The sequence below is a fragment of the Pipistrellus kuhlii genome, unplaced genomic scaffold (assembly GCF_014108245.1).
Source record: "Pipistrellus kuhlii isolate mPipKuh1 unplaced genomic scaffold, mPipKuh1.p scaffold_m20_p_17, whole genome shotgun sequence".
Classification (NCBI taxonomy): Eukaryota; Metazoa; Chordata; class Mammalia; order Chiroptera; family Vespertilionidae; genus Pipistrellus; species Pipistrellus kuhlii.
The window spans coordinates 2,880,620-3,132,344 of record NW_023425482.1 but is presented as its reverse complement, the minus strand read 5'-3'; the positions used below and the strand labels follow the sequence as shown (position 1 = coordinate 3,132,344).

The window sequence follows — 251,725 nt, the reverse complement described above, 5'->3', positions numbered from 1 at the left end:
CAGAGCAGGTGCAGGGCATTTCCCGCCCCATCCCCTCCCTATCGCTGTGGCTGCCCTGAGCCCCCAAACCCGTTCACTTCTGAGGTCTGCTGAGTGTGCAGGCCATTGCCCTGCTGAGGTCCAGCTCGGCTAGAGAAGATTCACGGAGCGCTGCTTTCAGAGATGGGCAGACAGCCAAGCAGGCTGCTAAGGGAGGGGGCACCTGTGGGGCCAGGCTGCCCTCCTGGGTGTCTCCCCAGCTAGGTCTCAGCAGGTTCTGAGGACTGCTTCACACCTTCCAGTTAAACCCTTTTTCAGTGTTCACTTATTTGCTCCAGTCCATTTTTGTTGTTTGCAACCTAGAGCCCAGCCTTGGTACATTGTTTCCCATGGGTGTGTGGTCTGCACTGGGCAGTCACTAGTAGATCCTACCTTCGCTCCAGAGGACTGAGTCAGAATCCCCACAATGAAGATGCCACCCAGTTCTACACCAGGGTTCTATCCCTCAACTCTGCCCCTGCCTGCTGAAGGCTGTCCACTGGCCATGCCCCCTCATCTTCTTTATCCCTTCACCACTCACCCCAAATCCTGTCTCAATCTTCACATTCACCTTGGATGGCTCATGAAACCTGGAAAGGAAGGCATTCATTTGTAGCCTTAAGGGCCCTTGTGCAGAAACTCTTGCCTCTGCCATTTCCACTGTGATATGATGGTCAGTGAATTCACCCTCCAGCCCTAAATATCGATCTCTGAGATCTGGAAATAAAAGTGTGATTTTCCCAAAGACTAAACTGAAAGCCCAGAGTGCTTGTGACCCAGCATCCCTATTCCCAGGTGTGCACCCAGCAGAAATGTGAGCATCTGTAACCGGCAGACATGGACAAGGCCGCTGAGAGATGCACTTGTCAGAAAAATCCCAAACCAGAACTACCAGAATGCCCATCTGTGATAGATCGGTTAAATAAAGAGGTGTTCTCATACAATGGAATCCACACCAGCAGGCGGATGGATCTCAGAAGCACGATGTTGCATGAGATCACCCAGATGGAAAAGAGCACATGTGTCTATGTTACTCAAGAACTGAGTAATTTTTAATGTATTCTTATTGATTTCAGAGAGGGGGAAGAGGGAGATAGAAACACCAATAATGAGAGAGAATCACTGATTAGGTGCCTCCTGCAAGTCCTATATGGGGAAGTGAGCCTACAACCTGGGCATGTGCCCTGACTGGGAATCAAACTGTGACCTTATTGTTCATAGGTTGATACTCAACCACTGAGCCATGCTGGCTGGGCAGCATGTAGGTTATTTTGAGTTGAAGGCAACCAAGACGCCGTGGTCTTCCTTGAAGAATCTGAATTGGGGGCCTTGCTTATAAGAGTTATTACCAAAAATAACTTGTCATGACCTATCTGTGGCAGGCAAGCGTCTAATTACTGACCATCTACTCTTCTTATCCCCTGAAGCCCAGGCGCCTTACCTCTGGCATCCTTAGCTCAGAATGCCACCTACACTTCATTTTCCTTTCTGTCTCTGAACCTCTCGTGTGTGTGGTCTCTGGCTCTCTCATGTATGTGGGGTTCCTGTAAACCCATATGTAATTAAATGTGGTTATTTTTCTCTTGTTAATCTGCCTCATGCCAATTTAATTATTAACCAGCTGGAAGAATCTAGAAGGGTAGAGTCAACACTTTTTCTGCCCCACAAATTCCAACAGACACCACAGGGCCTGCAAACCGGAAATATTTATTCCTTAACCCTTTTCAGAACAAATTTGCCAACTCCTGCCCTATTGGGTGGGGGATTGAACCCACAACCTGGGTATGTGCCCTGACTGAAGATTCAACCAACTGAGCCACCCTGGCCAGGACCAGTCTCCCCTTCTTGAAACGCTCTCTTGCTTTGTTTCCCACCTGCCCTTCCTCTCTTGATATTCCTGCCAACTTTCTAGCCAGTCCTTCAACTGCTGACAGTTGGTCCATCCTCAAATAATGGGACACCCCCCGCCAGGGCTCTGTCTCAGACCCCCACACTCTAACTGCTGCCTCCGTGCTGGCAGCAGCAGCAGCTTCCTCTCCAGGCGAGACTCAGCCCTTGGCTCCATTTCTGTTAGACCCAATCGCACCTCCCAGGTATCACGGGCGAGACAAACCCTCTCAAAGAGTCACTACTTGCCGCCATTATTATTCCCACCTCAGTGACCGTGCAGCCAACTGTCCACACAAATCTGGTGTCACTCACCTTCACAGGAGCATGCCATCTGTCACCAGATGCTGCCAGTTCTCCCCCAGATATCTCTGAACTCCCCCACCTTCCCCCACTGTCCCGAATCAGGCTCCCTCTCTTTCACGCTGGGCTATTGCTAGAAACTTGAACAAAGGTATCCCAGCTTCTGCCCAGTGGTCCTTTAAATAAAAGATCTGATCTTGTCCCTCCTCCCAGCGCTTCTGGGATGCCACATCACCCCTGGACTAAAGCATTGAGGTCTCAAGCAGGGCTGCACTTAGTATCACCTGGAGTGCTCCTCACATGGCATATCCAGATCCCGCTCCCTCCCCTCCCCCTCAGCTGGCCCGGCCTCTGAGTATCCAGCCCCAAACTTGGGTACCACTCCACCCGCCTCCTTTGTCAGCTCTGGGTGTTCTTCCACTGCCGTGTCCCCTTCACTGCCACACTCCTGACACTGCTCTTCTGCTTGCTGTTCCCCAGGCAACCCCCCTGCCACTTCCTCATCCACTGCCTTCAGGATGGGCCCACCTCCCCTGATGGGCCTGCCTCCTGTCTGCTTAGGAGGCCCTCCTCGATGTGCTCACTGCGCCTGCATTTTCCTCACCCCACACTGTCCTGGAGGCCGTGGGCTTGTCCATCTTCCCCACCAGAACTGCATCCTAGGACTGCCAGACTCCAACCTGCCTCCTTCTCCTCGGCAGACACTCTCTCTGACCAAACTCGGGCTCCTCTGAGCTTCTCAACTGGCCTCCACTCTGACCTGTAGGACCTGCCTCTGAGCACAATTTCATTCTCCCCACACTGGTGACAGCCCCCTGAAGTTTTTGTGGGGGGAGGGGAGATCAAGGTTGCCAAGAATGTAATATTTGTTCAATAAACACCTAAATCTAGTCTCTTGCCACCACCCCGCCCTCCATCTTCCCGGCTCTGGGGGAGGGGAGGAGCCTGCTTCCATAGCCCAGTTAGCCCACTGGCCTCCTCACACTGACCACCCCCACTTTGCAGCTTTTGCTTCTCTGACTCTGCTCCAGCCCCTACCTGCTCCCCGCCCTACTCCCTCATTCTCCCTTTAAAAGGTCCTGTCACCTCAGCTCAGAGTTGAGCTCAGTTCTACACCCACGTCTGTCCTACCGCGGTGGTTACTAAATAAGATCTGACTTTACTGCTTTTAGCTAGTGTCCAGCTTTGTTCTCTCACCTCCTCTAGCATCTGTGTTTGAACGAAAGGCAGTCAGGATGTGAAGGACTCATCCCCCCTGCCAGTGAGCACCTGCCACCCGCCCTCCTGGGTGCTGCTCTTGGCCAGGCCTGCCACCCGTACCAGCTGAGGCTGGCCAGCCCCTGCCCCTGGTTGGGCTCCCAGGTGGACTGACTTCCTAGGGCCGCTGTAACCAATTGCCGCACACTGGGTGGCTTAAAACAACAGAAATTTATTCTTTCATGTTTGGAGGCCAGAAATCCAAAATGGAGCTGTGTGCTGAGAAAGAATTATTCTGTGCCTCACATCCTTCTGGCGGCTGCCAGGAGTCCTTGGCACTCCTTGGCTTGTGGTGGCATAACTCCATTCTTGTCTGTTCAGGGGACATATTTTGGTAGGAGTAGCATTCAAGCCACTACACCAGGGCTCGCAGGCACCAACCCTGTTTTTGGTGCTCATGCCGGCATCTCCAAGGTGATAGACAGGTCCAGGGGAGAGGGCTGGGCAGGGAAGGTCTCAAAAGTGAGGAAGGGCTTAGGATGGAGAACCTGAGACCCCCCATTCTGACAGACACACCCTCTGGCCTCTGTAAACTCCTCCCCAATGTGAGCACTCAGCTCAGACACAGGAGACCTAGTCAAGGCCTAGTACTGCCCCCCAGCTCGCCGTGTGGCCTCGGGCAAGGAGCCCCCTCTTGGCGGAGGTGAGCCCCAGCCTTCCTGCAGCCCCAGCTCTGGGGCTGAGTGTGAGCCTCAGCGCCTCCTGTTTGCATCTCAGGATCCTGGCATCTCTGCTGTCCCAGCACAGGACGGTGTGGAATGAGGGCTGGGTGTCCTGGGGAGGGGAGGGTCTCACCTGGGCACATAGCAGGTTTGGAAAGTCCCTGCACTTCCCAGATGGTCACGTCTTCACTGTGGCTGCATGGAAATTGCTTCTTCCCCCATTAATCTAGGTCCCTGCAGACAGTGACAGATGGCATATGGTGCCCGGGCACAGAGAAGGATGCAGTGAGACACTGGGAAGCCAGTTCCTCTGGTAACAAGGCTGGGGCTGTGAGCCTTCACAGCAAGGATTCTTGAAGGTGTGTGATGTCCATCAGGGGACTTGCTTCAAAGGAGCCTCCGAGGCAGGGACGATGTGGGAGGAAACAGGGGATCCATTCCCAAGACACTTGCGTTGACCCCAGATCCATTGTGGGCATGAAGACAGCACAAACATGCCCACACCCACTTGCAGCCTTTCCTGGGTGGAGGCCTCTCCCCGCCCAGTACACCACAGGTGGCTCAGGCTCCGATGGAGGATTTAGGACAAGGAGAGCAGCCAGGACCAGGGTGTGTGGCTAAGGCAAGAGGGCGAGGAGAGAACCAGTATGTGCTCAGCTCACCTCACTTCAGTCTCATAATGCACCAATGAAATAGGTGCCATCATTCCCCCATTTTATAGATGAAGAAACTGAGGCTCAGAGGAGCTAAGTAACTTGCTTAGAATCACAAAGTTCTTCAACGAATAGGGCAGGATTCCAGGCCGGTTTTTCTGGCTTCCGTGTTGCTCTTGTCTGGCCTGGCATGGCTCAGTGTTGAGCGTTGACCTATGAATTAGGAGGTCACAGTGTGATTCTCAGTCACATGCCCCGGTTGCAGGCTCAATCCCCAGCTGGGGGCGGGCAGGAGGCAGCCAATCAAGGATTCTCTCTCATAATCGATGTTTCTATCTCTCTCCCTCTGCCTTCCTCTCTGAAATTAATACAAACACATATTTTTAAAGAAGACTAAGCCTCTACCACCTCACCTTCACCTCTGGGGCTGGTCACGGCCCCGGCTGAGCCGAGAATGGAATAATGAACACATCGCATAGACTCATCAACTGTGCACACCAAAGACTCTGCCATTCCATTCCCCAGCTGTTTTAACAACGGCTGTATTAGGGGTGTGGGATTGTAAGGGATGGTCTTCTGTTTCCCAAATGTTTGTTCGAGTGCTTTTATTGTCATTTTTATTAAAGGGATAAACATTTAAAAATCACCTGCCCAGTTGCTTTGTCGGGAGCACCGCCAGGATAATTGACATTCAGAGGATGTCGCTCCAGGGACAAGCCGAGCATTCACAGATCCTCCAAGCCCCATTTCCCTCGTCTCACCTCAGATTGCCGGCAAGTTACTCACAGCACTTCATTTCTCTGCTTTCACACAGAGCTGTTTTTACCAACCACATCTTAACACAGTGCCTGCGTTTCTGCTGAGGATCGATAGACAAAAGGCACACGTGTAGATTGTCTCTGCATTCTCCCTAACACTTCCCTCATGGCCACCATCTGCCGTGCTGTTCCATCCCTCGCCAAGAGCCAGTGGAAGGACTCCTGATGGAGCCGTAGTTAAGGGAAACACGCTCTGGATCAACCTGCCAGCCCCAAAGCGCTCAAGCGTGTCTGTTTTCACAGTGCCCACTACAGCATGGGCATTTACTGCTGCTGCAGGTACAGCTGGATCCAGGGGCCCAAACCGTATTATTAGGCATCTACCTCCCTTTTGTGGCTTGGCTTTCTTCTCTTGTTGGCTTCATTTTCAGACTGGCTTCTTACGGCAGCCAAGATAGCCATTCTACTTTCACAGGCCAGTTTGTAATCCCAGAGAAAGAGAGGACTTTATCGCACAAAGCCCCGGGGAGGACTGGCTTGGGTCACGTGCCCATCACTGAACCAATCAGGGTGGTAAGGGAATGAGGTCCTCCCACTGGCCAGGTTTGGGTTTGTCCTACCAGGAAGCAAAGTGGAGGAACCACTGGGTTTCCCTCTGGAGCCCCTCAGGGAGGGGTCTCCCAACAGAAGAGGCTGCAGGAGGAAGGTGCTGACCAGAGCCCTAGGCTGCCCAGTCCCGAGAATTTCCTGACCTGGATGTCAGATTTCGCCGCCTCTAACCTATACTTCCTCATCCTGACAGATGGTACAACCACCAGCTCCTCAGTTTTTAGAGCAGAATGTTGCAGATTATTCTTTGTTCTTTTCTATCCCTCCCCCAGGGCTGATGGAAATTGGAGGCATGTGGCCAAACCCAGCCAAGCCAGCAATCTGGCCCAAGCCCAGCAGTGCTGGATCTCAACCCTCACTGCCACTCTGAGAATCCTGCAACAGAGAAGGCACGATGCCCATTTTATGGATAAATACACCAAGGCCAACCTGAGCTGATGATGGCTCTCCTAAGGACTCACAGGAGGCCATGGCAGAAGCAGGGCAAAGTCCAGGTCCAAGACCTCATTGGGAAATACACCTGCTCCCACTCTACCCGGTGGCCTGTGCTTCTTGCATCAATGGTTGAGTGTTGACCTGTGAACCAGGAGATCATGGTTCAATTCCCGGTCAGGGCACGTACTGGGGTTGCAGGAGGCAGCCAATTGATGATTCTCATCATTGATGTTTCTATCTCCCTCTCCTTCCCTCTCCTTTACCAATACAAATATTAAAACAAAACATATTTTTAATAAAAATAAAGCTGGAGTGCCTCCCACTCTTTCCAGGCCTCATGTCTGTCCAGGGCCACCAGGGCCATCTGTCTGTCATCACAGAGGTTCCTCCTCATTTCTACCTGTCCTCTTGCCCTGACACAGCATCAAGAGGCAATTCGGTGGCTGCCTTTTCCACCCCTAACTGTCAGCTCCGACACTGTCCAGAAAAGCTTCCAATTGGGTTTTTTGGAACCGAGGAAGCCAAACCTTTTGCTCCCACCTGGGTCCTACGCGTGGAAAATGAACTCCCCTCAAAGGGGAGCTCAGACGCCTCGATTCCTCCAGCCCTGGGCTTCCTTGTCACTGAACCCGCCCCAGCTTTCCCTTCCGCACAGGCCCACCCTCCACCCCCCTCAGCCCTGAAGCCCAGAGGTCCACGCTGATCCCTCTCCTCAGCCCTCTCCCCAATTCCATGGCACAGCCAGCAAGCCCTGGGGTTTAGTGCCGGAGGTCACCCCTTGCAGCGGCTGCACAGCTGATCTGTCTCCCTCAACAGGAGGGGCCTGGACTAGGTTTTACTTCAGCCCCCACTGCTCGGTAGCTCCCCCAACGCTCATGCGCAGCAGACCACAGACCGGTATTGCAGTTCTCAACTCTAGCTTCACATTTTAAAAACCATGATGTGGGATCTCACCCCTGAAACTGGTCTGTGTGGGCCCAGGCATTAGACATTTAGAAAGCCTCCAGGCAGTGCCAGCTTTTACCAGAGTTGAACCAGGACAGTGGCGAAGCCCCCATCCCCACCCTCCACCCCCATGCTCAGAACAGACCCAGGTCCTGTGCTTGGGACTGAACTTCCGCAGTCCTCATCTTGACATTCGTAGTAATTTTTATCTTTGAACTTGAGTTTTGTAAGGGACACTGGAACATGTGCTGGGGCTTGTAATGTCACCTTCCACCGCTTCCCCACATTGCAGAGTGGGCTCCCAGCCACCTGCTCCCCACCCCCTGCTCCACCTGCTTGGGGGGGGCGGGGAGGCTGAGCACAAGCCATGGGAACTTCGGGTTGAGCACTGAGTTGTAGAGCCCTGGGTGTCTGTGAGGTTACACTCACCCCACAAGCATCCCCTATGCCCAAGGGAGGAAGGCATTAAGAAGCAAATAAAAAGCATCACTGCAGGTGGAGGGAGAGGCTGTGGGAGAAAAAAAGGTTTCTCTGCTCTTGGAACAAGGCGCCCGTTAATGGTGTAGCTGCCCTACCGCCAGGGGGCGCGGGTAGCGCTGATGCTCACTCCAGAGCTCACACCCAGGGCTTTCTATTGACTGCACCACCAGCCCATCCCAGAGGGCTTTCTCTAGGTCCTAGAGTCTAGGAGAAGATGGGGCTGCAGGAGACTAACAGGGACTGAGTAGGATCCTCCACCCCCACCATTGCCAGCCTCTGAGCTCATGTCCTCCACTGTCCCCTCATTCCATGCCCATCAGCCTCCTTCCCATCCTCCCGCCCGTCGGCGTCCCCCTGCTGGCCCGCTCCTCCTCGCCTTCTGGCTGCTTGGGCTCACTTCCCCTGGGGGCCCTTCTGAGCCGGGTGGCATTTTCCTGGTAGCACGTGTCTCTGCAGTTCCTTTCAGTTGGTTTGATTGTGTGTCTGTGGAACTATCCCCTCCACACTCCCCGAGGACAGGCTCTTTCTGTTTGGTTTACGGATGTGTCCCCAGAACTGTGTGGACACACAGTAGGAGCCCAGTAAATATTTGGTGATGAGCAGGAGTCTAGCTTAGCGTTTGGGCTGTAAGTCTCCTGCGAAGGGCTGACTTACAAAGTGCTGGGCCGAGACAGAGCTCAACAGCCACCATTCAGCCGCCCAAGCAGGGTGCTGGGTGGAGCTGACAGGACTCATTGCAAAGTGTCTGTCTCCTTCCATAACTCACTCTAGGCAGGACGGCCAGGAATGCCAGTGGCCTAGAGAGAAAACCACGTGGCTTCAGTTTGAAGGCGAGGGAGGAGGTGAGGTGTCTGATACACTCAATTATCACCCTAAACCCTATCATTGCTCATAATCTGCCTGAGATAAATCTCAGGCAGATAATTATTATGTCAGACTAGGTACAGAGAGAAGCTTTAAAATAGCAATCAAAGAACTCCCTGGTTAGTTCGAATCCATCCTAACTCCCTCCAGGGGACAAAAGTGCTTTGGCTACAGAACTGACCAGGCGTAGAGAAGTATTCATGCAAAATGAGCCTCCTGGCCTCAGTGTTTCTCTCCCTTAGGCACAGCCCTCTCCACTCGGCCCAACGTGGGACCCTGACCCCCCTCACCCAGGCCCTCCTGAGGCCCATCCCTGGGTCTGCCTTAGGAGCTTCTGCCCGCTGTCCCTGACCTCAACGGACAGTGCTGGGCTTATCCGACCTGCACTAGTCAGAACCCTGGGCCTGAGCAAGGTCCCAAGGGCTCTCCCAAACTAAAAATTGTACATTTTCCTCTTAATATCACTGGTATGTGATGCAATCCCATGATGATGATTTGTCTGAGTGGAAATTGCCCCCGGAGGGTACCCTCCCCGGCCTGGAAAGTGGGTGGTCTTGGGTGGGGAGGAACTAAATCTGACCTAACCTCAGATTTCTAGCTGGTCAAAGGAGAATGCCGCTGCTTTAGAAGAAATGGAGGATCCCAGGTGCACGCCTGAAGCCCTCCCCACAGCCTGAGGCCCTCCCCGCAGCCTGAGCCCCGCCCCGCAGCCTGAGCCCTCCCCACAGCCTGAGCCCCTCCCCTCAGCCTGAGCCCCTCCCCACAGCCTGAGCCCCTCCCCTCAGCCTGAGCCCCTCCCCACAGCCTGAGCCCCTCCCCTCAGCCTGAGCCCCTCCCCACAGCCTGAGCCCCTCCCCACAGCCTGAGCCCCTCCCCACAGCCTGAGGCCCTCCCCGCAGTCTGAGCCCCTCCCCACAGCCTGAGGCCCTCCCTCCCCACAGCCTGAGCCCCTCCCTCCCCACAGCCTGAGCCCCTCCCCACAGCCTGAGCCCCTCCCTCCCCAGAGCCTGAGCCCCTCCCTCCCCACAGCCTGAGCCCCTCCCCACAGCCTGAGGCCCTCCCCACAGCCTGAGCCCCTCCCTCCCCACAGCCTGAGCCCCTCCCTCCCCACAGCCTGAGGCCCTCCCTCCCCACAGCCTGAGCCTCTGCCCTCAGCCTGAGCCCCTCCCCACAGCCTGAGCCCCTCCCTCCCCACAGCCTGAGCCCCTCCCTCCCCACAGCCTGAGGCCCTCCCTCCCCACAGCCTGAGGCCCTCCCTCCCCACAGCCTGAGGCCCTCCCCTAAGCCTGAGCCCCTCTCTCCCCACAGCCTGAGCCCCTCCCTCCCCCCAGCCTGAGCCCCTCCCCACAGCCTGAGCCCCTCCCTCCCCACAGCCTGAGGCCCTCCCTCCCCACAGCCTGAGCCCCGCCCCGCAGCCTGAGCCCCTCCCTCCCCACAGCCTGAGCCCCTCCCTCCCCACAGCCTGAGCCCCTCCCTCCCCACAGCCTGAGCCTCTGCCCTCAGCCTGAGCCCCTCCCCACAGCCTGAGCCCCTCCCTCCCCACAGCCTGAGGCCCTCCCTCCCCACAGCCTGAGGCCCTCCCTCCCCACAGCCTGAGGCCCTCCCCTAAGCCTGAGCCCCTCTCTCCCCACAGCCTGAGCCCCTCCCTCCCCCCAGCCTGAGCCCCTCCCCGCAGCCTGAGCCCCTCCCACAGCCTGAGCCCCTCCTCCCCACAGCCTGAGCCCCACCCTCCCCACATCCTGAGCCCCTCCCTCCCCACAGCCTGAGCCCCTCCCTCCCCACAGCCTGAGCCCCTCCCCACAGCCTGAGCCCCTCCCTCCCCGCAGCCTGAGCCCCTCCCTCCCCACAGCCTGAGCCCCTCCCCACAGCCTGAGCCCCTCCCGCCCCGCAGCCTGAGCCCCTCCCTCCCCACAGCCTGAGGCCCTCCCTCCCCACAGCCTGAGCCCCTCCCTCCCCACAGCCTGAGGCCCTCCCTCCCCACAGCCTGAGCCCCGCCCCGCAGCCTGAGCCCCTCCCCACAGCCTGAGCCCCTCCCTCCCCACAGTCTGAGCCCCTCCAGGAGTTCGAGTCCATGATCTTGGGGCTCCGTGTCCAAGCCCCCATCTGCCCTCGGCCTTATGTCCTCTCTTGTCCAACCTCAAATCCTGTCCTGACTGGACCCAGAACTGTAGTCAGTGCCCCTTTCACACGCCCGGCTGCCACTCCCCACGGTGCTCCCTCCCACCACAGAGCCAAGCGGGAGGGACCACTCTCACCTTTGAGCCCAGCAACCCCTGCCCTCCATTCCTGCACGGTGTGTGCTGGGCCTCACTGCCTTGTGGATGTCTCTCCCACACCCACATCCGCTCTCCCTGCCCCCTCGGTGGAGAGCAGTGGCGCTGCTGGTTAGCACATGCCGAGGGGAGGGTCTAGTGGCACTGCTGGGAGGTGGGACTGCGCTATGGCGGAGACTCAGGATTGATGTTTCTGTCCATCACTGAACCCATCAGGGTGGTAAGGGAATGCGGTCCTCTCACTGGTCAGGTCTGGGTCATGTCCCACCCCTGAAGCAAAGGGGAGGAATCAGCTGGGTTTCCCTCTGGAGCTCAGCAAGAGGAAGGCCCAGAGGGGCCTTACATCAGGAAATGGGTTTATCAGTGCTGCGGTACCCAGGGGCTGGGGGGTCTTCAGGAAGGGACTCGTGGGGACAAAGGCAAGAAAAATCCCTTGGAGCCCCCAGCACATGGAGACCCTTAGAGGGGGTGGGACTGGCTGCCTTCACCCCCAGCCAGGCCCTGGAGGGCCTGCGAGGGAAGAGAGAGTCCAGGGAAATGCAAGACCTTTGGGATTGTGGGCGTGCTAAGGGCGGGAGCACCACAGCGCTGCTGGACGCTGCCCTGGGTGCATGGTCGCTGGTCTCCTAGCACTCCATCTCTGGGCCTCCCTGAGAAATGGAGGAGGTGGCCCCTCTATCCTCAAGGTTTTTTTCTTCTTTTCTTCTTTAATATATTTTATTGATTTTTCACAGAGAGGAAGGGAGAGGGATAGAGAGCCAGAAACATCGATGAGAGAGAGAGACCGATCAGCCGCTTCCTGCACACCCACCACTAGGGATGTGCCCGCAACCAAGGTACATGCCCTTGACCAGAATTGAACCTGGGATCCTTCAGTCCGCAGGCCAATGCTCTATCCACTGATCCAAACTGGTTTTGGCTATCCTCAAATTTTAAACAGGTACTTGGCCAACACAGTAAGCCTGGAAGTTTTTTTTAAAAAAAAGCAGTGCAGAGATTAGAAAAGACGAGACAATATTATCATTCCTGGCAGATAACATGTTTATGTTTACTTACAAAATCCAAAAGAGTTACCCACACAGCAATTAGAGCCACTGCGAGGGTTTGGAAAAGGATTCTGATGGAACTTTTGCCAAGAGAAGTCCATAACTTACCAGTGACTGGCTGACGGGAATGACTGAAAAAGGGCCTCATTCACCAGGAACTGTTGTATAAACTGAACACGACCCACATAAAACCTAGACGAAGAAAACTCTAAAACATTGAAAAGGACAAAGAGACAAGTCTGGTTAGAGAGGAATGCTTGTCTCCAAGTTTATCTTTTTCTTGCAATTCCACTTTTTAAAGTCCCCCAAACCTTCTCATTGGAGTTTGATAGAAAAATGCTCAAGTTCATCAGAAAGGGCAGGCATGAAGTCCCCCCTATGTCAGACAGGCCCCCACCCCGCTCCAGCCTTGGTGTCACCAGGGTCACCATCGCAGGCAGCATGTTCTGAATACACACTGGGGAGTAAGTCTCTGAGGAGGATGACTGAGGGCCCAGTGGACCCAAGGCTGAGCCCAGCTCACAGACCTGTGAGGGTGGCTGCTGGGAGGCCTGCTTTGCCCGGCCAGGAGAGGGGTGCGGTGGGCTCCCATTGCAGTCAGAGGTCCTGGGAAGGAGGAGGGGGCAGGACAGGGCAGGAAAGCCGGTTAGGGCCTGGCCTTCAGGCAGGAGTGGCTGCTTTCCCTGTCCTCACCCTCTCCTGAGGCCTCCTTGAACTGGGACTTCCTGATCTGCCACTCCTATCGCTGTGTGGCCCTGGACCATGCTGCCCCTGGATTTCTCAGTTTCCCCGCATGCAACGTGGGGGTTGGCTGGGTCTCGGGGCCTGGGTCTGTCCAAGAGGGATGCCCAGGTGAAAACTACCCTCTTGTAAAGGGGAATTTGGTCTGGGCGGCTGTGAGGTTAGGGAGCCCGACCAGAGCCCAAGGCCCAGAGAGCCTGGGAGAGAGGAACAGCGTGGGGCTCCCCCAGGCCCTGGACGTCTCAGCAGACAGGCACAGGGCTGCAGGGAGGGGTGAGTGGGTCAGTGTCCTCCACCCACATCCAGCCTCCCCGTGGGCCTGGAGACCACGCCTCTCCCACACAGGCCTGGACCGGCTGTTGGTGTTGGGATCTTGCACGGGCAACTCAGGGGTGTCCCTTCTCCCTCCTCCCGGCCTGCAGTTCCCATTGGGACTGGAATCGGGGACATTTTGCCGCAGGATTCATGGTCTGCCCGGATGGGAGATGCAGGCTTTTCCACCTCAGAACTGAGGTTACTCTTAGATTCATGGGAGCTATAAACCCATGCCCTATTTCTGCTTTAATTGAAGCTATTTGTATTGTGACTAAAATAATCAGAGACAACCTTATTGGTATGTTTTAAAAAAATAATTACATTCCATATATTTAAGTTATGTAAGTGCAGTGGCCACCTGATGGGGTCCCCAGGGCCAGAGCTCAGAGGGCCTGAGCCAGAGGACTTCACCCTGCACCTCCTCAGACCTGAGAGCAGGGCAAGCTGCAATGCTGACAGAGGCAGCCCCCCCGGCCTGGACCACACCAGGGCCTCCAGGACAGACAGGGCTCCCCGAGTAAAGGTTTGGGGACAGGCATGCCAGCCCCTGCCCCTGAGCACCGTAGAGGAGCACAGAAGAGGCGCTCCCTGGGGCCTGCATTGCCACCCAACGAGTCATCTGCCTTGTGATCACCCCCTTTTTCTCTGGGACCCCCTCTCTCCCACTCTTTGTCCTCCTGCTTCTGGGGAGGGCCAATCAGCTGACTGCCCACCTGCTCTGGGGAGGGCCAATCAGAGCACCGCACACCCAGCCGTGGTGATGGGTTCCGGGCTAAGCACGTGACCCCAAAACTAACACCCGCCCCCATCCCCAGGGTTTTTGAATACACAATCTGTGGCCCCATCTTTGCTTAAGTGTGTTTGAGGTGGGCTCCGCCCTGTGGCCAGTGTTCTGACAGGAAGACACGGACAGCTCCCGCCTCGTGGTTTGCTACAGGGACGCGTGGTGATGAGTTGGGCACAGCACCGAGCACGGCCCCGGGAGTAGTCAGCATGGCTGGCGGTGGCGGCGGCGGTGGCAGGAGCGTGGATGCTTGTCACCGTGTGAGGAGGCGGGAGAAGCTGGAGGGGCCAGGGCAGCCCAGGAGGACATTAGCGCACAGGTGGCAGGGGCGGGCTTCCTCGGGCAGGGTTCTCTGCTGGCTGGGCAGTGCTCCCTCCTTCTCCATCAGGCCGCTCCTGCGGGGGCCTAACATGTCTGCGGTGTTAACCTCAGGCCCGGGTCCCTGGAGACACCGACCTGGCCTTCCTCCTGTGCGTCTCCCAGCCCCTGGGACGGACGGAGGCCTTGCGTTCCCACCGCACTGCCAAGCCTGGGCCCGGCCTCGCGGTCAAGCAGCATCTCGGTCTTCGCACCCACCAGCCCCCAGAGCAGCCCTAAGCTCCCACCCTCCCCAGCGGGTTTCCCCTCCCACAGCAGCCGCTCCCCCGGACGCCACGCCTGTCAAAGCTGCTGGGGCCTGGCCTTCCTTCTCCAAGAAAGCCTTCTCTTTGCCGAACTCAAATCTTCTTGGGCTTAACTAGCAGTGAGGGCCTCGAGGAGACCCCACTGCCTACCTGGTGGGAGTGACCCCTCCCTCCCCGCTTGTCCTGTGGGCCCGCCGTGTGGAGAAGGGAGCAGAAGAAGCACTGGGCCCCGGGGTCCTGCCCTCGGACTGCACGCTCAGTGGACACACGCACAGCACACGCGCACACGTGCCCCAGGTGCCCACACTGCACTGCACCTCCTGGCACCGTGCACATCAGCAGCAGGCCACCTGCTCCTGGGCATCCCTGTCCTCCACAGTCCTCAGGGCCCCAGCCTGGCAGGTAGGTCCTATCCAGCATCCTGGTCCTTGTGAATAGTGTGCATGCCTGCCCCGTGGGACTTTCTCTCCACAGGGCCCGGGGCCTCACCAAGGTCCCTGGTTTCAAACCTTCTTTCCTGTCGTCAACCCTCATGTGCCACAGAGGACTGTGAGCATCCAGCTACCCTTATAGCTCAGACATGAAAGCACGGAGGACCCCAGGCCCACACGACACAACCCCCTCCCCCCAGTCACAGGGAGACAAGTGCCCGGGGGCTCCTGGGCCTCTGGGTCTGGCTTTCGGGCCTCCCCTTCCTGAGGAGAGCAGGGGACAAGTCTTTGTCCCCTGATGGTAGGAGGTGGCACAGACAACCTGGAAACGCATAGAAGACAGAGGGAGGGAGGGAGTGTGAGGAAGGAGGGCAGAGAGAGACCCTCGGGGGTGTCCAGAGAAGCTGTTATCAAACTGGGGCTTAGAGAGGTGCCAGGAGAGTCCAGGTGGGGCTGCTAGCGGAACACTGCCTGGCTCCCCATCTGGCTCCAGGAGAGAAATAGGTCTGCCCCAGACCGTGCCCCAGGAAGGTTCTGCTCCCAGGACATCTGTGCTGGCAGCCCTAAAGGCCCCCACCCCCCACTCCCTGTTCAGAAGAGGAAACTGAGGCCCAGAGGTGGCTAAGCTGCCCCAGGTCACACTGTGGGCTCTGGGGGTCCCAGCCCAGAGCTTTCAACTCCGAGTCAACACTGGGCTCTCACAGTGACTGTCCCCAGCCACAGTGCCTTTCCACCTTTCAGCTGCCCTCGTCTGCAGAATGGGGATGTGGGCCAGAGGCTGCAGATGCCTCTTCCGGCTTGGTTATCTAGAGATTCAGGGTTCCTCCCTCCAATCCTTGGGAGTCTAGCAGGAGCATTCAGCACCAGACCCTTTTTGCAAATTAACTCCCTCGATGACAAAAGATAGCACCTGCTGCCTTGTTAAGCTATTTCCAACAACACAGAAGAGAGAAGGTGGAAGTGCCCCACCCGGTCGGTCTCCACCAGGTGCCACGTGGCCCAGCAAATATGAGCAAACCCTCTCCCCGCAGAATTGAGGAGGGCAGTCTGGAGTGGGTGGTCAGGGACAGCCCTGAGCCCCGGCCCAGCCGCCCTACCACGCACATGGCAGCCCTGCCCGCACCGGCCCCTCCCTGGGGCAGCCCTCTCCTCCGGCGACAAAATCCTGCATGGAGCCCAGGGAAGGGACTCATTATCCCATCCGGTCTGCCTTGGATGCAGCAGAGTGACAGCTGCTCCGTGTTTAATTACTGATGGGCTGCGGCTAGGCCAGCCCATGAATAAAATTACGGTTGTTCTGCAATGCAAATGCCGAGGCTCCGTCTGAGGGTCTGTGAGGTGCTTATTTTGATTGGCTGGCTTTTTTAATGAGAAAAGTTTTATTACATTTTAGAGCACATTAGTAATGATGAAACTCGCACACCTAAAGATTTATACGGCACTGCAAACAGTAGCCGGGAGAGAGGAAGTTATTTATAACCTCGAGCATGCTCCTGTCGTCCGATTGCATTGTTTTAGGGAGCGGGGCATTTTTAGCTGATAATTGTTTTAATGATAAATGTGGAAAGTCAAGAACCAAAATATCCGAAATGTCTTTAAAAAGGCAAAAGCCTCAGCTAAGACTGGGATGAGTTGATCTTACTTAGGGAAAGGGGGTGCGATAAGGGAGCTTGACCTCAGCAGGGCGAGGGGATAAGAATAAATTAGGGACATTTGCATCGGCAGGTGACCACTGGACACAGGCTCACCTATGGACATGGAAACCAAGACATACACCCTCCTGCCAGAGCGGCTCCTAGGGGACTTATTTCTTCTCTGTGTCTCTAAATGTTTCCCTTCAGCGCGACGTGTCTGGGTGACTAGCAATGTCACCTGAGCCGCAGCTGGGTGAGAATACAAAGTGAGGACGCAGTGACCTGAATCCATACAGATCTGAATACAGTGCATCTGGTTTGACGTCCCCTGTCACTCAGGAAAAGGATTTGCCTGGGAAAGTGTCCTTTGCTGAGGGGTGGGCCTGAGAGATGGCCTGTCCCTCACGCCCCCCTGCAGCCCCTTCCCTCTGGGGCATAGCCAGGCTGAGGGGGAGCGTTCTCCTGCTGGCCTAGGTCCTCGTCTCCACAGGGAACAGAACTGACTTGGCTTGGTACCATCGGTGCATCGTTTGTTCTGCCTTCCACTCTCATGTCTTTGTGGAGGGACTGCCGTGAGCCGTGCTCCTGGCACGTCCAGATCAGGAGGATGTTGCCTGTGCCTCCAAGAGTGACTTAACGAGTGTGGCAGAGACAGCCGGGCCCCACTGGATGACAGTGTGACAAGGACAACGGTCACCCAACTCTGGGACAGCGGAGGATGGGCCGGCTCTGCCTGGCCAGGGCGGGGACAGCAGTGAGGCATCACCCACGTCAGCCTGGAAGGGTGCTCAGGAGTTTGGAGCAGGCACCCCCACCTCGAGGTCTTAAGAGGGTCTTTGAGGGACTGGGACACATGCTGTTGTCTAGGAGGCAGGCAATGGGGGTGAGAGAGGCGGAGAGTCAGGCCGCGGCACTGATCCCCGGGCTTCTCTGCAGCCCTGGGCTGGGGCTGAGTCACGGAGGCAGCTCTGAAGGGGTCAGGGCGGGGCCCAGTGGGAAAGCACGTGAAAATAGAGGTGGAATCGTGTTTTCTGCTGCTCTTCTCTTGGAGGCCAGCCAAGCCGAGTCCCTCCTGTCCATTGGCCAAGGCCCCATCCCCAAGGAAGGAGGAGGCAAAAGAAGGAGGGGCAGGAATCGCGAGGCTCTCTCGGCGGCCTGCCCCACACAGGCTGCTCTCTGTGCACGAGTTCACCAACGGGCATGTCTCTGTACATATGTCCTCACCTCATGTCATCGACGGGTCGTGGAACTGCGGTGAAACGACATACAACAAAACCAGTTTTACCCGAGGTAACGGACATTAACAGCGTTAAGTTCCCACAGCATCTCATCAATGTTACAATGAAATGGCGTTGGACCATGTTATTCAAGGACGTGCTGCACGAGTTTGTGTGTGTGTGTGTGTGTGTGTGTGTGTGTGCGCGCGCTTTGTGTGTGCTTCCATGTGCACGTGCATGACTGTATATGCTGTGTGTTCTTGGTGTACTTGAGTGAAAAGGTGTATGGCATGTTTATGTCTATGTGAGCATGTGTACATGTGTCGATGTGTGTCTGTCTTGTGCATGGGCATGCATACTTGTGTGAATGTGTGCTCTTCATGCATTTGAGGACTTGTGTGTGAGTGTGTGTGTGTGCACTCACCAGAGCATCCATGCCTAGACCAGACTGAGTTTTTAATAAAGTCTGACACTGTGGAATGGATAGTCAGAGATGACCACTAGAGCCACTCAGATGAATCCCAGAGACCACGCACAGAGCGCATACCCTCGGGTGGCTCTGGATGCTGAGGTCCCTGTGGTGAAGGGAAGGAAATGAAAAACTAAATAACAGCACTGCCCCTGGGGCTCTGGTGGGGGTGAGAGGGCATCTAAGGATCTCCAGATGGGTTCCTCTGCAGAGTCCCCCAGAACAATAAGAAGGGCCAGCCAGGCCCAGGGCAGCCTCAGGGGCCCTGCAGACAGAGAAGGCATCCCAATGCCCATGTGTCTGTGGAAGTCTGTTTGGTGCCTGTGTGTACATTCATGTAAGTGTGCACATGTGCATATCTGTGCAGGTGTGTGTATACAAGTGTGTGTGTGTAAGTTAGTGTTTGTATATGTGCATGCATGTGACCTATTTCCTGATCCAGAACAACTATCTCATTGACCACGGAGTTACCCAAAGTCACATTCTTCCCTATTGATGACAGAGGAGAGAGGGCAGGGCACATGTCTAACCTCCTCCCCGATGCTGGCCCTCTGATCCGCTGACATCACGGCTGTCCCAGAAACAGACCACGCTAAGGGCTGAAGAGATTGTCCACTGGGTATAGGACGCAGCCCAGGCACTTGGCAGCCCTCCACAGTGGCACAGGAACCCACGGCCCGCACGGACACCTGTTCCCCTCTTAGTGGCCTGTTGGAGGTTAGCTGAGGAGAGGCCTGTAGTGTCAGGTTATTATTGGGTTTAAGGGATCTTTCTTGGGCAGCCAAGTCACTTAAGCTCTGTCTCCTCTTCCATCCTCAATGCTGGAGGAGGTGGAGGGGGCTGGGAACTAGAGGGTAGCCAAGGGATTTGGTGATTAGGTGAGTGGAACCTGCCAGTTATGGTGAACACAGCCGGGGTGTGGCTGTGACACTGCAGCCTGACCTAGTGGGCCAAGGAGTGTTGGGAGGGGAGTAAGTGAGGAGTCGAGTGTAGACAGCTCACCGAGCTGCCGGGCCAGAGGCAAAGGGGGAGGTAGCCCACTGGGCAGGACTCACAGAGCTGGTCCGTCTGCAGAGCACTTCTCTCCACAGGTGCCCTCCCACCGGTGTTGTGAGCCCATTTCACAGGCCAGGAAACCAAAGCTCAGGGTGTACAGCTGCCTGCGGCCACTCAGCAGGCCAGATCGGAGCTGTGGCTTGCACCAACACAGACACAAATACCAGGCTGGCCTTGGATTTTTCTCCTTGCATCCCTATCATCCTATGCTCCTTGGGTGGAGTCTTATCCTGCCATTTCGATTTCAGTGTCCGCCTTCTAGATGATCCCTCCTGTCCCCGCTCTGCATCGTTGGTTAATCTCACTTGAGATATACTTGCCCTTCCCTTGGGCTGCTCAGCTGCCCGGAAAGCAGGATAGTCCTCAGGAAGCAGAGGCAGGCAGTGCCCAGAAGCTTAGCATTCAGGCTTCCCAGACGGGGTCCTCTTCTGAACAGGGGCCTGGAGAGCCGGAGGAGAGAGACCCTTCCTCTGAAACGCAGGCCAATCAAGGAGACAAACCCTCAACCGTGTTGGCTCACATTTTAGACCCAGCGGGTCACCTGCTGTCCTGAGCTGGCCACCCCTGGGAACTCACCCAGATGTGGCCTGGCAGGGTTGCCCAGTCCCTGACCACCTACCTGGCCTGTGATCTGGGAAACTGCCCGCCAGCCAGGGTCCTCTGTGGCAACCATGGCCCCGAAGGACAAGAAATATAATCAAAATCTCAGGTACCTTTTCCCAAGGGTCATTCCAGCTGGCGAGCCTAAATATCATACAGCGTATGAATGTGCTGCATTTATTATTTTCACCATGGAGACGTCCAAGGAAACTGACCTTTTCAGCTTCAATAAAAGCGGATTTTCCTGTAGGTCCTTTGACAGCAGCTGCAATCGTGAGCTGGGCTGAACCTCAATATTAAACACCAAAGCACAGAAAAAGGAGTTCCGTCTCCTCAGCCTGCGAGTCATTTACAATGAGACCCATTTGCAATGAGACCTGGGGAAGCACGTGGGGGCCTGAGCCCAGCTTGGAGGAGAAGCCCACCTTGAACCCTGATGGCTCAGACCTCCTCCCAGCATCGGAGGTGTCTGTTATTGCTGCGTTCAGTCCACGGAGGGCTGGACTCCACCGCTCTGCAGCAGCAGGCCGCTTTGTCATTCAGCAGGAACGGGTTATGAAATGCTCAGTGTTCCTTCCCGGGCCCAGGAGCCCCAGACATCCCGCTCTGACTCATCCTCCCCTCGATTGAGCCCAGGGTGAACATTACTCAGCCGTTGCTTAGCCACACTGGTGGGGAAAACCTTGCGATTTTCTGCCCCATCATTTCTCCTGACCGGGCTAACCAACATGCAGGGGAACAACAGGACCTGCGCAGGGTCCCAGTGCTGCCTGGCGCCGAAACCTGATGTTTAACAGCAGTTAAGCCTGGGGGCTCCGTGATAACCAGTGGCCTGCCCAGGGGCATTTTCTCTCCCCCATCCCAACTCTGCCACTGTGGATGAGAAGCACTTGCAAGAGGTATAAACCAACAAAGACAAATGAAGAAATAATGCAGTGAGGAATTTCAATGAGTTTTGGAAGGCAGAAAGGGAGGGAAGCATGCAATCTGACTGCACAGCAGGGGGAATACCACTGGGTGCCTTGGAGGGAAACGCTGCTTCCCGTGAGCCCACTGAGCACAGACCGCACAGGCTCAGTTGTAGCTGGGGCTGGGAGTGAGGACGTAGGGCAATTAAAACCAGGGTGATGTCACAGAAAAATGCAGAGTAGGGAGCTACAGAAATCTGTCCCTGCATCCAAACTATAGAGCTGGCAGGAGCTGCCTAAAGCAATGATCTTAGAACTCTGGGTGTAGCTGCAAGCAGTATCCAAGGAGAAGCTTGATGAAGAGGCTGATACATTTTGGTAAAATCTCATGTTTTGCCTAGTGGCTACCACCCTCCAGCCACCAGCCTGTGGCAGGCAGCGAAGGGAATGGCCGCCATGTTCCTGGTGTGGGTTGCTGGTGCCAGGGTAGCAATAAAGACCTTGAACTGCAAAAACCAAGATTGTTGTTTGCTTGCTGATCGCTGTTTTGGATCACTGAGGGGCTGGCACAGAGGCCAGTCACGGTTTGAAATCCCACGCACTGAAGCAGCTTCCCCACCATGAGGGAATTTAAAGAGACAGTACTCCCCTAACCCCAGGTATTTAAAGGAATATTTTTAAGGTCACTCACTGACCATAGAGACGAGGAACAGAAACTTCACTAACCACATGCAACAAGGAATACACACTTTGAAGAAATAGTTTAGAAAAGTCACAAATAGATGGTCCTTTCCCTCAACACACAAAAATAATAGCACTGGAAAAGTGGAGAAACAGACTTCTGCTGTCATCACAACATAATACTCAGAAGGAACCATTCTTAACAACAACAAAAATATACAAAACATACAAAACAACAAACAAAACAGGAAGTGTGGCCTATTCAAAGAAAAAAACTTGACAGAAACATCTCTGAGGAAGAGCAGACAATTCTTTATCAGAGACTATAAACCAACTATCTTTAATGTAATTGATGAGCTGAAGGAAATCATGGGAAAGAGCTAAAGAAAATCAGGAAAATTATGTCTAAAAAAACTAGAATATCAATAAAGAAAAATGATAAAAAGAAGCCAAACAAAAATTTTGGAGCTGGAAAACAATAACTGAAACAAAAACTCACAGGAGGGGTTCAGCAGCAGACATGAATAGGCAGAAAAAAGGATCAACAAACTTAAAGATAAGACCATTGAAATTATCCAACCTGTGAAGCAAAAGAAAAAAATAATAACACAAGATGAATAGAACCTGAGGGGCCTATGGGACATCATCAATATGACAACATATAAATCACAAAAATTACAAAATAAGAAGCAGAAAAGAAATAATCTGAAGAAATAATGGTAAAAACTTTCAAATCTGATTAAAGACAATATAAACATCTAGGAAGCTCAACTAATTCTGAGCAAGGTAAATGCAAAGAGATCCACATTGAGGCATACTCTGATTTCTAAAACCCAGAAAAAGAGAACAATTTGAAAGCAGTAAGAGAACAGCAACTGGTCAACTATCACTGTTTCCCCTCAAAAATTTAAAATACCCCATGTTGCTTCCATGTGTTTATGACACTGCCTTGTGCAGTTTGAGAATTGTGAAGTAGAGTGTATCAAAAAATACTGTTACCCAGCCAGTGTGGCTCGGCTGGTGGGAGCATCATCCTGTATACCCGAAAGGTTGCAGATTCAACCCCCAGTTGGGGCATGTATAGAAGGCAACCTATTGATGTTTCTCTCTCACATCAATGTTTCTCTCTTTCTCCCTTCCCCTTCTCTCTAAAATCAATAAGCATATTTTCAGGCGGTGCCCACAGCCAATAAAGAGGGAATATGCTAATTGACTGCCCCAACTAAAATATAGAGGCATCCGCAGCCACAAGACGGCGGCGCCCAGTTCCCTCAGCCCAGCTGTGGTGGCAGGTGCAACAAGGTTGGGCCCACCCCCAGATGAACCTGGCTGCTGTGCGCACCTACCTCTGGAGTCCCTCAGTCCCCTCAGCCCCCAGCCACCCAGGACCTGCCCAAGGCGCAGGCAAGCCTCAGATGGCAGCTTCCCAGCCTCCGAGGGCCAGCCCAAGGTGCAGGCAAGCCTTGGATGGTGGCTTCCCAGCCACCCAGGGCTGCCTGAGGCTCAGGTAACCAGGGCCAGCTAAGGCTTACACTGTTGACAGCGGCAGCAGCAGAGGTTCTCAGAGGGTCTGCTTTGATATCACCTTCCCCTGATCACCAGGTTGCTCCTGAGAGCTCCTAGACTGTGAAAGGGGGCAGGCTGGGCTGAGGGACCCCCCTCCAGTGCATGATTTTCATGCACCAGGCCTCAAATATATATATTCTATCTAATAAAAGAGTAATATTCAAATTAACCATCACTGTGCTACACCAACAAGCCACGCCCGCCAGCCACACCTGCCAGCCAATCAGAGAGAGTATACAAAGTAACCTCAACCAAGATGGCTGCGGCCACAGAGAGCAGGAGGGAGGCTTGGGTTTCCCTGGCAATGGAGGAAACCAAGCTTTCCACACACCCTGGCCGGCCCAAGCCTCCACTCAAGGCTACAAAGTTTCAATTGTAGAAGATAAATAAACTCCAGATACCAAGGCCACTGCTTGGGTCGCCGGGGGACATGGCCGGCCTGCAAACCACCACAGGCCTTTCGTCCAGGCCTCCTCACACCCCAAGGGAACCCTCACCCTGATCTGGGACACCCTTCAGGACAAACCAGCTGGCCCCCACCCATGCACTAGGCCTCTATCCTATCTAATAAAAGAGTAATATGCAAATTGACCATCACTCCAACACACAATATGGCTGCCCTCATGTGGTCAAATATCCTGCCCCCATGTAGACACAAGATGGCCACCACAAGATGGCCAGCAGGGGAGGACAGTTGGGAGGGACCAGGCCTGCAAGAGAGGGCAGTTGGGGGTGATCAGGCCTGCAGGGGAGGGCATTTAAGGGTGACCAGGCTGGCAGAAGAGGGAAGTTGGGGGCAAACAGGCTGGCAGGGGAGTGGTTAGGGGGTGATCAGGCTGGCAGGCAGAAGCAGGCGAGCAGTTGGGAGCCAGCAGTCCTGGATTGTGAGAGGGATGTCTGGCTGCTTGTTTAGTTAGATATCCCTTGAGGGGTGCCAGATTGGAGAGGGTGCAGGCTGGGCTGAAGGACCCCGGCTCCCCGTGCACAAATTTGGAGAAATTTAAAAAGATTTGGAAAAAATAATTGAAAGGAATATTGAAAACCAGGCAAAGAAAAAGTGGAGCAATTACTAACTTTAGAGGGGGAAAAACAAGGTTGACCAAGAAAGAAGATGAGAGATGTTATGCTTCTTGACTGAGCAATGAACGACATTTTCATAGTCATAACAACATAAACACTGATTGTATGCACAACGGGAGGTCAGCTGGTGCAGAACAAAGCTAAGACCCTGGAATGATCATCTCTCCTTCACCAGGTCCCACCTCCCAGAAGTGTGGGGTGATGGTAGAAAGGAAGTAGGCAGGGGGTGTCCTACGAAAGCCAGGAAGCTGTTCGCATGGTGTGGTATCGACACTGGCAGAAGTGACGAGTGAAGAAGGGCAGTGGTTGTGAATGTAGACTGGAAACACGGAAGTCAGTGGTGAGAGCAGGCACAGGAGCTAAAAGTGTCTCTGAGAGAAAGATTGGCAAGGAGGGAAGCTGAACTACTTCTTATTAAAAATTTTTGGGTAACATCTGACTTTTTGAACTAAGTACATGCATTGCTTTGATAACAACATTTAAAAATGAAACAAAGCCATATTAAAACCTAACAAATGTTCCTTATGATCTAGATAATATTTCACATTCAACAGAACATCTAATAATTCTCCCGCAATTTCTGCAAATCCGAGCATGTGAGAGGGGCGATGAATTATATTCTCATGGCGCTTCAGGCTCTGGCTGCTGCCTCTGCTGAATTCTTGTTCCCTGCGCTCCAGCATGCCTCTGTGATTTACTGTCACAACCCACCTTCCCAGCCTCTCCATGTCCTCCAGGCAAACAAAGTCACAGCCTGAGCATTTGTGACCTCTGAGGAGGGGGCCGCTTATGAGACCCGCTGTTCTTCACATCAGGCCTGGGCTCCCCGTCTGGCCTGGACTTCGGGCCCCTCCCCCGTCCCAGAGGTGGATGCCCCAGAGCTGGTTCCAGACTTTTCTTTGCCTGGTTTTCAATATTCCTTTCAATTATTTTTTCCAAATCTTTTAAAATTTCTCCAAATTTGTGCACGGGGAGCCGGGGTCCTTCAGCCCATGATCAAGTATGTGTGCACGTGTGTACATATATGTGTACATGTGCATGTCTGTGTGGGGGTGTGTGTGCATGTGCATGCTCTTGGGAAGGTCAGCTGGGTCAGAACAAAGAGACCCTCTGAGAAACACACAGTAGAGACCCTGGAACGATCACCTTCCCTTCCCCAGGCTCCATCCTCCCAGAGGAGAGCAGTGGTTTGAATCAGCATTTTCTGCTCTATGGCACATTCCTCCCCTGACATGGATAAGCCCAAGAATGCCAGAGCCTGTGCACTCAGACTCGCGTGGTCCGAGGATGCGATGGCGGCAGAGCTCTGTCCTGACCGCGGCCACCCCCAGGCTGGCGTGTCTGTACACGGGAGCCATGCAGTGTGGCCGGCTGAACGCTAAGACGAATGATTACTGCGTGAGTGCACCGACTTAAACCTCAACAGTCCCCCGTGGCTCCTGGTAGGCTCCTGGTGGAAGTCCTTGCTCAGAAGCTTCAGGAGTAAGGAATTGTGCCTCGTTCACCAAGAACAGTGGGCAAAGGACTTTGGCTGCCCTTGCAGCCCCTAAAGAGGGTCTGGCTCCCACGTGAGCCAAGCATCGCAGTTGGCAGCAGCTTGTCCTATCCCTGCAGCCTTAGCCTAAGCTGGTGGTGTGGAGAGCAGCATTTTTGCATTTTTCTCCCATGTCCTCCCCAGCATGTACCGCAGCCCTGGGTGGGCACCTGGGATCTAATCCCTCTTTCTGGGGTGGCCAGGGCCCAGCTTTGGTCCTCTTGGCCTCCCTGAAGCCTCTGTTTACACAGCTGTTCCTGCGAGGGGCTGCCTCCCAGCTGGCTGGCCCGTGGACAGAGCAGCCTGCGGGGAAGGCTCAGCGCTCCTGGCCAGCTCCTGTGTCTTTGGGCGGCACATTCATGGGCCCATATTGAAGTGGTCTTCACGCTGCCCTGGGTTGGGGGGCGAGAGGGAGGCTGCTGGGAGAGGGCAGTGGAGGCTCAGGGAAATGTCCATCTCCGTAAGGAGCACAGACCTCCAGCACTGGCCCCGAAGGGAGTGCTGCCCTGAGGCCACACCCAGGGACCGCTGGCCTGGCCACACCGGCTCCCACTCCAGCCCAAGCCTTTCTCTTAGGGCTTCAGACGACCAAGTCCTGGACAGCAAAAGCAGATAAAGGCCGGCATGCCCTGGCAGCTGGGGCTCCTTCTTGGACCTGGTGGGCTTGCTTTTCTCCCGGCTCCGGGTCCACCTCCCCCTGAATCATCCTCTCAGGCCCGTCCTCTGGATGCCGCAGCCCAGGCCTTGGCCTTCTTTACAATCTACCGGCCCCTTCTCCCCACGCCGCCCACCCGGGCAGGCACCGCCTTCTCTGCGTGCGCAAGGTTCCCTGGATGGAGCCCTGAAGGTCACTGGAAACAGTTTTCTCTTTAGGAGGAATCTCTGCACACCCATGCCTGCCCTTGCCTCGTCAGGACTCCCTTCCAGAAAGCACAGCTGCCCCTAGCCAGGTGCCAGGGAGCCAGGAGTCACTGACCGCGCAATCACATCCACATCCTGAACGTCCTCCCTGAGCCAGTCAGTTGTGCAGCCATCATCAGAAACCCAGCCACACAGCTGTGTCCTGTCCTTCCCTCCTCCCGCCGAGACAGGACCCCTGCGCTGGCACCCTGGGCTGGGTCACTAGAGCTCTCTTGTGGGAAGCAAACCCCCGCCCTGACACCCACATCCTCTATGGAACCCCTTTTGCTTGGGACCTGGGCCGGAACCCCAAACACACCAGCTCTGACTGCTGAGTAGCCACCCGGTGCCCCATAGAAGGACAGGGCGGTGGGGAGCGCACGCTGTTCTGAGATGCTCTTCACCATTGAAACCTTCAGTGTCTGTGCGGCAGGAAACACTCTCCTCCCACAAGTGTGTCTGCAGGGTCAGGATCAATACCCATGTGAGCAGAGCTCTGTGGTGAGTTGTCCTTCCCGGCTTGGGACGCAATCCATAATGCTTGCTCCTGCCACCCAGCTCCCGCAGGCCTGGGGGGCTGAGGGGGGCACATCCCTTCTAAGGCAGGGCTATGTCCTGGGGCTGTTCAGAGAGAACAATGAGGAGCATGAGGGCTGGGCTGGCTCAGTCTCTCCAGCATAGAGTCTGGCTGCACTGATCTGGAGGGGGAGGTAGGAGGAGGCACACCCGCAGCCCTCTGCCCCCAGCACCAGGTGCTTAGACCTCCTCGTGTGGCCAAGCTGTCGATCTTGCTGAGGACAATTTGTAAAAAACTGTCTGCTCAGCTTAGAGGGAAGCTAGCCCATCACTCTGGCCCTGGTCAGGGGTATTCCAGGGAAACAGGCTTTCTGGGGAGGCTTAGGCAGGGCTGTGCCGTATCCTAGCAACCAGACCTAGGTCTCCCGTCCTCCTGAGACACCAAAGCTCAGCCCAGTGCTGGGCAGAGTGGAGAATGGTGGCAGCGCACGACAGCCCTGGCTGCCCACCCCCTCTCCTGGCTGGTGCAGGAGCGGGGAGGTGTGACCCTCCCTGGCGGCCACACCCTGCCCTGGGCTGGCCTGCTTTTCCCACCGCCTGTCTGGGCCGCAGAGCTGTCCTCAGCCAATGCCTCATCTGCAAAGGGGTGGGGGGGCGCACTATTCCTATCCCCATGGTCCATAGCTACCCACACGGCTCAGCCACTTCCTGTTCGCTTAAAAGCAGCAGCAGTTGGGGTGACTGGGATGGGAGTGGTTCCTGCAGGCCTCCTGCCAGAACCCCTCGGGGCAGCCCTTCTCACCAAGCCCCACCAGGCCGGCCTTTCCTGGGTGCCTCTCTCTGCTCCGCTGACCCAGGAGCTGGAAAGGGAAGGAGCCTGCGGTTTGGCCCAAGCCCCACCCAACCGCCCTCCATGGGGAACCTTCTCAAGAGGGTGAAGCTGCCCGAGGCCTGCGCAGCCCAGAGAGGCACGGTCCTCACCGAGGTCCTCCTCGCTCAGGCCTGCTGACCGCCCCCTCAAACCCTCTCCTCCCACAGCAAAGCTCCGGGGACCAAGCCACAGGCTGCAGTGGCCTCACCAAGGGCTTCTCTTTGACCTTTAGTGTTCCCCCTGACGGGCTTCTGGGACCATCTTCTCTGATATCTCTCCAGGCAGCTCTGCAGGAACACAGTCCGCAGAGCCCCACTCCTCGGAGGTGGGTGTCCCAGTGGCCTCAGCTCTGTGCTCCCTGGGTTCTCCTGCATCCCCTCTCCTTGGAGTCCACCTGGACCTGGCTCCGATGGTGCCACCTGAAGGCTGAGTGATGACACAGCCCGTGGACAGTGGTGAGTTTGCCTGAAGAGGGGACATGGTTAGAACCTGCTAGAGTGTGCTGAGTGAAGTCAGTCAGTCAGAGGAAGATAAGTATCACATGATCTCACTCATTTGTGGATTATAATGAACAATATAAACCGATGAACAAAAACAGATCCAGAGCCAGAAGAGCATCGATCAGATGCTCAAACCTCAGAGGGTGGTTTTATTTCTAGAAATGCATGGGACCAGAATAGCCAAAACAATTTGAAAAAGAAGAAAAAAGTTAGAAAACTTATACTTTTTCCCCCCAAAAAAAATACAAACCTACAGTAATCAAGACAGTGTGGCACTAGAATAAGAACAGACATACAGATAGTGGAATAGCATTGAGAGTATAGAAATAAAATCATACAACTGATTTTAGCAATGTGCCAGGACAATTCAATGGAGCACAATAATTAATTAATTATAATAATTATAATAATTAATATAATTATTATATTCCCTATAGGGGAGGGTGGGGGTGAGGAGGAGAGATCAACCAAAGGACTTGTATGCATGCATATGAGCCTAACCAATGGACACAGACAACAGGTGGTGGGGGTGAGGGAAGAAATGAGGGGGTGGGGGGGCAGTGGGGGAATAAGCACACATTTGTAACACCTTAATCGATAAAGGGGGGTGGGGGGGAAGAGAACCTGCTGGATATTCTTACTCTCTCACGTAATAGTTGTGCCTCTACCCCATATAAGCAGCTGGCTTATGGACTGAGCAGGGCAGATTTCCGTGGCTGACCTGCTGCTCCCCCAGGCTGCGGCAGGATAGGAATAAACGCTCATACATGATCCAACCCTGTATCTGCTAAGTGGCTCAAGTGGTGACAGGCAACCATTGGTTGTCTGGTTTCAGGTTCAGTCACTTTTTCTCTGTATTTATAGCAAATTTATATATGTGTTAGCGGAATATAAATGCTCAGCCCACTTTATTGGAGAATCTAAATTATTTGATCTCTTTTCCTTTCCTTTTTTGTTGTTGTTGCCTTAGAGATTCTGTCTCTCCTCTGGGAAGGTTTGCATATGAAGCCCTTTGTGGCCTTGAGAAAAGAAAGGGTAACCAGGTTTTTGGTTACTAAGTGATGGGCTTAATGGCTCATCAAATCAGGCCTATTGTGAGAGAAGGAGGGAAGACTAGCAGCTTGTTGGCATTTGAGGTGAGCAATAAACATCCCCTTCTCTCCTCATCAAGTTCTGAGCCAACTTAAAAATAAAATCATAATCAGGTGGCTGAGAGTGAAACTGTCAGCTTGGGGTTGAATGAGGCTGGCATGGAGCTCCCTGGGACCTGCAGCCCCCGCTGAGCTTCCTAATTCACACCCCACAGCCGAGCCCCGCCCCCTCAGCTGGGACAGTGTTAGCAACACTCCCTGCATATGTGTTTACAAAAATGGATCATACAATGTGTACTTTGCTCTGCAACCTGCTTTGTCCCTTATCAATATCCTTTGCTTAATGAATCTTCATTAATTGCCATCTGAATTGCTTTTTAATCTTTAAATATTTACTTATTTAATTTTTAAATATACTTTTATTGTTGATAGTATTATAGATATCTTCCAGTTCCCTCCATTTCCCCTCTCCTCCCAGCCCCTACCCACACACATCCAGGTTTTCACAACCCTATTGCCCATGTTCATGGACTATGCATATCCTAATGTATAAAAACCCTGGGTCCATCACAGCCACAATGACTGAGGCTCAACCATTGGGAAGTCAGTCCTGTAGTCAGCTCTGGGTAGCAATGGCAACCCAGCACTGACTGCTATGGCTGCAGGTGAGGTGATCCAGCACTGACTGCTGAGGGGGCTACAAATCAGGCCCAGAGAGAGGCCTAAAGAGAGAAGCAGGGTCTGATCTGTAGCCTCTATGGCAGCTGTTGATCAGCACTAGCCTCTCTCTTTCTTTCCGGGCCTGGCCAACAGCCATGCCTCCATTTCTCGCCAGGCCTCCACCGGGGCTGATGATCAATCCTGCCTTTCCGATCAGGCCCTGTTGACAGGCCTAGAGATGCTGATGGGCATAGAAACTGACCAAACAGAACCAAACCTGGGTCAACTGTGAGGAGCCAATAGCTATCTAGGAGGCAGAGCTTTTGACACTGATTGTCATAGAAACTGACCAATCGGAACCAAATTGGCTGTCAGAGGAGGGCAGTTGGGGGCGAGATCAGGCCTGTTGGGGAGAGCAGTTGGGGGTAATATTAGACTATCAGGGGAGGGCAGTTGGGGGCCATCAGGCCAGCAGGGGAGGGCAGTTGAGGGAGAGATCAAGCCAGCAGGGGAGGGCAGTTGGGCATGACCAGGCTGTCAGGGGAAGGCAGTTGGGGGCGATCGGGCCAGCAGAGGAGCAGTTAGATGTTAATCAAGCCATTAAGGGAGCAGTTAAGGGGTGATCAGGCTGGAAGACAGAGTGGTTAGGGGCAATCAGGTAGGCAGGCAGGCAGGCAGGCAAGCAGTTAGGAGCCAGCAGTTCCGAATTGTGAGAGGGATGTCCGACTGCTGGTTTAGGCCAGATCCCTCAACATAAACTGGCAATCTGACATTCCCCCAAGGGGTCCCAGATTGTAGAGTGTGCAGGCTGGGCTGAGGGACACCTCCCCCCACCGTGCATGAATTTTGTGCACTGGGCCTCTAGTAAGTATATAAGTTCTTTGGTTTATCTCTTCTTGTTCCCCCACCACACACACACACACACACACACACACACACACACACACACATTGAGGTATATCTGTTTGATACCTCAATGCTTGGGGTCTTATTTTGTTGGTCAATTCATTTTGTTTATTAGATTCTACAAATAAGTGAGATCATGTGATACTTGTTTTTCTAGTTAGTTTGGCTCATTTCACTTAACATAATATTTTCCAGGTCCATCCATGCTGTCCCAAAGGGTAAGAGGTCCCTCTTTTCTATAGTATTCCACAGTGTAAATGTCCAACAGCTTTTTTTGTCCACTCATCTACTGATGGCTCTTGGGCTGTTTCCAAATCTTAGCTATTGTAAATAATGTTTCTATGAACATAGGCGTGCATATATTCTTTCTGATTGGTGTTTTGGGATTTTTAGGATATATTCCCAAGAATGGAATTGCTGGGTCATTTTTAATTTTTTGAGGATGAATTGTTTTGAGGATGAATCATGGGTCTATTATTAATATCCTTCCTCACATTCTGTATAAAGCTGTTTGATGATTTCCTTATGATAAATTCCAAAATCTGAATTATGTTATAATAGTGTATGCATACTGCTACATTAATCTCAGGATGATAACAACTCAGAATCTGCCTAATAAGGTATGAAGTTCTAGTGTCCACCTGCCCATCAGCATTGGTAATTCTCCTGTTTTATTCTTTTTAAAAATATATATTTTTATTGATTTCTTACAGAGAGGAAGGGAGAGAGCCAGAAACATCGATGAGAGAGAAACATTGATTAGTTGCCTCCTGCACACCCCACACACCTCTGCCCCCCACTGGGGATGTACCCACTACCAAGGCACATGCCCTTGACCAGAATCGAACCAGGGATGCCTCATTCCGCAGGCTGACACTCTATCCACTGAGCCAAGCCAATTTTGGCTCTCCTGTTTTATTCTTTGCAAATATAAAAGATCGGAAGCATATTGTTTTAATATATATTTCTGATGGTCATTAAAGTTGAATGTCTTTTAATGTTTGATGTGAATTTGCATTTCTTTTTAGAGTTGATTGCAGTTGGGTTTTCATCTTTTTCTTATTGATTATTAAAGGTTCTTTATATGTTGAGGACAATAACTTTTTGCTCATCATAATGTGTTACAAATCACTTCCCTCATGTCAAATTTTGTTTTCTGGTTTTATGGAAATATGTGGAAATCACTGAAAATTTTCAGTATACACATGCTAGCTACATTTATTAAGTATTTCCTATATGCCAGGCACTGTTCTAATGGTTTTACATGTATGAACTCATCCAATCCATACCACAATAACCCTATGCGCTACGTGCTGTTATTGTACCGATTTTACAGATGCAGAGACAGGAATACAGAAGTTAATTAACTTGCCCAGTGGCACACAATTCTTAAGTGGGAGTCACACCTATTGCCTGTCTACACAGTCCTTGCTCTAACCATGACTTAATGCCTTAGGTATTTACTCTAAACCCTGGAGAGCCCAGAGTATTTCCTTGGGAAGTGGCAGGCACACACGTATTGACAAAGCTCCCCAGGCAGGTTTGCATACCCCCGGATGAACACCAGTTGTTAGTGTTGTATTTGTTTGTGTTTTGCCTTAGAGAAGCTTTACATTTTACGTAGTCAAATTGTCATATTTCCATCTATAGAAATAAGTTTTCCTTAGCCCAAATGTAACATTTATTTTTGCTGCACAACACTCTACTCCAAAGCATAGTGACTTAAAACATCAACCACTATTATTTTGATGATTCTCCGGGTGGTTTTTCTGTTGGCTTCACATGGGATCACTCGTGCAGCTAAAGCTGGCAGCTGGTCCTGGCTTTTGGCTGGGATGTCTTGGTTCTCCACCACATACACGCTCATCCTCCCAGAAGCTAGACTGCCCCCCGTGGCATGATGGTCTTAGGGCTATGAGAGGTGCAAAGTGGAAGCTGCAACATCTCTTATAGCAGAGGCTTCAGGACAGGCCAGTGTCACTTCCTGGCACTACACTGGCCAAAACAGTTTGCATGGGGTGGGGAGATGGACCCCGCCTCTCGATGGAAAGAACACCAGTCACTCTGCGAAGGGGCCCAGGCATAGGAAGATGCGACCATCGGAGGCCATTATTATAATAAGCAACCAAAAGCTGTTAAAATTCCTCTGCAGTGTCTTTTAGCCCTTTTTTGAAATGAACAAGTCAATGCCATTTAGCATATTCACGATGTTGGGAAACCTTCCTCTCTATCTGGTTCAAAGACACTTTCATAATCCCCAAATAAAACCCAGACCCACTGAGCAGTCCCGCCAAAACTCCCTGTTCTCAGCCCTGGACACCACTGCTTTTTATTTCTATGGATTGCCTATTCGGGATACTTCATATACATGGAATTATTCAACCTGTGGTGTTTGCGTCTGGCTTCTTTCACTCTGTAAGACTTTTCCCAGATTCACCAACTTCACAGCAGGTATCAGTATCAGTGCCTCATTCCTTTTGCTGTTGTTAATCTTCGCTGGAGGATATTTTTCCATTGATTTTTAGAGAGTGAAAGAGAGAGAGAGTGTGTGTGTGTGTGTGTGTGTGTGTGTGTGTGTGTGTGTGTTTGATGGGGAAGAGACACAGAGAGAAACATTGATGTGAGAGAGACCTTGATTGGTTGCCTCCTTCATGCTCCCTGACCAGGAACAGGAATCGGACCTACAACTGAGGTATGTGCCCTTAACCAGAATCTTTTAATCTTTGGGCCGACACTCTATTCGCTAGGCCAAATCAGCAAGGGCCTCATTCCTTTTTTGTTTTCCCTTTCTTCTTTTTACTATTTTTGCCTCATTCCTTTTATGGCTGAATAATATTTCATGATATGGACAAGCCACATTTTGTTTACCCATTTATCAACTGGTAGACATTTGGGTTGTTTTCACCTTTTGACTGTTGTGAATACTGCTGCTATGAGCATCTAGTACTCTTGATTCTTCTTACTTTGAAATCTTTCCCATATCTGGGATTCAACCCTGTGCAAGGTTTGAGATAGGAAATCTAACTCCATTTTCTTCCTTTTATCCCAATGACATGTATTTATAGGCTATTCTTACACCGAACGTATCTATCACTATCATGCAGTGGGTTTGTTCTTGAGTAAGCTAGTTAACCCCTTCGTGCTCTAGTTTCCTCATCTGTAACTTGGAATGTTAAGAGTACCCTACTTCACAGGATTATTGTTAGGATGAAATGTCCTGACCAGGGCATTGGCACATGGGAAGTATTCAATAAGTATCACTATTGTTCTTGGTAATCCCAAATATCTATTCAATATATATGCAAGGATCCATTTGGGACTCTTTGTTCTCTTGTTTTGTCTATTTCTGTTTTTAATGAGCATCCTTTATATTCTCTTTTAATCTCTAGTAAACCAAGACTACCTTCATTGTTCTTATTAAAAAAGGGTCTTAGTTCATCTTGGTCATTTGGAATTCTTCCAATTGAATTTTATCAGGTTCTTCTCCCTAAATCCTGCTGGGTTTTTATTGGAGTTACATTTATATATTAATTTAGGGAGAATTGAAATATTGTTATTACTAAGTCTTCCTATACCACAACATATTTCTTCATTTATTAAGCTCTTATTTTGTGTCTCACAGTACAGTTTTATAGATTTTTTTTTTCTTATAGGTATTGCAGATTTCTTTTAGTTTATCCCTGGATATTTTATATTTTTAGTTGCCATGGTAAATGGGATTCTTTTTCATTATGTTTAAGTTACTGTTTGTATATAGGAAAACTATGGCTATTAGTTCTTTTGTTGTTGATTATGTTCTAATGGCTTTTATCTTTCATTTTTAATTCTCACCTGAGGATATGTTTTTATTTATCTGAAAAGGAGAGAGAGAGAGAGAGAGAGAGAGACGCCAATGTGAGAGAGATCAAACCCACATCCTAGGTATGTGCCCTGACTGGGAATCAAACCCACAACCCTTTGAGGTATGGGATGATACTCTAGTCAACTTAGCCACCCATCCAGGGCAGGTTTTATTTTATATTTTTGCAATGCATATAACCTTCAAATAATTACCCTTTTTCTACTTTTTTCATCATTATATGTATATTTTTTTCTTTATTTATTGCACTGGCTAAGACCCTTAGAACAATACTGATAACAGGCAGTAGAAGGTGTGAGAGGGTTTTGAGGAGTAGAAGGGGCGGCATTCCAGCAGAACGGTGGGAAAGGGAGTTTGCAGGAGGAAAGCAGTGACATGTCTAGAAAATGGTCCACAGAGAAAAGAAGTTGGTCTTAAATCTGGGGCGAGGGTTGTGGGCTGGACTTGGTAGGTGGTGGACATCAGACTGGGGTGGTCAGGTTGTGCTCAGACCTCAGTGGAGGACAGATCACAGGGAGGTAAGACCCAGTTAGGGTCCTTGTGAGTCATCAAATGGGAGGTGATGAGGACGGGAGCCCCGTGGGAGTGTCTGCTGATGCCCTCTGTGATGAGCAACGCAGGTCTGCCATTGAGAAGGTCTTAAAACCCTGGGCCTGTGCAGGTGGGGGGCACACCCAGGAACAAAGGCTCCTGCTTCTCCCCAAGAGAGAAGTACAGCAGCACGGGTGACGGCTGCCTGAGGGCAGTCTCCAGCCCTTCCTGTGTCACCCTCCATAGATGTCTCCACCCTCAGTATTCTTCCAAGTGGGGGCAGGGTTTGGTTTTGCTATTGGTTGTTGGATGCAACACACATAGCAATCCATAAAAACTCAAGATTTCAGGCCTGTAGCTGTGGCCTCCGCCTTTAGTGTACCCATCTGTGGGTTGCACTCTGAGGTTACACTATCTTCTTTTGTGATCAAGGCTCTCACACTCACCTTGTCTGAGCGTCTCATCGAAGCCACCTACATGTCTGGGACCACGGTGGCCATCTCCGGTGAGTGGGGATGGCTGGACCTGGGGGTTTGTGTGGGAATGGGAAGCAGGCCCGGGAGTTGGTGACACAGTACTCTCCAGTCCTCACCAGCATCCCCCAAGTGGCCATTCAAACTTCCTTTCTACCCACCCCCACTAAGAGCTGGCCAGATGTTGAGCTCAAATAGAGAGAAGAAGCCCAGAGAAACAGGGGCAACAGGAGTGGGCAGGCAGCCCACTGGCCCGAAGAGGAGGGCCAGCCTGTGTGGCAAAGGAGAAGCAGATGGATGGGGGCTGACAGGGGCCCTCTGAGGAGTTTGAGGAGTGGGGACTGGGTTTTAAAATGGGGTTTAACTGGGGAATCAGGAACACCTCAAAGCTCTCAAGGCAAAGCAACACCAGCGAGAAGAGGCCCTAGCAGAGAGCCCTCTGCATCCGAGAGCCCAACCTCCACCAGGAGCCCGGGCCTCGTGGTGAGGAGCCTCTCTGGACCCCATTCCGGAGCCCCACTCTGGTTCTGCCGGGCTTCTGTGCCCCTCGTCTTCATTCACCATGGAGGCATCGCGAGTGCCCGGGGCTCTGGGACACCAAGGCCAAGCATAACGGTAGACGTGAGACAAACCCTGGTTTTCTGCAAGCCCAGCCCCGGATTCCTGACGGGGACCTTGATTTGTAGTTGGCGAGGGGGTATGTGGAGGTGATGCAGGGGGTGGGCTGTGGGATGGGTAGGACTGCTCCTACCACACCTGACGGTGCCCAGAGCCTCACCGGCTTTGCTCGTGGCTTCACCTGAGCAGGGCAGAAACCAGATCTACTTTTTTTTTTTTTTTAATATATTTTATTGATTTTGTACAGAGAGGAAGGGAGAGAGATAGAAAGCTAGAAACATCGATGAGAGAGAGTCATCCATCAGCTGCCTCTTGCACACCCCCCACTGGGGATATGCCCGCAACCAAGGTACATGCCCTCGACCGGAATCGAACCCGGGTCCCTTCAGTCCCCAAGCCAACGCTCTATCCATTGAGCCAAACCAATCTCGGCTACTTCTTTCTTAAAAAATAAAATTATTTATCTATTAATGAGAGAGAGAAAAAGGGGGGGGGGTTGTTATTCTGTTTATTTATGCATTCATTGTTGATTCTTGTATGTTCCCTGACCAAGGATCAAACTCGGAACCCTGGCCTAACCTACTGAACTACCCAGCCAGGGCTCAGATCCACTGCTGGCAATACAAGGCCCAGAGTTTTCCAAAGCATCCAAAGCGGACCTCAAACTCCGAAGCAGGCGGGCGCCCACTCACCTCGTGCTCAGTCTGCTGATGGGATCGAGAGCCCGCTGTAAGGAGGCTCAGGGGGCAGGCTCCTCTCTCTGGCAGTGGGCAATTCCCCCACCCCACCCCCTCACCCCCGCTCTGTTTGGCTTGTTGTTCACTGTGGGTGTGAAGAGAAGAGAGAACCAGGACTTCCTGTGGCCGCATGTTTGTGGCTTAACCTGCTGGGAGGAGAGCCCAGTGGAATCTGCACGGAGCGAGCATTTTAATGAACAGAGCCGGACTGAAACATTTGACTGATGCAACTTTGCTCAGCATTAAGGATGATCACAGTTTAATGTCGGAGAAGAAAGCGAAGAAGGAAATAGATCAGAGGAGGCAATATTGGGAGTTTATGAATCCTGTGCATTTTCTGCGGCTTCACAGTGATTGATTTTAAACTGGCTGTCACCCAGGCATGAAAAATCACCTCAACCTGGGAGGAGGGGATGCCGACAAGACAAACACCCACGCGGAGGACACGGGCACTTGCCCGGCTCATAATTCTTCCTCATGCTGCGGAAGTGGAGAGCCCTGTGATGGCAAAGAGAGATGTGGCCCTTGTGAAGTCTTGGGGAAAAAAACAACAACACACACAACTGAAACCCTGCAGGCAAGGGAGGAAAGAGGAGAGCGAGGAAATAAATAACAAAGCAGGATGCTATTTACATACCCAGGCAAGGCCTTGGAGACTTCGCTCAGCGCCTTGGATGTCAGTAATAACTTGGTGATGGAAATAAAGAGACTCAGCTGCAAACCCACCTCGCCTGAGATGGTATCAGCACTGTTTTTCCTTTTGTTTCCAGGCAAATTCCAGCACAGCAGTGGACAAGACACACTCAGCGATGGCAACAGTGAGGTGGGGGTGGGGGTGAGTCCAGTGGTCCCCGTGAAGACTCAGTTATGTTGCTTGTAGAAAGATTAATTAGAATTGAATTTTCTATGGATGTAAAACTGCTTTTTGCACCTGCTGCTAGCATCCTCATTACTGGTTTCCTATTACTGGGGATTACATGATGCTGTGAAATAAAGTTTATGCTTCTGAGCATACTCCCAAAATGGGTTTACTGTGCTTAAAGTGGCGGTAAAGAGGGTTGCCTGAGATAAATATAATGTAGTCCATTTTTCTTCCTCTTTTTTTTTTTTTTTTTAAATAAAACCCAGGGAATCTCTATCCACTTTTGTAAATTATAAAGTGCAGACATTTTTGTGTGTGCTGGCCGTGCTGCCATAAGCTGTGTGTGTGTGTGTGTGTGTGTGTGTGTGTGTGTGTGTGTTGGGGGGGGGGGCGGAGTCAGTGTGTCTTGCTTGCTCTGCGCCTGATGTGGAGGATGATGGTGAAGGAAGCATCCACAGCAAGTGACTCTGGGGAGCAGGGTGCGGAGATTTTGTAACTGCCCCTTGGAAGGGGGCTGGAGGTGGGTGCGGAGGGCTGGGCAGCCTGGGTGGTCTGAGAAGAGACTGGCAAATGAATGCCAGCGACAAAACTGCCTCCTGGCCATGACCACCTGCTCCTGTCTCCCTGCCCCCATGGGCCTTAGAGGTGCTGGTGGGAGAGGGGCCATCCTGCCCCGATGGGCTTAGCAAACGTTTGTTCAGTGAAATACAGAGGCATCACGCTCAGAGCCCTAATGGATCCCCAATGGGATTAATGACTAACCTTTTGGCCTCTACTATTCCAGGTGTTAAATGGGTAGAAACCAGGATGGAAATAATTCTCAGCATTGTGTAAACCTCATTTCATCTAAGTCATCTTAAATGATGCTATCTTCCAAACGTGCCCTGAATTTGAACCTCTAAGGATAAAGGTGGTGCCTCGTGTTGGTACCTAGGTGCACCTGAACTCCTGTGTTCTCGGGGCCCTGGGGGCTGGACTTGGGAGCCTGGAAGGGAAGCAGACGCCCCAGAAGGCTGCACACACGAGCTGCATTGTCTTGCCCTGAGGGTTTCAGGATGAACCCATTTGAGCCCCAGAGCCCACACATGTCCCCGCTTCTCATGAGCAGCCCCCACGGTGAATGCTTCCCAGCTAGGAGGAGTGGGGAGGTGTGCACAGTCCTTGCTTCTCTGAAGCATCGCCAATCTCTGGTTCAAATGGAGGGGAAAGGACGATGCAACTCCTCCCCTGCCTGGCCAGTTCCTCCTTCTCTTCCTCTGGAAGCAGCAAAGCATCCTTCGCAGCTGTGGCTCACCCAGGAGGTTTCCACGCTGCTCGGTCACCTCTTTCAAAAGGTGGGAGGAGTGGAACCCAAAGGTCGTCCAGGAAGTGACCTTGGAGATGCTGTATGACTGACGCAGGAAGAGGGAGGCGCCAGGCCTTTGTGGTCTGGCTGCGGTACTTTTGCACAACTGATCATTCACCCGACAAAGTGAACCCTCTCGGTCCAGCCTCTGTCATGCATTTGTCCAACAAATATTCATTGAGGACTTGCTTCGTGTCAGGGGCAGCTGGGACACAGCAGTGAACTGGAGCGTTTATGCCCATGGCCAGAGGGTCTTTCTCATTAGACGCTCGGTGTCCTTACTCTGGGGATGGAGCCCTCAGGCCTCACGCTGGGAAACCTGTCACAGCCACCGCCATGGCCTCTGGGCATGGCGAGAAGGAGGATGAAACTATGGATTGGGAAATTTTTTAAAAGAAATATTTTCATTGTAGAAGAAACAAGATATAAAAAGTAAGCCAAACAAATGTGTAGCTTAGGGAGTTATAATAACACCCACCAGGTTAAGGAATGGACCATCCCAATGTCTCCGACCCTCTCCATCTCAGTGGCCTGCCTCCCTGCACAAGTGACCTCTCCTGACTTTGATGCTTGTCTGTTTTTTGTTTGTTTGTTTGTTTGTTTGTTTTAATATATTTTATTGATTTTTTACAGAGAGGAAGGGAGAGAGACAGAGAGCTAGAAACGTTGATGAGAGAGAAACATCGACCAGCTGCCCCTTGCACACCCCCTACCAAGGGATGTGCCTGCAACCAACGTACATGCCCTGCCCGGAATTGAACCTGGGACCTTTCAGTCCACAGACCAACGCTATACCACTGAGCCAAACCGGCTTCGGCTTGTCTGTTTCTTTCTGTACATTTTTATCACCTGCATGGGCCTTCCTGACAGTTGCTGAAGTGTTGCCATTTTTAAAAATCTGACTTATCTTTTGAATCTTTTTAAACTCACAGGTTTCCCCCTCAGTCCCTTTCTTGCCTTTGCAATGTCTCTGTTAAAGGGGCCGAGGCTTTGACCTACAGTTTCCCACCGGCCGGATTCTGCTGAGTGATACTCTTGGTGCAGCTCAAGACATTCTTCTGAATTTCCTACAAATCGGCAACTGGATCCAGAAGTTGAAGCAGACTCAGGTTCAGTCCTTTTGGCAAGATTATCGGTGGTATTGTGTTCACTGGCCAAGAGGAACATGATGTCTGCTTGCTTCTCTTTTTGTGAGGTTAACAGCTGTTGCTACACAATACCTAGCTGTGTTCATTCACTGGGGGTTTCAGAAAGGTGATATTCTAATTCTATCCTTTACTTTTCATACGTTAACTTGAGTACTTCTATAAAGAGATGCGTCCACTCATCTGTCACTTAGTACCACTGCCATTCACATATTAAAGGCAGGAATAAATGTTTGATTTCTCCCTTTTATTCACCAATTTTTGAGAGAATGAATTTGTTCCTTAGCCTCAGAAGGTAACCATGTTTTAAGTAGCTTTACAAATTAAAGTTTTAAATGTATTTGACGAGTTTTAATGCGATAATTTTAATCTTTAAAGCTCAAATGGTTCCATATTTAGGCACTGGGAGCCTCTTGTAGATGGTTCTGGTATCCTGTTGGCATAATCTTTTCGTCTCTGCTAGCGTCCTTGTTGTCTAGACTCCTTGATAGCTATATAGAGAGGGGAACCTTTCTATTTTTTAAAAAAATAAAGTGTCAAGATAATGAGAAAATAAGCGACAGACTGGGAGGAAATATTGTAAAATATACATCACAATAAAAGAATATTATCCAAAATATACCAAGAAATAAAAAGAATAAGCTATCAAGCAAAAAAAAAAAAAAAAAAAAAAAAAAAAAAAAAAAAAAAGACACGAAAGAAACATAAATGTATATTGCTAAGTGAATGAAACCAATTTGAAAAGGCTACATCTGTATGATTCTGACTATATGACATTCTGGATAAGGCAAAACTATGGAAATCATTAAACACACACACACACACACACACACACACACACACACACACACAAAACAGTGGTTAGAGGTTAGGGAAGAAGAAGAGGAAGGAGGAATGAATAGGTAGAGTCCAGGGCATTTTTAGGGCAGTGAAACTATTCTGTATGATATAATAGTAGACACATGTTATATGTTTGTCAAATCGATAGACTATACAAAAAAAAAAAAGACTGAACTCTGATGTAAACAATGAACTTTGGTTGATATCAATCAGTGTTGGTACATTGATTGTTACAAATATAGTGTATGGATACGGGATGTTGATGGCAGGGGAGATTGTGTGTGTGGTAGGGGAAGGGGATATGGGGTAATTCTACTTTCTACTCATTTATTTTTTATTTTTTAATATATTTTGTTCATTTTTTACAGAAAGGAAGGGAGATAGAAAGTTAGAAACATCAATGAGAGAGAAATATCGACCAGCTGCCTCCTGCACACCCCCTACTGGGATATGTGCCCGCAACCAAGGTACATGCCCTCGACCAGAATCGAACCTGTGACCTTTCAGTCCGCTGGCCGACGCTCTATACACTGAGCCAAATCAGTTTTGACTACTTTCTACTCATTTATGCTATGAATCTAAAACAGCTTTAAAATTAATTCTATTAATTAAAAAAATAAAATACATTGAGATTTTTCCAATTCAGAATTATTTGGTGTTTACTTAAACTCTTTTTTGTTTGTTTGTTTGTTTTACTTAAACTCTTATTTCCTACACCTGAATTCCCTTTTTTTTTCCACTCAAGAATCCTAGTTCTCCAGGGCACAGGAAATGACAGAGTTAGAGTATCCAGCAGCTACTATAATAATTTATTTTATTCCATATTTCAGACACAATAATCTCAGTATAAAACAGTCATAATACCTTCATCAAAATCATTACTGAGAAGTTTATATTTTCCCATATGCTTTCCGCATTCCCTTGCCCCTCCCATTTATAAACAGCTCTACTGTGTCTGTACTGTCAGAGCCCAAAGCCGCTTTGTATTCTACTCTCTTGTTTTAATCCTCAGTTAGTCTTAGTTCTATAAATAACCAAATATTTAATGTTAACCTCCTTATGCTGATGTTACACTAGTCACTTTGGTTCTCTAGTAGATTCTTCGGGAGGGGCTCATGGGAATGATATTTCCTGAATTTTTGCATGTTGCTAAGAGTTTGTACCCTTTATTCTTGAAAGATCTTTTTCCTAGTTCCTTGGTTCATATTTATTTTTCTTGAGCATCTTAAGTATGGTATTCAATTTCTTGTGGCACAAGTATTACAGTAAAAAAAGTTGACAATGATTCAATTTTCTATCCTTTAATAATCATGAGCTATCTGTGCTTACTCAAAGGATTTTTTAAAAATATAATTTTCAGTATTTCCCTACAATTAAGCTCTGGTGTTTAATTGTAGGGGAAAATTGGCCATTCTGGGTCAATATTCTCAGGAATGTGGGGTGACCTTCTCATGTGTAGTTTCAACCTTTTCTTATATCTGAAAGGCTTTTCTGAATCATTAATATTTGTTCTGTTTCCTGCTTTCGTTTTTCTCCCCTCAGGGATGCCTCTTCTCTGTATGTTGGATCTCTCTATAGCTTCAAGATTTGCCACTTTCCTCTTAGACCCTTTGTATCATGTTCATTTCTTTTTTATTTCTATTTTTTTTCCATCTTCTATAGCATTATCTGTCATATTCATTCACTCTTGTATACTTTTAAGTTTATTCTTGATTTCTGAATATTTTTCTTTTAATTCTAATTATTTCCCGAGTTTGTAATTTCATTACTGAGTGTTTTTACTTCTGACTTATGTTGTTTGTTCCTATCTGATATCATTTTCTTAATTTATTTTTAAAAATAAGTCATAGCTTTTTCTTTGCTTGGTGGACATGTCTTTCTGGGATGTTTGTCATGGTTGAGATGGTATTCTACTCCTCATTCTCTTTTTTCTTATTTTGGGAAATATGACTTGGTCCTTTTCTGTTGCACATTTTGGTAAAGATAAAATTAATTTTTCTGAAATTTTAGAAGGAGATTTAATTCAAGATAGCTTTTCTAATTTCATAAAATGCCTTGTTTTATTTCATGCAGAAAAGATATCACAGTTTGTTTTCCAAGATTTCGGCTCTTATAAACATTTTCCGCTTTTTTTTTAAAAATATATTTTATTGATTTTTCACAGAGAGGAAGAGAGAGGGATAGAGAGTTAGAAACATCGAAGAGAGAAAATCATCGATCAGCTGCCTCTTGCACATCCTCTACTGGGGATGCGCCCGCAACCAAGGTACATGCCCTTGACCGGAATCGAACCCGGGACCTTTCAGTCCGCAGGCCGACGCTCTACCACTGAGCCAAACTGGTCCCGGCAAGCCAAACTGGTCCCGGCCATTTTCCACTTTTATCTGGATATTTGGTTTCCTTTTCTCGTGTTCCTGCTCTGTTCAGTTTTGATTCTTCTTTCAGCAGCACCCTCAGTGTTGGGCCCTGTCCTAGAAGAAAGACCTGGCTGGTCAGTTCCACGAGTCCACAGGTGCCAGGCAGCTCCATTCCCTTCACATCTTCTCACCTGAAGCCCTTTGCACTCCCACACTGTTAGAGTAGGCAGCACGCCTCCAGTTTCAGTTACTGTTTTAAAACAGGATCTCTGTGCTTTCCAGTAAATAGCTATTGGTTCTTTTGGGGTGTTCCTGCTCTCAGGTGTGACAAGCACCCTATTTCTTCTCTTTGCTAGTATTCTGATTGGGGGGGGGGGGTGCATTGCCCATTAGTTTTATTGTGGATATTTCACATAGGTTTTTGGTCTTGCTATCTAGTTGGTCTGTTTGTGTGTTTTGTTTTGTTTTTCTAATAAATATTTATTGTTCAGATTATTGCAGTTGTTCCTCTTTCCACCACCCCCCCCCCCCCGCCCCATAGCTCCGCTCCACCGATTCCCACCCCACCCTTTGCCCTTACCTCCCCCCACCCCAGTCCTCATCCATAGGTGTATGATTTTTGTCCAGTCTCTTCCCACACACCACACACCCTTTCCCCCGGAGAATTGTCAGTCCACTCCCTTTCTATGCCTCTGATCCTATTATATTCACCAGTTTATTCTGTTCATCAAATTTTTTATTCACTTGATTTTTAGACTCACTTGTTGATATGTATTTGTTGTCACTTTGTTGTTCATAATTTTTATCTTTCCCTTTTTCTTCTTCTTCCACTTCTTAAAGAATACCCTTCAACATTTCATATAATACTTGTTTGGCGGTGATGAACTCCTTTAGCTTTTTCTTATCTGTGAAGCTCTTTATCTGATCTTCAATTCTGAATGATAGCTTTGCTGGGTTGTAGATTCTTGCTATTCATCACTTTGAATATTTTTTGCCACTCCCTTCTGGCCTGCAGAGTTTCTGTTGAGAAATCAGCTGATAATTGTATGGTACTTTTTTGTAGGTAACTAACTGTTTTCCTCTTGCTTTTAAGATTCTCCCTTTGTCTTTTGCCCTTGGCATTTTAATTATGATGTGTCTTGGTGTGGTCCTCTTTGGATTCCTTTTGTTTCAGGTTCTCTGTGCTTCCTAGACTTGTAAGTCTACTTCTTTCACCAGGTAGGGGAAGTTTTCTGTCATTATTTCTTCAAATAGGTTTTCAATATCTTGTTCTTTCTCTTTTTCTGGCACCCCCATAATTCGGATGTTGTTACACTTGAAGTTGTCCCACAGGCTCCTTACACTATCTTCATATTTTTGGATTCTTTTTTCTTTTTGCTTTCCCAGATGGTTATTTTTTGCTTCTTTGTATTTCAAATCTTTGACTTGATTCTTGGAATCCTCTAGTCTACTGTTGGATCGCTGTATATTATTTTTTATTTCAGTCAGTGTATGCCTAATTTCTTGTTGGTCTTTTTTCATATCCTCAAAGTTTTCACTAATTTATCGGCAGTTTCTAGAAGATTATTGAGTAACCTTATAACTGTAGTTTTGAACTCTATATCCATTAGCCTGCTTTCCTCAATTTCTTTCATTTATGACCTGTTTCTTTGTCTCCACATTTTAGCTACTTCCCTGTGTTGATAGCAAGGTTTTGTGTGCTAGATGTCCTATAGGGCTCAGTGGCTCGGCCTTTCTAATTACCTGAAGTGGTCACTTTTGGTGCACTCCTTAGTGGGCTATATGCACAGTCTTGTTGTAGTTAAGCCTTGGTTGTTGTTGGTATCACTGAGAGGAATTGACCTCCAGGCCAAATGGCTGTGAGCATCAGTTGTGTCTATGATGGGAGAACTTCTGTGTTGGAGACACCCTTATGGGACAAGACTTGCTTCAGTGGGGCTTTGGCACTCACTGAGTCTGCCCCCTGAGTGTGTCTCTTATGGATCTGAAGAGTTGTAGTCTGGATGGTCTCTCTCTGATCACTGGGTACCCTGGCTCTTGGTTCTCCAAGGAAAGAGGCCACCCAGCAGGAGCTACAGAGAGATCTGCATATTCTTTCCCTTTTTTGGGGTTTGGAGGTGCCCAGATGAGGCTGAGCTGAGAAGCAACGCAAGCTGCTATGGAGAGCTGGGCCTTCTTTTGGAGGCTCTGGGGCTCTTTGATCCAGCTGCAGTATGTTAGGTTTCAGATTGCAAAGGGCCAGGCCATTCATATGCAATAGCCTCTGTGCACAGTGTGGATGGAGTTGTAAATAGGGTGGGGTGGGGTCTCAGGGAATCACCAAGGTGGACCAAACAGTAATGGCTGATCGTCAGCCCTGCCTGGAAGAGGTCCCGTGTTTGTGTTCCACAGCACTCTGCAGGAACAATGATCGCTTGCACACACCTCTGAGAGAAAGCCACCCTTGAGTTCTGCCTGATGCCAGACAGTCCAGTTTCTCCCCGTATAAGTCTGGGTCCCCAGAGCCTTGCCCGGGACTGGAGTTCAGAGCAGTCAGGAGCTTGTATCTCCCTTCTGATTGAAAAAGACAACAGCATACTCAGTTGCCAGCCCTTTCCTCTAACCTCTGTACCTCTGCACTTCATTTCTGCACCTCCGGCCTTCCTCCAAGTCTCAGTGTGCTTTTCTCTTTCCTTCTAGTTGTATAATTTCCTCTCAGCCAGCCTTCCTGTGGTTCTGGATGATACCTGTTTTATCTTTTGGTTGTAGTTTTGAAGTGGTTGTGCGAGGCAGCAAGTTCAGGTGTTTATCTATGCCGCCATCTTGGTTTTTCTAGTTGGTCTGTTTTTATTAGGTAATTCAAACATATTCAAAATTATACCTCTAACACTGCTACCATTACCTCAAAATACCCTAGGGAGAACTTTTAACCTTGACATTTTAATACAACCAGGAAATGCTTTGTTACAACCAAACCAGCAGTAAAAAACTGTGTGAGCAATTATTTGTGTAGCGTCTTATACTGATTATGACATTATAGCAGACCCTCTGGATCCCCTCAGCCCATCCAAGTTCCGGCCAGGGGACAGTTCTAACCTTAAGCTCTTGCATCTCTCTCCTCTCTCTCTAGCTTTCTCTGGTAGCACCAAAGCTTGTTGGCCTGTCTTGTGCTTCCTGAGATCACTCTCAATTAAACTACCTGAACCCAAATGCCTATCTTGGGCCTGCTTTTGTGGGGAACACAACCCAAGACAGATAGTAAGCTGTGTTCTAGTAACTTGGCCTATTTCAAACCTATCTCATGTAGTGAAAGCTGCTTATGATTTTCAAAAGTGGATTGATGTTAGCTTAATATTTTTAATAGTGTTTGGTGAGATTTCTTTTGATTATACGCAAATAAAATGCTTGTCCTTCTTTGTCTATACCCTCTTTATTCCATCAAAAGGCCCTGGTTGAGTAGCTGTTTCCCCCAGACCATTGTCTTTCCAGGGCATGGAAATGAGAGTCCTTTATCTATACGCACCAGAGTATCTTTTGTATTTAACGAAATATGTATTGAATTACTGTCCCCTGGTTCTTTGTGACTGTGAGTCTTATGAGTAAGAACAGGCCAGGTGAAATTAGATCAAGTCAAATGCCACCTCTTCCATTAAAGCCCTCTCTGATCTCCTGGGAAGATGCCTCAGCCATCTCTCTCACGGCGGCATTATAATCTGACTTGTATTCTAATCTCTCTATCTGTCTTCTTCCTTGACTGTGAGCTGCTTTACCCTTTGCCTCTCTCTATCCTGTCTCTAGCAGTCCTTCAACAAAGATTTTTCCGGGCAGCCCGCCTAAAGGCAAGTGACACAGACCCTTGAAAAAGGGTTTGGGCTTCACCCTTGAGGCTGCAGCCAGTGCATCACCTCAGCACACCTCTAAGAGGGCCTATGCTCCACACCCCTGAATCTCAGACAAGGTACTGAAACTAGACAGACACAAAAGGTGGACTCATTTGAGCTCAAGACATCACTGCTAAGAGCAAGCAGACAGGAAGCTCTGTTTGAGGACAGGGACGGGGAACAGAGTGTGACAGGCTCCTGGCTGGGAACTGCAGGGCTGCCTTAATGCCACGGGCCCTTCAACTTCACATGGTGTCAAAAGAGGAGATTTGGGTTGTCTTGGTTTTTTAAAGCTAACTTTAAACACTACTGACAGCAAGATGTCTCTGGCATGAAAGCTGAAAGCCGACAGGGAGGCAAAGACTCACTGTTTCCATAGCTACCGACTGGACGCCATTGGGCAGCGCTCTGAACTCCACAGCATCTTGGGCTCTGCCTGCAGGATGAAGTTTCTGGGCTCTGGGAGAACTCAGCTACGGAGTGGAAGTTGCTTATCTTAGAGTCTGCCCAAACTGCTTTCTATTTTCAGAGACAGCGTTTCATTTCTCCCGGTGTCCAAGGGTTTCCCTGCAGAAACTGCTGCACCTAGGAATCCTGGAAAGCTGGAGACGTCCCTTCCCCTTAAGCCTTCTGCAGGTCATGTCATCTGCTTCCAAACCCTGGTGACTTTGGTGTCTTCCCAGCATTGGAGGATGGCTTAGCAAGGCTGGGAGGGGGCATCCTGGGCACAGGTGAGGGGCTGATGGCAAACATTAGCATCACCTACTTCCAACCTGGAAAACCTTGGGAAGGTCTGAGGAAACAAACCCTCTTAGGCTTCTCCAGTTCGTCCTTCACAGGGAATCTGTAGGACAAGGTTTCCTCCAAGGCTCACCTGGGCGTGTCCTGGTGAAGCATCTTCCCACTGAGGCGGCGGGTGCTGGACCAGGGCAGGCCTTCCTCATCCGCTTCCGTGGATGTCCCTCTGACGGGAATGCTGTCTGATTGATGGGCTCCTCCGGACCTCGCCTCCTTGGACACATCAGCCACCAGGCTGTTGTTTTCAGTCCTGGCGGAGAGACTCGTGCTGCTGGCACAAAGTGAAAATACCACTCGCTCAGGGCTGCCTGGTAAGGGCAGAACCTGCCATTGTTTTCCCATCTGCACTGTGGCCGCCCATGTGGATTATGGCGCAACTTGCCTGTGCTAACAGGGTCTGAGAAAACCTTGAGACTAACCGACTGCATTGGGGAGATTTTCAGTCTGTCCTTGGCAATAATCGCTACTGAGCTTGGTGACCCCTTTGCTTTCCAGCTCTGAGGCTCCAGCCTGGCTATGAAATTGCTACTTGTGTGTCCTCTATCTGTGAGTCATATTTCTAAGCCCATCTGATTATAAACCTTTCCAGTCAGGGGAGTCGCAGGGTGCACATCCTTACCCAATGGCATGCTCCCGTGGCATCTGATAAGTGTTTCTGGAGTGCTCCTCTAGAAATATTTTATTCAGTTTAAAGCAATCCTTTCTTACCTTTCAAAATCTCCAAACCTGATTCTTAATACTAAGCATTACATTTAGAATAGCATTCAAGTTTGCTTTTTAAAAATGCTTTTAGCTATCTCAGGAACTCAAAAGATACTTAAACCCCACTTTCCGACCACAGGATGGAAAGTGATGAACTGCTTTACAGCCCTCGCTAAGGGCGGAGGAGTTCTGAAAATGCGTGCTGCTCTCAAGAGATCCTGCTCTCAGAGACCCCACTGTTCCTCTCAGACCCACAGAGTCCTGGGTGACGCTGGCATATCTATGCACTCTGCTCTGGGAGCCACCGGCTGGCAGGCACATAAAAACAGGCTGAGTCCTGTCAAGCCAGAGCGACTCCTAGGGAATCAGCAAGCTCTCCTAATTAGGGAGCGTTTAAAAAGAAGTGCCATTTATTTATGTCATACAGTAATTTCCTCATTTTAATAGTCACCTCAGCTAATGACTAACAACATATAGCCACAAAAGAAGGTCAGCCAAGCAAATCTGATGGACCGGAGAACTGTTGCTAATGAGCTCACTTTGTATCTGGATGCAGACAGATGCATAGAAACAGCACAAAGGCGAGAGGAGTCAAACCCCATTTACTCTCCGAGGTGGAAGACACGACCCTGCAGCCCATTTTCCGCTCTCTTTGATTGACAGCGAAGAGTAAACTTCAGCCTGGCCCTGCATGACATGAATGCTGAATTAGTTTGGTCCAAATTAAATGACATTTACTGCATCGTGACATATAAATATTCTAGGATTTGAAACCCTTTAGCCCAAAGTAAAAAGAACAATATTGTTTCTGCTCAGAGTCCTTGCACAGTGTCCTCTTCCTACATGGGCAGGCTGCCGGAGGTGGTCAGGCTCAAGGACTCATGGAACTGAAGGAGCGACCAGCCCAGAGTGATTTTATTTTTATTTTTATTTTTTCTTATTAAGAAGCACCAAAATGAACTTGAGCTTGGCAAGACCCCAGCAGAGAAACCAGGCTGGCTTTGAGCCCAATTTACATGGATGGGCTGAACTTGGACTTGGGCCTGGTTCCTTTGGGCTCTGGGATCAACAAAGGCCCATCTGCAGACCTGCTCATCTTGGTGTGGGGAGAGGGTGACCCTCCTGGAAACCCCAAGGGTGTTCTAGCCTCTGTCCTCCTGGGTGCTCAGCTCCCTCTGCCCCGTGAGATCCCCCTGGTGTCTTTTCAAGAAGTCTCTCCCTTTTTGCTACAGTTAGCCATGGTCACTTCCTATTGTGTTACCCAGAAAACCGAACCTGTTCACCAACTCTCATCTGTGCTAAGGACAGACACCGGCGTTGCCTTAGCCTGCCTGGAGACCTGCTTCAAACAGGAACTATTCCTATGCCCTGAGGGATGATGGTGGAATTTCAGAAATTATTACAAGTGTACGGGATGTGAGGGTGCCGGGAAGCCCCAGCAGGATTACTAATATAGGGACTCTCACATGGGCATTTCAGGTAACTCAACACAGAAAAAAACAAGCAACCCATTTTCTCCAGCTTCTTGGAAACCAAGGGGTAACAAAAAAGGAGAAGGGTTTTAAAGAGAATAGGTTAAGGCATGGAAGGGACGTTCATCCATTAAGTCCCAGGTGACCAAGGGAAGCCCTGGGCCTTCTTTCAAGGTGAGGAATTTTCAGGAACCGTGGAATCACCATTCAGGCCCAGAGGGAGCCTGAGAGCCTGGGCTGCACTCCCCTTCCTGCCCACTGACCCACACCAGGGCCACAGCGGAGGCAGCCGGGGAAGGTAGCTCTGTTCCCAGGAAGAGTCTCCCATCTGGACGGCGCTCTGGTCAGCGCATCACAGTGTATTGAACTAACTTGGTCATAATATTTCTGAGCCGGCGCAGGGCCAGATGCTTAACACCTACACTGAGGAGGTTGATCTATAATCCAGGTGAGGTGGAGATTCCTCTTTCCAAAATGCTTTCGCACCCTTCACCTTATCTGAGTGTCCCTACTGCATAAGCAGGACAGTCTATTGCCCTCATTTTCCAAATAAGGAAATGGTGGGAAGAGTTAGGAGACATGCTCCAGACTGCCCATCCCACAGCTGGAAGAGCTGAAGCAGACGCCCTGGTCCATCCTACTCTTCTCTTTCTCGCAAAGGGTACAGGAAGACCTGTGTTCCAGGCCCGCCACAGATGGCTCCTACTTCCTCCCCAGAGCACTGTGCTGGTTCTTCTCACGGCAGCAGAATTGAAGGCTAGGACTCTGGCCTCAGTCCTGCACCTGCTTCACCTGCCCTTCACCAAACAAGATGCTCCCCACTGGCTGCCCTCAGCTCCCCGCCCAACAGCGAGTGGGAACCTTTGTTCAGGAAATGTCAGGGGTCCAGAGCCAGGGGAGAAGGGTGTTTGCCTGCTGCCCACCTCCAAACCCGGTCAGGCCCTCTCCGCCCAGGCCCACCCCTTTGGGAGCAGCCAGAGAGCCTTCTGACCATCTCTGTTACCCCGTGCGGGTAGTGAACTGATGAGGCCAGCCCATGAAAATATCTTTTCACCTTAGTTGCGATGTAAAGGGACAAGCTTGCCACTAACCTTTCAGTGGGAACGCACATACAAAAAGCTGCCAGTGGGCACCAGGGCTTCTTGGCCAGGATTTGCAGCATTTCTCTGCCTCCTCTGCTGCAGAGGCGGAGCCTGACTTTCAAAAGAAGGGCGTGCAGCCCTGGGCAGATCCTGGAAGGAAACTCAGGGAAGGGTGGTGTCATCGGCCTTGCGTCCCCCTCTGGGGATTTTTGCGGGGGGCCTATAAACAAGAAGCAGTCTGAGTGAAAAAAGAAAAATGGCAGATGTTGAAGAAATGCAGCATTGTTGATTCCTAGAGGCCACTGCCTGAATAGTAGATGCAAATAGGTGCTAATAAGTACAGTTGGAGAAGCTAATGGAAAACTGTCCTTCCCAGGAGGATCTCTGCGTGCAGATGCACAGGCAGCAGCGGTGGGGGTCTGGGGGAAGCCTGTGTGGACTCGTCCTGTGGAAGCACTTGTGGTACAGAGCTTCCTCCCGGCTCAGGGCTGGCCCCAGGGAACAGGAAGAGAGAGAGAGAGAGAGAGAGAGAGAGAGAGAGAGAGAGAGAGAGAGAGAGAGAGAGAATTGGCCCAAGGCAGTGTGCATAATATGGAAAAGCTGCTTAGCCAACCAGTGGGTCTGGCCCCGGGTGGGGAGGGGGCTACAGGTGTGGGAACAAGAGGACACAGGGGCAGGAGCAAAGGCGGGAGCAGGGACAGCACAGTTGGTAAGTAGCTTTCTGCTCACTTTAATGCACATCCCCACCTTTGCTTTGACGGTTTGGGGATGTGAGCTGGATAAGGATTCCATTATCGTGTCGTTCCTGACATTTGAGTCCTTGTCCCTACATTCTGCTCACCTAGTCTGCACCTGACTGAGGTGGAGTAGTGATTTCAGCCATACATGCCCCCTCCCCACACACACACACCAACCCCAGACACCAGTAACACAGCCAGTTTTAGTGGAGTGTGGCTGGGCCAGGGTCCTGGGTCTGGCATGGTTTCTGAGCTCAGGGTCTTGGAGAGAGACTCCAGTACTGAAACTATGTCATTTTGGAATCAGCAGCCCAATCCTGCTCTGCATTTTCACACCTTGCTTTCCTCATCTGTAAAACAGTACTGACAATGCCGACTGTGTTGCTGCATGAATTAAGGAAGAGCCATGATATCATTGGTATATTTCAGTTTGCTAGCTCGCCTTTCCTGCTCTATCTGAGTGCCCTGGGCTTATCCCGGGCATTCAGGAGGCCTCGGAGCTGCCGGGGCAGAGGCTGGGTGCCTGCCAGAGCCCTAGTGCGGAGCGCCAGAGCCTTCTTCAGGAGGGGCCCAGCCCCCTCTCTGGCCTTTCAAGCTCTATGCTTCCACCCCAGTCCCCAACTTCAGCCTCCACTCAGGGGCAGCTGGATGGAGTCGCTGGGCCAAATGAGCAGCAGATAAAATGAGTGAGGGGGAGCATCCTTTACCTTATTTTATTACAGGTTTCTCTGCAGGTTTTTAAAAATACCAGGTGTCCCTTCAAGACTGGTTTACACAGCTTTGTGTCGCTCCTGGGAGAGGCCCGCCCAGCCTCCTTCCTCGGACTGGTTTGCTCCCTGCAGGTGGGGCTACCTCTTCACAGGAAGAACAAAACCTGGAAGCAGAGCCTCAAGCCCCCTTCACATCCCAGCCCTGTGCTCTCTCTCATGCCAAGTGGCTGGGATCTGGAGCGTCTCACTCTGTAGTGGGGGGTACTGTATGGGGAGGAGCCGCTTGAGCCCGGTTGAACTCACTCACGACCCTCCCAGCTTCCAGGCCCCTGAACAAACAAGAGCTTCGGGGAGGTAGCCTTCAAGGTAGAGTCTGGGTCAGGGGGTCACTTGCAGTTGAGTCAGGGCCCCAGGAATTTGGGCATCGGTGTGACACCGAGCTGGCCGCCCCAGACCCTGGGCGAAATGCACCGAAGCTGGATTTCTCAGAATCTTCCTCGGTGCAGTCCTCTGCGTTTTGCTAGCCCCGCGCACCGAAGCGTGGGTCCTGGGCGCGCACCCTGCCCAGCTGGGTCACGGCCTGCCCTGGGGCCGCCGTGGTCTTCCCCCCACCACCACCCCCCCACCGAGCGTGCGACCCACAGAGGCGGTGGAGCGCTTTGGCCGCGGGCTGGAGCCAAGTGACAGCCGGGAGTCCCGGGAGACGCGGGCGGCCCACGGCTGCCCCCACCCCCACCCGCGGCCTTGGCGGCGCTCAGCCTGCGGGGCCGCGGGAGCCGCAGAGCGCGCGTGGGTGCGGCCCGGTGCGCTCCCGGGAGCGGCCGGCGGGTCCCAGGAGCGACCTCCTCCCGGCGGGGCCCCCGCCGCGGCCGCCGCCACTTCGGGGCGGGGCCCGGGCCGGGGGTGGGGCGCCGGGCGGCGCGGCGCTGTTTCCAGCCTCGCCGAAGGCTCCGCTGGCACTTCGCTGGGAGCCTCCCGGCGCGCGAGCCGCATCCCGCTCCGCCGCGGGGAGGAGAGGAGAAGGCGGCGGCGGGAGGCGGCGGCGGGAGGCGGCGGGGACAGACCGGGCCGGGCGGTGGGAGAACACGCCGCCGCGCCCTCGCCCTCCCCGGTGCGCTCCGGCCGCCGGCCCCACGCCGCTCGCTTCACCCACCGCACCAGCTCCGCCGCGAGCTGGCGGAGGCGCAGGGCCCGGGCGGAGCCGGGCGGAGGTCCTCTTGCTCCCCGGCGCCCGGAGCCCAGGATCCGCCGCGGAGGACCGCGCCGGGGCTGGAGGCGCCCGCGGCCCGGCGAGTGCCGGCTGCGACAGGTAAGTGCGCCGCGCCCTGCGCCACCCCTTCCCCGCCCGGCGCGGGCTCCCGCGGGGAGGGCGCCCCGGAGGGTCCTCAGAGGGCCCGGAACTGCACTGCGCCCGGGTCCCGCGAGCCCCCGCGAAGGTGAGTCCGAAGCCTTGGGCGGAAATGGGGTGCGCGCTGGGTCCTGGTCCGGCAGCGCTTTGGGGACCCGCTCCGGTAGCGGGAACTTTAATTAGACTTTTGCTTCTTGGGTTTCACTTGCGGCCGCGCCTCTCAGGCTCCCCGGGTCCCCACGGATCCTCTGCTCCTCATCCGGCCCCGGGTGCTGGGCGCGGGGAGGCAGCGTCCGGCTTCCAAAGGGCTGGGCTGGAGCGCCCCGGCTTTCCCGCGCGCTGGGGACCGGGACTCCGTGGGCGGAGGGCGTGCGGGGCGCGGGAGGAGTTCGAGGCCGCCCCGCTTCCCACCCGGCGGCGGAAGGGGCACCACCGGCCCTTCGCGCGCGTCCCCACCCCGCGCCTCTCCCGGGCACCGGCCTGTTTTGTACTCGAGGCGAGTGTGAGTGCGTCAGTGACCGGTGAATGGGTGTGCGTGCCTGTGTGTGGGGGTGCGGGAGTCGGAGTCTCGGCGGCGGAAAATCCTCCTACCTTGCCCTGGGACCCGGCCGAGCCCCGGCTGCGGCTGCCACCCCAGCTGCTGGCTTCCAGCTCTGCTCGCCGCGCTGGCCGCGCTCAGGCCGGCCGGCCCGGCGAAGGCGCCTTTGCGGGTTTCAGCGGTGCCTGTGACCCTTCAGAAGTGACCCTTCTCTTTCCCCGGCGCCGGACTGCCCCCGTGCCAACTTTGGCAGCACGGCTGGTCTCCAGGCCCTGCGACCCTGACCCAGAGCCGCTGCAGCAGCCGCACAGCGCCCTCGGCTGTGGATCCCGGCTGCCCGGTTGTCTAACGAGGAGACTCCCCGTCCTGAGGAAGGATCTGGTTTCCAGCGGACCCCCTTCCTGGAGCCGAGACTGGGGAGTGGGCACCGAAGCCCTCTGTGTCTGCTTGGCGGGGATTTACCCCAGCAGCAGAGCGGGCGCGGTGGAATAGAGGGACCACAGCCTCTCTGGAGTGCACCGGGGAGGGGCAGCGGCAGGGGCGAAAGGGAGACTACCCCCTTCCACATAGCTCCGGGGCTGCTTACAAGCCGTGCGCCCAAGCCCCCTTTCTTTGGGTAAACGTTCACAGCTGGGTTCACCTTGACCCTCGCTCTGGGGTGGAAAACTTTTTCTAAGTCCTGCCCTACAACAAACAGCAGGAGTGGCAGAGTTCTCTTTAAAATGTCCTGGCCTCATGGCCTCTCCTGCTCACCCTCTATCCCTGTCAACAAGGCGAGGCAGACGGGCCACTGGAACCGGTGACACTCTGGTCCTTGAAGGGTACCTCCCTCTTTTAATCCGCAGCCGCAGCCCATGGTACGTGGCTGAGAGGGTCTGGGAGCCCTGGGGGCGGGGATGGGGGAGCGAGGATGGAAGCACATGGCAGAGCCTTCATCACATTTGCCTCTGTGAAGTGACCCACAGGAGAGATAAAATTCAGATCTGAAGAGCTGGAGCTTCTCAGGGTGATCAATAATTCTATAGCATTTGAACACAGAAAACCTCAAAGTCTGACCCCATCCCATCGCCTGGCCTGCTCGCTCTGGGACATACAGATGGCACCGCTTATTGATCTATTTACCTGGATTCAGACTCTACAAGAGTGAATTATGTTCCCCAGGTATTGATTTCTCAAAAGACCCCAAATTAAAAAGGTCAGGCTTTCTTAAAGCAAGGTCAAGGATTAATTATTTATGGAGAGACATCAATCAGCCAGCGTGGGGCTCATCTATAAATTGCCTGCGTGGGCAAAAGGAGCATCTTCTGATTCTGGCTCCGGCTGCGAGAGGAGGGGCCTGTCTGACCTCCCCGGGTTTGGTGCAGGTTTTCTGGACTGTGGCGGGAGGAAGTTGCTCTGTAACTCAGCTTGCTGTCAGAGATGCCTTTTTAATCTCGTAGCCAGAATCCCACTTGGGAAATTTCAGGCATATTTGCTGTGTTTCCGTAATGAACATTTACTGATTACAGAGTATCAAGGGAATTCCATTTTTTAAACATTTATTCACAGCTCTGTTTATGTAAGCTAATAAGTCTGGGGAAGTTCGGCAAAGATGTGTTTGCTGCATGGTTGTTGGGAAGTATGCCTGGTGGGCTCATCTCAGAATCTACTCTCAGTTCAGTTGAAAGGAGGAGAGTCATACTCTCGATTAAAGCGTCATGCAGGTTGCTTCTCTGCTCTTCCCTCCAAGTCTGAGCCAGCAGGGGCCTCATAGGCTTTTTGTGGTTTTTTGGATCGAAGAGATGGTCACTTAGAGCTTTTATCGTTGTTTGCTGATGAGTCTGGTTGGAGCCGCGGGAAGTGAGCTCTGGAGTCTTATGGGGCTGGCAGGGGCAGGTGTGGTGCCCATCTCCTGCCTGGCCTGGAGTCTGGCCTGGAGTCTGGGAAGCGTGTATTCCCTCACCAACTGCACTTCCCTGATTTCTCCATCCTGTAGCAGCCACGTCGGAGACACATGGAGCGGGGAGGGAGCCAGTGGGCAGGAAAGTGGACACAAGTTTGTGTCCACTTTTTAATGGACAACCATGGCAATTAGAGTCAGTAAATGCTGTGGGGAACAGGTACCCAAGCCTTTTCTCAGTCAGAGGTACTGAGTTACAAACAGAAGATTTATGAGGTGCTGGCCCAGGAGAGCAGTGTGGCCCGGTGGAGGGACAGCAAGAAATTTTTTAGAAAGGGTGAGGGTGGTTCTTTGGATGTGTATGTGGCAATGGTGTCCTAGAGCCCCAGGACGCTGCTGGGAAAGGCGGCCTGTGTGGTGACAGCGTGGTGACGGCAGGCTCCCTGGCACTACCTTTGGAGTCATAGCCAGGACTTGCCTGGCTTCAGAGCAGCTGTGTTCCTTCCCTCCTGGGGAAAGGAAACCCCTGGGCTCAGACAGCCAGGGGCCAGAGCTGCATTCTCGCAGGAGGGAAAGGACGCAGGAGACACCGTCTCATTCTTTCCTGGCTGCAGGCTGTGTGACCCGTCAGCGAATCCCCGTGGCAGCAGATGAGACTTACAAATTGGCCGTGGGAAAAAGCTGTGACTTTAACCCTGTACATAACTACCTGTCATTTGTGATCTGGAGCTGCCTGCACCTGCTGGCCGCAAATGCAGCCTCTGCCACTGACAGCATGAGGAGGCCTGCGTTCAGGAGGGTGGACACCCACAAGCAGCCCCCATTCCACCTCAAACGCCATCTTTCAGGAAGTCTGAGTGTCTGTATGGAGGCAAGGTGCTGGGGCTGCAGACACAGCTGCCCTCCCAGCCCAGTGACCTGGGTCTCAGCATTCCCTCTTCCAACCTTGAATGCCATGCATTGCTGGGCTATTAGTACTTTTGGCTGCTCATGACTGAGGCCAAGGCACCCTGTCTCTGCCAAGACATGGTCAGAGCTGCCCCCGGCAATGACATTTACTTGAACTAAATGAGAGTTGTCAACACTGAAACCTGAAGTCAAATGACCCTCTGTCCCACACTCCCAGGGTCAGACCCGCTGTCCATCTTCTTCATTCTGCCATCCCTGGACACTTACTGAACATGGATTTGTGCCAGGCTCTGGGGACACAAGATGAGCAAAACTAAGAGTGGTCCTTGCCCTTGTGGGTTTTGTAGTTTTGTGGGACAGAAACTCCCTCACATTCATCCCTCACTGATTCAGGCTCTGCCTGCCACACTAAACAAACACACAGCACCTGTGTGAGTCTGGACTACAATGAACATATGAAGGACTCGGCTGGGTGAGTATGAGATCTTCAGCAGAGAAATCTGGCCTAGACTTAGGGGTCAGGAAGACTTCCCTGAGGAGATGACACTCAGCTGAGATCTGAAGGAGGAGCTGACACTAAGCAGGGAGGGGTGGGAGGAAGTGAGGGAGAGGGCTTGCCTGGCCCAGAAGGTGAGTGAATGAGAGGGAGCATGGAGCATGTCCAGGAGCTGCGGGAAGGCCTATGTGGCAGCAGAATGGAGGAGGGGGGATGTGGTTGGAGATAAGTGGAGTTCTGTCCGGCCCTATAGGGCCTTGAAGATTTGGGGCATGTAGGCGGTTGGGACTTGAGTGTAGAGATCTGTACAGATCCCCATAGAGGAGGAGTCCAGTGAGGAGGTAGCTGCAATAATCCTGGGGTAAGGTGGCCATGGTCCTAAAGAGGAGTGATGGACACGAATCTACCAGGGAGAGGGTGGGGGTGGTTGGATCACGACTGGGAGCTGTGAATGCCCTGAGGCAGGGCACCCTGGACCAAGCACCTGTCCACTCTGGCTGGCGTATGTTCTTCAGGGCTGGGGGTTTGGGGCAGCTGCCCGGGTGGCTTTGCCTCTGTGCCCGTGCCCACTTGGCCCACCTTCCAGCTTTCCTCTAAACCCTGGGCCTTCTGCTATGTTCCCTCATGTGGCCACCATTTAACTGTAGCTTGTGAGCGCTCAGTAAGTCACAGTCCAGTACCCTGTGCCCAGTGTTCTCTGGTGAGGACAGCTGTTATGATGCCCACCTTTCTCTTGGCCTGCATGTTGTCCACTTTGCTTCCTGGTGATCTGGTAGGTCCATTACCTGCCACCTACTTGTATCTGACCTGGCAGCTCCGCTCCTGTGCCCTCCTCTCATTGCCAGCCCTCTCTCCTTTCCCTCCTACCTGTGGGTGTCAGCCTCTACCTATTCCTTCAAGGAGTTCTGCCCATGGCCCAACTCTCTCTGATGGCTGTCTGCAGCTCAGCTCAGGCCCCAGCGTCTCTGTAGACACCACCTGGTCTCCCATAGCTGGGGTGGGATAGCCGGTCTGTGATTCACCCCACTTCCCATGGTGCTCACACTGCTGGCTGTAGGCCCCGTTCTGAGTGGTCACTGCGATGCAGGCAGCAGTCCAGGTTGCTGTCACCTTGCCCTCACTCTGCCTGGGCCTCAGCCAGCTCCTCCCTGGCTGGGCCAGACTCAGGGACAGGAGGGATGAGAGCCAAGGAGAGGAAACTAGGAGCTACATATGTGCTCCTTGGGCCCCAGGCCTCTCGGGGCTGATTCCTACCACCCTTGGGCTCTCTGCCTAGAGAGTGGACTCCTCAGACCAGTCTTCCTTCCTATTCTGGCCACTGCCCTCACCACCATGGACCAGTGGCCATGCCCTGGTGCCTATCAGTGGAGAGCCCCTCTGCCCACAGCTCCTAGACCGGGCACAGGTTGACACACACTTGGCAGGCAAGTCCTCCCCACCTTCAAAGCTGCCTCTTCGTGGGGACTGATTTATCTCCTGGGACAAGACCCATCTGCCCAAGCCTATGAGCTCTGAAACCCTCCTCCATCCCTGAGATCCAAAAAACAGGATTCTGCTTCCTGTGCTCTTAAGGGGAGCATCCAGGCACCCAGCAAATACTGACAGTGCACGGAGCCTTCTAGATCCCAGAGGAGGCTGAGCAAACCCAGGCAGGCCACAGCGCTGGTGCAAATACTGCTCTCTCCGTCAGTCTTGGGCATGTTAAGCTTGCACAGAGAAGGTTCTCAGTGATTGCTGCTGGCAGGCAGAGGGAGCTAAACTGTGCAGTGTGTCTACACTGGTGGAGCCACTGTGTGATGCAGGCATTCTGTCTATACTGTTGAGTCTAGGTGTGAGCACCTTCCATTTAGTCACTGCCTGCCCCACTCCTGCTGGGATCTTTGCACAGGTTCAGAGCTCTCAAGCTCTCCCTGTCTTCAATGAATTTCCCTGTGGCTGAGCTCAGCCCAGACCCCGGCTTCCAGTCAGACAGTGCCTTGGTCCATCAGATCTGTCTCCCAGAGCTGAGGGTGTTGAGCCCAATGTGCCATGTCTACACTGGTTGAGCCAGTGCCCAGAGCAGACACTGTCTACACTGATTGAGCCCAATTCTGGCTGAGGGCTGTCTGTTTACACTGGTTGAGCTCAGTACATGACTCAGGCAGTCTACATGGGTTGAGTCATGCATCATGCAAGCTGTCGAAACTGTCTGAGCCAATGCTCAAAGCAGGCACTCTGTGTACTGGGGGAGCCAGTGGGTGATGCGTCCAGCCCGCGGCTGGCTGAGGCATGTGTTCCGGACTTCTGATACCCTCACCAGGAATACTCCTTTCTCCCCTCCCGTATACACCTCTGGGTCCAATTTAACTCCTGCTTCCAAGGAATTTGTGTTGGTGTTCCCTCAGCTTTCCCATGTCTTGCTCCAGCCTCTGCTGGCTCAGAGCTGGGAGTGGTGTGGATGTGGGGCATGGGGACTCATCGTGATCTCACCTGGATGCCCCCTCCCTCATTGGGCTTGGGGGCTGAGCCTGCTGCCACCAACAGATACAGAGGCTGCCTGCTGTCAGTGGTCATGGCCACCTTGCCATCCCTATGGCAGCCACGCACAAGCCTTTTTCTCAGGAAAGTCATCTGGGCGGGAGCTCTGCCTCATGCACATGGAAAACTACACGCTTCTCCAGACTGAGTCCATCTGGCGGTCTCCCGCTAAGCTTGGGGCCTCTATCTCCATTGTTGTTATTTTACCTCCTGAGGTTGGCCTTATCTGCAAATTTAACTTCATCCCTGTGAGAGAACAATCTCTGCATATTATTTAACTCTTCTCAATTCCCTCTGCCATGAATTGAAGTGTCAACCCTCTACCATGGCAACCAGCTCCACTTCATGCAGCCTCTTAGAGGTTGTCACAGAAGCTAGTACCTGGAGTCAGACTGTCTGGGTTCAAATCCCAGCTGCACCACTTAGTCACTGTGTGGACTAGGAGCTCAGTTTCCTCATCTAGAATATGGGGATGACAATAGAAACTGCCTAAGAGCCATTGTGCCTAGCAGCCAGCCAGCCCCAAATCAAAGACAGCTACCTCTACTATTATTGTTATTGTATTATTTTTATTATTACTATTATTATTAATCTCTTGTGTTTGGTCTCTCAGCTGAGGCTCAGTCCCTCTTCATCTCAGGTGCAAGGAAGTATGTTGGTCAGTGGCCTTGCCTGGTGATGTGACGAAGGCTTAAGGGGCATGTGAGCTAACTGGCTAGTGACCCCCCAAGTCCCACCTGTTCTAAGTTTCCTATCAATGCCTATTTTGTGTTCCACATTCAGTACATTTAACATTTTTTATTCCATACACATTATGCACCCCAAAAAGTGCACAGATTGTGCGCACAATGCAGCGAACATCCTCAAACAGAACAGGCCTGTGTGCCAGCACCAAAGCAGAAATCAGAATGTGACCCTCATCCCAGGCCCCTGTGCCTCCCTCCTGGCGCCTCCCTCCCCACAGCAACCGTTCTCCTTACTTGTAATGACATTGCTTCGTTTTCCTTATTTTTAAACTTGACATAAGTGGATTCATAAGTCTGTACACTTTTGCGTCTAGCTTACCTTCATTTGTGAAATTCATCCTCGTAGTAGTTTGTTCATAGTTATTACTAGGTAAGATTCCATTGTGTGGATACACCAGGTTTATCCATTCTTTTCTTGACTGACATTTGGATTGCTCTGAGTTCTGGGCTATTATAAACAGTGTTGCTCATAGAGAAGGAGCCTTCAGGGGACTCTGGTCTCGTTGACCCAACACGAGAGGGCATAGGGCCATAATCAGAGTTCATTGGTGAGTTTAGGAAGGCTGCGGGAGGAGGCAAGCTTGGGGCCGCATGCATGTTCATTTCGCCTGTGTCCCTCGGACATGGGCACACCCTTTAATAAGAGGGGGGCTGGGTTCATCTTTTGCAGGTGTTGTCGAACAATTTCCTCTAAAGGTTGTACTGATCCCCACCCCTCCCCTGTTACGTGTGAGAGTTCCAGTTGCTCCACATTCTTTCTAACGCTTTGTGTTGCTTTCTAAGACTTTTATGTTTTGGCCATTCTGTGAGTATGTAGAGGTATCACACTGTGGTTTTAATTTTATTTCTCAGATGATTAATTCAGTTTATTTTTTGCCAAGGATATGTTAAATTTGAAAACATCATTCAACAAATTTAAAAATTCACTTTATATGCAAATTATAGATAGATGTCCTAAATGTTGCGGGTGCTGGTGATTGCCTCTGCTGGGCAGGTTTGAACCTGGAAGGCAGTGGGTGGACTAGGCAGGTGTTTCTCTGGATGAGACGGAACCCCACCACCTGCCCCAGAATCACCTGGGGAGCTGTCAGAGCAGCAGTGGCTGGCCCTGCCTATCCCAGCCCCCAACCACCGGGTGGACTCCCATGGCCCACAGTCTCTCTGGGACTCGCCTTTCTTTCCCGCCACAGTTCCCATGAGCACTGACCCCAGCTTGCCTCTGTGTCCGCTGCTGGGCCCTGGCTCAGAGTGCAGTCCCGCAAATGCCCCCGGAATGAAGGTCAGAGACAAAGTGCTGCCTGTGGGCCTCTGTCCTCTCCCACCCCGCTGACCTGTCGGGGATTGTTGGGAGCCTGAGCTGCTAGGAGAGGATGCTGGAAGCTGGGCTCTCACACCCTCGGGGGTGTCCTGCCCTGGGGCTCTGTTCCTCTAATGATGTCCCCCTTCTCCAGAGCCAGCTTCTGATGGAGGCTGTGGCTCCAGGCCCCAGGCTCCGTGCTCACCCCAGAGCTCCGGCACTGGCTGCTGAGGAGCATCCCCTGGGTGACCTCATCCCTTGGGCTTGTCTGTCACTGGGTCCCTCTGGAGAAGCTGAAAGCCTCTGAAAGCAGCACTCCAGCCTGCTCCAGGGGCCTCCGCAGCCTTCAACACAGCCTGTTCATGGACGGCATGTCCTCAGGTCAAGTGGAGGCCCAAGGCCTTGTCTGTGGCCGCGCACCCACGCCTGCCCCGCACGCTTATGGGATGGTGGTGCACCTCCTTTCTCTGGCTGTAGCTTGTTCACTTTCTCCCAAGCTTAACTTATTTATTTGGAACGTAGCACAGCCTGGAGGATGAGAGCTCTCTCTGGGTCAGACCCTCAGGTTCAAATTGAGGTTCTGTTCAAGACCCAGCCATTACCCCCAGGGGAGAGAGGCAGACTCACAGTCAACTCTGAAGCAACAAGTAGGGGTGACTGAGATCTCCGAGGTTGGGGATCTGGGGTTCTGGATGGGGCATCTGCTGGGGGTTCCCCAGAAGAGCAAGGCCTGGGTTGGTCCTTGGAGGCGGGAAGGGGGAGTGAGGACATCAGCAGTGTGAAGTCCTCAGAGAACCAAGTGCACTGAGCCCTCAGGAGACTCTGGTCTCGTTGACCCAACACAAGCGGGCATAGAGCAATAGTCAGAGTTCATTGGTGAGTTATGGAAGGCTGTGGGAGGAGGCAAGCTTGGGACTGCATGCATGTTCAGGGCCAGGGGTGAGAACTTTATCCTGGTGCCACCGGAAATTCTCTCCACGCTGCCGGATCATGGGCCATGGATGGTTAAGCCAAGTACCGGTTGCTCTAAAACCGGGCGACGAAGAACGCCCGGTGCACATTGTTTATGTGGTGCGGAGGCGGGTGTGGAAAGATGGAAGAGCTAAAAGCAGTTTGTGAAAAACAACACCTTTTTTGTGTGTGTGTGTGTTTGTGTGTGTGTGTGGAAAGACAGATTAGAAAGGTTTATGCTCTTCTGTGATAACTAATATGAAAGGTTTATCAAAGTTTAAAAAAAAAACCTTGACACTTTCTCCAAAATTGATTTGAAGACTGGCAGATTTGAGGAATCATCCAGTAGCATTTTACGGGTCGATGCTAATTTGATGCAGCAGACCCTTGCGTGCATCACGCCAATTTACTGCCAAAGCAACAGTAAGCACCGACCTTTCGCGCGAGGTTTATAGGCTGATGGCTCATAAAGATGCATGCTTGACAAGTATGCTGCTCCTCTTAGGACGTGCAATATTAAGTGTTTAGCAAAAAAGCAACTAAATCGCCCTTGCCTTTTGCTGGTAAGCAATCTCTGGGGACTGCAGGCTTGGATCCCATGCAATATTTCACCACTTTGGGTCCTGGTAGGGGGAGCCTTTGTCTCCAAAAGCTGTGGCGGAGAGAAAAGGAGGAGCTCTTTGGGGTGGAGGATGCCCACAGGGACCACTTTGGAAACAGCTTGTAACCTAGGACATGGGAAGCCAGTGACACCCTCCTTAGAAGGAATCAGAGGTCTCCCCTAAACGAGATCTGAGATCCTGGGTGCCAAGTAAATCCATTTTCTGCTCTCGTTTCCCCCCGGGGCTGAGGCGTGATGGATCATCGCAGCATGTCTCTTTGCGTCCAAATACACGCTGTCAGAGCCCCTTCAGCGAGCAAATCACCAAGCTTTGTTCTGCACGTCAGGAAGGGTTTAACCATAAAAATTATCAGAACTCCCGTCTTTCACCCCTGAAAACCACCGCTCCTATTGTCCACCGAGGAAAAGTGGACTTTTATTAGTCTCCTCAGCACCGCACGGTCCCTGGGTCCTCCCGTCCCAGAGTTAATTACCGGGCTTAATGAAGGAGGTTGCTGGCGGGGGCAGCCTGCGCAGACCGGCATCAGCATAAAGCCCCGTGGGTTTCCGCCCGGGGAAATTTGATCCTGGGCAAATGTCAAGGCGTTTTTGAAATCTGTGTTATGATATCAGCTCATTGCCAGTGTAGGGCTTCATTTGGATTTCATAAATATTGTATGGGGCTCTCTCACAACCACCTTGGCCAGCTGGAGAACACAAGAGCCACCCCCAACACACACACACACACACACACACACACACACACACACGCAGGCACCCCACTGCAACTGCAATCTATTGCAGGGTTGTCATGAAAAGCCAATTGGTGATATTTCAATCACAATGTTCTTGTAACAAATTCCATTCAAATTCCCCCGGAAAGGGAGTTAAGGTTTCCTCCTGCTGCTGGGAGAATGATATGCTAAATGTAGCTTCCCGGGGCCCTGGCAGCCGTCCAGAGCTTTGTAATTTATCGTTCTCTTCTGTGGCTTTCCCCGTGACCTTGGAACTCCCAACCTGGAGGATTCCTTAGGTTTACTCGTGGCCCTTCAACGTCTTGTGAGAATGGCCCCCGAGCCAGAGCTCGGAGCGCCCCTCAGGCCGCAGCCCGGAGAAAGGAGGTGGCAGGGGCCCAGGGAGCCGGGGCAGGGCGCTGGGAGGTTGCTGTCGCTGCTGACCTGCCCTCTGGAGTTTACTCAGCCACCAGACGGTCCACTGCTGTGTGGGCAGGCAGCCCGCAGGTGAGGGAGCCTCCCGCCCCGCACAGCAGATCACCCCGGGAAGAAGGGAGGGGCCGTCGGCAGTTACATTCACCTGCTATTTTTGGTTGAGGCATAAACAAAATGGCCCAACTGCTGCTGTTAGAGATTCTAGCAGAGGAGTGGCGTGTAGGAAAGATTAATGTACAATTAGAAGCCGTGTATGGGTAAATTACAGAGTGACAGCTATCTAATGCAAACACCGCAGACGTGTAATTAAGAGGCGTTACAGGCTCTCCAGGGTGAATTCGCTGAGGAAAGCACTGGGGAGATGTCTGTGGAGCCGGTCGGGGACAGGTGAGAGGACAGCGTGGTGGTGGGAGCTGGGAGGAGGAGCCCCACAGTGTGTGTGTGGGGGGGGGGGGGAGGGCGGGGAGCAGACTGGGGTGTGATAGGAGCCCCAGTCCCATCGTCAGGTGGTGCAGCCTGCTGCTCCCCGCTGCAGCCCTCCTGCTCTCCCCTCCTCACCTGTGGCTCCCGGCAGTGGCCGCCCATGGGCGTCGTCTCCCACGTTTTTTAATTTCTCCTGCTTTGTCAGCTTTTTAAGGAATATGTTACATTATGTGGAAATTGGATGCTAACAAGATTTGTATGAATAAATTAGACTTTTAACTTTTTATGGTATTACAAAATTGAAATGGACTCTAATGACAGTCAGAATTAATGTTCTGTTTCAAATAAATGCCAGGGATGTGACTGCGTTTTCAGTGCATTCTCCTCATTTCCCGTCTTTAGCCCGTCTCATAGGGCCATGGGGCCTCGCCTGAGGGGGGGTCTCTCTCACAGACCTTCCCCTTCCGCTGAGGCAGCCCTCTGCACTCACCTGGCCCAGCCCCCAGGACTCCTCCCTGATGACCCTGGGTGCTCTGGCCGCACTGCCCATGGAGGCTGCTGGGAAATCTGCGCTGATGCTCCAGCGGCGCCCCCTGCAGGAACTGTCCTCATCTTGCGGGGGGCGGGAGGGAAGGAGGGTGTGTTCCTACCCTGCATCCAGTGACTGGTGATGGGGCCTGCAGACCTGCTCTCACTTGGGAGGCACCCTGACTTCTCCCTCTGCCTCCCCAGAGAGCCCTTCCCAACAAACCCAGCTTTCCAGGGCACTCAGCCCGTGAGCAGCTCCTAGCCATGATGGTTTTCCTAAACTCACTGCCAGGCGAGCGTCCCCTGCCGGGACCAGAGTCCCCGAAGACCAGGGTTGTTCCTTCTGCTTTGTGTCCCCTTCTTGAGCCCAGGACTGGGGTGAGGACTGACCAGGCCCAGGCCCCCGGCCCAGAATTGAAGCAGCAACAGGGCCAAAGGGCTTTTCTGGATCCCAGTGGCCACACCACCAGCTCTGGGTGGGGGTGGACTTGAAGGGCTTTGCTGAGACAGAAACCCCGGTGTCCCAAAGGACAGGCCAGAACAGGGAGGGACGGACGGGCACTGGGGCGTGGGCACTGTCTCCCAGCGGATGTGGGAGAGAAACGGGCCAGTGAGCCCAGGCTCGATCAGCCAGGCGGGGAATGCCCGGTGCAGCAGGGCCTCGTGGCGAGGAGCTGGTGAGGCCTGGGACGCCTGGGACACTGGTCCTCCGAAGGGGGCAGTGGGACTTGGTTCGCTGACATTGCAGGAAGGGGTGGGGTTCAGCGTGGCCAGATGGTAAATATTTCTTGAAATCTCTTCCCTCTGAAGTCCGGAGACTAATTCAAAATTCAAAACCAAAGTCCTGACTGACCAAGCAGTATCCCCGGGAACTGCTTTTGGCTTCTGGGCTGGAGGCCTTAGGAGCCCGGGACTTCCCAGGCTAAGTGGACACTTTCCCACCTGGAGAGTGACGGCCAGAGCCCTGGGAGCGAACAGTAATCGCCAAGACTGCAGGCCACGGCTGCAGAGCTGTTGGCTGCAGATAACTGAGGCCTGACCAATTGTGGCCTCTTGAGGACCCCCCCCCCCATCTGCTGGAAGAGGGGTCCTCGCTCTGAGACTGTGAGCATCTGGGAAGCTATTTGGGCCCCAAAGATGGCTGGATGCAGGCAAGCCCATCCCTGGCCACTTGGGCCACTCTGTTGGGGACTCAGTGGATGACTGGGTAGCAAACCCCTATCCCCCATCCGAGGGACCTCACCTCAGCATCCCCGCCTCCACCTTCATGAGTCTCAGCAATTCCTTGCAGGAATGCTTTCAGAGGAGCAAAAGAGGAAAATGGAAGTCTACCCAGCCCCTCTCTGGATCCAGGGTTCCCATACCTTGCCACAGAGAGGGAGTGTTTTATGTTTTAAATAATTCTGTATACATAAACTCAGAAGTCATATTCATTTTATTAATTTTCATACCTGCCTGCTGTTTAATCGCTTTGTATGCCACGAACACCTCTTCATGGCCACGGATCTATTCCCATCCTACTTCTGACACCGGCACCGCACTCCTTCGGACGAGCTTATGTAAACAGTTCCCCCTTGGACGTGCTGGCGGCTTTCATTTTTGTTTTTCAATTTTAAAGAATGTCGGAGTGAACGTTCCTGCTGTATTCTTTTGTGTCATTTCAGAATAAATCCCGAGCAGTGGAATTGTTGGCTCAAGGGATATGCATGGTTTTAAGACTTTGAATTCTTCCCGGCAAACACCTTCCGTGAAGACCCAGCGGTGTCTGTTTGCACACCAGCAAGTCTTCGTTTCTTAGATTTTTGTCAATAATAGGTTAAAGGGAGGCATGCTTACTGCTTTTAAAAAAAAATAACTTTTATTCTCATCAAAATAACACCTATATGTATTTTAAAAAGCACAGCTAGCTGAAACAGGTTTGGCTCAATGGATAGAGCGTGCCGACTGAAGGGTCCCCGGTTCGATTCAGGTCAAGGGCATGTACCTTGGTTGCAGGCACATCCCCAGTGGCAGGTGTGCAAGAGGCAGCTGATTGATGTTTCTCTCATCGATGTTTCTAACTCTCTATCTCTCTCTCTTCCTCTCTGTAAAAACTCAATAAATATATTCTTTAAAAAACAAGAAAAATAAATAAATAAGAGCACAGCTAATAAAAGGTTTATAATAAGCCTAGCATTCTCTGCTTCATTCCTTACTGACCTCCCAAACTCTTCCCAGAGGCACCCCCTAAAACCCCGTGCTGTTTCCCTGCATGTGTGACTGCCCCTGTAGTTCTCTATGACATGCATGTCCTGCAGGCGTGAAATGGACAACCAGCTGTCCCAGCGTCTTTTACGGAACACTCATTCTTTGCCTTACTCTCTTAAAATGCCAGCTTCACCATTTGCTTAATTCTTATATTTACTGGGGCTGCGTTGGGACTATTTGACTTCACTCTGTATAATCTTGTACCAGAACCCACTGTTTTAGTGATTTCAGCTTATGAACATATTTTTACTATCTTAGAAGATAACTCTCCTCTTATTATTCTTGTGTGACATCACATTTTTATTATTTTACATGCACTCTATATAAATAGTTGGTCCAAGTTTCAAATATCCAATGGAAATTTGTATTGGAATTGTATTTCATTTATAGGTAAATTTAAGATAAATCTGCAGATAAATTGGTCTTTTACTTTATGTTTTACCATATTGCATCTTCTGATCAATTTATTCAACAAATACCTATTGAGAACTAGCTGTATGCCAGGCACTGTTCTAGGCACTGGGGGATATGCCAAGAAACAAAGCAGCGGAAGATCCCAGCCCCCATGAAGCCAACATGATAGTCCTTTGAAAAGCCAAGCAGGCTGGCCAGTGAGGCTCAGTAGTTGAGCATGGACCTATGAACCAGGAGGTCATGGTTCAATTCCCAGTCAGGGCTCATGCCTGCGTTGCGGGCTCATATTGGGCATGAAGGAGGCAGCCAATCAATGATTCACTCTCATCATTGATTTTTCTGTCTCTTTCTCCCTCTTGCTTAGAAGTTGAAGCACTTATTTATTCAATCTTATGGCTTTATTAAGTTCTGAAAAACTTTTAGTCATCATCTCTTCCTTTATTTTCAACATTAGCCTTTGAGTTGCCAGTCACACATCTGAGGCACAGTGTATATACTAAGAATGTGAACTCTGCACCCTGGCTGGCTTGAGGGAGAGTGTCAGCCTGCGGACTGAAGGGTCCCGGGTTCCATTCCAGTCAAAGGTGCGTATCTGATTGCAGGCTCAATCCCTGGCCCTGGCTGAGGTGCTTCAGGAGGCAATAATCAATGTGTCTCCCTCACATAGATGTTTCTCTCTCTGTGTCTCTCCCTCTCCCTTCTACTTTTTTAAAAAGCAATGGAAAAAATATCCTCAGGTGAGAATTAAAAAAAAAAGACAGAATACGAACTCTGCAGATTGCTACATGGATTTAACTTCACCGCTATGCTTAAATTAACAGCTGAGGAAATGACTTAAACTCTGTTCTCAGTTTTCTCACCCAGAAATTGGGCACACTATTACTACACACTTAGGTTGTTATGACAATTAAGTGAGTTAACATATCGGGTATACAGACACTTTGTATAATTATAAAGGCGGTGCTTACTAAAATACATTCCATTTTCAAAACGGCTGTCTGCTGTTAAAGTGAGTACACATTGTTTGCGGGACACCCTGTATGTAAAGCGCTTAGCACAGCTCCTGGCACGTGGCCATCCCCATGTAAGTCCTAGTTCCCCGTGCCCGGGTGCCCCAGAGGCCCCGCACTGACACCTGCACGTTTGCCTCAGGATCATCATTACACGTTTCCGAGAAGGACCTGACTTCGCCTCAGTCCCCGGGGATGCAGTGCTGCAGCGTCTCCATGGCGGTTCGTACTATTTTGGACCTTCTCATTCTGTTCTCTTCCCTGTAACCTCGTCTCCTGTTTTTCATGTATGCATTCTGGGTGACTTGTCAGATTTGTCTCCTGGATCCCTGCATCCAGGTTTACTAATTAATGTGTTTTTAATTTCAATCACTACATTTTTTATTTGTAGAAATTCTATGGAGATCTTTCAAATCTCCATACTTGTTTTTGTAGTTTTGTATATTCAAATCTCCATACTTTTGTTATTTTTAGTCTTTCTTTACGCACTTAATAATCTAAAACATAATTATACTGCCTTTTTTTAAAATATTTTTTTAATTTTTAATTTTTTATTTTAACATTGCCCCCCCTCCCATACATACCTTCCCTCCCCAGAGTTTTGTGTCCATTGGTTGTAAAACATAATTATACTGCCTTTTCAGGCTTCTTCTTATTGCAGGTTTATGGAGTATTAATTCTTCTCTTTGCTTATCAGCTGATATTGCCTCACCGTGAACTGTTGCTTTGAGCAGGTTATAATTTCTGTGTGATAGTCTAGGGAAGCAGAAATGATCCAAACTCATTTAGGATTGGTGACATTTTACACAATAGTCCTGTGCTTCCTGGGGTGTGAAAGTGTTGGGATTTACACACCACATCGGAAGTGTAAACTTGGACCCACGGCCATGGTGCCTGCCTGGGATTGCCATTCTTTCTGGAAATTCGCCTCCTACCCACACACCCTGACGGGTTGAGTTTTGTATTTCCCCAGACCGGTTGAGTTTTCCAGCCCCATTCCAATGAACGGGGACCCTGGTGGAGCCTGAGCTTGGTGCGGGAGCTCAGACCAGTCTCCTGCCCTTGCAGACACCATCGCCCGGTGCTGGCCTCTGCGGACTGCCCGCTGCTGTTCAGCTTCTCTGGGCACCGGCTGACAGTTTATTCTTACAGCTCTCATATCGCTTCATTTTGACATCTAAGGATTTCCTTTTCTTTCCTTCAAGCTCAATTATATATTTTTAATTATTTCATATTGTATCCAGCATTTCCATGCATTTGGAGCTTGGGGTGTGGTGGTGGGTTCTGTGTGTGTGTGTGCCACGATCTCTTATTTAGGATTTTTACACCCAGAGTGACAAACAAGATTAGTCGGTGATTTTATTTTTGTTTCATCGTTGGCAGGTTTGGGGACCAGGGTTATGTGTTATTCATCAAATTAATTAGGAAGTTTTTCTCCTTTCTTTATCCTCTGGGGCGTTTTAAGTAGCATAGAAGATTTCTGTACCTTGAAGGTTTGAAATTTCCCAGTGCAATCTGCCTGAGGACACCGCCTCTGGGAGAGAATGAGGGTTTTCTGCTTGTTTCTGTTCAGTTTTTCTACTTCTTAACTGTTTGCATAACTTCTGCTTCCTTAGACTATCATACACTCTATCAAGATTTTAAAATTTATTAGCACAGAATCCCACGTGGCATTCTTATACTTTAATAAGTTACATCTTCTCTAGTTATATCTTTTTCATTAATGTTGCGTTTCTCCCTCTTTTGTTTTTATGAGTAGACTTTACCAGGCAGTTGTATATTTTATTGGTGTTTTCTAAGACATTGCTATTAAGTTTATTTATTCAGCCTACTATTAAACTCTTAAAAATCTCTAGTTCCCCCTTTCATCTTTAAATCCTTTTTAAGGTTTATTGTCTTGCTCTTTTTCTAATGTTTAAGTTGAATGTCCAAGTCATTAATTTTTTTTTTTTCCTTAAGAATAAAACACTTAAAGCAATAAAGTTTCCTCTGAGCACAGTTCTGGCCACATTCCATAAGTTTTTGGGTGCATAAGTTATCATAATTTTTCATACTGTAAAATTGCTATTTTGATTTCCTTTTTTAATATAAGAGAGGTGTTTAGGAGAGTATTTTAAAGCTTTTTACTTTTTCTTTTGTTATTGGTTCTAGTCAGATATTATTGTATGTCATACATTTTTTAAAGCTCCCATATTTTCATGAAATCTAAAATGATGCTGATTGTTATGCACACCGTTATTTTTTTGTATAACTAAGAAAAGCAGGAAAAGGCACTGCTAGTTAAACTCAAATATCCCATCAATTGTAAGATACACATTCCATATATGCGCACACATGCATGCAAATATAAAATTAGTCTTGAAGCTGTTCAAATTTTCTCTATGGTTGCTCATTTTTTTATCAGCTTGATCTTTCCATTTCTGAGTGAGACCTGTTAAAATCTTCCACTTTAGTTGTGGATTGGTGAATTTTCCTCATGATTGCCACTTTTCGCTTTATATATTCTGAGGTTTCGTTTAGGGGAGTGATGAAAGTGTTGGGATTTACACCAGGGTTGCCGACTCCCGTAATGGCCTTCCGAGTTCCTAATTGCTATAAAAAAATTCACATTGCTCTTTTTCTCATTATGTGGCACTGCTCCTTACCCCTATTAATTCCTTTTTGCCTTGAAATCAGTATCAGCATGTCGCTTTCCTTTGGTTAATACTTACTGGCATCCCACCCTCCAGTCCCTATTCCCAGCCTTTGTGTTGCTTTTAAAAGGCATGTTTTCCCCACCAACACTGATGGTCTTCCTGTGGCAAGACCATCTGTGTGTGTATAAACATTGTTTGTGAAGGTGGCAGAAAACATGAGGAAGGAAGGGCTGGGAACCCACACGCTTGGGTCTGAAACCCTGCACTGCCCTCTACCAACTGTGGGCACTGCACACATTGCTTACCCTCCTGGGGCCTCAGTTACTCAATCTATAAAATGGGGTAATAATGGTACCTAACTATATGCTTATTTTGAGGATTAAATAAGCCCATACATGTAAAATGTTTGAGCTGAGGCCTGGCACATAGGGAACATCACTAAATGTTAGATGGGCTTAATCCCTTAACATTTATTCCTCATTAATGTTTTAGATTTATTTCCATTACCTTACTTTTGGCTTCTGTTTACTCATCTTTCTTGTGCTCAGTCCAATCAATATATTTTTCCTCAATTGATTTGGAAATTATAGATTTTCCCTATCATTTAATTGAGTACTCTTAAAATGTTAACATCCATATTTAACTATACGTTTTTTAGCAAGTCTAAAGTTATCTCTTTCATCCTTTGAAATAATCAAGCGTCTTTGTTATGCTGCACACTCTCCCTCCATCTTTCTACGTAGGCTAAGGATTTTTTTTCTATCTTAATACCAAAAAATGCATTATTAATAAGTAGAGTCAATAGTTCATTAAATTTGCTAACAAATTTTACCAGTGTTCATGTTTTTTAAATCCTGCTCCTTCTCTCTGGGTTTATTTTTCTTGCAGAAATGCATCCTTTAGTATTCTTTCATTTTAGGTGGCAAAAGGTCTTTATTTTGCCTACATTCTTGAATAATTGAATAAAGGACCTTCATTTTCCTACAGTGCTTACCTAAACAGGACACTCCTCCACTGTCTTCTGGGCGGCTCCTGAGGCGAGGGTGTCTGCTGTTGGTCTAACTGTTGGTGGGTAATGTCTTTTCTTTCTGGTGAACTTAAATATGTTTCTTTTTGCTTTTGGTATTCTAGAGTTTTACTAAGGTGGGTGAATTATTAAATTTTTTTTTATTCTGCTTAGCACTATGCGTACATTCTCAGTATAAGAAATCACATTTTACTTCGATTCTGGAACATTCTTAGCCATATCCCTTCAATGTATTGCCTTTTCTACCAGTAACCTCTTCTTTTCTTCTGAAACTCTGTGTTAGATGAATGGGGTGATAATTTTTAACAATTGCAATGGACCAAAAATTAATTAAACATTTTCCTAATAATGGCAATTTATATTTTTCCATCTTTTTTTTTCTATTAAAAACAATGCTGTAGTCAACATTTTAACTTCCCTCTTTTTTTCCTAGATTCTATTTTTATTGCATTATGGTTAGATAATGCCTTCTATTGGGATTTTTCCTCTAGTCTAATGTAAGCCCATTTTTCTAAATAGTCTTTGAGAGATTGAGAAAACTATTCTGTTTGCTGAGAGCAAAGGTGTGAGAGGGAGTGTCAGATTTTTATTACTGAAATCTTTAATATTCTCACTTAATTTTGTTTGTGTAATTTGTTCATTTAAAAAGTGTTGACACCTTTATGACTGGGGGTTTGTCAAGTCCTTTTGCCCCAATCGTTTGCTTTCTAGACTCTGAAGCAGCGTCCTGAGACGTATGGGTGCCTGTCCTAGAGGCCACTCTGCAGGGTTGGCCCCTGCGTCCCCCGGGGAGCCTCACAGGCCTCCTTTGTGGGCCCTTGGGCGCTCCCTGTGCCCTGACCCCCGAGTGGCTGCCCGTTGCCTGCCTGTGCCCTCTGCTCTGGGCCTGCAGGAACTCTTGGCTCGGCCTGGTTCGTGGTCCCCCCTCCCCATCCCCGCTCGTGGGAACAGGCTCCTCCCATCCCCTCCATTTTCACATTTGTTTGATCCTTTCCATGGAAATTGGCAGGGAGAGAAATTAGACAAATGGTGCTCGTTGCCATCCCTAACACAGAAGTCCCTTTCCCTCTGCCAGCTGCTTTTCCAAGCTCTTCCTCTTCCTCTTCCTCTTCCTCAGCTTGATCTCCTTCCCCAGCTCCAGCCTCCCCATGTGCCGCGTTCGTGGCAGGAAGGATCATTCCCAGCACCTCCGGTCGCTCGCTCTGTGGGGACACAGGCCGCGTGGGGCCGGCAGCCTGGGCTCCTTCCGGGAGGAGGCTCCTCTGCTTCCTGCTTGCTTCCTGCTTGCTTCCTGCTTGCTTCCTGCTTGCTTCCTGCTTGCTTCCTGCTTGCCAGGAACAGTCTCCGCCTGGATGGTAGCGGGTGGCCCATGGTGGGCGTGTGCTGCCCACCTGCCCTAGGCCAGCCTGGATTGGGTGCGTAACTGAGTGATCCCATCGAGTCCCGCATGGAGCCTGAGAACTGCTGAGGAGGAGGGCCTCGGGGGTTACACTCCGAGTGCGTGGGCATCCGGCCGGCCAGTGGCCAGAGGGGTTTTTAACTATTCCTGCCTCTTGGTGAAGTTCAGCTGGCGCAGAGCTCAGCATCCCCGGAACCCCTCCCTTCCCCCCAAGGGAGGCTCTGTGGGCTCACTGCTCAGGGACAGTGCTGCTTCCCACGCGGGACCAGCAGGAGAGAGGCCATGCCCAGCCACATTCGGCCCTGCAGCCTGCCAGCCCCTGCCCCCCTGCTCCTTTGGCCGATGTGTGTCTGTGCCTCAGCTGCCTCCCACAGATCTGTTCACCAGCAGCCAGAGTGGGTCATTTTAAACAGAAAATTGCCTACATCCCAAAGGGAGAGGTTTATGCTCGTCCCATCAGACCTTCGCCCAGAGTGCTGCCTGTCCACCCATCCCTAACCGGCCTGCCCCCTTCAGTTCTCATCTCCATCCTACACTGGGACCTTCCTTTGCCCAGGCCAGTGCGAATACCCTTGCTGCAGGACTCTGCGAGGGTGGTATGTAGAGGCTGGCACGTAGTAGGTGCAGTGCTCAGCGAGGGTTTGTGGAGGAGGGGGAGATGGTGAAGGTGGAGGGAGAGAGAGAAGCTGGGAAAGAGGAGGAGGTGGAAGGGTGGGGGTGCTCCAGGCTCTGCCTGTTCCGAATGCCCTCCTTTGCTGCACTGTTCCCAGCGGGTGCCAGCTCTGAATGCCTGTTTAAGTCACTCCACGAAGCTCAGCTTCTCAATCTGTTTTGTATTTGCAAGGGCCAGATTCATCTTCCTTTTTTAAAAGTCAAGCTTCTGAAACAGTCATTTAAATTCACAATGATTCTTCTCTAAAATAGCTGCTCTGAACGGGCGTTTGGAGCGTGGTTCTCGGGGACTCTGCCAGGGGACATGCAGGCCACGCAGACACCTTGACGGGTGCACGCTGTCCGTGACGGGGGCTCCTGGGTGGGGGCTCCCGGGGTGGGGCCAGCTTCAAACAAGGGGGGAGGTGTCGGGCTGCAGTCCATCTCGCTTCCCGAGGTGACCTGTGCACACTGGATCGGCTCTCCTGGGAAGGAGAGAGCTGGTTCAGAGGCTGCTCCAGATGTCTGCACTGAGAATAGATGTTGCAACAACCACACCTTGGAATATTCTGGACAATTAAAAAGCAAGAGATAGATCTGTATATATTGCCTGGGAAACATGTCCAAAATATATTGTTAATGAAAAAGCAAACTGAGCACTATGTACATATATACCATCTCTGGCTAAAAAACACATACATGCAACAAAAAAAAGCCACAGATATATATTCTCTGTTTACATATGTATAAGTACAAACTTGCATCTAGAAAGAAGTCTGGACTAGAATAGGATAGCATTGAAATGGTCTTTAATTGTATGGTTTGAAGTTTTTCCCAGTGAGAATGTGTTTCTGTGTATGCGTGTAATTTAAAGAGATGTGTGGATTTGGAACTGGGACTCTACATCACTTATCCTGAGCTTCTGGGATTCTCGTCTTTCTTTCTTTGAGTGATGATGCTGAGTGGCTTATGCAATGTTTATCGGACATTCCAAAAAGTTTTCTGACTGATGCTTTAAATGTAAATTATATTTGTAGTTTAGGTCAGAGGTAGAAAACGTCTACTTAAAAACCAACATTGTAAATATTTTAGATTTTATGTCCCAAAAGATCTCTGCTGAAACTGTTAAACTCTGCCACCATAATGTGAAGCAGCTACAGATAATATGAAAATGAATAGGCAAGGCTGTGTCCCAATAAAACTTTATTTATATAAACGGGTGGCCTGTAGGATTTGGCCTGTGGGCTGCAGTTGGCTGACCACTAAGAATTTATTGATCCTTAAGGCACAGACCGATATGAAATAGAGAAAAACAGCAAATGGAAATGTGTTAGGGATTTAATCAGAACTAGCATGTTGAAAGGATAGTTTGAGGACCTGCAAAGTTGGGCAAAAACAAAAGGCATTGCTTTTCTCAAGCACCGAACTGTCGCCTCTTCCAGCGGGACCCGGGGGGCGGGGCTGCGGGAACCGGAGAAAGGCTGTGAGGGTGTCCTCTGTGCTCTGGGGGAGCTGGCCCTCCGGATCCTGTGCGGGTCTCGGAGGGGCCTGAGCTGGCACACGGTTGGCACTTTGACGATGTGAACAGGCTCCGAGTGACCTGCCCAGCGAGACAGAAGACAGGGTCAGACTTGGGGCCGATGAGCGACCCCTCCGATTTGGGAAGAGACTAGTGGCGTCCCTGTGGCTGGATGCTGAGAGCCAGGCCTCCCCCGGGCCAGCCCTGGCCCTCCTGGGTGGCGTGTCAGAACCTCCGTCTCTGATTCTCAGGGTTAGGGGCTGAGGTTAAGCACCATGGGCCGCAGGCCAGGCAGGACCCATGAGCTCCAGCTATGCAGGCCACATTAACTAGTCTCCTGGCTGCAGATGGAGCACTTGTGTCTGGGACTGAGCATCTCATGCTCCATCTTGGCAGGAGGGTCAGGGACCCCTAGGGTGTGTGTGTTTTCTCTCCTGCACCCCCACCAGCTGAAGCGCAGAGTGTGTGTGTGCCTGAGAGTGCTCTGAGTGTGCGCATGCTGGCAGCGGGGCGTGGCGGAGAATAGTCACCAAGGGGCAGGGGGGGGGGGGGGACAGAGAGTCCTCCTTCCAGCTTCATGAGGAGAATGAGGTTCCTGGGCCTATGTGAGGTCAGGGTAGGAAAAGAAGCAAGGCACTTCCGTCCTGGAGGGAAGAGGGTGCGCGGCTCCCCAGGGAGAAGGAGCTATCACAGCTGAGAAGAGAAGGGCGAGGAGGGTGTGAGAGGCGGGGGGAGAGGTGTGTGTGTGGGGGGGGCCGAGCCCTGCGGCTGGGTGTGAGGGGAGAAGAGACTGGGTGTGAGGGGAGAGGGAGGAGGGGGATTGGATGGCTGCTATGCATATACGTGAGATCTCAGATGGAGAGGGAGAGAGGGGTCAAACAGGCAGCTGGGTGTTGCCCTTGGGGTTTTGTTATCCCAGTGAGGATACCCAGGGCCAGCCCAAATGGGTGCAGCCAGCACCGGTTCCCCTTGAAGCATGGGGTTCACAGGGTGCGTTCCTTTGGTCTGTGTCCCTCAGGCAGTGTCACCCAGAGACCTTTTCCTGGGTCTGAACCTGGCTGTGGGTGGGGCAAGAGGAGAGAGACGTAGAAGAAAGCCTCAGTGCAGCGCCCACAGGAACTTCCTCCGGGCTGGAAGCCGGCCCGTCCGCACCCTGGCACAGCCGGGAGGCTGGTGCTGGCTGTTTGGTAACATCCATCGCAGCGAGCGGCGCCTCGTCTCTATTTTGGTTCTGGCCACGGCCGCTTCTCCGCACCTTTCAGAGTGTTCCTTCCTTCTGGAAGGCCGGGGTGCCAACTCCCCCCGCTCCTTCCCATTCTGGTAAATTTAGGAGCAAATGGTGCCAAATTGTTCTCATCTCTTTCACAAGATTATTCGTCACCAGCTTCTTTTTTCCCTCCCATTGAACGAGAGCATTAAAATTGAAAATCATTTCCCACAGCACGGACGCCACTCCCCTTCACGATTACATCCTCCTAACTGGCATCCGCGGGCCCGGCTCCGGTTAATGCTTGTCGGAAAATGTCTCAGACACATTTAATTTTTTAAGTTTAAAGGTCAACAAGAACGCCTTACCTTAATTTGACAAGTGTGCAAGAAATAACGCAAGACTCATTTAGGTTCAGGTAATGCGCAAAGAAATCTATAAATCAAGCTGGGGGAATATTAGATGATGCCATATCGGAACCATCTGCCTTCATGCTCAGAAGAATCGATACCACAAAGAAGGCGCCGAAGATGTAGTGATTTATGCTCCTGTGTCGGGGGAGAAATGCTGGCCATTTTGAGAGTCACTTCGTATCATCCTAAAACAGCAGGGCCGAGGACAGAGTGAGAGCGGCCATAACCCTGCACGGGTCAGAGAGCAAATGGGACACTCGGATTTTTACTGCCTCCGCTCAGAAGCGGTGACCCTGAGGTCCCTTCGCGCCCATGGCCCTGCCATTCCGGCGCTGTATGCAGAGTGCTGAGTGCTGAGATGGTGTGGAAGGGAATTAACTAAATTGCCTCTGAGTGGGCGTTGCCAGCGGATGGAGGCTTACAGCTCAGGGGCCCTGGGCTTTCCATGCCAGGCGAGCTGCCTAAAACCCGGCCTCCCTTCGAGAGCTGCCGCTGGCCTTCTCCGTCCAGGGCTGGGGAGAGGAGAAGTCTCCGGAACGCCACCCTCTGCCCTGATGGACGCGGGGCTTTCACACCAAGAAGTCTGAAACGGGAGGAGGTGCTGGGCCCCGTGCTGGGGAAGGGGCGTCTCTGAGTGGTTAGGCTTGGGAAAACAGGTGGCATCGGGTGGCATCGTCTCACCTCCTTTCCAGGGAGCTGGGGGCAGGGATCAGGTGAGCCTCAGGCAGGTGGCTTAATCTCTGGGGAGGGGGAGGGGGATGTGTAAGGTTTGAGAAAGAATATTTTGCAATATTTTGGGAGGAGGGTTTGAAGCATAAAGTTATATTTTCACTAGAGGCCCAGTGCACAGCATCCATGCACTGTGGGGGGCGGGGGGAGTCCCCCCTCAGCCCAGCCTGCTGGCAGGTGGACATCCCCAGAGGAGTCCGCGGAGAGGCTCCCACCACCACCGCTGCACTTGCCAGCCATCAGCCATCTTCCGGCTGAGCAGCACTCCTCCTGTGGGAGTGCTCCTGCGTTGAGTGTCTTCCCCCTGGTGGTCACTGTGTGTCACAGTGACCAGTCATTCCGCCTTTTGGTCGATTTGCATATTAGGGTTTTATTATATAGGATAAGCTATAGAGAGTAAAGCTTTTCACAGTTCTCTTGGTCAGAAAATTAGAATGAAAGAGATTCGGAGGTTTCCCTTTGTGACGTGTGTTTGACAGGTGTGGATTGTCATTGTGTGTTTATGTTGTAGTGAGGACTGCAGTCCCCATTGCATGTCACACACAGTGTTGTCTGCTTTAATGAAGGAGAGGAAGTGCTTTGAGGAAACGTTTGATTTTTGTATTTGCTGCAGACGAACACAGGCAAGGGACTGGGAGCCTGTTACAGCTTCCGTTTCCTCCTGCCCAAGAGTTGGTCCTAACACTACCAGCTAGAAATCTAAGCAGGAGCATTTCCATCATCACAGGGGCAGTCACCGTGCTCATGACATTCTGGGCTGCACAAACCCACTGCCACACCCCTGCCTCCCGGAGCCCGGCCAGCCCCCTCTGGCTGCTGCTTTGGAGCTCACACTGCCATCGAAGCCATGTGTGAGCCTCAGGACTCTTGGTTTTGCTTCCTTGGTCCCTTTTAGGGGAGCTGACAGTGTGTGAGGCTCATATCAAGGGTTGATGTGTGTCATTTGCAAAGATGGGGTGCCCCTTCCTTGAGGTGCTGGCAAATTCTGGGCAGTGATGCTAAGCCACCTTTATACCTTAAGTCTTGTTGGACCAAGATCACATGAAATTCATTCTAAAACCTGTGGGTTTGTTTTTTCCCCCCCTCATAAAATGTCCTTCTCTGCTTCACATGAAAAAACAAAAAACAAACAAACAACTAGCAGTGGCGGACATCAGCGAGATCTGAAAGGTTTGTCACCTGCCTATCCGTATGAAACCCTTCCAGTCCGAAAGGATTCATGACCTTGCCTTATTGGAGATTCCGATGAAACCGGTATCGGGGGCAGTCAGTCCTGGCCTTGGTGAAGAAACTGAGAGCGCAGCCCCCAGAATTCACGGTGAAGGCCAAACCGTGGAGGTTGGCGGCTAAAAGTTTGCTGAAGGTCAAAGCTGTTATTTGGGGACTAACTGTGAGGAGTGGATGGTAAGTGAAAGGATGCACAGCCCACTGGGTATGTGTGACACGCTGCGGAGGAGATGATTGGAGAGGAATGCTGTGTCCCCGAGCCTTGGAGGCCACCAATAGGTTTGATTATGTCTCTGAACCGGAGTCAAATTTCTTGGAAGTAAGTGAGTTGAATTGGAAAACAATATTAGACTTGCATTATTCTTGCAATGCCAAATTCAAGACAGGGACTGTGTGTGTGTGCATCTATGTGTGTGAATACAAGGGAAAACCTCACAAATGTTTTCAGAACATACTCCATCATTCCCTGCCAAGCTTCTGCTTCTAACATTTTGCCTATGTTTTGGAAGACTTCAACCTTGCTAACAACAGAATTAATTATATAAAAACCCGACAACAACCCCAGACACCCTAAACCCAATGCATTGTATGCCATCCTGTTTTCCTAGTTCTTTGAAGATCTGAATGCCAGGGAAATCAAATTGCCTAGGGGGTTCTTTTGATCCAAACTGAAATTGTCAAAGGTTCTTGATGAGTAAATGGGCTGAAGGTAGATGTTACCATATTTTTAATCATCAGGGAAAAGACCAACTGCATTAAACTTTCAAAATCAATCATTCTGATGTGCTTGGCGTGCTCAGCAGATGTGATGGAAATAGTTCTGCAAACACAGAACTTCAGTATCAATGCCAACCCCATTGCTCGTTGAGACACACCCCATGGTGGTGGACGGAGTCCGACGCTGGCTGCAGTGCCCAGAACTGCTGGTCACTTTCCCTTCTTGATGAGGTGCTTGAGGGCCCATCTCACGAAAGCCCCTCCAGGAGAGTCACATTTCTCTGTGGGTTTGCCTGCAGCCTGAGCTCCTGGGGAATTTTTGGAGACCCCAGCAGGAAGCTTCCCAGCTCCGGTTTCTTGCTGGCAGTCAGGCTCTGCCAGATGGCAGCGGGAGAGGATTGCTTCTCCAGCTCCAGGCTGAGGGACCGGCCTGAGAGAGAAGCACTCTGGGGACTCTGCTTCTCTTCCCGCAGCAGTCATGTATATGATGGAGTACTTCCTGTGCACCAGGTACTCCTCCAAGACCAGCACCTCATTGCCATTCAGCCCTTATTACAGCCTTGGGAGGTAGCCGTGATCACACCCACTTTGCAGGTGATAAAACCGAGGCACAGAGAGCTAAAGTAGCTTCCTGGAGCGACATCGTTGGATGGAGCCAAGACCAGGGCCCAGGCAGCCCGGCAGCTCCCAGGCCATCCCAGTGTTCACTGTCTCCTTACCCCATTTCTGCCTCATTCACATATGCGGAGCCGCTGACTGAGCTTCCTGCATGTCTGGATGGGAAAACAAGCAGGGAGGGCTGGCTTAGCGTGAAGAGTGACATTGTTTTTCAGGTTCTGGAATACTCACATCAGAAAAACCTGTGGCCAGCAAGTGACCTGAGACATGATTATATCAGAGCATCAAAACAAAAATGTAATTTTCAACATCAAATAAAGTGTCCTCTGAAAGTGTCAATTCCCCTGTGAATGGCAGACATGGGTTTTCACGTCCTGGCTGAAACTTCTCACCAGGACTGCTAAGGTGGCCTCTTCCCTGCCCCTCTTCCCCTCCCCCCCACCCCCCCCCTCCCCCCCGCTTCTGCCCTTGCCTACCTACGTGGCCAGAGGAGTCCTGCTGAAACCCAACGTCCTTCCTCCACCCTGTCCCGCTCAAAGAACAGCAGATCCTTTCAGCGGCCCCCATGACTGGCCCTCACCTTACTTCTCTGATCCTATATTCGTCCACTCTTCTTTATGTTCATTTATCTCCAAACACACTGTCTAGGCCCAGGTGGCTCCCTAGACAGCCACATGGCTCAGCTGTCACCTTCTCAGCGAGGCCCCAACCCACATGCTTGGTTCTGAGATCTTCTTCCAGCCTCCAGCCCTCTCAACCCCCTTCCCTCTGTCCTGCTTTTCTTTTCTCCATGGCATTTATCACCCCCTGATGTTATTCGTAATTTACTAATTTGTTATGTTTCTAGAACTGTCTGCCTCCTGGTTTCAATGTAATTCTATGAGAGCAGGATCTTTGTTTTGTTCACTGATGGATCCTGATTGCCCAGAAGAGTGACTGGCACATAGTAGGTGCTCTAAATACTTACTACATGCAGTTTCCTTAGAGGGAAGCAAAAGAGGGATACAGCAGGGACTAAGAATATTGGCAATTGTTTTATTCTTTAAGCTGAGGGAACGTGCACTGACTGTTCATACATATATGAGGTATTTTCTAATAAATGATTAAGAATCAAACAGGGCCAAGAAGTACAATTCATAGATGGTTTGTATAAGTGGGGGTAGTCCCCTCCCGGCCCCATCCGTGCATCTTGCCTCGCTTCTGTGTATGGTCCTGTGTCGGTGGCTGCAAGGGCAGGTGCTTCGGTGGCTGTGTTTGTAACGGGGGCGATGTGGAGGGATTAAAAAGAAAAGGGGCTGGGCCTGACCATCAGGGCAGTGGGGGCTGGAGGGGAAACCAAAGGAAGAAGCCCCAGCTGACTTGCAGAGCTGACTTGCAGAGCATGTTGGGGCCTAGCTGAGAAGCAAGCCAGCGTCCGCCAGCTCAGACTGCCCCGGGTCAGCTCCCGAGAGCAGGACGCCTGGGGGCGGGTGTCTGTCGACCTTGGCAGGAGGCTTGTGTTCCCTCTGTCAGAGGAGAGACTGCAAGGGCTATGTTTTCTGCTGGAGCTGCAGGGGCTATGTCAGGAGCCTATCTGGTGCATGAGATGGAGGTTGACTGCACAGAAGTCAAACTCAGCTCTGTGACTTCCTGCAGCCCCGCAAGATCCCCAAGTGCTCGAAAGAGCCAGTTTCTGGGTTTGTTTTAATCACGCTCAGTTTATATGTATGACCTGGAGGAGTGAGTCTCGGCGTGCGAAGCTCTGGCCCAGCCAGGGCCGGGGTGTGCGGTGAGGTGAGCTGGTCAGTGTCCCGGCCTCCTGTCTGGGAGGACACATCTCCTCCTCCCACACACCAGACAGCGTCCCAGGCCTCGATCAATGCCTCTGGTGAGCGTGATTGCTTCAGAGGAGCGCCATTGATCAGGCCAGACGGAAAACAAGTGGCAGATATTGGGGACGAGTGAATATTCATTTGGAAATGTCAGTGAACAAGTGGATTGGTGCCTTCGGTGACCTGGCCGGCAGGATCGATTCTGGACATGAGGTGAACCAGATGTTTACCGAGGCTGAGGGCTCAGGCCAGGGACCCTGGGGAGGGCGGGGGAAGAGGCCAGAGAGTGTGTGCAACAGTGAGGTCAGACATCTCCTGGCCACGCAGCCCCCCTCCCAGTTCTTGAGGCGCTGACTAAAGCTGGGGCTGACAATGTGCTTATGGGGTGCAGGGAGCCATCCTGTCCAGGGCCTTTGGCTTTAGGTGAGTCCCTCACTGCACAGTGGCCACCAGGCCTGGGGGCGTCTGTGTGCCCAGAAGGCGTTGAAGGACCTCAGGACACACAGTTGCTGGTCTCCTGAGCCTGCCTTGGTCTGAGGTCCCCACCTCCTTCCTGCACACCGGGGGCCGAGGGGAGGGGTCTTTAGCAATCTCTAGTCTCTAGCTGAGGCCCTTCTCGACACCTTCATCCCAGCTCTGCTCACAGGAGGGCGAGGGCCAGGGGAGGCTGTGAGGTTTGGGACCAGGGTCCTGTATCGTGGTGCCTCCTTGCCCTGGAAGGGATGGGTGGGTGGACAAATAGGTGGATGTTTGGGTTTACCTCTACCCTGGAGCCCTGTTCTCTGGCTAGAAGCTTCCTAAACAGAGGTGGGAGGTCATCCCTGCTGGTCTGGGAGGCCAGGAGCTCGGCCAGCTCATTGCCAGGTGCACTGTCACCTAGACACAGCCCTCTTCTCCCCCAAGGCCCAATTAACCATCTGCAAGAGCTGCCATTGGCAGAGGGAGGGACTTGCCTCCTCTTCTCTGTGCAGGCTGCTCAGCTAATGAGGGGGTTTGTGAAATTTTTAATTATGGCTTCCATGCCTGACTTAATTATTTGCATATGGCTTTTGCAAGTGAGAAGAGGATGCCTGCATGCAGCGCTTCTCCTCAGCCCCACATTTGACTTTAATTAAAGGCAGAACCTGAGGTCTTTCCATCACTAATGATCGTGGAAAATTAGCTTCCAATTCCCAGGGGTCACCAGAGTGATGTATCCTGAGGCTGAGAGGGGATGGGGGGGAGTGGAGCAGAGACACAGATGGCCGATGGCCCCAATGGCCCCGCTGGATGGCCCTCCTGAGCCCCCCTCCAGCCCACCCTCCCAGTCTTCCCTCCAGGCCCTGGAGGAAAAGGGAGCTTTGCTGTCCTTTGCCAAGAAGGAGACCTGGCCCCGGGCAGCAGCTGTGGGGCAGAGCCGTTAAGCTGGGTGTGAGGGCCGGTCCTGGTCATTCTCTTGGTGTCCAGGAGCTGGGAATGGCCTGGGCTATACTGGACTGCTTTCAGCTGGTGGCCATTGGGCAGAGGATGGGAGGTTCTGAAATACCCACATACAGGGGCACTAAGGTCCATTCACACAGGCACTCACCCAGACACACAATATAGGGGCCTTCACCCACTCATCCACAGGGTGGAGTCACGTGTACACACTCAAAGTCACAGCAGTATTTACGTGTGAGCCAAAGGCCTCAGGGCCTTCCTGGCCCTCGCTGTCCCTCTCACTGAGGCCAGCGTTTGCTGGGTCAGAGGGCTGGTGCTGCCCTGGGTGTGGCTCGGCCGGGCGGGCTACTGAGAGCAGCAGAGTGACCGCCTCCCGGCTGACCGACACAGGTCTGTGCTGGCCTGTGTCCAGGATGTGGCTTCCTCCATCACAGAGGCAGTGTTAATGCTGGAAGTTCTGAATGAGACCAGAATTCATATCTGCCTCAACTTACAGTGTTGTTCAGCCTCTCTGAGCCTGTTTTCTCACCTGTAAAATGGGGGTTATAATTGTTCATGTGGCTTTTGCATGGAACAAAGAAAAGAATGCATAGGGGCTCTGTGGCCAACTGCATGTCATCCCTCTCTCCCTTGGAGGGGCTGAACCCACGGCTAGGTCCAGGGAGGGCGGCTCGATCCCCGGGCTCCAGTAACCAGGCCTGCTCCCCTCAGAACAGGGTATTCCCCCAGCCCCTGGCATTGGGCCAGGGAGGGGCCGTGGGCTCAGGTCCAGGAGTTTTATTCCAGGCCTGAGGACAGGGCTCCCTCTCTCCTGCTGGATGTAATGAGGATGCGTGTAGGACCTTGGCTACAACCCTCACGCAGTCATGCAGGAGCCAGCTGAAGACAAAACCGGCCCCAGGGACCGACGAGCAGGGGCTCAGGAAGGACTCGTGATCTGGCGACACCGTGGAGCCGCAGGGCTCCCCCTGAGCCGGGTTTTCTATCAGTCATCCCGGTAGTCACAGGGTTCATGCCAGATGCTGGGCCTGACACTGTCTGTACACAGTTGATGGCAGCCGTAGAAAGAGGAAGAGTTAGTCTCCCGGAAACACCCCAAGCCCATTCTGAGAACTACCCCTATGCATCATGCCGGCTGCCATAACAAAGATCACATATTTAAGCCCCCATTTATTGTCCCACCATTCTGGAAGCAGAGGTCTGAGGTTAAGGTGTCAGCAAGATTTACACTGAGTGGCCACATTATTATGATCTCTGAACGCATAATAATCTGGCCACTCAGTGTATATCCTATATAATAAAAGGCTAATATACAAATTGTCCCCTCGACCAGGAGTTCGACCAGTAGACAGGCCAGCTAACCTAACCGCCCATATCCCCTCCCCCCTGGCCAGGCTGGCTGGACTCCACCCATGCACAAATTAATGCACCAGGCTTCTAATACACACACACACACACACACACACACACACACACACACACACTGAGTGGCCAGATTATTATGCATTCAGAGATCATAATAATCTGGCCACTCAGTGTATTTCTTCTGAGGGTGTGAGGGAGAATCTGCCCAGACTGCACCCCTGGCCTCTGGGGTCTGCTGGCCATCTTTGGGGTCTCTTGGCTGCTAGAGTTCTGCGTTTACCCTCACATGGGGGTCTCTTTGTATGTCTGTGTCCAGATTTCCTCTTTTTATAAGAGCATCAGTCAAATTAGGTTAGGCTCCGCTCTATTCCAGCATGACCTCATCTTAACCAACTTCAATGACCCGATCTCCAAGTTAAGTCACATTCTAAAGTACTGGGGCTAGGACTTCAACATACAAAGTTTTTTTTGTGTGTGTGTGTGTGGTGGTGGTGGTGTTGTTGTTTGGGGGGTGAGGGACACAATTCAGTACACAGCAGTCTATATGAATGTGAGTATGTGTGTGTATGTGTGTATGTGTGTGTGTGTGTGTACACGTGTGTGCCACTGCTGAGCAGGGATCCTGTGCCACTATTCCCCTGTCACACCGCATGAACATCCTGCAGGCGAAGGCAGATGCCCTGTGCTGGACTCGCATGTTTCTGCATGAGGGCCATTCCTTCAGAGCTATTGGAAGCAGCTGATGACCAGTGGCTGCTGTGGCCTCTCCACACCAGCTGGCTCACAGGCTTTTTCACCCCTCAGCTGACTTTGCACAAAATTCCTTGAATTGTTAGCATCATTTTAATCCAGTGGCCAGCTGCCCTTCCCCAACCAAGGCTATTCTTTTTATGGCAGGGGTGGCAACAGGTGGACCCCAGGCCAAATCCAGCTGGGACCTGAGTTTTTATTCACTCAGGTAGGGTGTTTTTTGTTGTTGTTGTTTTGTTTTTGCTTTTAATGGACATTGTTTGCCAATTTGAGAATCAGGAAATTTCAAGTTAAAATACAGGTTTCCAAATTGGAAGATCTGAAAGTCTGGGTCTGCTACGAGGGTCATTGGATATGTCATTTTAAAAACAATCCTATATAATAAAGAGGAAATATGCAAATTGATCGTCACTCTAACACACAAGATGGCCACCTCCATGTGGTCAAAGATGGCCACCCCCATGTGGACACAAGATGGCCTGCAGGGGAGGACAGTTGGGGGGGACCAGGCCTGCAGAGGAGGGCAGTTAGGGGCAATTGAGTTAGCAAGGGAGCAGTTAGGCGTCAATCAGGCTGGCAGGGGAGTGGTTAGGGGGTGATCAGGCTGGCAGGCAGAAGTCATTAGGGGCAATCTGGCAGGCAGGCGAGTGGTTGGGAGGCAGCAGACCTGGATTGTGAGAAGGATGTCCGACTACCCGCTTAGGAACATCCCTTGAGAGGTCCCAGATTGGAGAGGGTGCATGAGGGACACCACCCATGCACAAATTTTGTGCACCTGGTCTCTAGTTTTCATTATAAAAGTATATACGGCTATTATGGAAAATGGGCTGCTTCACACAAGTGTTCACTGAAGACCAATAATTGGCCACTTCGGATCCTCATCATAAAAATGTGTATTTCCACCTGTGTTGTCCTCTTTACCTTATCAACCATGTAAGAAGTCAGGGCTCAAGTGACCCTTCGGATGACAGAGTGGCGCAGGGCACAAGGGTGGAGCCTGTGTTTGCCATTCTGCTTTCAGGTGCTTCCAGTCAGCTGAGTGCTGCCTGCATCCTCGGCCCATCGCTCCAGCCCAGCAAACATGCCATTGAGTGTGCTGTCCAGGGATCATAAAGGTTTGACACCTTTTCTGTGTCATGGGAGCTGAGAGAGAAGGACATTTGGGCCAGCAGAAAGAAGCTGCAGGCTCAAGGAGAGCAAAACCAGACCCCCTTCTCCATTGTTCAAGACAAGCAAAGAAGTCAGCAAAGCTGCACAGCACGAAGAGCAAGACTGACCATAGAGGAGCATGTGCCCTTTGAGGAGAGGACTGGGACGCAGCACCCACCCCACCTGCCTGGAGCCTCTTCCCTCCACCCCAGGACAGTGTCCCACCACAGCAGAAATCTTCACAAATAGCCCCGTGGCATCAGTTTACCAGGGACGTACTTGGTGGTTGGAAAAACTGAAGCTCAGAGATGTAAAATGGTGGTGCCCAAAGTCTCCCAGTGAGAAAATTTAATGCCGAGTAGCAGACACTCAGAGCCCAGTGCTCTTTCTCTGCACCAGCCACTGTTACCTGTGTTGGAGGAAAGCCCAGGGGCTCCCGGGATACACAAGGGGTACCACACCTGGCCTGAGGGTTGTCAGGGAATTGTGAGAGATGAGACTGGAGGTGAGAGGTCGGTGGAGACTGGTTACTCACGGGCCTTGTGGGACAAACTGAAACATTTAAACTTGGACCCTTGGACCATCGGGGCCCTCAGACAGCTTTGATAGGGGAGTGACAGCGAATGTTCTTTGTTCACGGTTGTGGATGCAGGGAGCTGTCCAGACCACTAGTGCTGAATCCATTCCGCAGAGGGGCTGGAAAAGACAGACAAAACACGTGCAGGAGGCAAGGACCTCAGTTGGACGTGGGGGAACAGAGGAGGGAGAGTTAGAGTGGGCCTACATTTTGGCTTTTCAGCACCCTGTGGTGAAATAAAGGGATAGCACTGGGGGTCCGTGTGGTGGAGGAGACTTGCAGCTCAGCTGGAGACAGGAGGCAGAGACTCACAGAGAAGCAGGCTCCTAGCTCGTGCATAACCACTCATTAGAACTTCCAGGTCACTAACAGACCTACCCCATCCTGGTTGCCTGTGAGGGATCCAATTATCCATAGAGCAACCAGGATAAGGCCAACCAACTTGATAGTTCTGCCACATTCTTAGTCTTTGAACACTCAGACTGGAAGAAACTGGCTAGTTTTGAGGAGAGGGCCAGGGAAAATTATGCCAAACTACTGGGGGTCAAGAATATGATGGTCAGCCTCGGAGCCAGCTTAGAGAGGCCAGCCTGCCCTCGAAGAGGATGGCTGTGCGTGCGCACTGTGTAGACAGGCAAGCCACACCTGCTGGACTCCACATGACCTCAGTCCAGAGGACCCAGCAGGCTCTAGTGTGCAAGCATCCCTTCTCCTCCTCCCTTCTCCTCCATCCCTTCTCCTCCATCCATTCTCCACCTCCCTTCTCCTCCTCCCAGCTCTTTTTGCTTCCCACACATCACCCACATGTACCTATTCTGTGCCGGACACTTGGCAGCAGGGTCCACAAGGGCAAGTCTGCTGGGGCCTCCTGTGCCAGCCACAGCCAGAGGGATTCCCTGGAAGAAGGCCAAACCTCTTTGCCATTCTCTCCTCCTCTGGCATCCGAGGATTGCAGTTAGCAGCTTGGAGGCAGTTGCACCCTGCCAGGGGCCAGGGCATTCTGGGCTTACTCATACATTCCTTTCTGTCCATATTACACCCCAACTTTCAATTTCGAGAAGGTAAATATGCAATTTTCCCCCTCCCTGTAATTTTCCCTGCTGTGGCTGTGGATGTCAGAGCAGCTGGAGAATGTGAATAGCTCAGTGCTTCTAAAAGTAAAAGGAGGCCATTGAGCATCGTGCATTGTACTCTGCTCTTGGCTAGATCCAGAGGTCCTGTTGGGGGAGATGCTCTCCAGGCTGACCTATCAGGGGAACTTTAACCCCAATAATCAGTGTCCTCACCTTCCATTAGCAATGAGATCTTTGCCAAGAAGTGAGCATGTGTGTGTGCACATGCATGTGTGTATGCTTCGGGGATGTTAATAGAGTGGAATTGAAGGTATCTGCATATGCAGTCAAGCTTTCTGCATTTTCCTCTGGTGACTGTCGAAGGTCAGGACAGTCTGGTGTATGCTTTTGTTTGGGAGAAGTGAGTCAGACAGATCTGAGATGGCTTATTTGCTGTGTAACCTTGGCCATATTTAGTCTATCTGGGTCTTCATTTTATTATCGGTAGAACAGAGTGGTGGGTTTGGAAATATGCTGCCAGATCCCCTTCCAGGGAAGACTCGCTGATCACCCACAAGATGTGTGGTCAGCAGCCAGCTCCCAGCTGTCAGCTTCTTCAGGATCTGCCTCGGCAGCAACAAACTGCCGCATCCGAGGTCATGCCCTTCCCTGAGCAACCGACATCCAGCTACTGAGTAAGGGAGCTGGACGTTGTGGCTGCACCTGCTCCAGGCCTCCCATCCCAGCCTGGCTGAGCCCGTGTGCCTTTGACTTTGGAGTCTTCCCTTTTCCCTTCACAGATGTTGATCGTTAATAAACATCTTGCACCCCACGCTCTATCTCAGCATCTCCTTAAAGAGAACCAAACCTATGACAAATAAGAATAACGATTTTCTCTTCAAAGGGTTATTGTGCGAAGGCTACACGGGATGTTTATAGGTATCTAATACTGCCTGGAATGTTGACAAAGCATGACAAATATCTCATTCTTTCCCGATCTTTCCCTGGACATGATGACACTCAATCCCATTCCAGGCCTTGAGCAGGTGCTCTTACTGGGCTCTGTCATATCGAATTGGATGAAGCCCAGGGAGGAAAGTGGTCCTGCAGGTCGTGCGGGCTGCTGGGTTGGAGGCCTGGCCAAGGGTCTGGAGCCAGCCTCATCCTGTGGAGCTCATTGTGCGGGGATCACACCGGCCCTCTTCAAGGTTCCTCCTGGAGAAGAAATTGAGCATGCAAATACTCTTTTATCATAATCTCCACGTCTCCACAGGGTAATTCATAAAAGTGCTGGAAATATATTGAAATTCAATATTGTTTTAGTCCAAATCAATATTAATAATTGTTTGCATTTTAAAGTGCACTTTGCAATTGAAAAATGCACAAAGATCAACCAGTAGATGCTAACACATCAAATTTTCCCATTAAAGGCATAGTACCTTCACTTTAAAATGTTTCTTATACAACGGAGGATGGCACTGATCCATGAAAATGGTTATTTATTATTTACGCGCACAACATTAGAACTTGCTTCCATTATGCATGAGCTGAAAGGCCAGTAACTTTTATTTCTAAGTTCTTGATTTTTTTAAAGTTACACTTTTTATTCTGAGATAATTTTAGATTCACCTATGGTTGTAAAAACTAATACAGAGAAACCGTTTGTACTCTTTATCCCATTTCCCCCAAAAGTAACGTCCTCATACGACTATAGTATCACAATGATGATATTGATGGCGAAATAGGATAGAGGACATTTTCATCACTCTAAGGATTCCTTGTGTTGCCCTTTTAAATTCTTTAAAAATAAATTATTTTTAAATGACAACGGTGACTGCAACTACAGTGGGGTCCCCCATCATGAGTCCTGTTTAGACTTCTGTTTCAAAATGATTCCTATCAATAAACGAGGTGCTCTCCCAGCTGGGTTCCTGCGGGGATTCAAGCAGAGCAGTGGTCACCTCAGCAGGGAGTGGCCTCAGCCAGGCAGGCCTCAGGGAAGCGTGGCTTTGTGGATCAGAAAGAGCCTGAGAACACACTTTACAGCATGACACGTGCGTTATGAGCCTTTGCTCCCTCCACAAAGACAAGGCTGTCTCACGGAGAGACAGGGGGCAGCTTTGGTCCGCAGGGCCCAGCAGTGACCAGATTTGTGACAGGGTGTAGGTGAAGGATACCCTCACCAGAGGGCCGCCTGCTCTGCCTGAAAGTGGCCTCACGCAAATGAAGTTGACAGGTGCCTTTCTCTTCCCCAAGACGTGTGTCTCACACCAGAAGTGCAGGGAGCTTGGAAACTCATCCACAGTGGGTAGTTTGGATGCTGACTGATGCTGAGATTAAGAAAACCGAATCTTAAGGGTCACCCAGGTGACTGGAAGGGCAGTCGGGCACTCCCCGCTCATAGCTCATTTCCATCTCATGACCTCCTGCTGCTTGTTCAGGCTTCCCGAGCCACAAACTCAGCTCCCCATGTCCTGGTCATGTTTCACAGGATCATAACTTTGACCACTCTGGTCCTCCTCAGCTCCTGGGCCCACACTGTACCACCTGTGGGATGAGTGAAGCTAACAATAGAGAGTGGTTTCCGCTCACTATCCATCTTCCATTTGCTTTTGTTGATTTTCTTATTGTGATAAAATATAAATGTAAATTTTTCCATTTTAACCATATTTAAGCCCAGAGGCATTAAGGACATTCACATTGTTGTGCAACCATCACCACAATCCATCTTCAGAACTTTTTTTTACCTTCCCCAGCGGAACCTCTGGACCCACTAATTAATAATTCCCCATTCCCCCTTTGGTAACCACTGTTCTAGTTTCTGTCTCTGAATCTGACCACATGGAGCCATGTACTATTGTGACTGGCCAGTTTCTCACAGCATAATATCCTCAAAGCATGCATGTGTTGCTCTCGTTGACTTTTGGTCAATATATTCAAACTGTAATTTTGTTTGGGTATTTCCTAACATAATACCGTACATTTGGGGATAATCCATTTTATGACATTTAAATGTCTTGTATATTTGTTTGTGCATATATCACAAGTGTCAGTGTACATGTATGTATAGTCGACATTTACCCCAGCAAGTATATTAATTAGTCTTAATTATGAGGACACACCGTGCTGCCTCGCAGGGAGTGTGCAATCAGCGTTTCAGAGCTGTCGGGTTCTGTTTGGCTCCCTCGTGGAGCTCACTTCCTTGCCTCTTTGCTCATAAGATTGGGCTACAGTTCAGACCTGATTCTAACCCAGACCTGCTCAAAACAAACCCGCAGCTCCCTGAAACATAAATGACCTTTTTAAAATTCCAGGTCCATGGAGTCCCTCTTTCCACATGGCCCAGCACCTCCATCTATTAACTCCTGCTCGTTCAGTGTGCACAGAGGTTATTGATTACCTTCCCGTGCCAGGCACTGTGCACGATGCTGGCAATGCAAACATAAGGGGAGCCCCCAGCGCTGCTCCCCAGGCTCTGAGACAAGCTGGTAAACGCTCTTCGTGCTATGGGGGAAGGGCTGTCATTGAGGGACACAATTCGGGGCTCTGGCCATTCCAGACTTTGCAGGGTGGGGTGGGGAGGGACTCGGTTTCTCTACCTGCAGAATTATTATCCTCTACCCCGCCCCCTTGGCATAAAATGCCATGAAAATGTAAGAAGTCCTGGGCAGAGGTGGTATATACGGTGTGTTTCTCCCCATGGCAGCTGTCAAAGGCCTTGCAGAGGCACCTTGGCAGAGCCTCAGGACCCCCTTGACACAGCTGTGTGTTTCCAGGCTTCCCCTCAGCCTCTGTATAAGCAACCGTGTGAAGCTGGGACGTGGGACAAGACTTTGGGGCTGTTTGAGCCCGATTTACACCTCTGCCTCTGCCTTTGGACTCCCTTAGGACTCCCTTCTCCCCACTGCAGGAAGCAGGGATTGAAGGTAATCCCTTGCCTTGTAATAGGGAAGTGGATGGCGGGAGTATTTCCCACCCCAAGAGGCATCCCACTGGGCTGGACTCAGGGTATGTCAGGACCCTGGTCAGCGCCCCCTCTGTGCCCCACTTCACCGGAAGGGCAGGAGCTATTTCCAGCCTGCAACCCCACCCTAGAGTCCCAGCCCTTCCAGCCATTAGTCATCTTCGCATAGAGCCTGGCAACTTTATGCCTGTGCATCAAAACTGGAGGGATTCGTCCTGGAGTTTGCTGCCGCCGCCGCTGCCATCAGCGGTTTTAATTAGCTCAGGATTTTAATGATCTGAAATCAAGAAGAACCCTTCTCAGAAGTAAAGCAGGAGCTGCACACATGGAAGAACTTGTCTGACGAAACAGATGGAGGTGGCATTCTCAGGGGACCGGCTGTGTGCTCCTTTTCAGCGAGCAGCAAATGAGCTTCCGAGGCCAGAAGGCTGAGGAGGAAGCAGAGGTCAGTCCCAGTGTCGCCCTGGCCGGCGCCGGCAGGGGCAGAGCCAAGGTTGGCCCCTCCGCCGCCAGGGCTAATGCGTGGTGCCGGATTCAAGGTGACGGCAGTGCCTGGCTCCATTCTCCTCAAGTTGCCATAGCAGCCTCTCTCTCTCTCAATGAGAGCTTCTCCTGGAGCCCTCAGCTGGGAGGGAGGGACGTCATTGTTCGCTCCTGCCCGTTCCAGGAGGAGACCGACTGGACAGAGAACTTTCCCCGCCCGGGGTCTGCCCACCAAGTGGGTGCGCCCACGGGCATGTGCTCGGGTGCCTCTTGCTGCTTCCTCTGGGGTGTGGGTGGGTCCCCACAGCCAGAAGCGGGCCTCTGGGTGACCGGGGACGTATCCAGGCCTCGTAGCAGCCACAGCCAGGCGTGTCCTTGGAGCCGTCCGCTTGCCGCCTGCCGGGCCATCGCCACTGGAGGTGCGTTATTTTGTTTTGGGTTTTTATTTTTGGCTGAATTCCCAAGTACTTGCTTGTGCCCTGAAGTGAATTTTTTTTTTTTTGAAGAGACAATTTTTAAATCAGATAAATAAGGAAATGGGAGGAATCCTTGGCCCTGCCCTGTGTCCCAGGAGGTGTTTACAAGATTAATTGGATTTTTTTTTTTCTTGCAGTAAAAATTGGCGACGCCATTCAGGTGTCAGGGAGAGGAGCCGCTGGGAGTTCTAGGAATTGTGATGAGGGCAGGACCTTCTGGAAACTCAATGGCTGTTTATTTTCCCTGTCTCACTGCTCCCCACTCTGCCCCCAGTTATTAGAGTTTTCTCATTGTCTTGGTTGTGGAAGGGAGGCAAGGAGATAGAGGAGGGCTTTCTATCTGTCATTGGAGCTGAGGCCGATGTGGTGCATGGTGAGGGGGCCGCAGACCCAGGTGGGCCTGTGAACGTGGTTATGGGGCCTGGGCAGCCTGGCCATGCCTGTGACAGATCCTCGTGTCCGCAATCCAGGCAGCGGCTCAGCTCCCAGGAGGAGACAGCCTGCGGACCAGCGTCTCCCTGTTGCCTTGAAAATAACCTGTGGCCTGGAAGACCAGGACCCTTAGGGACAATAGGAGACCAGATGTGCGCACTCTCTGGAGTATCTGGTGTGTTGATGACCTCCCCTCTACCCCACCTTTAAAGAAAGAACCTTACTGACTCTGTGATGCTGGCCCCCTCCTGGGGCATTGAGACCCAGCAGACTTTGAACAGTCTTGCTTCCCGTTTGCATGGCAGGAAGTTAGCTGGCCAGATGGCCTCCAGTGAGAGCAAACACTGACCAGGGAGTATGGTCAGTATGGCTTAGGCGCTGGCCAGGGGAGGCCATGCTCGGCTCTAACCCCAGCTCCCCGGGCATGGAGAAGGTGCCTGTCTCTCTGGGGCCAACAAAGGGAAGGGCCTCTGAAAAGAGAGATTTGAATGGTTGCTGCTCTGCCACAGGGCAGGTGTAGATCCTGAGGCTTCGTCCTCTTCTTGCCAAGATTGGGGGCTGGGATGTGGTCCTCATTCAGGCTCCCAGGCTCATGGGCTGCCAGAGCCCAGCTCCACGTCGTGGGCTGATGTGGGCAAGTTCAGAAACAAATGAGGCCGGGTCATGGCTGCAGGACAGAGGAAGTCAATGTGTAAGATTGCGGAGAAGAGGGGACTGACCAGCCTGTAGTCACTTCTGCAGCTCCAGCCACTGTCCAAACAATGTGATGTGATCCCCGGGGCATCCGAGTCTCCCTTTTTCATCAGACGGAGTGTTTGGGCTGAGGTTGGGTGGCACTTTATCAGTTGTTTTCCAAGCACTTTTAGCCATAAACTTGCCATTATTCTCCCCTACCTCCTCCACCCTCTCCCCCTCCATTGTCCTCCTTTCTCCTTCCTTACAAAATGTCCTGATGTCAGAGGTCACCCTAGATCAGATTGGCCTCGTGGCCTCAGTCAGACTCAGGAGGCCTGTGTGGCCACAGAATGTGTGCCAATTCCATGACCAGCATAGTCAGGGCTTTGTGGCAGTTTCTTCACAGCTGGGGTCTTGCTGGGGACCGTCAATGGTGTGGGTGTGCGGGTGCTCGCCAGTGTGCGTGCAGGTGTGTGTATATACGTGTTTGCGCATGTGTCCTGTCTCCACTGCATCCCCACTCCTTCCGTTCTTTTCTGTGATGCCTGGCAATTTCAAGGGGTTAACCAACTGCTGGAGTTAAGGGGCAGAGCAAGGGCGGGAGAAAATAGCGCCACTCCCCCATCAGTGGCTCACACTTTCCCTGGACCTCAGGGCTGGCCCCAGTGGGCCCGGCAAGCACTGCCTGGGAGTCCACAGGGCATGAGCACGCAGTGGGCAGCACTGAGTGGCCTTGTTCTTCACCACAGCCTGGGGTCTGTCCTGGTCCCCAGGACAGTCAGACCCAGGGCAGCCATGAAGGGGGAGGCCATGGCCCCACATGAAGTACTTGTAGGGTCTGAGCCTTGGGAACAGGGGCTATGGCTGCCCATTTTCACCCACTGCAAACCTGCGCAGGGTGTCCCGGGGATGGCAGGAAGCAGCAGTCTTCCCTGAGGCTGGGGCCAGCCTGAAACCCCAGAGCCAGCTCCAGACACAGAGCAGAGCTTTACGCTTCCTCCCAAACATAAAAGGCTGGGAGGTCGTGGGAACCACCTGCTCGGCACAGCCCGGGGAGCCCAGGATCAGGCTGGTTCCTCATGCAGAGAGGCCTGGGGCAGGTTAATTAAAGTTAACTGAGTGAAGAAATAATTACAGAGACTGCAGTGTGGAGAAATCCAAACCCGCAATTTAACACTCCTCAGCCCCAGAGCCTTCCCTGAGCAGCCCAGGCCCTTCTGATCTGGGCAGGGGGAGGGAGGGCTTCTCTTCTTAGCACTTCCTGCCTCATGCCCCCCAGGCTGGTGCAGAGGGGACAACAGCTGAGACTTCCTGCCGGAGTGCTTGGTGTCCAGTCGGAAATGGGTTTCCTGCCCTGAGCAGGGGGGCGGGGGGGTCCTTGTGCCGAGCCAGGCTGGTCTGGGGCCCAGCCAGCCACTACCTGTGGTTTCACGTGGGAGCTGCCCCCTGGCTCAGCCCTCCTCAGGCACTGCCCTGTTCCAGGATGGGGGAAGTCAGGGCTCCTTGGGTGGAAAGAGGGTCGTGTCCCTGGGCCTGGGCTGGTAAGAACTGGAGAAAGTTGAGGGACAAAGGGACACTCCTTCAAAGGGAGGTCCTGGCATACCTGCCCGTCTGGCACAGCCTCCTGTGCGGACTCCTCTTCAGCACCCACACCGCCCCACTGCGGGAACTGGCATCCTTCCTTCAGGCAGATGGCTTTGCGTTGCCCCATCATTGCCCCATAGCCTGGCCCAACTGGGGTCACTGGTTGATATTGGAATTTTTTACCCTTCAGGAGGAGTCAAGGTCAGACGCAAGTTACATGCAGGCTCTGAGTCTGCAGTGGCCTAGCCTCTGAGCCGAGGGTGAGTCAGACTCCGGTCTGGCTGCCCTGCCTCAGCCCCAGGCCTGAGGGCCTCATGGTCGGTCGGAGACAAACACGATCTGGGATCTGGCCAGTCCCACCAGCCCATCCATCAAGTCTGTCAGGGAGGGCAGACTGGTGGGGAATGGCCAGGTGGCGGCATCAGTCTTTCCCCAACATCCTCTGGGCCTGGGAGGCACCTTCTCAAAGCCTCCTGCCCTGTGGACACCTTGTCCCGAACATCTCAGAGAGGGGCCAGGGCAGAGGAGGACTGAGGCCTTCCCTGCCCACCGGATCAGTGGCAAGGGACAAGGACCTGGATCCCCATGTGTCCCTAGAACTCACCATGGCGAGCAGGTGTGCTTGTTGAGAGGCTCAGAGAAGCCGGACAGTGCCGGTGGGTGGCCACTGTGCCTAGCCTGGGTCTTGGGGCCTTACTCTTGGCTGTCCCAGGCAGAGGCCAGAGTGTGTCTCTCTCCATGGGTTTTCTGGGGGTGCCGATACAGGAACCCCTGGAGGGGAGCTGGAGTCCCAGCTCCAGGTGGTCACTGGACCTCCTTGGGCTTGAGAGGTGGAAGGGACACACCTGAGATGCGAGGGGCTGAAGACTTCAGGGGTTACACTCGGTCACGTGCAGTGACTGGGGCCTCAGCTGCCCAGGAGGCCCTGTGCGTGGTGATGGACCATCTTTCTCCCCTTCTGCCCTGTAGACTGTGGCCTGATGGACACCTGGTGTAGACAATGAGGGAAGAACTCACCTCCCACACCCAAGAGGTGACCCCGGAGCAAGGCCCAGATGACCCCACGTGCCGGAACGATGCGGCTGGCCTGCATGTTTTCCTCCATCCTGCTGTTCGGAGCCGCGGGCCTCCTCCTCTTCATCAGCCTGCAGGACTCCACGGAGCTCACCCCCCAGCAGGTGCCAGGTGAGCCCCCGCATTTGGCCCTGCCACCCGCTTGCTCTCCCAGGCTGCCCTGGGGCCAAATCTGTGCTGAGACCCCCTAGCCTCCTCCTGGCGGGCATCAGCCTCAACATGGGAACACTGTCTGATGTCAGCCTTAGGGCTTTGGCTTCTGACCTCTGACCTCTGGCCTCTGCACTCCTTTTGGGAATGATGGCCAGGCTCCCCATCTCTCAGCTGGTTGTTGCCTTTGGTGAAACTCAGATTTAAGGAGGATTCTGCCACCTCTCAGGACCTCTTCCAGGATCTGGGACATCGGAGGGTGCATGATTTCTCCTTGAATTCCTGTGCCCAAATGGGGCTCTCTCTGCCCAACCCTGGGACCCCTTGAATCTAGCCACTCTGGCCTGGACAGAGGGATAGAGGAACCTCCTGGGGCTGAGACTGCTCCTGCTGATGTCCCACCTGCTGCCTCCCATCCCACCTGCCCCTGGTGACCCACTGGAGGGGCAAACCTCCCTGACCAGCAGAGATCCGCTGGGGTCAGGGAGGCAGAGCAGGACACATGGTTCTGGAGTCTTGGGCAGATGGGATGTGGAGAGAGGAACTCAGGCAAGGTGCCTGCCTGTGGGACCAGCCCCTGCCCCAGAGAACACGGCAGGGTCGGAGGGCAGCAGGCACAGGTCCCCGGCCAGGGTCACTGCTTTGGAATGCGAGGAAAGCACCGCTGCCAGGCCCAGAGCGCCGGCGGCTCTCGGCACTGGTCCTGGGCCTTGTTAGGGGCGGGCCATGCAGACACCATGTGCAGTGTGATCTAGGGCACGGGCAGCACCTGGCCCCTAGGCGGGCAGCCTCTTCCCCCGCTGCCCTCAGCCCTGGCTGGCTCACTCTCAGGGCACTGTAGGCGGTAGGCAGTAGGTGGACAGGCAAGAGGAGCATGAGCAGCCAGAGTTAGGGCCCTGGGCTTGGCAGCTGCTAGCAGAGGCCCTGGCAGGGGACGCCTAGGAGTAGATTCTCTCATCACAGAGAGTCCGTGAGAGGCAGCCAAGGCCGCGTGTCCCAGGAGGTGGCAGCCAGTCACTGGTGCTGACTCACCCTGGCCGGCCCCTCACAGATGGTGGCTGTCACAAGTGGGTCTGGCTGCTCCCCAGCAAGGACATGTGACCAAGCTGGCTCCTCTGTGGGGACTTTGCAGCCTCAGGGGGTAGCGGCTCTGTCAGCCAAATCAGGTCCCAGCCATCAGGACGGACAGAGTTGGCCCTGTGGCATGTATTACCTGGGAGGAAGTGAGCTCCAGAGGAGAGGCCCCCAAACACAGCCTGGGTGAAGCACCACACATCCCCGCTGTGTGTGTGTGTGTGTGTGTGTGTGTGTGTGTGTGTTTATGTGGTGAGGGTGCACATATGGATAGAGGGTCGTCATGGTTGGTGTCCAGCTGGGACAGGGCCATGCACCCATCCCTGGCACACGCTAGAGGCAGGTGCTACATTCCTGGGTGGAGTTGGGTGTGGTGGCTGGGATTTCTAGGGTGCAGTGCTGAGTGGGGTGTGGAGGGTAGGGAAGGATCTCAAAGGCGCAGGCTGGCTGGGTGTGAAGGATGGAAGGAAGCTGTAGCCAGGGACCACGTGGGCCTGGCAGATGCAGGCAAAGAGCACGCTTGGGTCCTGAGCTGTACTATTCTGACTGTAAATGGAACTGAACCACCCTTGCCATGTGCCGGGTGACGGACAGCCTTGACACCCTACGTAAAGCCCACCAAACACAGTCGTAAAACTTTAAATAATGCTTACATTACTTTCCCTGAGCAAAGTGTTCCTGACACAGGCTGTTTGTGCTGATTTGTTACTATTCATTTATTCTTTCCCTGTACTTCTCACAGCAGCCTAATTGTGATTCGGTACCAAGAAAGCAATATCAAAGTAATTTTCCACAACATTAGTTACAATTTTCTTCTGATCTTTCAAGTGAAACAATCCCATCCTGTTGGCTTCTCTGAGCATATAAACCTTGATTACACTTATCTGTTGGAAACCAGTGCTTACAAAGTGTATGTATCCAGTTGCATGGGTGGGTGGCCCCCAGGGCCCTGGACAAGCCTTCTCAGGGTGGATTCCTGCCCATGGGAGCTGCAGACCCAGGCGGCTGCCCTGCCACCTGGATCGGACGAGGCTGAGGGGGTCTACAGGGGAAATTCCACCGGGCGACTCTGTCTCTCACAGTGGCAGAGAGTTTCTGGGAAACCAGTCACTGGGATCTGCTCTGGGCGGCACTGACCAAGGGGGAAGGGAGGGTGGGCAGGTGGTGACTTGGAAACAAGCTAGGAGGGCAGGTGGGAGCCCTTAGTTACTTGTGTTCTCAGGGTTGGGCTGCCATTGAGGTTTCTCCCATGCAGTTACCAGGGGAACAGCTGCTGAATTTCTCGGGACCAGTCAGCACACATCACCTGGCTAGTGCATTAGAAGCAATCCTAGGGAATTGCCAACTGTTGTAAATCGAGCCTTATTTTCAAAAATGTTGGCTATATTTATTTATTTTTGTTGTTAATCCTCACCTGAGGATATTTTTTCATTGATTTTTAGAGAGCGTGGAAGAGAGAGGGAAAAACAGAGAGAAATATCAATGTGAGAGAAACACATTGATTGTTGCCCCCTAAATGAGTCCAACCAGGGACTGGGCCAGGGAGGAGCCTGCACCCAAGGTACGTGCCCTTAACCAGAATCGAACCCAGGACCCTTCGGTCCTCAGGCTGATGGTCTATCCAGTGAGCCAAACTGGCTAGGGCAATGTTTGCTATATTTAAACCAAATCTTTTAAAATGTGAATCACTTCCAGTTAACCTACCTTCAGTCTAAGATTAGATTTTCTTGTGGATCAGAGAATTCACCTATCCATAGTTTTATTCTCCAATATTGCCAGGTCCTAAGTCACTTCTTGATCAGGAGACTAGACTTATCTCTTTCCTAAATGGAAGACTCAGAGAGCATGCCAGAACCAGGAATGACACATCCCAACATGCTGGCCCTGGGGAGGCAGAAGACAGGCATACTGAATTTTTATGAGCTGTTTTTCTTCATGAACTTTTCATATGGGGAGTTTGGAACACACAGAGAAGTAGATTAGAACAGTACAATGGACTCCATGCACCCAGCACCCCCATCCTGGCCCAGCTGGCCCATCCATATCCCCACCTGCCTTTCTCCTTCTGTATGATTTCAAAGCAGGTACCATGTGGAATATGAATGCAGCCATAAATATTTCAATGTTTTTCTCAGTTTAAAAGATAAGAACTCTTTGTTAACATTCAACATTTTTAATATCATCAACTATTCAGCCAGTGTTCAGATATCTTGTTGTCTCACAAACATTATATAATAAATACCTTTAGTTCCCATTTGTTGTATTCAGTACCCAGGTCAGGCCCACACATGGCAGTTGATGGGCAAGTCATTAAATCTCTTCCATCGGTAAAATTCCCTCTCCATCTTTATTTCTCTCTTGCTATTTGGTGGAGGAAACTGGGTCACAAGTCCCGTAGAGTTTTCCACAGTTGGGATTTTTGCTGATTGAGTCCACTTGGTAGAGTCCAATATTGTCTTCTGTTCTTTGGAGTCCCTATCAGTTAAGTAAATTAGCAGTTCCATCAAATGAAGGAAACAATGTAGTTTTTCTTCTTTCACGTGTGGCACCGGGTTCTTCCTTCGGGAGGCGCACATCTGCGGGGCTCGCTTTGGCGAAGTCGGTAGCCTAGACCCAGCCATTCACTGGGGTCTAGACCCAGCCGTTCACTGCACAACGCGCTCTGCAGGATTATCATCCCCCCGCCCTTCTCAGTGCGATGGATTTTGTTCTAATGGGGTGAAGCGAGTGGTCAGTGACCCGTGAAACCAAAGTGACTGGTGGATTGATTGGGTTATTCATTGATACATTAAAGAAATTGACTTTATGATACAAATTGTGTTGCTAGCACACTATAAGTAGTTTTTCTTAATCTTTGATTTTTGCAGAATGAGTTTTCCGAAAGCGGGGCCACCCCGTGTTTCAGCGATGTAACTGCTTCCCCAAAGCTGTGGAGTTGTGGGTGGGGGTGCTAGGGATCTGGGCTGGTGCTGGGGAGTCGTGGTGGGAAGGCAGCCGCTGGCACAGCAGATGTTCTGCTCAGGGGTTGAGAGTGCATACAAAGGGACTGGACAGCTCAGGTGGTGTCTTGGTCTACAGCCTACCCCAGGGCACTCCCTCCAGGGCAGAGGGCATTCAAAGATAATCACAATAACAAACAACCACTTGCCAGGTCTGTGTTTTCATGCATATCCTACCTAATAAAAGAGTAATATGCAAATTAACCATCACTCCTCTCAAGCCACACTCACCAGCCATGCTACCAGCCAATCAGAGCAAGTATGCAAATTAACCCCAACCAAGATGGCTATAGCCACAGAGAGCAGTTGAGAGGCCCGCCTAGGCCTCCACTCAAGGATACAGAGTTTCAATTATATAAGATAAATCCCAAGAAAAATGGCAGCAGCCACTGAGCTGGAGAGAGCAGGCTAGGGTTGCCCCCAGCAATGGAGGAAGCAAAGCTTTTCACCTGCCCTGGCTGGCCTAGGCTTCTACTCAAGGCTACAAAGTTTCATTTATACAAGATATGTAAAACCAAACAGAAATGGCGGCAGCCATGAAGTGAGCAGAAGGCTTGGTTCTGCTCCAGGCTACACAGTTTCAATTGTAGAAGGTAAATAAATTCCAGATACCAGGGCCTCCGCTTGGGTCGCCAGGGGCATGGCCAGCCTGCAAACCACCACAGGCCCCTCTCCCAGGCCGCCCCACACACCAAGGGAACCCCCACCCTGATCCAGGACACCCTTCAGGGCAAACCAGCTGGTCCCTATCCATGCACCAGGCCTCTATCCTATCTATTGATAATAAAAGAGTAATATGCAGATTGACCATCACTCCAACACACAAGATGGCTAGCAGGGGAGGGCAGTTGAGATCTGCATGGGAAGGCAGTTGGAGGTGACCAACCCTGTAGAGGAGGGCAGTTAGGGGTGGACCGGCCTGCAGAGGAGGGAAGTTGGTGTCAAACAGACTGTCAAGGGAGCAGCTAGACATCAATTAGGATAGCAGGGGAGTGGTTAGGGGGTGATCAGGCTGGCAGGCAGAAGCGGTTAGGGGCAATCAGGAAGGCAGGCAGGCAAGCAGTTGGGAGCCAGCAGTCCTGGATTGTGAGAGGGATGTCCGACTGCCCATTTACTGGGATCGGGTCTAAACAGGCAGTTTAACATCCCTCGAGGGGTCCCAGATTGGAGAGGGTGCAGGCTAGGCTGAGGGACACCCCCCCCCCCACCCTGTGCACAAATTTCATGCACCGGGCCTCTAGTAATTCTTATAAGCAGTGATTATTCCTGTTGGCAGATGAGGTGCTCAGCTCTCCTTACAGTGGACACACCAACAGCAACACCACTGATGTTGCACACTCTCGGCATTCACTCGTGATGGGCACTGTCAGGGTCTTTCCATGTGTTTGGAATTCATTTAATCCTCCCAGAACCCCATGAACTAAGTACTGTTACACCATTCGACAGAGGAGCTTGCTGAGGTGAGAGAGGTTAAAAGCTGTGCCTTTGAGCTTCAGAGCCAGCTTTGGCGCTGGCTGTTGCCCCTGCACCTACTGCCTTCCCAGCCGCTGTGACGCTTGGTATTGCCTGGTGTGGGCCGGAGCAGGGCCTGGGCGGAGGGAAGAGTGTGGGTCAGTGTTTGGAGGCACGAGAGGCTGTGGCGTGGCAGGGACTCCCAGTGGGCGCGGGGCTGGATTGCGGCCTGCGGATCTGGACTGTGGCTGAAGACACAGCCAGGCTGCAGCCCAGGGAGCCCTTGGAGCGCTCGGGGCTCTGACGGGGAGCGGCCAGGGAAAGGCCCGTCCTGGTGGTGCATGTGTGGTGCCGCACGCAGGAGCTGGAGAAGGCACCACGACCACAGGAGACCAGCTGGGAGGGGTTGAGTGAGGCCAGAGGGATGGCAAGGCCCAGGGCCGGCGGGGACAGGTGGGGTGAATTCAGGGCGTCAAGGGGTCGGGGTCAGATAGGGCCACGTGTGTGGGAGGATGTGGAGGTGAGGGGGGGGCCATCTCCACTCAGGGTGGCTTTGGCTCGGGATTTCTGGCTCTGGAACCTGGGGCTCAGGTGTACCACACTCTGAGGCAGACACACAAGATGGGGAGTGGTGTGGGGGAGGAGCTGGAGACCACACATTCTGTTTTAAGCAGATGGCACCTGAGATGCATGGCAGGGTGTGTGGAGTTGCCCTATAATGCCCCACCCAGAGCCCCAGCCCCACAGACCTCAGAACCAGACCAGAGAAGCAGGAAGTCCCCATCTTGCCTCCACCTGCATCTTCTCTCTCAGGTATACGCCCGCTGCTGCCCTCCCCCACACTGAGGCCGAGCCCTGGCTGGCGCGGTCGGGAGGGCTTCCTAGAGGGGAGGTGGGGGTGAATTTCTTGTTTGCCTTCTCGACCTCACAAGAGGTGGACAGGTGCTGACCGCCAGCAGCAGCAGTGGAGTGCGCTTGGATGAGACTGGGGTCTGAGTCTGTCTCCAGAGCACACATTACGGCGTGTCTCACACAGTATCTCAGAGCTAGAAACCGACAGAGCCAGAGTTCCAATGCCATGGGCCTGGCCACCTCCGGGGTCCTGCTCTGATCCGCTGGAGGCAGGGTGGGCTGGCTGGAGGAAGTGTGGTCCTCGCGCTCGGTCCCACGGTGACCAGGGGCACACAGCCCTGTCTGAGCCATGATGAGGCTGCACTGCAATGTCAGAGGGTTTGTCTTGTTCCTTCAGCGGCCATTTCTGTCAGTATGTCCCCGGGCAGCACTGAGCGCACACCACCAGGTCTAAAGCCCGGGTGGGCCAGGCCACAGGCGGAACTGCTGAGGCTCTGACAGCTCTACCACCACCTGTTTGCGGGTGTGTGTGTGTGTGTGTGTGTGTGTGCAGAAGATGGAAGTGTGGGGGCCGTCCCTCCTTGGCTGTCGGCGGAGGGGGGGCCTGCTGGGTTGGAGGGTCCAAACCCACACTCCTTCGGGCCAGGGGAGCCAGCCCCTCGCATTCCCATAGAGCCATCTGCCTTCCCCCGCCAGCTGGGCTTTATTGGAATCCCCTCCGGACAGGTGGGTTTTATTGGAATCCTCTCGCGTCTGTTTCCTAAAACCATTTTCTAACGGCATTGCGGAACGTCATACATATTTCCTACAAACCTTGCGAGGCTGACACATCCTTGTTGTGACTGTGAATATCAGAAGTGACATGTAATTGCAGTGATCCATCCTGTTAAGTAGCTGGCAATCTATCATTGCAAAATCAGCAGGGCTGGGACTCTCGAACCTGGTGCTTCTCAGCAATGCACCTGCAGCGTGTCCAAGCTCCCCCGGTGCTGCTGGGCCTCCGAGGCCGGCCTGCCTCCCTCCGCTCCCTGTCTGCGGCCACAGCGAGGGAAGTGTGCTCTGGGCTAACCCCCCACTGACCTGCATCCTCGGAGCCCCCACTCCTCCTCGAGGCATGCACAGGTTCTCAGCGTCAGGGCTGTGGGGCGGGGTGTGTGTGTGTGTGTGTGTGTGTGTGTGTGTGTGTGCAGAAGATGGAAGTGTGGGACCATTATATGCAATAAGAGCAGGACTTGTAAAGTGCCCCTTCCGAGCGTGGCCTTGGCCTTCCTCCCCGCTCTTCCTTCAAACTCCAGAAGAGCTCTGTGGGGCTCTTCTGGTGCCATGGAATGGCCAGGGAGCGGAGCCCTGGCCGCTGTGAGGGCTGGAGACGGGGAGGGGCCGGGGTAGGCCAGAGCCCAGGAGCACGGATGGCTGAGCTCGCCTCGATGGGGTAGGCCAGTGGTCGGCAAACTCATTGGTCCACAGAGCCAAACGATTGACATTTCTTTTAAGAGCCAAATTTTTTAAACTTAAACTTTTTCTAGCGCCACTTCTTCAAAATAGACTCGCCCAAGCCGTGGTATTTTGTGGAAGAGCCACACTCAAGGGGCCAAAGAGCCGCACGTGTCTCACGAGCCGCAGTTTGCCCACCAAGGGTGTAGGTGCATCGAGGCAGGGCCTGCATGTTGGCGCTGTGTTCTGTGCTGATTCCAGGCTAGTGTTGACTTAGACTGCACTGTGAAGGGCGCCCCCACAGTTGTGCAGAGGATGGCACTGATGCATGGGCAGACTTGGTGTCAGATACGCAGCCCTCAGGTGTGGGCACTGGAGTGCAGCGGGTTTGGGGAGGCCAGGGACACTGGCTTTGGCCCTTCTCTGATTGTGTTTTTCGGGGCAAGGCTTCATGAAGGATCCTCACTACGGCCCTGGCCTCAGGGCACCCACCGCGGGCCCTGTCTCTGCTGTGGAGTTGACCTGCCACGACCCCGACTCACCTGAAACTGGGCCGTTCCGAGTGGCAGCACGCCCTGCCCCAGCGCCCAGCCTCTGCTTCCCGGGTGGGGCCTCCATGTCCCGGCTCCCCCACATCCGGTAGGTGGGGGGACATTTCCCTTCTCCCCGCAGAAGATGCCCGGGGTCCCCAGCCAGAGCCTCTCTCTCCTCGGTGCATTAAATATGCTAAATGAGAAATAATGAGCATGTAGGAACTAATAACAGGAATCGCCTAATTAAATTAGGAAACAGACATCATATTGCTATAATCTGAAAATTCATATTAATAGGAAATGGTCCCAGAATTGTTCTGCTAAAGGTTCCTGGGGGTGGGCAAATTAAAAAGGGTAGCAGAACGGAATATTGGGACCATTATATGCAATAAGAGCAGGACTTACGTTCTAAAGGAATAAAGTAAAATGCTAAAAATAGGAGACAGGATCGTCGTGTGGTGCTAATGAAGGAATGGACAGACGTGGCTTTGAAAGCCACAGAGCTCCACACACGTGTGTGATGATAATTTTTAACACGAATCAACGTCATTCGCTTCAGTGTGCACGAAACGTGGCGCTGGTGCCGTAGGCTGGCGCCTGGCACTGTGCCGGCGCCTGCATTTCCTCTTCCTTCCCCGGTGAGGCAGGCATCGCTGTCCTCCGCTGAGACTCAGAGAGGCTATGGCAGATGCCAAAGTCCCGCAGCCAGCGTGGCCCAAGGCAGGGCTCCAGCCCAGGTCTGCCTGGCACACTCTGCCCTTGCCGGTGGCTACTGCTAATGCCATGGTCTGCGTTTCCTGAACTTTCTGTTTTTCTACCTTTTCCTCAGGGGCTTTCTCGCCGACACCCGGCAGATTTCAGCACAGCCCATCCCCTGGCCCAGCCCAAGAAGACAGGTCGCCGTGTGGCTCTAATGAAGGATGATCTTTCCAAACCATCCAGTGGCCTGGTTAGTCACGCCACAAAGCCCCTTCTGAAATTACAGCCCGGCTGCAAAACTGGGTCTGCCATTGTGTCCGGCCCGGGAGGGGCTGGGCCGGGCTGGCGGTCCAATGCGGGCCCGGGGCCCGGAAGACCCGGTTCAGGCAGCGTCTGCACAGCAGCGACTGCTCCCCAGGCCCCTCTCGGGGGAATCGGGCTCTGTTCGCCTGCGACTGGTCGTGACTCAGCCGGCCCAGAGCGGCGCTCAGGTGCGGGCTGACCCCTTTCCCACTCGGCCGGGCCCAGAGTGAATTGGAGGGCCCCAGGGGGGTGGGGTGTAGAGATCTGTGCGTGAGATGCCCCAGAATTACAGCTGGTCTGGGGCGCCGGGGCTGCAGCTAGTCTGGCGTGGAGCCGATGTTGGGGTGATGCTGGGAGGCAACCCAGGCGGGGCCTGAACTTCCTCTCCCTTCGCCCGTGCCCACCCCTTCCCCGCGTCTCTCCCCACTCACTGCCGAGGTGTCTCAGATCTGACATCAGAGCCAAGCCCCGTCAGCCCGGGAGATCTGCCAGGAAGAGTGGGGCAAGACTCCAGCCCCAAAGGATTCGAGGGGGACCAAAAGGGGGGGCGGCCTTCCGCCTGGCTGGCCTCCCTGCTCAGCCCCACTTGACCTGTAGTCTCAGGGCTGTGGAAGGAGGTGGGCGTGGGTTCAGAACAGTGAATCCCTGTGTCGTGGGGAAATATGTGGGGCCCACCACGTGCTTCTAGGCCCCGCCAAGCTTTCTGATGTCATACATCGCTAACATAGGCAGCAGAGACATGGTTTTGTGCCAGGACAGGGTCCAAGGACAGGGCTGTTGCTATGGTTGCTATCCCTCTCCATGGCCACTGGATGGTTTGGAAAGATCATGGCGGTAGTTAGGACCCTGGAGGCGCTACAGGGCTGGTTCCAGAGGCTGATGCTCATCAGGGGGCGGGGGGGGGGGGGGGGGGGGGGGGGGCCTCGGGGATGCCCTGGGTGTGGCTGAGCCCACAGGCCTCGGCTGCCAGCCCCTCCTGTTCATAGGGACACCTTTCTTGTGGCTTTAGGGTCAGCATTGGCGTTCTCCTTCCCCACGTACTTGCAGGAAGTGGGGAGGTGGCAGATCCCGCCTAAGCCAGAAGCTCACAGTTACACATCTGCTGATGTTTTCATTATAAATCTTATTCCCCCAGATCGTGGTTCTGCAGAATTAATTTGAATCGTGGTGGAATTCAGTGGACAATTCCTTCATTGAAATTTTTTTCTTATATGGGAGAAACAGCTGAACTTAAATGGGTCCCGTTGCTCCCAGCAGCCACTGCTTGGGGACAAGAGCTAGCCAGCTTCTGACAGAGGGTAAGGGCTCCTGGGGGTCTTCCCATTCTCACTGTCGGGGGCCCAGGCAGGAAGTTGGGGCTGCCTCTCCCTGAGCCCGAGGGCCTGGCCATGTGGTTCTCAGCCTAGGTGTTTCCCAACCTGGGCTGGACTGAACCCCTCGCCGCATTCTGGTTGTGTGAGGGATGTGCTTGTCCTGGGAAAGGCAGCCTGAAAGGACTCCTGCCCACCCCCCACCAAAAGCTACCGTTCGGGAAGGCGTTCGACCTTTGCCCCCAGAGCCTGTGCCAGCCTGGAAGGAGGTGATAGGAAGAGGAAGGAGGAGGCGGAGGGGTCAGTGAAAACCGTGTGCGGTCCCAGTCCCCCGGAAAATGCGCGCTGCGCCGAGGGTGGAGGGGGTGGGCAGGCAGCCGGCGGCTGTGTGGCTCCAACACGAGATCTGTGTGGGATGCAGGACCACAGTGGCCAGAGCTTCCTTTTCTTTTCTTTTTTTCCCCCAAAGAAACTAGGAGTCTATGACATATATTTCTATGGATTCTCCTGGTTTTAAGTGGCAGCTCAAAATGTAGAAGGTGTTTTCAGAGTCTGACAACAAACCATCGATGCGCCTGCTCTTGGTGGGATGGGCTGGAAGGAGAGGGTCTGTCCAATAGCCCAGCCTCCCTCCGGCTGAGACCTGCCCCCTGCCACAGCCCCGGGCATCTCTCCTCACCCCAGGACTGAGAGGTGGAGGTCCCCCTGCTGGGGAGGGGACTCATTAACTGGCCAGCGTCCTCAGGTCTGGAATCATGCCAGGCCCCAGGAGAGTCCCAGGGAGAGCTCCTCCAGGGGCCTGCTGGCCAGAGGGTCAGGGGCCCTGCAGATACCTGTTCTCCACTCAGGCGTGGGACCTGGGGGCCTGGAAGGTGACAGGTCAGCAGAGCCATGGGGAGGGGCAAGGGCCAGGTGGGGGCCTGGCCAATGAAAACCTCCCTTCATTTCCACGCAGTTATGCATATGCAAATATTTGCACCTGGAGCAAGCTATTGTTGCTGTGAATAAAGAAGTCATTTCTGGGAAACCTTCCTGCAAAGATGGGCCCTTCACCCCAGAGCTGGGGAGCGGGCTGTGGGTGCCCTGTGAGTGCACCTGGGTTTAACAGGAAGTGATTTCTTGTTCCCACGGCGACGGGGAATGACAGGGCAGCTGCACTGGCCTCCTTTCTTCCCCATGGGGCACTGTCCAGGGTGGGAGAGCGGCACTTTGCAGACAGTTCCTTCGCTGCTGCCTCCCGTCAGTCAGGGGCCATGCACGGAGGCTCTGAGTGGGACCGGAGAGTCCCCCAGGCATCTAGGGGGTGGCACCCAGGGTGTGATCTGAGCAGTGATGAGATAGTGAGTACTGAGTGCTTCCCTGCCTTACAAATATCCTCCCACAGAAGCATCTCAGCACCCTGGCTCCACTTTGCCGATGGGAATACTGAGGCTCAGAAAGGCAAAAAACACCTGCAAAGATCACACAGCCAGTAAGTGTCAGTGCCTAAACCAGACCCAGGTCTTCAGATCCCAGACACAGAGGGCCTTATTAGTGACTGACAGCCACTCAGAGCTATCCACGCCCCACTGTGAGACACACGGTGCTGGAGGGGCCTGCACGGCCCCACCACGCTGGTGTCTGGGGTGTGCTTCGTTCCTGTGCAGACATGTTCTGATCTGTGCACATGTGTGTGCTGGTGAAGCGATGGGGACCTCTATGAATGGGCATGTGTGTCTGGCTCTCATTCACAATCGTGTGAACGAGTGTGTGCACAACCACAAGATGTGTGCGTGCTTTGGGCTCACAGCTTGTGTGGGAAACATTTCCCACCAGAGTTTGGGTTTGGTTGCTCTGGGCACTCACTGACATTTTAGCCTGCCACGAGCAGGCCTGGGACACAGGCAGGGCCCAGGCTGGAGCAGGTGCCTTTGGCACCCCAAGGGCAGCTGTCCGCCACAGAAGTGGGTGAAGGATTGCCATTTCAGCTCAAAGTTGGCAAAACCAGTCATTGTAACCCCTGCCTGAGACCTGGGAAGACCAAGTGATGAAATTACAATCATACTATTTCAGGCCAAGTGATCGCTGCTCGAATTAGTTCCTTCCCAGAGCCCAGCCAGAAGTAGCAGCAGCAATTTAAGGGTTTTCTGGGCTTAAACCAAGTCTGCTCGCCAAGCAGGTACAATACACAAGGGCCTGCAAAATGTGTGCGGCCTTGTCCCTTCCCGGGGAGGGAGGGCAGGCAGTGAGCGTGGGGAGACGCAGCCAGGAGGAGGGGGTTCTTTCTGCTGGGGCACCTTCCCACTTGCGCTCATTTCAGGGGTGTCCCTTTTTTTTTTTTTTTTTTTTTTTTTTTTTTTTTTCCCTCAAAATTTTTATAGCTTTAGCTCTTACATCTATGTTTGTGGTCTATTTTGAATTAATTTTTGCTTTCTGTGGGATCATAGTCTAACTTCATCTTTTTGAGAGTGACTATCCAGTTGCCCAGCACCACTTATTGAAGACTCTCTTTTCCCCCATTGAATTGCTTTGGTACTTTGATTAAAAATAAATTGGCCACAAATATAAGGGTTTTATTGTGGTATCTCAATTCTAGTCCATTGACCTATATGTCAATCCTTACTCCAATAGTACAATATCTTAATTACTATCTATTATAATAAAAGCATAATATGCTAATTAGACCAGATGTCCTTCTGGGACGAAGTCGGAGCTGCAGCTGTGGGATCCAGGCAGCCACTCATGGCTGTGAGGGAAGGATCCAGGCAGTCTTCAGTGACTATGAGGGGGGGGATCCAGGCAGCTACCCTGGCTGGGAGGGTGGGATCCAGGCAGCTGCCCCAGCTGTGAGGGAGGGATCCAGGCAGTCTTCTGTGGCTGCGAGGGAGGGATCCAGGCAGCTGTCCCGGCTTTAAAGGTCTACTCTTGCATGAATTTCAGCCATCGGGCCTCTAGTAAGTTTGTAAAAAGGATCATGAAATCAGGAAGTATAAGTCCTCCAGTTTTGTTCTTTTTCAAGATCATTTTGGCCACCGAGGCCTTTGTACAGCCATGTAAAGTTCTATGTAAATTTTAGAATTAGTCAACTTCTGCCAACAAAAGGCCTTCTGGGATTTTGATAGGCATTCCATCGAATCCAGCAATCAACTTGAGGAGAATTATTCTCTTAACAATATTGAGTCCTCCAATCCATGAACATAGACTGCCTCTCCATTTATTTAAATCTCATTTAATTCCTCTTAGCAATACTTTATTGTTTTTAGTATAAAAGTCTTATCCTTCTTTTGTTAAATTTATCCTAATGGTATTTTATTCTTTTTGGTGTTTGTAAATAAGATTGTTTTCTTAATTTTATTTCTGGATTAGTGGTCCAGTGCACAAATTCATGCGTATTGAAAGGAAATCAATTAAAAGAAATATTTTAATATCACTATTTGCCCTTTCTCTATAATAAAAGTGTCAACCAAATTCATGATCAACAATGACAGATTTAAGTACATACCTGTGATTGGTACCAGTGAGAGCTTTATATGTATCCTGCATGTGTGAGTCAACTTAGCCTTTTATATATAGAGAATAAACTTGCTTAATTACACCTGCTTTCTGATTAGGTAAACTTTTTCCAGCCCAGTGAAGCATCCTAACTTCTCTTTCAGGTAATTATCAGAAACACAGTAGTAAATGTCAACATGAAGCAGATTATTATTATAGACTAGTAGCCCATCACGTGATATCACGTACAGTAGGCAGCTTGCTGCTTCTCTGGGAGCTGGTGGGAACCGCAGCATGCCACAGGGAGCCACGATGCTTCTGTGGGAGGTGGGCCCACCATCTCCTCTCCCGCCTGTGCTTGGCTGCGGAGGCTGGCCCCCGACCCCCCAAAGGCCCTCCATGGCCATGACATCCTTCCCTGGCCACCCTGTGCCTGCTGTCCAGAGGTCCTCCATTGCCACAGTGATGGAGCAAACATTCCTCCAGGCACTCACGCTGCCCACTCTCAGAGGTGGGCCACACACTCTTCCTCCTTGCCCCCCCCCCGCCCAGGCCTGGGGGATTCCAGCGAGGCTGAGGGAACTGGGTGCTGCCATCTTTGTGATGGAGTGATGATAAATTTGCATATTATTCTTTTATTAGGGTAGGATCAAGCAGGGAGAACAAAGTGTAAAATATTTAACTGCAGCAGTGTTTGACTATATTCTGTGCAGTGAGAAAATCTGAAGTCATTTTCAAGGTCCACCATTTCTTACTTCTTTTCAGTTGAGCCAAATTTCTAAGCTTTCTAAATCTCCATTTTCCAGCTAATGAAAAGAAAATATGATTCCACTGAGTCTCCTATCTACTTACTGTGTAGGACTTCTGTGAGGAGCAAATGAGATGAGGCAAGGGAAAATGCTTCACAGACATTTGGTAAAATGTTTCCACCTGGCTATAAAGCAAGTGTTCCTGGGCTGAAGAAACTGCAAGGAGGCTAGTTGCTAGGGAGAGGAAGCCAGCCAGCATTGCTACATGACATCATTATCTGGACAGTTAGCATATTAGCTATATATATTGTTTGTTGCTAGTATAGAGAAATGTGGTTGATTTTTCTATATTAATCTTGTATCCTTCAATTTGTCAGTTAATCCTAGTAGTTCTTTTTGTGAATTCCCTAGGTTTACTTGCAGACAGCAAAGTCATGATGTCTTCAAATAAAGAGATTTTTTCTTTCTTTCCAATCAGAATGATTTTTTTTTTCTTTCCTGATTGCATTGGCTAGTACAATGTGAACTACAAGTGGTAAATTGTGATCTTAGTAGGGAGAACATTCAATCTTTCACCAGTAAGTATAATGATATATATATATATATATATATATATATATATATATATATATATATATATATATATACCTAAAGCAACCAAATGAGTGAACAACCGGTTGCTATGATGCGTACTGACCAACAGGGGGCAGATGTTCAGTGCAGTAGATGCCCCTGCATTGCATCAGTGCACTCCCACAGCCAATCTTTTGTGGCCATGCCACCTTCTATGGCCCCTCCTCCCAGCCAGCCAGCCCCAATGGCCCCAATTAGAACTTTCCATTGTCCCACCCCCTGACTGACCAGTCTCCTGTGGCCCCTCCCTCCAGCCACCCTCCTGCAGCCCCAATCACCCCCAATCCCTGGCCTGGTGGAGGGACCCCACCCATGCACAAATTCATTCACTGGGCCTTGAGTAGGATAGATAAAGATGACTTGTACAATCTGAGGAAGTTTCCTTCTATTGCTACTTTGTTGAAAAAAAATATTTCTTATCATGAATGGGTGGTGGGTTTTCTCAAATACTTGTTCTACATCTACTGAGTCATTTTGGTGGCTTCATCCTTTATTCTGTAAATATGGTGTATTACATTAACACATCAATCTTGCATTCTTTAGATAAATCCCACTAGGTCATGGTGTATGATCATTTTTATATGTTGTGGATTCCATTTGCTATGATTGTGTTGGGGATATTTTGAGAGAAAATTGTACATAGTTTTCTATTCTTGAGATGTTTTTGTATGGCCTTGGTATAAGAGTAACATACTAGTATATCTTAGAATGAGTGAGAAGTGTTTCCTCCTCCTCCTCTTTATTTCTAGAAGAGTTTGTGAAGGATTAGCATTATTTATCCTTAACTGTTCGGTAGAATTCTTTTGTGAAGCCATTTAGAGCTGGATTTGTGTGTAGGGGGGAGGGGCAGGTTTTATTTTATATTTTTTATTATTTTTAAATCACTTTTTTATTTTTTAATTATAGCTGACATACAGTATTATTACTTTCAGGTATATAACCCAGTAATTAGACATCATATAACTTACTAAGTGATCATCCTGATAAATCTTGTTCCCATCTGACACCATACATAGTTATTGGAATATTATTGACTAGATTCCCTATGTTATACTTTACATTCCCCTGGCTATTCTGGAATAACCAATTTGTACTTTCTAATCTCTTTATCTTTTTCACCCATCCCCCTAGTGCCCCTTCTATCAAACTGTTAAAATGTTCTCTGTATCTATGAGTCTGTTTCTGTTCTGCTTGTTTGTTTATTTTATTTTTTAGAATCGTTTGTTGATTATATGTATTGATTACCATTTTTTTGTTCACATTTTTTCCCTTCTTCTTAAAGAAGACTCTTTAACATTTCATGTAATATTGGTTTGATAGAGATGAACTTTTTTAGCTTTTCCTTGTCTGGGAAGTTCTTTATATGCCCTTTGATTCTAAATGATAGCTTCGCTGGATAAAGTAATCTTGGTTATAGGTTTTCATCACTTTGAATATTTCTTACCATTCCTTCTGGCCTGCAAAATTCTTGTTGAGAAATCAGCTAATATTCTTATGAGACCTCCCTTATAGGTAATTTACTGCTTTTGTCTTGCTGTTTTTATGAATCTATCTTTGCCTTTAACCTTTGGCATTTTAATTATGATATTTCTTGCTATGGGCTCTTGGAGTTCATATTGTTTGGGGTTTCTGCACTTCCTGGACTTTTATGTCAGTTTCCTTTACCAGATTAGAGAAGCTTTCCGTCATCATTTTTTCAAATAAGTTTCCAATTTCTTGCTCTCTTTTTCTCCTTTGGCAACCCCATGATGCAAATGTTGGTACACTTGAAGTTGTCTCAGAGGCTCCTTACACTATCCTCATTTGGGGGAGTTCATTTATTATTTTATTTTTTTGCTGTTGTTTTGTTTGTTTGTTTGTTTGTTTTTCTTACTTGTATTTCAAATCACTGATTTGATTCTCTGCTTCATTCTCTTTACTGTTGGTTCCTTGTAAATTATTCTCCATTTTAGTTAGTGTATCCTTCAATTCTAACTGGTTCTTTTTTATAGTTTCCATGTTTTGTTTTGTTTTTATGTTGTTGAAGTTCTCTCCCAAATTCAATTACACTTATTCTAAGTTCATTGAGCATCCTTATAATCAGTGTTTTGAACTCTGCATCTAGTAGATTGCTTGTCTCCATTTTGATTAGTTCTTTTTCTGGAGTTCTGTTCTGTTCTTTCCTTTAGGACATGTTTCTTTGTCTCCTCACTTTGGCAGTCTCCCTGTGTTTGTTTCTGTGTATTAGGTAGAGCTGTTACTCTCCTGGGCTAGTAGGTGTTCTGTAAGGTCCAGTAGCATAGCCTCCTGGATCACCCAGGCTGGGCATTCCAGGTGCACCCTCCCCCCGCCAATGCATGGGCTGTGTACACCCTCCTATTGTAGTTGAGTTTTGATTGCTATCAATGGAAAAGATTTAACCTCAGGCCAATCTGCTGTAAGACTACAGTGACCACAGCAGAAAATCTGCCGTGCAGAGGCCAGCCACACAGAGCAGAATTTGCTTCAGTGGTGCTCTGGTGCCCACGGAGTCCTCCTGAGTGTGTCGTAGAGGTGCTATGGTGGTACTCTGACACAGTCTAACACTGTCCATCAGGTGCACTGGCTCAGGGGCCTCCCAAAAGGTACAGGCCAAAGTCAGCTGCCACCTGTGTTCTGCCCAGGGCCAACCAGCTTGACCTACAAAGTGATCTCTAGATGGCTGCTACTTGTGCTGGGCTTGGAGGTGCCCAGGAGAGGCCAAACTGTAAACCAGAGATACACAGTGAGAGGTGCAGGGCACACTAAGGCTAGATGCTGCTTATTTGGGAGATTTTAGAAAATTATGAAGCATAAGTCAAGTCAGGCCATTCATATGGAAAAGCAACTAGAAACAGCTTGTGTGGGCCCAAAAGTTTGGTGGGGCACTGTCAGGAAATCACCAGGATAGGGTGAGCAGTGGGAACCAGGTTAAGGGGGACTCAGATAAGGTACGTACTTGCCTACCAGCTCTGTTGTGGGGGAGGGCTCACCAAAGGAACAATGGCCTCTACCAGCACTTTTGTCATAGAGAAAGCTGCCTCTCACAGCTCTCACCCTGATGTGAGACAATTCAGTTCCTTCCAGTATGTCCCTGGTGCCTTTTGAGCTGCTGTCCCAGAACTGGAGCTCAGAGGAAATGAGTCTGAGTAAGTGCATGTGCAGACCCTTTAAGAAGAACTTTCTGGGACTCCAGCAGCTCTCCTTCTCACTCAGATACAATTCCCACTGGTTTTTATAGCCATAAGTTAGAGGAACTTCTCTTTTGAGCACTGGGACCTGGGCTTGGGGGCCTGGTGTGTGACTGGGACCCTTCACTCCTTAGGGGGAGGGACCACTGTAGCCAAGATATCCTTCCTGATTTTTATCTATATGGGTGTGGGACCAGCCCAGTCTGCATCTTCACCCTTCTTACCAGTCTTGATCAGGCTTCTTCTTTAAATCTTTACTTGTAGGACTTCTATTCAGCTAGTTTCAGGCTGTTCTGAATGATGGTTCTATAGTTTAGCTGTAGTTTTGATATGGTTGTGGAAGATGCAAGCCGCATTTAACTATGCTGCCACCTTGACTGCAAGAGCTTGTGGGAAGATTTTTCTTTTTTAATCTTTGCCTGAGGACAGAAAGAGACAGAAATGTGAAAGGGAAACATTGATTGGTTGCCTTCCATATATGCCCTGACTGGGGAATCAAACCCAAACCCAGGTATGTGTCCTGACTGGGAATTGAACCAGCAATCCTTTCAGTGCACAGGCCGACACTCAACCAACCAGCCACGCAGTAGGAAGATTTTTTTTAAAGGACTAGTTCGATTTCTTTACTATAGATCCATTCAGATTTTCTATTTCTTCTTGAGTCAGCTTAGTAGGGCTTTATTCATTCCATTTAAATTGTCTCATTTTTAGCATAAAGATGTTAATAGTATTCTCTTATATTTGTTAGTGATGTTTTTCCTTTCACTCCTGATTTAGTAATTTGAGTATTCTTTTTTCTTTGTTAAGTCTAGCTAAAAGTTTATCAACTTTGTTGATCTTTTCAAATAATTTTTTGTTTCATTGCTTTTTCTCTTTTATTGTTTTCGATTTCATTAACTTCTACTCTAATATTTATTATTTCCTTCTTTTTGCTTGCTTTAAGTTTAGTTTATCCTTTTTCTAGTTTCTTAAGGTAGAAGCTTGGGTTATTGATTTGAGATCCTTTTCTAATATAGATATTGCAGTTATGAATTTCCCTTTTAAACTGTTTTATCTGTTGTCCACTTTAGTATCTCATTTCCCAGATCTCCCTTTAAATTTCTGTCTGGTATGCTGATTTATTGCTTTCCCTAACCTGTATCACAAACTTGGGCTAGTTGAGATTTTAAAATTATGATTTTCAACAACATTCCTGGGCATGGAATTGTTGTCAGTCTCCGTGGCCTGCTCCACCTTGTTAGAATTTCAGCCAGCAGGGAAGTTCTGAGGTTCAGTAGATTTTTTTTTTTAACCAAAAAATTGCTTCTTAATATGTTGTATACCATTGGTCAAATTCCAGAGTTCTTCAATTGGTTGTTGTTCATTTTTGTGTGTTTTTCTGTTCTGTCATTTCTTTGGGAGAAGGAATTTGCTAGATCCTCACTCAACCATTCCAGAGGCCTTCCCTCCAGGACTGAAATCCTGTGTCTACATAAACAGGAGATGAGGACTCTGGCCCAAGTGCTGAACCTGATGTCCAAGCTGCACCCCAGACCCATCCAATCAAACCCACATCTTTAGGGGAGGGACCCAGGCAGCAGCTTTCAAAGCTCCCCAGGCGAGTCCACTGTGTGAGCAACATTGAAAGCCATTGGTTCCAAATGGTGCTTCTCAGACTTTGACATAACTAACTACAGGCCACTTGGACCACCTGGAAATGTGATAATGATCCAGGAGGTCTGGGTGGGGCTCACGATTCTGCATTTCTAACAGCAGTATTTATACTGAGAATCATGACGCCTAACGTGTGACTATAGACCATGAGCATCGGCAACATGTGGGAGCTTGCTACGCAGACTCTCAGACCTGACCCAGACCTACTAGAGTAGAATCTACCTTTTAGCATGACTCCCAGGTGGTCTGATCATGATGGGAGGCTGAGAAGTGCTAGTTTAGGGGACTTTAATGGCCCAGCAAGTCTGAGAGATGGAAGATGCTTCCAGGTCTCATTAGGAGTCATAGGCAAATATCTTTGTCATCAGAATGAAAAATCCAGGCGGGCTTGGTCCTTCTAGCTGGACAGCTCTTCTCCTACTGGTGGTCTACTCTGGGAGGTTCTCTCCTTGTCCTCCCCACCCCCTGCTTCAGCTCCTCCTCCCTTTCTTTCCTAGTATGGGTTCCTGACTCCAGGCTTGCCCCACACTGCCCAGTCCTCAGAATTCCACTCAGGTTCTGGCAAAGCCTACTGGCACACAGTGCTCTCTTCTCCACAGCATCTGCCCCAGTCCCTACCCTGACAGACCAGCCTACCTCTCCCTCCCTTGGCCCTGACCCTCATGCCAAGGTCCTGTCATCTCCTAAAAACTCATCTGCTCTGTTTTCATGTTTGCCCTGTGGCCCTCTGGGTTGCCCCCTCTCCAGCCCTGCCCTTGAACAAGTCACTGCCTCACACCTTACACACCCACCCTTTCCCCACCCTTTCCCCACCCATTGGGGCTGCTATTTGGTCAAGGCCATGGGTGGGGTGTGCTGTGACTAGCCTGAAGCTCACAATCTATTGTCTGGTCATGCTATCCCTTGTCTTGTCCCTGGCATGATCTGAGCTCTCTGGGAGCTTGGACCCAAGCCCCCATTCCCAGGGTGAGTAACATGGGGATCTCGGCCGGGCTGGGTCAGGGAGAGACAGGAGTCTCAGAGGGCCGGTTTTAGCACTGACAGTGACAGGCCTTGAGGGAGCGCTGACAGGACTGTGATTCAGGAAATGAAGACAGGACTTCCCTTCGGCTCTGCATCACAGCTCACTTCTGGTTGCCTTGGCAACTCAACAGGTTCAACTTCTTTTCTGGGCCTTCGTGTCTATTCTGGCAGGAAGTGACAGGGCCCAGGGAGTGTGCAGGTCTTCAGGGAGCAGACACTCGGTGCTCAGGATGGCTTTCACTTCCTTGCTGGGTTAGCTGTCCCTGGTTGTCACATGATATGATCATGTTCAACCAGCCACCCGTTCATCCATCCATCCATCCACCCTCCATCCATCTTTTTGGCTAGTAAGCAGTCATTGGACACCTGCCGTGGGTCTCCCCTCATGCAGCTTCCTCAGGCAGGCATATGAGTTTCTGACCCTCCAGGTCCAACAGGCCTGCCTCTGTGGGTCCAAAGATATCTGAGCAAGCAGGGAGATCAGGAAGTCTGACTTTTTTCCTGATGCATGTGTAGGCCCATAGCAGATATTCTCAACACATCCCCACTGCCAACCTGCCACCACCTTATGCCAGACCTTTCTTCTATTCCTGCAAATTGCATACATGCAATCACCTGCCTCATACGAGAATCCTTTCTTTCACCTATGCTACATGGTGTACCTGCTTTCATATACAGTGTGAAAGGGGTGAACCCCTTTTAGCAGCTTAACGGTGTTCATTGTAAAGATGTAGCATTGGTTCATTTTACCGGCTCCCTACTGATTTATGTTTAAGCTGTTTGCAGTTTTGACTAGTTCCTGAGTTATTTTCGTTCCCTTTCCTACTTCCTTTGGTCTTTCTTGTGTTGGAGGCTGTCCCCAGATGCCTGGTGGCCTTTAGTTATCCATTCGTTGTTGAGAGCGAGACACCGAACGCCTGGCCGATGTACCTGGGGGACGGGCTCTGTTCTCAGTGTGTGCTGGGGGGTCGGCATCTTGGCGGAGGCTCCCAGGAAGAGTGCATCCGTGTGCCAGGGCTGCCACGAGCCTCCGCAGACTGGAGGGCTTAGCCAGTGGAAATGTATTCTGTCAGCTCTGAGATTAGAAGTTCAAGATTGAGGTGTGAGCGGAAATGGTTTCTTCTGAGGCCTCTCTTCTTGGCTGATAGACAGTCTTCTCCTGTGACTTCATATGGTCTTCGCTGTGTCTGTGTGTGAGTTTCCCCTTCCTGTAAGTACACCAGTCATGTTAAATCAGGGCTCACCCTAGTGACTCACTTGTTTACCCCTTTGAAGGCTTGATCGTGAAGTCCTGGGGGTTCAGACTTCAACATTTGAATTTGAGGAGGACACAACTCAGTCCATAAGCGAGAGACTTGCAGTCTCCAGCTGAGGGTCCCTGGTGTGTGCAGGCAGGCTTGGGGGCCTGGGGCACTGGCCTCCGTCCATCTGAAGGCTTCCCTCTTATTTCCTCGCTGCCCTGCTCCCTCCCAGCCGAGGGCCCCGTCCTTTGCCCATTGCAGTTCCAGCGGAGGGCATCCCCCATGTGCTGAGGGGAGGGCCAGCTCAGCCATATGGGCTCCTCGCCCTCTCCAGGCTCCTGCGAAGTCCCCAGAGAGCCTGGATGTAGGGAATTGGTGAATTTATTTTGAGCGACAGGAAATATATAAACTTGTGCAGGGGGCCTGCACTTTTCACAAGCAAGCCCAGACTCTCAGCAGCTCCCCAGCCAGCCCATGAGTGACAGAGCCACTGCTGTGGCCACTCACGCACTGTGTCAGCTGCTGGGAGGGGTAGGAAGGCAGAGGCCACAGAGGAGACGCCTGGCTCTGGCTGCCCCACTATCGGGCTCCCACACTGCTTGTTTGCTCCTCAGGCCTCCATGCCTCCCTCCTGCCCCGGTCCCTGGGCCGCAGAACCCCGCCAGGCCCTCCCCATTGGAGACCCTGCCTCCAGAGGAGGGAGGACCCAAAGTTCCTGGTACCTCAGAGAGGGTCTGTCTAGGCCCTGTGGTCCACACCACCCACACACCCAGCACACACACCGCATACCACATACCTCACACACCACATACATATACCACGTATCACACACACCACACTTCACACACCACCCACACACCCAGCACATACACCACATACCACATACCACACACGCTACACTTCACACACCATGCACATATATCACATATCATACACACCACACTTCACACACCATACAAATATACCATATACCTCACACACCACACACATATACCACATATCACACACACCACACTTCACACAGACATTCACACATACACACACCACACTACACACATGAACACCACACACCACATGCATACACAATCACATACCATATACACTGCACACACCACACACTATAGTGACTATACATATGAACATCACATACCACATGGCACATAATCACACACCACACACATATATCACACACCACACACATATACCACGTATCACACACACCACACTTCACACAGACATTCACACACACACACACCACTACACACATGAACACTACCCGTATACACACATAATCACATACCACATACATTGCACGCACTATACATATGAACATACATACCACATGCCACACAATCAGACACCACACACTACACCCACATACATCACACTCGGTACACATGCACTCTACCTGGACCACCACATACATGCCATGCTCACCGCACACACTCACCATATACACACATACCACGTACCCCATGCACACACCCACACCACTCCATCCTATTGGCCATGCTTTGCCAGCCAAAGCCACACCCAGCCGTAGCTCCTGCGCCAAACATGGCATCTACTCACTGCAGAGGGGCAGCTTTTTCCCCTGCCTTACCCTCTGGGGCTCCTCACACTGAAGAGTCAGACACCTTCTCCACTCCAGACCCAAAAGGATGCAGGAGACAGGGAGCGGTGTGCAGTGCAGTCTAAGTGTCCCCATGGGCTTCCTCCTCCCTGCAGGGCCAGCTGAGTATGGGAGCTGGGCCAGGAGTTGGGGAATCCCCATCAAAGATGGTCATGCCCGTCATTGCTGGAAGCATCAGTGGCCAGCTCTGTGCTCTGGCCCAGCCTGGAGGCAGAGAAGATGGTGGTCCGACCTGGCCCAAACTAGAGTGGCCAAAGCTCATCTGACCAAAATGTCTACCCATTTATCCCGATCTGCAGCAACAGGAAACCCAAAGTCCACGTGCCCATGGATGAGCCCTTTGCAGGAGGTAGTAGAGCCTGACAGGAAGGCTGATGGTCTCTGGGGACCCTTTTTGGAACCCCATGACTACCCTTGGAAGCCCACTTCCAAAGCCTCTAGAGCTAGTTGGCTTTAGGTGTGCATTTGCTTTGCCACCAGCAGAGCGCACCATGAGCCAGCTCACGATGTATAATACAGTACTAATCCAGTAGTCACCAACCTTTCGCACCTCAAGGACCACCAGTGGCTGGTGACCGCTGTACTAACCTGCCCCCAGGCCTTCTCTGTCCTTCTGGTCCTCTGAGACTGGCCACTGCTCAAGGCAGGGCCCAGATCTGTTCCTGTCTCTGTTTCCCTCCAGCCACCTTCCCACCTCCTGTAAGCATAATGGAAGCCAGGATCAAGCACAGCTAGGTGCTTAATAAATGTCTGTTGGGTGAAAGACAAGAAGGTAGGGATGAGCAGATGTTTGGATAGATGGTGGGTTGGTGGGCAGATGGGTGGGTCAGGGGATGAATGGATGGGTGGCTGGATGGATGGATGAACAAATGGATGATGGAGTGGGTAGATGGATGGACAGACAGACAATGGATGGATAAGCAAATATACTATAAGTAGGAAGTGAGATGGAGGTCAGTAAAGGTTTATTGATAAACTAAAGCCATAGCCCCTGATGTTACTAAATTCTGTCAGGAAACAGAGAGAATGCTTAATAACAACTCCAAGGAAAGAGCCCAAGTGCTGATTTCTGGGTAGCTCTCACGACCAGTATTTCTGTGGTCTTGTCATCACATTCCCTCTGTCCTCCCTGTCCCCTGGCCATGCTCCTTCCCCTCTCCAACCCGAGCTGGGCCTTCACCACCAGGAACGCAAGCGGGAAGGGGCGTGACTGCACAAATGAGGTTTCTGAGGAGAAGCGGCTGTTTCCCACAGCACCCACCCTTCCCACCGGCATGGCCCTCCCTGCCCCCGCTTCTTACGTGCTTTCGCTACTCCTGGCTCAGGCTCCGGTTGCTGGTATGAGTACACTAAGTGGATCAATAACGTGTCAGCCCTTTGCCAAGAGCAAACTGAATCAATCAAGTGCTGAGTGACAGCTAATCATTTTCACCTGGTGTTCACCCTGCCAAAGACCCTCGGGCTGAGCTCCGAGGCCTGCCAGAGACCAAGCAGCAGAGCCAGACTCTGCCCCCTCCCCCTGCAGGCCGAGGGTGTGCGCCCAGGCCACGTCTCCACGCCAAACACCCTCGCGTCTGCGGGTCAGTGGGAACGTGTGCACGGCCCGGGCTCATGGGAACGTGCGTGCCTGTGGGTGTGAGTGGAGCTGCTGGAGGGGAGCTGGAGGCGAATGCCTGGCCTTTGGTGCTCACTGCCGGTGTGAGTATGATTGTGTTTGTTTAAGAATGTGCATGTCTATCTGTGTGTTCATGACTGTGTGCACAGGGGTGCCTATCTGAGTGTCCATGTGAGTGTGAACGCACAAGTGTACAGGTCTCTTTGTGAACATGTGCCTCTCGGTGTGTGTACATGTGTGTCCACGTGAAGGTGTGTGTTGGGTGCCCATGTCCGTCACCAGGGTGTCGCTGTACAAGCCAGAGGCTGCAGCCCCTGCTCCTCCTGAGTTCTCCCCAGGAGAGCGGTGCCTGCAGGATGCGCTCCCTGGGCCAGCTCTCTCACTGCCCTGGGCCAGGGCCCGGCAGGGAGGCGTGCTGGCTGGAGCCCTGCCTTCCCCACTGTCCTCTTACTAGAAGGGTCCCGGTGACAGGAACGTTTCAGGGGAAGGGATGGCATCAGATGGGCCTGTACTCGGGCGGTCTCAGTGTCATCAAACTCAGCCTCACTCCTCACTCTGCTTTCCCCGAAGGGCTTCTCTCCCAGGCCGCCTTTCCTCTGGGACAGCCCTGGCATCCCCAGGCCTCGGCTGTCAGCCCTGCTGTGTCACCAGACCCCCCGTGAGCCCCTTCCTGGGGCTGGGAGAGGGACTGAGCTGGGTGGTCCAGCTGACGCCACGCCCCTCCTGGTGTTTGTGGTGCCACCTCCTCCAAAGCGCAGGGGTGAGGGCGGGAGGGGCAAAGCAGGTGCTGGGGGAGGCGGGGGAGGCGTGTGCTTTGCTCCCGGACGTAGGTCTCGTGTCCCAGGTACAGACAGGAACATCCTGGGCCTGCCTCCTCAGTGTCCTCCCCCCCCCCCCCCCCCCCGGGCTCACAGCTGTCACTGCACAGGCCCTGGGTGAGGCCGCTGCTCTTGCTTGCTTCGGGCTTTCAATGGCCCTGGTCTCTGGCCACGCGCCCTCGACCAGACTCTACTGATTACCAGCCACCCAGGCCCCGAGCTCATTCCTGCCCCTCAAACCCAAACCCTACACCAGATTCCCCGGCTTGGCCACAGGCAGTATCTTCACCTCAGGGGTGGCCCTTGCCCTGTAGCCTCTCAGAAGAGGGAAAGGTGCTGGGCCAGCCCCCCACCCATGAGGTCAGGTTCAGTGCAGGGGTGAGGGGGCGCTCGCCTTTCCCAGTGGCCCTTCCGTCCTAGATGAGGACACACGTGGCCCCTTGGGGGCACAGCCAGAGGAGCCCCAAGCAGCTTCTGCAAAGTGCAGCTACAGGGCTGCTCTGGGCAGACACGCAGCTCTTCCAAGTCCCCGTGAATAATTGAAGAGGCCTTACCATGTGCCTTCGGTTGGGAGGCAGCCCCTCCCCCACTGTGCAGGAGCAAGCCCAGACACTGCCCTGGGCGGACCCCATCTGCCAGGGAGGCCTCTGGAGGGAGGTGGAGGCCAGGTCCAGGCTTGCCCATCCTGGGCTTATCCCCCTTCCCCATTCCCTGCCCGACCCTGTCTCCTTCCCACCCTCAGAGCCCCATGTCATGAAAGGGTCAGCCAGGAGGGCCAGCTGCAGCCCAGCAAGCTCGCAAGGACTCATGGGCCAGGCTGCAGAGAGACTCGCTTTTGGGTGAGGCGGTGCTGGGGCTGGGAGGGCTGACTTGGGTCTTCCCAGCAGCCCCTCCTCCCTGCAGCCATTCCAAGGGGCCAGAGGGACACACCACACCTGGCTGGACCCCAGCGAGGGGCCAGGAGGAGCAGAGCCAGCCTGTGCTGCTCTGAGGCAGGTCCCTGGCGGAGGAACCAGGTAAGCAATGGGGAGACCAGGCAGGTAGCGATTGCCCAGAGTTCCAGGGAGCCGTGGGCTCAGCTGTGCTGTGCACGAGGGGTGCGGGCGGGGCCATGAGTGTGTGTGCAGGTGTTCACACTGTGTGGGTGCACTGGGTCTGCGTGTCAGAGAGACTGACTGGAGCGCGGAGGTCCTGGCCTGGAAGGGCACCTCCTTTGACGCCAGGCTGAGCCCCACACACAGCCCCCGGGCACCTCCTACTCCTGAGCTCATCGCCCGCCACCATCTGGGCTTCTTCCAGACCCTCATTCTGAGAGCTGAGCCTCAAGTCTTAATACTTCAAACCTGAAGAAATTCCTGGTAATGAGGTTTGCAAAAGGTGAAAATTAAAAACCAGCTGCCATACCCGCGATCCCTGTGCCGGCCTAGCTCCCTGCTGGGCCCTGGGCCGGCCTGGGAGGCCCTCCTGAGAGCCGCTCGCCTGCAGGAGCCCTGACTTCCTCCGCAGTAGAAAGGGGCGACTTCCTCATCCGTTCCAAGTCACACGCGAGGACATGCATTTCTCCCGTGGCTCTCCCCCACCTGGAGACTGTGGACATGCATTTCTCCCGTGGCTCTCCCCCACCTGGAGACTGTGGACATGCATTTCTCCCGTGGCTCTCCCCCACCTGGAGACTTCGGGGGTCTCAGGAGAGAGGCGTGAGAAGGAACGGGGTGGGGTGTGAAGGGAGCGGGAAGAGCCAGGCTGGAGCATTCAGCTGGGGTGACCCCGCCCCTCTGGCCCAGCATTCCCTGTGCCTTTGTGTCCCTTCACCAGTCATGGTAGCTGCTTCATCCAGTCATGTCAGGCCAGAGTGGCCTGGCCCAGCTGACTTGCTAACTCGGGACACAGAATGGGACCATGGCGGGCCGTCGCCTGCAGGTCTGTCCCTGTGAGCAGAGGGCTGCATTCAGGATGGGGCATCCGGTCCTTGCCCACAGAGTCTCCCTTCGCTTTCCCTCTCCCTCCCACCTGCAAGGGTGGCCAGGAGCCGAGTTAACCAGCTCTGCCCTGAGGCCTCCATGGACCTGAGTGGGGCCTGGGACGCTGGTCTCCTCAGACGGCTGTGCTGCCTGCCTGGAATGCAAGATGGGGCGGTGGGCAGGCAGCACACCAGGTCCCGTGTGACTAGCCACACTGGGCACTGGCATTGGACCACTAAAATGTGAGGTCTCAGCCGAGGGAGCGGGGGAGGGGGAGCTGAGCTCTCTTCTAGCTGGGAAACAGGCCAGGTCCACTTGCCAGCAGCAGAGGGCTACCAAGCCTGTGCCTCTCGGTAGCAGTGCCCAGCGCAGGATTGGCAAGGGCAGGTCTGGGTTTGCTTCTTCATTGACTGGCACAAGCGAGAGGGACGTGGCCGAAGGTTGTGAGCAAAAGCAGGGGGAGGGAAATGTGACAGGCCTGGCCCTCAGGGCCTCCCATCTCCCGGCCCACCAGCCCCCTGGCCTGGCCAGGGCCCCTGGCTTCCCCTCCCAGCACATGCAGGTCCAGGGTGATGTGTTCACCCAGGATCTGTCAGGAGCACGGATGGCCCTGGGACCAGCCCCCCAGCTGCACCCCTCAGTCCTGATCCTCTCACGCTACCCACCCGCTCCTTCGTAACAGCCTGTTTCCGTGGGCCTCCCCTCCCAGAAGTCCTCCATCTGTAGAGCCTGGGGTGGAAAGGCAGGGTCGAACCACAGCCTCGTGCTGACCCTCCCTGTGGGGCCCGGGACTGGGGCTGAGCCAGGGCCTGTGTGTGCTGTATGGTGCCCAGGCTTCCGCACGCCTGTGGACATGTCATTCACACACACGAGTGTCTATGTACATGTGTGTGCCATGGAGTCCCGAGTGGGCCTCGAGGGAGCTGGGTGTCTGTGGCTGGGGGTCCCCTGCTCCACGGAGGAGCATAGCAGAGCCGGGGCCTGCCGGCTGTGGGCAGTGCCTCTCGCCGTGGCTGGGTCTTTATTAATGCATCTGTGAGCAGACCTGGGAGTTCATGTTGTGAACCTGGCCATTTGCTCCCGTTTCCTCCGTGCCCCCCGGGAGGAGGAACACATGTTAAATATTTGCGGTTTTGCAGCGTTGGTTTTTAAAGTTCAGCAGTAATTACCAGGTGCCAAGTGCAGCTGCTCCCCGGGGAAGCCCCCTCTGCAGCGCGCTGATGGCTGCCTTCCAGGCCAGCCGGTGTGCGCTGTTTGCACAAACCTGTGTGCCTTTCCTCCTGGAGTCCCTCTGCCCGGGCCCCCGGGCCTCGCTGAGCCCGGAGCCCAGCCAGGCCACAGGCCTGTGGGGGGCACAGCGGGGTGCCTGCAGAGGGTGCTCTCCCCGGGGCCCGGGCAGGGCAGTGGGGCCGAGCACCAGTGAGGGGCTGCCTATGCAGAGGGCTTCCGGCAAGCGCCTTCGCCCGTGGCAGGGTCGTGGCCACACCTGTGGCCGTGGCACAGAGTCTGGCTGAACAGGCAGAGCTGTCTCTATTTCCAGAACAGATTTTAGTTATTTTCCTCTGCCCTGTCTTGTGTTAGGTGACTTGGCTACTCTTTAGGGTAAATTCAGTTCAACCTATGATTTCCTGAACAGATTCAGGGTAATTGGCACATTCCCACGCAGTGCAGAATTCTCTCCCGGCCCAGGCCTGGCCCTGGGTGGCATCCATGTCCTCATCTGGTGGCATGTAGAGCCTGCCTTGGGGAGGCTCCTGTGGCCAGGGTGGTGGCTTGTGGCTTCCTAGGTCACAGCTGCTTCTCCCCTGGCTTCCCCAGGACTGCAGTCACACCCCTCAGCAAGGGGTGTCCTTCGGGGCAGCTGCGGGTCCAAAGAAGGCTGGGGCCTGGTGCCCAGCACAGAAGGGACATATTTGGGCTGAACCTCATACCACCATGCCCATGGCCTCAGGCGCCCTGGGAGAGAGCTCCGAGCATGGCCCTGGCGCTGGGTTTGGCTTGGTCAGCCTCCTGGCTTCTCCTCTGCCATCCCTGAACTGGTTGTGGCACTGGCTGCGCACCTGCACTCTGAGGCCCATAGCCCCTGGGAAAAGAGGTGTAGGGGAGCCCAGAGCAGGGGGTGGAAGGAGGGACAGAGGCTGAGCCCACCCCTTCCAGCTCTCTGGGAAACTGTGAGCTGGGGACCCTCCTCAGAGGGAATGCACCGTAAGGCAGTCAGCCCGGCGAGGAAGCCTTGAGCCTCAGGATGGAGGCAAGCTCACATGTGCATGGTGTTAGCTGCTCCAGTCCAGCTTCTGGCCCCACCCTCTGTGGACCACATCCGAGTCCTGTGAGAAGGGCTGTGTGTAGACAAGAGCATCTTACCAGCTGCTGCAGAGCATCTGGCACAGGGAGCTGCCCTGCTGGAATCCCGGAGGAAAGATGGGCCCCACCCCATTTTGTACCCCATCTGGGCATGCCAAGTGCTCCAGGCCTCAGTCTACAATGGTACCCAGAAGGAGATTCAGCAGAAGCTCAGAGGGAAACAGACCACAATCATCTGAAGGTTCGACTGAGGGCGGGACTTCGTTCAAGCTCAGCCACATGGCTCTTGGCAGGATTCATTCCTCTCGGGCTATTGGCCAGAGACCCCTCAGTTCCTGTCCTTCCCAGGACAGCTCACAGCCCAGCCGGCTTCCTGCAGAGCACGTAGAGAGAGGGCAAACAGAGGAGTCTCAGCGATGGCAGCCACCGTGTTAGCTGTTTCTGTGTGTGGGAAACTGGCCTCTGGGCTCAGCCCTCATTAGGGAGACGGGAGTGCAGGGCAAGTTACCAGGCAGTGGGGCCATTGGGCGCCATCTCGGAGACTGCCTGTCATGGGTGTGTGTGTGTGTGTGTGTGTGTGTGGTGTGGGTATGGTATGTGTGTGTGTGTATGTATGTGTATGGGTGTGTGGGGTGTGTGGGTGTGTGTGTGAGTGTTTGGGGTGGGGTGGGGGTGTGAGTGTGTATGTGTGTGTGTATGGTGTGGGATGTGTATGGGTGTGTGTGTGTGTGGTGTGGGGATGTGTATGTGTGCGGGTGTGCATGTGTGGGGAACTGAGTGTGTGTGTGTGTGTGTGTGTGGTGGTGTGAGTATGTGGGTGTGTGTGGGTGTGCATATGTGGGGAACTGAGAGTGTGTGTGTGTGGTGCTTTCACGAGGACATGTACTGTGTAAAAGCAACAAAGCAACACTGGCTGCTGTGGAGAAACAGGTGGGTGGCAAGGATGAAGCAGGGGGACCTTTTGGGAGAAATCTCTTCACTGACACTGGTCAGGTGGGTATAAGGCTAATGACAGAGCCTTCCTCAGAGGCATCATGGAAATTAAATGAGATAATGTGGGGATCTTGCTGGGCATGACACGTGGGCCGGGAAGACATGCGGTGCTTTTCCTTTGGACACACCACCGGGCCTGGCATTTGCTGCCGCCCCCTGTAGTTCGCTGGGCGTGTCTGTGTGTCCACAAGTGCGTGAACAGAGATGGGAAACAGGTTCCGGGTCTTCCCCTGGAGCCCGGGGCCTGTGCGGGAGGGGCAGCTGTGCTCCGGTTTGCCCCAGAAGAGCGGGCAGAGGGAGGCGTGAGGATGCGCTGTTCACCCTTGTGGGCTGCCGAAGCCCCTGCCCGTCCTCCGGAAGCAGCGTCAGGGAACTAGGAGAGCCACCTCCACGGCTCGGTCACATGGCAGAGATTGGGGTGCAGGCATCGGGGTCCTTACCCACACCGAGCGGCTCCGAGTTCCGCTGAGAGCTCATGTGCTCCATGGTGCTGCCTCTCACCCTGAGGACTGAATAGCTGGCCTGAGGCTCGGGGTTGCCCTGGAGGATGGTGGGGAGAGGCTGCAGATGCCCCTGGTGCGTGAGAACTGGATGTCAGAGGGAACATGCCTGCCGCAGCCACACACTTCCCTCCTCCCGACCGCCACCCATCGCAGCCAGAGGGCCTGTCCCAGTGCAACCCCCCCCACACACACACACACACACATACACACACACAGCTCTGCACAGCAGTCACGGGAACTCACACTCTGCCGTCTTCCGGAAAGACTGCTCACACTGTGAAAGGACAGAGCGTCCCCGCCACCTGGTTCCTGTTAGGGGCCCTGCTTTCACAGGTGCCATCCCACCACCTACAGAGAGGACGGTTCCCGGTTGAGGGGCCACAGTGCCTCAGCCCAACAAAGCCCGATCCATGCCAGACAGATACCAGGGTGGGACCCCCAGCCCTCCCTCCGCCTCTCGCCTCACTCCTGTCATGTCTTGGAGGTCGTCTGGGCAGAAGCTGCCTGTGGAATTCCTGCCAGAGCCGGCCTCCCCTGGGTGTGGGGAGCCTAGCAGCACCCGAACTACCCTCGGGCTGAAGGATGGGCTCACATCTGTCCCTGCTGTGCCCACTGACCTGGGAATGGGCCCAGGAGGGGAAAAGGAGGCGGCTGGAGGACTGACGAGAGAGCACCCAAGTCCAGGTGCGTTTGGAAGTCAGGAGTGAGGAACCAGCCAGGAGCTCGGTACTGACCTGGGGCCTCCGGACGCCATTCCCGGCTTCCCCGCTGCACCCCAGCTCCTGGGCCCCTGCTTTTCGTCAACTCTGAGCATCTTGGGGTGGGGAGGAGGCCTTAGTCTAGCCAGGGGCTCTCAAACATGGAAACAGGTCAGGATAACACCAGGCTCCCCAGACCCTTCTAATCAGAGTGGGGTCCCCACCCCAAGGGCATTGAGAAAGGCTCCCCAGTACATTCTGGTCTAACCGCTCACCAGCCAGCCTCTGCCTCTGCCTCCCCCTGCCCGTCTAGAATTTGCTCCTGGCTGTGCCTCGAACCTGGCACTGCCGTCTCCAGAGAGCGGGCCTCACTGTTACAGAGAAGGGGTCCGTCTGAGGGCCGTCCGAGGCACCGGGGAGTTGGCTGGAGCACAGACTGGCCATGTAGCCCAGTGCCTGGCGGGACAGCTTACCCGCCTGAGGAGTGGGGGGCAGCTGTGGGGACTGGGGCACTGCGGGGAGCCTCCTGTCCTCGGGTCTGCGGGAAATATCCCGTCCAGACTCCCTTCCCATTCTTGAAGAGCTACCCTGGCACCAGCAGACCCACTGGCCACCCCCTGCCTCACGCAGGAGAGTTGTGGGCTGTGGCCATGTAGGAGATTGCCCACAGCCAGTCCCCAGCATGCCTGTGTGTACTCTGGTCGTTGTCACTCCACACCCACGTGCGGGGCCGTGGGGTGTGCGCGTGGAGCTGCCCCCGGCACTGGGAATTGACCAGAAGTCAAGGGGCTCGCTCACTGTGGCTGCGATTAGAGCTGAGACCAATGGGGAGACAGGTCAGCTGTGGTGCAGCTGAAATGGGCCACAGGACAGAATTCGAGGGGAATGTGCCCAGAGAGCACTGGGCTGTCACACTCTCCTCCGAAGTGCGGCTGCAGGACGGGTGCAGCAGCTCTCCCCCGGGGCTCCCTCCGGGCCTCCCCCGTGTCCTCGCCCAGCTGACACCTCTCCCCTCACCCGGGGCTTCGCCAGCCCGGCCGCTTGTCGCTCCCTCTCCGCCGATAGCCCGCGCCTGTCCCCAGGGCTGTGGCATTTATCTCCCCGCCCCGGAGAATGTTCTCCTGTCATCTTCTGCAACAAGTGGTTGCAGTTTTCAACATGAGACTTAAAAAGAAACAGGAACCTGTAGCTGAGGAAAGAGGAATGTGCCTTCCACTCTACACTGGGGACACCTTGACATTTAAATCCAATTACCCTTTCCCACTCTTGATGAGGATATGACGTGCAGCTACAGAGCATCCTGCTGGATAAATACATCCTATTCTCTGCTGCTCAGAACTCCCAGGGGCAGGCTGGAGGACGGGGTCACGGACTGGCCACGTGAGAAGGCCCTGAAAATATACGTTTAGAAAACGTTTGCAGCATTTTGGCCTCTGCCTTTCCCGAGTCATCGGTTGGGGAGAAGGAACAGCGGCAGGAGCAGGAGAACCCTGTCAGTCTCCGCAAAGCGCCTGCGGTCGTTCCGGCTCCCAGCCCTGGCTCTCGGCAAAAGGCCACAGCCCAGGTGGCTGTGGTGGAGCAGGATTCGTTCAGCTCATCCCCGCACGGCTTCAACGCTGCAGTCCCTTGGAAGCCAAGCTGGGAGAACTCCCAGGGAATCAGCACGCTGGTCAGAGCTGGTCAGAGCGGTCATCTATTCTGATGGAACCATCGGTTCTCTGGCATCTGGAGGGCTGGAGTGCAAATTCTCCAGCAATGTGCACAGACTGTTCCCTGGCAGGAGAGGGAGACAGTGGGAGGAGAGGAAATTGCTAGGATTAGAATTCTGCCTCTGCCTTCTAGAAGGGCGCCCCCCTGTGGGCAGTATCCAAGGAGACCAGCCCAGCTCCCCACCCCAGGCCTGCCCCTCTTCAGAAATCCCCTTACCACCTACAGTTACAGGTCTGCCTGACTCCTCGCTCCATTGCCGTCTGCAGAGAGAGAGGTCAAGAAAATGTCAGTGCCAGTGCGTGAGATTTAGTCTCGTCTTAACTGGGCTCCCCCGCCTGCTCCCTTCCCAGCTCATTCCCAGGCGTGCCTCTCACCAGATGGGGTAGACACAGAGAGTCCTGGGAGCAGGAAGACTTCTCCCCCCTCCCATCAGCGCCCTCCCACAAAGCACAGCTGTGGTGGTGCCTGGCCTTTCCCGGGTCCCCAGCACGGTCACCCCTGAGAGCCTCCACCCCCCGAACACAGTTCCCAGAGGTCTGCCTCACTGGTATGGGTCCACGGCCCCTCTAAGTGGCCAAGAGCCATCCTAGCAGCCTGTTAAGAGCCATCCTAGCAGCCTGTTAGCGCCCGACAGAGTGCTCCCCTGTGGGATTCTCTTCCTCACCCCAACTCTACGTTCCACTCTCTCAACCAACACCCTCGAGACAAGTTCTATGTACACGCCTGGCTCCTGCCAGTACCTATTTCTGGGTCACCTCTTGGGGTCTAGCCCGTCCTCTTCACATGTGTCAATCCAGGTGTCCCCATCCCATTTCTCAGGGCCCCCTTCCATGTCAGTCTGTGCCTGGCATTGCTGAGAATTCACCTCTGCACCTGGGAGTCTCTTTATAGGCTGCCAGAGAAGCCATAACCAGCCAAGTCCATTGTCACTAAACTACTGCTTGCCCCATGTCTCACAGCCTTCTGCACGCCAGGATATGGCTGTCCCCTGCCATGCCATCCACTTCCCACCAGAAAACGTGTCAGCAGTTGCATCGCTGTCTCTTGCCAAGGGCTACCTGTGCCCACCTACCACCAATTCTGGGGTCCCTGTTGCTAGCTGGTCACCAGGCCACTCAACCCTCACATTCCATCTTAGCACCCACTTTCTCAGACCACGGCCACCAACTGGCAGATCGCTGGGAAGGAGGGTCTGAGACAGTGGGGACACCTGTGGGGAAGAGAGGGCAGCAAGAGTGACAAAGGGAGGGTCCGGCTTGATGTCGTCAGCCCGTCCCAGGTGGAGCTCAGAAGCTGGGAGGCCCTGCAGAGTGGCCCAGGATGGACGCGAGGGCCTGAGCCTTTATAAGCAGCAGCCCGTCGCTGGGTGCAGGCAGCCCTGGGAGCAAGGTGGGCGGCGGCTCTGCAGCCAGGAGTGAGGCGCGGAGGGAAGCTCGGCTGCAAGCTTCCACAGCGGCTGCTGCACCCCGTACCCCACAACTCTAGCTGACCCAGCCTCCCGCACCTCTGGCTCCCAGGCCCTGGCCCCTTACCCCACGGACAAGGACAGCAGTGCCTAAGGCTCGCTTTCTGAGGGGTCAGTCTTCCCAAATTGCTTGGCTTACTCAGGATCATTGAAAATTGACTGTAGCTGATGTTATTGAGTTCACTTCTTTCTGTCAGTTTTATGAAAGCTTCTCCCTCCCAGGTGTTGCCATTTTGTTTCTGAGATACAAGCAAGATCTTGGCAAAGCAGAAATAGCATTTTTTTTTTTTAATATGCCACTTGAGAGTTCTAGAATATGTTCACACAACTTTTTATCAAATTAACTGAGGCATAATTGATATATAGGAAAACACATTCATTGTGAGTTTGGACAAATGCACACCATCACCCCAATCCAGATCACACAGCAGTCCCCTGGCCTGGAACATTCCTTCATGTCCCTGCTCACCGAAGTCCCTCCACCACGGCCCCATGGCAACCACAGGTCCCACTCCACGGCCAGAGATCAGTGATGCTTGTGGAACTGATAAAAGAGAGGCCCCACAGGAAGTATAGTTTGGCTTATTTTGTTCAGCCTGGTGTCTGTGAGCTCCATCCGTGCTGTCGTGTGTGTGTGTGTGTGTGTGTGTGTGTGTGTGTATGTGTTAGTCGTTGGTCTCTTTAAGGCCCGCAGCACCGTTGTGTGGCGAGACTGGTGTGTTTATCCCGCCCCTGGCGATGGGCATGCTCAGTGCAGCCTCGGATGCAGGCAGCATGGTCCTTAGAGGCGCTCAGGCAGGAAGTGTGGCCTGCCCGCAGCTGTGCAGCCAGCAGTGCTGGGAGGGGGCTCCACTCTATCACTTAACTGAAGAACCTAGGAAACAATGTCTGGCCCAATGGCTGGTGTTTTTCCAGAAGGTTCTCTGGGCTTTTTTTTTCTTTTTTTTTCCCCCCTGCTACCTGAGTTAACATCCTTTCTCAATTCAGGGTAATGGTCATGGAGGGGCAGACCTGCAGAGCAATCTGTTTGGGCACGTGCATGTCGAACGGACTATATATCATGACATCAGCCATTCTGAGAAAATTGCTTTTCCTCCCTGAATGCCAACTCATAAATAATTTCAGGTTGGGAAGAGCTCTGCTAAGCATATGCTTGACTTCAGGGAGGGGCCTATAAATACTATGAGCCACAGGACAAAACAATGAGGGGACAGATTTGTGGGGTCGCTTCTCGTCTGGACCTCACTACAAGGCGCTGTGTCGGAGGCGGCGGGCGCCCCCGCCCAGATCTGCGTTCCCAGCGGCTGTGCTCAGCTCACAGCTGCGGCTCCACCGGAGACCTGACCTCTTCCCCCGGAGGTGATGCCTCCCCTGAGAGGTGGCTCCAACCAATCGCACGCCGGTATGTGTGCTCCGGGGCAAGGGACCAAGCAACAAGCAAAGCCCAGGTTTACAGGTTTATAACATTTGTCCGTTTCTGTGCTGTAAATACTCCCACTGTGGCCAATTCCAAGCTACCTTGCAAAAATAAATGATAAGTTGCTTAAGGGTACACACACACACACACACACACACACACAGAGATGTTTTAAAAGACAAATGAATGATAAACAGACTTCAGTGTGGTGGCTAGGGTGGGATGTGATGTCTGAGGAGCAGAGGAAGTTCCAATGATGCTGATAAAATGGTTTTGTAAGCTGGGTGCTGAATACAGGTGTGTGTTCTTATTCTTTACTAGAGGCCTGGGGCATGAATTCATGCACGGTTGGGTCCCTCGGCTGAGGTGGGGGGAGAGACCACAGGAGGTTGGCTGTGGGAGTGCACTGACCAACCAGGAGGCAGCTCCTGGGTTGAGCGTCTGCCCCCTGGTGGTCAGTAAACATCATAGCAACTGGTCTTTCGACTGTTGGGTTAATTTGCTTATATAGGAGGATACTGTATGTATTGTCACATATTCTCTTTGGTGTGAATGAACACTTCACAACAGAACAGCTCTAGGCAAGCCTTTCAAGCACACAGCTTGAAGACTGGTCTCGGCCTCCTGCATGTGCCTGCTGGGTGCACAAACTCAGTTTCCCAATGAGCTCTGTGCAGGAGAAGGTGGCCCATGCCTGGTGATGCCGTTCCCCTCAGGGTGGGCAGCAGGAGGAGGTGAGCGAGGGTGGTGGGCAGACTGCCCTGTCCAGCGCTCCCTCCCCCTGAGGGCCGAGGGGAATGCCGATCCCTGCTCACTGGTGGAGTTCTTTTTCAGACCTAGCGGGCTGTGAGAGCCAGGCCTGCCCACTGCCTGGGACTCAGTGTTCAGACCTTGAACATCTAAATAAGCCAGGTACTTACCAGCTCCCTCCTCCTGCGGGTGAGCTTGGGCAGCCCTCTCCACAGTCCCCGCCGTTACCCCACCTTCCACGTGAGGGGGTGCAGGCCTAGAGCAGCTCTGGGACTGGCTAAGGCCCCCAGCTGGCGAAACGTGGGACTACGACTTCCACAGGACGGACTGCTCCTGTGCCACCCGGTGCCCCCTGGGGTCTGGTGTCAGCGCACTGAGCAGCTGTGGCCTCCGCAGCCCGGGTTCCCCGTGACCAGAGCCTCCCTTCCCGGAGGTTCTGCTTCTGCATGCAGCCCAGCCGGGGGCATCTGCTGGGACAGGGAGACGGCGGGTCGGTCCTGACCTGGGTGCCCGGGAGCTTACTGTCTGAGCACCACTGGGGGCTCCTGTGAGCCCACGAGGCAGGCTGTTCACATGTTCTTTCCTCCCAGAGACACGTTTGCCTTTGGGCACAAAGCCACGGCCTCCCTTTACCGAGATGACGGGCCCGGGCTGCAGGCAGACACACGGGCCTGCAGGCCCTCATCGCTGAGCTGGAAGCCAGTGCCAAGAGGGAGGAGGGCCCACAGTTCGGAAGGCAGCCAGGACTGAAGACAGGGAGCCGAGGGGAGATACAGAAGGAAATGAGATCAGGAAGCGGATGTCCCTCAGGTGCACACACTCACCTGAGGGCATCCGAGAAGTTTCAGCAGCTGTTTCGAAGACCAGCTTCTAGGAGGGACTCCACCCTGACCCCACCCCAGAGAGGCCCTGTGGGGCAATTCAGTGCTGGAGAGAGGAGCCACGAGCAAAACTGTACAGGAAAGAGTAGGTGGAGAGGAGAGTGGACCCTTGGGCCAAGGCCAGCCAGGTTCAAGTCCATGCTCAGCCACGTACCAGCTGTGTGCCCTGCAGCTCAACATGTGGGCATCTCGGCCCCTTCCTGTGTACACTGCGTGGGCTTCTTGGAGGGCCTAGGGCTGGGAGGGTCTTCACAGCGAGTGGGAGCCTAGAATCAATAAATACCCTCACTGGGAGGGCAGGGGCTCCGGTCCCCCGTGAGGCCAAGCACAGGGACAAGCTCTTTCTCCTCAAAGTCTCGCTCACTCCTCTCTGGCACCACCTGGACTGTGGGCCTGCCCTGAGGAGAAGCCACGGCGTTGGCACCTCCTTGGGCCGCCCACCTCGGCCTTGGGCCAGCCGTTGGTCGCAGAGACTGCCAGCAGAGAGCCACACCCACTCCGCCAGCAGCCCAGCTCCGAGAGCCCCCGCCCGGACCCTAACTCTAAGCTCCTGATTGGCTTCTAACTAGTTGTCCATTAGGAGACCAAAGACAAAAATGGACAAAGCAAGATAAAACATTCTTTTTCGCTTCCCACAAATGTGGGCACCGGAGTCTCGTGGTTCTCACGTGAGGCCCTGGAGACGAGACCCTCAGACCCTCAGATTGAGCCTCCCTGCGGCCAGCGCCCGTGTCCCTCAGCGGCCGGGCAATGCCCGCGCCAGCCCCTCACCCGCCCTGCCACGCCAGGCGGGCGGAGGGCTCACTGTGCGCTCAGGCTTGTATCCAGCACAAGAGGGCGTGAAGGGGACGCTGTAAGCTCTCCTTTGATAGTGAGTCCCATTTCCTCTTTCCGTTGGTTTTCTTGCAACAGACGCTGTTGCAGAAAGCGGGACAGAACGGACAAGGTGAAAGGGGAGTAATTACCTCGGCGCAGAAGCCTCCCCAGCGGGCGCCAGGGGCTGCGGGGCAGGGTGCCCACGCCTGCCCACCGCTCTCCGCCGGGCCTGGCTGCCCGCGGCGGCGGCGGGAACACACGTGTTCGCAGGATGCTCGGCGCTCCCGGTGTGGGGAAAGCACAGAGCGCCCTCCCGCCGTTTAGTAACTTAGGACCACTTTTCTCCAATTAAGCTGAAATTGAAGGATCCTCAGACGTAGACATCCACGTGAAGTAATTAGTGCTTCGAATGCTGATTGTGCTCAGATGTGCCTTTGCCTGTGGGGGCTGCCTGCAAGCGAGCACGGACGAAGGGAGTCCTCTGTGGAGAGGAGCAGGCTGGCCCCCCGGTGTCCCCAGACTGACAGCCCCAGGCCAAGACTGGGACATCACTGGTGCCATTTGAGACTGCTGTGACCCTCCTCGCAGCCAGTCCCATGGCCCAGGCACCGACAGGCAGGGCTGTGTAATGGTTAGAATGAGGGCAGATGGAGTCTGGCAGGTTTGGCCTAGACCCCCTGCTCTGACGCCCGCTGGGCCAGCGATGTGTCACCTCTGAGATTCCCTGCCTTCACGCGGAACACTGGTGGTGAAATCCATCTGCAGAAACACTGAGAGCCTCTCTTTGCCACCCTGTGTCCTCAGCGCCCACTCCGGGCAGATACGGGCCCATTCTCTGCAGACTGCCTGCCCCGGGGGAGGCCTGCAGCTGCCACTTGTGCCCTGAGAGGACGGGGTGTGGGGGTTGCCCGCACCCACGAACCCGCTCACACACCTGGGAACCTCTCTGCCTCCGAGAGGAATGCACTCCCTGAGGCTTTTCTTGCTGTGACCTTGTCCGCAGGCAGGCCCAGCCCAGCTCTCGGCAGAGATGACAAAGCTAAGAGGCTTAAGCTTCTTTGTGTCGCGGGTCCTAAGGAAATCCACTTAGGTATTCTGTGTTCCCGATCGCCACATAATAAGGTTCCTTCATCTCGTGTTGTCATGGGAAGTATATATTACCTGATTAATATTAATGTGTTGGCCGATTAATATTAATATCCGATCCGATCCATACTTCACAAGGCGCCGGTGTTGATGAGCCGCGCGGAGCCCAGGCAGCTGTGGGCGGGCGGGTCCCCGGGGCCGGCAGGAGCCCGGGCTGACCCCTCCGCCCCCTCCCAGCCGCCGTGTGCGGCCGCGGCGTCGGTCAGCGCTGGCCGGGAGTGTGTCTGGACTCTGATGGTGGCAATTAAAATTCTTGCACCCAAGACAGCAAATTTTATCGTTTAAACTGCATTTTACATTCTCCCAACATATTTTCCCAGTAATGCTGTTAAATTACATGATAAAGGCTATTTCTTGCTTCTGAAGTTGAAATACATTACCCTTATTCCTTATCTGCCTGGAATTAGAGAGGTTTTGGCCTCATATGTTCAGGTTTCATTATCAGAATTTGCCTGACTTTATAAAACAAACAACGTTTCGCCTGCCCTTGTGCTAATGGAAGAATGATAGTAGCTTTGTTTTCTGAGGTGGAGAGCGCTCTCAGCACTGGGGGAGGGGAAGCACATGGTTTGCTGCAGCCAGATGACCCCCCAAGGTCCAGGGGTCAGTGGGCCCTGGCGTACCTCTGATTTGGAGGTGCCACCACCCCTGTCACCTGAGCTTTGGGGAAGCCGACAGCCAGGGCTGCCAAACGTCCTGTTCCTCTTGCTCACAGGGAAGGCACCCAGAGGCCGCCCCTGTGGCCCCAGAGCTGGACTGTAGCCCGGTGGGTTCCCCAGCCTCTGTCTCCCCTTGAGCTGCCTACCAGTCCAGCCCCAGCCCTGGCCTGGTCCCCATTTCAAATCCTCTCCTTTCAACCTCAAACCATCAACCTACCATAATTCAGCCACCCGCCACCCCCATTCACGCTCTACCACCACCCATGCCCCATCCCAACTGCAGTCAGTGTGCCACTCATGTGCCGTCTCCCCTTCTCCTGTGCTCCACACATCTGGCATGGAAGACACCCCTTGTGCAACACGCAAACCTCTCCCCACCCTGATTCCCTTACCCACAGCGCCAGTGAAGTGCACCTGGTAACGGACCACCTTCCTCCAGTGCCAGCGTCCTGTCCCCCGGCATCATGACCTCTGGTGTGGCATTGCAGGCCACGGGGCTCTGCTGAGAACACATCTCTGTGCCTCAGGAAGAGAGCACGTGGCCAGACTGTGTCTCCTGGGATGAGGGGACTCTAAAATGTGGCCGAATCCACCTCCTCCTATTCTCTGCGTGGATGCCATGTGCAGGGTTAATTTTACCAGTAAGGAGGCTCCTGCTCTCACAGCTTTAGCTGGGCTGGTGGGAATGGTCAGACTGCACGCAGTGTCATCTCCAGCCTCTGCCCTGCCTCATGGGGCCAGCCAGTCCCAGATGTTGGGGGCATGGTGACAGCCTCTCTGGCAGAAGACCTTAGCCGAGGATGAGGACGGGGCTGGGGGAGGGGGCTGCCCGTTCCTTCCTGGGCCCGTTTGGAGGTGAACCTTGATGCTGACTTCAGTTCCGCTGAGCTCTTTTCTGCAGGGCGAGGTCTCTGAGGAGAAGGCTGACTCCGCTGGTCACTGAGTGAGAGGTGCTGGCCCCGGGGTGCTGTCTGCAGCCAGCTGGCCCTCATGCTTTCAAGGAGCTCAGCCTGCAGAGTAATCCTAGCCTGGCCCCATCCTGTCCCCACCAGGACAGCACTGCAGACTGGAAAATGGCCCCATGTATTCCAGAAGCTGTCCTGAGCACACGAGAGAGGCGTGTCCCTCAGGAGGCATGTGGGTCCCAGGGCCCCTACCTCAGCCGGCTCGTGCCCTCCGTTGAGGAGGTGGCAGGACAGACAGAGAAAGCTGCAGGTGCGTTCTCAGGATGGCCACCGCCCACACGTTGCCCCCAGCACCCCAGAGAGTACCTTCCGGTGAATTCCCAGCTCTTCCGAAATCCCTGCCAGCTCCAGGCACAAATTCTCACCAAAACCTCAGACATTCAAAGCCTGACGCCCCTGCCCACGCTCCCAGGCCTGACAGCGTGTTTGTCCTGCTCCCTCCGCCCGCCTGGGCATTACAGCAGCCCCTCCCCCTGCGTCACCTCCTTACACACAGGAGCATGCGGGGCGCCGTTGTAAGCATCCCCCGTGTGATTTATTGCCATCATCACAATATTTTGTTTGCAGCTGTAAACCTCCAGACATAAATCAAGTCATTAGAAAGAATGACGTTTAATCCTGCAGAAGATGCCGCGGTGGGCTGAGCAGCCCTCGCCGGGCTTTGGAATCATTAATTCTGGAGAGGATGGCCCCGTGCACACCACCGGCAGCTCTTCTCCGCCACACGCGGGTGTGGAAGGCCAGCGGCAGGAGCCCGGCTGCTTTGGGTCTTGAAATAGCGCGTTCCTGACTGCAAAGAGGTGCCCTCAGCACAAGCCCAGCCACGGAGCCTGGAGTCCTCATTCCGCAGGAAGTGCACGCAGCCGGGAGGGGCCGCGCTGCGCTGTGATGTCTCTCTCGGCCTGAGAGCTGCCGCGGGCCGGACTTCAAAGGCAGCAAGAGAAGAGCTCAGAACATCTTCCGCTCTCCCCCCACGGTGACCCTGCCACCCTTCCAGCAGCCATTATGCGAGGCCGTATTCTGTTTGCAAAGCCACGGTCTAATTCCCAGGCTTCGCTGCAGACGTGCAGGCTGACGCTGAGCCTGGAGGGGCCTCGGGCAGGACGGTGCCTCCCGGGAAGCCAGCAGCCCCCACCCCACTGGGCAAACTCCACACCACACGAGTTCCCTGCCTTTGGGGCCTCTCGAGTTCAGGAGACGCCTGCACAGTCATGGGGAGGGGAGGAATCGGCCGAAGGGTCACCTTGAACTCTGGCATATTCTAAGTCCACGTGACAATTGTGAAAATTCTGGGTGACATTTCCAGTGTTTAGCCCCCCTTCTCGTGCTCAGAGCTAGTGAGGGTGCTGTCAGCAGCGTTATGTCGGCTGCACGGCCTACGGGTGTTGGAAGTCGAAGGGCCGGGTTGCGTGTTTGTGCGTGGACACTGTCTGCCCCACACCCTCACTGTTTCCCGAGAGCTTCAACCTGGAGGTCTTGTGTCTCCGTTCAACATGGCCTACCCAGTCTTCTCCTCCATCAGCTCCTCCCTCTCCCCGACTTCCCTCAGACAGATGTAAGGGTGGGGACCAGTCTTGCCCCTCAGGCCTCACCTGCCCCTCAGGCCTCTGACTCCACAAGCCCTTCAGACTGGCACGTGGTTGTTCTCCAGAATCTGCCCTCTCTCCTCGTCTCCCTGCCCTGCTTGAGTTCATGCCCCCCATTCCTCACCTGCCTCAGGGCTCACCCTCCCAGGCCGTTCCCCAGCCACCTCCAGAAAGCCGTGGCGTGTGCAGCCGCAGGCCCCTCCCTGCTCCGCCCTCTCAGCATGTGATTGGTACCCCAGGTCAGGCCATCTTCCATGAGCCTGGGCTGGGTGCATGGGGCCTGGGGGTCTCTGTGCACATGTGCTGCGCGTGTGGAGTGCAGCACAGTGCGTGGTGACGGGGCTGTGGGACAATAGTATGTCTGCTCCCCAGGATGCCCTGGGCCTTCCAGGGTAAGCCCACAGCCAGCCAGGGGTTCACTGCTAGACCGACCAGGGGGCTGGGCAGAGGAGAGCCAAGGGCTGACCAGCCAGAAGGGAAGAGAAGTGGGTTTTGACCAGATGTCACACAGCCAGCCGCTGCAATGGCCAGGACGGATGTCTGTGTTCTGGGGCTTACCCCTCAGAGAAGCCGGAAAAATCCTCAGGCCAGAGGCTTCCTGAGCTGCGGGCAGCCCCAGCTCCAGGTCTGAGGCTTCTCACCTCTCCTCTCAGAGGCGCATTGCAGCCACCCAGACCCGTGGCAGAGGGCGTCCAGACTGGCCGCCGGCTCCCAGGTGTGCAGCCCCCTCCGGCCTGGCCCTTTCGGGATCTGAGTTGTCGGATGCCCTGTTCTGCTCGGGGGCACACAGGATGACCCCTGAGCGGCAGCTGCCCATTCATGGTGCCTGAGCCAGGCCGGGAAGGGTCTGCCGCCCAGAACTGGGATGTAGAAAATGAATAGTGGTGACCACTGTGCACGGCCATTTGGGGCTGTCTTATGAGGATCTGAGCATCCACCCCTGAGCCCCTAGGCAGCCCTAACAGGAACCTGGCTCCCCGGGGGCTTGGAGAGCCACCTCAGGAGTGAGAGGCCCCGCAGCAGGTTGGGGGTGGAGCATGCCAAGAAAGCGTCAGCTCGGACGGATTTGCTTTTGTGGCTCTTCAGGGTCTCAGGCAGCAGCTGCAACCATCTGACAGCCACAGGCCAGCTCCGTAATTGACGCTGCAGCCGGAACAGCACATCCTGAAGCCCGGCCAGAGCTGGGCCGATCATTATCTTGAGGCCCGGCCATCTCTGTAATAAGGCTGCCCCGCTGGCAGCCCCGATGGCCTGACTTCCCGGAAAGGAGTGCCTGTCACAGGCCAGCCAGTCAGCTGCTGGCACTGCTCCTGGTCAGCGGGGCCACTCTGCCTCCAGCGCGACTCACTCATTTTTATTTTCTGGTAACCCCCGGCGGGAACTCACCAGTATGTAAGCCAAATTAGACCCCTTCCTACAGAGCTGGCTGCAGAGCGGTCGCTAGGTGCCCAGACAGCCAAACAGGAGTCGTTGTGCTCCTCCCATTTGGCAGGCCACAGCCGCTCGGAGCCGGCCTGGGCGAAGGCAGGGCACTGCCGGGACTTCAGGTGGTCAGCCGCCTCAGCGCTGCGCCTTCTCCTCCGGGAAGTGCTGGTCCCACGCTCTCACGGGCCCTGGAGGACCACAGGCCGTAGAACTTGTTCCTGTGCTTTCCGACTGTCCTCAGCACGTCTACATTGGGAGACCCGCAGCATCTCCTGCTCAGCCAGCTCTGCCCTGCTTTGCAGGACATGGCACCAGTGCCCTCCCCCCGTTCAAGTCGAAACCAGAGTCTCCCAGTGCTGCTCGCGGCAGCCCCGGACCGCAGTGCGCCAGGAGCTGGCTGGTTCCAGCCCACAGGGCCAGCTCCCTGTCCACATGCGCAGCCTGATGCCGTGATGGGAGCATCCACCAGGGAATCAGCACACACTGGTAAACACTTGCCAGCACACCACCCTGCCACCAGTCCTCCTGAAGCACTCGCCATGTCCTCCACCTCCTGCCATCAGCCTCGGAGTCCAGGCCTCGCACATCCTGCCTGGATCACGCAGCATGCACTGACCCGGCGTTTGTTTCTGTCTCCAGCTCCTCAACTCAGAATGGGGCTTAAATTCAAAATAACTCCCTGCTTACAGCCCTTGCAGGCGCCCTTGGAGCTTAGGGGGTAAGGTTTATGCCTTTGCCAGGACCACAAAGCTCTTTTCATGCTGCCCCTGTGGCCCTGCCATTTCTTGACCCTTCAGTCTCTACATCCCTTCATCCCAGGAGCCCTGCCTCATGGTGCGAGGCCACCAAGCTCTGCCCAGAAGACCATCATCGCTGTCAGGTGCCACGGAACTGTCTCCCCCTTCGGGAGCCCTCAGCTGAAGCCGGGGTTGCGGACATTCCCCAGTCACACGCTGCCGGCCCTGTCCTCTGTTGCTGCCACGTGGAATCACTGTTCAGTGCCTCACGTCTTCGCTGGACTAAACTCCACAAGGGCCGGCACCACGACTGTCTCATCCGTGGCTAAGGCACCATCACCAGCGCCTAAGACACTGCCTCGCACACACGGGTACTCAGGAGTGAATGGGCAAATGGTGTAGGACGTACAATTGTTCTGCCACCTGATACCCTTGCTGCCAAGGTGCTGGAGGGAAGCAGAGGGGCCACCAGGGGAGAGACGGGCTGCAGGGGCACGGCGGCCTTGCCGTGAGTGAGCGCTTGTTCTCTGCAGCCGCATTCACTAGCTCCTGCCTATCCTTCCAGGCCCACGTGTGTGAAAGAATATGCAAAGGGAAGAAAAGGCATGACCTTCTGGAAGCCATGTGCCACGTACTCTCAGAAACCATCCAAAGACATGAACCCGCCCAGCACACGCCACAGCAGCAGCTGGAAGCATGCACACGTGTGGCACAGAGAGGTGGTGGGACTCATCCCCTTGGCATGGGCCCTGCTCCATGCAGCGTGCACATGTGGGCTGCAATGCATGGCACGTGTGCGCTGGTGCCACACACCGAACGTGGTGGGAGTCCTCCAGCTTCTAACAGGACAGCTTCAAAGCAGGAACTGAGGACCCCCTCCTGTGGACAGATGTGCACAGGGAGGGTGCTCAGGGACACCCGCCCCCTGCATTTGACGGCAGATGAGCGGGAGGGGAGCAGCGGGACAGCTGCTGGGTTCGAAGAGCAGCTAACTGGCTGGCTGGCTGACTGACAGGCAGCGCCTAGGCCCCACTCTGACAGCTCCAAGGGGCCTCGCAGTCCAGGCTGAGCTGACAGGGAACTACCCAGTTGAATCGTGGATCCTAATCACGGAAGCGAGGGAATGGAATTGCTAAACAAAACAAGCAGCGGTCAGAGCTGTCAGGGGCACGTCAGCCCGAACAGGAAGATTCCCGTGCCCCTCCCACACTGCGCTGGTGAGGAGGTGGCTCAGGGAATCTCAGCTGCTCCGAAGGGGTTAGGCGACCTGGTAGCTTCCATCCGAGGCCCTCTCTGTGCCAGCACTGTGCATCGTTTCATTTGCATATTTGCGGACCTGTAGGATGGCTATTTTTTATCCATTTTATAGATGAGGAAACTAAGGTTCGGTGCAGTTAAGGGATTTGCCAAAGGGGTGTGTGTGTGTGTGTGTGTGTGTGTGTGTGTGTCTCTCTCTCTCTCTCTCTCTCTCTCTCTCTCTCTCTCTCTCTCTCCCACACCCACACACACACTTATTTAAAAACTCTGGACCCCTTGTTAAAAGCTATGGAGTCTCCAGGCAAAGGGAGAGGCCAAAAGCCTCCATGAGTTCAGTTTTTTCAGAGCACCTGGGGAAGCCCATCCGCAGAGGCCGAGCAGGAGGAGGGGGTTTGGCCTGACTCCCGCCATCCCCAAGGCCCAGGAGCCACCTTAGGGTTCCAGGAGCAGCCGGCAGCTTTGTCCAGGGCAGCCCCACTGCCTGGCACACCATCTCCCTGCCCTGCACCCCGGGCAGCAGAGGTGGGCAGGCGGTGACTGGGTCTGGCCTCCAGGCTGTGACTGAGGCCCTAGCACAGGGTTTAATGAGTTGTGTTTTCCTGTGAAGACGGTGAGAATTTAAGGCCCTTTGGTGAGGCTTCTTCCGTCTGAATTCTGTGCTTTGAGTCCGGGCTGCCCTCTAATTGCTGAGTGTGTTTAAACTTTAGTTTTGCATCTAATCTGCATAAATTAACAATCTGCCCAGTTGAAGGGAGCTGCTCACAATGAGGAGAGGCGGATGTTGGGCAGGGGTGCCCCTCCGAAGGGCACAGCCTGAACTGCTGGGAGAAGAAAGAGCCGGAGGCGGTGTGGCCACTTCGAGGCCCCAGGCCCCAGGGGCAGGCTCCGGCCTGTGCCCCCACATGGCAGTGGGGCCGCCAGCTGAGCGTGTTAGAGTTCTGATCCCACAGACCTCACACAGTCCGGGTGGGGTGGACGTACCGTCAGCCAGGGCAGCTCCTGTCTGCATCCAGCTACTTGGTTGGCAGCTGCCACCCAGACATGCAGACCCTCCCCAGGCTGCCAGGCTGCGCTGGGGACGTCACTGCTCAGGTTGGTGGGCTTCTGCAGGGAGGAGCCCGATGCCTTTCCCCCTCCAGGGCCAGCTCCCAGCCCAGGCAGCAGCGGCTTTTCTACAAGCATTTGTTGAGCTCCTGCTGTGTGCCAGGCGTCGTGCCAGGCTCTGTCTGGCACAGATGGACCGACACGGTCCCTCCCCCACGAACATGGAGAACTAACACCATCCTGTTCCTGACGAGCCAAACCCGCCCAGCAGGGGAAACATTCTTCACTTCCTCCAAACGGTCGCCTGGCCTCCCGAGTGCTCCTACAGCCCCTGAGGTCACATGTCCCCTGAGGTCACATGTCCCCTGAGGTCACATGTCCCCTGTCAGGAGTTGAATTGTGTCCCCATTGAAGTCCCAACCACTGGCACCTGTGAATGTGACCTTATGGAGTTTTGCAGATGGAATGGAGTTAAGATGAGGTCGCTGGGGAAGACGACCATGAGAAGTGGGACTTGAATGGCCACAAACCAGGGAACCTCTGGGGCTGCCAGAAGCTAGAAGGGGCTTCAGAGGGAGAGGCCTGCTGACGTCTTGACTTCAGACACCTGGCCTCCAGAGAGGATACGTTTTTGTTACTTAAGCTGCCGGTTTTGTGGGCGTTTGTTAGAGCAGTCCTAGGAAGCCAATACACCCTGTGATGGTTATTTGTGTGTGTTAACTGAGCCATGGTGCCAGCTGTTTGGTTAAACACCAATACAGATGTTTTAGGTGCGATCAGCGTTTCAATCAGTAGCCTTTGAGTAAAGCAGATTACCCTCCATAATGTGGGTGAGCCTCGTTCAGTCAGTTGAAGGCCTTTGGGGAAAGGACGGGGCTCACCAAGGGAGACAGAATTCTGCCTCCATGCAGCCCCCAGACTCAAGCCGTAGCATCAGCTCTCCCCTGGGTCTCCAGCCTCAGCCTGCCCCGCAGATTTTGGACTTGCAAACCTCCTAATTGCTTGAACCGATTCCTTAAAATATATGCCCTTCCATGTATATATTCTCTGGGTTGTTTCTCCGGAGGACCTGACTAATCCAGTTCATCAGTCAGAAACCTTCCGTACTTCCTACTGGGTGGGCCTGGCAGTTCCCTCAGGCTTTCCTCCCTCACCCCTGTGAGCAGCATACCCACCCTAGCTGTGCTTCCTCCTACCAGCACCCCCGTGTTGCACCTTGTGGCTCATCCCTGCTGTTTGTCCCATCCACGGACGGGCTCTGCAGGAGGCCTTTCTGTGCCACGTACATTAGGCACAGGAGCGGCTGCTCTCTGGCTGGCATGTGGACGGTGCAGAGCACAGCAACAGCCTTCATCCCGCAACTACCAGGGCCTCTGGGGTGGGACCGAAGCTTAGGCTCGGGATCTCACACATGGGGGTGCCAAGACGCAGTGGGTGCCTCACTTCCAAGCGTCTCCCCTGGTTCAGGCCAGCCTGAGACTCCTGAAGCTTCCTGGCCTGATGGGCAGCCTAAGGGCATGTGAGTGTGCTCACAGGTGGGTGTGGCCACAAGGCTCACAGGGAAATGTAGCTCGGTCCAGAAAACCCCAGGGATCCAAGGAGCACAAGTCTGAAATTCTGCCCTGGGCAGGGATTCAGACTTACCCCCACACCAGGTGTGCCTCCTGGGCCTTCAGTTCTCCCCTCTCCGACCCTCCCTGTGGGCCTGACTCCTCAGGATGGCCCTGCCTTTCCCCAGGCCACAGTGTTCAGAGTGGCAGGACCCTCTCCCCACTGCCTGCCAGGGCCTGGGGATGGGATTTGAGCAGCCAGAAGAGCAGTCATTCCCCTTAACCATGTCCAAGGGCTCCAGAGACACATCTAGCCCTTTCCAGGCACTTGAGCCCTGTTTGGACCCCTGTCAGTGTCACGTGTCTACACAAACTGGCAGCTAGGAGTTAGAGTTTTTGAGTTGAACCCAGCGAGCTTTCCTCCTGTGACTAGCAGGGCAGGGGACCTTCCCGTCCCACTGCTCACCTGCCAGTGAGGCCTCTCCCAGCTCCGCTCCAGGCCCAGGCTGCACCGTCTAATTCCAAGCACTGGCTCTGCACACCCCTGTCAGCCCGGGCCTCCCCCCGGCAGGTAACCAGGAAGCTTTTCAGCCAAACACTCGGAAGAAAGCCCGTGAAGAGTTCACCATGTGGAAGCCAGTCCCCATAACTCACACCTTGTTTGTTCTCACCGATGCTAACTCTTACTGTGTTGTGCGAATTCTAATTGCTCTACGTATGTCATCTATCCAGAAAGAGAAAGTGGTGGTTTATTTTTTGCCAAAGTGCAGGGGGATTGTTAATGCTATGTTGAAAAGAGGGGACGGGTAACTCAGATATTGCAAGTGGAGTATACATGACTGGCCTTGGGATTACCGTCCTAGGGTGGAGGTGGGGGGATGGGAAATGAGTGTGGCAGCATTGGCATTGGGTGGACAAGGGGGCAAGAGGTCATGGCTTATGTTGCTCAGAAAACCCAGTTTTACCTGGATTGTATGCTTATTTGGGGGTTTGGGAGGACTGATTGTGATTATATTGGGGTCAGGGCCCTCCCTTCCGTAACACCCCCCACCCTCCACCCCCGCACCCTGCACCAATTCTGCTGGCTCTTGGTGGCAATACTGTTCCTTCCCTGTGGGGGCAGCAAAGGCAACGCTGCCTTCACTTGGCTCTCCGTGGAGCTGTCCAGGGTGCTGAAATGCAGCCCCTGGGGGATACGCAGACCCCCAGTGTCAAGATGCCCAAGGTGCTGGCCTTCCCTCGTTGAGAGCTGGGTGGTCTTTGCTTCAGCCTTTATGCAATCGGTGTGTGGAAGAGCAGGTCCTCCATGGGGAAGGAGCACGAGGCCTCTGCTAGGGGAGAGCCCGTGACATTTCCTTTGTTAGAATTCTGCCTTTATTCCAAAGGGCCAGTCTTTGCCCAGCAAGTTGCCATAAGTTGAAGGGTTTGGAGCATAGAGCGTGTGGCACATATAGTCTCCCAATAGGACCTGTTGTTGGGTTTTTCTTCACAACGGAGGCAATTGCAGCCAGGTTGGCTTGGTTAAACAAAAGTGGCCAAAGGTCAGGAGACTCACCCAGAGCTAGGCTCTGTCCAGCTAGAACATTTTCTCCAGCCTACGCCCAGGGCTCTGGCCCTCCCAGCCTCCGAGTGGACACACCTGTCCAGTCTGCGCAGATAAAATGGGACAGACTCCACAGCCCATCTCCCTTCGGACTGCGGGGACAGGGCAGGTGGGAGGTCACAGCCGTAGGGGCTGCAACCTCAATAAACACGTTGTCATCGAGCCCACCAGCCGGCAGGATGCCTTTTGTAAGTGGCTGCTCAGCCCCACTCTTGGCCGGGCCTGGCATGACTCATTTGCTCCAGAAAAGGAACATAAATAAGTGCCGTCGCACCTTGACAAGTTGACAGGGTTGACAAGCAGAGTAAATTCCTGTGTCTGAAACTGAGCAGGAGAGGTGGCTTAGCAGAGCCAGCTGCCATCACCAGAAGAAAATAATTAAGGAGACCGGCAGTGTGGCGGGAAGCCGAGTGTGAGGCTCTGGAGAAGGGCTCTGATCAGCGGCTGCAGGAGAAAGCAGCTGTGCCAGGAAAACTGAGCCGGAAGCTCACGCTGGGGGTAGCTGCCATGAGGGGGGCGAAGGGGGCAGCGAAAGGAAGCAGGACCTGGGCTGAGAAGGGGTCCCTGGCAAGGGGCTCAATTCTGAAGGCTCCCATCTCACAGTCAGGCACTCCCTGATCGTACCCCGTACCCCCAGGGGTGCAGCCACTTCTGCCTGGAGCTGCTCCCCAGCCTCGTGGAAGAGTCTGGAAGGCCTGTTTCAGAGCTCGCCCACCTCCACACACTTACGCACATAACCTTGGCAATGCTCAGGAAGGCGGACACTCTGCCCTTTGCCCAGGGAAGGGCACACCCCTGTTCTGAGCCCAAAGGGATCAAAGAGTAATACTGCAGCAGAAGAAGGAGGCAGCGTGCCCAGTTCCGCCTTTATTCCCACCTCTCTTGGGACTTGAGAAAGGTCCCAGCAGGCTCAAGGATGTCAGGCTTTCAGTCCAGGGATGCTGATAAGGAGACATGCGGGCACATCCTCAGCCTGACCGGTATGAGGCCATTGCCATTGCAGTGGCTGAACAACAACCTCAGAGAAGCGAGTGGAGTCTGGGGGTCAGGGACAAGGACCGGGACGTCCTCTCACTATCTGGGCTCCGGCCACTGGACCTCTGTGAAGCCCTCAGAGATGCAGGGGAAGCGCTGGGCCTCCAGAGTGCCCACTCCAGCAGCCACCAGACTCAGTTTACTTACGTGCGGGGAGGTGGTTCTGATTGTGACTGGCTCTGGCAAAGCCTCGGAGTGGGAAGGGGCTCTGAAGTCTCCCTGGCCAGCAGGGTTGGATGAAGGAAGCCTAAATAAGTTCCCCGAAGGAGTCCTCTTGTCCTGGACATTCCCCAGAACACACCAGACCTGCTACGAGGCAGAATCGTCTCCTCTGGCCAAAGGCTCACCTCCGCAGTGCTTGCTCTCCTGGGTGAGCCCAGCCTCAGCCCAGGCAAAGGGCCTCCCTGGTGAGCAGAGGGGACACCTGGAGTGTGGCCAGGGATACGCTGCTCTCTCTCCGTCTGCCCCAGTCACCAGGGAGTGCTTGCTGGACACTGTGCCTGGGCTCTGCTCGGCCCTTTGGAGGAGAGCAGATTGTGGTCAGCTCACCCCCAGAGCCCCAGGGCCAGCTGTGAGGCCAACATCGCAAAGTGGATGGCTCAGGGACCTTCTCAGAGGGACGAGGGGAGACCCCAGTCCAAGGAGAATGAGTGTGTTCCAGGCACGGGCCAGGTGTGTGCAAAGGTGTGGGTGCAGGTGTGTCGTATTCTGAGGACGGAACATCTGCATGGACTACACCCGGGCAGAGCCAGCAGGGCAGAACACGGACGGCCTTTCTGAGGGGCCCTTTACCCTCTGGTTTGGGGACAGGGTGAGGTGGAGAGTGGGCTGTGAGGTTTCTGGATTGCGCAGGGTGCTTTTCCAGACCTTCCAGGCCACATTAGGAGGTAAGACGCCAAGAAAGGAGCATCAGCTGGCAGCCAAGGGGACCAAGTCTTTCCTGCGCCCCCATTTTCCATGTGGATAGGGGGGAGGGGCCTCTTCTGCGTCCCCCCTGCACTGCCTTTTTATGGAGCCTACCCCAAGTGCCCATAAGCAGGTCCCTGGCTCTTCCACCGCTAATACTGTGCTCTCTGCTTGCTTTTCAGGAGTAAAGTTCAACATCAGGCTACAGCGGCCGCGCGACGTGAGTTCTGATAAATCTCAGCACGGGCTGCCTGGGGAAAGTTGGCGAGGGCCGGGAGAAAATTTGGAGCTCACATTAAACCCATTCTTGGAAAGAAAAATGTGTCCGGCCCCTCCCGGGAGGCCTGGGAACAAAGCCCGGGGCTCTGGGCCATGAATTTCCCTTTCCCATTGGAGGGCAGCTTTGGAGTGTGCTAATTGACTCAATAAATCTGAGCCGGCCTCCTCCAGACACCCGCTCCCCAGCCCCGCTGGGCCGGGTTCCTGGGAGGCCTGCGCCATCTGGTGGCCACAATGACACTTGCACCTCAGGCCATGGCCAGCTGAGGGGAGGACCACAGGGATGGTCACAGGGGCCACAGGGCTGGGCAGGAGCTGGACCAGAGAGGTCACATTCTGCAGGGTCAGCCGGCTCCCTCCCCCTCATCTGAGACACGCCCCTGTCACAGAGCGGGGCGGGGGGGGGGGGGGAGGACAGAGGGGGCTGGGCATGGCGAGGGCCAGCCTGAGTGATCTTCTGGGTCCAGCTGTCCTGTCCATCCTGGTAACCGTTTGTTTCTCTTCTTGCTGCAGGACTTCCCGCCAGGTGGTTCCCAGGATGGAGTTTTTAAGGCGCCCACCGAGAGGGTGGCCAGAGATGCGTCCAGCCGGGCGCCCAGAGGCCTCCGCCTGCTGGTGCCTGACCCCCCTCCAGGCCACCCCAACACGGGGGCCCGCCTGCGGCCCCGGCAGCGCCGCCGCCGGCTGCTCATCAAGAAAATGCCCTCCGCTGCGGCCACCCCTGTCCCTGCCAACAGCTCCACGGGCTCCGCCGCCCCGGACGGCCACTGGGCCCGCCTGCAGCAACGGCAGCGGGAGCGCAAGCGGGCGGTGGGCGAGGCGTGCGCCAAGTTCCGCGCCGCCGGCAGCCGCAGGCCCGTCACGCCGCGCCACGTGTCCCGCATCTTCGTGGAGGACCGCCACCGCGTGCTGTACTGCGAGGTGCCCAAGGCCGGCTGCTCCAACTGGAAGCGGGTGCTCATGGTGCTGGCCGGGCTGGCCGCGTCCCCCGCCGGCCTGCAGCACGACGCCGTGCACTACGGCGGTGCGCTCAAGCGGCTGGACGCCTTCGACCGCCCGGGCATCCTGCACCGCCTGCGCACCTACACCAAGATGCTCTTCGTCCGCGAGCCCTTCGAGCGGCTCGTCTCCGCCTTCCGCGACAAGTTCGAGCACCCCAACAGCTACTACCACCCGGTCTTCGGCAAGGCCATCCTGGCCCGCTACCGCGCCAACGCCTCCGGGGAGGCCCTGCGGACGGGCGCCGGCGTGCGCTTCCCCGAGTTCGTCCAGTACCTGCTGGACGTGCACCGGCCCGTGGGCATGGACATCCACTGGGACCACGTCAGCAGGCTCTGTAGCCCCTGCCTCATCGACTACGACTTCGTGGGCAAGTTCGAGAGCCTGGAGGACGATGCCAACTTCTTCCTGAGCCTCATCCACGCGCCGCGCAACCTGACCTTCCCGCGCTTCAAGGACCGGCACGCGCAGGAGGCGCGGACCACGGCCGGCATCACCCGCCGCTACTTCGCGCAGCTCTCGGCGCCGCAGCGGCAGCGCGCCTACGACTTCTACTACATGGACTACCTGATGTTCAACTACTCCAAGCCCTTCGCCGACCTGTACTGAGGGCTGGCGGCTGCCCAGGGGCGCCCTGTCCGAGGGGCACGGTTCCAGAGCCAGGACCCGGGACGTACCCAGAACACAACTGGGCTCCGAGGCCGTGAGGAGCTGTGGCCGCTGCAGGCCCCGGTGGGCCTCAGGCCTTGGGTGGGGACCCTGGCCCACGTCTCATAGCCACTCCCTTCCCTCTTGGCTGAGGGAGATGTGGAGGGAGGGGTGTGAGCGGGACACCCAGGAGTCCCAGCTGCCCATGCCCAGCTCAGCCCAGTGGCAGGATGGCCAGGAAGCCTGAGGCCCGAGGAGGAGGGCCCGGTGGTGAGGGGTCTCCCGCAGTCCCTCCGCCATTGCCTTGTACCAGACCACATGGTTTGCAGCTTTTCTATGACCCTGGAGGAGGTTCCGAATAAAGCACACGGTTTCCAGAGCAGCGGTGTCTACACTGTGTGCGCGGGGGTGGGAGCACTGGCCCCTTCCCGGGGCAGTCGCCCGCAGGCCCGGGGGCAGGGAAGTCCCGGGCCGGAGTGGCTGTGTGTGTGACAGGAGCCGCTCGCAGCAGCTTCCATCCGGGGCCAGCTCCTCACACTCGGGCCTCCGAGGCCAGCACTCGGGTAACCGGGTCCTCCTGTCTCAGTACCAGCACTCACGTCAGTAAAAAGATAGACCTGTCCCCACGGAGGCCTGTCTCTTCTTGTCGGGGCACTTTGTGGGGGCTCCCTGGGGACTGCCAGGGCAGTGACGAGCTCTTTGGGCAAGCTGCCATTTGGGGCTGCCCCTGGGCTTGCTGCAGGGCAGGTGGGTGCCAGTGGGTGTGGCACTGCTGGGCAGGGAGTAATGCCACCCCTGGCTTTCCGGGCCTCTGGGCTAAGCAGAGCTTTGGAGCAAAGTGGCCATGGACAGACCCTAGCCCTGGCCTTGACTCCTGGCTCCATTCACCTGACAAGACCACCTCACGGTTGTCAGGATCGTCTTCCCCTGGGTGAACCAGGCCTGGGGGAGGGGAGGAGAGCTACAGAGAAGACATGTCCAGAAGCACACACTTCACAGAGCTACAGAGAAGACATGTCCAGAAGCACACACCTTCACACACAGGAAAGGTTCTGAACTGGTCCAGAGCCAGGGTGAGTCCAGGAAGGTCTTGGAGAAAGTGTTTGCTGGAGCTTTGAGCTGGGTGTGCCTGTGGCTGCTTAGAGTCTTGTTTGGAATGGGAAGGGCTGCCTGGCTATTTCTAGGGTCTGTCTGTCTGTCTGCCTGCCTTTGGGTCTCATTTCTCTGTCTCTCAGGAGTATGCTGTTCGCCCTTCTTGGGCCCTCCTCCCCTCTTCCCCCCCCCCCCCCCCCGCCCCCTGATTTCTGTGGATCTCCCAGGAGTCTGCTCCCAATCTGTTCCCACTGGCCAGGGGAGATGCTGCTGGACCCTTAGGAGACCCTGAGGTCCCCGCGGTGGGACACCCTGCTGGGTCCCACCCAGGGTTTGCAAAGCTCACGTTGGCGTAAGCTGCTCCATCTCCCCTTCTGCCTCCAACACGGGCGCTGGAAGCTTATGAAGGGGAACAAGGAGGTGAGGCTGCCACGTGCCTGTTCAGGCCACATGCGTCCCAGAACCCTGAGCAGCTGAGGCTGCCCCTCAGGTTCCCCTGGGGTGGCCTGGGGCCCTGGGCCATCGGACAGAGGAGCCAGGGCGCCAGGGAGCAGGCTGTGGTCAGGGCTGGGGGGTGGGAGGCAGGAAGGTAGGCGCCGAGAGCCAGAGGCTGACCCAGCAGCACGTGGCCAGGCCAGAGCAGAGTGAGAGGAGGCGGCAGGGCTAACGCTGGCCCGGCTGTGTGCCCACAGAGTCAGACAGAATTCACGATGCAGAAACTCTGCTCACGGGTGCATTGGCCAGGCCTGAGGCAGTGTCACTGCCATCAGCTCACCTGGAAGCCAGGGGCTGTCTGCAGCTTAGAGACAACCAGGACTGCCTGAGACCATCCTCCCCCAGTGTGAGCATGTGTGAGTGTGTGAGAGTGTGTGTGTGAGAGTGTGTGTGTGTGTGTGTGTGTGAGAGTGTGGGTGTGTGTGAGTGTGTGAGAGTGTGTGTGAGTGTATGTGTGTGTGTGAGTGTATGTGTGTGTGTGAGTGTATGTGTGTATGTGAGTGTGTGTGAGTGTGTGTGTGTGTGTGAGTGTGTGTGTGTGAGTGTGTGTGTGAGTGTGTGTGAGTGTGTGTGAGTGTGTGAGTGTGTGTGTGAGAGTGTGTGTGTGAGTGTGTGTGAGTGTGTGTGTGTGTGTGAGAGTGTGTGTGTGTGTGAGTGTGTGTGAGTGTGAGTGTGAGTGTGTGAGTGTGTGAGTGTGAGTGTATGAGTGTATGTGTGTGATTGTGTGTGTGAGTGTGTGTGCTTGTGTGTGTGTGAGTGTAAGTGTGTGTGTGTGAGTATATGTGTGTGTGTGAGTGTGAGTGTGAGTGTAAGTGTGTGTGAGAGTGTGAGTGTGTGTGTGAGTGTGTGTGTGTGTGTGTGTGAGTGTGTGTGTGTATGTGTGTGAGTGTGAGTGTGTGAGTGTGTGTGTGAGTGTGAGTGTAAGTGTGTGTGAGAGTGTGAGTGTGTGTGTGAGTGTGTGTGTGTGTGTGAGTGTGTGTGTGTGTGTTGGGGGTAGGAAAAGACATCTTTACTTGTGCCATCTCTCAGAGACAACCAGACCCGAGTGGGCAGATATGCACACACAACACATCCATCAAAGAGGGGGTTTTCCTTCTGGGTGATAACAGGGGACACAGTCCTGGCTCCCAGCATGACTGCCAGAGGCCCGGTCCTGAGACCTCCCCCTGAATCCACTGAGGTGGTTTTGGACCCACTCCAGCCTCCAACCCCAGCCTCAAGCCTTGTATAGCCCTAGGGCTGGGGACAGTGGAATTAATTGCCAATACAGGAGTGTGTGTGTGTGTGTGTGTGTGTGTGTGTGTTTTGTGGGTATCTGGGCTGGGAGAGTGGATGGGTGAGTGTGTGAGTCTATGTATATGTCTGTGTGTCTGTGTGTCTGTGTCTCCATGTATGTGTCTCTGTGTGTGCATTTGTATGTCTGTGTGGGTGTGTCTGTGAGGGTTTGTGTGTGTGTGTAAGTGTCTGGGTGTGGGTTGAGCATGTGAGTCTCTATGTGTATATGTGAGGGAGGGTCAGGGTTTGGTGTGGTGTCTGTCCTATGGGTATCTGCCCAGGGTGAGGAGTGTGCATGTGTGTGAGCCTGTGTAATGTGTCAGGGTTGGGGGGACTTGGACAGTCCTCCCCCTCCTCTCTGGGACCATTTGTGCTGCCCACCCCTGCCCTATTTCATCCGCTGCCCACTTTGTGGGTATAGTCTGGAGGGAGGGAGTCTGGGTCAGGGTCCTCCCAGAGGTCAAGTGGCCGACCAGGTGGGGAAAATAACCACCGAACCCCCAGTGCCCGGCCCCTGCCTCTCTGGGGCAGCCCAAGTGGAGTCCCTGCCGGGCCTTTGCCCAGAGCAGCTCAGACTCCTCAGAATGAGCCCTGCTCTCTGGTGACGAAGGGGACAGACTGGGGTCCTCCTGGCGCCTGCGCTCCAGGCGACCTGAGGTCCTCTGAGGGGATGAGATTTGAGGTCTGTCAGGGAGGCAGGTGTGGCATCAGGCGCCTTGGGCCTCCAAGACACAGCCAAGCCCTCCTACTCCCCACTGTGCGGAGGGCCCAGGACAGAGGTAGGTGGGCAGTGGGTGGAAGGACAGTCCTTCAGCACCCCGTCCCCTTCCAGGTGCCAATTTCAACCTTGGAGCTGTGCCCCCTGGCTGGGGGGTGGGGCACTGGAGCCTCAGGAGAGGCCTGGGGCTGGCAGGCGGGCTCCCCTCACTCCTCCCCCCCGATCCTTAGCTTCTCATCTCTGGGGCACCTGTGGCTCATGGAGGACTTTCCTGCTGGTGTCCCCTCCCCACGGCACCCAGTGCGCAGGCACAGGGAGCTTCGTCTGACCCGTGGGCACAGGATGCACCGGGAAGGTTCCCAGGCGCTGGGGGCAGGCAGTCTGGGCTGAGCAGGGCTGAAATGATCTGTCCTCGTGTTGGAGACCCTGTGTGGATGGCTACAATGACCTGGATGAGGAATAAACCCTTAGGGAGCTGTGGGCTTGACCTGGTGGGGGGAGAGGAGGGAGGGATTGGCCATGGCTGCCCCTCAGAGAAGTGGGCTCCACAGTCCCCTCGCCCCTGCTGGAGGGGAGAGGGGGGGAGTGAGAGCCCTGCGCGCTGGTCCCTCTGGGTGGCCTGGCCTGGCGATGAGGCCTGCATTGCTCCCGGACTCTTCCCCCTGCCCTTTGCACAACAGTCTGGGCTGTGAGCAGATGGTGGCCAGGGGTCTGGTGGGGATGGGCCACCAAGGAGCAGATGCTTCTGCCCCTCCCCCACTGCTGAGGTTAAGCTGAGGGCTGCTCCCCAGAACACTTGAAGCCTAGGACAAGGGTCAGAGGTCAGAGGTTAGGAGTCAGAAGTGAGTCATTTCAAACCGAGGAGCCTAGGGTGTACCAGCCTAAACCAAGCGCTCAGACAGTGGGTGCTGTGTTGGCCTCGCCCTGCACTACCTGGTAGACCTCTCCCTGCAGCTGTGATTGGGCCTGCCGTGCCCCACTCCACAGGGGGGCGACAGAGGCACAGAGAGGCTTGTCCAGAGATGCACGGGGTAGCACCTGGAGCTGGGATCCACCCAGCAGTCGGGCTGTGACACCCCCCTCCCCCCGCTCTCCCCGCCCTGGCCTCACCCCTGGCATCTTGGCGATCCAAGGGAGGGCGGGGCGGAAGCAGGCCTCCGCCGGCAGAGACACCGCTGGCCGCCAGGGGGTGCTAAGACCTCGCTCCTGAGCAGCGGCCTGGGTATCCCCAGTCAGCCCACGAGGTGGCAGCAACATCCCGACTGTGGATGGCAAGGAGGAGACACTGTGACTGGAGACCCTCTCTCCCTCCCTCCCAGCCATTGAGTCACCGGGCACAGTACCTCTCCAGCTGTCTCCAAGCAGAATCCAGAAGTCATTCCAGAACCAGCCCCAGAAAACCCACCTGCCCTCACCCAGCAGTCCTCACCCTCACCCTCACCTGGGCCCAGTGGGAGCCAGAACGTCCCAGGAAGGTTAGCAGGGAGGACACAGTGTCCCCAGGAGTGTGTGGGGAGCTGCCATCACCGTGCTGGCTTCACCGCCCTCTTCAGCAAGCTAGACTGGGGTGCATGCTGACCCGCCTTTCCACCTTGCACACTGCTCCTTGGTCTCACTCCCAGGTAAACCCCTAGGTGGCAGGGCCCCCCCCTCCACCCCACCCCCCCCCGACACACACACACAGGCTGCAGAAGGCACCGGCTCCCTGGGCTCTCAGCCCAGCCATGCTCGCAAACCTCACAGGCCACCAGCAGCCTCCACTCCCCATGAGGGTGACCTAGGCCTTCTGTGACCTCAACCACAATATGCACACACTGACACAGGCACAGATACACAGGACATGGCCCCACACACAGGCACACACCGATGCACACATACCCATCCTCACAAATACACATTCACACCAGAGCCACATCCACGGAAACAGGTACAAACATATGTGCAGATACATGCGCACACTCAGCAGACACACCCGCACACTCACACAGCATCCCAGCAAGGTGCACCACCGGTGGTGTGTTTCTGACCGCGGTGAAGGACAAGGGAGGACCAGAAAGCCCTCGCTGCCTGTGAAAGCCACGCTCCTCTGCACCTCCCGCCCCATGGCTCCTTCTGCCCTTTCGGAGGTTGGTCCTCCGCTTCCTCTCGGATCTCCAGCCCCACGCCTCCTCCTCAGGAATCTCACTCACGCACTGCTGGTCATCAGACTTCCCAGCAGGCCCCTCTTCAGAAAGAAAAAGCAGCAGCCCCATCCCCTCCATGGCTTGCCCCCTTCTGGCACATGTCATTCTCCCTGGCCCTCAGTGAGTCCTTTTGTCCCTCTCCAGTGCCCACCTCTTAACCCAGCCCCTTCGTCTCCTGCCCAGGCTCCCACAGCAACCGTAAGAGGATGGTATTTACTGGTTTGCCAGATGCTGTTCTAAGCAGTTCATGCATAGGCATCCTCATCGCAGCCCTGTACGGTGGATATAACTATGCATCCCCATTCTGTGCACACGAGGAAACTGATACGCGGGTGAAGTGATCTGCCCAAACCCACACAGCTCTTAAGAAGATGTTCTGCCCTGGCTGGTTTGGCTCAGTGAACAGAGTGTCAGCCTGTGGACTGAAGGGTCCCAGGTTCGATTCTGGTCAAGGGCACATGCCAGGGTTGTGGGCTCGGTCCCCAGTAGGGGGTGTGCAGGAGGCATGGATCAATGATTCTCTCTCTTCATTGATGTTTCTATGTTCCTCTCCCTTCCTCTCTGAAATCAATACAAAAATTTTTTAAATTAAAAAAAAGAAAAGAAAAAGATGTTCCAACGGGCATATATATCTCCAGGAGGGCAGGGGAATGGGAAGAGATTAACCAAAGGACTCAGATGCATATATGCATAACCAGAGGACACAGACAATAGCCTGGGGTGGGGCAGGGGCTGGGAGGAAGGGGATAAAGAAGGGGAAATTGGGAAACATCTGTAATATTGTCCACAATAACATTTTAAAAATTTATAAAGGAAACTGACAAATGTTAAAAGAAAAAAGATGTCCCAAGATTCAAACGCTGGTAGTTTGGCCCTGGTGTCCACCAATGTGCCTTCTGCTTCTCAGAGAGGACCTCGTTCCAGACCTTACAGACAAGCCATGTCCCTTAGACACATCCTCTTCAGCCTTCTGTTGGATTCAAGGACACCCTCATCCTACACCCATGTGTGCACCCAACCCCATCATATCGTGCCTGTTGCCTGCCCGCTAACCTGCCTGTCACCTGGCACAGCCTGGCTGTGCTCTGACTGTCCTCTCTGTCTGCCTGTCTGGTCAGCCTGTCAACTCGGGTGGGTGGTGGTTGCCAGGGCTACAAGCCAGGCCTCTCCCTGCCGTGCAGAGGCTGGAGCAGGAGGGTGGAGCCCAGGGCTGCTGAGGCCTGGAACCCGCTCGTGGGAGACCCAGTGCCTGAAGGGTAATCCCCACAGGCCTGGGGGAGGGAGCCCAGCCTGGCAGGGTGGGCAGGGTGGGCGATGCAGGCCAGGAGGGAAAGCTGCATTCTTACTCACCAAGCCGATGTGCTGAATTTTACTTTTCCTTTTATTTATTTCTTCTTCTTAAATCCTGTTTCTCTCCCTGAGGCATTTAATCTATTATTTAACATTGGATTGTGCGATTGAAACTCCCAGGCAAATTGAAAATTATTTGTGTTTGAGGTTTCGGGCGTGAGGCTGAGGCAGCCGATTCTGGGAGATCCAGGGAACCTGGGCACAGGTGCAGGACCTGCAGCTCCGCTCCTCGGAGGGGCTGGCAGAGCGGGCGCGGGCATGGGGCGCAGGCCCGCGGGCTCAGCCTGCCTCCGCGCAGGCCTCTTCACCCAGAGCCCCCGCTCAGGGTCATTAATCTCCATGCAGCATTTCGCTGGGGAGCTGCCGCCCGAGCCTCCCACTGGCCAAGTCCTCGCAGGCAGAGCAGGTGCAATCAGTCACCCTGGCCCTACGCCCACCCTGGGGGAAGGCCTCAGTCACCGGAGAATTAATGACGGGGGCAGGGCCCACCATCATTTTTCAGGGGCTGGGCTGTCCATGGAATTGCAGTCAGCGTTGTTCCCTAAGGGGGTCCTAAGCTAACCAAGGGGGATGGGGACAGGGTGGGGCTCAGGATGGGGCTGAGGGACCTGGCCTGGGGACCACAGACCCCAACTGGGTATTTGAGGGCCCCAGGCCATGTGACTTTGTAAGGCTGGCTCCAAGCTCGTGACTCAGGACCATCCCTGAGTTGGAACTGGCTGGAGCCCAGGGCAATGTGCACAGACACGGTGTGGAGCAGCAGCACCTATGTGCAGGCTGCCGGGACAACAGATGCCAGGCCAAGTAGGACCCCATAGGCCATGGTAAGGAGCTTGGATCTGGTGCTAACAGCAATGGGAACCACTGACGGGGAGTAGTGATCACAGCTCCACACCTAACAGGTCCACATCGAGGCAGGGAGGCCAGAGCTTGCATCCACTTCACATTTCCTGAGTGGCCACATGTGGCAGGTGTTGTGCTAGGCACTGAGGACGTGTGGTGATGGCGCGTGTGTGCGCGCGCACGTGTGTGTGTGTGTGTGTGTGTGTGTGTGTCTCCAGGCCAAACCAGGACAATGAGGCTGAGGGAAGATCATGTGCGAATGTCCTGCGGTGTGCGATGGGGTGGCCAGGTGAGGGGTGGGGGAAGGTCCTGGGGCTGCAGCAGAGGGGAGGTAGTGGGTGCCAGGACGCACCACCCGGATCCCCTTCAGGAGTGAGGGACTTGCAGGCACTGGAGTGCTGCTGGCACAGGCCCTGCCGCCGGCCTCCTCAGGGATTGCCTGGTAAAGACGCTGCTCGCTCGCGGTCACAGCACAGACAGGGTCCTCTCCCAACAGTCCCGAAGGGCCACCCAGCTTCAGAGCTGACGTGGGAGAAAGAACAATGGCCCCTAAAGATGCCCAACTCCTAATTCTAAGAATGTATGAATGGTTAGTTTACAGGTCAAAGGGGGTTTTCCCCATATGATTAAGGATCTTCAGATGGGGAGATTATCCTGGAGTATCCACATGGGCATATGTAATCACAGGCATGCTAATGACAGGAGAGGCTCAGTCGGAGGGAGATGGGACATGGACGCGGAGGTCAGAGTGATGGATGAAAGGATCTACGAACCGAGGAAAGCAGGAAGCCTCAGGACCTGGGAGAGGCGGGGAAACATGCTTTCCCAGGCCTCCGGAGGGAGTGCAGCCCCTTGTAGGCTTCTGCACTCCAGAAGAGTAAGACAGTCCATTTGTGTTGCTTTGTGTTGTAGCTGAAATTGACCCACCGTTAGAGCCCAGCTTCTCCCCTGCCTAAGGCTGCTTTCCTCCCTCCCATTCTACAGGGGGAGGTCCTGAGAGCCTCCCCAGCAACCTCCTGCATGTGAGTGAGCTCTGCTGCCCAGGGAGCCCGCCCACAGCCCTGTGGGCCGGGAGTCTGAGGAGGCAGCACCAGAGGAGGCAGGGCCAGGGGCAGGACCGTGGAGCAGGCTCCCCATCTCCTCTGCCAGCCACAGCTGTGGGGCGGGGGGGGGGGGGGGGGGGGGGGGGGCACAGGTAGCTCCTGTCACAGGTGACCACAGGTGCTCACACTTGCACCCTTGGTGGCCTGGGATGGTTTGTCCATGCAGGGAAATCAGTGCCGAGGCCCTTGAGAACTACCAGGGACAACAAATCAACAGAATTGGGCGGCCACTGCCCGTGACGAACACTTTGTGAAAAGGTAACCAAAGGCTGAGAGCAGTGCAGAGCTGGGAGGTCCTGTAGCAGGAGGGCGGACAAAGCTAGGACCCCGGATCAACCAAGTTCCAAAGAAGGTCAAACTCAGCCTATGCAGGTCCGCTGAGCCAAGGCCGCCCTCTGGTGGAGAAAGTGGCGCCCTGACGTTTCCAAAGGGATGTGAGTTGATGCACCCCAAGCTGTAAATCCCTAGATTGCCTTGAACCCTCTGAGCCTACAGAGGTGGCCCTTCTCCTCTATTAAGGGTTAATGGCCCCCGTTCCTTGAAGGAGTGGGAGGTCTCTGCTCTGTAGACAGTGAACAGCCCCTCCAGGATCTGCCCCACCTCCCCTCCGGCCACTGGACCACAGCCCCACTGGGGAAGGAGGCGCTGCCCCTGGTGGCCCAGAAGAGCCACTGCACCTGCAGCCCTCAGGTCCCGCAGGGCCAGGAGAGCTCAGGTGGGACTGGGCTCTGAAGGTGCCTGGCCGCAGGTCAGGCAGGGCTGTGTTGGGTGGGCACGTAAGGTTGGAATGGGTTGTTGAGCTTAATGACCTGAGAGCGCTTTCCTGGGGTGGGGGATTCAGGTGGCTGGCAAAGACTACTGCTAGGAGACTGCAGTGCTGCTAGGATGGGCTCTAGAAGCATGGGGGAAGCAGTGGCCATGCTCTTAGAGGTGCTGGGGTTCTGTGTTAGCTGGTGGGCATGCTCTGCGAAGTGGACGTGCTGAACTGAAGGTGCACGTGAGGCCAGGAAGGATGGGAGAGGAACCTGGCCTTCCGGAGGGTCTGGCAGACACACCAGTTACCAAACCCAAGTCACTCAGCGGGTAGGTGCCAGCTTGCTTCTGTAGGTCAGAGCGAAGGCAGAAGAGACTCTCCTGGCAGATGTGAGGGCAGTCCGCCCAATAAAAACAGACTTGCGGTTCCTTGCCCAGTTTACTGAATGAACTTTGAGCCAGTTTTCAGGCCAGGGACCCAGTGGCTGAAGGAGAGGTAAGAACCTGAAACCCAAAGCACGTGTGATTGGAATAGACTTGCTTAGGAGATGCCTAAGACCTGGATTGGCTGGATATCCTGCAGAATATCATATCGGTCATGTTTCAGTCACCTCACGCTAATCAGAATGAAGGAGCAAGAAGGAGGCCTTTGGAAGACCTGGGCTCTGCAGAGGGCGGAGGGCAAGCCAGTGATGTTTCAGGAGCCCGTCATGTGAGAAAAACGTTGAGGAGCTGCAGCAGGCTGGAGCTTTACAGTAGAGGACAAATTCCGGCATCTCACACCTCCCCTTTGGGGAAGGAAGCGTGGCTGGAGGCCTCATTGGGTCTGGAGGCATCGTGCTCACATAGGAATACTCCAGACCACTAACCAGAGGACGTGCAAAGCTCCCAGCTTTGAGCCAGCCCAGAGATGGAGAGGGCGCTGCGGCAGGTCCGGGCCGTGGTGCAAGGCGCTAACTTGGGCTAAGCGACCCAGAGGACCCATGGTATTGGAGGTATCAGTGTTGGCGAAAGACACCACGTAGAGTTTTTGGCAAGACTCTTAAGGTTCTGTCACAGGCAATGCCATGTGGAAAATGATAAATCTTTTGACAAGCAGTTCCTGGCATGCTACAAGCCTTGGTCTAGAGAGAGTACCTGACCATGACCATGGGACACCAAGTACAAATGCAACCATTAATTGCCTCTCTTAGTCCTTTCTGACTGCTATAACAAAATACCATAAACTGAGTTTATTAACAATAAATGTTTATTTCTCACAGTTTTCAAGGCTTGGAAGTCCACGACCATGGCCTAGCACAGCGAGGTAAACTGCAGCAGGGGGGTAATCTGGCCACTCTATGTGAGTGTGTGTGCGCGCGTGTGTGTGTGTGTGTGTGTGTGTGTGTGTGTGTATCTATATCTATATCTATATCTATATCTATATCTATATCTAAATCTATATATTTTTAGAGGCCTGGTGCATGAATTCATGCATGGGTGGGGTCCGGCCTGCCTGGCCAGGGAAAGGGGAAATGGGTGGTTGGCCAACCTGCCTGCTGGTCGAACTCCTGGTTGAGGGGACAATTTGCATATTAGCCTTTTATTATACAGTGGTGCCTCGCATAAAGAACGCCTCGCACAGCGAACGCTGCACACAACGAACTTCATTTCATGATTCATACAACGAACTTCGTTTCACACAACGAAGTCGCCCGAGCTGCCACGACCGCTTTGCCCGAGCTTCCACGACTGCTTCGCCCGAGCTTCCATGATCGCTGCCGATGTATTGCATCCTTCCGCGCAAGCACTGCAGGCAGTCGTTAGTCACTGCGCTTAACTTAAGCACCTATCGCGGCAATCGTTCTTCATTATGAATTAAATCACGCACGTATCACGGCAGTCGTCCTTTTAAGTTAAACTCAATATTTTTTTTTATATCATGGCTTCTAAAAAAAGCAGGAAGGTGATTTCTGTTGAAATGAAACAGGAAATAATTAGAAGGAGTGAATGTGGGGTAAAACAGTGTGACCTCGTCAAAGAGTTTGGCCTCAGCAAGACCACCATTTTCACCATTTTGACAAATAAGGATGCAATCAAATCAGCCAAAGTAGCCAAAGGAGTATCAAAACTATTTCATGAAAAACATAGGTCTTCAATCCACGAGGAAATGGAGAGGCTATTAGCGATTTGGATTAAGGACAGGCAGGTGAAAGGTGACGTAACAACCCAAGATATTATCTGTCACAAAGCCAAGAGAATTTATGACGATCTAAAGAAAAACGTCCCTGGAAGTAGCAGCAATCAAGATAATGAAGAAGAATTCAAAGCCAGCAGGGGGTGTTTTTTTAGATTTAAGAAAAGGTGTGGAATCCACAGCGTTACTATGCATGGTGAGGCTGGCAGTGCTGACAAGAAAGAAGCAGAAAAGTTCTCTATTAACTTTCAAAAATGTATTAAGGATGAAGGATACTGCCCACAACAAGTGTTCAATGCCGATGAAACGGGTCTTTTCTGGAAAAGAATGCCGAGCAGAACCTTCATTACAAAAGAGGAGAAGAAATTGCCAGGACACAAAGCCATGAAGGACAGACTTACCCTTATGTTTTCGTCTAATGCCAGCGGAGACCTCAAGATCAAACCTCTATTGGTTTATCACTCTGAAAATCCAAGAATTTTCAAGAAAAATAACGTTATTAAGTCCAAACTGCCCGTCCATTGGAAGTCCAATCAAAAAGCCTGGGTGACCCAAGTTATCTTCAACGAATGGATTCTGGAAACCTTTGCTCCTGCCGTGCCGTGAAGAAATTCTTGCTGGAAAAAGAACTGCCGCTCAAAGCCCTTCTGATACTTGACAATGCCCCTTCTCACCCAAAAGACCTAGAAGAAATATTGCAGGAAAATTATCCTTTTATCAAGGTGCAGTATTTGCCACCAAACACCACATCCATTCTTCAGCCAATGGATCAGCAAGTTATTGCGAACTTTAAAAAACTCTACACTAGAGCCCTCTTTAATAAGGTGTTTGAAGAATGCGAGTTTGGTGGAGACAATATGACTGTCCGAAAGTTTTGGAAGGAGAAATTTGATGTCCTTATGGCAATACGACTTATACAGAAGGCCTGGGAAGAAGTGTCACAAAGGACCCTCATTTCTGCTTGGAAGATGCTTGTGCTTTCGTGGACCCAGGAAGAAGCAGTAGTTGATGACACAGAAGTGGTGAAGGACATCATCACAGTGGCCCAAAGGTTGGAATTAGAGGTAGAGGAAGAGGATGTAGAGGAGCTTATTGAGGAACACGAAGAAGAGCTGACAACTGAAGAGCTCCAAGCACTTCTGGTCCAGCAACAGGACAATGCTCATAGGGAAGCGTCATCTGATAACGAGGAGCAACAATCAAACAATCAACCAATCCCAACTGCTGACATCAAGAACATCCTGGTCAAATGGAAAGCAGTTCAGGAGTTTACCAATGCCCACTATCCGGATTCAGCTGAAGCAAACAGGATCAACGATCTTTACTCCGATACTCTTGTCCGTTATTTCCGGCAGATGTTGGAGAAAAGAGAAAAACAAACGACTTTGGACAGGTTTTTCATGAAACCATCGGCCAAAAAGCAGAAAATGGATGAAGATGTGCAAGATTCGGTAGACTCTACTTAGTCTGTCTTAAAATTTAAAAAATGTGTGTTTTTTTTTAAAAAAATATGTTTTTAGATGTATCTAAATAAAAATAATAACAAAAAATTTATCTTTTTTTATGTCATCTTAGCATATTTTATGCTACAGAACGAATTATTTTTTTTAACATGTATTGTTATGGGAAAACGCGTTTCACATAACGAACTTTTCGCATAACAAACTTGCTCCTGGAACAAATTAAGTTCGTTGTGTGAGGCACCACTGTATAGGATATACACTGAGTGGCCAGATTATTATGCGTTCAGAGATCATAATAATCTGGCCACTCAGTGTATATTGTAAGAGCAAGACTGACAGTGCTGAGACCAGAAGGACAGCTGCTGCAGCCATCCAAGTGAGAGAGGATGGTAGCTGGACCAGAGTGGCCGTGATGATGGAGAAGTATGAATGTGTCTGAGGAGAAATTGACAGGTCTCGGTGACGGACTGGAGATGGGAAAAGCAGAAGAGGATCAGGAAGGAGGCAATTCCTGGATGACTCCCAGGTTCCAGTTTGCACAACTGAGTGGCAGGGTGAGGTGGGGATACTGGAGGAGGCAGGTTAGGAGGGGCAAGATCATGAGTCTGAGTCATGACATGTTGAGTCTGAGGAATCTCTGAGGCATCCTAAGGGAGGCCTCAAGTGGGAGGGGGATCTGGAGGTGGAAGGAGTGTAAATCTGTGAGTCACTAACACTACACAGCTGCATGAGACTGCTGTCTGAGAAGGTGTGAGAAGAGAACAGAAGGCAGCCTGAGGATGGTCAGAGATAGGGATGAGCCAGCTGACAAAGCCAAAACGCAGTGGGCTGATAGGAGGGGAAGCAATGGGTGTGAGTTCTGCTCTGGAGATGCAGGTGCAGCAGCCCGAGCAGGCAAGGGCACTCCGCAGAAACTGATACCCCTAAATGTCAAAGTCCCAAAAAGACAAAAGTTAACCTCACTGTACAAGTCCAGCGTGGGTCCCCGCTCACAGTCCCCTGGGAACCCAGTTGATGGAGGCTCCACCTCAAAAACCGTGTCTACAGTTGCCCAGGCTGGGGTAGGCACACTGGCTTCTCAGATTCTGCCTCACATGTTGCTGGCAAAGCAAGAAGCATGGCCTTGCTAACTCCAAAGGAGGCATGAAAGGACAGTGCTGCCCTGGAGCCCGAGGAAGAGATTGGGGGGGCGGGGGGGGGGGGAGGTGCTGAGGAAAGAAGAGAGCCTGGCTGAGCCCAAGGCCACTGAGCTGAGGGGCCCAGTAACATGGGGGCTGAGACACGCCTCTGGATGAGGTGATACGGGTCCTTACTGGCCTGAGAAAGAGGTGTTTGGGGACCTTAAGGGACTCAAGGCCAGAAGGTGCTGGAATTGGCTAGGGAGGAATGGAAGGCAAGTAGGACATGAGAAGTATGGACTACTTTCCACTATGTCAGCTGGGACAGGTGGAGGGAGGCAGGGAAGGTGCTGGCAGGGCATATCCCGAACAGAGTTTTGTTTGTTGTTTTTAGTGAGAGGTAACTTGAATGTGTATAAAGACCAATTGATACAAACTGTAACCCAGTTACATTCGTTTGCATGTGGCTTTCCAGCTTCCCCAGCACCTTTTTAAAAAATATATATATTTTATTGATTTTTTTACAGAAAGGAGAGGGATAGAGAGTTAGAAACATCAATGAGAGAGAGACATCGATCAGCTGCCTCCTGCACACCCCCTACTGGGGATGTGCCCGCAACCAAGGTACATGCCCTTGACTGGAATCAAACCTGGGACCTTTCAGTCTGCAGACCAACGCTCTATCCACTGAGCCAAACTGGTTTCGGCTCCCAGCACCCTTTACTGATGAGACTCTCTTTACTCCATTGTATGTTTCTGGCTCCTTTGTTGAAAATTACTTGTCCATAACCATGTGGATTTATAGCTGGGCTCTATTCTATTCCATTGATCTGTGTGTCTGGTTCTCTGTCAATATCATGCTGTTCTGATTATTGTAGCTCTGTAGTATAATTTGAAGGCAGGTAGCATGATACATCCAGCTTCATTCTTTTCCTCAGGATCGCTGTGGGTATTCAGGGTCTTTTGTGGTTCCATACAAATTTGATGATTTCTTTACAAATGACATTGGGATTTTGATGGGAATTACATTAAATCTGTATATTGCTTTGGATAACATGGCTATTTTAACTATGTTGGTTCTTCCCATCCATGAACACGGGATATTTTTCTATTTTGTTGTGTCTTTTTTAATCTCTTTTCATTATACCGAAAAATTTTCAGCATATAAATCTTTCACATTCTTTGTTAAGTTTTTTCCTAGGTATTTTATTCTCTTGGTTGCAATTGCAAAATGAATTGTTGTTGTTTTCATTTCTTTTCTTGAAGTTTTGTTGTTAGTATACAGGAAGGCAATGGATTTTTGCACATTGATTTTGTATTGTGCAACGTGACAGTATTTGTTTATTGTTTCTAATAGTTTTTTTTTTTTTATGGAGTCTTTTTTTCTATATACAGAATCATGTTGTCTGCAAAAAGTGACAGTTTGACTTCTTCCTTCCCTATCTGGATGTCTTTTATTTCTTTCTCTTGCCTTATTGTTCTGGCTGGGGCTTCTCTCACTGTGCTGAATAAAAGAGGTGAGAGCGGACATCCTTGTCTTGTTCCTGATCTTAGGGGAAAAGCTTTCAGTTTTTACCATTAAGTATGATATTGGTTTATCACAGATGAGCTTTATTATGTTGAGGTACTTTCCTTCTATTCCTATCTGATTGAGTGTTTTAATCATAAATGGTTGTTGAACCTTACCAAGTGCTTTTTCTGCATCTATTGATAAGATCACATGATTTTATACCTTCTTTTGTTAATGTGGTGTATTATGTTGATTGATTTGTGTATGTTGAATCATCCTTGTGCCCCTGGAATAAACCCCACTTGATTGTGATGTATAATTTTTTGATGTACTGTTGCATTCGATTTGCTAGTAATTTATTTAGGATTTTTACATCTCTATTCATTAGATATATTGGTCTGTAGTTTTCTTTTTTCATCTTATCTTTGCCAGGTTTTAGTATGGATCAAAGACCTAAATATAAGACCCAAATAATAAGTTACATAGAAGAAAATATAGGTACCAAACTTATGGACCTTGGTCATAGAGAACATTTGATAAACTTGACCCCAAAGGCAAGGGAAGTCAAGGCAAAAATAAGTGAATGTGACTATATCAAACAAAGGAAACTGACAACAAAACAAAGAGGCAGTCAACCAGATGGGAGAAGATATTTGCAAACAAAGGTTTAATTTCCAAAATATATAAAGAACTCATAAAACTCAACACCAAACAAACTACCCAATCCAAAAGTGGGCAAAGAACCTAAAAATAGGTTCTTTCCCAAGAAGACATACAAACAGTCAATAGATATATGAAAAGATGTTCTACCTCACTGGTCATTACAAAAATGTAAATCAACACTACCATGAGATACCAACTCACACCTGTTAGAGTGGCCATTATCAACAAGCAAGCAGTAACAAATGCGGGAGAGGCTGTGGGGAAAAGGGAACCCTCATTCACTGCTGGTGGGAATGTAGACTGCTACAACCACTATGGAAAGCAGTCTGGCAATTCCTCAAAAAAACTGAGAATAGAGCTACCATACAACCCAGCAATCCCTTTCCTCAAAATCATGTATTCACAAAGATATATGCACCCCTACGTTCACTGCTGCATTATTCACGGTGGCCAAGGCATAGAAACAACCAAAGTGTCCCATGATAGAGGACTGGACAAAGAAGATGTGGTACATATACACAATGGAATACCTCTCAAAATAAGAAAGGATGAAGTAGAGACATTTGCAACAACTGGATGGACTTTAGGAACATTATGCTGAGGGAAATAAGTCAGTCAGGAAAAGCTAAGCACAATATGATTTCGCTCAGATGTGGGACATGGTTGCCAGAGGGAAGGGAGTGGGGTCCTAACACAACGTGACAGGAGATTGCCTTTAGGTGGTGGGTACACAGTGCAATACAGATCTTGTAACAGAAACCTACACCTATACCTATATGTTCATGTTGATCAATGTCACCCAATCAATTTAGTAAAATAAAATAAAAAGGAGCAATGGAAAGGACTCACCGAGAGGGAGACTAAGTGTGCAGGAGGAAGCCAGGATAAGCAATAGAAGACATACCGGTCTGCATGTCTGACACACCTGGGGCCCTAGGATTTCCTGCCCAACACCCTCAGCTCAGGACCTGGGCTTGCGTGGGCCTCTTCCTCTGGGCCAGAGGGTGGACAGCATCCACCAATGTAAGCCCCACAAGGTCTGAGGGGGAACCAGGGGACAGCCATCTGTGGGGGGTGTGGACAGAGCCTGGCAGTGCAGGCTACAGTTTGCGTATGGTACACAGGGACCCCCAGCACCACAGGGGAATGAAGCCAGGAAACTGAGCGAAGGGGCAGCTCTTCCCTCACCACCAGACTCAGCCTCTCCCTCCAAGGACCCCGGGAATTCCAACTGAACCGGCCTTGCAGCTCATTATGAAGGCAAAGCTGTCAAGGTTGGAGGATAAAATGTGTTTTATTTAACAGCTCTTAGCTTAAGGTATACCTTTTAAACATTTAGATATAGATATGTAGATTTCCAATTGTGTAATAAATAAACACACATATAATTTCATACAGTATCTAATGTTTCACATAATCCCAAGGTCATTTGTGTGGGAATATACACACAGACACAAGGATACAGTTTGTATCTGTCAGCTCATGCTGTGTGACAAACACAAAATTTCAGCGGCCTAAACAATGGGCATTTATTTCTCTGTGTCTGTGGTGGCTGGTGTCTCACTCTGGGGTCAGCCTGGAGGGTCAGCAGCCACCTGGGCATCTTCTTCCTCCCTGGACAGCAGGAGTCCTGAGGCCAGCTCACACCGGCGTGGACTTCAAGGCTCCGCTGTGCCACAGCAGCTCCTCACTGCCGCGGAGAAGACCAGGATCAGGGAGTGGAGAGGTGCATTCTGGGAGCACGAAGGGTGCAGATACCTAAAGCTACTAGAGGGCGGGGAATCGAATTAATAATTCAGCCTATCACATACCAAACCTAGAAAAGTGAGATTGCCGGTGGGGGACGTGGGGGGGGGGGGCTAATTTGTAATAAATTCTAATTACTAAAAGAATAGAAGTTCAATTTGTATAATTTACAATTTACATGTAATAAAGCAAAAGTAAGAAGATCTCAATTTTCTCCAATTCCAATCAAAATCCTAACGTAAGATTTTTTACTAGTTGATTCACCTGCAAGACTGGCTAGCCATCTTTAAAATAAAACAACAAATTATTTTTTAGATGCTGACCTCAAACCATAAACAAAAGTTAATTCTAAAAGGACAAGGAGCCTAATGTAAAAATAGAACTGTAAGGAATCGCAGGGAGAGAGTATTTTGAAATACATCAAGATGTCTTTTCTTTCTGTGCTTCCTTGGGTGACCTTCCAGCGCTTCAGCCAGAGGCTTGCATTGCCTAGAGGTAGAGGGGGATGGAAGGAGGGGAAGGAGGAGGGAGAGAGAAGAGGAGGGAGGGAGGAGGAGAAGAAAGGGGGGAGAGGAAGGACTGAGAGGAGGGGGAAAGGAGGTGGGGAGAAGCACTAGAAGGGGAGGAGGGGGGGAGTAGCCACCACCTACCCAAACACCTGCCAGGCAATGCCCTCTTCCGGAGCAGCAGGAGGGAGGTGAGAGGTGGAGCCATCCCTTCCCTCTGACAGCAGCGAGGTCAGAAACCACTGCTTTCAGCAAATGCATCAAAGACCCAGTTCCACCCTGAGAGCCGCTCTGGGGCCCTGGGCCTATAATACACAGAAGATCTGACTGGGGGAGGGGCGCCTGGGAAGGAGACAGAGGCCTGGGGTGTATCGAAGGAGCGACAAGGGATGTCCGGTGATGCAAGAAAAGCAAGCAGTAAACACGAGTGCAAGAGGACACATGCATTGGACACCATTTCTGTGAAAGTTTAAAACACACACAAATGTTATCATTGTTTAAATACATTCACATGTTGCAAAAGTATAAAAATGTGCTCAGGAATGTTATAGCTTCAGGTTAGCAATTACAGGGGGAAGAAGGAAGGATTTTAAACTGATCTGTACAATTTCATTTTATTTCAAAATATTACTATTTGGTATATCCTAGCAGTGGGTAGGTGGGTGTCTGTTAGATTATTTTCTATATTTTGAAACACGTGGGAGGGGGAAGACAGCCTGGGGATTAGTATCAATAATTTGATGCCATTGTTTGAAACCTATGTGCACATGTGCATGTTTGCATGTTTGTGCTCAGGTGTGTGTGGCCACGTGTCTGTGCAACTCTGTGCAACCTTGAATGTGTGTCCTCACGTCCCTTTGTGTCTGCCACTTGTGTGGGAACATATGTGTATCTACATCTGAGTGCATGGATCTGTGTGTGCATCTATGGCTGGGTGTGTCTGTGTCTGTATGTGCAATTGTGTCTGAGGTTGTGTGTGTGTGTGTGTGAGAGAGAGAGAGAGAGAGAGAGTCTGTGCCTTGAGTGTGTGTGTGCTGTGCACCTATGTGTTCATGAATAGGAAGAAGACTGGACAAACACTAAATCACTGACACATTTCTCTGGGAAGGGGAGACAGGAATTTTGTTTTCCCTTCTTACATTTTACTGTGTGTGTTTAACAATGACCATGCATTATTTATTAAAATTTGAAAATACTTTAAAAACATAGTAGAGTTTCACAATTAAAAAAAAAAAAAACAGGAAGAAAAGAATTTACCAGCAGACCCTCCGTGCCCTCAGGGCCGCTCCCTGCCCCAGGGCCCGCCTAGGATTGCATCCACCCCCTACGCCCTGAGGACAGAGAGGCGCTGGAGGACACGCCTTGCCCCAGCCCCGGGGCGGGGACCAAAGCAAGCTAGCCTTGTGTTTTACGTTTAAACGTTAACCAACGTCACATTCCCCCCTTCACGTGTGTGTACATGTTTGTCTTGGTTTTAAGCCCCAAATCTTGAGTCGGGGGCCACTCCAGGGGACTCCCTCTCGCCTCCCCAGCTTGTCTGCCTCCTGTGGTGGGTGCTGGGTCAACTGCGCCTGATGCAGGGCTGAGTGCAAGCACAGCCCCAGAGGAGCTCTTGGAAGGTCAGTGGGAAGAGGAAGCCAACCCTCTCAAGAGCCCGTCCTCGAGGCTGCGCCGAGTTCTCTGCTGTCACACCCATTCTCCCAGCAAGCCCTTCCAGCTTGGTTCTGCTGTTCTCACATCACACGGAAGATGCTGAGGCTTCAAGAAATTAAGCCCAAGGTCACCCAATTGGATTCAGACTTCCAAGTTCATGCTGTCCACAGACCGTCTCCACAGACAGGCCCGAGGAGGAGTCGCCTGAATGTGAGAATGAACAGGGTCAGCATACCAAGCTTTGGCCCCAGGAAGGAGACCTGGCCAGGTTTGTGAGGTATTTTATTTGTTTTGTTTTGGTAAAGAGAGAAGAAGGGAGAGAGAGAGAGAGATTGGAAGGGAGGGAGGGAGGGAGGGAGGGAGGGAGGGAGGGAGGGAGGGAGGGAGGAAGGAAGAGAGAGATCACTCAGTTGCCTCCTGTACTCATTCTGACCCGAGAATTGAACCCAGCACCAACCAACTGAGCCATCAGGCCAGGGCTGGTTTCTGCTGGGCCCAAGGCTGCTTTCCTTATGGTCTCACCGCTTTGCCCCTCAGACATATGCAAATGCATCTGCCAAGCCCCTTCCTTGTCCTGTGGCCCCAGGGCTACTTCAAACCTGAGTGGCAGCCACAGGCATTTGGGGGCGGGACTTGGTGCTTAAGGCTGTTCTCCCAGGGACCAGATGAGGCTTACAGGGACTGAGAGACCTGGAGGACCCCAGAGAGGGCCTCCCTGTCCCCCTGACAGCAGCAGCTTCACCTTCCTGGAGACCTTTTCCTGTGCTGAGTAGTGGAAGCAGTCCTGGGGCTGCTTGGCTGCTTCCTCCTCACCTGGGGCACAGGCTGGTGTGGAGAGCCACTGCCCTGAAGGACCGGTGCTGCTGACAGGCAACAGCCCCGAGGGACTGCCCGGAGGACTGCAGCTGGAGAGAAGAATGAGCCGGAGAGGACCCCACAGGTAAGGGGTCAGAGAGCCTGTGGCCAGCAGCCAGCTCCATAGCCTGGAAGCAGCCAAACTCTGTCAGGCCACCTCCATGTCTGAGTCTTGTGTCTCCCGGGACCCTAGCAGGGCCTGGAGCAGCATCGCTGCCTCACGCTTCCTTGGAGGTGCCCATTGGGGTTTGGGGCCTCTCACCTCTGCTTAGCTCTCACCTTCTTTCTAGCTCGGGGGTTGCAAATAACTCTTCACAAAGTCCATCCCTCCCCCAGGCAGAGCCTGACTGTGACCAGGTCCACTCTTCCCCAGGGATCAGGGCCACGCAGGCCGGGCTAACCTGGTTGTCCAGGCTAACCCCTTCCCCTGGCGTTGGCTTGCAAGTTGGTCAATGGGGTGTGACGAGGGCTGGGGGGCCCTGGGTCCTCTCCTTGCTCCCACGCCTGTACAGGAAGGTATGGAGCTTTGAGATACCTCCATCTTGCGATCAGAGAGAGGCAGGTTGAAGAGGTCAGTGTGAGCAGGATGGCAGAGGACAGTGGAGAGAGCCGAAGTCCTCACAGACTCCCACTTGTCACTGCGTGAATCAATTGTCTTCGTCATGAAGCCATCCTTAAGTTTGTTACCTGTACACAAATTCACTTAGACCCTTTGAGAATCTGGTAAAAATGCTGGAACTTCTCTTGGGAAAAAGGCTGGAATTCTGAGTAGTGATCATTTAGAGCAGTGTTTCCCAAACTTTTGACATATGTGTACCCCTTCTATAATTTTCTAACACTGAGTACCCCTCGTACTCATGAGAACGTAGAATTAGGTGCAGCTAAGCACGGTGCAGTGCATATCCCCACCAAACTCTGGTGCAACGGGTACCCCCACCAAACTCTTCCCGTACCCCTGGGGGTACGCGTACCACACTTTGGGAAACACTGATTTAGGGCACTCCTGGCCACAAACATTGGGACTCCTGGTTAGAGCGCCTGGTCTCATTCTGTCTCTGGATGCTGGGTCCGGCAGAGGGCAGGATGGTTTGGTTCTGAGCAGCACACCCAGCTGCAGGCAGAAGGCAGGAGGGGGAGGGGGTGCTGTAGCCCCTGGAGACAGCCCTGCTTTCTCTCCCATCAGAAACCACAAGTGCCCAGTGAGCACAGAGTGGGGACTGGGTGGTGAGAGCCGGCTGGTCCTGTTTCCTTTCCTTCAAGGACAGGAAGGGGCAATCTGCACACCCCCCCCCCCCCCAGGCAGGTCTGGATCTCCACTCTCCAGGGTGCGGGGCCGCTGGCTGACAGGCGGGTCTGGTCGGGGGGAATGAGGTGGGCCCCAACGTGGCCGCATCCACAGTCCCACGTTTTATCACTCCCTTTATTCTCCAGATTCTCTGGGGTCCTAGCCAGGAAAAAAGATGGAGGATTCTGGAACAAAGGCAGAGGTCAAATGCATGTCAGTGTGTGGCTGGCTCTATCCCAGCCTGGTCAGGGGCCGTCTCTGAGCCTCTAGATGGGGACCGGCCTTGGAGGATCTGGCTTTCACCCCAGGGGGCCTAGGGATGTAGGTGGAGACAGCCGGCCTTAAACCCCAGCCCCAGCCGCAGCCCCACCCGCAGCAGGTACCACTGTGTCTCCGCCTGTTCATCGGCTGTCTGGTTCCGGGAAGGTTGAGTTCAGCATTCTGGGATCTCATTCTGGGTTCATTTTACTTTCCTTATTATGGTCCTCATTTTAAAAAATCCTTTAAAAAATGATTTTATTGATTTCAGAGAGGAAGGGAGAGGGAGATAGAAACATCAATGATGAGAGTCATTGATAGGCTGCCTCTTGCACACCCTCACCTGAGGATCGAGCCTGAAACCCGGGTATGTGTCCTGACCAGGAATCGAACTGTGACCTCCTGGTTCACAGGTCGATGCTCAACCACTGAGCCACACCTGGCAGGCAAGGTCCTCATTTTCAAACAGTCTGCAAGCAGCAACCACAAAGTAGAAGCCACTTTGAAATGCCTGGAGACGGAGGTCTTGTCAGCAGCTCCTGGTGCAGGGTCTGACCTGTGTGCTTCATACTAGCACTTAGAGAGCGCCTCAAAGCAGAGTGGCTTTGACCCCGCTTTAAAAATATGAATTGCAATGGCTTACATGCAAGTCAAATCTACTGATAAGGCAAGTTACATTCTGATTAGACGCACATCAAATTTCATCTCTTGGACCCAGATGTATTTCACAAGATGATTCAATATGTTTTCAGTCCTAATTATACATCTTCGATGTAAAAGAAGCCTCGCCATTGCCTTATAGACTACGGATCTTTAAATGCCTCTCACAGTCCATGTCCGAGTCTCTCAGTGTAAACGATGGTTGACATTTAGCCAGGAACTTTTAGAACACTGAGAATAAATGATGACCCAAATTTACTCTTCTTAATGACATGTATAAAGTTCAGCTCTTTAATACAAGAATTCAGGAATATGAACAGTTTCCAGCAATATTAGGAAAATAAAGGTCCCTCAAAATAGTCATTTTTTGTTTTGATTAAATTGTGCATTTTTAATATAGTTGGTATAAAATGAAACTCTTAAAAAAAAACACGTAGGAATTTAAAATAAAGTGGAATATCCCTATTTTCAGGGTCACCAGTACCATGGTGAGATCTGTCTCTTGAACAATGACACTTGGTATCTGTGTAGTTCCATGAATACTTTTGAAGTGTCATATTAAAACCAATCTCGTGGCCTTGAGGCAAAGAGAAGCAATTAGTCTTGGAGTTGTGAATAAATAAAAATCCATTTATACACCCGTCCTTGACATGTACCTTGCAAATCTTAGAAACTTCATCTAGTGGGAAAAGAAATGTTAAATCATGAATACCAATACTAATCACATTGCCATGTGGCTTCCTAAAATAGTTTAGTTCATACCAATCTTTTAAGTATTAATTTATATGTATATATTCATCCATACTGAATACAAAACAAAAAAGCTCTAGCAGCACCTGGAGAGGGAGAGAGGAGTGAGGGTGCTGGGGCCACAAGGGCCTCGACAAACAGGTTTTCAGTGGGTCTGTGCGTCTCAAACACAAGCTGGAGCGTTTTTCCATCTGCTCCTTCCCCCCCACCCCCCCACAAGCAGTCAAAGGCCTGGGAAGGGGTAAGGTTCTGTCTCTTCAAAAGTTTGGGGTGCCTACAATGCCCTCCTTCATTAGGATCCTAGCCATCTTTTAAGGGAGGATTCTGGAGGTCAGAGTACTGCTTCACTTCTTATTTGGGTCCATTTCTTCAAAGCGGGTGGGGTGTGTGCAAATGGGGGCTTTGCTGTCCCTTGGCCTTGTGCAGTGCTAAAGCGACTATGGTGTCAGCCACGGCGCAGAGCAGACCTGCCGGGCCTGGCCTGGGTGGGGTGCGGAGAGCAGAAGAGGGGTGCTGTCAGGCAGGAGCTGGGAGCCCAAAGCCAGCAGCGCCAGTGCCAGGGGAGCAGAGTGGGCAGTCCGGAGGGTCGGCTGGAGCCGCTGCACAGATCCCTGACCTACTTCCACCGCCCCTTTCTGTTCTAGGAGCAGCTAAAAATCCATAAATTAAGGATATTAACTGATGGGGCCTGCGGCATCCTTATAAGCTATTTAAATCTATAAATTTACAACATCTTTTGCATATATCAAGTAATTGAACTAACTGCAGGGATGTAACTTTAATGAGAAAATTTCCCCCTTCTCCTGCAGTTCAAGCTCTAGAATAAATAAATAAATAATAAATAACGTCTTCCCCCCTAGGAGGAAAGTTTCTGCTTATTCCCGCGTGGAGAAGTTACCGAAGCGCGGTTCGGGCGCTCTTCCCACGCGCGAGATTCTCCAGTCCAGAGAAGCAGGCCTCCCACTCAGTCCACCTCCTACAAGCGCCCCCCACACACACACACACACTGCCAACCCCTCACTCATGCCCCCAGTGAACGAGGCCGCTAGAGGGCGCCCAGGGACGGCTGGAACTCGGGGTGGGGGCCCCAGCGCACCCCCCTCCCTCCGGCACCGGCCCGGCCAGGCCGCGGCGCCCCGGGAGCCGGACGCGGAGGGGGTGCGAGCCCAGCAAACACGCGGCGCCGCGCTCCGTTTCCTAGGAGCCGGGAAACGGTCCAAGGGTGTGGGGGGCGGGCGGGCGCCAGGGAGAGCGGAGGCAGGGACGAGGAGGCAGGAGGGGAGGAGGAAGGGGCAGCCGGCGCGGGGACCCGGGAGGGACGCCCGGGGCGCTGGCCTGGGCGCCGCGGGGTGTCCTGACCGCGGCTGTCTCTCTCCTCCACGCCGCGCGCGGGGAGGAAATGGCGCGCCTGGCCCGGGGCGGCCGGCCGGGCCCCCGCGCCCCTCCCCGCGGTGGCAGCCCGCGTGTCCGCAGACGTCACGGGCGGCTCGGCCCCACGGGAGCGGGGAGAGGCGGGCCGGGCTGAGGCCGGGGAGGCGGGCCGGGCGGGGGAGGGGTGGACTTGGCCCCCGGCTCCGCTCCAGCCCGGCCGACTCGCAGCCCAGTTTCCCCAAGTCCCGCCCCCGGCCCCGGGCGCCGCGGCGGCGGCAGCGCTCCTCTTTGTAACCGAGGAGTCAAGAAATGTGAGAAACGTGCCCTGTGTTACTTATTTGGGAGCCGAAAATTTATGCCCAGCTGAAAGCGCCCGGGGAAATATTACATCAGATGAAATGACAATGATTAAAATCAGCTTCTCCCCCGCCCCCTCCTGAGCCCAGAGGAGCCCGGGCGCCGCGTGGCCGGCTGGCGGGGGGCGGGGGCCTGGGCAGCGGGGGGCGCGGGCCTGGGCGCTGCTCCGGGAGGTGCTGGCGGCGGCCCCGGCGGGACCTCGGGCTCCGGGAGGCGGCGGGGATCGCCCGGCGAGAGGAGGGGAAACAGTGCATCTCTGTCGCCGGGCGCGGCGGGCGCGGGCGCGCGGAGCTAATTGCGACTCTAATCCTCTGCCCCGCGGCGCAGCGAGCCCCGAGCCAGGAGCCGCCGCGCGCGCCCGCTCGCGCCCGCCGCGCGGGTGATTTGGGCCCGAATCGCTGCCCTCCGCGTCCGGGCTCGGCCGCCACGGGGCTTGGGGCGTGGGGCTGTTTTTCTCGCCGGCAACCGAGGGAAGGCCGCCGGAGAGGAGAGCGGAGAGGAGGTGGGAGCGGCGGGAGGGCGGCCGGAGCGCGGCGCGAAGAGGCGGCGGCGGCGAGGAGGGGAGGAGGCGCGGGGAGGGCGGGGTGGGGAGGCCCCGGCGCGCCGCGCCGCGAGGGGCCGCGCGAAGCGGGGGCCGGGGCGGGAGGGGTGGGTGGGGGGGAGGGTTGGGGGCGAGAGAGAAAGTAACTCCAGGACGAGACCGGAGCGACCCGCGCTGCGAGCACAGGCGGCGAGGCTGCGCCAGGCGCTGGAGACCGGCGGCCGCGGGGGGCGGGGGCCGTGCCCGAGCCCGATCCCCGCTCCGGCTCCGAGGTAAGCCCCGCGAGGGCGGACCCGCTCCGCGCCACGCACCCCTGTCCCCAAAGTGGCCGCGATGCCGAGAAAGTCGGGGCTCCTACTTGGGCGGGGGTGGCTGCTTTGTCCCAGGGCCGGGCGGCGGGGGCACCTAGCACAAAGGCCTGGCGCGGGAGGGGTGGCTGCCCACGTGGGCTGGTCCTGGCCCGGGGTAGACCCTCCCCACGCGGGCGGGCTCGGCGCTTCCTGCAGCGCGGGGGGGGAGGGGGGGGGCAAATAGGCGGGTTCAGGCCCCAGCACTGGAGCCCCAGTTGCAGGGCGGTGAGTTTCCGGGGTCAACACTGGGCTCCTGCAGCGGAGGCTTTGGGGCAGACGGGGCTCGGCTTGGCGCTCAAATCAGAGCGAGAAAAAGTCTCTAACGGGACAGATGTGCGTCCTCCGACGCCTACCCCGTGAGTGCGAGATGGGGCGGGAGGGGTCGGCGCTGCGGGCCGTCCCGGGCGCGCAGGGTTTGAGGCTCCGGGCGGCTGCGCGGTCGCCGCCCCCGGGTCTGTGCCGCCCTCCGGGACGCGCGCTCCGGACACACACCCCCAACACCCCTCCTTCCGTGTCCGAGCGCCTTTAGGTCTTCCCGCGCACCCCCCCGCACCCCCCGCCTGCAGAATAAGCTTCAAGTTTTCTCTCCCTCCAATGTGCATGAAGGAATTTAACTGCATAGAATAACAGCATTAGTTTCAATTAATTTTTTTTAATCCCGCCAACAATAAACTTTGAGAACAAAAGCGCTTTTACGTCCTTAATTAGGCAAGCTTCCCATCTGTGGTCTCCAAGTGCCTGCTCCTTGATTTAACTTTGTCCTCCGCCTCCGCCGCACAGCCCTCCCCTCCCGGCCCGGCTCCCCGGGCCCCGCGGCCGCGCCCGCCCCGCGGCGCTGCGGGCCCGGGCCCGGCCGGCTCCGGGCTCCCGAAGTTCAGGCCGGCGGCTCCGCGGCGGGGCTGGCGCGCACCGGGCGGCCCGCCGGCCCTCCCGGCCTGCCCCCCGGACAATCGCCCCGGGCTGGCGCCCAGGGTGCGGAGCCGGAGAGAACTGGGGAGGCGCCTTCTGTTTACCTTTTATGGCTAAAATAACAGCTTAGCAAAGAAGCGACTTCTCGAAGAAACGATTTAGTGAAATCGTCTCAAGCTGCCGCAGCTCAGCCAGTTTAATCACCCCCAGAGAGCTGAACAACTGCGAGCACAATGGGACACAAAATCATTTTGTGTGTAAATGAGCGTGGCATTCTGCTCGCTTCCCTCTGCTCAGGCGGGCGGGGCTCGGCGGGGTGGGCGGCGCGGGTCTGGGGCTCCCGCCGCAGCTCCCAGAAGCAGGTCAATGCCTCCTCAGTTTGGAAGCCCGTGGGCCCTGCAACAGGCTGTTCGGCGGCCTCGGGAGGGCCGGCTGCTGGGGCTGCTGGGTCATGGGTTTGGTGCTGATGTTGGCGGAATGAGCTTGTGTCTCACTGCACTCACTCTGTGCTTCTGACCTCAGCAGTGGTCTCGGAGGAAGGGTCGTTGTCCAGCACAGATGCATTGGTCAAAGGGGGCACTGGAGGTTCTGGTCAAGGCGTAAAGCCTGGGGCTTCCAATGGTGAGTTTCCGGTTTGCTGTGAACGGCAGGTTGTGCTTGCAGTGGGAAAGCAGGCCGGGTGGGAATGGCACGGAGCAGCTTTTGTGATGGGTGCGTGGTGTTAAATGTCACTTTGGAGCAGTGTCCTGGTAGTAGGGAAAACTGTGTGCAGTGGCTTTGATAGAGTGAAGATCCATCAGATTTCCTTCTGACTCCTCACCAGACAGAGCCTCCTGGGCAGGACAGCCCATTCTGGAGATCTGTTTTGGTTTCTCAGAACTTCCTTGAGATAAGTGACCTGCCTGTTAAAAAGCTAACTGGAACTCAGGAATGCCAAAAGCAGCGGCACCCCCAGGGAGGGTATAAATGAACCGTCTCTGTCCCCTAATAGCACCTCCACCCCCACCCTGGTTCCTGTCAAGGAACTTGCCAGGACCAGGACAGAGTAACCTTACTTAACATTTGCATGATTTGGTGCTCGTTGGATCTTGGTCCATATTTCAAAATTGGATGTTGAATTTCAAGGCACAAAGTCAACCCTTAGGGGAGATTGCACCCTCATTTAAACCAGCAAGAGACAAATCGGGGCCAGTGGAGAGGGCGATAGTAACTGATGCCCTCCTCCCAGCCCCATGAGATTGCAAAGGGCTGCATAAGCCTGCTCTCCTCCACCCTCCTCACAGGCTCTGCACAGAGCCCTGGAGTGGCTTCTGCTGAGGAACAAATTCTTTTCAGGTGACTGTGGAGCAGAGGAAAGGTGCTAAGTGACCGTGGGGAGGAGCAGGAGATCGGCAGTTTGCTGAGCCCCTGTGGGTTTTTAGCCAGCTCTCTGAGGCCTGGGGGGCAGGATCATCCCCCCCCCCCCCCCAGCGGGCCTGAGGCACAGACAAGACCATCTGGGGGTCTGAGAGGTCCTGAGCTCTCATCTCATAGAGGGTGGGGGACCCTCCCTGCACAGGGGTCCACAGGGTTCTCTGTGATACAAGAGGAGACACGCTTGGTAACATGGCTCTAAACCAAAATACCGGGAAAATCAGATTTGTTCTGAAACATTTTGAGCAATTACGGTGAGCATATGTTTCAGTATTGTCATTAGCTGAGTTAGCAGACATGGAGCTCTCAGAAAACACATGTGAGAGAGAGAGAGAGAGAGAGAGAGTGTGTGTGTGTGTGTGTGTGTGTGTGTGTGTGTGTGAGAGAGAGAGAAGTGATTTGCTAATGCCCGAATGCATCCTTTAGGGTGTGGGGATAGGTTACGGTGGGTGGAATCTGGAGAACGCTGGGTAGTAGGCATGGGGTCCAGGAGAGCATGTGAGAAAGGACGGCTCGAAGTGTGTTTGACTCATGGAAGACTCGGTGCCCATGACCTTTGAGGAGTAAACCGTCTGGTTTGTCGGTGCTTCTCAGATACTCCGGGCCGTGATGGAAGCCTAGATGCCTCACCGCAAGGAGCGCCCGAGCGGGTCCTCGCTTCACGCCCAAGGCAGCGCCGGAACCGAGGTGAGAGCCAGAGGGTGGACTGGTCAGCATGGTGGTCACCTCTTTGCCCTCTTCCAGAGTGCCTGCTCGCTGGCTGCCCTTCCTCGTAGCGGCGGCATTCAAGAGATGGCTGTTGACTGACTATAGGATTATGTATTTTTTTGAAACAAAATGCTCTTAATTTGATGTGAAATTTACTACACGTACAGAACTCAACGCCTTAGGTGCTGAGGAAGTCACTAATTTAGAGGTGTCTCGTTACTGAGACAAACTTGCAAAAACCCCTGAATCCCAATTCACAAATTGGTGATTCGTTTGTCAGGGGATATTTCACATCTAACACATAAGCCCACGACCTTTAATTAGAATTTTGCAGTTTGTTTTATGCCCCTGGAGGCTGACACCTTGAAATTTTTTTTTTCTTGATTTCTTATTGCTAATAAGCATCTTTCTTTCCCCCTCTGGTCCTTTGAAGAGAATGATGCAAATACACTTAATTACAGTGGTGGCCGTAATTTGTCAGCTGAATATGTGATCAGGCACAGGCGAAGGGATCTGATTAGATCTGTGATCACATTGGTAATAAAGGGAGCGCCCAGCTCTTGTGGTGAGGAAACTCTTGTTTCTGCCTTGATTCCGTCTCCAGGAGGGAGGAAGCATGTCCCGGTTGTCTCTCACCCGGTCACCCGTGTCTCCCCTGGCTGCCCAGGGGATCCCTCTGCCAGCCCAGCTCACCAAGTCCAATGCGCCCGTGCACATTGACGTGGGCGGCCACATGTACACCAGCAGCCTGGCCACGCTCACCAAGTACCCCGACTCCAGGTAAGAGCCGAGCCCCTTGTGTTACCAGGTGTATCGTGGCGACTGGCAGCATCTGCAGCCTGCTACCAGTGATGTCTGTCTTCTCTGCCAGCCAGCCTACAGGGCTCCGCAGCCTCCCCTCCAGTCCTCTTCCCCCTCCCCCCAACCCCCACCTCCCCCAGGGAGCTAGGGTTTGGGAGGCCGAGTCTGCTTGGTTTGCACGGGACTTGTGACCCTTAGCTGGCTGCACTGGTAGTGCTCGGAGGAGCTTCTGACCCGCTGGCGGAAGCCAGTCCTACCAGAAGCCTTTAGGTTCCTTCTGAGTGGGACTGAGGCCTGGCCCTTGCAGGGGACCATGTGTGAGCAATGCTGTGTCCTTCTTGGGGTCCTGCATTTATCCTGCTCCTGATTCTAACCCTTGAGAAATCGCCCAGGCGGGGGAGGAGAGGAAGCTACAATTTGCTGTCTTTGTTGGTGTGGCGACTGCTGGACCCTGAGGGCTGGCAGCAGGCTCCCTGTGGCAGAGGCGGGGGGTGGTGCAGTGATTGCTGTGGAGAAGCAGAAGCCTGTGCTCCATCAACAAATGGACCCTGGACCCTCTCTGACCAGGAAGGACCCTTCCAGCCTGCCGCCTCCCTCTCTGCAGAGCTCCCTGGTCCTCCCGCCCTGGGGGCCCATCTGCGGGAGGCGCTGCGCACTGCCCGCTCCTGCTTTTGCCTCTCAGGCATGTCCCTCCCAGGGGCAGCAGGGCTGAGCCGGCTGGGGCGGGTCCCTTGAGGCTGTCCGGGAGATGATGTGGGGCCCTGCTTGTTGAACCCCCAACTGCTTGCTCCTGGCGCAGCGAGGCAGTCGCTGCTGAGGGCTGAGCAGCAGGAGGGCCAGCTCCACGGGCACCGCCCGTTTTATACAGTTAAAACAGCAAGAGGAGTTAATTAATCCCCCAGACACCCAGGGATCATCTCTGGGAAGCTTTCTAGTCGCGCTGCCTGTCGTCAGTGGGGTTGCTCAGAGCACAGAGGACTCGTCGTGTGTGGAGGCGGCTGTCAGGATGGCTGGTGTGGGGCCAGGGAGGAGTCCCCGTCGGCCTGGGGTGCTCACGCGAGGCGGGAACTGTGAGGGGGGTGCAGGGTCTAGTTCAGAATCGGGGGGTTCTGGGGGCAGATGGTGGTTGAGGCTTCATTTTCTTTGCCCCAAAGAGGCTAGGCCTGGAGCACTTGTGCACTTGGCCATGGGGGTGGGGCAGGCGTCAGCCATGAAGCCTCGTCAGCCATGCTGGCCTGTGTGCTGGCGTGCAGAGCCCTGTCTAGGACAGGAGATGGATTCGGTTTATTTAATTTCAATTTTTCCCTCTGTGGCATTCCTGAGTTGTTTGAGATAGATCACCTCTTAATTGGTTGACGACGTTTGTGAGTGAAATTCATAAAACCCTTGCCCACAGCCTCTCTGAAGAGAGTTTCCTGAAATCAGACGTTTGCCCTTCTGGAGTAATCACAGCCCAGGCCCTCAGGGAATGGCCTCCTCATTCTGGTGTCCAGGCTGCTACCCGGGAGCCGTGAGGGCAGGGGTTCCCCCCCTACACACACACACACACACACACACACACACACACCCCACAGTGCAGCTTGTCCTTGCCCTGGGGTCCTGCTGGGAGCTGAGGTCCCTGAGGCTCGGGGCTGCTGATGTACCCAGAGCAGGTGGCAGTCGCATTCTTTCCTGAGGCCGGGCTCAAGGTGACTCTGCTGTTCTGTCTGGTGGTTTCTGGCGCACAGGCGGCCTGCTTCCCTCGCCTACAGCGTTGGCACGGAGGCCGGGGGGCTTGTGGGGCAGCCAGGGGCCAGAGGGTCAGGCAACTGTGCTGGCAAGGGTCCCTCAGATCTCTCTCATCCCTCTTTGGGCGAATCGTTAAAATTAAAACGACTTTTTCATCAGTTTCTGGAAACCAAACCAGGGCTCTGGACTCTTTACCCAGGATCGCTTTGTGAGTCACCTGGAAATGGAGGAGTAAACGTGTTAGGTCCCCTGGGAGTTTCCGTGTAAACGTGCTCGAGTCCCATCCTGGGCATTGCCGGGAGACCAGGGACCCGTGCCCCACACCCTCAGGCCCCGGGGCCTACGGAAGGACGCCTGGGCTTCTGAGCCTTGGCTGGTGGGGTGGTTCTGACAAGGAGCAGGTGCCACCGCTGGTTGGCCCCAGAACAGCTGTCAGTCAGTCCCTGCTCAGAGGCAGCGGGACAGACACTCCCTGGGGCTGACCCCGCTCATGCCTGCCTGCTAGACATTGTTCCCTCCTGGCTGTGGGAAGCAACAAGCTGAGATGTCCAGAAGCCTCAGAACTAATAAAACCTTCCCCTGAAACACTGAGGAAATTGGAGCCAAAGCTTAAAAAAATAAAGAGAGAGAAGATCTCTGTCAGCTGGGTCGGGATGGCCAGCCCATTCCCCGGAGAGCCTCTGAAGTTGGCACCCTCCCTCGGAGGGTGGCCCAGGGCAGGAGCCGACTTCAAGCCCCTGTGAGTGTCTGCTGCTCCTTTGCGGTGACTGGCCTAACCTCCCCTCAACATACTCACATTCTTGGTCGCCTCAGACCCCCAGGGCATGAAAGCCTCGGTCCTGTGAAGATACAGTGAATCATGGAAAGATCGAGAACCAGCCAGTCCTGAAATAAGACAGACTGAACACCTTCTAGTCTTGGGCCAATGAGCAACCGGGAGCCCAATCAGCCCCAGGATGTGGGTGGATTCCGAGTCCCGTGGACTTTCAGGCCGGGCTGGAGCCCCAGCCGCCCTGACACCAGAGGGACCAGCCACGCAGCCAACCCGAGAGCGTTGCTGGCTGCACAGAGGGTTTGGGCTCAGCCGGGAAGGGTGGAGCACGTTCCACTGGGCTTAGGAGCGGTAGCTCTCCTGCCTGCTGGTGCCATGTGGAGGCCCTGGGCTGTCCCACCTGCCTCCAGGGATGCTGGGGGGCCCTCCGTCTGACATTTGAACACCCAAGCTCTGAGGAGGCCAGGTCTTAGGGGCTTTGACAGCTGGGACAGGCCATGGAGCCCACAAGGCTTTCCAGGGGGCTGTGCCCCCCAGGACCGTCGTCACCAGGCCTAGGGGGGTTGGTAGGGCTCGATGGCCTGTGGAGCCCTGAGATCTGGTTCCGCAGGCTCTAACCTGCTGGTGCCCACCCGTGAGGCAGCCTTGCTCTTTCCTTAAGATATATTTTTATTGATTTCAGAGTGGAAGGTAGAGGGAGAGAGAGAAAGAAACATCAATGATGAGTGCAAACCATTGATTGGCTGCCTCCTGCACGCCCCCTACTGGGCGTTGAGCCCACAACCAAGGCATGTGTCCTGACTGGGAATCTAACCGTGACCTCCTGCTCCCAAGTTCATAGGTCAACACTCACCTACTGAGCCACACCAGCTGGGCAGCCTTGTCCTTTTATACAGTCCCACTTGGTCAGGGGCTAGGCTATTCCACACTGGGGCAGACTCCTCACAGCTGATGCCTGAATATGCCAGGCCACCAGAGTGGAGGACGGTGCAGACGGGAGGCCCTGGAAGAGGCTTTCGGGCCCTAACCTCTCAGCTTCTGCCCAGCTCGTGTGCCCTGGTGCACAATGGCAGGGGCATGGCAGGGCCTCAGGCATAATGACCTGAGTGGACAGAGGGGAGAGAGGCATGTCCTGGAAGGTCCATGCCAGGCAGAGAGGGAGGGGCTTAGGGATCAGCTTGTATGGGCTGGAACCACCTTCTCCCAGGCTGTGCAGAGCAGCTGCAGCCGTGGGAGGGTCTAGTGGGCAGGTGTGCGCCCTGCCTGCTGAAGGGTGTCTGGAGGTGCTGTCGCCGGGAAGACCCTGCCAACCTTCCTCCTATTTCTGAGTCAAGCTCTTGGCTGTTAGCACCCCTCTTTGTGGCTCCTCATTGTCCATTGCTGGGCCTGGGTCTGCAGGGGAAGTCAGCCAAGCCAAAGCCTGCTGCCCTGGGCATTCGGGAGGCCAAAGCCTTGGCTCTTAGGCTCCCTCCTCCTGGAGTGGATGCAGACCAGCCTCAAGGGGTCCTCGAGACCCGAGTTTCTGTCAGAACCACTGCCCTTCAGAGGACAGGGGGCTGGGTCCTGCCTCCCCTCCCAGGTGTGCACACCCTTGTGCATACGTAGTGCTGTGTATGTACGTGTGTGTCCTGTAGCACGCAAGCATGTGTGCAGAACTCCTGCCTCCCTGGGATCTCCCCCAGGGCTCCCTGGATGCGTGGCTGTTGTTGGTTTATCTGTGAGTTTGCGCATGTGCATAGCTTGGCTCGTGCTGGCTGGTGTGGCCTTTGCCCAGGTGTGTCTAGGTCCACCTGTGATTTGTGTGTTGTGAGGGAAGGACCATGTGACCCTGTGCTTGTTCCCCAGATATGTCACATCTGATGCTCGTTCCTGTGGGTTAGATGACATGGATGTGTGGGACCCAAGACTGTCTGGGCTGCTTTACATGTGTTCACTGCGTGTGTGGCTGTGGGCTAGGGTGTCTGATGGTTGGTGGGAGCTTTTGGGTGGGTCTGTCTGGCTAGGGTTGGTGTGTAGGGGCAAGGAGGCTGTGTCCGTGTCTTGCTGTAGTTTTCCAGGCCTGTAACACGTGCTAGTAGGCGGGTGGATGTAGCTGGGTGTGTCTCCCTGCCTGAGGCTGGTGATGCTTGCTGTGCTGGAGTCCTGTCTGATGGTGGCCTGGCTGCCTCCTGTGCATACAGACATCGTCAGGCGTGGTCCAGTGTCAGTCGCCCCTGTGAGGCCCCTCATTCCTCTGGCAGGGCAGGCCCTGAGGGGTAGGGCTGGGGCAGGTGGACTGGCCCTTCCATTAGACATCTCGCCCTTCTGTAATCTCTCCCAGAATAAGCCGCCTCTTCAATGGCACTGAGCCCATCGTCCTGGACAGTTTGAAGCAGCACTACTTCATTGACCGGGATGGGGAGATTTTCCGCTACGTCCTGAGCTTCCTGCGGACGTCAAAGCTGCTGCTGCCAGATGACTTCAAGGTAAGTCTGTAGCCGGTGGCAACCCCGATGCCTGCGCGGTGGCATTACACAGGGGATGCTGTGACTTAATAAGTGGACCCACGGTCGTCATAGCAACCATAAAAAGTTAAGCGATGAAGCCAAGGGCTAAATCAGTTTTTCTAAACTAATTTTGTTTTCTCACATTTTTAGCTTATTTATCAGGGTGTGACAACAGTTAAGCAGTGGCACTTACCCTGGTTTCACATTTGTCGTGTTGAAGACTTGTGTGTGGGAGTTACAGGAGTCAGCGGCTCCTAGGTCTGTTTCTTGGTGGCCGTTTGCAGGGAGGAAACCCAGATCCAAAGCAAACACCCTTCAAACGAAAGGTGGCCCGTCCAGGTCTCAAGAATCCCGCCTCGGCGCTGGCCCCCTTCGTGGCCTGGGCTACCCCACTCGGCAGCCCGTGGCCTTTCTTCCCAGTGGCCCTGGGACTGCTTTGTCCTCCATCCAACTTAGTTCCTGGGTCCCAACAACCAAACTTAGGCTGGAAATACAGTGAAACAAGGCGGACGTAGGCCCTGCCCCCATAGCACTTACGATGTGGTGAGAAGATAGATGTTGGACAAAAAACACTAGAATTCCACAGAATTCCAGCGCAGAGAAGGAGTCGGGGAGGATGTTTCTCTGGGAGGTGGAGGAGGACGGGCACACACAGGTGTGAGGGCCTTGGTAGGAGGCATGGTGGCGGGGAGCAGGACCGCCTGACCGGAGGGAAGGTGTGAGCCTGGGGCTGTGTGAGCGGGGAGGGCAGGAGGGGAGGCTGCTGGGTGGTGCCGGGACCTGGGTGGCTGGTTCAGCATTTGGCGTTTCACCCTGAATGCAGTGGAAGGGTCCTGAGGAGGGGTGGCTGGGGGGGGCGACCATCAGGTTTGCCAACGGATCGCCCTGGCTGTTGTGGGGAGGAGGATGTAAGGAGGGCGGGTGGGAGCAAGAGGCCAAGAGGGGTTATTTGAAGGCTTTGGACCAGGGTGGAGGCAGGGAAGAGGGAGCCAGGTGGCAGGTTAGACGTATTTAAGAAAGACCAGGGGTTGGGGGTGGGGGGTGGAGGCCAGGGGCTCCTGAGGGTGCCCCTCGGCCTGCAGCTTCTGACTGAGTGGACTGTGGAGGCCCAGCAGGGGGAGGGGCTGGGGGGAGCGTGGCACCCAGCTCCTGCATGGAATGCCGGTGGGACGTTGGGTGAAGGCGTTCTGGGCTGGGGGAAGGTGGGAGTTGTGTGCTGTGCAGATTTCACTTAAGGAGCAGCTGCGAGTGGAAGCCCAGGGTGGGGCTGAGGGACCCTGAGGTGGCTCCGAAGGCTGGGCCAGCAGATGCCAGTAGGCCCTGCTTTGTGTCCGGCTTCCTTGCCTCTCCCCAGGGGGCCTCAGGTTCACCGGTTGACCTTGGTCTGAGCCCCATTGAGTGGCATGAGTCATGGGTACTCCCGGCTACCCCGGGCTGGGGCAGGTGTGGGTGACACAGGTGTTTGAGGGAGAGTTTGTGTGAGCCCGTCCGTCCTGGGAGGGGGCTGCCTGCCGGGTGAGAGATGGGCGCCCCTCCCCAGCCCTCCTCACACAGCGGCTAGTTCAGGGGCCGCAGGTCCTTGGCAGCCCTGGTCCTTTAAAATGCTCACCCCTCCTGAACTGGGTGTCCGCATGCATTTCATAGAAGAGAACAGGCCCCGAGGAGCTCAGTGACAGGCGATGGGGCTTCGGGGAGCAGACGAGGCTGCCGGAAACCCAGCCGTGGCAGACCTGTGCTGCCTCCCTGCTGAGCTGCGTGCTCTTTCTGGGCAAGTGAGCTCCTCCCCGCTGGGATTCTGAGAAGGTAGCAGGCCCCCGGCCCGGACAGCCTCAGGCTCCCCTCGTCTAGCCTCCTGGTCTTTCCAGAGGCCTCTTTCTACTTCTCGGGGTGAGGGAGGAGTGAAGTCTCCCTGAGCGCTTGGGCCGGAGGGAAGGGCTCGGGGGGCCTAGCGCAGGTGGACACCAGCCGCCGCCCTTGGGACAAGGCTGGGCTCCTTGCACACGTTCAGTTGAGCCTCATTTTCTCATTTCCTCCACCTGGACAATGGGCACAGTCATCCCAGTTCACACTGTGCCCTGGGGGAGGGGGCCACAGTCCCGCGGCCTGGCGAGAGGAGGCCCCGGCGCCCACCTCCCTCTCCCTGTCCCCAGGACTTCAGCCTGCTGTACGAGGAGGCCCGCTACTACCAGCTGCAGCCCATGGTGCGCGAGCTGGAGCGCTGGCAGCAGGAGCAGGAGCAGCGGCGCCGCAGCCGGGCCTGTGACTGCCTGGTGGTGCGGGTCACGCCCGACCTGGGCGAGCGCATCGCCCTCAGCGGCGAGAAGGCCCTCATCGAGGAGGTCTTCCCGGAGACCGGGGACGTCATGTGCAACTCCGTCAACGCCGGCTGGAACCAGGACCCCACGCACGTCATCCGCTTCCCGCTCAACGGCTACTGCCGGCTCAACTCGGTGCAGGTGAGGGCTGCGCCGCCCCTGGCCTCGCCCCGTCTCCCCCAAACCCTCCGGCGGCACAGAGAGGGAGGGAGGGAGGGAGGCGCGGCCCCTGAGATGGCGAATCCCTCCCTCCCTGCCCTCTCACAGAAAAGGCAACAATGTATGGATGCATAATTTATGCCCTGCTCATAATTAAATGATGGCGCCTGGGGGATGGACTTAAAAAAATTGATCTGTTCTCTCTTTTTTTTTTTTTTTTATTCCAAAAGGGTGTTCCATAAAAAATGTCCAAAGTACTTTCAACAAAGAGTGCTTCATTTGACACCCAGAGTCTGAGTTTGGATTCAAATTAAACCCAGACCGCAGGCGCGGCAGGTCCCAGTTGCCAGTTGGCTGCCCAGAGCGATTCCGGGCTGGCTTTCCCCAGAGGGGTCTGAGAGCCCAAGACGGAGTGGGACCACTTCCCCCAGCCCTTCCAGGCCCAGGCGCACACCGTTTCAGGCGTGGGGCCGATGACTTTTAGGGAAGTGCCCCCGCCATGCACACATTCCACAGGCCGCCTCTCCGAACCTGCTGGTTTCAGGACAGGCGTCAGACAGGGACTGGCCCACCCCGCACAGGGGCACAAGCCCATGCGGACTCGGAGGCCTGCAGAGACACAGACGCAGAGAGGACGCCGCCTCCTCTCCACCCCAGCTCCCGGGAGCTGACGAGCCCCCAGGCCTCACACCATCTGGGGCTGAAGCTCCGGGAAGCAGGTGGCTGCCCAGAGGCCAGGGGCAGGGTTTCTCTCTCTATAAGTGCGGCGGGTCTCAGTGAGGAGGGGCCCTGGACCACGTGTCCGGAGAGACGAACAGGTCGAACCCGAGAAGAGGCAGTGGCCCCTGAGGCTCTTTCTCCCGCCCTGATCCTGCCTGGGGAGCCTGCAGGCTGTAGCGCACTCAGACTGCTCACTGAGGGTCCCAGGGCCTGGCCGCCTCTGTCCTGCCTGTTTGACCCATTGGTGGTTCTGGACCTCTTGTGAGCCGTGAGGTGTTAGCAGGAGAAGGTAGCTGCCGGGCGAGGGCATTGCTGACCCTGTTTGTTCCCGGCAGGTCCTGGAGAGGCTGTTCCAGCGGGGTTTCAGCGTGGCTGCGTCCTGCGGGGGAGGCGTGGACTCCTCCCAGTTCAGCGAGTACGTGCTTTGCCGGGAGGAGCGGCGGCCGCAGCCCACCCCCACCGCTGTCCGGATAAAGCAGGAGCCGCTGGACTAGGCCCTGCCTCCGTGCCCACTGAGGCCCCGGCCCCGCGGACGGCCAGGGACCCGCGGACAGTGCTGGGGAGCGCCGCCTACGCCTGCTTCTCGATCTTCGTGAGACTGAGATGGGGCTGGAGGTCTGAGGCCAGCCCAGGGAGCCCTGCGGCCCAGGTGTCTTGCAGCAGAATGGAGCGCTGGAGGCATGCTTTCCGGAGGATTGGTGTGGCCCACGGCTGAGGCAGTTCCCGGTGCCCTGGGCTCCCCGCCTGGCGCAGCGTCCTCCCGGGCCCTGGGCTGCCCTGGCGGAGTGGGCACTGGCCTGCCGCCCACCGCAGGGGAGCTGTTCGTCCTTCTCCACATGTGGCAGACTCCAGTGGGTCTCTGCATCAGAGATGGCTTATTTTTCTACAGTATTTAAAACAGGAGCAACTAACTGCACAAGCCAGAGTGGCCGACAAGGACCAACACTTCTTTACCTGGTGCTTCATTCTCTGCCAGATAGGTGCATGCCCACCGCACGGTGGGAGAGGGCCTGGCGCTCCGGCCCAGTGCCCGGAGCGGGCGTGGACAGTGCCGGTCCCTGCTCTAGGGCGTGCAGGGAGGGCAGGGCTGTGGGAGCTGAAGCGGGGCCCCCAGGAGCAGGGCTGCTGGGAGGAGGGTGGTTTGGGTGCGGGGCATGGCTGGCTGTGGAACCACCTGAGACCCTCACCTTGCCTGTGACCTGGGCCACACTTGGTAGATCACCTCACAGAGGCTTCCAGTCGGTTGTGTTCTTCACCGTGGGGTGTTGGAGGCGACTCTTCCCGTCCAGACCAGCCACAGGACCACACGGCATCCTTACCTCAGGAACCGGCCCCTCGGTGCAGGGCCCTCCTGTCAGCAGCTCCTCTGGGTCCCCACCTCAGGAAGCCGCCCCCAGCTCTGATTGCCCACACTAATATGCACACTGAGTTCTAATGAAATTTGTTACATTAGCTTGCCAGTAAGACCTGGACATGGGCATACTTGGGACTCTTGCCCCGAGGGCGCCTCACTGACCTGCTGCCTCTTAGACGACAGGCCCGGCGATGGACACCCAGGCCTCGGTCACACGTGGCCGAGCGGGCTCCTCCCGCGCGGGAAAACCACGAACGGCTGCCCAGTGGACGGGGCGCCCGGCCCTCCTGCTCACAATGCCTGTAGACTTGTATATGACTCCTTTAATATTGTAAAGATGATGATGTACAATTGTCGTGTTTGTGTGGACACATGCTGTTCCTAGTTCATGCCATAAACGATGCCGTAAAGCAAGAGGCTGAGGCTCCATCCTGTGAGAAGCATCAGTGCATTCCCGTGTTGGGTGTTGTACAGGGGGGTCAGGGTGGGGGTCCTCCCTCTTCCTTCAGTTCAGATCGAGGAAGAACTGCCAGCGCCCTCGGGGGAGGGGCAGGGCCCCACGCCGGCCGGTAGTTACGATTGCGTGTGGGAATTTCCTCGCTGGGCCCGTCCCCTGTGGGCAGCACAGGGTGTTCTCACTCACAGCTCCTAGCCAGGTGCAATGGGGAGGCCGATGGAAGGTGTCCGGGGCTTTTGAATCCAGTCGCATGCTTGAGATCTTCATTCTCTCTGGCGTTGGGTGTAGGTTGACATCCTCTTTAGAGCCCCACAGAGTGTGGTAGGAGAAGGTGACCGCCCGCAGCTCAGGCCAGCGGGGGAGGTGCAGCCCTGGCTGCGGAGGGTCCATGGCCCCGAGCAGCACAAGACGGTGCATCCGTTACCCAGGGGAGGCGTGTGAAGGCCGCCCATTTAAAGGAGCCTTTTTGTGTTTTCCCTCAAAGCCCTCATTTCTAACCATGAGGACCCTTTTACACGCCAGGTACAGGCCACCAGCCTCGGCCCCCTGGAGGAGGAGAGCACAGCCGCTTCCTGTCTGGGGTGCGAAGCAGACGCCATCCCACTGTGCGATCTAATTTGCTGGACAGACTCGCTGGCCTTCTCCTTTGCTCAGCAGCACGCCTCCAGTTGGCGCATCTGCACTTTGGCATCTGGGGCTCGCATCTGAGAGGAGGAGAAAGTGCTGTTTATTAGAGAGGAAGTCTTGTGAAAACAGCTCATTGCGACTTACGTTCCTGGGTTTTCCTGGTGTGAGAGTCGGCACCGTTACTGATGGGTGGAGATGCCCTAACATTTCTAAGAAAACTAGACTTTTGAGTAAACCATAGTGCTTAAAAAAAAAAAAAAAAAAAAAAGTACCTTACTGAAGTTGCCCTTATTTATTTTTTACCAAGTAAAATCAGGAAGTACGATTTTACATAAACTGGGGAATTTCTGAATTTGTAGAGAAACACTATGCTCCCATAGTAAAGCTTAAAATTCTAATATACATAGTCCCCTAAACAACAAGTACCAGTTTTCAGTTCCTTTAAAACACTTATTTACTTCCTAGAATGAATATATTGTAGTCTTTTGATCAAGTACCAGCAGTACAAATGTTAACTTCTACTCTTTGTAAGCCTCTAAAGTAATTATTTTTTGTTTTTTTTTAAGCAGGGAAGCCAATGCTTGATTTCTTTTTTTTCTTTTTCTTTTTAAAAAAAAATATATTTTATTGATTTTTATACAGAGAGAAAGGGAGAGAGATAGAGTTACAATAGAAACATCGATGAGAGAGAGTCATCAATCAGCTGCCTCTTGCACACCCCCTACTAGGGATATGCCCGCAACCAAGGTACATGCCCTTGACCGGAATCGAACCCGGGACCCTTCAGTCCCCAAGCCGACGCTCTATCCATTGAGCCAAACTGGTCCTGGCTAAAGTAATTATTTTTTATTATAAGCAGCTGGGCAGAGCTGTCCCGACGCCTCCCGTTCCCGCGGAACCCCAGCCGTGCGGAACCCCAGCGGTGTGCAGAGGCCTTTGCAGCAGGTGCTTCTGCTGCTGCCCAGCTCACACGGGGCTTGAAGCCAGGTCACAGCATCAGTAATATTTTTAAAAAGGTGTTTCTTTGAATAAATAAAGGATATTTTATAAGTTACACGTGCAGATCTAGCACTTGTTTCTGAGGCAGCCACAAGAAGATACTCTGGCCTGGAGCCACCAGTCCTCCCATGTGGCTTGGCCACTGAATAGGACCTTGAGTAGCTCAGGATCCCAACACTGAACCTCCCTGATCTGAGGAGCCGCTGTGAAGGGCTGGACCCTGAGCAGCTGCCTGGTCCCAGGGTCCTAGCATGCACCCTGCCGGGAGTGGAGGCCATGCAGGCACAGACTTCCTGACTACCTTCCTCTCCTGAACAACCTGGATTCCTGTGTTCAGGGTGGGTTGGGCCTTTTGCACTATGGATTGTGTGTGTGTGTGCGTGTGTGTGTGTATGAACCACTAGTACATTTGAAAAAGGAGCACAGAAGGATGGATGTAAGAAAACGGGGATGTGGTTTCCACAGAGCCCCTGACCAAGGGAAGACTCACATGGCCAAGCCCGGCAGAGCCAACGATGGCCCCATCCCATCGGGCCTGTTCTGATCCTCCGGAGACGAGAGCAGCTGGAGGACACTCTAGGATGTACAAGGTGGGAGTTGCTCTGAAGTAGATGATAGGATGAAACAGACAAAAGTGGGGGCTGCCAGAGGATTTTTAGTTCTAGGCGGGGTGCTTGGTTCAATCCAATGGGGACCTCTAGACAGAGCCGGAGGGACAAGAGTTGTCCAGAGCGGGCAGCTGCGGGCCTTGAGCCCGACACTAGGCTGATTTGCGGTGCTGTGATGTCACAGTGATGGAGACAGGGGCCTCTACAGTAGCCCTTTGGGGAGCAAGAGAAAAGAAAAAGGTATCGGTGGCAGCTAAGGGCAGCTTCCTGTCAGGGGCAAGACTAATAGTGATGTTCTCTTAGAAGCAGAGTTTTGTGAAGGGACCTAAATGGAACGCAGCCCCGGTGAGGGGTGACAGTCAGAAGGGAGGCTGACCAGCAGCTTTCCCTGGACTCCCAGCTCCTGCTTCAGCCCCTGCCCTCACATCCCAGTAAGTCCAGGGCATCTCTCTGGAAAGGAGAGCCCAGCCTCTGGACAGCCCCAACCCTCGCTCCCAGGTGATCTTGTGTGGGACACTAGAAGGCAGCTTTCTTCCCCCAGCCCCACAGCTGGACAATCAAGGCGCCTGCCTGACCCTGGATACGCTCTCCAACCTTAGGGCCACAGGCAGCGCGGGGCCCTCGGGGCAGGGCCTCCTGCTGATGTGTATCCAAGCACTGCTGCCCTGCCCGCCGGCTGGTGCTTGTCTCTAACCCACCCTCCTCTCAGTGGAAGGCTGTCTTGTACGGAATGTGTGTGATGTTAGGGTCATGTGACTTTGACCTGATGTGGCTATGGAGGCTGTGGACGTCCATTATCAAAAGGGTCCCTGCTTACTGCAAGGTCCTTGTCCTCCCAACCACCCAGTGAGGGCATGGATTGATGGCAGCACGTGCCAACCTCTGCAGGCTTGTGGGTGACAAGACCGCCCGTGAGACTGAGAGAAGACACTTGTTTCTCTGCAAGAATTGTTTACTTGAGGCTCTATAAAGTGACCTGGAAGAGAAATTTCCATATAACATCCAACATGGATTGCCCCCAAGTTCCTTGGCTTGAACATGGGGCTATCAACCCGTCAGACATCTCCACGGTAAACCAGGCTCCCTGAAAACCCAATGAGACACCCAAGGAGCAGGCAGGCACAAGCCGGGGAAACAGTGTGAGGGGTGCAGGTCAGCTGCCCTGGATTCTTGCCTTTATTTCCATTGCACAGAGCAGCCGGTCCTGCCAGCCCTCTCAGCCTGCCGCCATGCTGGACCCAGGAGCATGGCTCCGGGGTGGTGGCAGGCGGACTACCCCATTCAGACATCGCAAACCAGGACAGAGTGTTCGAGGGCAGGGCAAGCCGAGGGGCCCCTTGAGGATGCCCTCAGGAGCGCACAGACCCCCACATCCCAGGCTGGACGAGCGGGAGGTGCCACCTGCCACCGGCTCGAGCTGTTCCCAGCCACGCCTGCTCCTCCAAGCCCGTGTCTAGCATGTCACCAGAGCTTCCTCCTCTGTGTCCCGGCCCCAGTCCAGGCCTCCCGAGGGAGCTGCGGTTTGGGGCGCACAGTCTGTACCAGCGGGGTGGGGCGGCAGCTCCCACTCTGGACGCGGCCACGCCCTCTTGGACGCTAACACACCCCCATTTCCCGGGGCCCAGAGAGACACGCCCGGCCCTGCAGCCAAACAGCGGGAAGGCAGATTGGTGCGAGTACGTACAAGGCCCTGGAATTCTCGCCCGGTTGCCACACAGTGTTCGGAGCATAATTGGGGGAGGTTGTGCAACTGCCCTGCCGAGAAGCTGGGCTCTGCGGGGGCTCTCGGCACAGGCGCCCGGGGAGCCTTGGGACAGAGCCAGACGCCAGCGTGGCCACCTTTGGGCGGCAGTGATGGCCTCAGCCCAGTGGCGGCGGGCAGTGTGGCTCTGCGGAGCGCTGAGAGCCCAGGGTCCTGTGGGGCCGATGGGCGTTGAGTGTGAGGCGGAGAGGACCCCCCCTACAGCTACAGCCCCACCTGGCAGTGCCCTGTGAGCCCAAGGCCACCCAAGGCCCCTAGGCTAGGCGCACACAGGCTCCTTAGGTATGCACACAGGGGACTGCGCTAGAAGAAGCCCCACTCAACGGAGACAAGAAGCTCACAGCCCCTTCCCCACCCCATGGGGCCTGTGCTTGGGCCGCTGGGCTGCATACTCGCGCCCCCCCCCCCTCCCCGCTCCCATGGGTGGATCCATCCAGGGGCGCAGTGAGTCACTTCCCCAGGCCCGGAGGCCTTAGCCAAAGGTGCCTCCCTCTCCTGCAATGCCTCCTTTGTTCTGCTGGCTTCACTTCGCCACCCTTTCCTCCCTGTGGGGTTGCAAACTCAGGGCTTGAGGGCTGTAGGGGCACAGGCTGTGGGTAGCACCGAGGTGGGCAATGGATGGTGCCTGGAAGGTGGCTTGGCCCTGCAGAAGGCTAGAGCTTACTTTCTTGCTTCCTGTGTCCCCTGCCCGCTCAGGCCCCGGCCCTCCCACCTCCCCACCCCTGAGGGAAAGCCCCACCTCCTTGCCAGGTGGTGGGTGTGCAGCCCCAGGAGCACTGATCCTGGACGCGCACCAGGAGGGAGGGTGGTTGGATGTGCTCACCTGGCAGGCACCACCCGAGCTGCCGAACTGGCCCCTGACACTTCTCTCGCCTCAGGGAGAGGCTCTCTGGGCTCAGATGACTGCCGCGCCTCACTCTCTCTGGTGCTCCCGCCCCTCAGCCTCCCCCGGTTCCCATGCTTTGGTGGAAGAGCCCCAGGGGAAGCTCTGCCTAAAAAGGTAACTCATCAAAATATGTGCTATTTGAAATACTTTAAACAATAAAAATAAAAATGTGAAAAGCACCTCAAGCACAGCCTCTAGTCTGCCTCCTCCGTCCCCACCTTCCAGCCCCAGCTGGCCACGTGGGGGTGGGAGTGGGACTCCTTGTCCTGGGACTTGCCCAGCTGCAGGCGAGCTGCACCAGCCTGTGCTGTAGGCATAACTTGTCCGCGGTGAACAGCAGTCTTGCAGACAACTGGGGCTTGCATTTTGAAAAATTGAAGACTAATTTAAAAAAAAAAAATTGTTTTCACTGAAGAGATCCTCAAATTTTATCAACAACAGTGAATTCAGAAAAGGGAGGTAGGAGATCCCATTGTCCCCCAAACAGAGGGGAGATGGAGTCTGATATAGAGCACTGTTGGGTGAGATGTATTTATCCTTCCACAAATGTGTGCTGTTTGCAGTGGGCACACTGGGCAGCAGGGGGTCCCGGAAGGCCAGAATCTGCGCCAGGTGCATCACTCACGTCAGTTTAGCAAGCCCTTAAGCCACACCTGTGATGAAGCCGTAATTAATGGTCTTATTCACACCGAAAAGGAAAGGCATAAGGTCCCTCGCCTTTCAGGGCCAGCAGAGCAGCCCCAACTGGCTCCGCAGCCTGTGCTCCTGCCCTTGAAACAAAGGCGGTGGCTTAGCTCCCACGGCCGTGGTGACACGTTGCCACGAGTTTAATGGCTTAAACCGTGAATTTATCGTCGCACAAGCCTAGAGGTCAAAAGTCCGGAACGGGCCTCCCCGGGCTCAGCCCCGGTGCCCGCAGAGCTGCCTTCCTCCATGGGGCGGCTGGGGAGGCGGGTCCCTCCCTTTGCCCGCTGCAGGGGGCTGCCCGCAGGCTTTGGCTCCTGGGCCTTCTTCCATTTTCAAAGCCAGCAGTGTGTGGCTTCTTCAATCTCTGACTGGCCCCTGGTCACCTTGGGCCCACCCAAATCATCCAGGATAATCTCCCTATTTTAATGTCAGCCGATGAACCTTAATTGCATTTGCAACCTTAATTCCCCTTAGCCGTGTCACTTAACGTGTTCACAGATTCCTAGGTTTAGGATGTGGACTTATTTGGGGCATTATTCTGTCTTCCACAGCTGGGTAGCACCTTTATCCATTCAAAAATATATATTTTTTAAATTATTAGGGGAGGGGGCGGGCAGAGGCTGCCATGAGTTCATGGCTGTCAGGGGGGCTGAGGGCGCTGCACCACATTCACCTGAGGAGGGGCGGGAGGAGTGAGGAGAGAGGGAGGGAAGGGGGCGCTGAGGTAGAGGGGAGTTACTGCCTCCCAGGCTCTGGTAGCAATGCCACAGCCTGGAAGGGGGGCGGGGGGGGGGGCATTAAAAAATATTTATTGAACACGTGCCAAATGCCAGGCACTAGTTTGGGTGCTGCTGGGGACACAGCAATGAATGAAGAAAACAAAAATCTCTGACCTGGTGGAGTTTACACAAGTGGAGGAGAATGAACAATAAACAAAATACTAGTAAGCTAAGTGTAGATTCAATGGCCCTAAGTGCTAAGGGGGGAAATAAAGCAATGAAGAGAATAGACAATGTGTGTGTATTGCTGTTTTGGCCAGCGTGCTGGACATCTACCATTCACCCCTCTCCCTTCGCCCTGTGTCTGGTGGTTAACATTTGTGAAGAGTAGGAAGGGGCTCCCTTGCCCTCTGGCTGCCTGTGGACATGGCTGATGGGAAACACCTCAGGACACTGGAGAGCAGAATGCAAGCGAGGTCAACACCCCTCCTCCCTCCTCCAAAGGCTTCAGTCCCTTTCAGGAGACTTTTCCTACACAGCCCACCCAGCTCTCAGACTCCTCCTTTTCCACATGCTTCAGGCCTAAGGATAGTAACTATGGCTGCATTTACTAGTCCTTAGGCGATGCACTGCCCTCTGCTTTCCCGTTTGTGTGTAGTTTATTAGACTCTCCTCATATTGTCCTGAGTGGACAGTACCATCTGTTTTCCCAGGAAGGACTTGCTGAGCTGGTGACATGTAGGTAGAGCCCCAGAGAAGGTAAGGTGGGAGACAGGAGGTACCTGGTGGGAGAGCATTTGGGGCAAGGGGGCCGGAAGTTCTGTGGCTCTGTGGTACACCAGCAAGAAGGAAGTTGGTGTGGCTGGGAGATTTGTGAGAGTGGGGAGTGGGGGGAGGTGAGGGTAGAATGGAAGTCAGGCTGGATAGGGTCTTTGAAGAAGGTGCTGCTAGTGCCCTGCCTATATCCCCTCAGCACTGCCCACTGGGGCGCACAGACCCTATAGCTTTGCTCTGCCCCTGCCACTCACTGTCAGAGGGCCTTTGCTGGCCACAGGAGCACAGCAGACCCTCATACCTGAGGCAGACCAGGGAGTTAATGCTCCTGGGAGTCGCCTCAACCAATGGAGAGCTGGTCAATAAATACCCAGTTGCCTTGCCTCTTGTTTGACAGTTGTGAGGCACGCTGTGGGCACTCTCCCAGAGGTCTCCGGGCGGTGAGGTCCGGTTGTGCACTCAGGGAGCTCAGTAACTCACCTGCATTGGCTTTCTTCCTCTCTCTGCCTCACTCCCCTCTTTCTCTTCCCTTGCTCCCAGGAATTACCTCCCACATGAATGACTTGTTTCAGCATCAGCTTCTGAGCTTCCCAATCTAAGATAGCCTGCTAGCCATTATTAGGACTTGAGTACTTAAGAGAGTGAGCTGGGCAGCCACTGAAGAGTGGTGAAGAGACGTGACTGAGAGGGACGGGGGGGAAGCAGGGAAACCAGTCTGATGCTCCTCTAATAGTTGGGAGGAGAGATCCAGGTGGCGTGGAGCAGGGTAGAAGCAGTGGTGGTGGTGGGAGATGGTGAGATTCTGGATACTCTTTGAAGGAAGAGCCAATGCAATATGCTGGCTGTTCAGAGGTGGGATGTGAGAGGCAGTAAGGTGTCTAGGGCAGTGTTTTTCAACCTTTTTTGGGCAAAGGCACACTTGTTTCATGAAAAAAATCACGAGGCACACCACCATTAGAAAATGTTAAAAAATTTAACTCTGTGCCTATATTGACTATATATAAAGTAATTCTCTTGAATAGGAATCAAATAAACACAAAGAAAGTATTTTATAATTACTTTATTATGAAATATTAAGTAAACAAAATAGTGAAAAATTATAAAATTCTTGTCTTGTCTGCACCTACGGCACACCAGGCGCCGCGGAACAGCTGTTGAAAAACGCTGGTCTAGGGTGACCTCAAGGTGCTTGGCCTGAGCAAAGAAAGGATGGAGTCGTCTTTTATTGGAAAGAGGAAGATTGTTGGGAGGAGAGCAAACTAGAGAAGGTTCGGTTTAGGACATGTTTAGTTCAGGCCCCTGTTAGACATATGAATGAAAATGCTGAGCAGGCAGAGGGTCGGGTACACAGGGAGGAATTCAAGAAAGAGTCCAGGCTGCAGGCAAGAGGTGGAGGGTCATCAGTAGATAGATGATATTTAGAGCCAAGACTGGATGAGGTTTCCAAGGGAGTGAGTGTAGAAAGAAGAGGGAAGAGTCCCAGGTGCCTGGGGTTCAGACCCAGAGTCTACATTCAGGAGAAGGGGAAGGACCAGCAGAAGAGTTGGAGAAGAAGCTGCCAGTGAGGTGGGAGGAGGGCCAGGAGGCTGCCCTGTGGGTGATGATGAGGCTGATGATGAGGCAACTGTGATGAGCCTGGGCTTGACTGCTGGGTGCAGCAGCATGGAGCTCACGGGGACCTCAATACTAGCCCTGTCAAGTGGAATGAGGAGGCAAGAACTACATGGAGGGGACCGGTTTAGCTCAATGGATAGGGCGTCGGCTTGGGGACTGAAGGAACCCGGGTTCGATTCCGGTCAAGGCCATGTACCTTGGTTGCGGGCATATCCCCAGTAGGGGGTGTGCAAGAGGCAACTGATCGATGACTCTCTCTCATCGATGTTTCTAACTCTCTATCTCTCTCCCTTCCTCTCTGTACAAAATCAATAAAAAATAAAATATATTAAAAAAAAAAAAAGAACTACATGGAGAATATTCAAGAGAGAACTGGAGAAAATTGGAAACAAATACATACAACTCAAGGAAAACTGGATCAAATATTTTAAATGAATTGTTTCATTGGGAAACAATCCCAACTTTGCATAAAAGTTGTTAAGTGCCATGCAATATTATTTTTTTGATGAACCGTTTTACAGTAACTAGTTGACATGATGCCCCCCTTCTAAATACTCGAGCATGCATTTTCTTTAAACAAGAGCATTCTCCTAAGTAACCGTGATCAGTCACCAACATCAGGAAAGTATTAAATACATTGATATGCGGCCACCTCCTCTGATCCATTAGGTTTCACCAATTTCTCTGGGGGCATTCTTCTATTCGATCACGTGCTGCATTTAGCAGTCCTGTCTCTCTTAGTCCTGTCTCTGGAAAAGCTGCTCACTCTTTCCCTAACTTTCAAGTCCTTAACATTTTTGATGATTACATACCAGTTATTTTATAGCGTGCCCCTCAGTTCTGGTTTGTGTGATATTTTCTCATGCTAAGACCGGCTATGTGACCCAACACTTCCATTCTTACATACCAAAAGGAATTGCAAACAGGTAACCAAACACATTCTTGAACACAAACATTCACAGCAGCACTATTCACATTAGCCAACAAGTGGAAACAGCCTAAATGTCCGTCATTGGGTGAATAGATGAACAAAATGTGGACAGCCATACAATGAAATTCTGTCTAGCCATAACAAGGAATGAAGTTCTGATATATGCTGCAACCTGAGTAAACTTCAAAAGCAGTATCTAAACTGAAAGAAGCCAGACACAAAAGGTCACACATTGTATGACTCTATTTATATGAAACTAGAGGCCCAGTGCACAAAATTCATGCACTCGGTGTGTGTGGGGTGGAGGGTTCCCTCAGCCCAGCCTGCACCCTCTGTGGGGAGCAGGCCTAAGCCATCATCGGACATCCTTAGCACTGCTGTGGAGGTGGAAGAGGCTCCCACTACCACCGCTGCACAATCCAGCTGTGAGCCTGGCTTCTGCCCGAGTGGCACTCCTCCTGTAGGAGTGCACTGACCATCAGGGGGCAGCTCCTGCATTGAGCGTCTGCCCTCTGGTGGTCAGTACACGTCATAGCAACAGGTCGTTCTGCTATCAGGTCAAAACTGGCTCTTGGACATCCCCCAAGGTGTCCTGGATTGTGAGAGGGTACAAGCCAGGCTGAGGGACAGTGCAGGATCAGGGCTGGGGAGGTTGGCCATCCAGGGAGGGACCGCAGGAGAGCTCCAAGGAGTGTCCTTCCCATCTCACCCAGTCCTGATTGGCTGGACCCCAGCAGCAAGCTCACTTACCAATCAGAGCGCCTGCCCCCTAGTGGTCAGTGCAACATTATAGCGAGCAGTCGCGTAGCCTTAGCATATCATTAGCATATTATGCTTTGGTTGGTTGAATGGCTGACTGGATAATCAAACACTTAGCATATTGGGCTTTTATTATATAGGCTATCTAGAGTAGGCAAATCTACTGAAGGCATATTAGTGATTGCTAGGAGCTGAGGTGGGGGAAGCGGGGAGGGGAGTAATGAAATGTTCCGGAACTAGGGAGAAGTGGTAGCTGCCCAACAGCATGGTGTACTAAATGGCACTGATTGTTCACCTTGAAATGTTTGTGTTTATCCATGTGCATTTCACTTCGTTTTCAGAAAAGATGCTGGGTCCCCGCATCTGGCAGGAATGTCCAAAAGGGTGTCCTGCCCTCACTGCATCCTCCCAGGTAGTACAGGAGCTCCATTTGTTCCATTCAGGTGATGCTCACTTTGATCACCAGATTAAGGTGGTGTCTACCAGCTTTCCCCTCCATAAAGTTACTCCTTTCCTCTTTGTAATTAATAAGTCCTTCGTGGGTGGCTATTTTGAAACTATGTAATACCTTGTTCCTCATTAAATTTTTCATCTATTCATTTATCTGTTTACATCAGTGACTTCCTACTCATTCGTTTCTATTATATTAAGTGTGTTATAACCTGTTGCCTCCATTATTTATTTTGGTGCCCCCATTGTCCCAGATTTGGCCAGTGGGTGCCCCTTTATGCTGACTTTGAAGTTCTTTTGGCATGTCCCCTCATTTTTTAGTACCTCCTAGCTTCCTGGCACAACAAGCTATTTCAAGTTCATCTTGTACTTTCCCTGCTCCAGCCCTGAAGTCAGTTCTTCTGCAAAAGTACACAGGTTTCTTTTCCAGGAGAATCATATTTAGAAACCATGATTTGGGGCCAGTTCTCCCAGACCTTCTTGGTGGACAGTGTCAAGGAGCATATGTACACAGGTACTCATGCCTGCATGCATATTATTTCTGTTTTTATATAGAAAAAATCATGACTTCTCATCAATACTTCCAATTCCAATTTAATAACAAATGTTTCAGTCCAATGTTTCCTTTTTCATATTTTAACTGTTTTCCAACAGGAGAAACATGACCCGTAGCTTTAAAATAACCAGTTACTGCCCTCCTTCCAAACTCTCAGACGCCCTCCTTGTTCTGCATGGGTTCTGAGCCACGTGCTCGGCCTTGCCTGCACGGATGCTCCCTCACCCACTGTGGGGTCACACTCTCACCTGCACACTCCACCTCACGTCTCAGGGTGCAAATTCCATGCTGGACCACCAAACTCCCTCCCTGGTGCAGCCTCACCTCAGAAATTTTTGTCTGACTTCTTTAGGGAAGAAAGAGAAGACGGTGATAAAACATCAAATGTGAAAAGCAGGTTAACAGACCATATACATTCTATACTCACAGATTTAAATTATACGAAGCTTATAATTGGCATGGTTATGGGTTGAAATTATGAAGAATTTTTATTTTCCATATTACCCAAATTATCTGTAACATGGTTATATTACTTTTCAATTTAAAAATTTCAAGGAAAACATCATTTAAGTTGCACTTTCTAAATCATCTCAAGCTGCACACAGCATGCTCGAGACTCATGCTGATGGTCCAAGAAAATGTCACAATTTTACTAGAAGATCTGGAGAAGAGGAGCTTGTATTCTTCGGGATCAGAATACAAAGGTCTCTTAAAAATAAACTTGAGTTCCAGTTCTGGAGAAAAGTGGTGCTGCCCCCTGCTTCTTCCTGGGTAGTAAGGATCAATGTCATCTGCTGCCTGGACATCTGGTAAAACCCAGAGGTAACCCTCCTCATTCTACCCCCACTGATAAGGTCCTTGTATCAAAGGGGCCAGGCAGGCACAGTTCCTGTTTATCCCTGCACATCCAGTCTCAGTCCCTTCCAGTCCATGGAATTATTCAAACAAGCTAATCGCGTCCTCCTGCAAGAACCAGGGCACCTCTCTGTCTTGATACCACCAGCCTGCCTCCCACAGCCTGTTCGTTCGCTCGGTTCCCAGTGGCATGTGGTGTCCTCCTCTGGGCTATGAGTATATGTGACTATTAAAATGCCTTCCATCTTATCTGTCCAGTCTTGGTGGTTGTGTGTTCAACCATCCCAACAACCCTAAGGAAGGAAGCCCCTCCTCACCAATGGGCTGTCCTCTCAATGAGACTTGAGGTAGTGGGCACATGGTGCAATATACAGATCTTGTAACATAGAAACTTGCCCCTGAGCCCAGCTGGGATGGCTCAGTGGTTGAGCGTCAACCTATGAAGCAGGAGGTTTGCTCCCCAGGCAGGGCATCGGGTTGTGGGCTTGATCCTCAGTGTGGGGCGTGTAGGAGGTAGCCGATCAATTATTCTCTCTCATAATTTGTTCTTATCTCTCTCCCTTTTCATCTCTGAAAACAACAAAAATATTTTTAAAAAGAAACCCACACCTGAAACCTACACAGCAGGTTCTCAGGTTACATTGGAGATCTGTTCCTAGGGTCTGACGTAACACAATTTTCACCGTAAGTCAGAACCCACCTACATAAGCACCTACGTCACTCACATGGAGCACATACACAGCAGTAATGAAGTGACACAGTACAAAAATTTAAAAGAAAGGTAATATCCTGGAAATTACTTGACAGACAATGATTAAAAGCTTTTTAAAGCAGGAAAGAAGAAAATGGATTAGCTTAGAACCTTAGGATTTAAGGAGTAACAGTGTAGTGAGTTCCCCAAGTTTTTTCAATTTCTCGTATGTGGGTCTAGGTGCTGAAGATTCCTACAACCCAGAACTGTCAACAGGAATTAAAGAAAAAATACAAAGAAAGCCTGCTGTCTCCGGACAAAGTATGAGAAAAGGAAAAACCTTACAAGAGAGTTAGTGAGGAGCCCCAATGCCCACTCCACGACAGAGGCACCGGCCACAGTCCAATCCACCGGCAACAGTCGCACAGTCAGAGGATGGTTGGTCGCCTGGTCCACCTGCAAGTACATCATCAACTGAGCCCTGTGCCAACCTGCCCTCCACCTGGTGGTATAAAAATGGCCAACAGCCCTGTCCCCCATCCCCAGCCCTCCAGCTACAGAGGACGGCCCAGCCACGCCAGGTAGCCCTGTCAAGGACACCAGCAGACGGCACAGACATTGAGCAGGAACCCTCGCAGTGGTAGGAGAATGAAGCTAGAAGGTAAGAATCACAGTGAAAAGGCTCTAATAACCAAGCCATCACTAATACTAATGCATGAATGGATGTCAGAACCTACATACCAAACCTAAACAGAGCAAGCGCTTTCTAAAACAGACTTAATGTCAAGAGTATCATAACATAATAACCAAAATGGCTAGGATACAGTTGAAAATCACTTCTCATTCTGAAGAACCACAATTTAAGTGAGAAAAGACGACTCCAATATCTAGATAAATCAGATGTTGGAATTACCTGACAAGAATTTTAAAACAGTGCCATTTAAAAAAAAAAAATGCTTAAGCAAACACAAATTCTCCTAAAACAAATGGAAAAATAAAAGGTATCAGCAAAAAATTGTAGTAAAAAATAATCAAATAGAAATTACAAAACTGAAAATCTACCTTCTTAGGTAGATTCAATAATAGAACAGAGATGATCGAGGATAGAAACAATGAACTTGAAGATAGATCAGTAGAATTTACTCAATCTGAACAACAGAAAATAGACTGAGAAAAATGAGTCTGAATTGCATGGGAACAATAGCAAAAGATAAAACATTCATATAATCAGAGTCCTAAAAGTATTTGAAGAAATACTAAATCTACAACGAACTATATCATAATCAAACGTCTGAAAATTAAGTACAGAGAAAATAGCTTAAAAACAGCCAGAGAAAAACATTATCTGAGAAGGGGCATCACTTTATGTAGAGAGCGCCTGGGAAGGCACATGGGCATTTCTTTAATTATTGTCAGCTGGATCCAGTGGCATCGGCAAAGCCACATCCTGGAAACACGCTTTGCCAAAAGGCAGGAGTGTTGTCAGCCCAGGTGCCAGAGGTGGGTTTTGTTATTTAAATCCAGTGAAGCACCAGAATGCACATAATCTCCTTTGTCTTGACTTTTAATAAAACTTCCCGTATTTTGCTGTATATAAAATAAACACACTGTATTGGCTTGGAGTAACTGTTCTGTCCCTGCCCAAGTCAGAGGACAGTGGCCCTACCCGGCCCCAGCTTTTTCCTTCTATCTCTGTGTCTGTCTCTTGCTTTCACTTTCTTAATCCTCAGCAGCCCCTACTCAGGAACCCTACCGCTCTCTAGCAGTGCTGGACGTGGAAAAGAGAGAAATATTTACAACTTTAAATGACAATGAGTTTCTCATTTGAAACTATGGAGGCTCAACATTTTTCAAGTGCTGAAAGAAATGAATTGTCAACTGCAAATGCTCTACTCAGTGAAACTAACCTTCAGGGACAAAGGGAAAATAAAGTCATTCTCAAAGAAATACTAAGAGAATATGCTGCTTGCATATCTATCCTTAGAGGAAGCTCTCCAAATAGAAAGAAAATAATAGGAGGCTGGGACATCCAGAAAGGAAAGACAAACAATGAAATAGGTAAAAATAGAAGTAAATACAATGGACTACACTTTATCTCATGAGTTTTTATAATTATATGTTGTGGATGAAACAGAATTTATAATGTCATCTGATGTGGCATCCAATATATAGAGAAAACACTTAAGACAATTGTTTTAAAATCTATTTTTTAATTATAGTTGATATATGATATTATATTCATCTCAGATGTACAGCTTAATGATTAGACTTTTATATACCTTACAAACTGATCACTCTGATACATCTAGTACCCATCTGTCACCATCCATAGTTATCACAATATTATTGAGTATATTTCCTGTGCTGTATTTTACATCCCCATGACTATTTTTATAACTGGAAACTTGTACTTAATCTCATCACCGTTTTTACCCACCTCCCCACCTGCTCCCATCTGGTGACTATCAGTTTGTTCTCTGTATCTATGAGTTTGTTGACATTTTGTTTATTAATTTCATTTTTTAGATTCACAAATAAGTGCAATATTTTGGCATTGAGACAATTGGGTTTAAAAATTGGGTTGGTAAAAGTATATAAATGGAAGTATCGTTTCTACACTTCACTTGAAGTGGTCAAACATTGATGCCTGTGTACTGTGACGTTATATGTGTATATGGTCATACCTACAACAACCATAAAAACTACACAAGGCAGTATACGAAAAAATCATAAAGGAATCAAAACAAAACTCTCAAATTGCACAGATAGCCCACAGAGGCAAGGAAAAAGAAACATAGGTGAGAATCAAAGGTGACAAACAGAAAATAAATAATAAAATGAAAGATTTAAGCTTTAAATGTCATTAAGTGCTTTAAAAATAAATGCTTTCGTTTCTGGTCAAGATGGCAGAACACATAAACACTGAGCTCACTTTCCACCAGAGCCACATCAAAATTACAACTAAACTGCAAATCAAGACCCACCTACAGTCTAGCTGAACAAAAGTCCTGTAACTACAGATACATAGAAGAGCCCACACGGAGACTGGTAAGGGGTAGAGATGCTGAACAGGCCAGGCCCACACCCATGTGCATTGGATAAGAATAGGGAGAGAGCCCTAGCTGGTTTGGCTCAGTGGCATAGGCCTGCAGACTAAAGGGTCTCGTGTTTGATTCCTGACAACGGCACATGCCTAGACTGTGGGCTTGATCCCAGTAGGGGGCATGCAGGAGGCAGCAGATCAATGATTCTCTCTCATCATTGATGTCTCTCTCTCTCTCCCTATCCCTTCCTCTTTGAAATCAATAAGGAGCGAGGGGTCTCAGACCCACACTAGGCTCCCCACACAGCCCATGGTTCTAGTGCCAGGAAGAGAAATCCCCATAACTTCTGGCTGTGAAAACTAGTGGTGATTATGGCTGAGTGAGACAGAGAGCTGCTGCAGTCCTAGGCATTCCTCTTAAAGGCCCTATGCACGGATTTTCTCATTTGCTCTGAACTCCAGTGCAAGGGCAGCAGCTCAAAAAAATGCTAGGGACATATGGGGAGTAACTGAATCGCCTAGCTTCAGGGCCAGGTCTGGAGAAGCAGCTTTCTCCCAGGCGGAAGTGCTGAAAGATGCCATTGTTCTCTTTGGAACTCTCTCTCCCACCTCACAGACTGCAAGTGCAAGTTGCTACCAAGTCTGGGTCTCCATTAACCTGGCTAACACCCTTCACCTTGCCTTGGTGATTCCCTGAGACCTTGCCCCACTCACCTTGTGGCCCTCCCAAGCCATATACAAATGGCCTGTCTCTGTTTAGTCTATGGACTTTCCTAAAATCTCTCAAAGATTCACAAATCCCCAAAAAGCAGTGTCTGGGCTTGGCATGCCCCATAACTCTTGCTAAGTGGCCCCAAGCCTGCCACTAGTGGCACCCACTCTCAATTTGCAGCTTTGCCTCTCCCAGGTACCTCCAAATCCAGCACAAGCGGCAACCATCTGCAGATCGCTTCATAGCCTCCTGGGGTGGGTGAAATGGGTGAATGTGGTCAAAAGGTACAAATTACAATTATAAAATAAATTAGTCCTGAGATGTCATGTACAGCATGGCCATTATTGTTAATAATACTGTATTGTGTATTTGAAAGTTGCTAAGAGTTCTCATAACAAGAAAAAATTTTAACTATGTGAGATGATGGATGGTAAGACTTACTGTGATGATCATTTTACAATATATATAAATATCAAATCATTATATTGTACTCCTGAAACTAATATAATGTTAACTGTCAATTATATCTCAATAAAATAAGTAAAGGCTGGAAAAATAAATCATGCAAATACTTTTTAAAAATAAAACAAGAGTGGCAATATTAATATCAGATAAAGTAGATCAAATAAAATTACTAGGCACGAGAGGGACATACTTAATATGAAAGCATCAGTTCACTAAGATGACCTATCTGTCCCTAATGTGTGCAGACCAAACACCAGATTCAAAATACATGAAGCAAACACTGGTAGAGCTGAAAGGAGAAATAGAAAAGCCACAAGTATATCTGCAGACTTTTACACCTCACTCTCAGTAGTCAATTGACATACTAGACAAAAAAATCAGTAAAGATAGAGAAAAACTAAACAAAACTATTGACAAGCATGATCTAATTTATATTTATAGACTACTATTCCATCCAACATTAGCAGAACATTATTTTCAACATTATTGCCCATGAATTATTCACCAAAAATAGACCATATCTTGAGTCATAAAATAAAACTTAACACATTTTAAAATATTGAAATCATACAGGGTATATTATCTGGTCACAATGGAATCAAACTAGAAAAAAATAACAGAAAGGCAACAAGAAAATCTCCAAATACTTTGAAATTAAGCAACATATTTCTTTAACTTTTTTTTATTGTTAACACTTTACAGCTATCCCTCACTGCCCCCGACCCCTTTGCCCACCTCCACCTAGCCCCTGACCACACCCCTCCTCTGGCCTTCACCACACGGTTGTCTGTGCCAATGGGCAATGTATATATGTTCTTTGCTAATCTCTTTACCTTCTTGTATCTAGTCCTCCCTAATCCTCTCCCTCTAACATTTGTCAGTCTGCTCCATGTACCCATGCCTCAGGTTCTACTTTATTTATCAGTTTATTTTAAACAACATGTCTAAATAATCCATGGGTCAAAGAGGAAATCTCAAAAAAAATTTAAAAGAAAAACAAATCTTTGAGTGAAATGAAAACATAACATGTCTAAATTTGTGAGGTGCAGCTAAAGAAGTGCTGAGAGGGAAATTTATAGCATTAAATGCTTACATTAAAAAAAAAGAAAAGTCTCAAATAAATCATTTAATTTCCCATCTCAAGAACCTAAAAAAAAGAAGTGCATAATAAATCCAAAGCAAGCAGATGGAAGGAAATAACACAGCAAAAATCAACAAGATTAAAAAATTAAACTAAAATATGGCTCTTCAAAAATATTTTAAAAACTTGATAAACCTCTAGCAGGATCAACAAAGATTAAAAGGGAGAAGACACACATCACTAATACTAGAATGAAATGAGATTTTTACATTAGAACCTGCAGCCATTAAATACATAATAATGGAATATTGTGATAACCTTTGCACTCATAAATTCAACAACTTACAATGGACTAAATTACTTGAAGCTATAAAACTTAGCAAAATTAAATAGATACCCTGAATATGTCTATAACTATTACAGAATTTAAATTTGTGATTACAAAACACCTGAAAAAGAAATATCCAGGCCCTGATGTTCCTACTAAAGAATTTTACCAAACATTCAAAAAAGAATGTTTCAGACCATCCATGAACACCAATTCTATATATTCTCAGAAAACAAAAGAGGAGAGAATCTCAACTCATTTTATTGAGGCTAGTATTATCTTGATACCAAATCCTGAAAGAAAAGAAAAAATTATATTATATCCAAGTTCATGACAATATCTGTCATGAACTTGGATATAATAATCCTTAATGAAATTCTAGAAAATGACTCCAGCAATGTATAAAAAGAATAACACACAATGACCAAGTGGGGTTTATTCCAGGCATGCAAGATTGGTTCACAACTTGAAAATCAATCAATGTAATTCATCTCAACAGACTAAAAAAGAAAAATCATATGATATTAATTGATACAAATCAAGAATTTAATGAAATTGAACACCCATTTATAATGACAAGTCTTGGTACAGTAGGAATAAAAGGGAACTTCTCCAATCTCATAAAACACATCTACAAAAAACCTATAGCTTACATCACACTTAATAGTGAAAAACCAAATGCTTTCCCTCCATGTCAGAAATAAGATAAGCGTTTCCATTCTACGGATATTTATTCAATATAGTACTTGTAATCTTAGCTACTGTAATAAGGCAAGGAAAAGAAATAAAAAGTATAAAAATTAGAATGGAAGAATTAAATGACTTCTATTTGCAGATGATATACTAGTAAAATCCCAACAAACAAACAAAACAGAAAAACCTCCTAGAGTAAGTGAATTCAGTAAGATTGCAAAATAAAAGATCAACACATGAAAATCAATTGCGTGTATTTATACTGATAATGAACAAGTGGAAACCAAAATGAAATACCATTTAAAATTGCTCTAAAAAAGTTAAATACTTAGGTATTTAACTAACAAAACATGTACAAGATCTATATGATGAAAATTATAAAATGCTGTTACATGTCAATTATATCTCAATTAAACAATATATAACCATGAATAAAATTACAAAATGCTGGTGATAAGAAGCTGAAGACCTAAGAACTTGGAGATATATACTATGTTCATTGATTGGAAGACTCAACATAGTAAAGATGCCAAGTCTCCCTCAAATCACCTGTAGGTTTCATGCAATTCCTACCAAATTCTCAGTAAGTTTTTTGTAGACATAAACAAGCTTGTTCTAAAATTTGTATAGAAAGATACAGGCCCTAGTTTGGTCAAAACAATTTTTGGGGAAAAATACAAAGTGAGAGGTTCATTACAAACAGTAATTAAGACAATGTGGTTACCTGCAGAGGGATAAACAAATAGCAAAATAGAATACATTACACAAAAATATATCCATACAAATATGCCCAATTAATATTTGACAAAGGAGCAAAAGGAGGGCAACTTTTTAAAAAATATATACTTTCATTGATTTCAGAGAGAAAGGGAGAGGGAGATAGAGATAGACACATCAGTGGTGAGAGAGAATCATTGATAGGCTTCCTCCTGCATGCTCCCTACTGGGGACCAAGCCTACAACCTGGGCCTATACCCTAACAGGGAATCAAACTCTAACCTCCTGATTCATAGGTTGATGCCTAACCACTTAGCTATACCAGCCAGAGTGGGGGACAAATGGTACTGAAGTAATTTTATATTCATAGGCAAAAAAATTGAACCTTGACCTAAGCTTCATACCTTATACAAAAATTAATTCAAAATGACTATGGACTTAAATGTAAAATGTAAACTTATAAAATGTCTAGAAATAAACATAGGAAGGAATGTTCAGAATCGAGGACTAAAAAAGAGTTCTGAGACAGACATTGAAAGCATGATCCATAAAAGGAGAATTTGATAAATTGGACCTCATCAAAATAAAAATAAAAATGTTTGCCTATAAAACTAAGGTCGAAAGGGGGGAAAAATACAGACTAGGAGAAAAATCATACATCTAGTAAAGGACTTGAACCTAGAATATATAAAGAACTCTCAAAACTCAACAGTAAAAATACCTCAAACAATCCAATAAGAAAATGGGCAAAAAGCCTACACAGACATCTTACTGACGAGGATAGACAGATGGCAAGTAAGCACATGAAGAGATGTTCCACATCATCAGCCGTCAGAGAAATGCAAATCAAAATGATATTGAGATATGACTGCACACTAACCGAATACTTGGCTAAGCTGAATCTGTTGGGGAGGAAGTGGAGAAACTGGACCACTCATGCTTCGCTGGTGGAAACTATATAATGGTCAGACACTCTGGGAAAGAGGTTGGCAGTTCTTGTTACAACTAGAAGTGGACTGACTTACCACACAACTGAGCATTTGCAAATTTGAGCATTTGTCTCAGAGAAATTGAACCTTATTTTCATGTAGGAACTTATACATAAATGTTCATAAAAGCTATATTCATAATATACAGTATGCAACCTGAAAACTTCCCAAATATCTTACGTAGGTAAATATTGTAGTTCAACAAACTATGTGCATCCATCCCGTGGAATACTACTCAGCAATAAAAAGGCATGATGTGTTGTTATTATACACAAAAGCTTGGAGAAGCCTGTAGGAAATTATGTTTGTTTGTTTGTTTGTTTGTTTGTTTTTAAAAAGTCAATTTCAACATTACATGATTCCATTTATCTAACATTTTGAAATTATGTTATTATAGAGATTGAGAACAGATTAGTGATTGCCAGGAGGGACGTGAGAGGATGGGAAGGGATGTCCATAAAGGGGTGGTTGGAGGGAGTCTGGTGATGACCCCTGTTAAGTATCACACAAAGCTACATGTGTGATAAAATTGCACAGTGCCCCCCCCCGTCACACACACACACACACACACACACACACACACACGTGCATATGTAACTGGTGAAATCTAAACCAACCCTGGATTGTATCAATGGCAGCTTCCTTGTGTTGACAGCGTAGGAGTTATGTAAGATGTCAGCCTTGGGGGAAACTGGGTGAAGCATATACAGTTTCCTGTACATTTCTTTGCAACTTCCTAAATTTATGATTATTTCAAAGTAAACATTTTCTTAAAAGAAAAGAGAAAACTGGAGACGTAGAGCCCGTGCTGGACAATGTGGGCTTCTCCTCAGACCCTGGAGCCTGCTCTGCGCTTTGTTTCCTGCCCTGGAGCGGCTCTCTCCATTGGATCCTGAGCCCCCTCTCCCCGCAGCGCCGGCCACCTCTGCGGTGCTCAGTAACTCTCTGCTGACAAAGGGAAGGGAGAACGGGACTTTGGGGCTCCTGGGTTGGCAGTGGGGAGATGCATGGGAAGCCCAGCCTCCACCCCTTGCTGTGCACGATGTTGGCCTTAGTGCTTTCCCACTTCTCAAAGTGAGCATGGGCGGTAGAGACCTCACAGGACTCCACTGGTGCAAACAAATGACACCAAACAGGAGTCTGTTTGCGCCTTTGGCATTTTGGGGAAAGGCAAGCCGGTGACAGGAGCACAGAGCTGGGGTGCTGCGGGCACAGAGGGCCCGTGACCTGTTTTCCTGGAGGGTGTGTGGAGGGAAGGCTGGTGAAGTGCATGGGAGAGCGGAGAGGACAGGGATACAGAAATGTCTTGGTGGGCAGCGCCAGCATCTGGAGAGAAGGCCGGAGGGTGCAGGCGGTCTGTCACCACACGGCCACCAGAGAGCCGGAGCCCGGGCACAAACATGTCTCCAGGTTTGGGCTGTGGATGGCATCTCCTGGGAGGGCAGCCTTCTGGCTCAGTCTGTGGGGCGCAGGGGAAGCGGGCTTTGTTTTGTTTTTGCATTCTCTCCATCCTCTTTCCTCCTTATCATGGCACATAACCCCTTCTCCCTCTCCTCCCAGTTACAACACAAGAGCTGGAGTGTGTAGTAACAGGCACAAAGAGATATTCAGCAGGTGGGAGCAGAGTGTCTGAGTGAACACTCTAATACGATTCTATATGCACTCATTATAAAGATTAGGAACATTGTTCCTAATAGTAAAATCCCTCCAATTTTTTTAAATTCAGAAATGAGAAACCAGATACTTATTATCATTGCTCCTATTATCTTACACTGGCAGTTCTAGCCAGCTCAATAAAAAAAAAAAGAAAAGAAATAAAAGGATTAGAGACGTTATAAAAACATACAGAAAAAAGCTGGAAACAAGCAGCTTTTGAGACCTAATGAGAGAGCATAGCAAACTTGCTATGTACCTAATAAGTATACAAAGTTGACATACTTTGCTAGCAATGAATTATTAAAAAATAATAATTTTAAAAATTTAAGCAAAAACAAAAACAAAAACAAAAAACCACCAACCCTCATAAGACACAGACAACAGTAGGGTGATACCAGAGGGAAAGAGGGAGGTAGAAGAGAGTAAAAGGGGGATAAATAGTGATGGAAAAAGACATGCCTGGGGGTGGTGTACACACAATACAATATACAGATGATGTATTATATAACTGTACACTGAAACCTATGCAATTTTATTAACCAACTAGAGGCCTGGTGCATGAAATTTGTGCATGGGGGAGGGGGTCCCTCTGGCCCGCCTGCACCTTCTGCAGTTCAGAACCCCTCACCTCTTTCCTATCTAGCTAAACTCTTCACATTAAAAAAAATTAACTGAAATATCACCTACTCAAGGAAATCCTCTTTGAACAAATGTCTTCACAATCTGTATTAAGTATTTTCATAGCACACCACTCTTTTTCTTTAATGGCTACTTAGAGTGGATGCAATGTGGTTTTCATTCTTGCATCTGAAAATTTTCTTCTTGCTCTTGTAATAGCAAAGCTTATCCAATTTACATTTGCCCTTCAAGGGTTTATATTTAGTTCAGTTTCTAGTTGGCTCCCTGCTTTTTTTTTTTTTTAAGTAATAAATTTGGGTTGTGATAGTAAGCCTCACTTGTAATCAAGCCTGTAGGTCTCCCTATCTGAATATTTCTATAATATCTATCACTTTAACATACCAAATATTGTGTTCATTTATAGAAAATAACAATAAATGCCGCCTAATCATTTGATTTTCTAGTAATATTTTATAGCAAGATGTATTATTCTAGTAATTTAACTATTACAAAACTGAGGCGTACAGAAATAAATCACATTGAACAATAAAGAATGACTCAAATATCAAAGCATAGAACGCTTAGGGCCTCCCTTGTCCTGTGCCTCAGATATCATAGCACAGTATACAGTTCACATGGAACTCAGCTTCCTTTAAAATAGAAAGGGATGCCATACTCAGGAAGCAGCTACTTCCACACATTTTTTTATTTAATTCATAGCACATACTCTTTGTACTAATTATTGGAAAATCATCCTAGCAATTGCTTCTGTTCCTCTCTGTATTGTTGCCTTACATTCTGATATTATTACTGCACTTTTATCATCCACTCGTTCTAATATGATTGTGAATTTTTTAAGGACAGAGATCATAACTTGAGCTTGTGTTTCTCTGTCATGGTGCCTACATAAATACTCAAATGCCATCCAGTTGAAGTGACTGTGATGAGAGAGGCCCACCGTTGCTGGAGACCTCTGATTTTTATTTAAGGGGCCTCACCTGTTCTGCACCTTTACAGAGGGGTGAGTAGGGGCTGAGGAAATTTGAGGAAATCCAGACAGAATTCTCCTCCTAAAAGATTTTACTAAGCTGGCGCCCAGGTTGCGGGCATTTGTCCAATTAAAATCCGGACACACAGCAATAACAAAGGCACTGGTCTCCTCCTGCTGATGCGTGGGGATCAAACCCCCGCCTGCAGGAGCTCACCCCCGCAGGCAGGACCAGGTCGCTGGGTAGACGGGGGCTGGTGCTCCTAACTCTGGGGAGAGGGAGACTTCCCGTGGCTGCAGGCCCCAGACTCCGGGCCACCCACCCAAACAGGTCCCGAGCGCAGGTTGGTCAGCAGACTGGCTTCTTCACCTGGGCTTGCGGGGCAGCTTGACCAGGCTTGGCCTGTTCTGTTCGCCCCATGATTGAGGGGTGGCTCGGCCTGAGCTCACTGCTTTCCACCAGCTGCAGCTCGCCAGTCTCCTATGGCCTGGGGGGAGCCGACCAGTAGAACCCATAGCATGTGGCAGCGGCTGTGAAAGTCTCCACGGCAACCCAGCACTGACTTCCGGTTGTCAGCCTTTGGTGGTGATCGGTCATTACAAATTACAACCTTGGACTTTTATTATTAGGGTGTCACACCAATAAATTCAATAATAAAAAAAAAATGCATTGGGAAGCCATACTCAGAAAAAGAGAGAGAGAGAGAGAGAGAACTATGTATCGTAGGCTCTAAAGGCCTGAAGGAAGATTCATAAGCTCGATCTTCCTTGTGATTTGTGTTTTTTATAGAATGCTTTACACACATCTGTAGCATTAAAAAAAGTCCCATCAAATCTGATCCTTGCCTACAGACGTCACAATGAATGGCATAGAATGCCAAAAGGAGATACTTGACATTTGTGCAGGATGCCTCCTGAAGACCTCAGAAAGCTCAAAATCTCAAAGTTGGCTATCACCCAGCAAAATATTTTTAAAAAGAAAGAAAAAAGAAAGAAAAAATTAAATCCCATTCACAACCACAACAAAAACTTCAAAGGGATAAATTTAACCTGACATAAGCAAGATATGGAGAAAAATTTTACAGAAGGATATACTGAAACAAATAAATGGAGAGATATACACTATTCATTGATGAAAAGATATCATAAAGACATTGAATTTTCTCATATAAACATATAAGTACAATGCATTTCCAATTAAAATACCAAAGTAATTTGTGTGTGAAACTTGAACATTGTTATTAGAAGTCAAATGGAAAAGGAAAAGGTTATGAACAGACAAGAAAATTATAAAGAAGTAGGACTTGATCTACCAGAAATGTAGGCTTGTTATAAAGCTATGGTAATTAAACCAGTGAGATACTAATGCTGGGGAGATAAGAACCGAATGAATACAATAGTATGAACAGGTGAATGCAACTATAGAAACTTGACATGACAAATAACTTTAAAATGATGGGAAAAAGATAAATTATTGAATAGGTGTTGTTGAAACTACTAGGTACAAGTTTAGGGAAAAAAATCACTTCCCACCACCTTTTCACATTATTCATAAAAATAAATTCCAGAAGGAATGAAGTTCTAAATGGAAAAGCTTCTAAAAAGATAATATAAGTGAATTTCTTTTTCTGGACAAAATTAGAAAACTGGACAAAATATATTAATAAACTATTTTCTGTCCTTGAACAACAGGTAGTGCAGGACTATGATGTCTGAGAATGAAAACAAATGAAGGGATTCCTACAATCACTTTGGCCTTCTGCTTGGAGGCATCTTTTAGACTGTGTCACAGGGGAAGAAATCCAAACAATTGAGAAGACAGATAGAGTTCAGAGAGGCTAAGGGGACAAGAATTAGCAGGGCATGGTAAAAGAGAAAGAAGGAATTATGCTGAGAAATATCTCCAGAAATATGCAGAGGTATCCCCTTGAGTCTTTAGTTGCAACTAAGCTGTGCATATATAGGATGAGACTCCAAGAGACTGGGTAGGAAATAACTACCAGGAAAAGAACAATTATCACGAAGCAATAAGGAGCCGAAACCAGTTTGGCTTAGTGGATAGAGCGTCGGCCTGTGGACTGAAAGGTCCCAGGTTTGATTCCGGTCAAGGGCATGTATCTTGGTTGCAGGCATATCCCCAGTAGGGGGTGTGCAAGAGGCAGCTGATGGATGTTTCTAACTCTCTATCCCTCTCTCCTTCTCTCTGTAAAAAATCAATATATATATATATATATATATATATATATATATATATATATATATATATATAGAGAGAGAGAGAGAGAGAGAGAGAGAGAGAGAGAGAGAGAGAGAGAGCAATAAGGGAACAATTCCTAAAGCTTACAAAGAGGTGGGAGATGTTAGAATTCTAGCAGGAGAAAAATCGCTGAACACTGAGGCCATTGGGCAGATACCCCAGAAAAATCACATAGTAGTACTATGTGATAAAAATCACTAGAGCTAAACCAGCTACAGCATAAAGACTATTCTAGTCACACCCAACAAATCTTAAAAACATGCATCAAATGATCCATAGGTAACTTAGCTGGCTACCAAAACAAAAATTTCTTCAAAGGAAGGTCACAAAAATCAAGTCACTAATGTTTAGCATCCAACAGAAAATTACTACACATGTGAAAATGTAACCTATAACCATGAGAAAAATGAGTCAATACATAAACCAGATATAACAGAGATGATAGAGTCATCAAAGAAACTTTAAACTTATACAGCGTATTTTTTAAAACTCAAGGATTATTTAAAGAAAAATAGCAAAGATACATTTGAGGTTTATACCATATATAGAAAAAAACTACATGATAACAATTTTTCAAAGGACATGAGGAGATAAAAAAGAAGTATACTGTTGTATAGTTATTATATTTCACACGAAGTGGTATAATATTACTTGGAGGCAGACTATGATAAGTTAAAGATGCACAAAGTAAACACAAAGTAAAAAAAATAAATGAAGAGATATTGAGGCAACATAGAGGTGGAATAATGAAAAAAATTTAATTTGAAAGAGGGCAGGAATTAGGAAAAAAGAACAATGAAGATAGAACAAAAAGAAAAAACTCAGCAAGATGGTAGATTTAAACCCAACCATAGTAAAAATTACTTTCAATGTAAATTGGTGTCAACACTCAGAGTCAGAGATTGTCAGTCTGGATAAAAAAGCAATATAAAATTATATACTATTTAAGTAAAACTTGCAGTATAAAAACACAGGTTAGTTAAAAATAAAAAAAGAAAAGAAAAATGGATATTATACAAATACTTATAAGAAACCTGAAATAGCTAGTGTCATAAAACATAGACATCACAACAGAGTATTATTGGGGATGAACAAGAACATTATATAGCCGAGACCGGTTTGGCTCAATGGATAGAGCGTTGGCTTAGAGACTGAAGGGTCCTGGGTTCCATTCCGGTCAAGGGCATATACTTTGGTTGCGGGCATATCCCCAGTAGGGGGTGTGCAAGAGGCAGCTGATCGATGACTCTCTCTCATCGATGTTTCTAGCTCTCTATCTCTCTCCCTTCCTCTCTGTACAACATCAATAAAATATATTTAAAAAAAAAGAATATTATATAATGATGAAAGGATCAATTCATCAAGAAAACATAAAAACATAAATTGCATGTACTTAATAATAGAGCATTAAAATACACAAAGCACAAACTGACATAACTAAAGGAATAATAAATAAAATCACAATCATAGTTAGAAATTTTCACACTTCTCTTTCATTGCTAAAATAAGTAGACAGAGTATAGTGGGAATATAGAAGACTTGAAAAATATTATCAACCAGCTTGATGTAACTGACATTTATAATACATTACACTTAACAATGGTAAAAATGTGCATTCTTTTCAAATGCCCATAGATCATTCGCTAAAATAGACCACTTACTATTTGTTATATAACGTAAGTCTTAACATACTGAAAAAGATCTAAATCATAGAATACATTTTCCTATTATAAAATATTAAACGAAACAATTAAGAATAGTGCTACCATATGACCCAGCAATCCTACTTCTGGTATCTACCTGAAATTTTTGAAAGAATCTACGTGTAAAGATATACGTACCCCCATGTTCATTGCAGCATTATTCACAGTGGCCAAGACATAGAAACAACTGAAGTATTTTTCAATATATAAAAAGATGTGGTACATATATTCAATGAAATACTGCTCAGCCATCAGAAAAAATGAAATATTGCCATTTGCGACATAAACAGATCTTGAGAGTATCATGGTAGGCAAAATAAGTCAGATGGAAAAGTCAAGAACTATATGACTTCACTCATGTGTGAGATATAAAACTGAAAGTAACAAACAAGACAAACAAAAATTCATGACACAAGTAGAGAGCGCCTGGGAAGGCACATCAGCACTTCTTTAATTATTGTCAGTTGAATCCAATGGTGTTGGCAGAGCAACATCCTGGAAACACACCTTGCCAGAGGCAGGTGTGTTGTCAGCCTGACCTTCAGCTCAAGTGCCAGGGGGTGGGTTTCATTATCTAAATTCAGCCAAGCACCAGGAACAAATATAATTATCTGGGTCCAGTCAGAAATAACGATTACAAAAAACCCACAGGAATGCACATAAAGCCCTTTGTCTTGGGCTTTAGTAAAACTTCCTGTTTTTTGCAGTATAAAATAAATGTGCTGTATTGGCTCTTGGTTTTGTCTCTCCATCTGAGGACAGTGGTCCCACCCAATCCCAACTTTCCCAACTGTATTTGTGTCTATGTCTTTTATTTTCTCAACCCCCCCATCACCCCTATTCAGAAACAGGACCACTCTATAGCCGCGCTGAACTCAAAGAGAGAAATATTTATAGACACAGCCAACAGTATAGTGGTTACCAGAGGGGAAGGGGGATGAGAGGAGATAGTAAAGGGTAAAGAGGGTCAAATATATGGTGACAGAAAAATACTTGACTTTGGGTGGTGAACACACAATGCAATACACAGATGATGTATTATACACTCAAGACTACATAATTTTATTAATGATGTTACCCCAATAAATTTATAAACATTTACAAAATAAAATACAATAATCAATAACAATAAGATATCTATTAAATACCCATTTTTGGAAATTAAATAATATGGCTTTAAATAATTCATGAATTGAGAAGATCACAGAACATTTAAATCTATCCTAACCTGAACAGTAATGGAATTGCAACACACTAAATTATTGGTACACAGCTAATGTGGAGTAGAGTGCATCTAAACAGAGCTTAAAGGAAACCTTTCAATGCATATATTTAGAAAAGAAGAAAAGTCTAAAGTCAATGATTTAAAATTCAATCTTAAAAAGCTAGAAAAAGAAGAGCAAATTAAACCTAAACAAAGTAGAAGGAAGAAAATAATACAAATTATTGTAAATCAATGAAATTGAAAATAGTCAAATAATTGAGAAAATTAATGAAATAAAAACATTATTCTTGCCCTAGCCAATTTTGCTCAGTGGTTAGAATGTCAGCCCATGGACTGAGGGGTCTCAGGTTCAATTCTGGTCAAGGGCATGTACCGTGGTTGTAGGCTTGATCCTTGGCTCTGGGTCAGGGCTTGGGTGGGAGGCAACCAATCAATGTGTCTCTCCCACATCCATGTTTCTCTCTCTGTCTCTCCCCCTTCCTTCCACTCTTTCTTTAAAAAAAAAAAAAAAAAAAAATCAATGGAGAAATGTCCCAAGGTGAGGATTAAACAAAAAAACAAAAACAAAAATTTGATTAATTGGACTTTATCAAAATGAAAAAAAAAAAAAACTGCTCTGAGAGACATTTAAAAATTAAAATTTCAGATGTGAACTGAGAAAATATTCTTGAAACACATATCTTTCAAAGGATTTGTATAATATCTTACAAAGAACTCAGTAATATGGCCATAAGATTTGAACAAACACTATTAGTCATTAGGAAAACATAAATTAAAGCTATACTAGTAATCACTCATAAAAATAGGCTAAAATAAAATTAAATTAAAAAAAAACAACAACACCTGACAATACCAAGTTTTGGAGGAGCAACTAGAACTCTTCTAGATTTCAGAAATGTAAATGGTTAAACTACTTTGCAAATAGTTCAGCAAGTGTTATAATGTTAAATATATATTCACCATGTGACCCAGAGATTCCACACCTAGATATTTGCCCAAGAGAAAGAAAAATGTATATCTACAACTAAGATTTGTACACAAATGCTCTAGCCCCAAACTGGAAATAACCCAAATGTTTAACAACAGGTAAATGAAAAAACGAATTGTGGCATATCCATACAATGGAGTACTATACTATCTAATAAAAGAGCAATATGCAAATTAACCACCACTCCACTATACCTGCAAGCCATGCCCACCAGTCAATCAGAGCGAGTATGCAAATTAACCATAACCAAGATGGCTATGGCCACAGAGAGCAGGAGGGAGGCTTGGGTTTCCCTGGCAATGGAAGAAGCCAAGCTTTCCACACACCCTGGTGGGCCCAGGCCTCCACTCAAGGGTACAAAGTTTTAATTATAGAACATAAATAAATTCCAACAGAAATGGTGGCAACCACCGAGCTGGAAGAGCAGGAGGCTAAGGTTTCCCCAGGCAATGGAGGAAGCCACACTTCTGCAGCCCTGGCCGGCTCAGGCCTTCACTCCAGGCTACAAAGTTTCAATTATAGAAGATACATAAATTCCAACAGAAATGGCTGCTGCTATGGAGCGAGCAGGAGGCTTGGCTCCACTTCAGGCTATAAAGTTTCAATTGTAGAAGATAAATAAATTCTAGATACTAAGGCCTCCACTTGGGTTGCCAGGGGATGTGATTGGCCTGCAAACCACCACAGGCCCCTCTCCCAGGCTGCCTCACACCCCAAGGGAACCCCCATCCTGATCTAGGACACCCTTCAGGGCACACCAGCTGGCCCTCACCCATGTACCAGGCCTCTATCCTATCTAATAAAAGAGTAATAAGCAGATTGACCAACACACAAGATGGCTGCCCCCATGTAGTCAAAGATCCTGCCCCCAGGTAGATACCAGATGGCCACCACAGGATGGCCAGCAAGGGAGGGCAGTTGGGAGGGACCAGACCTGCAAAGGTGGGCAGTTGGGGGCGATCAACCCTGCAGGGGAGGACAGTTAGGGGTGACCAGGCCAGCAGAGGATGGACGTTGGGGGCAAATAGGCTGGCAGGGGAGCAGTTAGACATCAATCAGTCTGGCAGGCAGAGGCGGTTAGGGGCAATCAGGAGAAGGATGTCCGACTGCCCATTTAGGCCCCATCAGGTCTAAAGGGGCAGTCGGACATCCCTTGAGGGGTCCCAAATTGGAGAGGGTGCAGGCTGGGGTGAGGGACACTCCACCCTTTGTGCATGAATTTCGTGCACTGGGCCTCTAGTTCAGCTATAAAAAAGATTGAACTCCTGTGTGTGTGATAGCATGGTTGAATCTCAAAAGCATTATGTGGGGCCAGAGGAGCCAGGAGAATATATGCTGTATGATTCCATTTATATGAACTTTTAAAAAGGCAAAAGCAGACTTGTCATTGGTGGAGCCAGGGTACAAAGTCAGATTGTCTTGGATGGGCTGAGGAAAATTCTTGTGGGGTAGAAATGGAAATGTCCTCTATTTTGTGGGGGAGGGGTGTGGGCATGGTTACATGGTTATAACCATGCATCAGACTTTCCACTTAAAATTAGTGCATTTTAATGTGTGTGAATTATGCCTCAATCAACTTGAATTAAGAGGAGAATATATTTTTATGTCATTAGGATAGAGACTGATTTTTTGAATAAGATAGAAAAATTATAAATCACAAAGAAGGAGCATTGTTCTGCATCAAAATTCTAAACTTCTGCATATCAAAAGACACCACCATTAATGTTAATAAAACAGTCCAAAGACTGGGAGAAAATATTTATAGCCCATACAACAACTAAAGTTTAGTATCTGGAATATTTACAAACTGCTATAAATCAGCAAGAAAAATACAAATAATATAAGAGAAAACTGGTCAGGGCCGAAACCGGTTTGGCTCAGTGGATAGAGCGTCAACCTGCAGACTGAAAGGTCCCGGGTTCGATTCCGGTCAAGGGCATGTACCTTGGTTGCGGGCACATCCTCAGTAGGGGGTGTGCAAGAGGCAGCTGATAGATGACTCTCTCTCATCGATGTTTCTGACTCTCTATCCCTCTCTCTTCCTCTCTGTAAAAAATCAATAAAAATATATTTAAAAAAAAGAAAACTGGTCAGGATATCATCAGGCAAATAAATCATTAGTGAGAAAAACTAGTCCACAAACATGTGAAAAGATATCCAAGCTCACTAATAAACAGGGTAATATAAGTAAGAATGGCAAATTGTGATCACCTGATAATACCAACTGGTAGCAAGCATGCAGGGAAATGGGAACAGTTTTTGTTGAACAATTTGGAGATGAATCTGCAAGAGCTAGGGAAGGTGGCTTTGGACTTCCCTATCACCTGACAGGCTCTCATTTAGCTAGAGTCCTCGGGGCCAGGCTTACAAGCCGACATTAACAGGTGTTCAGCACAGCATTGATTCATGAATTGAGCAATGAATAAATAAAATGCAAAATAGCCATATAATGTATTATACAGTGCTCAGTAATTAATTAAAATAAACAACCTTAAACTTTATCTATCAACATGACCATAATACCTAAATATACATATATATATATATTTATTTATAGTAAATTTATATTAATTTAAATTATATGTGTGTGTGAAAGAGAGAGAGAGAAAGGGAGAGAGAGCGAGAGAGCTACAAAAAGAGATACACTGTCAAAAACGGGAGGTGCTTAGCAGACCTGAGAAGGGGTGCCCACATTGTGGAGAGAGAAGTGTTGGGGTGCACTGCTGAAACTGCCTGTGGATAAGGCGTCTTGGAGGCCTTAATACTTCCCAACGGGCACCAAGCCGAGCTCTCTGTCAGCCACGCAGGTCTTTTGAACGTGTGGCTGCTGCCCGCCCGCCTCACCCATGGCAATAAGCTGGGAACGAGGCTGGAAAGCGTTGTGATCCCGCACAACCTGAGCTGCAGAATGCGAGATGAGGGAGCCCACATCACAGCCTCGCCTGCATCTTCTTCTCCCCGCCATCCCACTTCGGGCTCCGCAGACTTGCTTTGAGGTTTGGCACTTTCACGTTTTTAATAAAAACCCAAATTCTTAAGGCGTCGGCATCGAATCCTTTATGAAGATAATAAATAAATAAATAACACAGAGACATAAAAATCTACTTCCTAATTTTCGACCGGCCCTTTGTCTCCATAAAGGACGTGCACAGAGAGTAGCCTGTGGGTTGTAACCTTTTTCCAAAAGAGAAAAGAGCACCGCTTTCTCCTTCGGTGCTCTGTAGCCTGCGACTTGAGCCCCGAGCCCGCTGGAGCCTGGTGTCGCGGTGGGCGGTGGGCACGGCTGTCTGTCTGTCTGCCACCACCGCCCTGCCCGAATCTGTCTCCGCCAGTCTCCTGTGGGGAGTTTAAACAGCATCAGCAGCGCAGCTGGGGAGGATCAGCAAAGGGAATAAAGGCCCCTTTTGTGCGGGCCAGACCCGCTTCCCTGCCAAACGCGTTCCTCTCGCCCCGCAGGTACCCTCTCCGCCGGCTGCGTGCCCCACGGCTGGCCTGTGTGGACGGCATTAATGGGCTCCTTTGCCTCTGGCTGCCAGTTGGGTCCAGCCCCTGGGGCTCTCCCACTCAAGACCGGAGCGGGAGAGAGGAAGGGAAGAGGGCTGGCTGGCTGACGAGGGAGGACTTCTGAGGCGTCCGGTGAGCAAGTGGGCACTGGGAGAATGGGAGACATGGGGAGGAGGGAGTCCACAGACGCTCCTCCGTACACGTCCTGTGTCTGCACACCGAGGCTGCAAACACATGGCGCACTCCTGTGGGCTCTGAGGCACCTCGTGCCCAGGCAGCCCCGGGCGGCTCGGCCTGTCCCCGGGAGCCTGGGCAGCAGCGCCGGCCGAGGACCGGGGAGCAGGCCCAGGAGTGCAGGACGCGGCTGCCCCTGCGGGAGAGTTTGGCCGACATTTTCCTCCTGAGAACCACCAGCACAAACCGATTTACCAGTGAGTGTTACCTAAGCACCTGCCGTCCTCGCCCCTGCTGCTGCCCGAGGGCCCGGCCTGCAGCCGGCACGGAGCAGCAGTTGGGGGTACAGAGAGAACCCACAGAGGAGATGTCTTCCACGGGGGGTGGTCGGTGTGGAGGTGGCAGATGGGCTCGGAGTCTGGAGAGGTGGCGGGTAGTGGTAATAATGATACTGCGTCCCAGGCGCTGTGCTGAGGCTTCCCCGAGCTGTCTCAGTCAGTCCCCCCTTGGAGGACAGGAAACTGAAGGTGAGGACAGGTACTGGTAAGTGACCTGCCTCTGACGACAGAGGGCACAGCATGGGTTGAGGGGTGGGACAGCACAGAGCATGTCAGGGGAAGGGCAGGAGGCCAGTGAGGGTGGAGGGGAGACCTGGTGAGGGGTGTGGAATGGCAGGGGGCGCCCTGTGGGGAGGGCTTCCGGGGCCAGGCTGAGGGGTCAGGGCCGGAGGGGGAGGTTCCGGGGGTGGGAGAAGCCAGGAGGGCAGCCCTGGGGCGCTTCCTGGAGAAGCACTCCCCTCCTGCCCCCCACGTCAGCTCTTTTTCATTCACATAAAGCTGGGTTTGTTTCCATTTATCTGCTTGACTTTTCAGCCAAGATGCTGTTAGAAAAACATATTGCTCTAATTTAACCCACATGCGCATCCCCAAGACAGAGTCTAAAAGGAAACTCCAGGTCCTGAGTCCCAGACCCTGTGGCTGTGGCAAGGAAGGACTCTGGCCTCAGGACCGACCCTGACCCACGTTTCAGGGCCCTTCCTGAAGGAGTCCCTCCCCCACTGTGTCCTGGGCTGGCAGGAAGGGGTGTCGTGGGAAAGGAGACTCAAAATCTGGCTTCCAATGCCGCTCCCTGCAACTGCAGGCAGCTGCAGGGGCACAGAAAGGCCAGTGGGTACCGGATGGGGTCGGCGCATGCGGGTTCTGACTCCTCGAAGCTCCTCCCTCTACCTTTCCCACGATCAAGGTCTCAAAGCTCTGAGGCAAGCAGGGGTGCCGTGTGGGGAAGGTGCCGTCTGCAGGGCCGGAGCCACGGATAACCCAGGGCTAGAGCCTTCGCTGTGGACGGAGATCTGGCCCCCGCGCGGCTGCGCAGGAGGTGTGGCTGAAGGAACTCGTCTCACAGCCCCGCCTTGCTGGCAAAGCGGGCAGGGAACAAAGCCAGCGTGCTTGTTCCAACACCCTCTTCCAACGCTCTTCCTGTCACATAACTTACTGTGAATATACTTCTACTGGTGGGAGTGACTGATTGCCAAACATTAGGAAACCCATCTCACGTGTGTGTTTATTCACTCCGGGGACTGGAGACATAGCACCAAAAGACAGAGCCGAAATGTCTGACTTTGATTCAAGATCAAGGACCCTTTTGTTGGCTTATCAGTCAAGATCTTGGTGGGTTAATCCACGCAGAAATGATGGTCTACCTTCCGCAAGCTCACCACCGCCAGAGTGTCTTCCTCTCCTCCAAACACTCACTGCCCGTGTGGGCTGGCCCAGATTTCTGACCAAAGGCACACTAGTAAGGGCCTGCACATGGAGAACGGCTGTCTGAGGCAGCCCTGCAGCATTCATACAAGCAGCTCACCTGGGCCCCTCTCACCCTCACAGAACCCCCCGCGGGGAAAGGCCAGGAGGAGCCCTCAGAGCCATGTGAGTGGTGTCTCACAGGATGCTGCTGGAAGGAAGGAGTCGGGGCAGACATGTATGTACTAACATGTATGTCTATCAGAAACAGCAAAGGAAATGAGAACAGTACCTGAGAAGGCAAGCCCATCCCCTGCCCACAGCTGGAGAACAGTCCCTGTTCATGTCTACGACGGGGTGGCCTTCTCAGCGTCCTTCCTGCCAGAGCAGAGAGGCTGGCTCCCTGAGCTCCTGTGGGAAGCCTTGGAAGCGGCCAGGCCCCCTCCATCTGGATAGGGGTTCAGGGTGCAGCCAGCGCGCAGCTATCAGGAGCTTCCCCCTGAAGCAGGGCAGCACCCCGCAGTGCCATTTCCATACGGGCAACGTAGGGAGGCCATTCTGGATTTTGTGAGGACAGGTGTCCGGGCCGGACTGGCTGTTCTGGTTTTCTGGGTACGGTTCAGCCCAGCTGTTGGCCAATCCTTTGGTGGAACACCGGGCAAAGAGGCTCCCGGGCAATCGCAGCGGAGGCACTTAGCCAGAACCCAGAGCCGGCGGGGGACACAGACGTCCCGAACGCTAGATTTGCACCCGCAACCCATAGCGAAGACCTAGGAGTCCGCAGCTCTGAGCTCACCTCACAGGAGGTGGAGGTAGGGGGTCCCCAGACAGCCCCAGCTCCAGAACCGGAAACCAGCCGCGACACACCAGCTCCAGGAAGGAAATCCAGCCCACAGGAGCCTCGGGCGGCAGGGCGTCCACATCACTTTCCCTCCTCGGTTGGGGCTGGGCCTACATTCTGGTTTAGCAGATTGGTCTTTCCCAGTCCTGGTGATGAAACTGCCTTCACCAGCAACGCAGCTGATAACAGCAACCCCAGCGTCCACCAGGTGCCCGGCTCACGGGCACAGAGGCCAGGCCGCCCGGTTGCTCTGATGGAAACTTTTTTATGGTTTGACAAGAATTTAATGTGATTCTTTTTTCCATGAAGAGCTGGGCCTCTAGACACAATGCTATACAGTTACCCTGTAATCTTGGGGCTCAATCAAAACATATCCCAGCAACCTAGTCTGGTGCTGCAGATGAATGTTTATTTTAAGACAATTTGCTATGGCTGTTTTTTAATTTTTTTTTAAAGGAGAGAGAAGAGAATCTCTAGGAGCGAATTTCTCCCTGCCCCGGAGCAGTTCTCTTCACTCCAAAGGCTGTGTCATTTGCTCCGGTTGTAATTAACCGCAGAGCTGTTTGGGAGAAAGGAACAGCGAAAGCGCATTTGACAAAGAGTTAACAGATGTCATTTTGGAGGTGGCTGGCTACTCGGTGGTTTGCTGAGTGGAAACTGATTTTGCTGCTGTTGTGAGCAGAGAGTAGTAATAATTATATGCGCGCTGCATTAGGCATAACAGATTGGATTATAATGTTCTGTTCAGAATCAGCTCAGGCCCTGTTTCTCTCCAGATACAATGGAGACGACCCTCGCTCCCAGTTTTGAAAGTCATCTTCAAGGATTCTCCAGGCTTTCCAATGGAGAAATAGGTCATGTTCTGCTCCGGCTAATTCTGCCGCGGCCCCCGGATGGCAGGCACTGCTCCAGACCGAGCCCGGGCACACTCCAGCAAGCCAGCCTCCCCGCACCACAGAGCTGCCTTTTTCCATTTGAAAAATGAAAGAATTAAATTCAAAACAAACAACTTCAATTTAACACCAAACTACAGGATAACCAATCTTAAAAATGTCACAGTGTAATGGATCTTAATACCCACGGAAAACACAAAAACAGCACCATTGTTCCCCAGCAATGCAGAGCGACCTCACAGAATCTCAGTGAAGGAGAAAGAAGGGAAAAACACCTTATTACTTCCAACCCCTGCGAGCCATTTTGGTCTCCAAAGGTTTTAGGCTGCCCGAGGCCGTGTGTCTGCAGTGTTTCGGGAAATGACTTGCCTTTGCACGAACGCTGCTCTGCTCTGCAGCGAGGCTGCCTGCCCCCGAGCGGTGCCGCTCCGTTTCTGGTTAACCCTTCCTTCCCGGGCTTGCCGCTCGCAGGAGCAGTGCGGCTGGCTGGCGGGGCGAGGCTCGCAGGGGCAGTGTGGCCTGCTGGGGGGCGAGGCTCGCAGGGGCAGTGCGGCAGGCTGGGGGGCGAGGCTCGCAGGGGCAGTGCGGCAGGCTGGGGGGCGAGGCTCGCAGGGGCAGTGCGGCAGGCTGGGGGGCGAGGCTCGCAGGGGCAGTGCGGCAGGCTGGGGGGCGAGGCTCGCAGGGGCAGTGCGGCAGGCTGGGGGGCGAGGCTCGCAGGGGCAGTGCGGCTGGCTGGCGGGGCGAGGCCCAGGGATGCGGAGGCCCACAACCGGCCCCCTGCAGGGCACCAGGACCCACCCGACTGGGAGCAGCCTCTCCCCCCGCAGAAAGGCCGGCTGCCGGCTCTTTGGAGAATCTCTTCTCAAACCGCCTGTTACAAAACACACAACACTGAAGCCAGGGGACAGCACAGGGGCCCTGTGGACCGAGACTGGCCAATCCAGCCTCTCGGCGTCACCCCTGGAGACAGCTCACGTCTCTGCCACAGGCCCGAGCAGGGACAGTCTCCTAGTCATCACGGCTGCAGCGCGTCCCAGCCTGCTACCTGGGCAGGACCTGGGCCCAAGGATACTGAGTCCCGTCCCCCCATCCCCACCCCACCCCCGACAGAGACTGACACTGACTGACACCACCTCTGCTCGGGCACAGAGACACATCTGAGCGAGGAGACCACAGAAAACCTCTTAGCACTGAAGAGGTTAATACAATTCCTAAGTGTTCGACAATCAGTGCAATTTAGTGCCATTTCGATTATTACACAATAAACGGACCATGTTGTCTGGAAGCAAATTTTTATGAGTATAGCTGAAGGGGCTGCAACTTATTTAGCTGCTGAAACTCGAAAGGGAAGAGCATTTCCAAGCGCTAACACCACGGATCATAAGTGCAGGTAGCAGAGAAAGGTTATTCTTAGGTCACTGCTCCTGCCATTCAACACCGTGACCTTTCAAATGACTCTGTCGTTAAAAAGAAATAAAGTTCACCAAGGTGTTCTTTAAACAGAATCATTTTAATAACCATGGCGTTGTGTTTCACGGGGAAAGATTTGGGAATTTTGAGAAGCATGTTATGTAAAGAACATCATGTTAACACAGGCTGGGAATATGTAGACTGTTTTGCCTACCTCGAATACACATTAAACACCCACACCCATATGTGTGCACACATATGCACAACAAAACCAGCCAGTTGCTAGACACACAGGCCACTGCTGTATTTTACAGGAGTGGGTGCAGTGATCACAAACCACAGCAAATTTCTAATAGAACAAGGGACTCATACATTTAAACTGCAACTCAGAGCCTGTGCACATTTCACTGCACACTCATCTCCAAGAGGCACTTTCCCCTCTGGGCACCCAGGGCTCAGACCTGGGGAGGAGCAGAGGTTCGCCCCAGACCCAGCAATGGAGGAAGGAAGCCATCGCAGATGCACTTCAGGATTCGAGGTAAAAATGTGCACGTGTACGCCCAGACTTTGCATATTTAAGACTTGCAAAGGGCCCTCACATTCATGAGGTGCCTGGAGCAACCAAGCTGCCCTACGAATGAGGCAAAGGAGATGTTATTTGTATCCCCATTTTACAGATGGTATCATTGAGGCTCCATCTCTGAAGAAACAACTGTTTGGGCCCACACCAAAGCTGCTGCATTTCAAAGACCTCTCTCCGAGATGCTGAAATCCCAGGAGAAAGGAGGTCTAGATGCCCTCCTTTGAGGGCTGACCAACGTGTAGCTGACGCTGATGCTTGGTCCACGTCCGAGGAGCCTCTCATCACACAGGTCCCTAGGACCCAAGGAGCTTGATGTGAGCAGCACGGGGATCAGGGCAAAGCTGCAAAGGTCCACCCTGAGCCGCAGCCAGGGCCTGAGGAGTACGGTGCTGCTGAGGGAGATGGTGGGGGCTGTGGGAGCATGGCCTCTGCCCCATGGCAGGGAGGGAGAGCACCTCACGTCCAGGAGGCCGGGCTGGATCCGAGAGCCGCCTCGGCCCCTCCAGCGGCAGGCGGTGCAGAGCAGGAAAGCATTTCCACTCCACCCCCAGCTGAAATCCTACCATTCAGAAAGCAGAGGCTCTGGAATGCAGGCGCCTACGGAGAAGACGCACTCTGATTAGGTAGGTCTGCAGCAGGGCCAGGGCCCCCGCGCGAACAGCCTCCTCAGGTGAGTCTCATAACATGGTCAGAGACGCACACCTGAGAAACCCTGATTTGGGGTCACATTTCCTTGTGTGCAGCAACCTTCCTAGGTCTTTCAAAAACACCAGGCTCCTTGGAGGGACAGCCCATTCAGTTCCTAACATGAGTTTATGAAATACTCTCAATGACCCTCCAGTCTGTCTGTCCATCTGTCCGTCCATCCGTCAGTCCATCCATCCATCCATCCATCCATCATCCTTCTCTTCAACAGGTCCTTCCAGACACCTATTCTGTGTCAGGCTACATTCTAGGAGCCGGAGTGATAAAAGAGGCCCCAGCAGGCACAGGAAGGAACAGACCTTGAGAGGGGCTGGTGGATCAGAGAGGGACACCACTGCAGGAGACCCAGAGGTGGGTGAGCCACCATGGATGTACACTTGGTTAGCCCTGGGCTCAGGGTCCCACAAACAGACCCTGCATTGCTTGGACCACAGTGAGAGATGGCTCACAGCATGGTTTGGGCCCCTAGGGTAGTGGTCGACAAACTCATTAGTCAACGGAGACAAATATCAACAGTACAATGATTGAAATTTCTTTTGAGAGCCACATTTTTAAAACTTAGACTTCTAACGCCACTTTTTCAAAATAGACTCGCCCAGGCCATGGTATTTTGTGGAATACCAAAGAGCCACATGTGGCTCGCAAGCCGCAGTTTGCCAACCACGGCTCTAGGGCATTAATAATCTCCTCAGGAAGTCAAGTCCTTGCCCCCTGAGGTAGGAAGATGCAATTTATGATCATTGCCTGGTGAGAGAGAGGTGGACACAAAAGAAAAACAATAATAGGAGCAGAATGGCTACAGGAGCCACAAAGAGACTGTGCAGAAAATTCTGCCTCTGAGGCCCTTACAGAGACCAGGCCAGACCTATTAGGAGCCCAGAAGCCACCAGACTTGTCCCCATGCTCCAACTCTATTTTAAATTCTTTTTGAAACATTGTGTGTAACTGGCCATTCAAAACAACCACAGTACTTATAAAGCCATCACCCGCATGGTCCAGTCTCAGGACAGTGTCTTAGACAAAGAAACACAATCAAGTAACTGAAAATGTAACTTCAAAGTAAGCCAAGTTCAATCCTGACATTTCTCCCTCCGACAGTCTGAAGAAGAAACATAGATCGCAGCACTGAAGCCCGTCCCTTCTCTCCTGCTTCTCCCCTGGTGTACTGCAGCTGCCCCATCTTTTCCACACTCCTTCTGTCTCTATATATTTAAAATACATTTTTATTTATTTCAGAGAGGAAGGGAGGGACAGAGAGATAGAAACATCAATGATGAGAAAGAATCATTGATCAGCTGCCTCCCACACATCTCTACTGGGGATCAAACTCACAACTCAGGCAGGCGCCCTTGTCAGGATTCAAACCCGGGACCCTTCAGTCCACAGGTTGATGCTCTGTCCACTGAGCCAAACCAGCTAGGTCTCTCTTTCTCTCTCTTTTTAAAACTTTATTTTATTGTTGACATTATTACAGATGGCCCCCACATGCCTCTTATGTCCCCATCCACCCAGACCCCACCCCCTGGCCCCTCTGACTGTAACCACACTGCTGTCTGTGTCCATGGACTCTGCATGTATGTTCTGTGGCTATTCTCTTCACCTTCTTTCATCCCCTCTGCCCCCGCAACACACACACTTCCCCTCAGACATCTGTCAGTCTGTACCATGTATCCATGACTCTGGTTCTACTTTGTTCATCAATTTATTTTATTGCTTAGATTCCATATATAAGTGAGATTATATGGTATTTGTCTTTCTCTTCCTGACTTATTTCATTTAGTAGTATAATCTCTAGTCCATCCATGCTAACACAAAAGGTAAGAGTTCCTTCCTTTTTATGCCCATGTAGTATTCCATTGTGTAAATATACCACAGCTTTTTTAATCCACTCAGCATTTGGCTGCTTCCATATCTTAACTATTATACATAATACCGATATGAACATAGGCGTGCATATGTTCCTTCTGATTGGTGTTTTGGGATTCTTAGGATACCAGAAGCGGTATTGCTGGGTCAAAAGACAGTTTCATTTTTCATTTTTTGAGGAAACTCCATACTGTTTACACCAGTCTGCATTTCCACCAACAGTGCACCAGGGATCTCTTTTCTCCACAGACTCGCCAGCACTTGTAGTTTGTTTATGTTTTTACTAGAGGCCCAGTGCATGACATTTGTGCATGGGAGGAGGGAGGGGCCTCAACCCAGCCTGCATCCTCTCGCAGTCTGGGACTTCTCAGGGGATGTCTGACTGCCTGATAAGGCCCACTCCCCATGGACATCACCCAAGGTCCTTAGGGCTGCCACGGAAGCAAGGTGGGAAAGGCTCCCGCTACCGCCATTGGGCTCACCAGCCATGAGCCCAGCTTCTGGCTGAGCAGCGCTTCCTCTGTGGGAGCTCACTGACCACCAGGGGGCAGCTCCTGCATTCAGCATCTGTCCTCTAGTGGTCAGTGTGAGTCATAGCGACTGGTCATTCCACCGTCTGCTCAATTTGCATATTAGCCTTTTATTATATAGGATAAAGGATTATAGTCATTCTGGCAGGTGTGAGGTGATATCTCATTATGGTTTTAATTTGCATCTCTCTGATGATTATTGATGCTGAACATTTTTCCATATGTCTATTGGCCATTTGTATTTTCTCTTCAGAGCAGTGTCTATTCAGGTCCTTTGCCCGTTTTTATTATTTTTAAATTTTTATTTTATTTTTTTTGTTTCAGAGAGAGAAGAAAGAGAGAGAGGAAACATCAGTGATGAGAGAGAATCATTGATCAGCTGTCTCCTGCATGCCCCCTTCTTGGAATCGAGCCTGCAAACTGGACCAGGAATCCAACTGTGACCTCCTGGTTCATGGGTCAACTCTCAACCATTAAGCCACACTGGCTGGGCCTTTGCTCATTTTTTAATTGAGTTATTTGTCTTCCTGTGTTGAGTTGTGTAAGTTCTTTATACATTTTAGAAATTAACCCCTTATCAGATTTATCATTGGCAAATATATTCTCCCCTTCAGTGGGTTCACTTTTCATTTTGTTGGTGGTTTCTTTTGCTGTGCAGAAGCGTTTTAGTTTGATGTAGTCCCATTTGTTTATTTTGCCTTTGTTTCCTTGGCTGAGAAGATATACTGACAAAAATATTGCTACAAGAGATGTCTGAGATTACTGCCTATGTCCTCTTCTAGGATTTTTATGGATTCATGACTTACTCTATTGAGCCTTCCCTTCTTTCCTTCTCCCTTTTTTTCTGATTTTGCTATACAAAACCCCCAAAGGACTGGCCTGGCTGGCCAGAGAGAGAAGTTGCTGGATGATCATGGGCTCCTTAGGCCCTTTTTATCTGAAAAGTGAGGATTATACCATGACTTCTTTGGATTTGTGGTAAGAATCAAATGAAGTAATACAGATAAAGCATTTAATAAAGGAATTGGTACATATTAAACAACTAATAAACAACTTTTCTCATACTAAAACCTAAATGTAAGGAAAAATAACTAAGATTTGTTTCATAAAAATTCATTTCACATAAAATTATTCTATATATTATAAAAATTAATATATAAATTTGGAGGACTGTTTTCATAGTTCATGACAAGGAGAATTACCAAGTAATGTTACTTTTTTATTTTAGTTGCCCCCAAATAATTCCCATATTGATATTTTAATGAAAATGGGTTCCCAAAATTCTACATTTTATCATGTGTCTTTGCTAGCATTTATGCTATATTCTGAATTAACAAATATCAAACACTAAAAAATTACATATGCATAAAAGTGGGGAAAGGAATATGCATCGTATGTAAATCTCAGTGGAACATACTCAAACCTACTAGCTACTCCCAGTTCAAACCACAGAATGATTTTGGAATAGGGGAGCATTAATGACTACGAGACAATAAGGAGGCTGTTTAGGCATGTGATTTTTAAAAATCTTTAAATCAGGCTGTCCTTATCATTGGTTGCCTACTAATGAATATCATTCTCAATAAAGAACCTTCTGGCACACCCATGTTCTTTCTGTTTGTTAAAATAGCATTCATCTTTTTCTGAAACACAAAGTTAATGCAAACCCAAAACAAAATGAAAAGGAAAGAATGTCAAAAGAACAAACTTTTATATTCTGCACTTTTTATTATTAGATGCTATTCCTAACTTGTTAAAATTGATCAAATAGAAAGCTGTGAAAAGAGAAAAAATTAAGCCAACTGGAAAAGTGTGACTTGGATTTAATATTTTATAATTGCCAAGGGACATACTGAGATCAATGAATTTTTCCCTGAGATGAACGTCAGAAAGAGATGTACTTCAGTCTTTTAGGGAACATCGGCCTGTTTAATTCCTGTGTCTGATGCATGTGAAATAGGCCTGCCTTGGCCTCCGTTCTCTGCCAGGGGCATTGCCAGGGGCGGACATTACCACTTTTAATGGGCCGCTGTCTGAGGAGTGGCAAGGGATCCGATAGCCCATCGACTCTAATGGATCTGCCTGTTTATTCACTTACACCTTTTTCCCAGCTAATTTCGGTTTTGCATGCTGAGTTGTCTCACTTTGAATTAAATGAATAGAAACAAAGGGGAAAGCCTGTGCCGCTAATGAACCACGATTATATCCGTGCCCCCCTCGTGACAGGCTTCTCCGCGTACCAGGAATACTATCTGAGAACACATTCACTGTGGCGTTTTCTCCACTTGTTGACAAAATTAACATTTTATATACATGCTCCAATTTAGAGGAAAAATTGGATTATTCAAATCACTTTGCGTCTAATATGCTGTTGTTTGTGGTAGATCTCAATGTCCAGCCTCAGGCGGCCCACGTCCTCAGGTTTCAAACCCCGGCCAGTGACTTCCGGCCCGAGTCACCCCAGAGCTCTCTGCAGGTCACAGAAGCAGGACAGTGTCCGAATGTTTTGCTTTGTCGAAAGAAAACCCAGGGGGACACGTCTGAGTGCCCTTCATCGGAAATAACCAAGTCAGTGGTTTAAAAACATCCGCCCTCACAGACTCCCTCCTTATGCCCATAGAGCTTGAACGTTCCGGAAAGCTTTTAGGCCAACTCCTGCCAAGGGATATGAGAGGGACACAGATGTCCAAATAAGAGAAGGGGGAAAAGGGCTAGCTTCCCCACATTTTCTGAACAAGAGCCATTTTCTGTTGTGGGGTTTCACCGGGAAGATCCTGACTGCAGAGAGGGTGGGCAGCAACCATCCCTGCCCCTCAGGACTCCCACTGGTTCCTTGCAGGCCCAGCAGGGTCTGGGGCTGTCACCTCCCCAGCACAGTACAGCCAGCCTCGGGGGAGGTGGTGGGAGCCCGAGCCCCAGAAACAGCATTCTCCACCGTGCGGGGTGAGGTTCACCTCTGAACAGCATATGCCCCAAAGGTGACTGCCCCATCGCTGGCACCACACTGTGTGGCTGTGTTCTCTTGTGGCAGAAAAATCAATATTATCACCCAATCAGATGCTAAGATGATTTACAAAATAATCTGGAAAATCTTGAGAAATTTTAGACTAATTTGAGAGACACAGAACGTGATCTGTCATAGAATGGGATAAAACCAGGGCCCTCGGAGTGTTAAATGGGATGGCAGCAGCTATCTCAATGGCATTCATGTTCGACAAAGCAATCGCCTCGTATTTTGGCCTTGGCGCAATTAAAAGAGGGTGATTTTTTAGCCCGTGTCTCTCAGCTACAAGCTGTCACGATAAGAAGAAAAGCCCTGAGCGTCCCAGCTGTGTCCAGCTTCACACAATGGCTTCTCCTTTCCCACCAGGTCTCTGACTCCTCAGTGCTGTCTTTCTTGGACTCACATTCCTTAGCCACGCTTCCTTCCCTCCAAGCCCCAAGTCACCCAAATAGTCTTTCCTTCAATCAGCAGCATTTCTTCAGAAAATACACATCTCTTCTCACCATATGCAAGCACTGCACTGGGTGCTCAGTCCTTAGCAGGCAGCCGAGTAAGGCGGGCTTCTCTTTGCCAGAGAAATGAAGAAATGGCAGTGCGCAGGGTCCCCGGCTCACCTCCCTACACAGTCATTCAATCCTGCCGTTCAACCCAGATTGTAACCGCTTTCCCTCTCTCATCAACACGGGTTAGCAAAACAGCGCCTCGGTCCACAATACCTGCAGCACTGCCACAGCGCATCTTCCACATGCAAGAAGAATATGGGCACCAAATAATTCGATTTCCCCTCGATTCGTGTGTGTGGACCTGGATCCTCACTCCCAGACCCAGTGTGCAGAGCAGATGGGGAACAACAGACTCAAGTTGGAAGTGATTTACTTCATTAGCTGGGATTACAAGTTTAACTTACAAACCAGAGGTCAAAATTTCTCATTAACAAGGGGGCCGTGAATCGCTGCAGGCTTTGGTTCAAGAGGAGACCACTCTTATTACTAACTACACATTTCAATCTGTCTTTGATGTTCTCCTTCTTCCCTCCGCCCTTTTATTTTTTGGCAGAGGAGCTGATTTTAATTGTGGCACTACAGCAAGCTCCCTCGGAGCCGGAGCAGCCTCCTCTGCTGCCACCAAGCGCGCCGGGCTGCGGGACTGGGTGCAGCCCATCGCCCCGGGCATGTTTTAATGGCTCCCCTTTCCTACAAGGCTGGGATTGTTTTCCACGTGATTCTGGTTAATTTCGCTGCGGGAAAGGGCATCAGTTTTCCTTGTGAGCTTCTGATCAGTCTGCCTCAGAGAGGCGGAATAGATGAAAACGGAGAAAGGAGGCGTCCTTCTACCTTTCCAAACGCGAAGGCCGGGCCCGGCACATTCTCCAGCCTCCGGAACAGAGAAAGGACGTTGGCAGGGACCGCTACGCTATTATAAGTGCTCTTTTGATGGATCAGCTTTGGTCCTTTACAAAATATGCAAACAGCCTCTTCTCAGAACCACTGCCAAAGGTTAAAAGAAGCAACTCCAATGAGATGATAGCACCTTTGCAGAGGGCATTGTACTTGGAACTCAAAACCCAACACCACAGAATCCTTCTCCAAATAAGAGCTCCAGGAAAAGACAGCAGCCGTTTGCAGGGTTTGCAGACACCCACCCACACACACACACACACACACACACACACACAAATAGATGCTTCCCATGCACTGTCTATTTCTAAAGACCAAGAGCCACATGCGGGCCCGGTGACACAATGACCGTTGTAACTACAGCAGGACCTCAAATGCGGTCACCGATGGAAATGATTACAGTATCTAATTACTTAGCAGCACGGCAGTTATCGAGAATGGCTGGATTGTTATTCCGGTCTGGCCTGGTAAGAAGGTCACACTCCAATCGCAGAGGCTCTGAGTGCTCCCCGGTCACTGCTGCTGTGCGGGGACGTGGCTGGTAGCACCTGCCCTCCCCGAAAAGCGTTTTCTCAGTCACCCCTCCAGGAGCCCACAGGTGCCAAGAGGCTGCGGATGAGTGCCCAGGGCCCGGAGGAGAGGCCGCAGCCCGAGCCTGAGCCCGGACGGGCCCCCTGGGGTGCCCCCGACTCGGCCGTGTTTTGGGGAGACAGTCTGCCGGGGAAGCCGGGGCGTGGGGAACAGAACTCTGCACGGTGAGCTAGACAAGCAGGGGTCCCCGGGGCTCTGCCCGGGAGGCCCAGTTCCCGCTCTGTGCCCCTCTGGTCCTTGGAGGGATGACTGCTTTCTTTACGAAAGTCCAGTTTTAGTCCCTTTATGTCCCCAGTTCCCTTTAAAAAAAAATACTGGTGAGAACTCAAGGAATCTGACCTGAGTGAAGAGCGTTTCTCCACTGGGGACAGTGATCAGCTCAGCTCTGGGAAGCCACGTGGCTCCAGGCTGCAGAGGCCGGAGGTGGCCTGGCCATCTGGGCCAGCGACCACTTCCTGCTGCCGGCTGCACCCCCGGCCAGGCCAGGCCGCCACCTGGGCCCGGCTGCTGGGGCGCCTCACCCGCCCGGCCCGGCCCCTCCGGCAGCCTTTCCGTCTCAGCTGAAGGGGGCTAATCTTAACAACGAGACATCTTAGAAAGGTCATTATTGCTGGTCTAATTTAAAACAGGCACCACCATGAAGGGCTATCTTTGTGTGGGATTAATTCTAAAACCCCAGGATTTGATGTCAGTGGGAAAGAGCCAGCGTGGGACTCATGCTGCTGCCTCCGCTGCTCCTGGCCAGCGCCGCGGGCTTGTTTCTTCGGAGATGAAAAGCCTGACAAGCCCTTCAGTCAGGCTGAAAGCAGGCAGCGGGCCAACAACACCCACGGGCCTCCCGGGCATCCTGTGACCCCTCCGAAAAGTCACATTCACTTTGCTCTTGAGAAAGGAAAAATAATGCTGGAGGCTTTTTATTTTAAACCATGTGAAATAAGGAAATGCGAAGATGCGAAAATGAGGTGGAAAAAAAAGTTAGAATTCATTTCCGTCCTTTGCAGCCGCTTAGAAGCCAAACTGGTTCATTTTGAAAGAGTGTAAAAATCTGATCCATTCACCACCAGGCAGAGACTACAAAATGCTTAAGGTAAAATATGTAAATATGTAAAATTATCTTCTTTTGTGCTTGAAAGAATTTTTTAAAGCATCTTTATTTCTATTCTGCATTAATACGCTGTTGAACAGAAAAGTTACTTTCTGGCAAAACAACAAAAACCAAGGTGCTGAAAATAGTGATTCTAAAACGAAGTCCACACATAAAGGGAAGGACAAACAGGATGCTACCTTAATGTTCACTTGTGAGGCAAGTTCAGTAATAATTTAAAGAATATCATTAATATAAGATATTCTAGTATCCATTTTTCAAAAGCCATATTTGTCTCCCTGGCCGAGTGGCTCAGTGGGTTGGAGTGTCGTCCCATAAACCAAAATGTTGCCTGTTGGGTTCCCAGTCACGGCACACGCCCAGGTTGCAGGTTTGATACCCAGTCTAAGCCCATACGGGAAGCAACCAATCAGTGTTTCTCTCTCTCTCTGCCTCTCTCACCATCAATAAAAACATAGCCTTGAGTGATGGGTTTGTTTTTTTTTAAAGGCCATGTTTGCACTGGCTGCTTTGGCCCTGTGGATAGAGCATTGGCCTGCAGATTGAAATGTTCCAGGTTCGATTCCAGTCAAGGGCACATGCCCCGGTTGCAGGCTCGATCCCTAGTAGGGGGCCTGCAGGAGGCAGCCAGTCAATGATTCTCTCTCATCATTGATGTTTCTGTCTCTCCATTCCTTTCTGAAATCAATAAAAAAATATTTTAATAAAAGGCCATGTTTGTCTGAAAATTGAAACAAAACCCACCTGCCAGGCACCACTAGCTTTCTTTTGGAAGAGGATCCTTTCCTCCACCCCTCCTGGGCCCAGCCCCCCCGCCCTCCGCGACAGAACTGGCAACCCTCAGCAATGTGTTTAGATACACACGCCACACAAAAATGGACATAAAGAGCCTACCTTATTTCCAATGTTCTCAGATTAATTTTTTAAATATGTAGAATGGCAGAACAAGTGCATATGACTATATTATCAGTCACTTAGTTTGATTTCAATATATTTTATTGCAACAAAAATAGTTTTAGTCACATGACTTCCAATTTCCAGAAATAGTTGTTTCCCCCCCCCCCCCCCCCCCGCCCTAATTCCATTTATTTTAAGAGGGTGTTCAACCAACTAAGGGGTTGTCACATGAAACCAACATCTTCTGGTCGTTTCCCCATCTCCTCCTGGGTGGGAGTATCCCCCTGACTGGGCATCTGGCCCCATCAGCCTGGGCTGGAGGCATTGAGACAGGTGTTCCTGAGACCAAATCAGCTGAGCTTTCAAGCCAGGTATACGGAATGCTCAGACCCTGGAGGGGCAGCGTGGCATACTCTTGAACCTGTATTTATGACAGTAGTATTGTTGAGGAAACGTGAAGGCACTTAAAACTGAAAAATTGTTCTTGGTTTTGCAAACCCTTGGGTGTTTTCTGAAAGATCAGACTATAGAAAGTGGAAGTCTTTCTCAAAACAGTTTTTAAATCTACTTTTCTACTGTAAACTCTCATGTTCCTATCTCTTGTTTTCATGTTTTGTTTAAATTTCTCATTTTCTCAACAAATCACCAAAAAAAATAAAAGTAAAAAAAAAAAAAAACGGCCGAAACTGGTTTGGCTCAGTGGATAGAGCGTTGGTCTGCGGACTAAAAGGTCCCAGATTCGATTCCGGTCAAGGGCATGTACATTGGTTGTGGGCACATCCCCAGTAGTGGGTGTGCAGGAGGCAGCAGATCGATGATTCTCTCTCATCGATTTCTAACTCTCTATCCCTCTCTCTTCCTCTCTGTAAAAAATCAATAAAATATATTTTTAAAACAAACAAACAAAAAGCACATATTGTCTGGAAGGTTTTCTACGCCTCTCGGTGTGGGGGAAGCAGGTCCGCAGGCCCCTCGGGGAGGCTTCTTCCCCCGGACCTGGGCAGACCTACACCTGCCCAAGGACGAGCTGCTGGCCGGTCAGTGAGGTGGGGCTAGGAGAAGGGTATAAAAGCTTGATGTTTTGTTTATCACAGATCTTTTATGAATTAATTCTTATTTTTTAAAATATTGTGTTCACATATTATTCATCTTGATTACTAAGTTTTTTGGCTCCTCCGTAAGTTTTGGCCCTGAGGAAGTACCTCACTCCCCTCCGGGCGGGCCGGACTTTCCGTGGGGAATGCACAGTGTAGCCAAGCGGGCTTCTGCTGGGGCCAGCAGCATGGCAGAGGAGCTGTTACTCTCCCAGCACCCTCCCTGTGAGGCCCGGAAGCAATTTCTCTACTGACCCTTTTCAATTCAAGCTCAGGGAGTCTCTCTTCTTAAGCTTCATCCCTTCATAAAGATTTCTGAATCAATCAAACTCCAACTTTAAGAAACCCAAACTGGGGAAGAGTTACTGAATTAAAACAGAGCTTTTCTTGTACGTCTCCGTGCACAAGTGAGAAGGCCTCAGTGGAGGCTAGTGACTAGAACAAAGTATTCTAAGTACCATCAGAAACCACGTTCACAGTAAGCAAAGGTTTGCTATTCTGATAGCCATTCTGAAGGTCTTGAAAAGACAGGAGGAGATGTGTGCTTAGCATCATTTTTACCAGCCACCACCATCACTTGCTGGATGCTATTCATGGAGCTGAGGGTTTGGGGGGGGCCCTGTCCAGAGTACACCGGATGTTCAAGGCCAGTTTGCCAAACACAGGTGCAAAAGCAAGGACACATATTACTGTATGCACTGAGCTGGCATACTTTTCTTTTTTTTATTTTTATTTTTAAAATTTTTTTTTTACCTGCCTCAGTCATGAAACAGCTCTGGCCACCGACATAGGCATCGAGCTAGGATGAACTAAAGACTGTACATCTGCTTTGCCCCTGATCGATATAAGAGCAAAACCACCAATCGGGTGTTTCCTTGCCCATTGCCAGGGCGTTGGCACACTTTTCTATAACCCAAATATTGATGTCACTATTTGGCAAGAAGCCTCTTTTGTCTGAGCTTGTATATACGTTGCCAATGACCAGCCAGTTGTTGGCTGGTTTGTTTGTAATAAAGCATGTCCCACTTCCCTGTTTGAACCCATGTGCTTTTCCAACTTCCTGGCTGAGGAGCTCGCCCCTATCAGGGCTCTGCACGTTGTAGTTTGCTTAGTTACAGCAACCCTGACAGCAATCTGAGGTTGCACTGCCATGGGGCTAAGACAGGATATGAAGTTAGATTGGACTCTAACGCCTGCCGGCCATGGAGCCCTGGTGTGGTTTTACAATGTTTTGCACATTCAGCTGGCCTCGCTCTGTGCAGGGACACTGAGCCCAGGACTGAAGATTGGTCTGGCAGCTGCAATCCTGACTTCCCACCACCTCCACCACCTCCGATGTGACCCAGCAAGGCAGGTAGCCCGTCCACATGGCCGTGGGAAGAGGCAGGCCTCCTGCCTTGCTATTAGCATTATCAGGGTCCTGGACAGAAAGGCGTGCCAGGACCAGAGTCCATTTCCTCTGGATGATGCCTTCAAAGGGTCAGCAGCAAGAGCACTGATTTTTAATTCTGGGTCCTTATGCAAAATTATGAAGACTTTCTGTTGGAGCAGCAGGATACACAGAGCTCCAGTTTACAAGGCGGGAAGGAGGGGTGTGGGGAAGGAATTTGGTTGCCACAGCTGGAAACCTAAGCATTAGGAAAAGTCTCTGGGTGTCATGTTCCCAGCCAGGCCAAGGACAAAGCAATCACCAACTCTGGCCCTTCGCCCTCCTTCCCTGGTGGTCCCTTCTGTGTGTCCAGCTTCCTGGCTGTGTCTCCCTCCTCCCCGCTTTTCTCCCCCTGGCAAGCCCCAGGGGGTGTCTGCACAAAGCTGCTCACCTCCATCCTCCTCAGCCACTTTCTCACTTTCACTTTGTATTATGCCAAGAGTCCCTATTGCACTCTTTCCCCAGCCAAACCTTTTTAAAAGGTCATCTCTGTAATGGGGTACATTAACCTTTAATGGGGTACATTAATCCATTGCTTCCCCCAGACCTCGAGCATTGCATAGAAGTCTCAAGTCCCACTGGACTCCTGGGATCCATGGCTACTCCTCAGCATTCCTAAAGGTAACCCCTGAATCTATACTCTTCTGACCCTTTTCAATGCTTTTGCAATGTACATGGGACTCCATTAAAACCAGTTTGGCTCAGTGGATAGAGTGTTGGTCTGCGGACTCAAGGGTCCCAGGTTCAATGCCAGCCAAGGGCATGTACATTGGTTGCGGGCACATCACCAGTAGGAGGCAGCTGATCGCTGTTTCTAACTCTCTATCCCTCTCTCTTCCTCTCTGTAAAAAAATCAATAAGATATATATAAAGAAGCAATAACGGAACAATTCCTAAAGCTTACAAAGAGGTGGGAGGCCAAAACTGGTTTGGCTCAGTGGATGGGAGCATCAGTCTGCGGACTGAAGGGTCCCAGGTTCGATTCCGGTCAGGGGCATGTGCCTTGGTTGCGGGCACATTCCCGGTAGGGGGTGTGCAGGAGGCAGCTGGCAGATGTTTCTAGCTCTCTATCCCTCTCTATTCCTCTCTGTAAAAAATCAATAAAATATATTTTAAAAAAACAAAACAAAAAAAATCCGATGATGTAGTATTAGTTGTTATTGATGTTTTGTTGGCTTTTTAAGTATGAATTATACATATACTGTTCTGTAGATTGGTATTTTTACTCAACAATACATCTTAGAGATCTATTTACATACATATAGGTCCAACACAATTTGTAAAAATTGCTATAGAAACTGGGAAGATACCGCGACCTGCTCAGGCAGGCGCTGCGCTGGTCCTCTGTGCACACGGGGCTTCCTGGGGCAGGAGAAGCAGAGGCAATGTTGCTGGGCTGCAGGGCATGCCCATTTCTAGTTCCACTGAACCCCACCAAGACATGGTCCAACCGCATCCACAAGCAGCTACCGGGGCCTCACTAGAACCCGCTACTTCCACACTTGTACACTTTTGCCCATTTGATGGGTGACAAATGGTACCTCACTTAATTTTCATTTCTCTTAAGATTTGAGAGGATTGAGCATCTTTTAAAAATATAATAAAATTACAACCCATTTTCCAGGTTTCCTTTGTGAGTTTCCTGTTCATGTTCTTTGTCCATTAAACAAAAATAAAAAATGTTAAGAAGAGTAGTTTGCACTTTCACATCATCATTTGCTTCCCTGCTTGAGCACACGGCAGGAGCAGAGGCGCATGGGATCTCAAGCCCCCGGTTCATTTTGTGGGTGGACACTGCAGCTTTGGACTCTGACATATTCCTTTAAACGCGATCAAATATCACTTCTTCTGTGAAGCTTTCTCAGTATCCTCAGGGCCTTTGAGGACTGCTGATCCCAAACCTGGCAATGCTGGGGGCTAGCATCGACCAGGGTCCCCTTGAAGTCAGGGAGGGGACCCCAGGACATGATGCACCTCAGGCCCCACAGCTCTGCCCTAATGGGCTTTTTGCATCCAGCGGGGGCTGTGCTGCCTTGGGGAGCTCTTCGTAGCCCTGGCCTCATCCCAAGGTTTGGAGTTCGGTGAGCTCCCCCTGCAGGAGCCTTCCCCAGCTGAGCGCCTGCTGTGCACAAGTCCTAACCAAAGTGGCACACATCACACCTTTTGAAGCCCCCCTGTCAGACAGGTGGCAATACCAAGTTCCACACTTGCTCCGAACCTCCTGGGAGAGGGGGAGGCTGGGGTTTGAACTCACATCAGCCTGCCTGCCGCATCCATGCTCTGCTGACCTCCCATGCTCAGGTTGCACTCCTGAGCTGGTCACAGAGCTAGGACCCCCTCCCAGCGTCCTCTCCACAGCAGAAGCACCCGGGTCCCTCCACCTGAGCCATGGGGGGCAAAGTCCTGGGAGCGCAATCTCTTAGAGGAGAACCCTCGCCTCCCCCCACCTCAGAGGATGCTGAGTAACAGGTGCCCCTGGGAGAGCTACCCGGAGCTGAGAAGGCCTCAGTGTTGGGCCAGAGTCAGCCAGAGGGTCCCCCCCCCCCCCCCGGTGCCCCTGCTCCAAGAGCCCACTGGGGTGGGGGTGGGGAGAGAGACAGAAAGAGACAGAGAAAGTGAGACAAAGAGAGAGTGAGAGGGAGTGCTCCTGAAGACCAACAGATCAAATTGTAGTCAAATCCCAATAAACCTCCCACTTAATATTAACATTTAACACTGAAACATACCAATAGTGACCTGGTTCCCTCTTTTGATTTCCAGCCTCAGACAGCCTCTCTCAAGGTGACCAGCCGGTGGAACCTGCGTTCGTTACTGCCTGATTAATTCGTTACTGCCTTTGTACCGAGAACAGGGACTTCAATCAGCCCCTGCCCATCCCCCGGCCTCTCTGCCTCCTCAGGCCCCTGCTGCCAGGGAGCCCGATGCGGGGGCAGCAGGCAAGCTGGGAGTGGTGGCTGGCAGAAGTCAGAGGCCCTGGGATTGGGGGCCATTTCTGGTGTGTGTGTGTGTGTGTGTGTGTGTGTGTGTGTGGGTGGGTGTGTGTGTGTGTGTGTGTGGGTGGGTGTGTGTGTGTGGGGGTGTGTGTGTGTGT

General features: G+C 51.8%; 2 protein-coding genes across 7 annotated transcripts; both read left to right on the top strand.

Annotated features, from left to right (window-relative positions):
- Positions 1-54,351: 54,351 nt before the first annotated feature.
- CHST8 (carbohydrate sulfotransferase 8) lies at positions 54,352-155,974 on the top strand. 2 transcript variants are annotated; one of them, XM_036440597.2, is made up of 4 exons: positions 54,352-54,710; positions 99,324-99,539; positions 153,852-153,889; positions 154,462-155,974. In XM_036440597.2, exons 2-4 carry the CDS (start codon positions 99,410-99,412, stop codon positions 155,554-155,556), a joined length of 1,263 nt encoding a protein of 420 aa, XP_036296490.1. In that variant the 5' UTR covers positions 54,352-54,710; positions 99,324-99,409; the 3' UTR covers positions 155,557-155,974. The 2 variants fall into 2 exon arrangements, with proteins under 2 accessions (XP_036296490.1, XP_036296491.1); XM_036440598.2 differs by lacking the exon at positions 54,352-54,710 and adding an exon at positions 95,149-95,606.
- Positions 155,975-182,428: 26,454 nt separating this feature from the next.
- KCTD15 (potassium channel tetramerization domain containing 15) lies at positions 182,429-196,448 on the top strand. Of its 5 annotated transcripts, none has more exons than XM_036440602.2 (7): positions 182,429-182,591; positions 184,101-184,199; positions 185,586-185,678; positions 186,367-186,479; positions 191,321-191,465; positions 193,637-193,942; positions 195,016-196,448. In XM_036440602.2, the coding sequence occupies exons 3-7, from the start codon at positions 185,613-185,615 to the stop codon at positions 195,172-195,174; spliced, it is 789 nt and encodes a 262-aa protein (XP_036296495.1). In that variant the 5' UTR covers positions 182,429-182,591; positions 184,101-184,199; positions 185,586-185,612; the 3' UTR covers positions 195,175-196,448. The 5 variants fall into 5 exon arrangements, with proteins under 5 accessions (XP_036296495.1, XP_036296494.1, XP_036296493.1 ...); XM_036440601.2 differs by having other exon boundaries at positions 182,430-182,591; positions 184,104-184,199; positions 186,304-186,479; XM_036440600.2 differs by having other exon boundaries at positions 182,430-182,591; positions 186,304-186,479.
- The last annotated feature ends 55,277 nt before the right edge of the window (positions 196,449-251,725 follow it).

Excerpts from the sequence above, each read along its gene's own strand:
- KCTD15 (XM_036440601.2), top strand. The coding sequence starts at position 185,613 with ATGCCTCACCGCAAGGAGCGCCCGAGCGGGTCCTCGCTTCACGCCCAA. Across the intron at positions 185,679-186,303 it reads AAGGCAGCGCCGGAACCGAG|GAGGGAGGAAGCATGTCCCG; the intron begins GTGAGAGCCAGA and ends TTCCGTCTCCAG. Across the intron at positions 193,943-195,015 it reads GCCGGCTCAACTCGGTGCAG|GTCCTGGAGAGGCTGTTCCA; the intron begins GTGAGGGCTGCG and ends TGTTCCCGGCAG.
- CHST8 (XM_036440597.2), top strand. The coding sequence starts at position 99,410 with ATGACCCCACGTGCCGGAACGATGCGGCTGGCCTGCATGTTTTCCTCC. Across the intron at positions 99,540-153,851 it reads CACCCCCCAGCAGGTGCCAG|GAGTAAAGTTCAACATCAGG; the intron begins GTGAGCCCCCGC and ends CTTGCTTTTCAG. Across the intron at positions 153,890-154,461 it reads GGCTACAGCGGCCGCGCGAC|GACTTCCCGCCAGGTGGTTC; the intron begins GTGAGTTCTGAT and ends TTCTTGCTGCAG.